This window comes from Rhinatrema bivittatum, chromosome 11 (genome assembly GCF_901001135.1).
Source record: "Rhinatrema bivittatum chromosome 11, aRhiBiv1.1, whole genome shotgun sequence".
Lineage (NCBI taxonomy): Eukaryota > Metazoa > Chordata > Amphibia > Gymnophiona > Rhinatrematidae > Rhinatrema > Rhinatrema bivittatum.
Window position 1 is genome coordinate 79,894,378 of NC_042625.1, and position 288,358 is coordinate 80,182,735.

General features: G+C 44.5%; 6 protein-coding genes and 1 long non-coding RNA gene across 21 annotated transcripts in view; 4 read left to right on the plus strand and 3 right to left on the minus strand.

Moving 5' to 3' along the window:
* Positions 1-4,828: 4,828 nt before the first annotated feature.
* RINL (Ras and Rab interactor like) lies at positions 4,829-35,927 on the plus strand. 2 transcript variants are annotated; one of them, XR_003851926.1, is made up of 13 exons: positions 4,829-5,256; positions 5,479-5,628; positions 10,545-10,813; positions 11,062-11,182; positions 12,634-12,706; positions 16,478-16,569; positions 21,955-22,347; positions 23,188-23,889; positions 29,243-29,557; positions 30,520-30,648; positions 31,245-31,408; positions 32,097-32,240; positions 32,631-32,755. XR_003851926.1 is itself a non-coding variant. In XM_029571193.1 (12 exons), the coding sequence occupies exons 2-12, from the start codon at positions 5,595-5,597 to the stop codon at positions 32,943-32,945; spliced, it is 2,607 nt and encodes an 868-aa protein (XP_029427053.1). In that variant the 5' UTR covers positions 4,834-5,256; positions 5,479-5,594; the 3' UTR covers positions 32,946-35,927. The 2 variants fall into 2 exon arrangements, 1 of the variants encoding a protein (XP_029427053.1); XM_029571193.1 differs by lacking the exon at positions 32,097-32,240 and having other exon boundaries at positions 4,834-5,256; positions 32,631-35,927.
* A 4,976-nt stretch (positions 35,928-40,903) lies between these two features.
* LOC115073131 (SPARC-related modular calcium-binding protein 1-like) lies at positions 40,904-96,011 on the plus strand. 9 transcript variants are annotated; one of them, XM_029571323.1, is made up of 13 exons: positions 40,904-41,156; positions 44,561-44,643; positions 81,151-81,337; positions 82,509-82,717; positions 84,685-84,784; positions 85,168-85,218; positions 86,014-86,082; positions 88,735-88,812; positions 89,002-89,194; positions 89,416-89,498; positions 89,597-89,696; positions 90,471-90,740; positions 95,204-96,011. In XM_029571323.1, the coding sequence occupies exons 1-12, from the start codon at positions 41,141-41,143 to the stop codon at positions 90,709-90,711; spliced, it is 1,410 nt and encodes a 469-aa protein (XP_029427183.1). In that variant the 5' UTR covers positions 40,904-41,140; the 3' UTR covers positions 90,712-90,740; positions 95,204-96,011. The 9 variants fall into 9 exon arrangements, with proteins under 9 accessions (XP_029427183.1, XP_029427187.1, XP_029427184.1 ...); XM_029571327.1 differs by having other exon boundaries at positions 40,905-41,156; positions 44,556-44,643; XM_029571319.1 differs by lacking the exon at positions 40,904-41,156 and adding an exon at positions 41,931-42,157 and having other exon boundaries at positions 44,556-44,643.
* On the minus strand, positions 94,313-126,637 carry LOC115073136. The gene is made up of 2 exons (XR_003851937.1): positions 126,531-126,637; positions 94,313-97,966 (listed from the first exon to the last, which is right to left on the minus strand). It is a non-coding gene; the product is annotated as an uncharacterized LOC115073136 (long non-coding RNA).
* ACTN4 (actinin alpha 4) lies at positions 125,942-212,237 on the plus strand. Of its 2 annotated transcripts, none has more exons than XM_029571336.1 (21): positions 125,942-126,192; positions 159,947-160,061; positions 162,070-162,189; positions 167,032-167,118; positions 167,314-167,401; positions 168,181-168,259; positions 168,562-168,643; positions 169,964-170,049; positions 176,585-176,677; positions 176,886-177,116; positions 177,573-177,720; positions 190,963-191,113; positions 194,423-194,531; positions 195,808-195,948; positions 196,440-196,622; positions 196,831-196,965; positions 197,630-197,809; positions 197,937-198,083; positions 198,618-198,698; positions 208,532-208,690; positions 209,776-212,237. In XM_029571336.1, exons 1-21 carry the CDS (start codon positions 126,055-126,057, stop codon positions 209,932-209,934), a joined length of 2,712 nt encoding a protein of 903 aa, XP_029427196.1. In that variant the 5' UTR covers positions 125,942-126,054; the 3' UTR covers positions 209,935-212,237. The 2 variants fall into 2 exon arrangements, with proteins under 2 accessions (XP_029427196.1, XP_029427195.1); XM_029571335.1 differs by lacking the exon at positions 169,964-170,049 and adding an exon at positions 169,136-169,221 and having other exon boundaries at positions 125,944-126,192.
* An 8,789-nt stretch (positions 212,238-221,026) lies between these two features.
* On the plus strand, positions 221,027-243,045 carry LOC115073134 (galectin-4-like). Its single transcript, XM_029571334.1, has 9 exons — positions 221,027-221,184; positions 232,202-232,290; positions 233,530-233,734; positions 235,625-235,768; positions 235,917-235,946; positions 237,978-238,007; positions 240,165-240,253; positions 240,657-240,822; positions 242,723-243,045. Exons 1-9 carry the CDS (start codon positions 221,140-221,142, stop codon positions 242,867-242,869), a joined length of 945 nt encoding a protein of 314 aa, XP_029427194.1. The 5' UTR covers positions 221,027-221,139; the 3' UTR covers positions 242,870-243,045.
* Positions 243,046-248,923: 5,878 nt separating this feature from the next.
* Positions 248,924-266,645, minus strand: LOC115073132 (galectin-4-like). Of its 2 annotated transcripts, XM_029571328.1 has the most exons (11): positions 266,490-266,645; positions 265,743-265,831; positions 260,032-260,236; positions 258,067-258,207; positions 255,901-255,936; positions 255,402-255,449; positions 254,095-254,136; positions 253,101-253,130; positions 252,562-252,650; positions 249,516-249,681; positions 248,924-249,325 (listed from the first exon to the last, which is right to left on the minus strand). In XM_029571328.1, the coding sequence occupies exons 1-11, from the start codon at positions 266,532-266,534 to the stop codon at positions 249,179-249,181; spliced, it is 1,038 nt and encodes a 345-aa protein (XP_029427188.1). In that variant the 5' UTR covers positions 266,535-266,645; the 3' UTR covers positions 248,924-249,178. The 2 variants fall into 2 exon arrangements, with proteins under 2 accessions (XP_029427188.1, XP_029427189.1); XM_029571329.1 differs by lacking the exon at positions 265,743-265,831 and having other exon boundaries at positions 249,179-249,325; positions 266,490-266,551.
* Positions 266,646-273,761: 7,116 nt separating this feature from the next.
* The window catches only part of ECH1 (enoyl-CoA hydratase 1), a 17,600-nt gene continuing 3,003 nt past the window's right edge, over positions 273,762-288,358 (minus strand). For 3 of the 4 annotated variants that reach the window (XM_029571331.1, XM_029571332.1, XM_029571330.1), the window contains 9 exons: positions 284,289-284,466; positions 280,461-280,549; positions 279,269-279,393; positions 278,794-278,842; positions 278,475-278,539; positions 277,794-277,864; positions 277,278-277,349; positions 276,370-276,520; positions 273,762-274,162 (listed from right to left, as the gene is read on the minus strand). In XM_029571331.1, coding sequence (XP_029427191.1) covers positions 274,058-274,162; positions 276,370-276,520; positions 277,278-277,349; positions 277,794-277,864; positions 278,475-278,539; positions 278,794-278,842; positions 279,269-279,393; positions 280,461-280,549; positions 284,289-284,466 — 905 coding nt within the window. In that variant the 3' untranslated portion in view covers positions 273,762-274,057. Of the gene's footprint in view, positions 274,163-276,369; positions 276,521-277,277; positions 277,350-277,793; positions 277,865-278,474; positions 278,540-278,793; positions 278,843-279,268; positions 279,394-280,460; positions 280,550-284,288; positions 284,486-288,358 lie in introns of all 4 variants that reach the window. The other variant, XM_029571333.1, reaches the window with a different exon arrangement.

The window sequence follows — 288,358 nt, forward strand, 5'->3', positions numbered from 1 at the left end:
AAGTCTGCAAAAGCCTGAGCGCCAGATTTTAAAAAAGAACGTGTGTTTTTTTAACCTGCGTGCGCATGTTATAAAACCCCGGTCAGTGCCAATTAGGGAGCGTACTGGGAGGGAACTTCCCTACCCCCAACCCTAACCTCCCTTCCCCTATCCCAGGCCGCCCCCATTTTTTTTTTAACTTACTTTTTTGCTCCTGCAAAGGAGCTGGAGCAAGTCGCGCACCCAGGCACAGCGCCTCTAGCCCCGCTGTTCCCCGGACCACCCTTCTGCCTAGGCCTGGCTCTTGTGCGTGTAACAGGGGTTACGCGCATGGCCGAGCCCCTTTTAAAATGCACGTGCAAGGCTCGGCCGCGCGCCTAACCCCTATGTTTTACGCGTGCGAGCCATTAAAAATCCGGCCATTATTGAACAAGTGATATTTTAGAGCTTTCTTAAATTCCTTGGGTTCACTTAGGATTCTCAATGTAAAGGGTATTGAATTCCAAAGGATGGGACCTGCGATAGAGAACGCCTGCTCGCGCGTTGGGACGAGCCTGGTTGTTCTTGGTGAGGGGATTTACAAGAGGAACTGGTTCTTCGAACTTGTCAGCTCCACGGGGCAGTAGGCACGATCGAATCGTCCAGACATTCCCAGTCCAATGACAAAAGCCTTGCAAAGAAAATCTCTGGGCCTTCCCAATGAAGGCGCCCTGCCTTTAACCCCTCCCCCAAGCTTCAGCGATAAAAATAAATTCCAAGGAAGGTAATGACTGATAATCTGAACCTGGGCGTGGGCACTGAGAACCCAGAAACCTGCTCGGGATCCTGAAATAGGTGGAGGTTTTGTTGCTAGATGACGTGGTGTTTTCAGAAGAAAGTTGAGAGAGAAAATGGCCTTCATTTGTGTTGGGTTAGTGTGATCAGTAAGAAATCTTTTCCTAGGGGCCTCGGTTCCTGGACCAATATCCAGGACCTTAAACCAAGAAAGCTGTACGTCACTTTGTGAAGGTTTCTTATTTGGAAAAGCAGTTTATAAAGTTGTAGACTATGGTTTTGAGTGTGTGTGTGTGTGTGTGTGGCAGATAGAGTTACAGAATCCAGTCCTGATCAGGAAAAGAGGTGTGACTGGCGCTTTATTTTAGCACTGAGCACCTAACTTAAGGTCCTAAGTCTAGGCAAATGAATTGCAGGCCTAATGATTGCTTCCAAGAAGACACGAGGGTAACCTGCACAGAGGGGATTACAGCCGTACACAGAAGGCATGGGGTAACCTGCACAGAGGCGATTACAGCCGTACACGGAAGGCGTGGGGTAACCTGCACAGAGGCGATTACAGCCGTACACACAAGGCGTGGGGTAACCTGCACAGAGGCGATTACAGCCATAAACACAAGGTAAAGGGGTAACCTGCACGGAGGCGATTACAGCCGTACACAGAAGGCATGGGGGTAACCTGCACGGAGGCGATTACAGCCGTACACGGAAGGCATGGGGTAACCTGCACATAGGCGATTACAGCCGTACACGGAAGGCATGGGGTAACCTGCACAGAGGCGATTACAGCCGTACACGGAAGGCGTGGGGTAACCTGCACAGGGGCGATTACAGCCGTACAGGGAAAGCGTGGGGTAACCTGCACAGAGGCGATTACAGCCGTACACGGAAGGCGTGGGGTAACCTGCACAGGGGCGATTACAGCCGTACAGGGAAGGCGTGGGGTAACCTGCACAGGGGCGATTACAGCCGTACACGGAAGGCGTGGGGTAACCTGCACAGGGGCGATTACAGCCGTACACGGAAGGCGTGGGGTAACCTGCACAGGGGCGATTACAGCCGTACACGGAAGGCGTGGGGGTAACCTGCACAGGGGCGATTACAGCCCTAAACACAAGGCAAAGGGGTAACCTGCACGGAGGCGTTTACAGCCATAAACACAAGGCAAAGGGGTAACCTGCACGGAGGCGTTTACAGCCATAAACACAAGGTAAAGGGGTAACCTGCACAGAGGCGAATACAGCCGTACACAGAAGGCATGGGGGTAACCTGCACAGAGGCGATTACAGCAAAGCCCATGGTGGAATACAGATTTTCACTAATACATTCATCTATGGAGCTTGAGAAGTGAGGTTTAATAATTTATGGATCATCATCACTACTTTGAATTTTATTCTCCACTCTACTGGCCTCCAGTGAAGATCTTTAAGCACTGGTGTTCTGTGATCATGTTTTCTCGTACCTGTAAGTATCCTTGCCACTGCATTTTGTACTATTTGTAGGGCTTTACATGTAGAAATGACGGTAGAAGAAGACCAAACGGCCCATCCAGTCTGCCCAGCAAGCTTCACACATTTTTTCTCATACTTATCTGTTTCTCTTAGCTCTTGGTTCTATTTCCCTTCCACCCCACCATTAATGTAGAGAGCAGTGATGGAGCTGCATCCAAGTGAAATATCAAGCTTGATTAGTTAGGGGTAGTAGGGGTAGTAACCGCCGCAATAAGCAAGCTAAACCCATGCTTATTTGTTTTACCCAGACTATGTTATTCATATTCAGCCCTTATTGGTTGTTTTTCTTCTTCCCTGCCTTTGAAGCAGAGAACTATGCTGGATATGCGTGAAGTATCAGTTTTTCTTCTCCCCTGCCGTTGAAGCAGAGAGCTATGCTGGATATGCGTGAAGTATCAGTTTTTCTTCTCCCCTGCCGTTGAAGCAGAGAGCTATGCTGGATATGCGTGAAGTATCAGTTTTTCTTCTCTCCTGCCGTTGAAGCAGAGAGCTATGCTGGATATGCGTGAAGTATCAGTTTTTCTTCTCCCCTGCCGTTGAAGCAGAGAGCTATGCTGGATATGCGTTGAAAGTGAAGTATCAGGCTTATTTGGTTTGGGGTAGTAACCGCCGTAACAAGCCAGCTACTCCCCGCTTTGTGAGTGCAAATCCTTTTTTCCACATTTCCTCTTGCCGTTGAAGCTTAGAGCGATGTTGTGGGAAAGCTGAGTAGTAGGGCAGTGCAGTAATCAATGCCTGTCAAAAATCGGTGCCTGAATCACTGAGTGAAATCCTTTATCTGGAAGTAAAGGCTTCAACCTTTGTGCAGGAAGTTGCAAAATTAGAAGGCAGGAGTGGGGTGCACTGGTAGTGCTACAAGGCAGGAGTGAGGTGCATGGGCAGAGCTGTGGGGAGGGGGAGGGTTCCAGTACTGGAATAGGAGGGGGCTCCAGTGCAGAGCTGCTGACCCACATTAATAAAGTACTGGTCAGACTGACTCAGTGCTCAGGGCTAGCAGTGGCATACAAAGGACCTGCGTTTCACTCCTGGCCAGACTGATAGGAGTACGCGAAGGCAGCATTTACAGTCCCTGCTGTATGGGAGTCTCAGTCATTGTGTAACTGCTGGACTGAGAACCCCAGAGGAAGCCCTGGTGCGTGGCCACCGGCCAAGGATTGTCACTGCAGATACTGTGCTGGGTGAGTTGGGAGGGGATAGCAATAGGGGGAATTCCCAGGTAGTTATCTCATGGCACTGTGTAACCCAATGGGACCAATTCTGTATAAACTGGAAGCTCAAAGAAGCAGCAGGATAGGGCTTAGTAAAAAAAAAAAAAAAAAAAAGGCATAGGATGCTGACATCTGCTCTTGTAAGAAGCATCCTTACCCCCAGCAAAATAAGGAAAATGAAAGTGAAAAAGCAGCATAAGACTCATCCAGTCTACCCAGTTTACTTCCTGGTACAGTGCCATAAGCTCCAGTTGATCTCCAGCTTACCCCTCACTTCTTCACACCTGAGGATCCTCTGTGTGAATCCCAGGCTCTCTTGAATTCTCTTACTGTTTCTGCCTCCACCATCTCTCCTGGCAGGCCGTTTCATGCATCCACCACCCGTTCCATGAAGACGCATTTTCTGAGTTTATTTCCAAGCCCGCTCCCTTTGGAGCCTCTTCATGCCGTAATACGGGTCGGCCACCAAGAGCCAGCTGCCAGCGTGCCCCCTCGCCCCCAATGAGAAGCAGCTGTGCTGTCCCATTCCTGAACCTGCTCCTTCTCAAATGCCAGCACAGAGAGCAATTCCAGAACTTCTGCTCCAGCTGTGCCAAGCCCATGCCACTGTGAGATTCGAATATCTCACCAGCAAGCCCTGAAACCTCCCTGCCTGTGGGCATTTAGGAGCCAACAACCTGCTGGCCCATTGGGCTTTGTTTGTGGCACACTTGGTAAGTTTGCTGGTCCCTTTCTACTGAAAAGGATTTGCCTCGGGCATTATTTTTACCTTTAAGCTATCATATCCCTCCTCTCTCCCGTTTCTTGTCTCTTCGAGGATATTTATAATTTAGGTCCTTGTGTCTCATCTTTTGGTACAGATCCTTCACCATTTTGGTAGACCTCCTCTGGACTGCCTCCACTCTGTTCTCCAACAAAATGTGCAGTGAGAGCTATTTAGCCAGTGAAATGGGCCAGGCATGGATTTGTCAATAGACACACTGTGCCTAGGACAACAAAAATCCAGGGGCAGCCGCCTTCTAGTTGTGCTGAATCTCACTCAGCAGAAAGTGGCCCTCTGCTTCCAGATCCAACCCCTCCCCTGCCAGGCAGCATGCAGGGAACAGGAGGAGAAGAGGTGAACCTGGAGCAGACAGAGCAAAGAAGAGCTACTCTGCTCCCTAATCCAGAGCCTCCCTCCTGTTATTCAGGGCTAGGAGAGGAGGGCATGAGCCTAGAGCAGACAGAGCAGGTTAGGAGGGACTGAGTGGGGGATCCCTAGAGGTTGGTGAGAGAAGATCAGCTGGGGGTGGGATATAGAGAGGGAATAGGGAGGGGGCAGTGTTTCTGTATGTGTGGGAGAGAAGGGATTGTGTGCATGCCAGACTTGGTGGGGAGGTTAGAGAGGGGAGGCAATAGGGAACAGGATCACAGCACGGTGGGGACATCTGCCTCCTGGGGGGCGGGTACTCTGAAAGTCTCATTTTTCTAAAGCGACATTTCTGCCTTTGGGGGCCACTCTGTTCCTGAGAGGGGGTTTGCCATTTTGCTCTCCTTGACTCTCTTCAAGCAACTGCAACTTTTGACCTGTTTTGTCTTGGGGTTTGAAGTCAGCTCAGAAGAAGCACACGGAAAGACAGCTCACCCTGTAACCTAACCACAGCTTCAGAGTGAAAAGCCACGGTTATTTCCAGTTTCAGCTTCACCTTCCTTCAAGCGCACCAGCACCAGCATCCTCTCATTTAAGAGCACAGCGTGCCTCAAACTCGCGGCTCTCAGGACACTGAGTAGCATCCCCAAATGAGGTAAGAAACTGAACGGCAATTATTTGTGCCATCACAGGTCCCTTTAATCAAGGTCCTGCTCTTCCTTATTGTGGTCAGAAGAGTTAGAATTACAGGGGAGGAAGGCTCAGCCTTGTGGGAGCTTTGCCGTGTGCATCTCCTGAGGAAGAAATGTCAGCCTTCATGCTCTGCATCCCTTCCCTTTTGCTTCAGTCTCTGAACCTGTGCCTTGCTTTCCCTAAGGGAGGTGATGGAGAGAGGCTCTCCCCAGGCATTCGGCTTTCCTTGGGGCGACACCTTCATGAATGGAGGGGTTTTACTGTGAATGATGCTGCACCCCCCAGGAGGAGAAGGCCCCGATGACTGCGAGGAGCGTTTGGCTGAAGCCAGGAGGTAATCCAAAGGCGCCGGTGACCAGGGAGCTGCTGCTCGCTGCAGAACCTTGGGAACTCAGTCGAGATCTAAGTTAGCAGGGCTGAGCTGGAGTGGCTTTTGATATTCTTTTCCTTTTCTGCTTCTCTGTTGTGCACCAAGCGAGCTAAAAAGCAGGAGAGAAGTAACTGTCCCCTCTTCCACCTCACCAAATAGAAGGGGCACGGTTTCCTCACCAAAAAATGGAGTGAGGAATATTTTAACTTTGCAAAAGGTGACACAAAAAGGTGGCTGAATTAACACAGGGAACGCCATCCCAGGGTGCTCACTCTTGTTGACAGCCGTGCAGTTTCTGTTTTATGGCTAGGCAGGCTAGATAGGCCGCATGGTCTTTTTTCTGTCGTCATGTTAGACCCACTGCATTCTTGCACTTCCAAAGTTGGGGGCTGGGGGGAGAGGGGAGTTTAAGTTTGCAGAGTGCATTTTCCTGTTTGGGAGCTAGGAAAGGGGGATCCTCTCTGCCGGTACCGAATCCATTTCATTCTTTTTATGATGTATAATTATGTCATAAAAGGTTCCGTAAAGAAAATCAATCAGCTGGTGCCCTGAAGAAATGACAAATATTTAGTAAAAAAAAATAAAAAATAAAAAATACGAACTGCAGGTCTGAAGTACTTCCAGGTATGACATGGGGAGGCTCCATGCGTCTTGTAATCTGAAAGTGCATGCACAGGTTTACTTTGGTGTACAACCAGCGCCATTGCATGGCATAGAAAGCCTCTGGGATGCCCTGCTCCCTGCAGAAGGAAGGGCATAAAGCTTGTGGTATCTGCTAGCTGGAACGAATCAAGTCCTGGAAGCCTTGCCCCCAGGCCTCCACGAGCTCGCATGTTTTAAAATGTGCCTGCCTTTGTGCATAAATCAGGGTTTTTATGCGTGCATGCTATATTTTTTTTCACACATACAAATATGCGCGCGTATGTTTATAAAACGGATACATGAAGCAGGGGCTTCCTTCACATTGGAAATCTCTGTGCTTGCACTTTCAGAACACCAACTATGTGGTATTTTATAAAAACTGCACAGCTCCTATCTCACACTTTCTAGAGCACTAGGATAAATCTCCACACACCCACGCTCTACCAAGCATGCAAATGGTTTTGAAAGTTATCCTCCTAGAGTCCACGTTTTTCAGGTACAACCCGGGCAATGCAGAGCACCACCACCACCACCAAATATACAGACTAAATCATACATTCCCCACAGTCGTCACAGATTAATAACATTTAGAACGTGAGCAATACCACAATCTCATGCATGTAAAATATTTATTTATTTATTTATTTATTTTTTGTTTTTTATATACCGATCTTCTTGCATTGGATACAAATCAAATCGGTTTACAGTGAAACAATTAAACTTGCCTGAGAGCATTACATAGAACAAAGAACATATAAAAAAACTTTAAGTAACATGGTATTGAAGTATACATCTTATACTAGATGCCTTGCAAAAAGCCATTAAAATTAAAAGTAAACAAGCAGTTGAATGCATCGAATGAATTTGGGCTAGGGTGCAGGGGGGAGGACGTTGGAGGGAGGACACGGGGATGGAGGATAAGAGAAACAGTGGATCCAGAATTGGTGGATTTAGGGGAGGGTTTAAGGGTGGATTGATAACATATAGAACCAGTCATAGTTGCCAAGGGAAGTAAGCAGTGAGCCATCAGGGAAACGCTAGGCTGAATAGCCATGTTTTCAGTTTTTTCTTGAAGGAATGATAAAAATAGACTATCCCTGCCGGCTGAGAAACGCTTTCAATGCTTCCGAATTCCTACACTGAAAAATGGGCATTTACAAAGCACACAGCGGACGTGCGCAGCGCTGTACCGAGACACAGCTTACAATCTGGTTAAGACAGACAGGATGCACAATGAAAAACAACTTGGAGTCTTTGAGTTAAGGCAGCAAACCCAAGACAGGCAAAATTAAACTGAAGGGGGGGGAGGGGGCAGCCTTTAAATGAGCAGCATCAGATAGGAAGCCGGGGTATGGAAATGTTTTACGGAGAACTCTGGTTATGGAAGTTGTTTTGGTTTGGTTTTTTTGCAAAATAATTTTTATTCTGTAGACACTTGCATATACGACAATAGCAAGCAATGCACCATTGAAAGAAAGAAATCTCGAACCACAATTTCATAGATATAGAGGCCTCGGTGTTAAAATACAGCCAACCTTGCCAAACATTTCCAAAGAAAACAACACAGAAGTAAAGTCCAGCCACAGCTTCTCTTTTTTTCAGTTTATCCCAAAGTCGGCGGATCACCATCCTTTCTGGTACATCTAACATCCACTCCTCCATCCATTCAAACTCAACCATCATGCATCATGCATCTCCAGCTGCACACATCAGTTACCATTCACAGGAGGAGCCTACTTGTACTTCTCACCACCACACTTACTACACACGGGGGATGGCGTCAATTTCACATGGTACCATTTGACATCATCCACATAAGAGTGCATAAGTATTTTATATCCCATCTCCCTCCGATCCCAATCCACAGTAGATTCATAAATATCGGTACAGCTTTTCTTAATATCACTCACTAAAATCACATTTTCGAATTCTTGGCTCCAGTAACAGAAGTTGTTTGCTAATCAGCCTTTTCTTGTAAAGTGTGTAGTAGACGTGGAATATCAGCCCTAGGCTCTGAGGCTATTGCAGGATGCTGGGTGAATCTTTGCGGTCAGCTATGGCTGTAAATCCGTTGCCAAGCAAGGTTAGCAAGCCTTGATGAAGGGAAGGTTTCCGAAGGAAGTCCCTGCTAGCGGTTTGTAAGGCTGGAAAGGCAGAATCGGAGGGCGATGGAATTACTCTGAGATTAAACAGACAAACCATCGCACCCAGAGAAAAATATCCACCAGGTGATTTCTACCTCCGCACTACACTGACACGGATAAAATGATGCTAAGATAAATCCTGTGCAGCTTTGGACATCTCTGTGTGGTGGAAGATAATAGTTATCTATACGAGCCTTACGTGGATACAGCTGTTAACACAGAGTTGAATGCATAACTATAAGCTTATGAAACTGGGTGCGTATGTCTACATGTGACTGAAGATATCATATATTTTGGTTTGTGGGAGAGAGGAGAGGATTGCCCTAAGCTATAACTACTGATACTTAGGACTGAAGGGTATATTGCTGCCTGACTATGGTCTTGTACCTAACCCTGCCTAAGTAGAGAAGCTTTGGAGTTTGTATTTTGTCTGGGAGACAGAGACAGGGCCTGAAGGGACCTCCTGCTGTTACGTGAAACAAGGACCCAGGATCTATTCACATTCCCCATCTCAGGTGAGAGCTCTGTAGCTCACTGCCATCCTCGAGGGCTTCTCCCTCCCGCTCAGCAGAATGACGACTTCTGTATTCTGCAATACTTGTCTTTGCCTTTGTGGCTACCTTAAACCCACACATTCAGCCACTGCATTAAACTTGAATGGGAGATTTGTCTAAACCGTTTTTCCCCCTCTTGAATATGTATTCCTGCGTATGAGGTTTGTGCAGTGCATTGCTCAGAAGAGTTAGTCAGACAGCAGAGAGGCTGCTTCAGGTTTCCTGTAACTAAAATGAGCAGCTTTTATCTCGTAGGCAGGTTGGAGGGAGAATCGGCCTCCTACACAAGGCCTGGGTACTGAAAGGCACAATAAGGTGCCGCCAGTCATCCGGCAGAAACCGTGTAATGTCACAATGCTAGAGAAACCCTGGGATCATGGCCCTGACAGAATAGCAAAGAATGAAGAAGTTGTGATCACCAGGGACATTCCCAATCCAATTGTGCTAGAAAACCAGACATAATAGGAGAAAACCTCTAGAATGACATTGATAGAAGTGTCAGTACCAAGCAACTATTCTGTGCCATTACTGGAGAGAGAGAGAGAGAGCATTTGTCAAGTTCCAAGAGGCAATCAGAGACCAGGAAAAGATGTGGCAGAAAGATACAGGAAATGTTCTTAGGTACCACTAGCCTGATTAAAACTAATTTCCAAGCAGACCTCAGAATGTTGCCTGTACATAGAACTCCTTACAGGCTCCAAAAGGAGGCTCTTTTTAGCACAAGAAAAGCACTGAAAAGTGAGGTTCTTTCTTGTCCACCCACAGAGATGCCAACCAGTACTGTCTACAGCAGCCGAGTCCTTGAAAGGTTCTACCATAATTTTTTTTAAATTTCATTTTTTGTTGACTGCATTCTGGAAAGAAACCACAAAAGACTTATCCCTTTGTGGCATGAATTTCCCTGGGGGGGAGGCCAGTCCTGCAGTACCAGAAGGGACCGACCTGGCTCATGAGGTCTGTGAGGGACAGTGGCAGCTCCCGATAAGACCGGCGTTTAGATGTGTGGCTCTGACTAGATCCTGTTCCGATTCTTAGTCACTTTATTTACTTATTTTTGTGTTTATTTATCCCATTATTTTAGCCCCTTGTCTAACAGCGGCTCCTAACTCCAGCTCCTCAGTTCCTTAGCTGTTAAGTCCATGGACCATGACGTCCTCCGCTTAGAATGGTGTCGCTAATGGAAGCGGAATATAAAAGTTATTGCATAAGTAATCCTTACAGTAAATAAACCCAGTGCCCTCTCTCCTCCCCCCGTCCACCTGGTTTGTAACGAGACGAGAAAGAAATCCTTCATGCTACCTCTCAGTGCTTTAGGAGAAAGAGCATGAGTTGCGTTATCAGTGCACGCTGCCATATCCCGAGCCTCCGAAAGCTTCTTCCACCTTTTCCTACGAATTCTTTCCTCTTCTTGCGGGCTCTCTGTGTCTCCACTCGTCTTCCGTTCTCTGACTTCTGGACCATTCAAGAGAAAGCATTGGTGAATGGAATTCTTCAGTTTGAGGTGTTTTTGGGGTTTTTTTATTTGTATTTTTCTCTGCAGCCCCTCTCAGCATGTCTCCGCATGGTGAACCTGAGAGCCAAGAGGAAGGGACTTCGCATCCGTCATCTTCTCATCTCAACTTCTTGAAGGATGGGGGCAGCAGGCGCCGAGATAAAGGAGCTGACGAAAGCCAAGAGGAAGGACTCGTTGACTCCCCTCCTGCCCGGCTAACCCTCCTGAACAGACTTCTTCTGACAAAGAGGCTCTGGCAACCTCCCAGCCTTAGCTGCGAAGAAGCCCGAGAGGTTTTGAGGCTGCAGCCTGCCGGGGTAAGCACACGCTGCTCAGGTTATGATGCGCGTAGGTACCACGGGATGACAGCCAAAGCATCTGCACCTCTCCTTTTCTCAGTAAAATAGGGGGGGAGGGGACTGTATTTGTGGGCCCTGGATTTATCCATCCATCTAGCTATAATGTATTTATCTGTCCATCCATATCTAGCTATAATGTTACTATATAATTTTGCTGCTTTAGTCTACTTTAATATATAAAACTGCTCATTTATTTTCAATTTCAGACTTTTTTGGTGAGGCGAAGCAAAGAGACTTCGGTGTGGTTGCTCTCCATGGCTCTGCACCCCCAAAATGTTGACAGTGCTGGCAGGATCCAGGATTTCCAGATCAAGGAAGAACAGTCAGGTACACATTCTTCTGCTGGCAATGGGGCACTTACTGCCCTATGTGCTCGTTTATATGTGCCACCCAGAATACGGCAGCAGGAGACTCCCTGGCCTAGGCCCTCTCACCCCTCCTGCAACCAAACCCGCACACAGCAGAGGCACTTCCGAGCCACAGCCATTGGAGGCACAGAAGCAGATGGTAATTCAGTGCCCAATGAGATTGGCATCAGTTTCTATCCTAAATGTCCTCACTATGCCTTTCACCTGCTCTGACTCAAACACAGCAGGTGCAGTGTGGATAAGCATAGCTGAGGAGCAGGTGTGGCTGGAACTGCTCAGAGATGAGACCCGGGTGGAGCCTTGGCTGAGGTCTGTGTGCTGGGAGACTGCTCTGCCCTTCTGGTTTCCAGAGCCAGGCCCAACCCCCTTGCCACACTGTTCAAACCCATTAATTCTACCTGGTCCCCAGGAATGCAGATGTTCTGGGAGCAAGAGACTCTCTCTTACAATTCCATTTAAATTGCAATCGGCAACATAATCATGTCAGATGTGCTTCCCGCCCCGCAATGCTTGTGTGAGCGGGTGAGTAAAATAATATTTGGGGAGGGGAGAATTTTCAAAGGGTTTATCTGACTACCTTCAGCAGCTAGCTAGTTAAATCTCTTTTTGAAAACTCTCTCTTTCCTGCCCAGCCAAGCGGCTGCATTTAGCCACCAAAATTGAAAAGGTGTAGCTCCGGGGGGGGGGGGGGGGGGGGGAGTTGATTTTCAGCCCCGACTAGCTCCAGCTACATTTAGAGGCTAACCCCAGCCACACAAGTAGACTGGCCTGATTCTAGCTGCTGAAGTTTTGACCGGCAAGTTTAGGAGAGTTTTCAGCTTCAAACTCTTGCAGCTAAAAATATTCCTAAGTTCGCCGGCTAAGTTGCAGCTGTCGATCTTAAGCGCTCCTTACCCTGCTGTCCCATACTTTGTGGTCCTCATCACTACAGCAATGATAACCCCGGGGAGCGTTCCTTCCTTGGAGGAGACAGCCGGTGAAAATGACTTCATAAGAGCATTCTGATTAGGCAGGCCCAGGCTATCGAGGGATAGCTGGAAACAGTGTCATTTCTGATGGACACGGGGCAGAAAGAGCAGAGGGAAATCTGAAAAGAATTTCAAAACCCAGGGCAGAGGGAAGCTGTGAGTCTGTGTGGTCACTAGGAGAGCATATCCACCGCTAGTATGAGTCACTAAGAGGTAAACCGAATCATGTCGCTTGCACGGCATTGACCAGTCATATCTGTCTTCAGAGCTGTCATCCTTCAAGGTCTGGCACTTTATTAAACATAATCCTACTTCTGAACTTTGTGTATGTCATTAAATGACAGGAAGCTGCCGTCATTTGCTCAAATGATAAAATCAAGTTCCCTTGTCCCTGGTGACAGCCTCCCTCACTATCTTTCCATGTTGTTCCCTCTCCTCACAGTTCTGTTTCTGGAGAATTCGTGCCTGGGCTTCCGAGATGTGTGTCATCTGATCGCTTTTTACGTCATCAGCAGGTACCTGAGAGATGCTGCCAGTTCTGCCCTCCTATCTGACCGGGCATGCCTGCCAAAGGACCTCCTGGCCTCTTTCTTATCTCTTGAACGGGTTGTTTTATGAGGCCTTATTGCCGGTTTGCTGTCTTGCGTTGAGTTTGCATCTTTCCCCTCCCCATGACATTTCAGTGATGGTTATATTATCCCCTAGGACTTTTCCATAATCTTTCTTTACCTGAAGGCCCAGTAGATGGGATTTCCTCTTGCAGCCTGCCCATAATTCCTCTGAACCTTTTTCTTCTTTTTATGACATGACAGATTATTGCCTTAAAATTTTAGACTGAAGAGTGATGAAGAGAGGTGAGAAGGCCAAAGGGTGAAAGAGGAGGAGGAGGAAAAAAAGAAAGAGGAGAGAGCAGGCAGGGAGCAGAGAGAGCGGAAGAAGAGAGAGTGCTACATAGCAGTCCTGCCTAAGGCCAACATCTGGTGGCCCTTCGGGGCTTCTCATGCACGTCCCACTCTGTTCCTTTCTCCCTTTACTAGCCTCACTGCTTTCATTCCACACATTATTGTTTTCGAATGCGCTGGTCAGAAGCAATAGATAAAATTACTTGCACACAATTCAAATAGTAAATACATAACGAAGGTGCCGAAGTACTAAAGCACGCTGATGTGTGTCAGATACCCGCATTATCTATTGCAAGCTGTTAACGCACCTAAACCAGCTTACATTGCTGTTAATGCAAAATAATCTGCTAATTTGAGGTAAAGTGATTCAAAGGCAGGAAAAGTCTAATCTAATCTCTCTAATTAGCCTAGAAAAAAAGTGCTCATGTTGAAACACACAAAATGTAACCCAGGCACATTAACATATTAACTCCTTGGGGAGGTGTAGTTAAATTTGTGCTTGGCCATTCGAATTTAACGCACAAATTTTCACATCTGCGGTGGCACATGGCTTATTTACATTTCATTAACATCAGCCACCTTGTTTTAAGTTTTTAGCTGGGTCCCAGAGGCAAAGAACAATGAAACAGTTTGCCCAAGGTCACGCAAAGGGTGGGATATTTCCCAAAATGGTCTTGCCATGAAGACCACGCCAAAGTTTGGTGACAAAGCTTGGGAATTGCTCTCTCTGGATACCTGATTAGAGCAAAGGGTTGAACTGGCTCAGGTTTAAAACTTGCAAGCAGTGGTTCCAGTCGTCAAGGCTTCCTGCCCGGGCATCTCTCCTAAAACAGCCGTAATTCAATCACTGTATTCACCCACCCCCAGCTTACAGCAGGGGCGTAGCTTTGTAAGAAAGATCAGAGAGCATTGGCTCCGCGGTTTAAAGATGACACTAGGAAATCGGTAGAGCCATTTTTAGGTAAAGTGGCGCATTACCCACAGACATGGCCCTGTAGAAAACCGCGTAACCAATAGGCGCATAAAATTACATGCGTATACTATTGTGTGCAGGTACTTTTATGCACATAAGGCCTGATTTTTAATCCCCTGCGTGCGGGGAAAACAGGGGTTATGCACATGGCCGGGCCTTGCGCATGCTGCGTGCATTTTAGAAGAGGCCTGGCCGCGCGGGTAACCCCTGTTACGAGCACAAAAGCCAGGCCTCTTCCAAGGGGTGGGGCGGGCCGGGACAGTGCCATTCATTGGTGTCCTGGACCCTCGCGTGCCGGCCGGCTGCTGGCGCACGCAGCTTACTTCAGGTTGGGCCCTGAAGTAAGTACTGGAAAAATAAAAAAGAATCAGTAGGTTTTAGGGGTCAGGGAGGAGAGTGGAAGGGAGGGGAGGGTAGGGGTAGGGAACTGGGGAAGGGCACGATGCATCGTCGTGCGAATTTGCAGAATTTTATAAAATCCGGCGCACACCTTACAAAATCTACCCGATAGGGCAGAACTGATCTGGGGTGGAGTCTGTCTGGGGTCGGGACTTGGGTGCATACTTTTTGATTGTAAAAGTATGAGCCTAAATTCTCTCTGCAGAACTACGCGCGTGCCAAATAGCAGGTGTAATTGTGCGCCCATGGTTCTGCTGGGATAATTTTCAAAGCAACGGTATGCGTGTACTTGAAATTTCGTGTAAACTCTGGATGAAAAGTAACTGCTGAAAATTATCCACATAAATATTAATAGGGAGGGGGGATTTGCAGGGGAAGGAGAGAGGATGGACAGATGGTGGTAGGGGAAAAACAAGCCCTCATTTCCAATAAGCTGACTTGGGGAGCAGAACTAAGACCATAAAAACAGTATCTCTGAGTGGAAGCTGTTAGAAAAATTGTCTGCTTCTTCTTCTTTGGGAAACAGTCATGCTGAATGCATTTCCCTTCGGCATATATTATAATGCATTCTTCCCTTTTTTGTAAATGAGTAATAACATTTGTATCTGTGTTTGCCGCCCTTGGGGTGAGGTAGGGTGGGGTAGTGATTTGAACAGTGAATAGGAATTTGCTTTCATTTGAAATGAAATGAAAAATATTAACATTTCCTGTATTGTTTCAATTTGTTTGCAAAAAAAAAAAAACAACCAAGCAAAATCTGTTCTTTTTTTGTTTCCAAAAGTGAGGTCCTGCTGTTACCACTTCCCTGGGCCTTCTATCCATAACCTTTCTACTCAGCGCTTCATTTCATTTTTCATTTTCATTTATTGAAATTTATTAATCGCTTAACACAAATAGGTTTAAGCAATTTACAAAAAATATAAATAACATAAAGATATACATATAAAGGACAATAAAACAAACAATACATATAAGCCACACATTTAAAAGAAAGTCAAACAAGGAAAGTCTTATCAAAGTATTAAGAGAAGGCTTGCTTCAGGAAAAAGCTTTTTAAAAGAAGTCTAAATTTCTTAAGGCAGTCTTCCAGCCGAAGCTCCAAAGGTAATGAGTTCCAAAAGATTGGTGCAGCAACTGAAAAGGCCTCAGTCACTCCTGCCTCGATGGTGCTCATCTCAGAATGGTGCCAACTGACCCAAAGCTGGCATCATTTTTAATGTTTTTCAAACAAGAAAATGGTGCCGACCTCAGGTCAGATGGTACCATTAAGAGAGAAGCATCAGCAGGGCAGGAGCAACTGGGGATCATGCCTGTCCAGATGGGGGGGGGGGGGGAGGGGGTGGAAGGGAAAAGGTCTGGGGATATTTGGTTTTCTTATTTTTTAAATTTCTTTTGTTTGTGGGGGGGGGGGTTCTTTTATTTCATTTTTAAATGGAACAAACAAAATGTAAAAAAAAAAAAAAATTACATCAGAAAACAAAATGAAATTAAAAAAAAAAAATCTTTGTGCACACCCCTACTGGTGAAGGATCAGAGAAGGGAAGGTGGTGTTAGAGTGTAGCTTATTTATTATTTAATATACCACTATTCTAGCGAAATCAAAGAGGTTTATGCATTCAATGACATAAATAATACAATATTAAAAATAATACAGAATCAATATAAAATCATACCAAGCAACAATAGGGGCAACCGCAACAAATAAATAATAAATAGTAACAACCAATGAAATGAATAGAGTTTAAAGGGGAAGGGAAGCTTGATGAGGGAGCAAGGCACAAGAGAGGAAGCCTGAGACAAGCTGCGGGGGGGGGGGGGAGGGGGGGGGGGATGGGCGGTTGTGTGGTTTGCAGCTGAGGGCAGTATTGTGGGGAGAGAGAAGTCATGCAGGAGGTGAGGAAAGGGACTGAAAAGGAGGGAGGCGTGTGAGTTATTCCCCTGCCCCTTTCCTGTGAAGTGAATCAGGAACTAGGGTTGAGACACAGTAACAAGTGAATGTTCTGCTTTTGCAGAGATGTCCTGCCCGCTCCTCTGCGCTTGCCGTCCGCTTTTCTGCAGGCCACCACCAGAGCTGAACTCCACGCCATCGCCAGGCTCGGAATAAGTGAGTTTCGTACCTTGCATTTCCCTACTTTAAACATGATTATTTTTTTTAATGATCTTGTCTGTAAGATTCTGAAAGGATAAGGGGAGATATTTATTCTTTTAACTGATGGGTGAAGCCTTCCTGATTCACAGGTTGCAAGTGCTTAGACCTTAGAGCAGGGCTTCTCAGCCTTTTGTATGTCAGGGACCAACTAGCCCACTGTCCTTAAAGTGCGTGGACCGGATGCAGTACTGAGAAGAGGAGGTCCCCCAGAAAAAAAGAACTAGATGGGGGGGGTGGGGAAGAATATACTCCATCCCCTTTTGCTCAAAGATCCAAGGCACGCGTCCATAAGTCCTTTCTTTCTCCCCGCTTCTCAACTCCCAGGGTTGCCAACTTTTCCAGACCAGGACCTGGCACTTTGAGGACTAGAAGGAGGGGAGAGACATCTGACCATCCCCTCATTTGCAAAAATGTGCCACTACTGCCCCTGAACCTGCCTTCTCTCTCTCTCTCTCTCGTCCCTCCTTTCCTTCTGTTCTAGCATCTCCAGGACAGTGGCAATGGACAATCTACCAATGGATTAACAGAGCCAACACAGCCTTCAATGACAAGTGATGCACTCATGAATCTATTTGAAACACCATTAAGAATGACAGAGCACAATCTGCATGGATGCATGCATTACATTAATTGTGTATGCACGTGTCTCATGGGTGCACTGCTTTTTTTCCAAATGTTACAAAAATATGAGTAGGGATAAGCATTCATTTCAGCCATTTCGGTGGTACATGCGTACCTCGCCGACTTTCTAGTACAGTAAAAAAAAACAAATAGAATGCATGTATCTGTTTTTTCATGTTTAGTAGAAAGTCAGCGAGTTACACATGTACTGTTGAAACGAATGCACATCCCTATATATGAGTGCATCAATCATCCTTCCCCTTCACTGATCTCTTCTTAAGGTGTACTCACAGCTGGCTGAGGGACCCAGACACAGCACAGCACACAGCCACTTTAATACAGCCTTTGGTTACAGGACTGTAGAGATTTAAAATTTGTGCTATCTTTAATTTGATGCTGAAAACAAAAACGAATCCTCTAAAAAAAATAAAAGTAATTACAATTACAAAATAGTAAACCTTCCATACCAAAACAGCACTAACTATCAGCACGCAAATAGTAGGGATGTGCATTCATTTTTTCTGTGTGGTGGGTACTCACGCACCTCGCCAACTTTCTAGTACACCCGAAAAAACAGATATTATCCGTGTATTTTTAATAATGAGTTATACACATCTGTTTTTTCGTATGTACTAGAAAGTCAGCAAGGTATATGCATACCCGCCAACACTGAAGAAAGAAATGCACATCCTTATCAAATAGTATCAACCCTACCTATGAAAAAGCAAACTGCAAATATTACACCAGGCCCTAAAACACCAGTATACTTCCTATTAGGAAAATAGTACAAGCCAAGCTGCTATAGATTCCTACACAGAAACCACATGCTAGCAAGTAATTCTCAACCCAGTACCTGAGACACACCTAGCCAGTCAGGATATCTACAATGAATATGCATGAGATAATTTTGCATACAATGGAGACGGTACATGCAAATCTCTCTCATGCATATTCATTATGAATATCCTGAAAACCTGACCCAGCTAGATGTGTCCCGAAGACTGGATTGAGAGCCCCTGTGCTAGCAGAATATCTCTTTTTGGTCCCACATGCAGAACACAGACAAACTCTCACCAAACATAGACTAAAGAGACAAAATATCAATACAGTAGAAAGATGCAAACAACTTGAAACTGCAATGAGCCAGACTTTGTATGCAGCTCAACAATGGAAAACCAGAAACATCATTCCACATAAAACATCAAACAATAAACTCAAGAAATATAAAACATCATAATAGCAAATCCATACTCGGAGAAAGAATAAATATTTCTAAATGACTGATGAAAAGATATCCAAAAACTGAAAACTCATAACATTCTTTAAAAATTTCCCAAACACCAACAAAATATTTAAAATAAATAATACCCAATAATGGGGAAAAAAAAGGATTAAAAAAATCCCCTGCTGTCCATATCTGGGAACTTCTGATTTCCAGGCACCCTGAGACTGACATGGATTAGTGTTTGTGGGGGATGGGGAGAGAGTGGAACCAAACTTTCCTAAGAACATAAGAAGATGCCATACTGGGTCAGACCAAGGGTCCATCAAGCCCAGCATCCTGTTTCCAATAGTGGCCATTTCAGGCTACAAGTACCTGGCAAGTACCCAAACATTAAAAGGATCCCAAGCTACTAATGCTGGTGACAAGCAGTGGCTGTTCCTTATTGATTAATAGCAGTTTATGGACTTCTCCTCCAGGAATTTATCCAAACTTTTGTTAAACCCAGCTACACTTACTGCCTTAACCACATCCTCTGGCAATGAATTCCAGAACTTAACTGTGCGCTGAGTGAAAAATAATTTCCTTTGATTTGTTTTAAATGTGTTACTTGTTAACTTAATGGACTGCCCCTAGTCCTTCTATTATCTGAAAGAGTAAATAATTCACATTTACCTGTTCAACTCCTTTCATGATTTTGTAAACCTCTATCATATCCCCCCTCAGCCGCCTCTTCTCCAAGCTGAACAGCCCTAACCTCTTGAGCCTTTCCTCATAGAGGAGCCGTTCCATCCCCTTTATCATTTTGGATGCTCTTTCTCTTTCTCACATACACACACTCTCCAACACACACGTGCTCTCTCTAGCCCATATATACTCTCAAATACACACACACACACACATGCTCCTTTACATTCTTTTTCACACACACATGCTCTCTCTTTTCCTGGAACATACAGGTAACAGCAGCCTTTTGCTTGGGCCCGTGCAGCATGTCTCTCACACACACATACACGCACATATGCTCTCTGTCGTACAAACACACATGCTCCTTCACATGATCTCTCTCTCCCTGGAACATACAGGCAAGAGCAGCTTCTTCCTTAGCCCGTGCAGCGTCTCTTTCACACACACACACATGCTCTCTGTCTCACATACACACACACCGTCGCACATGCTGTCTCATGCACACACTTACATATGCAGACATGCTGTCACATGTATGCACTCACACACACATACTGTCTCTCAAACACAGACACATGATCACACATCCTTTCTATCTCTGACACACACACACACACACACACACATATTATCTCTTTCTCACAAACACACACGCTCTCTGTCTGTCTCTTCCTAGAACATGCAGGGTGCAGGGTGCAGGGAGCTCCACGGCCCTGCTGAGGCAGCAGTCTCCTCCTTGTTTCGCATGGGCCCAGCCGACACAGCAGCCTCCTCCTTTCCCAGCGTAGGCCCAGTCGACACTGTTGCAGCTTCCTTTACCCAAGTGGGCCCTGCTGATACAGCTCAGCCAATGCTGCTGTAGATTGGACGGTGCAGTAAATCAGGGGCGTCCTTAGCACCGGCAGGAAGTGAGACTAAGACTCTCGGGGCACTGATGTTTGGACTTGGGGCATGGGCCCTGCGTGCCCAGTATAAAAAAAAAAGTATTTTAAAAAAGACCCACTCACACTCTCTCTCTTCTCCTTTCTCTGAATCAGTCAGCCAACAGTACTATCCTCAGAAAAGGAAAGAGAAAAGTGCCTCCATCTGCCTCCGAGCCAGACAGCAGGGCAGACCCTGCTTCACTCTCACACCTTCTTCTTTATTTGATTTATATTCTCCCTTTTAGTTACTTCAAAGTGGATTACATTCAGGTACTATAGGGATTTTTTTCTATGCCCAGAGGGCTCACAATCTAGGGGGGGGAGATTTATCGAGCTGTGCTAGGGCTATAACGAGCATCAAACAGCGTTTATCGCGCAATGTTTGGGACAGAAATCCCCCCCGCTGCTTTTCATGGCATTTGCAAGCATGAATTTTGCAAATCCACGCAAAGCGTCTTATGCATACTTAATCCTATGTAAATGCAAGCCGACTTAGAAATTTGTCAGCCACCTTATTTTAACCGCACCTTTTCCCCAAATGCTATTCTGCCGTGGGAACGCCGACATCCTTATGAGGGTCCCAGTGCTCCTGCGATAGAATTAAAGGGCCCCCCGGCCCAACCTGGCTCCCCTCCACAAGAACAGAATAAAATCACTGGGGGTCTTATTAGAGCACACTGCGCACCCCGGGGCTGCCATTCGAGGTGGCCCCACAAAAGTAATATAACAGATGAAGGGTGCTATGCAGCGACGACCCCCCCACCCCCAGCCAACCCCCTCCTTATGCACTCAACCTCCCCTAAACGAGTGATCCCCCTTTCCCATATATATAATAAGCCACTAGTGGTCCCCTCCCCAGCGCTTCGAAAATGACATTGGTGGGCTAGTGGCATTTTCCGAAATGGCATGGACCAGATGTTGTCCCTGTCACATGCAGTACACTGTACAGCAATAAAAAAAACCCCCAAAAAACCATTCAATTTTACTCTTTGGGGTGGGGGTAGACTTGGCAAAAGATTATGCAGAGAAGAGGATGCAGGACCTAAAAAAGTATGAGAAACGCTGCTGTAGAGAAATAGATGGGATGCCTGTCCCTCACAGAGAGTCATAAAGACCTGGAGGGATAGAGGTGACTCTCTGCCCTTCACAGAGAGGTCAGGAGCGGTGCAAAGGCATTAGGTGCCCTAGGCGACCCTTCAGCCTCGCACCCTCCTCATTACCCACCTGCCTACTGCGGACAGCTCTGGCACAGCATCTTCCCTTCTTTTTGCCCTGCTCAGCATCCATCACTCGCTTTCCCAAATACCGCATCTCCCTCCCTTTGCTCCCTGTCCACAATAGCCAGCATCCCTTCTCTCTGTCCATCGTCACTCCTCTCTTCTTTTCCCTCCCAGCATCCTCCTCTTTCTCTCCTTCACAGCAGCATCAGCCCACTCTCTTGGCCTCCCTTTTTTGCGGTACCCGACATCCTCTTTCCAGCACCTCTCTGACCAGAACCTATCTCCATCCCCATTCCCACCTGCCCAGCACACACACACTCTCTCGCTCTCCACTCACCCAACACCCTCTCCACAACTGTCCCACCCACCCAGCTTCTTCTCTGTCTCTGCCCAGCATCCATTACCTTGTGGTGCCATTCCTTAAAAGTGGGTAGCTGGCACCTGAGAGAGGTAGTTTGCTTCTGAAGGGATGGAGAAGGCTCCTTGTCCTTCATAGAGAGGTATCATGGTACTGGAGGGACAGAGATGACTTCATGTCCTGTCCTTTTGAGGTGATGGAGATGAAATCTACTGACAGAACATTTCCAGCCTTTTCATTCTGTTGGATTTGTGCGGTTCTCGTTCATTTACTTTTTGTTTCTTTTTTTTTTTGCGGATGCTATGACAGACTTTTGGACATCTCCTTTTAGTCCAATCTCAGAAGTCCCAGCTGGAGAAGAAATGAAGGGCGATACAAACTCTGCAGGGGTAACTGGGCAGCAGATATGTTCTATTCAGGTGACGTCTGCGAGTGGGGCACTGTGCCTGATAAACCCGCTGTTCCTGTATGAGCACGGCGACGGGTGGCTTACCAGAACTCCCTCGAGTCGAGCAGGCAGCCATGACAGAAGCAGAGCAACCTTTAGGCTGAAAATCAGGCCGAGCATTAAGAATGATGACATGCAGTGGGTGAGCAGCCAAACTGCTGTTGATTCAGAGACCTTGGATCGGGATAGGGTGCAAGCAGTGGAGTCCACCCAGCCTCCTGAGGAAGAGGAAGAGGAAGACAGTCCTTTTCAAGGTAATGTGGCCAGGAAAGGAGAATATTGGGGAGGAAGAGTACATTTTTGGGGAAATATGAGGACGTGAAGATAATGAACAATAATAATGGTCCTTTAAGTGGTAAAAATAGCATGAGGTACAGTATATTGGGTGCACAGTATATTGGGGTACAGTATATTGGGGTACAGTAGATTGGATACAGTATATTGGGTGCACAGTATATTGGGGGTACAGTATATTGGGTACAGTATATTGGGTGCACAGTAGATTGGGGTACAGTAGATTGGGTGCACAGTATATTGGGGTACAGTTTATTGGGTGCACAGTATATTGGGTGCAGTACATTGGGTGCAGTACATTGGGTGCACAGTATATTGGGGGTACAGTTTATTGGGTGCACAGTAGATTGGGTACAGTAGATTGGAGGTACAGTATATTGGGTACAGTAGATTAGGTACAGTATATTGGGGTACAGTATATTGGAGGTACAGTATATTGGGTGCACAGTATATTGGGTACAGTATATTGGGTGCACAGTATATTGGGGTACAGTAGATTGGGTACAGTACATTGGGGTGCAGTACATTGGGGGTACAGTATAATGGGGAACATGGTCCGTTCCTCATTCGAGAGATGGAATTAATTTGGCAGTGGTAGGGGAGGGAGGGTTTTGCACCTCCAGCTCTATAGGAAGGACACAAACTGAAGCGGGGAGCCCTGCCATTTCTCTCACAGCGATGGGTGCTTTTCAGCAGTCAGAGAAAGAGATTTCCTTCTCTCTGTCAATCCTTTAGGAAGTGACTGCAGAGAGAAAAATTCCAAGCTGATGCAAACATGAACTTCCATTTCTTCCTCTCAGGTGTCGGTGGAGACGAGAAACAGGATCTTCTGCCAGCCAGCACGAGACGGAAGCCCTTGCCACAGCACCCGGTGCAGAGCTTGGATGAAGAGATGGACCCAGAGCTGCTGGAGCACCCAGGTGTGATGCAAGAGCCCTTGAATGGCAAACAGCATCCCGAGCACGCCCAAGGAGACCGAAGGGAGCCTCAGTTCCCTCACAGAGTTTCATGGATTGAAGGGGACAACCTCATGACTTGTGTGCTGAAGAAATCCAGGTCTGAATCTTCTCTCAGCTCCTGTGACAGCTTCCTCCTGCCCCCTATCCCTGAGCTGGACTCCTTGTCTATCAGCAGCACGGAGGAAGAAGGAGACTCCCACACCCTCCTGCTGGTGCCACGGAAGAAGAGCCCATCGACCGTCCTGACAGACAAAGTGCGGCATCGCCTCTCCGCTGTGGGCAGCGCCTTCAGTGGCCTCATCTGTCTGAAGAAACGGGTGGGCAACAGGATCCAAGATATGTCCCAAGAATCGGCGTCCTATTTTGGAGGCCGCCTCAAACGTTTTGTTGGCCACATGCTCAAGGGCTCCAGCCGCCATTTGACCAGCACCGAGATGCTGCAGGAGGTACGGCAAATGATCGCCAACCTAAAGAGCTACTTGGCAGAGAGCTCCGAGCTGCATGCAATGGTGGAACATGCTGACCAAGAAGACTTCAATTTAGGTACAGTCACTCTAGAAACAAAATGTTTTTTTTTTAGTAAATATTTATGCTCTTGTGCAGTGCTTATGGAAGCTAATAACAGGGAGGATAATTATCAAAAGGCATTTCCATGGGCAAAACATTGCTTTATCTGTGGAAACGGCTTGTTATGAAATTGCCTGCCTAGACGTGGGTATGTCCTGAATGCGCAGAGGTTTACACAGGCTGAGAGGAGGCGTCCCTAGGTTGGGGTAGGAGAGGGGTTTGGATTTAATGTGAATAGCTTTGGATTTTCAAATGTATGCGCATACATTTCTGTGTACATTTTAGCAGATGTGGGATCATATTCAAAGCAAACAAACTGGCGTAATTTCGCTTTGAAAACTGGCGTATCATGGGCGTGTTTACCGACTTTCGAATGTGGACCATTACAAAATTACCCCCGAAATGCGCTGTGCAAGCTTCCCTCGTGCAACTCAGCCCGATAAGAAGAACATCCCATCCTGGGCCAGACCAAGAGTCCATGAAGCCCAGCATCCTGTCTCCAACAGTGGCCAATCCTCACCCTGTCCATCCCTTGCTATCTCATAGCTGAGAACCACAGCCCCACCCTGTTTCTGTTTTGTCTCTCCTTCTCCTCATATCCATGTCAGAAATCAGTGACAAGGATCGCAACAGATCCATACATGCAACTCCTCAGTGCACTTTCTTCTAACATTCAGTCAGGTTCGAATATCTTCTTAGCTATATTTAGGAGCTGCGGCTGGACCAGCCAGCTCCAGGGGCAACGCAAAAGGAAAAAAAGGGGTCAACTGGCCCGGTGGCTCGGCGGCAGCGATGTGGAAGGACCTGCGGTCTGCGGTAGGGGCAGTACTCACAGCCCCGGGAGGGGGGAATGTGTGTGTGTGTGGGGGGGGGAGGGGCTGCCCTAGCCATGGTGCAATCCCGACACCTGTTGGCCAGATTTAGGGTCCATGATTGTGGGATTCGAGAAGTCCTGGCTGAGGATGGGCGCCGCAGGGACTGGGTTAAAAGTGGAGATAAAGGTTTGCAAACGAAAAAGTATGAAAGGCCGAACCGTTCTACTGGACTAACTTGATGCATTTCTTGGCTGGCTTTCGAGAGCTAATACTGCTTTCCTCAGGACAGAATAGAAGCCTGGGCCGGGAGGGGGTATAAAACGTGGGCAGAAAAATCCCCGAGTATGTGGTGCCCGATGCCAGCCCTGGTTCTGAATAAGCTGGAAGCCCAAAGAAGCAAGAGGAAACTGCTGGATCTGAGAAAGAGAAAAGAAAAGAGGCTTATCTGAAGTGTTACAAGCATGAGCTCCAAAAAAGGCAAAGACAGAAGCAACCTCTAAATTTAGCAAGAGCTGCTAGCACTGGATCTGAATTTTGAAAGCCCTGCCTGGGCTGAAGACACAGCAAGACCAACCTCTCACGATCTGCAACATGAAATACAATTTTAAACAGTGAATTCTGGATTTTAAAAAAAAGGATCTCCGAGAATAGGTGTCACTTTTTTAGAAGAAGCGGAATTGGTTTTTTGAGGTTTCCTGCTGCTTGTCGAAGCTTCTGCTGGGTGAGGACAGGCTGTGATGTCACCTGCATTCAGTCAGGAAGCCATGAACTCTGTGGTCAGAGACTCCACTTTCTAGTTTGGACAAAGAAACGGTAAAAAGAAAGAAAAGAGAGAAAACTCTCAAAGGTGGAAAGTTTGTCGCATGTTGGCTGAGACCAGATTTTGACAAGGGGATGGACGAGACAGAACCTAACATGGTGGTGGTGGTTTCTAACCTGCCTAACGATCATCCAGGCCGATGCAATATCGGCGTGCGATAAACGGGTGCTCATGACTGAGCGCCCCGCTCTCTTAACGTGCGCCGATCCTCCTCTCCTGGGCGCCCGGTTTAATGTTTAAATGGGCTGCCGCAATAGGAAGGAAACGCTAGGGGAAATTTTGCCTCCCTAGTGCCTCCTCGGCATCGGATGCCCAGCAGAGGTGGCGGTCAAAGGGTTAGGGAAATGGACGCTCAATTTTACGAGCGTCCCTTTTCCTAACCTGACCGCAGGCACACTCTTTTTTTTTTTTTTGGTTCTCCTTTTTTTAGGTTCCTCCGACTTAATATCACCACGATATTTCATCAGAGGAGCTACCGAAAAGCAGGTTTTTCTGCTTTTCTGTAAACATTTGGGGCTCTTCAAGAATTAACTCCTGCTCCAGGGCAAGCATTAATTTTTGAGAGTAAAAATGTGCGTGTTGGCTGCGCATTTTTTGTTTTTGTTTTTTTGCATTGGGGGCTAATAGCTAATAGCCTCACTCTCATGGAATTTACACGTGATGAGCGTTATTAGCTATGCGCATTTTTGCATGCACTAATCCCCTTATTGCATGAGGCATTTTAGATGCGTGTCCAATCGCCTGTAAAGCTGTGCGCTCAGCGTGCATCGGCCTTAAGTCTAAACATGAGCCAAACCTCCGTGTACTGACCATTGAAATTTAAGATTATTGGGCCTCCTGTTTGATTGCTCTTCAAGTTAAAAAGTACCAGAGCCGGATGGACATCCTGTTTAAACATTGCTGCCTTACTCGGGTATCAGCGGTCAAGTTCATTAATGGTGCCCTGTGCATCCCATTGTAGAGGGAGATGTGGAAGCAGCTGCTCAAACCTCTTTCAAGGAAATGGAATTTTTTTTTTTTCCGAACCTTCCCGGAGTTCCCCCACCCCCGACATGCATACAATCCCAGCCTTGAGCGCCTTCCCTTGCTCCAGCACCGTTCTCCCCCTGAGGGGAATTTCCAAAGTGCTTGAGCAGCTACAAAGCGCTTTATCCGAGCGAGTCAGGCGGCTGAAAACTGCCCTCTCTTCAAAACGGCCAGAAGTCCAAAGCGTCGATCCAAAACACGCAGAGTCGAGGCGGCATTCCTGGGGAGGGGAGTTAGGCGGAGAGGAAGGTAAGGTGTGTAGTTGGCATTTTCAAACCTAGGTGCATTATTTTCAATGACAAAAAAAAAAAAGTACCCGCACCAAAAGGAGACGCAAATGTCTCTGGATCTGTTGCACTCGCTGCAGTTCTCAAAGCCAAAGTCTGCGCGATCTGTGGCGTTCAAGGTGCAAAGTCAGCGGGTGAGAAGGTTCCCATGGGCTAGGTCCCAGTGCAAGCAGTTTGAAAATGACCCCCCCCCCCACACACACACACACACACACACTCACACACTCACACTCACTCACACTCACACTCACACTCACACACACTCACACACACACTCTCACACACACACACACACACTCACACACACACACACACTCACACACACTTACTTAATGATCTTGTCTCAATTTAATTCCCAGCCTGGTCCCTTGGTTTTGTGGCTGAATTTCTACCTAGCGGTGCAATGTTTATATTTACGGGCTCTGGATATCGCCCGGGATGCTTTAAGGGAGTCATTTTCAAAGGAACTTCTGTGGTGTAAAGTGGTGCCTTATCCGCAGAAATGGGCCCTTTAGAAAGTGGCGAGACAGATACGTGCGTAAAATCACGCATGTACGCACTGGATGCGTGTACTTTTACAGGCAAAGAGGAGAGGCGTTCGGGGGGGGGGGGGTGAGGGGGTGGAGTCTGGGCGGGGTTGGGGCTTACGCGCATGCTTTTTATCATTTTAAGCAGTATGCGTGCAAATTCTCTCCGCAAAACGATGCCCACCCAACGGCGGCTGTAATCGCATGCGCGTAGTCTTGCAGGGATAATTATCAAAGCGGATTTATGCTTGTTAGCCCGCTCTGAAAATTGGTGTGACTTATCTGCATATTTGCCGGCTTAACTCATGCACAGCGTTACAAAATGACCCTTAGCTGTGTGCTCTGGGCTTGCCTTTAGCACTTCCAGGACATTTTTCCGTCCACCTCAATCTGAATTCTGGGGCCTGGAAGTAAGTTATGTGCACCCATAGGCAATGGTGAAGGGGGGATAGCGGTCCCGTCCCCCCCTCCCCTGTATGTCGGAGCACCCAACCACAACCAGCAGCAGCAGCAGCAAGAGAAAACGGGAAATTCGACGCAGGGCCTCCTGTAGCCCTCGTGCACTCGCCAGCCCTGTGGCGCCCCGCCACCCATGCCCGCAGGGGATTCCTGCTACCACGGGCACTTCTGCAGGAAGAAGGGGCCCCTGTGCTTGCAAGAGGCTCCGCACTGAATTTCCGGTTTTTGCTGCTGCAGCAGTAGCGATGCTGGTGCTCTGCTACCTATAAAAATTTATTTATTTATTTATTTATTTATTTATTTATTTATTTAAAGGCTTTTTCTATGCCGACATTGGTAAGGCACATCATGCCGGCTTACATTGAACTGAAAAAGTAAATACAAAGAACAAAAACCGAATCATGGTCATAGCAAAACAAAGAAAGGTATAACAAAAGGCGAAATAAATATAAAGGAGGCATTAGAAAACAGATATTCGAGCAAAAGGGCAGGGAAGAAAGGGAGAAGGGAACTTTATACAGTCAAAACGAAGTTATCTTAGCTAAGGATTCATGGGTCGGGGGAGTTCCAAACAAGATTCAGGGAAGGGGAAGGGAGCGTACCAAGGAATCAGGGGAAAGGAGGAGGTTGGGAGGCGCTAGAGGTGGAGGGTGCGGGGGCAGGCTGGCTAGGGAAGGTCAATAGCGAGGAATGTGGTGCTGGAGGCAGTTTCCTGCATTGCCTGTGCTTAAAGCTGGGCACAGAAACAGTGCTTCTGGCTGTAGTGGATGATATTAGGATGGAGGCCGATTTGAGGTAATAATGCATTGATTCAACTGGACTTGCACGCAGTGTTTGATATACTGAACATTGCTTCTTTGCATGCTCGGTTTGGGGGGTGGCGCGCTCATGGTTTGCATCCTTTTTAGAGGAAAGCGGGTTATATTTTTATGTGTGGCATTGTGCACTTTCTGGTATCTGCGCTCCTACATTGTTAGTGTGTTTTCATGACTATTCCATCCTGTGCTTGATTTCAAGTCCTGGAGGGTAGGTAATCGCTGCCTTCTAGCAGGGTGTGGCCTTTAGCCCTAATCACCATCCATTTGAAATTATGGGTGCATGTAGTTCCAGGTAGAAATGCAGATGCGTTTTCTCAAGGCTGACCATGCAAATCGCCAGTCTTCACACCGAAGACCTTTAAATATTGAGCCCAGTCAGGCCCAACCCAGGATTCTAAAGACATTAATAAACCAGCGTTCTTCAGAGAAGCTTTGGAAGTGATAAGAACTCTTCAGTGTAACCGCAGCTTTATAATTCACTGATCTCTAAATCTATATTCAGTACCATGCATAATGCAGGTTTCTCTCCTTTGATTAAAAAAAAGCACATCTGCCAATGTCTTGTCTCTTCCTGCAGATGCCACTATTGAGGATGCTTTGTACAAGTGCCTGTTGAAGCCCCTGAAGGAATGCATCTACTCCCACCTCCTTGACTTTCACAGCAAGGACGGGACCCTGAGGAAGCTCCGAGACAACCAGCACACCATGAAGGAGCAGAGCCTGGCAGAGCTGAAGGTGAGAGCAGGGGTGCCCGACACTGGGGGCATGGACAAGATCCAGCAGAATTTCGGCCTCATGCACGCAGCCTATTCCCCAAAGAAAAAGGTGATGCAGCTGCTGAAGGTCTGCAAGCTGATCTACGAAGCCATGAACCACACGGCAGGAAAAACAGGTAGGCAGGGGAGGAGCCATCATCGTTGTGTTTCTGTGCGGGCGCCCACCGTAGTTTAGCATATAACTTTACCTCTTTTTATTTATGTACATATGTTCAATATTTACTTCTCGCAAGTTTGGGTGGGGGTGGTGTTTATTATTGTTGGAACAGTACATTTTACTATGGCAGATATGTAGTGGAAGACATAATACTTACTTCCCTGGAAGGATGTCAGGATATAGGGTTGCCTCAAAACTGGGCAACCACCAGGCCCTTCCAGGCACATATGTGGCTTTAGACTTCCTGAATGGAAGCAGGACAAAGATATAAATCGTACAGAATGTGTTTTAGCCTGCATGTGGAACACAGCAGACTTTTGTCATGTGGGCTGGCACTCATGGACACCTTACTTATGATTTTTACCAGAGGTTCAAATAATATAGTAAACTCGTTATAAAAAAAAAAAAACCAGTCCATAAAAGTGATATTGCCTGTTGCATTGCTTTTCATCAATAGACAGTAGTCAACAAGATAGGAGGAGGTGTCTGGAAAAACAAAGGTAGCAATAGAGCAAGGACTCAAATTCCGGTTAATGTGCTGGGTTGAGCCTTTCTTTTAGTCAGTGCCCTTAATACCTAAATCTGGTCCCAGGGCAGTTGCTGTACAAAATGGGGCCAAGGGCAAGGGTTACCTAAGACATCCCATTTTCCCCTTTTTGACTTGCAAACTCAGACTGACTCAATAGAGCAGCGTGGCACCCCCCTCAGCTTGGCAGCTAGGGCATTCACCCTGCATGCCCATTTCCCGTGACAGCTCTGCCTGGTCCTACCTATAAGGCAGAATGCAAATTCCATATTCAAGAAGAGGCAAGAGAGAAATTTAGAAGAGTTTTGGGTAGCTTTCAGTGAAAACAGCAGAATGTGCCATGAGGAAGACCTTGAAGGGACCGTTTAATCAGGATAACTTGACTCTGTGCACAGAGATCTACGGCGCTGATGACTTTCTACCCGTACTGATCTACGTTCTGCTGGGCAGCGACATCACTTCTTTGCAGCTGGACGTGGAGTACATGATGGAGCTTCTGGACCCCACCCAGTTACAGGGAGAAGGTAAAACCGTGGACCGGCAGAGGGCCGGGAATGGCAGTAGCCACCTTCCCTAAACTAACTCATTAACAGTATCAGTCCCGCTCATCCCACATCACCCAGTGTGTCCAGAGGTTAGGTTTCTCTTGAGGCTGGAGTTCTACTCACCCCATTGTGCAATGTCCTTCATCCACCCTCCTGGCTTGACCAAGGCTGCAAGCCCAGTGAGTTCTTCCACCAAAGGTTCAGGATAGCCAACATAGCAGGCCACCCAATTCTAGAATATTTGTTTCTGCTTACACACATGCACTAGTCAGGTTTCTACCTTACCCTCCAACTGCTGACCCCATATTTCAAGGGGGGATGCGCAAACCAAGAATCTCAACCCCTGTCCTCCCATGATGACTGAGGCCATCGCTCATCCATGCTCCAAGTTGACTTTTCTCTGCTAGCAGCATCAAAGGTGACACAAAACAAGCTACAATTGCTCAGTGCCATAATAAAGGACATGAAACAGAGAAGAGACAGATGTTTAAACAGATACGAGATGTACATAGAGAGAGAAGCCAAAATGCATTAGTTCTTGACTTCCCCGGTCCATTCTTTTCTTGACTTTCTAGGTGGTTACTATCTCACTACATTTTTTGGAGCCCTTCATCACATCGCCAACGTCCAATCCACCCCGGTGACAGGACAGATGAGCAAGGAGGCTCAGAGGTCCATCCATCAGTGGCAGAGGAGGCGGACAATCCATCACAGTCATGGCCCCAGACGCAGCACACAGGTAGGACAAACTTCGCCTCTGGTGACCCTGAGATGCTGGGAACTTTGCCTCTGCCTCCATCTTTGCCTTAGCCCTGGTGCCGCCCAGCTCTCTTGCTGCTATGACAGAATTGCTCTCTCATTCTCCTGCTTCTCTTTACTGAGGGTGAAATCTCTTCACTGTCTCTGCTCTCATCCTATGAATTTCTCTTGTCTTGCATGCATAAATCAGAACGTGTGTGCGCTGTGCTTCTCCATGGACTGATTGTTGGAGAGGTTTGCATGTTTCAAGCATGTCCAGGGCTACGAATGGCAAGCCTGCCTAGGAGGGAGAGATTTTAGACAAGCTAGGCCCCAACCTCCAACTCCCTCCAGCTCTAAGTCCTCGATGGTTGATCAGGCCAGAAGGAAATGTCAGGATCCCGATAATTGTGAAAAGCAGAAGGCGGCAGTAGAAAGAAGGAGAATTCCAGTTGCCTTGGACTTTTCCTTAAGCACTGGAACTGGATCACCACCTTACTGAGATTGCTTGGCTGCCTCGCATGTAATGGGAATCACATTCAGGCTCCTGTTAAGAACGCAGGCACTGTAACACTTTAATATGCAGCTATTGCCAGAATTAGTTGATCGAATTGCAGTTGAAAAAAAAAAATGTTAATGCCTACAGTATAAAGCCAAGAGTATCCCTTATGAAGCTTGCTGTGTTTCAGAAGGGGGCTGGCAGAGGTCGGGTGCTGTAGCTCATCCATCCCGTGTGTCACCTGTCGGGACTGATAAATCAGAGGCAGGAAGGACCTCTGGTGGCTGCAGAGCTGCTTGCTCAGCCAGATTCATGCTGCTGGCTCAATCGTGAAGTACGCAGGTGCCACTCAGAGCATGAATCGGGTCTTTGCGTCTGTACTGAAGAGTAAATAAGAGCCACTTAGTGGGAGGGAGGAGGGGGCTCTGTGTGTGTGGAGCAGCCAGAATCGGAATAGCAAAGGAGACCGAGCAAATCTTTTGCTGAAAGCAAAGCTCCAAATGTTGTCTAACAGAAGTTTGATAAATGGGTGCAAGAGCTTGGAATAAAAATCCAAGCAGCAACCACCCGCCCCTCCCTGCCCCCGCCAAGCAGCAAGCTGACAAGTAAAAACTATCCAGTGTTTCACAGAGCGATTGCTACACGCGTGTGTGTATGAGAGAGGCCGAGAGGATACAGGATGGTCCTGGTTCTGATGCTCTCTCTCTCTCTCTCTCTCTCGCAGAATGTCCTCTTCGTTTCCTTTCAGGAGCCCTTTAACAATGAGAAGACCATCATCGTCCCTGCTGACACGACCACGGCCTCCGTCTGCGCCCTGTGCAGCCAGAAGTACCAGATCCAAGACTCGGAGGCCTATGGACTTTTCCTGGTCAGAAACAATGAACTGCAGCTGTTGGATGACAACAGCTGTCCCCAAAAAGTCAAAGTGGACTTTCTGAAGAGGGGAGAGGGCTCCCTGGCTTTCGTGTACAGACTGAAAGATGGCAAGCTCACGGGCAGGTCTGCCTCTCTATCAGACTTGGAAGGCACCCGTTTGTGAGAAAGGAGATCCGGGTGAGCAGGCTAAGTAGGCTCTTGACGAAGCGGCAACCCTTCCTGCTCCGTCACCTTAGGGACCGTCCTTCTGCGGCGTTGTTAGCATCCCCTCTTCCACCCACGGACAATGCAGAAAGAAAAGGTCAGCAAAAATAAGTTGTAGTTGGAACCGTCAGAAGTTGGTCGCAAAATATATAATGCTAGGGACCCAGAAAGGTCTCACCCTGCAATGCGTCTGCTGACATTTTATTTCTACTTAAGCCAAGTGACCTAAGAGGACCACCTTACCCCAATAATGAGAAGGGATCAGGAAAAGGTCTTTTGCACCCAGGACTTATTAAGGACACTTCAGGAATGAACTAACCAGGAAAGGCTTTCACTGGGCTTTAACTCCGTCATAACTTTGCAGAACTGATTTACGGTCTCACTGGTGTGTAAAAAAAAAAATCTTAATTTTTGTTTTCCTTTTATTAACTCATAGGTTCTAATAATGATGCCCCCCTCCCCGAAAGATGTACAGGCTTTAATATTAGATAAGTCAGCCCCCAGGCCAGGTACGCTGCCCCTTGAAAAATGCCTAAAAGTTTCAGGGAAAGATAATTTAATGTAAAAGTTACTCTCTCCCCCAGCAACTTTGTGTCCGGTAACCTGGCTTCCTCTTTAAAGTCACCTACACAGAAAAGATAATTCAACCCCTGGGCTAGTGTCCCATCACAGGACCCCAAGGGCCACACCTCAAGTTCAGGGCTTAAGCTCTTATTTTGCCTTTCCTTTGATAGTCCAAGATTCCCTGTCAGAGGGGGTGGGGGGAAAAGATTATTTATTTATTGTATTTATTTTAAAGATTCTTGTATACCGCTAAGGCAATGGAAGTAGGTCTAAGCAGTTTACAAAATGAACATACATAACAAAACAAAGAGCTACATGACAAAACTAAAACAACAATAAAATGGCCCTGAACTTTGTTCAAAAGATAATTCAGCATTTCAGTCCCTGGTAAGCAGCCGTAATAATCATGCTGGAAGCTTTTGATGGTTTCCAGCTTAACGTTTACTGATGAAAGGTGGAAATTTGATGACATTATTAAATTACAGCTTTTTGGCATTTTTTTACAGCTTCTGATCTTCTAATAAATCTGTGACTTTGAGCTTCCAATTTTATCTTGTTACTGAAATCCGTTAAGTTATCTCATTCCTGTTTCCTAATCCTTTCCAATTAATGGGGAGGTTGTGGAGTTTCCTCCCAGAATTTGGTGGACAGGATAATTGCCCCCAATTTAGATGTCCTATAATAAAGTCCCACCTCTCCTACCTTTAGTCCAGTTTGTTCAGCACAAAGTTTTGACTCCTTACTTCCCCGTTGGTACCTGGAGGGTATCTCCACACTCCTTTCTTCAACATCTTGATGATGTAGCTGGGGTTATTACAGATCTTCCAATTACACAACATCACAAACGAGGGAACCTACAAACTCATCACATATGTATTTTTTATTTTTAAAAAATGTATATGTTTTAATACACACAATTCAAAACATAAATGACATATATACTAACAATGCAGGTACAATATCCAAATATTTCTTTACGAGACATTTTGCAACACCCTGATACAAATCATCATCCATCCATCCTCAAATACATACCTAACAATTATATATACTCACACCACCCACACCCGGCGCAATTATAATAACAAGGGCCCCTTGTTTCATCCAACTCTGGGCTTCTTCAGGGAGAATGGTTGGTCAAATACCATTAATTCTGCAATTCATTAATATAAACAATTCCTCAAAATGATAGTCTCTAAAAGATTCCTAATTCAAGCACTACCCCATTCGGGCATAATATTACCAGTTCAACACGCCGTTCCTAATACAGTGCACCTGCCGTGCTACTCTGAATCAACACCCTCCAAGCCCGACATATCCACCATCCAACACCGCTAGCGTCAATGGCTGAAACAGACCTTCACCCCAGGAATAAGCCCCCATTCCTCCACCGGGTCTTCCAATAGTCCACTGGTTCTGTCTGGATGAGAGACACCGCTCCCTGTAGATGGAACACATTGTGGGCCCTAGATTACTCAGACATGCTGCAAATCTAAGGGGGCTAAAATAGAGAGAGGAAGGGTGGAGCAACGTCCTTCTGTAAACCACAAGGGCTCCAGAAAGGCAAAGGCACCCCTTCTATGTTTCTTTATCCAGGGGGGCCCAAGGGTCCTTCCCTGGGAAACAAAAGCAGGAGCCAGCATAAGGTCATTCTGCCCCCTACCAGAGATAACTAAAGAGTCCACACCCTAAAATGGTGGCACTGAAGACGCCATCATTTCAGTCTCCCACATTGGGTGAGCTAAAACCCACAATAATAGAACTAATTCTCCCTTTGACAATGGGACAATCCCTTTTGGTAGCAATCCACAGGGTTCCTTCTCCACGTGTAATTGTTAACACAACATAAATAGAAACCCAAATAAAACATGCTAAAATATTTATGAGGTCCATATTCAGCAACTTGTCCCAGATATTCAGCAGGATAACAATCCCGCTGAATATCCTCGCCTAAAGTTATCCCACACTTACAAAACCTAACTGGCTATTTCTGAATGTAATCGATTAGATTTTAAAATTAGCTGGCCTTGTGTGGCTGGATCGCTTGCCACTTAACCAGGTATCTTCAAAGATATCCGGCTAAATGGCACTGTTAACATTTTTAAAAAGTGCCATTTGGATCTGGAGTAAAACTGGGTTTTACCCGAGTAAGTGGGCTTTTGAAAATTGCTACAATATTTGCCATTGGAGTGTCCATAGGATTTACTCCCGTAAGTGAACTTTACTTTTGAAAATCGCTACGATAGTGTGTTACGTTTCTGCACATAACGCCTTTGAAAATTACCTCCTTAGCGAGCTATGACTGCAGTGATTACCATTCCATGTTTGAATTTTGTCTGGATTAAACTTTTGTCTGTCCTCCAGCTGCAAAAGGTTACCTGCATTTACTGTGCTGATGCTTTTACTTATTGTGTACGTATTTTTGTGAACCGCTGTGAATGCAGGATATTAGCAGGTTACACATTTTTTAAATTAAATGAAAATTGATGAAATCTGCAGTACAGGGCCCCCATCCCACCCCCTTCCCAGTTGTTTTTTCATTTCATCAGTAGCTCTCTCCTGCCCCCTTTCTCCTCCCCCCCCCCCCCACAACAGCTTCTGTAAACCCTGTCAGAGAGCAATACAAGAGACAAAGCGAATACGGGGAGAAGAAACAAAAAATTGAAAGGAGACCCTGGAAAAGGAGTTAGGAGAAGACCAACATGAGGAAAGGACCAATGTGATTAGAAAAATATAATGTCCAGGGAACAAAGGTAGAAAAAAAAAGCATTTTACTTCCAGTTTAGGGATTGGAATAACTCAGCTTTGGGAACGTGCACCTCCCGCAGAGGCTGGCTTCCTGAGGTTTCCATTTCAGATTTCTATTTTCAATTTGTGGTCACTTATTCTGTATTTAGTGAGGGTTTCTGTTTTGCATATGTCACCAAGGTGAGGGATTCTGCTAGCATGTAGGTTCTGGGTAGGAATCTGTAGTCCTCTGGCTTTTGCTATTTTTCCAGTATGAAGTGTAATACTTGCAGTGTTGCCTTTTTAGGGTTGTTGCTGTTTGAGTTCTGGTTGTTATGGTACTGCAGATTTGCTATATAGATTTTGAGTCTTTTTTTGTTGTTGGGTTTTCTTTTTTTCTTCACAAAGTGCCTGATAGTGGAAGGAGTGTATTGATAGAATTTACTCCATTTTTTTTTTGTATGGTAACCCAGACCACTTTTTGGGTGACTAATATGTCTTGCAACAGTCTAGTGCAGTTAGGGAAATAACTAGGGGAATACCCATTTATAGACAGCCCTCCCACTGGTGGAGCTGTAATGGATACCCTGGGTCCTGAGGTTTTATAGCAGAGCTCTGTAATAGGCTCTGGGGGCAGTCTACGTTGAAAGTGAGAGGTTGTAGTTTCGACCTAACCGGAGCCTCTGAGACCCCTGCAGGATAGGTCAAAGGGGCTCCACTGCTGTACTCTCCCCACGAGGTGCAGAGTGGCTGCCCTGGACCTAATTTGGGGATTTTGAAGGTTCATTTAGAGGAGCCCCGCTGAAGGCCTGGGCCTTTCCAAAGCCCAGGGAATGGGGAACCCTGAGCTGAAGACGCCCAGTGTTTAGGGAAAATCTGCCCAATAAAGATGGTGATCCATTGCAGTGGATTCCTGCAGTTATCTAAATTGGGGAAGATTTGGTTTCCAGCATCTGGGAGGAAGGGTTTTTCTGCCTCTCTTTCTGCCCATCAAGGGGACTGGCAAGAACTGCAGGCCACAAGGATCCCTACCACCAGGGATCTCACCAGAAGATTAATTTACCAATTGTGAGTAAAAGATCCACATTAAAGGGAAGACACCCATCTGGTGTTCACAAAGAGTCCTGAGGGACAGAGACATTAGCTCTGTGCCAAGATAGATTTTTGTGCCATCGGGAGGGGTTTCCCAACTGTTCAAGGGGTCCTGGCCCAGAGGGACCACTGCACAACCTAATCCAGAAGTGTGGATGGGGTCCTGGCCTGATGAAGACTAATGCACAGATAGAGGAGAGAAGGTCTGTAATTAAGAGAGAAACTGCAGAGACTACGGTGTGTGATTCACCATATTTAATTGTGTCATTCAACAAAACTGTATCAGTAAAGCATTATTTTTGGACACTGCCGACGTGGCCCGAGTGTAGTTTGTCTGGCTCATGACAGCCAGCGCAGAGCAGAATGAGGGAGCTCCAGCACGGCTCACCAGTCACCCCATACTGGGACCGGAGAGGACCTACACCTCAGGATGTCATCTACTTGGATTTCAGCAAAGCTTTTGACACTGTCCCGCACAGGAGACTGGTGAATAAAATGAGAAGCTTAGGAGTGAGTGCCGAGGTGGTGGCCTGGATTGCAAACTGGTTGACGGACAGAAGACAATGTGTGATGGTAAATGGAACTCTCTCTGAAGAGAGAGCGGTTTTAAGCGGTGTACCGCAGGGATCGGTGTTGGGACCGGTCCTTTTCAATATCTTTGTGAGCGACATTGCGGAAGGGATAGAAGGTAAGGTATGTCTTTTTGCGGATGACACTAAGATCTGCAACAGAGTGGACACGTCGGAAGGAGTGGAGAGAATGAGACGGGATTTAAGGAAGATGGAAGAGTGGTCGAAGACATGGCAGCTGACATTCAATGCCAAGAAGTGCAAAGTCATGCATATGGGGAGTGGAAATCTGAATGAACTGTATTCGATGGGGGGAGAAAGGCTGATGTGCACGGAGCAGGAGAGAGACCTTGGGGTGATGGTGTCTAATGATCTGAAGTCGGCGAAACAATGTGACAAGGCGATAGCTAAAGCCAGAAGAATGCTGGGCTGCATAGAGAGAGGAATATCTAGTAAGAAAAGGGAAGTGATTATCCCCTTGTACAGGTCCTTGGTGAGACCTCACCTGGAGTATTGTGTTCAGTTCTGGAGACCGTATCTCCGAAGAGACAGAGACAAGATGGAGGCGGTCCAGAGAAGGGTGACCAAAAAGGTGGAAGGTCTTCATCAAATGACTTATGAGGAGAGATTGAAGAATCTAAATATGTACACCCTGGAGGAAAGGAGGAGCAGAGGTGATATGATACAGACTTTCAGATACTTGAAAGGCTTTAATGATCCAATGACAACGACAAACCTTTTCCATGGGAAAAAAATCAGCAGAACCAGGGGTCACGATTTGAAGCTCCAGGGAGGAAGATTCAGAACCAATGTCAGGAAGTATTTCTTCACGGAGAGGGTGGTGGATGCCTGGAATGCCCTTCCGAAGGAAGTGGTGAAGACCAGAACTGTGAAGGACTTCAAAGGGGCGTGGGATAAACACTGTGGATCCATAAAATCAAGAGGGCCGTCAATAAAGAGTGGGTGGCTCACCAGAATGACGGCTACTGCCTGGAGATAATACCCTTATTCAATAAACATACACATGGTTACTGTGACTCCAACATCACTCTAAGCTACAACAGCAAGAGGAAATGTGGAAAAAAGGATTCGCACTCACAAAGTGGGGAGTAGCTGGCTTGTTACGGCGGTTACTACCCCAAACCAAATAAGCCTGATACTTCACTTTCAATACATATCCAGCATAGCTCTCTGCTTCAACGGCAGGGGAGAAGAAAAACTGATACTTCACGCATAGCTCTCTGCTTCAACGGCAGGGGAGAAGAAAAACTGATACTTCACGCATATCCAGCATAGCTCTCTGCTTCAACGGCAGGGGAGAAGAAAAAAGGATTCGCACTCACAAAGCGGGGAGTAGCTGGCTTGTTACGGCGGTTACTACCCCAAACCAAATAAGCCTGATACTTCACTTTCAATGCATATCCTGCTTCAACCGCAGGGGAGAAGAAAAACTAATACTTCACGCATATCCAGCATAGCTCTATACTTCAACGGCAGGGGAGAAGAAAAACTGATACTACACGCATATCCAGCATAGCTCCCTGCTTCAACGGCAGGGGAGAAGAAAAACAACCAATAAGGGCTGAATAACACAGTCTGGGTAAAACAAATAAACATGGGTGTAGCTTGCTTATTGCGGCGGTTACTACCCCTACTACCCCTAACTAATCAAGCTTGATATTTCACTTGGTTGCAGCTCCATCACTGCTCTCTACATTAATGGTGGGGGTGGAAGGGAAATAGAACCAAAGAGCTAAGAGAAACAGATAAGTATGAGAAAAAAATGTGAAGCTTGCTGGGCAGACTGGATGGGCCGTTTGGTCTTCTTCTGCCGTCATTTCTATAAGTAAAAGCTATCCAGGGTCCCTGCCCCCGGAGAACTTACAAATAACTTTATGTTCCCTTCCTTACTCGACTTGTACCTAAGGAGGGGTTATGGTGTGATGAGATGCAAGGAGAAACCTCCTAGTTCTACTCTGCACACACTGGAGTTGGGTGAAATGTATGATTACAGAATTTATACTGGGGTTCCGTCCCATTCTGTAAAGATCCTTAGACTTCACTGACGTTATCCAACCTTCCGGGGTGACTCTAACAGCTTAGGGGTGGTAAAAACCTCCATGTGTATCATGGGCAAGCTTGAGAGGGGAGAGAGTCGGGTAGGGATCATGCCAGGCAGGGGAGGGGAATGGAGGAGAGAGCCTTGAAGAAGCTATAGGCGATGGCACATGTGCAGAGTGTAATTCCCAATGGGAGGAGGGGGGGGGGTGTGTGCCAATTTCAGTTTTCGCACAGGGCACTGGTTAGCCAAGAGCCAGTCCTGTGTATCACCGCCTATGACGATTCCTTTAGGGACATTTTGTTTTCACTGATGAACTGAGCGCAGCTCCCAGAAGCCACTCAGGAAATGTATAAAGTTAGTCCAACAAAAAGTTCTCACTTTATTGTATTTTTTGGGGGAATTAACCTTCCCCCCCCCCCCCCCTGCATTTAACTGGAGTAAAAGGACAGCCATACTACTTTATCTAATTTCTGCTATGAAAACGGATTCTGAGGAGGGTTTAAGAAATTGCACATTTGTAAATTGTAAGTTAACTTTTTTTTTTTTTGGAGGGGTTAATACCAACATCTGCTTAAAAGCTCCATCGCCAATCTGAATGTGAAAAGTCCCATGTTTGGCTGTGTGTGACTAAAGGTGATTTTTTTTTTCCAAGCGCAGGGGGGAGAGTTCAGGGTAGGCTGAAAATCTCCGAGTCTGATGCGGGAAACTTTATGCTCCCTCGCACCACATTTTCCCCCTTTAGCCCTCCCGCCCCGGTTTACGGAGCAGGGTGGGCTCCATAGACGAAAGGGAAGAGCTGCCCTCGCAGTCGCCACCGCTGTCATCTCCCCCTCCCGCCCCTGCTTGGAGGGGGCGTGGTCACCCTGCAGCTGGGCGGGGGGGGGGGGAGTGGGCGTGTCTGCGTGCTGGCTGCTGTCCCACGTGGGCGCAGCAGCGGCTCCCGCGGGGCCCGGCCCGGGACCATCTGGCCAGGAGGAGGGCGCCTTTGCACCGGCTTTATAACCGGCGCCGCTGAGCAGCAGGACCCGCAGTGCGATAAACCCGCTTGCCGGCGTCTCCCTCAACTCAGCCGGTCATGACCTACTTACCTCTGGCCATTTGTCTGGCGATCCTCTCCCCTCCGGTGGCACCTGCTGTCCGATGGGACCGGGCTCCGGTAAGTAGTTTTTTTTTTTTGCCGAGTAGCAGCAAGAGGGCAGGGAGAGGTCAGATAACAGCTTCAAGATATCAGACGAATGCTGTTGGAGAGTCTTTTAATCTGTCTTGCTGCTCCCCTTTAAAAATGATAAATGTATGCGAGGACCGATGCCCACTGTAGGTCAAACCTTTGCTTGGGGGAGGCGGGGTACAAATATAATAGTACTCGTTATCTATTACTTCTAAAAAGAAGAATACGCCCTCCCCCCGAATGCTACAGCGATGCATTTAGTGCTTGTTTTGGATTTTAAAACGCGAGAGGCGCGCTGGGTGGGAGGAGCGCAATGAGCTGAGCGCCTGCGGTTTTCTGTAAGGGTGAGGATAGGGTGCGCGTGCAGTTTTTGGCGAGTGATGTAGCTACAGTCTGGAAGCTCTTTTTCTTCAGAAGCAAAAGCGTGGTTTCCCAGCAGAAACATTCCTGCACCCTGTGGAGCCACCTGCCTTAGGCTTGCTCAGGTGTGCTCGCAGGAGACACCTCTGCATGGCCCCTGAAGCTGCAAGGGGGGAGCAGTGCTGGGGGTGTCTTTGACAGCTGCTCAGAGGAAGCCGCCACTCTTGGGGGGGGGGGGGCTTGCAGTCTTTCGGGAATGCATGAGCCGCCTCTGAGAAATACGTGCTTCCGTTTTCTTAGCTTATACAACTTGCAGTTTAAATGCATGAGGCTGAATTAGCTCGTCTCTTTTTTTTTTTTTTTTCCATGTAGAAGCGTAAAGAAACTGCTGATTTGTAAGGTAACAGGTTAGACATTACAAAAAAAGATTTTTTCCAGCCTGCATTCCTGGTGAAAGTCTTTTACCCTGTTGCACACCGGAGTGCAGTACACTTCCCATTACTAAATGTTATTAAATCCACCCACATCAGAGATGGATAGGAGATGCTCATGGGCTCTTACCCCATAGCCTATGAGCTCCCCTCAGAAGGACCTGGAGTTTTTATCCTTACTACCCATGAAATTAAAAGGTAAGTAAGTTTGCTTTGTAAACGTTTTCTTTTACTTGGTGTGTGCCTAGCATTGTAAAATAATGCTATAGCTCATTTCAACACGACGCTGCAAGTACAGTTGTACTGGTTGAAATAAGGGTTATTTATCTGCTTAAGGTTCCTAAAACACTGCAAAACATCAATCTAGCTTCCCAAGCTCAGGAAAAAAAAAGTCCTTCCCAGTTTGGGCTGCTTCTGTCAGCTGTATTGTATTTTTAGAGGTGGTCTCATAAGCTTATATACAGTAACCTGGCTGAGAGATTTATTTGTTTATAATATTTAATCTTATACCAAAAATTTTCCCATCCTGAAAAAATGTCAGTTTTCTCCAGGGTCGGTATGGCAGCTGGGACTAAAAGATGTGCAGCTTTATACACACAGCCTCTTAAAAAAATAACACATAGGAAATTGACAAATACCATCCGTTTCCTCCAATAAACCCAAAGGCTAACAATTGCATAGCAGCAATTATGTGGCTCTGAATGTGTCCACAACAAGTGGATGAGAGGGGAATTTAAATAAATGTATTATATAAATACATTCTGATTTACAGAGGGTGTGATCATTTAAGAAGCACCTGGTGATGCTTTGTTAGCAGCAATCTCCCTAACTCTGTGTTTACTTTTCTCTGGATTCTGGTGTCAACAATGTCACAGAAGGCATGTTTTCTCTCACTCTCACTAAAGTTTCTTAAAGAAGATGCTGTTAGCTGTGACTAATACATCCAAAAGCTATTGCCCCCATGCTTAAGGAGTAAACATATAGACGGTGTTAGGCATTACTAGTCACTAGCCAACATCCATCCTGATTAAGGGAAACCGCTAACATTTGGATATGCTGGGAGGTTTCAGTCAGGCTCTTGCTTAATATGGTCCATAACTAAACAATGAAAATGTGTTGCGTAAAGTCAATTTGCTACATTTCTGATGACAAGCAAAGAGCAATAGCAAATGAAATGGAGGCGTAGCTTAATGGTTAGAGTAGCAGGTAGAGCGCCAGGCCAGGGTTCAAATCCCGCTGCTGCTCCCTGGGAGCTTGGGTAAGTCACTTCACCCTTCACTGCCTCGGGTACACACTTATCAGTTTTCAAGAGTTATGCACATATACTGTCTGGCCCATCCACCCAATTCAGTGTAAAATTTGCATGCATGCTAGTTTATAAACATCGAACGTGCGCATATTCTTGGTTTCACGCACATTTCCCTGCTCAAAAAAGAGGTGGCCTAAGGGCAGCGCTAAGAAGTGTGCGCATAAGTTGCCATTTTATAATGCAAATGTATTTGTGCAGTTTTACACCTGCTACATTAACTAGTGCAATAGACATGTGATCCATTGTCCGCTATCTTTGGGTGGGAGGTCTGGGAGGGGATCGGTTTGGTGGAGGTATCTGCAAATTGATTTCAAGTATGTGTGCATGTGTTTAAAATAAAATGTACCTGCCTCCTGTGTGTAAATCAGGGTTTTACGTGGACAAGTCCTTTTTTTTTTTCACACACATGTTTGTAAAATAGAGTACGCACTTCCAGTGCATTGCAAATATTTGCACATACTCAAACATGTGCAAATGGGGGGGACGGGGACAGAGAGATGAATATTTTATAATCTGCACAGATCATAAAATACTATAGTAGATCTTCACGTGCCCATGCACACGCACATTTGGGGTTGCGCACAGAGCTTTGATGGCTCGTTCTTCTTTTTTTTTTTTTTTTAGATTGTAAATCCTCTGGGGCAGAGAAATGAATTGTGGGTCACCTTGGATAGAGGGAGATTACATCCAAATGGAAAGTTATAGGAGGAGATTCTGAACCAAAAGGGATAGGTAAACCCAAGGATTTTTCGGCTGTAGAGCAGAGCTGCTTAACATTTTGCAAGGTCCAAAGAGTTTAATTATTTGGTGATCAACAAACTCCAGGGGAGTTCTCTCCCATTTGAATTTCAACAAAGAGTATTTCAGAAAAGAGTAAATGGTAGCTGTAGCCATGACTTTGATAAAACAGGGGGGGGGGGGGTTCAGTAAGGGTTCTAATGAAACCTTTTAAGGGACTAAATCCAGCTTTGGAGATGCTGCTGTCTTATGGTCGTTCCTGGAAGCTTGCATCATTTCTAAGCACCTTTCTCTGCCCCACCTGCCTCCATCAGGTGGACCGGGGAAACTATTCCACCGGGATTACAAGGCAGCAGAACGTCTTTTTTTTTTTTTTTTTTTGCAAAACGTGCAGGGATGATGATTTCATTAGCACCAGTCGCAGAACTTTACTCCAGCATAATTTCGTAAAAGGAAAATAAATCCCAAGTCCTAGCAGTTTATTCTTGCCAGTTTTCTGGACGTCCTCCTCGGGCCTGCCAAGCTAAGAAACTTTTTTTTTTTTTTAAGGAAAGCAGCTGCAGTGTTGCTCACGGGCATGTACCGGGTACACTCCCTGGCCATTCCTGAGACGGAGAAGCGGTTTCGGATTTTGAAGGTCTCCGTGTGCCAGCGTTACCTAAAGAAAATAAAAATCCTAAGTTAACACATTTTTATCATGTTTAACTGTGGCATCTCTGAAGTCGGCTAGTTCATGTTATAATTTAAGATTTGTTACGCAGTGTGTAACAGCCTGCATAATAAAGGAAATTCACATGCATCCCTTGGAAAGTTTAAAATATATTCCCGCACCCCCCGGAACGTTTTTTCCACTCATTACTGGTAAAGTTACGTGCGTGTGTCCTGCATGGGTGTAAGTTTACCCACACACTGGGTGGGCAATCTTCTAACGAGCCATTTCTGTGGGTAAAGAACTGCCTTACCCAGAGACATGCCTCTGAAAATTACTCTCCAAATCTTTTACCCTGATTGTAATTTGAAAAAAAAAAGGGATGAGCAAAGAGTGCTGAGGTTATACATGGAGAGTTCAACAGTACTTTTGTTTCAAGATGTAATGGTGCAGGCAGAAGGGACTTCTGTGTTCCCCGTATGTCCGCTTGCTAGCGAGGTCCTCTGACTCCGCAATCTCAAGGACAGATCGGCAAGTCTCTTGCAAGGGCTGGAGGTCGTTTTGTTGCTTTCGTGATTATCTGATGCCCCAGTATCCAAATTTAGATTTGATATAAACTGTTGCTGTGGCGTGATTCTCACCACTGCCTCTGCCCTACGTGCTGCTGTCATCTTTCTAGAGATATAAATATCAATATTAGTCAGACAATAAACCCAGCAGGAGTCTAGTGGAACATGATCGATAACAGTGCAATGTTAAAAATCAGGCACAGGGTCGCGTCTCCCGTCTTTCAAGTTCTTTCTCTTTTTTTTTTTTTTTTTTTTTTATAGTCTCCTGGGGGGGACGGGAACTGTGACCTTTGCAGCCCTACTCCAACAGGGGGAGGGCGAGTCTCTGCGCGCTTTCCTTAATAGGTTTTTCACTTTGGGTCCTCTACGTTAAGAGTTGGCAATGTCTGTTTCCCCCTGTTGGGTTAGGACTAGATTGGTAAAGAGACTCTTGGCCAGTAGGTTCATGTTTGGCTGCAACTGGGGGGGGGGGGGAGTGGAATGGGCGGGAAGATTAACAAACATCACGGAGGATGATGGGAGATGGAAGAACTGCGCTAGAAGCAGAACGAGATTTTCTGGTCGTGTTCTCTCGGAGGCTCTGTTGGCCCATTAGCTAATCTAGAGCGCATGATAGAAGAGAGGGCAGTCTGGCTGGACGTCATTTAAAAAAGAAAATGGGTCAGCCCAGACTGCCCCCTTCTTCTCTCCAGAGCAGAGGCAACTTTCTCGGACCACGGGGAAGGCGAGAGCCAGGGTTGGCACTGAGGGTGACACCTGCTGGCTGCATGCAAAGCTCTAGAAGGAGCCCCTGGTGCAAGGACCAGACTAGGAATGGTAGAAGAGAAGGGTCTGTTGAGATAAAATAGCGGGGAAAATGCCCAGGAAGTTACGCATGAAGGTCTTCCAGAATCCCGGAGTGAGCTGGGGAAAAAAAGGACATGGAGGAACGTAATTTGGCCAGAAAGAAATGATGGTTTAGAGCTGGAAAAGTAAGCAAAGCAAATAGCACAGAGAGGAGCGGCCTCTTCCTGTGAGACAGCAGCTGACCATGAAGGGTATGAAAGAGAGTGCAAAACAGCACCTGCCGGCTACAGAGAAATGGATGCATGGACAGTAGGTATGCATGGCGCCATTTTCCAGGACTTTAAAAACTAAAACTGGGGACATTTTGGATACCTTGGGTCAATGCACCCATGAGCCACCAGGAGGAATCGTGCTAAACAGCCTGTGAGAATACACCCCACCAGTCCAAAGGGACATGTGTTGGCATGACTGTCTTGTGTAGACGCATACAGTGTGGCATGGAATTAATCACAGACTGAGCACAAGCAGTCGTGGGTATAACACATACATTATATCAACCAGGGCTTAGAAAAGGCAGTAACAAAAGATCCATTTAACCCAAGACTTTGATGCTCAAGGAGCTTTTAGCCAGGTAAGGGATAAGAGGTGGGCATGAAACGAACACCCCTTCCCTCTCCCCCCTGCAGGTGAATTTATGGACTCTAAACTTTGGTGGCGGCAGCAGCCATCACAGCCATCTACCCGCACAGACAGGCCGATGCAATGTTTGTGCGTAGGAAGGCGGCCATTTTCTAACACACGCCCAGCTGCCTCTCCTGGGCGCGTGATGCAATATTTAGAGGAGGCGCTAGGGAAAATTGTGCATTCCTAGCGCTGCCTCTGCATCGAGCACACAGGAGAAGGTGGCTGTTGGTGTGGGCTGGGAAAACGGACACTTGATACGAGCATCTGTTTTCTTCCGCTACCAGCACAATATACACAGCCTGGGCCAGTTATCATTCACGTGTATATTGGGCGCCCAGAATTATTATTTTTTTCAAGATCTTTTTTTTTTTTTTACCTGAATCTGTTTTCTGTGGTTCCTCCTACTTAGTATCTTGACAATATTAATAGAAAGAATCACAGAAAACAGGATTTTTTTTGGTTTTATCAATGAGCTCTTGAGCACGACAGACTTTCATGGCAGTCCAGGCTGGCATAAAATTTGCTGCGTTGGCAGTGCGGGGAAACTTTTTTTTTTTTTTTTTGAATCATGGGTATTTGCTGATAGCCTCATCTACATGGAATTTACATGTGACGTGTGTATCGGCCTTAAAGTGAGGGGGGTGGGGAGAGGACATAGCGCAGTGCTCAGAGGAATTTCAAAGTGACATTTTGTGAGTGGTCAGCATGAATGGGACAGCTGTAACCTGAGCTGGCTGACCACTGTTGCTGTACCGAATGAGCATCCCTGACATCATCTCAAAGGCATTGTGTGTGTGGGGGGGGGGAACCCCCCCCCTTTTCACTCAATTTAATAAAGGAAGTAAAACAAAAGTCAAACTCTCGCCAAAGAGAAATTTCTTTGGTAAACCATAGTGCAGGTGGGACTGGAATCTGTCTTGGGTTTCTGGATTTGTAAACCAAGCTGCTACTTCATTAATCTGTGTGTTTTGGTTTTTTTTTTAATCAGTCATTTTTCAGGTCCCTCCATTAAAAGATAATAGTGATGAAATACCCCTACAATTTTTAGGCACAGATTGTCCCCTTTCTGCATCCATGCCCCTGATTTTAGTCTTACCTGCCAGTTTCGCTCCAGCAGCTGATACGGAGGAGTCATAAACCACATAGGTCAGATTGCTGTGCTCATAATGCCCCAGAATTAGGGGGTGACATCAGTTCTCTCTAGTCCTTCTGCCAGACACAGATCCTTAAAGCCTCACCCCGTGATGCAGGCGCTAACTTGGCATTTCATCCCCCGCCAACCATGCCAGTGATTGTGACTGCACTTGTCACCCTTACCCTCGCTGTTTGCACCAGGAGCTTCCAGAAGGCGCACAATGGTTACACTTCCATGTAATCCCAATCCTTGGGCTCAGATCTGAGAGTTTGCAGAGAACTGAGTAGGCTGTGCACTGAGCACAGGCTCTACAGAGACTTTTGACCATGCCTGGTTTTTGAACTTAAATCCTAGTGCATTGTGGTTCTTGTAGTCTTGCTCCAGGGCTGGCTTATGGGGGGGGGGGGGGTGTCAACCTGTGCAGCCACGCAGAGCGCCATGCTCAAGGGGGCACCACTGTCCCCCCCCTCCCTCCTCCCTCCCTGCGCCCTTTTTGTATGATGTCTGTAAGCAGGAGACAGGGATGCTGTGCACGAGAAAGGAAGCTTCTGTCTGTGGTGGTAGATGAAGAATCAGCCTGCAGGGAAGAGGGGGAGGCAAGAGAGATGGGGATGTTGCTGGGCAGGAGGAGGGAGAGAGAAGAGGATGCTGGGCACTGTGGGCAGGGCAGAGAGGGAGGGAAGCGTTGGGGGCGAGGAGAGAGGCCGGAGCCACTGCCGTTATGCTGTGCCAGAGATACCACCAAGTCTCAGACTTTGCCCGGAACCAGCCCTGTGCCCCTTCCATGAGGCTTCACAGAACCAGCAATAGCCTACGTTATCGGTTCAGCTCACGCGGCAGCTCTGTTTTTGCTCTCCCATCTTCACCTCTCTGTCAGGTTAAATATTTGTAATTACGTTTTTCTTTTGTAGTGACAGAATCAGTTGGGGTTTTGTCAACTACTAAACTTGCCTTGAAATGGACTTGACTAATCCTTTGCATCTTCCATCAGACACTTTACTGGCAGGTGGTTTGGTGGCTGTGGGCCACGGTGTACAAATCTATTCTCTTTTTCTCCCAAAGTTGAATTCCTGCCATGTAGTAGCAGTTACAAAAAAAAACCTCTGGTCTGGGCTTGCAACAGCCTTCATCTTCCACTCCAGCTGCAATGGGGGGGGGGAAGGGAAGCGAAAGATCCCTGGTCTGTGACCTTGAAGCAGGTCACCCTCCGCCTCAGCGCTGCTCACGCATCCCAAGGTGGGCTGGTCACTCTCTTCTCTCAGGCCTGCCGTTTAATTTACTTAAGAGCTGTGATACTGGAACTGCTAATTAAAAGGAATCAGAGCATGAAATAGAAGACGGGCTTTCCGATGAGAAGGCTGTTTGCTTGCATTTGGTTTTGTTAAAGCATTTTATTTCTGAAATTCTTTGGGGTGGGGGAAGGGGAATAGAGTTCAGAGGTGGCTGGTATCTATTGTAGTATTCTATATTAGGCGCTAATATTTTATGCTGTGGTTATTAGAAACATTAATGCTTTCATGTTAAATTTTTTTTTTTTATTGGATTTTGATATAAGATGCTTTGGGCATAATTTATATAAATGTGGATTATAAATTAAAAAAAAAAAAGTAGTGAAGTCAAAGAGTGAAAAGTCATGGCATCTATTTTTTTTTTTTTTTTAGACCACAATATAAAAACTGAATAATAAGAGGCACATGTGATCCCCGGTCGCTCGTGTCTCACTGGACCTGTTCTTCAAAATAGTGACGGGCAGCATTTCAGAAAAATTTGGCGTACCACACAATGGCGCTGTCCTCCCATATGAGCCAGCAGCCATTTTTTGCTGTATGGCAAAACATTTGAAATTAGTGCCAGCCTCACATCGGCTGGCACTATTTTTCAGAAGCTTTACCTCTGGGACAGGAGCGACTAGGAATGGCTTGTGCTGCGTGAAACATTATCAGATATTTTTGAAGCAGCACAAAACAGGGTTTTGTTTTGTTTTGTGTTTGGGTTTTTTTTTTAAATCCCTCACTACCTGCATAGTAAAACATGCCATACCAAAACAGCATTAAATCCCAGAGCTTGCACCGAAACAACCTTATCTGTGAAAAGGCAACACTGAAAATATTATACCAGGCCCTAAAATACTAATACACCTCCTACTGGGAAAATGGAACCAGCTGGACTGCTCCATATCCCTACACAAATTGCCTGTTAGCACAATTCCTCACCTTGCGACATGCAGAGCTCACATCCTCCTCAAATACAGAATAAGTGACTAGAAATTTAAAAATAGAAGTATGTAGACAAAAAAACGGAATTTGTATTTGCTCTGCTGTCCGTTCCGGTCTCAACGCCTTTCCCCCTCCCGTTCTCTGCAGACAGGAGGGGATGGGCTGGATTAGGGAGCTGATTGGCTGCTGTTTGCTCCTCCTCCTGGTTAAACCCCCCCCTTTCCCTTCTCTTTGCTCCAGGCTGACTCCTTCCTCTTCTGATCCTTTCAGGCTGGCAGAAGCACTTAGGCGAGCTAGGCTTGGGCCTAGGTGCCGACCATTAGGGGGCGAGAATGGCGGTGGCAAAGAGGAGTGGGGATTTCATCTCCACTCCTCTTTGCTCGCGAGAGATAGGAACTAGGGCTGCGACTGAGTGGGGGGGCAGAGGGTGCCTAATCCCCTTGCACCAGCCCTGCCTGGAAGCAGAGGGCCGTTCTCTGCTGCCTGAGATTATGGGCTCTGGCCAATAGTCATTAGGGCAGGGTGCTGTGTGCTCTTGCATTGGGTTCCCTGCTGTGCCTGGCACAGGACAGCTGCTCCTTTTTTGACCTGGCAGAACTGGTGTCGTCGCCTTACACATCTGCATGCTCTCCCTTGTCCTTCCCAAGATCGACCATTGATTTTTGCAGAATCAAAATTTTGGTGGAGGCCTGCACCTGTGCCATCTGTTCTTGGGGAGAGAAACAGATTTGTGGCCTAGGGATTCGGATATCCCCAGTCATTGCTTCACGGCTTTGCCAGTTGGTTCCAGATTCTCAAAACAGACTGATTCAGTCCCCTCTGCATGCATGGACGGGGCCGCCTTGTTTTTGTTTTTTTTTGTTAGGGAAATCGAGACTACAAGTCCCTGCATGCAGTGGGGTAAAATCAGGATCAATCTGTCCTGAAAATGTAAAGCCAGTGGGCAGCTGTTCCCAGAAGGGGACCTATATAACTTGTAATCCATGGTCATGGAGAGGCTTATGGATATTTCTGATTGCATCTCTGTATAGCAGAGTTTCTCAATCCAGTGCTTGGGGCACACCTAGCCAGTAAGGTTTTCAGGATACAATGTGCAAATCCATGTCGGGCATATGCACTGTGGATATCCTGAAAGCCTGACTGGTTAGATGTGCCCCCAGGACTGGCTTGAGAAGCACTACTGTATTGTATACATGAAATGTAATTAACCATGGAACTTTTGCTATCTGTTTGGGTTCATTGTGACGAAGGGTTCTGAGCACGGTAAGCTGGCAGATAAATGCGGGTGAAGAGAAACTTAACCGCATTATCATCTTCTCACTTGCCAAGAAAATTGCTAAATATTTTTTGCTCAGTGTTACTACTGTGGCACAAACAGAACTGGAGATCATGCAAAAAAAAGAACCCCAAAGCAGAGAGATTACGTCATGCAAAGAATTGAGCATTGACACCATAAACTGTATTTTGAAAGCCAGGCTCATCATCCTGTCACAAAATCAACAAGCCAAAAGAAGTCATGTGATACTTCGGGAATGTCAAACTGTAGGACCCACATGCTAGGGAGAAAAGCCCACACAGAGAGAGGATCAAAGATCCCTTGCTGGCAGCTGGCAAAAGTCTGGGGTGGAAAGAAAGCCACGTTCGTAGTCTGTTTAATTGTGAGTGCAGTCAAAGTTCGCTGTCGATACACAAGACCCTGGAAATAAACATTTTAGAAACAACACACAAAATCTGTGTTAATACGGGTGAGGGGAAAATAGAAGTCAGCTGAAGATTCCAAAATAAAAGGTCATGACAGCCGTTCGCAGCTAGCGCACGTTCTTTGGAGCCTCCAAAATGTATCCACGAAATCAGACTGGCCGTGCCCAATGAATGAGATGCAGTCTAACTGCTGCCTTCTGCTGGGGCTCTACAGCTTTCAGCGTCTGACCACAAGCTGGGGAGCCTAACGAAGCGAGTTTTACAGAGGGTCTCTCCTTCTCCTCTTGTGTTGCAGACAGGCTGCCTTTGGCCAGCCCAGTGCCAGCCATCACGTGGAGTTTGATGCCAAATGGAATTTTATGTCTGTGTAAAAAAACAAAAACAAACATGCAACATTCATTCCTGGTGGGCAGGCCAAGACAACACCTTACCGCGTAACCTATAGAGGGTTTGGGACGAATGCCAAGGAAACGCAGACACAGGAGGGTTTATGGCATTCGTGCAAACCTCCTGAAAGACCAACCTTGGAGCACTGCTGGTCTTTAGTCTTATCTATTTAAAAAAAAATAAAAATTAAAATGCTCCAGCTGAGGTTCCCTGACAGACAATAACGGAGATGTAGATTAAAGAAAACATCTCACCCCCCCCCCTCCTTCGGGAGTTGAAAATGAGTTGGTGGCAGAAATAGAAGCCCCAGGTTCAGGAGGTCTCTCCCCCCCCCCCCCCCCCCCCCCCCATTGCCTTGCTTGAGGAGCAGGGATGGCAGCAGGATGGACTCCTTGAAATATGTGAGAGGCATTTCCACTTCATGCAGCAGGGTCTGGATCTCTTCTGACTTCAGTTTCTCAGGTAGCACAAAATAAGAATGGTCACAATCTGTTTTGCCTTCCTAAAGTCTGAATAAGGCCTTGTGTCTTACCTGCAGGAAAGATGCATCAGTGTAACTTTGACACACAAGTCCCTGAATGAAAAACTACTGCAAGCTTTGTGTTATTACAAAGTACATACTGTCTAATGTAGGACAATTCCACTTGCAGAGGTGATTCTCAGGTTAGTCCTCCATTACCCCCAGCCGGATCTCAGAGCTAGCCTCCACTGTATGCAAATCGACCTCATGAATATTCATTGTAGAGATGAGATCCTGAAAACCCAGCTGGCTGGTGGGGTACCTGAGGATTGACTTGAGAAACGCTGACTTACGGGAACTGTGGGCTGAAAGTCACATTGAGTTCGGCTCAGGTGGTGAGAGAGAGGCTATCGGAGCGAGGATGAGGCTGGTTTCCAGCGGCTGCCCCTGTCTAGCTTGGCAGAAAGGCCCAGGCAGCCGGCACCCTTGTTAACTTCCAGAAGGCATTTCAGATCCAAGGCAAAGACATCCGGAACCTATCTTGGTCTTACCCCAAGAGAGCATAGTCTTGTTTTCCTAACAAAATCGTGAATTACATTTCCTTGCATGCAATGGAGGTTGAAATCCAGGATGGGTCCAGGTTGCCTGTTTTTTGTTTTTTTTTTATCGCGTTCCTTTAACCATGACACTGGCCCCAAAACGTATCCATACAGTGGGAATTGCCTGTATTCCTGACCTGGTGTGCCAGAGGTGACCTAATGTGTAAATGAAGTATTGAGAATGTAAAATTAATGCACGACTTGGTCTCTCTAGACTGCTGGCAGGTTTGCACGACCAGCCCCAATCAAAGCCGAAAGCGATTAAAACTCTGGTTGTAATCCAGAGGGGGCGATCCTTCAATAACCGGCGTTGTTGCAGGGGCGCACGCGCACTCCCTGTAGCTAATTTCAAAGGGGAAGCGGGTGGGTTACTGCTCATTGAAAATGTGCTTCCAGTTTCATGGCAGGCAGGGGTTGCGACCGAAAAGACGCACGGGGATTTGGAATTTGCATCCTGGCGTGGTACTCTTCTTCTTCTGCCTCCTCCAGGAAGTCCCCCCCCCCCCCCCCCCCCATGGCTAAATCCAACTCTGCAGCTAGGTTTTAGCCGCTGAGGGAAGGACGGGTCCGGTCCCAGAGACGTGGTTGGATGTCCCCTTCAGCGGGCTGAGCTGGGTCATCGTTTAAATTTATGACTCGCTCTTCCAGCAAAAAAGAGCCGAAAGCGGGCTGCAGCAAGTTTGGATCTACAAAGGCGCTTGCAAGCGTCCCTGATGAAGACCAGTAAGGCGCTGCATCGGGGTGAGAGCAAAGCAAGGCATGGTGGAGCGAAAGCTAAAAAGCTGTAGCAGAGCAACCTTTGGGAGGCAGGAGATTTTGTTGCAGCTTTCTGCCAGTTTTGCATCTGCTGCGCAAAAAAAAAACCAAAAACCTGCTCCAGATTGTTCCTGGAAACCATCACGTTTCTTTGAGAGAGGAAAACAGTGGCACAAAACTTTAGCATATAAAGCCCCTAATAGTCAAAGTATTGGGGGGGAGGGGCTCCCACATATTGAGGGATGATGGTTTGGGCATTAAATCTGAGATTATATATCCCCCCTGTGTATAATGGACATGCAGACTTCACGGAGGGCTTTCAAAGTCAATTTTCTATATAAACTGGCTTGGAAAATCCTTCCTTCTTTCATTGGCTGGGTACTCGCAGAATTGTGCACGCATGAAGTTACGCCTGCCCCAATATGAAAGTAGGCATTAAATGTTCTCTCTGTGCCCTCCAGGAGGCCTACTCCCAGTGCCTGTAAACCGGTTTACACATGTACTTGTACTCAAACTGGCCCAGAGCTGATTTTCACTTTGATTTTGAAAAACAAGCCCTTAATAACGGGGACACAGCTGGTCATCAAGGCTTCAGCCTTAGCTGCTGCACATTCATGCATCTTTCCTATATACTTTCATAATTCAATCATCTTTAAGACATTTTCCCAAGGCAACTCCTTAAGAAGCTGCCTCAGTGCTGTTCATCATTTCAGATCCAAGCACGAGGTCAGAAAAATGTGAGCTATGCTCTCCACTTTAGATATTATTTTTGAAAGATGATTGAATTATGAATGCATATGAAATGCAGAAGTTGTGGGAAAAGGTTTATTGTGAGTGGGGAGAAGCAAAGCATTTAGCGATTAAATCTATGGAGAAGTTGATCAATACAGAGACAAGCTGGGAGCCAGCATGGTCTCCCTGGTCCGGGACAGTGCTCAGTGTATCTACCCCACCAGGAGTTCAGATCACTCTCTCCTCTCAAGAAGTTCAGGCACCCATCTTGGAGCTCGCTCTCTCTCTCTCTTCCTGGACGGTTGGAAGCCACTGTGTTAAATTTTTTTTTCCAAACTCTTTTTGTCCCTTTTGGGGGGGGCGGGGAGCAAAAATGCTATATTTTTTTCTACAAATTTGCAAGTTCTGAGCTCTATTTCAGCATCTCAGTCGCATCCCTAAGACAACATCCAGAGTCCTGCAGGGGCATCCTTGCATGAACCTGAGTCAGTGTATAGACACATAAACAGAGAGGCGGACTGTATAGACACAAGAAGCTTGCAAGTGGTGTCCATCCGCTTATTGGGATAGTTATATTCCCTTTTGAATCATGAAATAAGCCTTCCCGAGACGGTGCCCTGTGGCAGCACTGTTTCACATGGTATATGAATATATTTATACAGTATCTTCTTTATTTATAGTTTGTGTTCACCAGGTGAGGTGAGAGCTAGAGATTGATGGCTCTCAACCCCTGCTAAAAGAGATCCCTCATAAGTCATGGCCGGCAGTCCCATAAACACCACCTCAATGTCTGCTCTCCCTACCAAAGGGTTGTGTTGTCTGCCTGGGTAGAAGGGGAAGGGGGAGCATACAAGGGAGCCTTGAGTTGCAGTAACTCATGGACTCTGAGAATCAGGGGGGCATTGCTAGGAGACAAATTAGCTGCCTGACAGTTGAGTGGCTTGTGTGTGTTGGCAGCTGTTTCCATTTTGGTGGGGAAGGGCGTGAGGCAGCAGGAGTCTCTCGAGGAGCAGCTGGCTAGAGAGCAGCAGAAAGGAGCCGAAACCCCCTTAGCTCTATGGACAGATGTGTACGTGCACGGATGGGTTTCGCAAGGGGAACCAGGAATTTTCTCTCGCGCATGATGCTGATGTAGGGTTTGGAATAGATTGGGAGGTGGTTGGGAATGTTTCTCAAAAGTAAATATAAACATTTTGACTGAATCCAAAGAAAATACGGGAGATGTCTGTTCCCTGGAGTGCTGCCACTTCAGCAGCATGAACTGTGGCCTTGGTGATACTTGGAGACTGTCCTGATGGTGTAATCTTTGGGATGGGGTGGGGAGAGACAGGCTGGTGACACGAGCAGTTTAAGCAAGCCAAGAATTTTATAAGGGAATGCTGATGCTCAAAATTCAAAGGGACTTATTGTCCAGCCAGGGGATAGAGCCAGCTTGGCTGGACAAGTAATTAGGACAGAAATGGAGAATATCATAATGCCTCTGCATAGATCTATGGTGTGAGCATGCCTTGAGTATTGTGTACAGTTCTGGTCATCACATCTTAAAAAAAACAAACCAAAAACAAAAAAACTGACATAGTGGAACTAGAAATGATGCAGAGAAGATGGAATGGCTTCCCTGTAAAGAGACACTACACGGGTTAGGGCTCTTCGGCTTGGAGAAGAGGTGGCTATGATAGGGCTTTATAAAATCACGAATAGCTTGGAACAGGTAACTAGGAGATGGTTATTTTTATCCTTTCAAATAGTACTAAGACTAGGAGGAGCATGCTATGAAACTTAACAGCAGATTTAAAACAAATTTGAGGAAGTATATTTCTTTGACTCTCAGCACAATCAAGCTGTGGAACTTTGTTGCCAGGTCAAGGCCTGTAGCAGAGCTGGATTTAAAAGGTATTTGGACAAGCTCCTGGAGGAAAAGTCCAGAAACCATTATTAGGCAGGCAGGCTTGGGGAAAGCCACTGCTTATCCCTGGGAGTGAGCAACAAGGAATGGATCTGCCGGGTACCTCCTAGTGACTTGGATTGACCACGGACAGACACGGGATGCTGGGCTTAGTGGACTCTTAGTCTGACCTGCCATGGCAGGTCAGACTATGTCCAAAACAAATTTGAAGCTAATTGGAGACTTGGGTGTTGGGGCTGAAGGCTTGACTTTGTGGTCTAATTCAGTTGTTACTGTATTTCATTACTGGTTGTTTTGATTGGAAGCAGGACAGTTCTCCGGGACAGTGCAGTCCCTCTTGGCAGTTCCTTCTCAAGGTCAGCCGTTTAAGCGAAACAAGAAATTGGGCTTTTTCAATAATGGGGCCCCACATTGTGGAACTCGTTGCCCGAAGCATTATGTTCTTTAGAAGATCTGGGAGTCTTTTGTAAACACTTAAAAGATTTTTCACTTTCAACAAGCTTTTGCTGGTATTAACTGTGTCTTAGGGTTTTTTTGGTTAAGTTTATAAATAGTTTTAACAATTGTTTTAATGTTCTTAAGTCTTGTTGTGAAATGTTTTATGCTTTCTACACCGTTTAGCTCAAAGTGGCCTGTTAGAGGCAGTAAACAAATGTCTTAAAATAAATAAATATAGAAGCATTTTAAGTAAATTGACTTTTAGGGGGCTCTCTGAGACCCTCTATTTGTGTTCCAGCAGCAATGACATCAGCCTGATCCTCTCCTGGGTGGGAAGCAGGGGTAAGCTGGTATCATTAGGTGCTCGGCGGCTGCTGGCACACACAAGGCTCTTCTGGCAACAGCCAAACAACCATTTTCGGAGCAAACTGGGAAAGAAGGTGCTTGGATCTAAAGCTTACTGTCCAGTTGCTGGACTAAACAATAAAATGACCTGCATGCCAACATGGAAGTTCCTCTTTTTTTAAAATTTAAAACAAAATGAATACTGAAATTAGAGGGGGAATATACCTAATTTATAATGCATGTGGCCTTAAGTTCTAAAGTAAGGAAGAAGAAAGCAGAAGCTAATGGAGGCTTGTAGGATGTGATGATGAACACGTTTTAAATCAGAATGGCAGTGCTAAGATCCCCCCACAAGGGAGGAGAGAGAGACTTAAATGTTCTGTCAATTATCTTTACCTCACTGCAGCCAAGATGGCTGAATCCATTTCTAATGTGATTGGGATTGCTTACTGGAAGGAAGCCCTATCCCTGCCCAACCTTTACATGAAGAAAGGGGGGCCCGGTGTCTGACACTAGGGCAGGGGTGGCCAACTGCAGACCTCAAGAGCCACAAACAGGCCAGGTTTTCAGGATATCCATGAGAGAAGATTTGTATGCAAATCTATCTCTTGCATATTCATTGTGAATATCCAGAAAATTGGGCCTGTTTGTGGCTCTCAAGGCCTGGACTTGGCCTGTGACAGGTTTTTTTTTTTTTTTCTCCCTTTTTTTTGGTTAGCTCCAAATTTAACTACATTTAGGGGTAGACTTTCAAAAAGCGCGAATTGGCCTACTTTTGCTTGCGCATCAGACTCAAGCAAAAGTACGCTGGATTTTAGTGGATACGTGCGGAGCCGCACGTATCCACTAAAATCCTGGATCGGCGCGCGCAAGGCTATCGATTTTGTATAGCCGGCGCGCGCCGAGCCGCGCTGCCTACCCCCGTTCCCTCCAAGGCCGCTCCGAAATCGGAGCGGCCTCGGAGGGAACTTTCTTTTGCCCTCCCCTCACCTTCCCCTACCTAACCCACCCGCCCGGCCCTGTCTAAAACCCCCCCTTACCTTTGGGGTAGATTTTAAAAAGCATTTACTCGAGCAAAACTGGTTTTTGCTCGAGTAAATACACTTTACTCAAGTAAGTGGGCTTTTCAAAATTGCTACAATATATGCCATTGAATTGTCCATAGGATTTACTCAAGTAAGTGCACTTTACTCGAGTAAATAGCTTTTGAAAATTGCTACGATAGTATGTCACATTTACATGCGTAACTCCTTTGAAAATGACCCCCTTTGTTGGGGGATTTACGCCTCCCGGAGGGAGATGTAAATCCCTGCGCGCTAGCGCGCCGGGACGCGATCTGGGGGCGGGTCCGGAGGGCACGGCCACGCCCCGAAAACGCCGCGCGGTTCGGGCCCGCCCCCTCCGAAAACCCCGGGACTTGCGCGAGTCCCGGGGCTCTGCGCGCGCCGGTAGGCCTATGTAAAATAGGCTTACCGGCGCGCAGGGCCCTGCTCGCCTAAATCCGCCCGGTTTTGGGCGGATTTAGGCGAGCAGGGCTCTGAAAATCCGCCCCTTAGTGAAAATTAGTAACAATAGCAGATGACAGACCAAAATGACCCATCCAGTCTCCTACCTAGCCAACATGGATGTGCATCTATTTTGGCAGTACCTGCATACCTCGCAGACTTAATAGTACATTAAAAAAGTATGCTATCCATTTTTACCCATCTAACAATGCACATCCCTGCCAGCCATAGCCTTCTTAAGTTGCTTGTCCACTTTACTAAAATCAATATTTTTTTTAATTCAGGACTTTAAGCTTTGTGAAGCTTCACCTCCATCTTGGTCATTTATATCCAATCACAGTGGCTGATCCCTGGTGCTCAGGTGGGCATCTACTCAGCCATTAGCGACTCTCTCCTTGTAAGTACCAAGTCCAATGGAGCTCATTCCCTCATAGGCTCCATGACCATTTGTATGAGGTGAGCACTTTGAAAGGTGTCCAAGATCTCGGAGTCTGCCGCTGGTATGCTCCATGCCACATCCAATAGGTTAAAATGTCCCACCCACAACACCGCCACCTTTTGTGTGTCTTCAACCACCTTTTATTTTTAACAAGTTCTTTTGCTGGAATGGGAGGTCTATAAACCACACCAGTTTAGTGTTGTAATCCTGCCTGTTATGCATCCTCCCAACCACCAGCAGTCCCCATGGAGCTGCTCTTATTCTTGCTCCGGTCACAGTCTCTATGATACCATGACTCTGCAGGCCTTAGGCTTAGCCTATTTAACTCTGCCTTTGGCTATGCTCTGCATCTTGTCATTGAGTCTCCCTAGCTCTTTACTTGGCCCTTCCACTCTTGTTTCACCTTGTCCTGTGGCCTTCTGCCTTACCCTTGCTCTATGGCCTTTCACGTCTTTTGCTAGTGCCCTGCCTGATGGCCATCTCAGGCATGCTTTCTAGCTTGTTGCCTTTGGGCTTTTGTGTTCTGTTTTGTCCTGGTCTGTCTGTCTGTTCCAGATTTACCTGCACCTGGTTCCAGACTCCAGTTCCACGCCTGCCTCTGATCCAGCCTTACCTTGTCTCAAGACCTTCACTGCCTGCACCTCTACTTCAGGCAGTAGGATTTAGACTGCAGCTATCGGAACCCAAGGCCCCCAACCTGCGGAGGAGGGGTCTGGAATAGGCTGAAGCTCCTCCAGCCCTGTCTGCGTCTGTCCTGAAATCCTGGCCTGCCTCTGTGGGGGTTCACCTGCCCTAGCCAAGCCCCCAGCCATACCATGTAGATGGAAGTGCCATCTCCCCTTGCCAAGATAACCCACAGTATCTTTTCCTTTCTCTAAATACCCTGTGCTGCTGTTGCTTTGATGATATTTTTTAAATAAAGAACTACTCCACCCCCCCTTCTCTGCCAACTTTTGTTTCCTAAATAGATGATAACCTGGTATGGCTACATCCCATTCATGTAACTCATTGATCATATCTCTGGGATAGCAATGCTATGTCTACCATTAGGACTTGAAGATCCAGAATCGTGTTGCATAGACTGTGCTCATGGATTTCCAGCTCTTTCCCCTCGGCTTACTTATGTGCGAACCTTTATGGAATGTGCTCTTTTTTTTTTTCTTCTGTCCTGTTGCTCCTGCTTAGACTAGCGAGTTCTTAACCCTCTAGCATTTCACCGTAGTCTCCCTTTATTGGGGGTGGTTCAAATCAATTGGGTTATGTCTGTCCTCCCCTGCTCTAGTCTATTGCAAGGCCTTTTCAATGTATGATCTGAACTTCTCTTGGGCTCATTTTTCCAGAGACAGTGCGGTGTAGCCCATCATTGCAGTGTAGTCTTTTTATTGTTCAATAGACAGCCCCAGCCCCCACTATATCTAAATCCTTCTTATTTACACCAGGTTTTAAGGCATGTCTTGAAGTCAGCTTCTACAAACTAGTTTCTCCTCTTCCTTACCATGAACAGGCAGTACCTCTGAAAAAGCTATGGGCCTTGTCAGCCGCCTGAAATGATGTCCTTAATTCTGAAATTCCCACCGTACTACACAGACTCCATTGCTAGCCAGGCCATCTGGCTACAAGTGGATAATAGCATCAGTTGTACAGTCTTTTTGTTTCTTCTCTGATAGCAGTAAGAATCTGGTTTGCATCTTTTCACTAGTTGAGGACCCTGGTAGGCACACCACATTTTTCTCTCTTCAAAAAGTGGTCACCAATTAATGCCTCTCACACCAGACCCACCCAGCAGAAGGAGTTTATGAAGCAAAGTACTGCAGTAGCAGAATAAGCAGTGGCTCAGGACTGGGGCCATTCTCTGTGCTGGAATTGTAGGATGTGCTCTGGGGCAGGATGGAGGTGCACTGGAAGAGCGTGGGACTGAGGGGAAACTAGTCACATCTTGTCACTCCATTTCCAAGCAGCAAAATTTAAATTAAAATAAAGGAGCCTGCAGGGGACAGGTAGGCCTGTAATGTGTCTGTTTGTTTTTTGTTTTGTTTTTTTAGCTGGTTAAGTATAAAGTTGTTAATCATACCAAAATAACTTTATATATAACTAGCAATTATTCCAAAGAATTTCCAGTTATGTATAAGAAACAAAAAGACTGTACAACTGATGCTATTATCCACTTGTAGCCAGATGGCCTGGCTAGCAATGGAGTCTGTGTAGTACGGTGGGAATTTCAGAATTCATTGCAAAAATCTTAGAGAAAGTAGTAAACTCCCAACTGATGGACTATCTCGAAGAAAATAACATCCTTCATTCCTCCCAATTTGGCTTCCGAAAAAACCTGAACACCGAAACCCTCTTACTTTCACTCACCGACTCACTCCTCACCGGCCTTGACCATGGACAAAACTACCTAATTGCCTTTCTCGATATATCTGCGGCTTTTGACACGATAAGCCACAACCTACTCATCTCCCGTCTTGCAGACATAGGTATCTCCAGCATAGCACTCCTCTGGTTCAAATCATACCTGACAAACAGACGTTTCTCTGTAAAAATCGGAAATCACGAATCCTCACACTTCACCCTCTCTCAAGGTGTCCCCCAAGGTTCCTCCCTCTCCTCTACCCTTTTCAACATCTACCTCCTTCCCCTCTGCCATCACCTCACTGAACTCTGCCTCAAATTTTACATCTACGCAGACGATGTTCAGATCATCATCCCTCTACGCGAATCTCTAGCTGCCACTATAAGCTATTGGGAGGACTGCCTCACATCCATCAACTCTCTCCTGACATCCCTGCAACTTGCCCTCAACTCGTCCAAAACTGAACTTATACTTATCCACAGCCATCAGACCCTCAAATCCATTCCCACAAATGACCCCATGGCCCTCTCCCTCACATCACAACCCGCAGTCAGGAACTTCGGTGTCCTAATTGACCCATTACTTAACCTAAAAAAGCACATTAGCTCAGTACTCAAAGGTGGCTTTTATAAGCTCAACATCATAAAAAAGCTCAAGCCGCTGCTCCATACGCATGACCTTGAAACTGTCATCCACGCCACTATGTCATCCAAGTTAGACTACTGTAACTCGCTGTACCTTGGTCTCCCCTACTCTACCATTAAACCCTTATAGATCCTTCAAAATGCCACTGCAAGGATAATCAGCAACGCTAAAAAAACAGACCATATAACCCCTATCCTAAAAGACCTGCATTGGCTTCCCATCACATCACGCATACTCTTCAAATCACTCACTATCATACATAAAGCTATATACAATGATAACTCCACTTGGCTCAGTGAACCCCTCCGTTTCACACAATCCGCCCGCCCCACCAGAACAAACCATAAATTTACCCTACAAGTCCCACCCATTAAAAGGGCCCGACTAACGTCAACCAGGGACTGCGCCCTATCAATTGCAGGCCCAACCCAATGGAATGCACTGCCCTCAAACCTCCGCCAGGAATCATGCCCAAATAAATTCCGTAAAATGCTAAAAACCTGGCTTTTCCACCAAGCCTTTCTGGATTAGCATTCTTCCCTCTCCCTGCCCCCCCCCCTTTAAATAATTGCCCCCCCCCTTCCCCCCTGTAAATAGCCACCTTTTTTATTCCTCCCCCACCCCATTCCGCAAAATGAAATACTTCTGATTTTTCCACTAAGACTTCCCCGGAATAGCAACCTTTCCTCTCCCTGCCCCATTTTTAAACAATTGCCCCTCCTCCTTCCCCCCCCCCCCCCGTAACTAGCCACCCAACTTACCTCCCCGCACCCTAGTTCCCTGTAAATAGCTCCTCTTACCCTGCCCCTATTTTTTAACTATTGCCTCGGGCTCCCCGTTAGAGCCCTCTCTACTCTTGTTTTTGCTGGTTATCCACCCCCACATCCCCGTTCTATGTATTTTCTACCTGCTGTTATAATGTAAACCGACATGATGTGTATTTTAATGTCGGTATAGAAAAAACTGTTAAATAAAAAATAAATAATTGGATAACTTTAATCAGGGATATTGACTGGGACGTTTATCCCACTGAATATAGAGGACAAGTTATCCAGCTAACCTTAGCCGGGTAATGTGTCCATTAAATGGCCTACTGAGTATTGGCCTTATTCTTTAAATATTGAGTTCATTAGAGCCTTAAGGTCCCTTTCAGATCTGAATAATGTCTCTGATGTGACAGCTGAAGAATGACCTCCTGTGATTTCAAGAGCTCATGCACAATACGTTTAGCTAATTTGCACACTGATTTAATAAGTTTTCAGAATCTGCCTAGAATCCTATGTTTGAAATGCAATTTTCAGTGTTGAGCTATTGTAACCCTGCTAGGGGCCTGAGTCCTGAATCTTTTAAGTACCTAACAAATGCCTCTGGTGTCCACCTATGCCTTACCTTGTGTCCCCCACCAAAAAAGAAATTTGTTCTGCTTATGCCACTGAAACTAGGATTGGTCTTCTGCTGCCTAAGTTCTGTCAGATTCCAGTTCTCACTCCTACTGCCACCTTCTACTCATAAAACAGCAGTAACCGTTGCAGCCCATGCCAACAAATTTTTAATTCATTCTGCATGTTGATATTAAAACTTCATCCAAAGTACTAGATGGGTATGGTTTAAGCTTTCTGAGGCATGAATTAATAGCAGAAAATTCATAGCACATCCATTACATTCTGTCTAGGATGGCCATCTCTCTGGCTTGATGGAAGGATTGCCATGTTGTAATGCCAGGAGCCTTAGTCACGTGGTCTTGAAGATGGTTGGGTCTCTAACATGCATATTATGACCTGGCATGTACAACTGTGGAATATTGCATGGTGTAGCACTGTGCCACAGATTTCTATTTATGCCACTGGCTGCAGCAACCTACTCAGATCTCCTATCTAGAGCTCACCGGCAAGTATTCAGTCCTGGGATCTCTAATCTTCCCCATCTCCCTCTCCATTCATCTCTTGTGGCAGCAGAGGAACCTCTTGAATGTCAGCCAACAGAATGTAATGTAGTACACTAATTTCTTACCATACAGGGCCTGTTAGATGGTATGTGAGGAGCTCACAGTGCGAGAGGCCGACCATGGGACCATTCCACAGCCGGCCTCACCTACTAGAACTCCCGCGGCAGGACGCCCTCATCCTCTCATGGGGCAGTGCCTCCCTAGGCATGGGCACGTGGCTTCCTGCTCTCCTTATCAGAGCTATGGCGGGAAAGGGGTTGTAGTGTCGGAAGATGACGTCATGGCCAGCAGGCCCTTTAAACCCAGCTGAGCCTGCAAGTTGGTGACTTCACAACAGTCTTCCTGTCTTGCTGCAGTGCTGGGTCATGTTTGCCTGCTTTGCCTTATTCCCACCTAGCCTGCCCACCCAATCTCATCCTCCCTGTCTTGCTCCATTCCTCATCTGCCTTTGCCTTGCTCTGTCCTTGCCTTATCTCTGCCCTGCCTTGCTGCAGACCTCTCCTACTCTCTCCTTCAGACTGATCTTTTGTGCTCTGACCACTGCCCTGGAACCTGATGCTCCTACCTGCCACCTGCCCTGATTTGGCCCTGTTTCTTGCAGATGTCTGTCTGGTATCCACGGGTCCCTTGCCTAAGACCTGCTGCCCTCTGAATCCAATGGCTGAACCTGCATGGAGGAGGTTGGTATAGGTGAAGCCCAGACCTGGTCCCAAAGAGTCTGCCTACTGATGGTGGAGGCCCAACTGTGTCACCAGTGGGGCAGCACCAATCTCGCCTCCATGCAAGAGCTCACACTCTGTGACATTCAGTGGGTATATTAGGTATGGGAAGCAGACTGGAACCCCAGAAATGGATCCCCAGATGCACAGCAAGGCGAAAACTGGCTGTCAGATATCCCCACCACCCTGCCAAGCATGGCCAGGTCTGGCTGAAATGCTATTACAGCATAGAACTGTTGCTCTTAGTTCAGAGCTTATTTTGCCTGAGCGAATGAATCAGGGCTCTCACTGCTTTCAGGTACATAGCTTGGCTTCAGCTCCTCCATAGCGGTTTAATACAATTTTCTACACTCCAGCCGTGCTGGCCAACAAAAATAAACTTTCTGAGCCAGCTGTGTAAGTCTCGAGAGTCATGAGACAGAGGTGGGCTGAGTGGCATAAACCAATACTTTATTCCCTAAAGGTGATGGATTAGAGACTTTCCAGGGAAAAGGAGAAGGAACAGACAAGAACGATGACCAGGATGCAGGTGCGAGCTGGGGATGCATTCAGGGTATTGAGATGCAAGAGGTCTGAAATCAGGCTACACAGATTGTCCTCCTCTGATTGGTTTTACCCTTTTATAAGAATTTTGTGGTGGAGGAGGGTGAAATCTCTAATGGAATCACTTCTGAAAGATATTTATACTGTTTTTCTTAGACTAAAATGTAAAGGTTTGATAGTATGACCTGGTGAAGGTGGTCCGTGATTTATAAAAACGAAGAGATGGAAAATATTAATAGCTCAGCTTCCTGAATACACAGAGACTCCCTTACAGCTGGTTTAATTCCAATAAAGCTGGCGGTACCTATTTTATTACCTACCCAGGAGCTTTTTTTTTTTTTTTTTTTTGCTTTCTTGTAGTTTTGGGTTCCCCTGGATGAATTGTGACCCTTTTTTGCTTTTCCAGTATCCTGTGCCTAACAATGTCAGGCAGCAGGGGCAGAGTCTAGGAAGCAGGGATGTGCAGAATTGTCCATCCACTGCCACACCAGGGCTGAGCAGCATCCAGTCTCCATGGGTACCAATCTGCTCAGGTTTTCAGGCTATCCCTAATGAATATGCATGAGATTTGCATACAAGTGAAGCAGAGTGGATGCAAATCTATCTCATGCATATTCATTGGGGATATCCTGAAAACTTGAGCAAATTGATGTCCATAGGGACTGGAGTTGATTTAACCCTGTGTCACTCTTCCAATTTCTAAAAGTCACAGTTTGCGGTGACCATGAGGTGACATCTGTTGCTATGTTAAAAGGCTTGTGATTTGATCTACATTCCATAAACAAGTGTACTACTTGACGCCACAAATCTCTAATCTAACGTGAAACTGTTATGGTGCTGCCCCTCTGGTCTGTTGGCCCTAGCCTGATTGAGGTGAACTGAATGGGCTTCGGGGCTATGCATCTGTCAGGTACGTCCGACCATGCAGGAGATGTGACCTACAGCAAGATTGCCTCTTCTCTTCCTACCCCCAAAAAATTAAATGCAGCAGTCGTCATGAAATCTTCGCTTTTGGACTGTGCTGGAAGTAGATCACCTGATGTGCCTGGAAGAAAACCAAAAGTAGTCAAAATAAGCTTATGGGAGCACAAATTTCAAAAGGCACCTCATGATCTTAGCAAGTGCACTCTCTGTTTTGAAAACTGATCTCAAAATGTTGGAGCATTTTTATTGTGGTCGAGCTTCAGCATTTTCAGTAAAATAATTGTGCAGCTCTGGGAGGTGCCCCACATTTCAAGCTATTTCCTGTTTGTGTTCCCCCGTCTCGCGCCTTGGTATGAGTGCTATTATAAATATAAATACAAACTACACACTCTAGATGAATGCAGGCCTTTATTACTGAAAGTTACTTTCATCGCTTGGGTGAGCTGGAGTCTTTCCCCGTGGTGCATTTTGCTGGATTCAGTAAGGGGTATAGAAAAGTGCAAATAAGTAGCGTCCTGAATAGGGAAAATGTATTTTTAAAAATGTCTCTTCTTTCTTTGTGTTTTATTCATTAAATCCTTAGGGGCCAATTTTAATTCCTACGCGCGCGGGGTACATTTGTGCCCGCTACCTGGCGTGCACAAATGTACACCCGATTTTATAACATGCGCGCTGCCGCACATGTTATAAAATCTGGGGTTGGCGTACGCAAGGGGGTGCACCTTGCACGCGCTGAGCCCAAGGGGAGCCCCGATGGCTTTCCCTGTTCCCTCAAAGGCCGCTCCAAAATCGGAGCGGCCTCGGAGGGAACTTTTTTTTTTTTTTTTTTATTCCCACCCCCCACCTTGTTCGATGGAGTTACGCCTGCCTCTCGCAGGTGTAACTTGCGTGCGCCAGCTGGCCAGGTCCCAACACAGGCTGCTGTGTCGGGGCACTCGGCCACGCCCCCGGACCGCCCATTTTAGCAAGCGCCAGGACCTACGCGTGACCCGGGGCTTGCATGCGCCGCCGAGCGTATGCAAAATAGGCTCGGCGCTTGCAGGGGCAGATTTCCTCAGGTTACGCGCGTAGCCTTTGAAAATCTGCCCCTTCTGTTTTTCTGACGACCAGTAGAGATGTGCAGACACTCAGATGTTTGGTTCATTTTTCATTTGGGGAGGAGGGGGTAGGTTTTGGGAAGGGTTTTTTTGTTTTGTTTTGATTTTTTTTTATTATTTAATATATGCTCAGTTTGGCTTCTTTCCAAACTGAAAGAAAACAAAACAAATCCAAAACAGAAAACCTGAACAAATTTAGGGGGGAAAAAACCCTCCTGCAGTCCTCAACCTCCCTCCTGTTCTGCCACAATTTAATTTGGATCCTGGGCCTTCTCAGGCCAAGCCGGAGCTTCCACCAAACCCCACCCCCACCAATGTAACCCAGCCCAGGCTCCTCTCATCCTCCTGTTCAAATTTGCCCCCCCCCTTCCTGGACCCTTCTCAAATCCCACTGGCTCCTAGCCTGAGTCCTGGACTTTAAAAATAACACTGTCCAGCTGGAGGATGGCACCAAAGTGATGTTACTTTGGTTCCTTCTTGGACATCAACAATTGATCGCCTAGCCTTCACTAACAACCTCTCCCACAACTGGGCAAACTTCACGATCCACTTGGCATCGAGAAACCATCTTAACTAGTCAGAGGTGAACAACCCATGTTTATCCCTAATGTAATTAGCTACGCGTTTACATGGATACCGTAGAAAACGTTTGTGCTATTCTATGTACAGGACTTCCCTTTCATAGCTTGGGCTTTGAGAAGGGAGCCTCTAACCCAGCATCTGAATGGTCTGAGACTCTCTCTCTATATACAATGAATATAAGTGAGCTAGATAAGATAGGTACATTGAAATGCTCAAAACTCTTCCATTAGATTGACATTCCAGGCTGATTTTCTGCAAGGTCACTGACCTAGAACCTTCTTGAACTGTAACACACGGCTTCCTTTCCCCCACTGCAGCTGGAGGATGAAGGACACTGGCCCCAAATCACCACTGGTCATCTTGCTCCATTATTCGAGAATCCCAGATGAGTTTCATAAAGGAATGCATAACCTTTTCACAAGGCATCTTCAGTGACCACTAGAGAACAAGTTTACACTTTTCATCCAGCTGGGTAGAAGGTGGAAAGTGGGGTTCGGGTAGGAAGAAAGGGAAGGGGTATTTACCTACTAAAGACTTTTTTTTAAATGATGTATAACGACCCCTACATGGGGCTATGTGGTTGAATAACAAGTTTAGTATGACCAAAAGGATAAAGATCTTGCTCTTCCTTTCTTTCTTTGACCAGCAATATCTACCTCCGTATAATTAGACAGGAGAGGTAGGGGAGTGTGAGGAATTCTGGGGTTGATGTGGGGGCTAGATCTTTCTTTTTAAAGGTACCAGCTAGGGTACTTAATGATCTCCTCCAAAACCCAAGCTGGTGTGAGACACAGACACAAAAATGTAAACACATCTGCAAAATCCGATAAATAAAACCAAGCTGCTTTTTCAGTCTGAAGCGTTATTCTAAGTGTGTTATGTTTTTTCACTTTAAATCCTGGCTCTGCAGTAATGGACTCTTTTGTCTCCCTCCTGGACTTCTGCTGCCCAGCCACTCTCTCCCACTTGGATGATTAATCCTTAGGAAAGAGACTGGGGTGCCAGCTAGCAGAGAGGTGACTTCTGGGGGGGGGGGCAGAGAGAAAGAGAGAAAATGTTGTTATTGCTGTGGGTTTGATTTATTTACTTGCTGTTTGACAAGCTGAAGTAGCTCTCGTGTCATTTTCGTGAGCTACCAGCTTGCACAGTCAGGGCGGCCTCCAGCAAGGCTGGCAGAGGGACAAAAAGCCAGTCAGCCCAGCACGCTACGTGCTCTCTCTTTCTCTGAAAGCTGCCTTTTCTTTACTCTGGGGGCCCCTTTTACATGCGCAAAGGGGGGGGCTGTGTCTGATTCTGCAAAACCTTCTTCACAGTCAAAAGCTTAAAAATAAAAAAATCCTTTTCATGAAGGAAAAAAATGCCTTCTGTTTATTGTCAGGCCGTTTTCAGGCTTCTCAATGCAGCTTTTGTTTTCATTTTTAAGCGTAAGTTAGAAATTGTGTTAAGGACAGCTCCAGAATTTTTTTTTTTAACTGCTATTAAAAAGGACTGGAAATAGATTGATGAAGGACATTTTTCCCATTCTATGCCTTAGGTCCATAATCCTAATGATCTCCATTTACTGGGCACATGTGAATAAACCTATCACTGGATGTAAAGACCTAAGATGTGTGAAATAAATACGGTATCTAGCAGATGCAAGCAAGAACTTCGGAAGATCTTGGAAGGGGGAGGAATCAATTTTAAAAGGGTTTAGTTGCCAAGCTTTAGGAGTTAGGAACCTAAATCTGCCCCTTTGCAAACTGACAAGGGTTCAACACCTAAATTTAGGCACCCAAAATGTGGGGATAAAGTTAGGACAAAGAAAACAATTTGTAGGCCACCTTTGGGGGTTTATCTAAACTTTGTAATTTTATTTATTTATTTAGCATTTTTTCTATACCGACATTCATGAATAGACACATCACATCAGTTTACATCGAACCATGATGTAATGATGACCGATTGATTATAAATAAGGTTACACTCTACGATGACACCTAGTATGAAGGTCATACACTAATTCCAGCATCTCCGATGGCTTTCATGATTTGCGAGGTGGTTATACTTTTTTGTGTATTTTATATGTAACATCTACATGTAATAACCCCGATTTTATACATGGAGGCAAGTAATTTATAAAGTATGCACATATAAGTGGTGACTCTTCAAAATAGTGCACATATGTGTGCGTTTTGCCGGGGTGCGCACATGGACACAACGATTTTTATAACGTGCGCATGTCATAAAATCTGCTACCCATGTGTATATGTGTGCATATACAGGCTCGAGTGTGTAAATGGGGGGATTTTCATAGATGCAGGCAACGATGCATTAGCCCTATTTCCCAGTTTCCCCAGTAAAAGAAAACATAAACCCCCTTTTACCCTACTAACCCCGACCCTTAAAACCCTGGTAATTACCATTTTCTTTTTTAATTTCTCTACTTACACTATTCGTGGATGTGCTATTTTATGAACACAAGAGTACATATATAACAAGTATAACATTCTGCACATACATTTTAACCAGCAGAAAAAAGGGGCGAGCTAAAAGTTCCAGGGCAGGATCAGATGTACGGATGATATTTTGTAAGAGATATACACATATGCATTACCAAACTTATTCCATACACTTGTACACCTGCTAATTGACTCAAAATAGTGAAATCGGACTTGTCTGTTCGCTGCAGTTTTTGGGTGGGAGGTCTGGGTGAACTGGCGATTCCAAGTACGTATGCAAGATTTTATAAAACTGTATGAGGTAGATTTTAAAAAAAAAAAGTGTTGCGTGCGGCAAAACTCAGGGGATATGTGACTCGAGTGCGTGTTCACGTCGCGCGGATTTTAAAAGGCTTGCAGCCACGCGCGTATCTCCCAGTTCGCGGATTAAAAAAAAGGTTTGCCGAAAGGGGTGGGGCAAGGGTGGGTTAGGACTGCACCATGCAGGCGGTTACGTGCATTAGTGCGTACCGGGATCCCACAACCACGTAACTTGCTTCTGCTATGGGCTGAGTGTAAGATACCATTTAACGTATGTGCCATTTTTCTGCTTAAAACTCCTTTGAAAATTTACTCAAATTTCAGGCTCCTAAATTTAGGTGAATTTTCAGCTAAAAATGTTGGTCCCTAAGTTAGGATAGAAATCTATCTAAAATTTAGGCCATTCAATTGACCCCCCTTTGCTGTGAAGAGTGATCTGCAGGAGGCCATAGACCTTCTCTACAGAGATGGGGATCCCATATCTGAACCGCTTCCTTTCCTCACAAGGACAGGCATGATCAAGATCTCTGAGGCCAGATAGGGGGAGACAATACAGCCCTCGTTCGTAGGCAGGAAAGCTGGGGCAGAGGAAGCTGCCCACAGAGGGAAAGATGCTGGTGGTCAGAAGTGAGGTCGTTTACGTGCCACTCTATGCCAGGCTCGGCTGCTTCCAGAAGCAGTGGTCAGAGCCATCACTAGGGTAACTTTCTTCTTTTCATCTGAAACTCCAAGATGGATCATGTGAAATTTGCACCTTTTTTATTCAAAGAGCTCTGGAAGGAAAGGGGGAAGGAGGGAGTGCGTGGAAGTCTCCAACCTTGCCACCATACTTTGGAACTTCTTTGTCTGAAACTGAGAAGCAACTCCAAAGGCCGCGTGGAATAGATTGCATTCCAGTTTTGTTGTCCTCCTAGTTTGCAGGAGGCTAGGCTTTGGTTTGGACTAGTGCAAGATCTCCCTATTGTAACTAACAGAAGATAGAGCTATGCGTGAAGTAGCTCAGATAGCCAGCAAGACATATTATATGCAATCTCCCAAGCTCATTCCCACAAAGGATGCTACAGAACTTGTGGCTTTCGGTGGTCTGCTCACCTGCAGCCAGGGTGTGGTAGATTTCATCCAGGAGACTTGACGAAACAGCACAAAGACATCGTATGGACTAGCATATAGGGCGACTTGCCCACAAGGGTATTCGAAGGAAACCAAGGGGCCTCCGCAGGTACAGGCAGAGCCCAAGGTGTGTTGCACAGCAGAAAAGAGAACCCTCCCTATTCTGGGAATGCACTTTTGCACAGGACTTGCTGAAGGCCATGGACATGCAATTCAGAGATTGCCTCCCAAGGAAAATGCATGATCCCGCCACTCGATACTCTACAGACTGTCCCCAAAGACACACATGTAAGGAATCATCAGATACTTGTAAGCTCCTCTGCTGCATGGAAGACAACCCCCTCTTCACCCAGGATCCACCTTGTGCTCCCGACAGAGGCAGTATTCAGCCAAATATGCCGTAAGCTTACAATTCTGTTCGGTTTTAATTTTGTGCACCTCAATAGATCAAGATTAAACAGTACAATTTTATACAGAGCTTGCTCTATGACTAGACGATCAATCTAAGGTGAAGAATGATGACTTCTATAATAAATCATTTAATCCTATGACAGCGCAAGCTACAGAGTAACCAGGTTAGTACAGGCAGGTTGCCAGTGGATGGATACTGTCTAGGTTAATATGTTACTGCATAAATCTGTACTAAATATTTTCTGTAACATGCCTCGCAATGAGAGAGTCAATTGATTTTTTTTTTTTCCTTAACTGCATTGTGTCCGATACTGTCATCCTGAAGGCTAAAAGATGCTTTAAAGTTTGTTCAACTATTTCATTATGTAAAAACATTTATTAACTAGACTGACGTGGGCACCACCACCTTCTGTATCTGGTATTCTGTCACCACAACACGTTTCTTATGCACAATTTAAACAAATAGGTTAACTCTGTTTTTACTTGTAGATAGAGGCCTCTTCTTCAATTTTAAATTTTATTAACAGGCAAAACAAAAATAGATTCTTACTGTGCATAAACAGGAGATAACAGCAACCAGCATAGTGTGGGCCACAGAAATAAAAACAGGTAAAATGGGGATAATTCTGCAGGACCAGCCAGATTAGCTGCTGAATCATATAGACTGACCCAAGCTAATTGAAAGCACAAGGTAAAAACTCCAAGGCTTCCCAATCCTTCAGAGGCAGCTGCACTAAATATAGCAGAAGATGTGAACATGCAGGTTGAGCAGCAGTTAGCAGTATAACAGAAAACAAGAATATGCAGAATAAATCATGAGCACAGCCTTAGGAATAAAAACAGGCTGCTGTGGAAGCAGGACACTATGAAAGCAAGACAACAGTGAATAAACAGAAACACTTGTGGAGACGAGACATCTGGGAATGAACAGGAGTACCTGCCGGGTACTTCCAAATAACTTGGATTGACTACTGCAGGCTGCTGGGCTCGATGGACTATCAGTCTGACCCAATGTGGCATTTGCTTTGTAAACTTCCAGTTATGAGTTATGTAATCTAGCCTTTTTCTTTGACTGTAATGTCTGATAAGGGGTTAACTATTTTATCAATAAAGTTTATTTTTAAATCTAAATATCTATGAAATAATACACCTCTAGCAGTGCTTTTTGCTTCCAGAAACTCTTCCGTTCTGCCCCCTCCCCCCTGATATCTGAGTATTGACAGTGTTTCCACAGACTTATTCATGAGCCTTCAGGCAAAGTCCTTCCTTTCTTTTTTGAATCCTGGGACATTGCTAACATATCATGTCTATCCCTTTTTGTTGGAGCCAAATTTGGGGCTCTGTATTGTTTGAGACTATCAAAGAAATGGCTCTCCAATGCTAAAGCGATTCTCCTGGGTCAGTTTATATAGGCCTGCTCTACTAATTTTCAGGGACTTTAATTCTATTACAATCAAAATGGTCTCTGGAGGTCAAGCCTGTTCTCTCTGCTCTACTTGACATCAACAGAAAATGTGTGGGTAACAACCTAGAAAAATACAAGTGCATTTAGGGGGTCAATTTTCAAAGCATTTAGGTGCCTAATGTTGAGTTAGGTTCCTAAATTGGTGTCCTCGAAAACTGACTAAGGCTGAGCACCTACATTTAAGAGCCAAAAAAGTGGACTGTTATAGGGGTGGTTTAGGGCAGAGGAAAAACATTAGCTGCTTAGCGTTGACTTTCTCCACTCTGCACCTAATTTAGGTGCCTATATCTCGGAAAATGAATTTCAAGTCTAAATTTTAGGCCCCTATGTTTGGCTAAAAATCTTTTAAAATGTAGGGACACAAAGGGGTTGAATTAATGGACGTTTGAAACTGGGTAACTGGCCGCGAGTCGGTTAACAGGTAAAATTCAGCTTCACAAAATGGATGAGCAGGATTGAGAGCAGTCGCTGAAAATGTTTCCTTTTATATAAAAAAATTATATCTAGTATCAGTTCCTGCATGTTAGTAAGATGCCTCCCGCCTGAATCATGACAACTTTATTCTTCTTTAACAAGTGCTTGTTGGGGTCTCTTCCAGCTCTGGATAATCTGAGAGTTGGAATGCAATCCTATGCTTTGGGGCCTGAATCCATGGTATTATTGCCTCACTAGGACGACAACAGGAATTACAGCTTGTATATTCTTTTTGTAGCAACACTCGGATGTGTTCCCTTCCATGTGTCTCCCCTGGGTTGACCGGAATGGAGGTTAGCTTGCACTGCGATGGTACAGAGGGCAGTTAGAAAAGTTCTGAAGGCTGTGCTTTAGAAAGTAAGACCAAAAAGATGTAGATAGGCTAGAGGTAATCCAGAGAGAGGCAAGCAAAATGGTGCAGAGTCTACACCAAAAACTATAAGGACCTAAATAGGTTTACTCGAGAGGAGGGAAATTTAAATATCTGAAAGGTATTAAAAATGCATTAGTAAACCTTTTTCAATGGAATATTATTGAAATAGGGGTTGTGATATGAAGCTCCAAAGGGGATAGCCTCAGGAAGAAAATAATTTTTCTGAGAAAGGGTGGCTGATGCCTGAAATGCCCTCTCGCAATGGCTGGAGCTTATAATGGTAATGGAATTAAAAATAAATAAATAAAAATAAACACAGAGGATACTTACATTCAAAATGTGAAGGGGTAGCAGAACCCTGAATTAGTGGTGCCAGAGGCCTTGAGGGTAGCCAGTTAGTAGCACCATTAGCCAAGGGGGGGGGGGGGGGGGAGGTAATTGTGATAACCTGCACAGGGCAGTGGCATGACTGTATTGAGATTCTGAGAAGGCATTGGACTGTCCAGCATGGAGTGGCAGTTCTGACGGCAGTGGTAATATTGCCTCCAGCTTTCAAGAACAAATAGAGGTAACGTGCCCGCAGAAAAGTTATGACCCTAACAGCGGTGGTATGGCTTCTAAGAAGGCTAAGGTAACCTGCATACAGAGCAGAGGAGGCCAGATGTTTTGGACAAAAGCCTTGCTGGTCTTGGTAGCTGTGTGCATTGTTTAGGAAGCTTGGTCCTAACACTGGGAAGGGGACCCACCTAGGTGTGGAGGAAGATAAGGCCGGACATGGTCCTACCTGCGGAGATGGTGGAGGCTTGCACTGTAACAGATTCCAGGCACGCTCGGCAGACATGGGAGGGCAGGGGCTAGAGGTCACGCATGGGTTTTGTTTGCTTACCAATAATGGACCAATATCAACTGGGAGACGGGGTCAGTTTTGGTCTTTTTTTTTTCTGCTGTCATTTAACATGTTTGCTGTGCTATTTGAAAGACCTTCATGAAAAGAAGAAATGAGACAACAAATCGACTTAGCACGAGGACACTACCATAATAGTCAGAAGGGAGAACATAGTCGGGCTCCCTTCCCGCCAGTAACAAGATGATGGGGCGCTGAGATGGCCAACCTGGGAGCTCAGGGCTTGGCTTCTCTCCTAAGCTGCTGTATACATTGAAAGCAGTGCATGAAGGATTGCCTTGAGTTTGTTTATTCTGTCCCTCCACCCACTTCATTTTCTTTACAGCTGCTAAGTGCTGGCTTGTGGCTTGATATACTGTTTGGAAAAATTCACACATCAACCAAATTAGGAATGAAGACTTAGTGCCTTGTAATTGGCCTCCATTTGCCGTATTTATTTACTGTGCAATTAGTTAAACCAACTCTTTTCACTGTTCTCTTTCAGCTGCCAAGTTACACAACATGAGGAGGGGGGGTGCCCCAAGGCAAGACGGGGGTAGAGGAGAATTTTGATGTTGCCTCTGGGAATTCAGCTTCATCTGACAGCAGCTGTAGCCAAAAACCACAAGGCCATGAGCCACCGTATTCCTGCTCCTTCAATAGTGCTCCTTTATCACCATGATAGTGTTTATGGTTTCACACACACGGCCCTTTCTTTAACGTCAGACACTATAGCTGTGGTTGGTCCAACTAGATGGGGCCTCCCTTCTACCACCTTCTTCCCAGCCTCTGTCAAAACTTCACTGTCTGAAAAGTAAACAGAACATTAATTTCGCTGCAGTATTTCCCTTAGCCTCTCTCAGCCAGTGCTTGCGGTGGATTGAAGATGGGGTCAGTGTCTTTTAATTTGATTCTGTATATGATCCTGAATGTTTTACGAGCCAAAAGGACTTGCCAGGATTCAGACCATTCGCCCCCAGGGTGCAAGACTGGTCCCAATGTTCTATTCCCAAAGGAAGCAGGGGACTCTTGCTTGGTTGGAGGGACCAAGTCAGCCAAACTGTCCCCTCGCCATTCCCTCCCTCTGCCTCCTGCCCTCCTCACGCTGGTCTCTCTCACTCACGCTCTCCCACCTAGGAACATAAGAACATGCCATACTGGGTCAGATCAAGGGTCCATCAAACCCAGCATCCTGTTTCCAACAGTGGCCAATCCAGGCCATAAGAACCTGGCAAGAACCCAAAAATTAAGTCTATTCCATGTTACCGTTGCTAGTAATAGCGGTGGTTATTATCTAAGTCAACCTAATTAACAGCAGGCAATGGACCTCCTCCAAGAACTCATCCAATCCCTCCCTAAACACAGCCACACCAACTGCACCAACCACATCCTCTGGCAACAAACTCCAGAGCCCAACTGTGCGTTGAGTGAAAAAGAACCCTCCCCGACTAGTCCCAAATGTGCCACATGCCAACCCCATGGAGTGCCCCCCAGTCTCTCCACCATCCGAAAGAGCAAAAAACCGATTCACATCTACCCGTTCTAGACCTCTCATGATTTGAAACACCTCCATCACATCCCCCCTCAGCTGTCTCCTCTCCAAGCTGAAAAGTCCCAACCTCTCCAGTCCCTCCGCACAGGGGAGCTGTTCCTTTCCCCCCACCATCCTGGTCGCCCCTCTCTGTACCCTCTCCATCGCAACTACATCTCTCTTGAGATGCGGCAACCAGAACTGCACACAGCACTCAAGGTGCGGTCCCACCATGGAGCAATACAGAGGCACCATGACATTTTCCGTTTTATTCACCATTCCCTTTCTAATAATTCCCAACATTCTGTTTGCTTTTTTGACTGCTGCAGCACACTGAATTGACAATTTCAATGTATTATCCACTATGACGCCTAGATCTTTCTTGGGTAGTAGCACCTAATATGGAACCTAACGTGTAATTATAGCATGGGTTATTTTTCCCTATATGCATCACCTTGCACTTGTCCACATTAAATTTCATCTGCCATTTGGATGCCCAATTTTCCAGCCTCACAAGGTCTTCTTGCAATTTATCACAATCTGCTTGTGATTTAACTACTCTGAACAATTTTGTATCATCTGCAAATTTGATTACCTCACTTGTATTTTTTTCCAGATCATTTATAAATATATTGAAAAGTAAGGGTCCCAATACAGATCCCTTTAGCGCTCCCCCTCACACATGCTGATCAGTGGCAGGAAGAAGAGAGCAAAGTAGCCTCAGGCCACGTCGTCCTCTGTTATCTAGCCAGACTGCTGCTTTGAACTGCAAGGCTATAACAATCCTGTGCAGTTCAAAGCAGCAGTTGGGCCCAGAGCTGCAGAGATGGAAGATGTGGCTGATGCAGTGCCACTAACCTTCTCCTCCTGCCACTGAATGCTGCTGCCTGCCTGCCCTGAAGCCAGATCTCCCATAGCGATTCTGTGGGAAACGCTAGATTTTGGTCAGACTATAGCCTCAGTGGCCCACCCCACTGCAACTCCTCTTCTTAAGGTAACAAAAAATGTTGGCAAAGTCCAATGTGTTTAAGCTATTAAATTAAAAAAAAAAATGGGGACACACGATGGCTTGCTAAAATTTATATATATTTGCATTTATAAATCAAAGCACTTACAAAATACTTTGTATAAAATTATGAATGGAAATAAGAGAAAATAACAAAGAAAGCAATATATAATCACCACATATATTGTTAACCAACCTGGAATAAGAAAAGGAGAAGTAAAGTAAATGAGCTTACAAAGTAACATTAAAAAAGAGACCATAACAATGAATTAGCTCCTGTCTAAACCATGTGCAAGCTTTACTGATCCACTAGTGGAGTCTGGGAAGATGTTAAAACTTTCCTTGCAGCAATAAAAGATCTGAGCTGCTCAGGAGAAAAGAAAATATATGGAGTAAACCAAGACCTTAGATTCATGACATATTGTGGGATCCTTTAACTCCTATTCAGTCCTGATAAAGTGTGACCTCAATATCCTGATTACAACAATTCTAACACCTCCAGTGACTAAACTTCTGCTAATTGTTTCTAATTTTATTATTTAATCATGGAGTCAATATTTAAAGAAGCATCAAATGGCTAACTTACCTTGCTAAAATCAGCTGGATGAGTTAGCCCAGATATTCAGCAGGATAAACGTCTCACTGAATATCCCTGAACAAAGATATGCAGGAAGGCCTACCTGGGGAACTTGCATCCTAACGGGCTAGATTTGAATATTGCTGGTTAGGTTGCAAAGTTGTCTGGGAACATGTTTCTGGATAGCTTTAACTTCACTGGCAATACTCGGGCGCTATGCTGGTAGCCTAAGCCTATGTGGTAAGTGTGGTCATCAGAGCAACGGGAGATACACAGCTTTTTTTTTTTTTAATTTGGCAGGGGTTGCAGGGATAGTGGTGGAAAACTTATTGGGCCTAAAGGCCCGCAACTTTATTTCTGTTTTTGGGAGGGCTCAGGTATCTTTGGAATGGGGGTAGGAGGTGTCAGGATTGGACCGCAAGGCTCTCATGCAAGCTTTTATTTATTTATTTTTTCTCTTAAACACTGCTTAGCCAGCAATATTCTTTGAAAATTGCCTGTTAAGTTAGTTGTGCAGGAACACATTTCCGGAAACGTTTAAATATCGGAGTTACCAAATTATTCAGCTATCTCAACTCCATTCCGGAATGCCCCCCAAATGCCTCTACATTTTAGCAGAAAATTATGGAGAAGAGCCCCAATATTCAAAAAGTCGGGATTTAGCCAGATAACCTATGAGTTACCCAGCCTTTAAATATTGGCCTTCATTTATATAATACTATAAGATGTATACAGCAAACATATTTAATAGAAGTCCCTGCTCTGTGGAGCTTACCATCTAGTCAAGACACACAGACAAAACAATTAAGAGGTTTTGGGTTACCTGAAAGTGGTTAAAGTCCAAAGACCATGAGCAGGAAGAAGAGATAATAGTGGAGAGGATGCACTGAAACGTAACTCACTTTGAGCTACCATGAAAAGGTGTGAGTTACATTATTTTAATTAAACTCCATTCAATGTAGGGATCAGTAGCCTGGACATTCCTAAGAGGGTTGGTGGGGACTGGTTGAAATTGAGGAGGGGATTGGTTAAGTGTAAGGGAAGTAAGATGAAGAGCAGTTGTGAAGCCAAAGCCACTGCCCGATTTATCTGTTCGCGCCCCAGCATCCATCCAGTTCAGGGGCAGGCAACTGGTTCTTGAATACCCCAAACGGGCCTGGTTTTCGGCATACCCACAATGAATATGCATGAGAGAAATTTTCATACAATGGAGGCAGTGCATACAAATCTATTTCATGCACATTGAGGATAACCTGAAAATCTTGCAGCACACACAGACCAGAGTTATCTACCCCTGCTCTGTATAGAAAAGCTTTTTCTTGCAGCTTCACAGTCCCATCTGAAAAAGAGACCTCTCTGGTCTCCTAAACTCATGCAATACAACATCCATTTTTGTTTGTCCATTTTCTTAAAAGATATCTTAACCTACTAAATAACAACAACGCCCATTTACAGATATGATTTTGGTCCAGACCTGATTTTCTGTGCTTAACAGGATGACATGGAATTGGTTGGCACTATTCCCCCAATTGCTAGCTTAAGCTTTTCCTCCTTACCCCAAAGTCACTGCCATTTGCACAGTATATAGTTTATTTATTTTATTTATTTATTTATTGTTTTTGTTATACCGAGTTTCATGATAGGCATCACATCAACCCGGTTTACAAATAACAAGGAGTGTAAAGCATAACGTAACGTAAAAAACAATATTTTCAATAAGAACCTTGAACTTTAAATACAGTGAATCAGAAAAAGGGAGAGGGAAAGTTACAAAAAACAAGGAAAATAAACTTGGGATGGAAGGGGAGAAATTGAACAGCACAATATTTACATTTGATAAACTATGCCCTTCATAGGCCCTTCATACATTTGATAAACTATGCCCTTCATAGACACCTTTGTGCAGCTGTAAGCTCCAATACCATCGGGCATGCACAGACACAGAAGGATATGTTGTAAATCACTTTGATCTGGTTTTGGAGTGGTGATATGTTGAGACAGACAGGTGCAGTCGCACCCCCATGTGTGTCTAGGGAGGATGTACAAATAGAGTTGTGCCCAGTGCTGGTCTTCATGGGCAACAACCAGGCTTGGTTTTCAGAATGTGAATTTTTCAGATAGGCTTGCATATACTTGGTCCAAGAAAAGGGTTCATTTTGCATATTTTGGTTATTCTGAAAACCCTCCAGGACCCCTGCTGTAATGCACTGTCACTCACAGTTGACATGCATATCATTCTGTGCCTATGGGGGAAACCCTAAATACATCAGACTGAGAGAATTAAGACGATATCCCAGAAATGCATGTACCAGTTAAATGAAGGCAATTATCATTTTCACTAAATGCTACAGAATTGTTTTGGAGTTTGTCAAACAGAACAAAAATAACAGGCTGGGCAACTGAGCCTCCTGACCCTGTCTGGAATAAGCATTGACTATTTCTGTCCTCTTGTTTTCAGTTTATAATCTCCGAGAGTGACCGGGGAGCCCTCTGCAACATGCAGTGCACTCGGGACCGCCACAAGCCTATCTGCGGATCAGATGGAAAACTCTACAAATCCCTCTGCGCCTTCCAGAGGGCCAAGTGCCAGAACCCCCTGCTGGAAGCCACACCACGCTCCCAGTGCAATAGTAAGAAAGCAAACAGTACGTTACCTTCATTGTCTCTCTCTGTAGGGAGGGGATTTGTGAAATCTGGGAGGGGTAAAAGCTGAAGATTAGTTAAGACGCCATTCATATTTATGTCCTAGATTAATAAAAACCCAGTCTACAGAGGAGAATTATTAACATTACACAGCTGTAGATTACAAGACCTAAAGCTTCTTATATTATGCGCTGTCACATGAAATGTGCCTTGCTCTCAGCACAGTCCTTGACAGAACCCCTTCCTGTGGCATGGCAGTCATTCTCTGTTGGGAGATGACTTTGCTGAACTCTGTGCGTGGATTAGGACCTGCCACTTTCCCGTGGAGACGTTTCCTGTGGGTTATGAAGTTTCTAGCTGGGAGAGGCCAAGGGGGGGAAAGTATGTTGGAGATGTATGGAATGTCCCTTCCAGCAGAGGTGGTGAAGGTAAAAAAACAGTAACAGAATTCAAGAAGGCCTGGGATAAGTGCAGAGGATCCTTAGAGATGGAGAAGTCAGGGAAACGCCAGAGATCAGCTGGGGTCTGTCATTATTCTGGGAACAAAACTGAGCAGACTGGATGAGGCTAATGGCCCATATCTGCCATCATGTTCTCTGTCATATTCTGTATTAAGTTCTAAGCCCTTGCTGGCTGCTGATTGGGATCACTTAGCTTTTGGCCGTCTGCAAAACCATAAAATACTCTGTGGTAATGCTTCAGTGAAACTATTAATGCTCTTCTGTCTCATAGCACTATAAAACATTACACCATCCATTAATATCCCTTTTGTAGCTTGTCTAAAATGTTTCCAGAGCAAATGGCTTTTAATTTAAACAATTTGTCTTTTTTTGCAGGTGAATCTTGCTACATTTCTGATGGTAGCCTTTCAGCCTAGCTACAGATTAGATTTGAGTGTGGGATTGAGGTGCCTGTCATGTGCCTCTGAGCACTGTAGTTTCATTGCATTTACTGCTAGCTCTTCTGTATCTCAGCACTGAGCTGCATCACAGTATTCACTAATAACTCTTCTGTTTTTGCTCAAAGTGATATAATCACTGGTGGACCCATTTTTGCCCCTTATATCTATGAAGTCAACTTTTTTTTTTTCTTCAGAAATATCCCAGGGCATAGTGTATAGGATCTTGCTAGATAAAAGAAGGTTCTACAATGACATCCTACTTTCTTCTCCAGTGAATGAAGAATCAAGAAGCCGTTTGACCAGAAATGAGAGCCCCCTGTGTGCCTTGTGTTCCCTCTTCTATAAATATGACCTTTTTGGCTTTCCAGATGCAAGTCTGACCAGATGCCAGGAGGACCGTGCAGCAGCACTTGCCCAAGCCCGAGGCCCGTCCCATTCAGTCTACGTCCCAGAATGTAAAGAGGACGGCTCCTTTCTACAGGTACTCAGAGGGACACAGGGGCTGACTTCTTGCTACATGTTTTTCTCATATTGTCAGCTTTATTTTCCAATTTCTAATGCATTTTACCAGCAAGATGGGAGCAGTCGTATTCCCTCAAAACAAATGGATCAGGAATGATCCATACTTATGCAGTGTTCACTGTGTAAGTATTCCTAACTAAACAACATTTCTTTGGAGGGATCTGTCCCCTTTATTTGACAAAACAATCCCAAAACTATATCTTCACTTTGCTTGCTTACTGCAATTTGTTTGTCAGTGGGTGATTAATATATCGCCCTCTTTTTTTCACAATCTCTTTATTTGGTTTTAGGCATTGACACCCAATAACATTAAGATTCTTATAACAAGTGTGAAAGTCATTATTTATCTTTTTTTTTTTTTTCCAAGTCAAATCCATGTGAAGAATAGGATAGATGGCCCCCTCGGTCTTACCAATATTACCAAACTACAGCCATGTATAATAGTGGTGTTCTTGCAAAAAAAAGGTTTCATTTTTATTTTTTTGTTTTGTTTTCTTTAATTTTGCTGTTTTAGCCCATGCTAAATCATTTTAGCATTCACTAAAAATGACTAAATGAAAGGAAGTTTCAGATTAGAAACGACACACAATGAAATCACCCATTTTCATTGTGTTTTGCTTGTCGTTCCAAAACCAATAGCACATACCTATAATATGGGTGGGTGCCAGCGGCTGCAGACAGGAAGCGGTGGCCAGAAACAGACTTTTTTTTTTAATAGAGTAGTGTGGTTGCCATGATAGTCCCACAAAGACATGGGACTAGCCTTCAAAGGCTGCTCTTCTCTCTTCATCAGGTTGGTGCAGAAGGAGCTCATGTTGCATTGACCTGATGAAGGCTACAGAGCTCTCCAATGCTAACCACAAATGTGTTAAGTTTGGTGCCAAGGGATCTTCTGCTGCTTGCCTATTGACCCTTTTTTTGTACAGAAATGGGCAAAAATGAAAAAAAAAGGGGGGGGCAGGGCCAAGCACACTGCATAATTATATTCAGTGGAGTTTATTAGTACTTTGCATATTAAATTCCAGTTAATGTAAGGGTTAGGTTTTAAACCCTGCAATAGCTTGCAGGCCAGGGTGATTTAAGAACATAAGAAAATGCCACACTGGGTCAGACCAAGGGTCCATCAAGCCCAGCATCCTGTTTCCAACAGTGGCCAATCCAGGCCATAAGAACCTGGCAAGTACCCAAAAACTAAGTCTATTCCATGTAACCATTGCTAATGGCAGTGGCTATTCTCTAAGTGAACTTAATAGCAGGTAATGGACTTCTCCTCCAAGAACTTATCCAATCCTTTTTTAAACACAGCTACACTAACTGCACTAACCACTGCACTAACCACATTCTCTGGCATTGAATGAAAACCCCTCCATGGAATTTCCCTTTGAAACTTTGGGGCCAGCTCGGGGATTTCAAAATGAAATCCTTGTGCGTTGTCTGCCATCTTCTCTCTTCCCCCAGCCCAGAGGGGGAGGAGACATTTTCAGCCCTGGGTAACTGTTTAATCACCCGGGTAAAATCGTTTGAAAACTGAACTCATAATTAAGAGGCTTGCCTGGCCTTCTTTCTTTCTATAAATCTCAGTGAAAACAGTTGTCTGCCTTTGATCCCCACACTCCCACTTTGCGAGTTCCCCCATGTTGAATCACTTGTTCTCCATCTGCGTTTTCTGCTATGGGGATCCCTGCGTCGAGGATCCTATTCCCAGCTCTCTGCTCCGTGACTCTGCACCCTCGGCTTTCTGCTATACTGTCACTAAACACCACCAGATCTAATAGTGCGGTTCCTGTTTTTCCAGGGGGTATAGTTCCTCCTCATTCTCTTTGGTGCCAGTATTTTATTGTGTTGTGACAACTCTTTGTTTTTTTTCTTTAAAAGGTATTAAAGCTGGTTGTATTTAGCTGCTTCTGTTTTCCTGCTGTATCACAGGTGCAGTGCCACAAGCAGACCGGCTATTGCTGGTGTGCCACCACAGAGGGCAAACCAGTCAGTGGCACCTCCGTCCTCAACCACACCCCTAACTGCACAGGTACCCCCCCAAGTTTCTCTTTCAGCCTCAGATACATTTTATGCTGTAACTGGTGACGTCTCCACCATCCCTAGCATGTTTTCCTTCCACATTACTAGCACAGCCTCCTACCCCCCCGTTACCGGTACAGAGAGTCGGACATCAGCAGGGCTCGTTTTAAAAGGAGCTCCCAGCTCTTCCATGCCACAAGTCCTCCCGCATTGCCCAAAGTATTACTAGGATTAGGGCATTCTGAGACTTGACGGAGAATGAAGGAGCTTAGAAAGGGAAAGAAGCAGCGAATACAAAACTTATAAATAATTGTGTCCTTTCCTCTCTCTCTCTTATCCTTTTCTTCCACTCTTCTGTCTCTTGTTCCGTCTCTCTCATTTTGTCTCATTCAGGCCCTTACCCTGCGAGACCTTTATGGCCAGACCTAAACTCATCGAGGAGAGGTAAGCTTCTCTAGCTCCAAGCTATGCCAGTAATGAGGGCAGTGACCCAATCAAGTGCCAACTGCACAGGTCACTAATTAGTCAAGTGTCTGGGTTCTGAGTCTACTAACCAGCTAAGCATGCGATTGGCACTTGCACAGGAGAGGAACCATTGGGAGGATTGGAGAGAGCTTCCCAGCAAAACCTACGATTCGGGTCCTCAGGACAGCCGATGTGCTAACTTCCACACACTTATCTATTTATTTATTGAAAAATATTTATATTCCACTTCTATCAATAGTATGTGCTAAGCAGATGAAAGAACATGATTATACGTTAGCAAAACAGTATAAAACAAAGGTACAAACTCTTTACTGCTGCCAGGCCCAGGGGAACTCTCTCTCTCCCCCGCCCCCCCCCAGTGCAACCACAGTCATTGGGCTAAGTCAGAACAGCTCAACACAACATCCTGACTCCAAATGCCCACTAGGAAACATCGACAAGGTGCCAGCTGCTCCTTTCTTTGGTCTGTGCGACGTTATGCTTTCAGTGAATTACTGCCTCGCTTTGTGCCAGGCCGTGGCGAATGCTGGTACCAAGAGCAAGCAGCCCCCTTTCTGTTCCTATTATTCATGGGAACTGACAGGCTGGTGTTTCCCTTGTGAGAATGGGGCTCTGAAGATGGTGCTAGAAGTGGAACCCTAGCCGGTGCATGACTTTTTTTGTTTTGTTTGTTTGACTGTCCCACGCCGTTGGAAGAGTAGATGGCATTAACCTCTGTAATAGCTGTGTTTGCCCTTTTTTCTTCCTTGCAAGCAGAAGAAGTGGTGAGACCTCAGCCAACCCGAGAGAGCCTTCCAGTCATTGCACAGCACAAGGAAGAAGGTAAATCTGGTTCTGCGCTCAGCCGTGGACCTCTCGAAACACCCAGCAACAGCCTGTAAGATTGATACACATACGATCCAAGCATAGGGCCGGAGACCTTTGGCTGTGGGAGGAGCTGGGGTGGATCACCTAACCCTATGTAAGGACCATTGCTAAAGCAGGTGGCTTACATCTACTGGAAAAGGAAGCAGTTCTGCCCAGCACTTTTTCTCAGTGACGGCCACACAACCAAAGACACATGAAAAGTAACTATTTATATTCGCAAAGAATTTGGGGAGAAATTCATTTATTTTTTGTCCTTTTGCATAAACTTTCACTATTGGGACTGATGTCAAATCTTTAGTACGAAAAGACAAAAAGTGGCATATTCTTTGAAACTGATGGTGAATTTTCTGTGAAATCAATGTGCTTCTATGTATGGAGATGCAAAACAGAAAATTATGGCAGTCCATATTGATAGATACCATGGGACTTGCCCGGTTAAGTCTGCAGCTGAATACGCCTGCCCAAATTTACTCTGCTTAACTTCAGGACTGTGCTTTACCTGACCAAATCTGCATCGTAAGTTTATCCAGATAGCGCTCAATATCGGTGCTGTCCAAATAACTTTGGACCATGCCCTCAGAATGTCCCCCCCGCCTTGCCTCTTTATCTGGTTAGGTTTTACCCAGGTAGAATATTATCCAGATGAAATCTTGCAGGTCAGTGGACGGAAAATTGAAATCTTGGTATCGCCGTCCTCATGAAGAACATAGAAGAAAAAGGTCTGCAGTTTTTTTGCGTTGTGTGCTTTGGGAAGCAGAGGAAACGTTTGTGCATTTCTTCATATAAGAATCTCTCACGGAGGACCTTAATCACGCTGGACTTTCCCCTCACCATACTTTAAAAAAAAAAAAAATCTGTATTGTTTTCCAAGGGTTGAGGTACATTCTTGGGTTTGATGTAATAAGACTTGAGTAAAACAGTGCACTTTTTTTTTTTTTTTCTGCACATGCTAAAAAGAATTAATTCCTGATCCAGGAATATGCTAATGTATTGAGTTAAATGCACATAGCCAAAAATGTGCATATAAAAAAAAAAAAAAAAAGAATAGCACCCACAAGTCATGTTTAATGTGCATGAACCTTGGTTTTGGAGCATAAAACTGAAGACATACTAAAGCATAAAGGTAAAAAAGTGCTTATTAGCACCAGTGTCACAGTTGTCTTCAAGGCTGCCACTTACAGTAATGTGACTCTCCACTGCGCAGCACTGGCTGTGCATACAACTATTGCTGTTGCCGCTTGCTTCTCTGGTTCATCTCGGTGCAGAAGAGTAGCTGGCAGCAGAACTGCATGACAACAGGGAAACGGAGAGATGGTTGGCACAAAACTGCAATAAATCTAGGGAAGCATGAGATGACCGCATTGTACAATTGTGACAACTGCACTACTGTAAGTGCTCTCCCCAAAGAGCTTATGTAACGACAATCAATAGCACATACAACAATTTTGCATCTATGATTCAGAAATCCTGAGGCAGAATCCCCTGGCTTAAGTGTCCAGAGGGTGTCTGGATTCGGATACCCCAATGCTTTGTCTGTTTGTTTTTTCAGGTTTGTAATTTAACTCCTGGTCAGAAGTAGAGTAAAGTTAATTCACATTTCTGGGGCTACTGATGCCAGCATTGTCCCAGACCAGGGGTTCCTATCCAGGACCACCACATCAGGAAGACACTGCTGCACAGCAAGTTAACTTTACTCTGCCTCTGACCAGGCATTAGGAAAGCTTGCATTCGGGCTTTAGGGATCTACATGGGAGCCTGCTAATGTGTGGGTACATTTTTGTGTACATAGTAAAGTAGTAAACATAACTATGCTTCCCTAACACACCTATTATATTGGGACCTTTGGGTGTTAGGCTCCTAAATAAGCCCTTTTGAAAATTTACCAGGCTGAGTTCCTAAATTTAGGTTTTTTTGTTTCCTGAGGCTCCTAAATATAGGAGCTTAGAAAGTGGATGGCTACAGGGATGGGGGGGGGGGGGGGGGGGGGGGGAAGGTGCTTAAGCACTGATTTTCAGCATTAGGAACTGAATCTAGGAAAACGAATAGCAGATGGAAATTCAGCTGAAACGAGGGGCCTAAATTTTGGCACTGCCTCTGATATCCTTAAGGAGTGAAGGACAATTGTCAGACTGTGCGTTAGGGGGGAGAGAGTCCGCAGATATTTTTTACCTGCAGATTTTTGCCCCGGTTTTCAAACAGGAAGTGGGCACATGCTTTTGCTCTGAAACTTGCCGTGGGTACAAAGTGCCCACAGATGTTTGCATCTGCGTCTTCTGCAGGTACTTTTTTGTTTTTTCATGGGAAAACAGCAAATGTAGATTTGAAAATGCAATCCACATGTGTGTGTTTTTTCCCTTCCCAACATAATCTCTGGGAATGCTTCTTCCTAATGTGGCTAAAAATCTGAACATTGTGGAACCCCAGGGGTACTGGTAGCTGATTTTACACACACAAAGTTATCTTCCCAGCAACACAATCGCACAAATGACTGGGAACCTTCCCAGTGATACTGACACTCAGACCTCTTCCTGTCTCTTGAAAATTCTGTGCATGGTTCTTTGTGGGTCCAGGGATTTTTTTTTTAATTATTATTTTATTGTGTTTCAGAAGGAACTTCTCTGCCAGTTCTTATACCAATTATCATCCCAGATGCTAAACCAAATCGCACAGTGAAACGGCCACAAGGTAAGCACCCAGCATAGGGGAGAAGGAAGAGGAGAGCACCCAGCTTATGGGAGAGGAGTGAGAACATCAGTTGCAGGGAAAGGTGGGGGGGGGGGGGGAGGGACAAGGACGAGAAACCCACCAGTACAAGACAAGGCGTATGCTGCGTAATCCTTGAGAGAGTCGTGCAAGTGGTATGTCCTTCTTCAGAATATCCCCCTTCATGTGAGCGTGAACGGAGAGATGCCGTGGATGAGGCCCGCCAGCACCAGCATGAGGGCGCCTTTATCCCCGAATGTGAGAGGGACGGGAGCTTCAGGTCCGTGCAATGCCATCAAGCTACCGGTTACTGCTGGTGCGTGCGCAAGGAGACAGGGAAACCAATCCCAGGAACGTCCTCCCGGTCAGTACCTCGCAGACACAAAACACACCGAAGTGGCATGCACAGAAAAAAAAAGACAGGCACGCCCACGAACAGGCCCTGTGCATTCGTAAGCACACTCAGTAAGGCACACGCCCACAGACATGGGCAACCCCAGAAGATACACCACAGACACACGGCATATGCACAGAGACGAAGCCAGAACGTTCATTAACGCAGGGCGTTCTCTATTTTCCATACAGAACCTTTCCTCCACACTGTGAATCTGACTCCACGGCAAAAAGCGCAGAAATGGTTTCTCTGTATCGTGAGCGGGTCCTTCCGGGTGAGCAGATGCACAAGGGGAAGAGAACAGCGCACTCGCCTCCTGCAGAGCCTACAGCGCACATCTGCCATGTTTGATGGGTCTTTTCTCTTACATAGGCTGTCCGGGGGCTAAGAAGACAGACTTTCTGTCCAGTGTGGTGAAAGCACTAGTTTCGGATATGATGCAGTCCAGGATGTTGCCCCTCAGTTACAGGAGGTGAGTGTGTCAGTATTATCCAGGGGGGGGGGGGGGGCAGCGGCAGGGAGCAGAGTTCCTATAAATATACTGTATAGGCAGAATTGCCACTGCACACTCTTTTAGTCAAAAACACATCTATCATTCACCATGCACGCCCATCTTCAACAATCTGACCTGCCACTGATTCTCCTTTCTTTGCCTCAGGCCTGTATTCAATAACCAATAATGAAGTCTCGAACTTCCTGTTAATCAGGAACTTCCTAAGACGAAAAAAAAGAACATTCAACCATTTTTCCTCCTAAAATATTCCCTCACTCACCGCACTTTCTTGGGAAGGAGAGTGCCCTCCCCTTGGCCTCATAAATCTCCTTTTTTTCCCCCAAGCTTTTACAGTCTAACACGTACGGTAAAATAAATCCAAATCTTTTCCTTGTTCTTTGGAAATGTGAGCTTGGGTCGTGCTTGTTCAGGAGCCACCTTGGGTCTGGGCTGGTTTTGTCATGGCGTACCTTGCATGGCCTAAGGAAAGCTTGGGTGCCGCCTGCCCTCGTTCGTAGAGCAAGAGAACCAACAAAACCCAAACGAGAAGGACCCCTAGCAGGCAGGGGCGTGCAGTGGGGTGGCCAAGGCTGAAGCAGTAGTTCAGCGCCCCTAAGGGACACCTGGTGGACTGACATAAGAGCCGTAGGAAGCTGCTTTGGAGCTGAGGGCCTGTCGGCCACCCTAAGATGAAAAACACAGAATGCCAAATGAAGTAGAGGTGCCAGTCCAATGTTTTCTCTCCTTTCAAAGACTACTTGATGAGAGTCCAGGACCCACACTGGAGGAGCGGGTGGTGCGTTGGCACTTTGTGCGCCTGGATAAAGATTTCAGCAGTACGCTCAATGAGTGGGAGATCCGGCCCTTCAAGGTTTACGTGAAGAAGAACACGCGGCCCAAGCGCTGTGTCCGGAAGTTCATGGAGTACTGCGACGTGACGAATGACAAACTCATCTCGCTGCACGAGCTGAAGGGGTGCTTGGGGCTCAGCTAACACGGCTCTGTAAGTCAGTACCTTTGCAGGTAAATGCATGTACAACCCCCCCCCCCCTCCCTCCCTCCCTTGTAGGCAGATGCATTCACAAAGGGGCCCCCATTTCTTTGCTTCTTTGAAATAAGTGCGCCCGCCCTCTTTCTTCTGCCTGGTTTCCTTCTGAATCTTCAGCAAGTTCCATATTTTGGGCGGGCTTGCTTGGTGCCCGACCCGCCTTTAGTGTCCAGCCCGGGGAAACTGTGTTCCTTCCAGGCTGTAGAACCTTTTTATTGTCTTAAGATGAAGTTTTGGAGACTACTTACTTGGATGTCATTTCCTCAGAGCTCCTCCACATCACTTTCAGATAATGCTTGTAGTATGGGCATGGGTTAATTTCATTTTGTTGGTGATCAAAGCCCCCCCCCCCCCCCCCCAATGATATCTTATCCCATCTGTGGTCAAAAAGCAGGAAAGGGCAATCCCCAATCACTCCTGCCCTGCTGGAGGCGTAATCCAAAAATAGCCTTGACTGACCATTGGCCAGAACCATTTTGGATTACGGCACCAGCAGGGCAGGAATGACTGAGGATCACTTCATCCCCCTTTTTGACTACAGATAGGGTAAGATACACAGGGAGGAGAGGAATGGGACACTTTTTTGTTAGTGTTGTGCCTAGTGCAGAGACGGCCTGTTTCGTAGGTAGACAACTGAAAGCTGCTAGTGAACAGATGCCTTGTATTACCCCGCAAGCAACACAGAAGGTTAAAGTCACAACAGAGACAGAACATAGAAAAACTGTAAAATATAACAATTAGCCAGAAGGTGGCATCAACCTGTAAGTGAACATTAGTAACCTTTTTTTTCTTTGTTCAGCATATGCACAACTTTCTATTGTAAAATGTCCTACAGTCTGTTAGAAAGCTCTGAAGGTAGCCTACTGCGAGCGTAGTCGTGCATGAAGCTGCGGCTGATCTCTCCTGGCTGACATGTATGCCTGCTTGCATATATTACTCCTTTTTGTTGTTTTGTTTGCAAGCCTGAAATAATCTGCCAATGCACACAGGATGGCTTGTATATCCTTTCTGTTCCTCTGTAAGGCTCAAATTGTGTTTATAAACATAGGGATCCATATGTAGCCATTATCCAGCTGAGCTGGTATTTCCAGCTAACTTTAGGGCAAGTCTTCAGTGTGACTAAGGTATCCGGCTAACCCAGCTCCTCCCAGTTAGGCCTCTGCTCCGCCTACCATGTAGCCAGATCAGTAGTTTATCTGGCTAAGTGGCAGAGGCTGCTGATCCCAAGCAGATATTCAGCCGCTGCCACTTCTCTGGATAAGTCAAAACGTATTCAGCTAAGCGGCATTGAATATGGACCTCGGGGCAGTAGCATTCAGTACCTATCACCCTGCCCCGTGTAGCTGCCTGTACTTCAGCTGGCTTCTCATTTCAGCCTGTGCTTAGAGAGTAGCCTTCAAATCCTGCCCTGAGATTTTCCCAGTTGTTACTTAAGTCACCACTGACCTTGATGCCTTCAGAGAGAGGGAAGGTGTTAGCTGCTGCCGTCACACAGAAACACTCCTTGTGCTTCAGCATCCTCAGGATGGCGCAGGCAGTCCTAAGACGATCAAAGCCATTGCAAACCATGCCTTCTGCACACAGTTCCTGAGCCCGCTGCACTCTGGAAACTCTCTGCCTCAGATATAGGGAAGCAATGGAGGTTTAGATACTCCGGAGCCCATGTTTCATATGTAGTAATAAAGACAACTGAAAGCTGCTAGTGAACAAGTGTCATGTGGTATTACCCAGCAAGTAACTTTTCCATAATTCATAAAAATGTATACTAGAATGGTTTATAGTTAAAACAAGACGACATTGAATGCTGTTATAATTCTGCTAAAATAAGAATAAAATAATGCAGAAAATATGAATTTGATGAACATTAAATAATAAAAGAAAATGGTACATAAAAGTGCTAAACTTAACACGGAATAATAGCAAATGCTCTAAAGCAAAATAATCGGAAACAGGCTAGGTAGGAAGCCAAACTATGATTTATAAAAACACAAAGTTAAAATAACAGAGACTGGATGTTGGGGAAAAAAGGTAAAATACAACAATCAGTCACAAGGTGGCAGTCTATAAATTGAATTTAACATAAAAGTGAATTCAATATGTGCAACACAGAAAAAGTAATGAAAAGTGATCAAGCTAAATTAACATCTGTATCATAACTTTTAAAACTAAATGGAAAATGAACAAAATGCTTAAAGAAAGCAATCTCTAGCTTATATTGGTCCACTGAAAGGTATTGCAGCCTGGGAAGACTCTGACATTTTTGTTAAACTCTGAATCTAAACAGAAACTATAGGAACAGACGGAAAACATTTAGGACATCCTAGTGGCCAGATTTAGGACCCATTATTTCAGGGTTTTGAAAGGAGGCTGGGTACATGTAGTCTGGCCAAGGACTGACACTGCAGTGACTGGACCACAATAACGTGAGAGAGGATATAAAATAAGGGGGAGAAAAAATCCCCAGTGTAGTCGCAAATGGAGGCTCACGGCACCAGCTCCCAGGCCTGGTTTGGGCTGAGCTGCAAACAGGAGGAAACTGCCAGCTCAAAAAAATACCCCCCACTCTATTTCACTATGGTTAAGAGCACGTAGAAACCAGGCACAAAGAAGCATCCTCGTGGAGAGCAAAAGCAGGCCTACGAGAGAGGTCTCGCGCAGCTGCATGGAGTGAGACTCCCATTTCTCAAAGCCAGGACGAGGAGTCCAGCTGCAGGAGCTCTTTCATGGTTTACCCGCCCATGCCCACGCATACGCCGTCTGCGGCCTTGGATGAAGCATCCACTAACCCCAAGGCATCACCGATGACTTGAATTCCGCTCTAAACACTCTGGCAGTCATAGGCATGCATGCCCGCACGCTTAGGGGATGGAAATCTAACGAGCAGGACCAAGTGATCCTGTTGGCTTGGAGTTAGCTGGAGTTACTCTCTGGGTGACACCGTTGCACTGACCCTTTCTGCTCTTTGGTTTTTAACATCTTCTCTTTGCATTGTCTCTTCTTCTCGGTCTCTCCTCTTGGGGTGCTGCACTCTTCTTCAGCTTTTTCTTCCTGTCGGTCTCTCCAGCATGGCCCACCAGGGGTCATTTTTCAAAATGGATTGGGGGGGGGGGGGGGGCCTGTCCTTGGGAGATGGACACCTATACTGGCGCCTTCAAAAACTGATTGGGAATGCAGGCCCCTAAGAAGTGGGGAAGGCCAGGGGGGCCATGGTCAAGTTGGAGGATGTAAGTTAGGAGCTTAAATTGAGGGGGGGGGGGGGGTTCCTAAAGTTAGGAGAATTTTCAGCCCAAAAGCCTAGCTGCCTAAGTTTGACTGAAATCTTTCCTAACTTTTGGCACCTGAGATGCCTTAGGCAGGCACTTGGTTTCTTTTGAATATCGGCCTCTGGTCTCAAGGTGAAAGTAAGTGACTCTGTTCTGCATTAGTCAACTCCATTGTGGAAGCTGAAACCTGCAAAACAAGCGAGGAAAGCCCAGTCCTGCCTCGGCTAACGCGCTGGGATCGCTCCAGTCTCCTCTTTGCCATCGGGGCTTGTTCTGTTCTGTGATTTTTCTCAGCTTCTTGACATTACCTGGGAACAGATCGGTTCCAGTTTTGCAGGGGTAATTTTCAAACCCTTCTTTTTGCGCCTGAAACCTAGTTTTATGCTCATAAATGACTTATTCTAAAACTGACCCAGACTCTGTGCACGTAAATTTTACAGATGTAACCCGGTTTCACACGCACTTTATTTGCACTGGGGAGGGGCAGAGGGGGCAGAGGGGAGATGGGACAGTTGTATGCATGGACATGTACCCACATTAAGTTATGCCCTCCAAAGAGGGTGAATGCATGTATGGACTCAGCCAATTTCTCAACTATTCTCAAAGCTAACTTACACAGCTTACGTTCACTCTGAAAATGTGCAGTGTACCTGCAGACTTAACCGTCCACCTCCATGATTGCAATATACTGAAGACAAGGAAGAAAACTGTTTGTGCTTATATACAAACAGGTGCGTTTTCAAAAGGAGTTACATGCATCAATGTAACTACTGTTTGTAGCAATTTTTGAAAGCCATTTCTGTGTCTAAAGTGCACTCACACATGTAAATCCTATGGACAATTCAACTATTGTAGCAATTTTCAAAAGCCCACTTACTTGAATAAGTGCATTTATTTGAGTAAAACCTAGTTTTGCATGTAAATGTTTTTAAAATTAGGCACAAAGTGTGGAAGCTTAGACTGGAATGTCGGTTTTGTTTTTTTAATTCCAATTTACAGGGGATTCTAGTGGGTGTGAATTGCATTGAATTACCAGGGAACCAAAATATAAAAGTTGAGTTAAACCATTATTGTTTCTTATGGAGAAAACAAATCCACTTGAGAAATTTGAATTGGAAAAAGAGCGAGATCTTTACATTTAGGCCGAAGTTTCACGCACTGTGCTCTGCTTGCAGGTATTCGGAGGTGTGCTGTGCATTCTCCCCTGCGGAAGGAGAGGTCCTGCTCCCGCTCGTGCATCCATGCTGCCTCACCCGCTGGGAAGAAGTCCTGCTCCAGCTCTTGTGTCCCTATTGTCTCACCTGGAGGGGGGGGGGGGGGGTTAAAAAGATCCTGCTGTAGTTCTTGCAACCTTGTTTGTTCATCCTTCTGCTCCTTCACCAGGTGGGGAGAGGTCCTCTTGTATACCTGCTTTCTCGCTTGGGGGTAGAAGGGAGAAGTCCTGATGAAGCTGATGCATCCCCACTCTTTCACTCCCCTCCCCCCTGCAAGAGAGAGAGAGAGAGAGAGAGATCCTGTTCTTGTATCCCTGCTCCCTCATTTTTTTGAGGGGGGATAGGAGAGGTCCTGCTCCAGCTCTTGCATCCCTGCTTCCTGGGGTATAGAAGGCAGAGGTTCTGCTGGGGTTGTTATCTCTGCTCCCTCACCCATAGGTAGGAGGGGAAGAGGTCCTGCTCCCTCACCCATGAGCATAGGGAGGGAGAGAGAGAGAGAGGTCCTGCATGACAAATCTTCCTTCTAATCCAGGGAGAAGTCCTGCTCCCACGTTTCCATTCCTGCTTTCTGAGCTGCGGGACAGGTCCTGCTCCATTGCTTCTTTCTCATCCCAAGAGTTATCTGCTCCAGTTTTTCCTTCCTTGCCTTTTGATTGCACTATGAACTGCAGAATGTGTCGTAACGATGTCGGGGGTTGATCAGGCCCTTGCAGTGCTAGACCTGTTGGTCCAGCACAGGCTACTGAGATAGTAAATGACTGTTAGCGATCACTGCAGCTCAGTCCTGAATTTCTTATCATGTAGATGACAAGACATAGGAGGAGTTGTTTTTCTCTATTTATACTGGTATATAGAGCTTTTTATATATATATATATATAAAAAAAAAAAATTCCCACAATATTTCTTTTCATTATAATGTATTCATAAAATATAACCTTTATTACTGATAAATTATGGAATTATAGCACTGTATATGTTTCCTTATAGAGGATGTCATAAAATACAAAGCAGTTTGCATGAATTTTGAATCCAGCATGCGTGTTGTGCTGGGTAGGACCAGATGCAGGCAAAAAAACAACAAAGGCCGCTGCCTACAGCGCCAAATATGCCGACCAAAGAGGAGCCTACCTCTGCCTGTTATAGGGCAATGTAGCGGCCCAGCTTGAAAGGGGCACAGCCATGGCCCTCTTCCTATGGGTGACAGAATCTCAAAACCAGCCCTTGTCTGGATGGTGAAGGAAGTGTGGGTCTGGTCTCTGCCTCCACCAATGCAGCAGAGATTTGAATGGATCCTGAATTTCTCCTGTCTCCAGTGAATTAGGTTGGGGTTGTTTTTTTTTAAGTGTTGGAATCAAAACTGTCCAAAAGACATCAGGACATACAAAGAACATGGGCGCGAAGAGAGGAGTGAGATGAGGGTGCATGCTTTCCCCACTGTAGAAATTCAGTTTGCAAACCGGATCAATCTCGGCCGCTTTGAAAGAATGTGAAGCAATGGCATAAAGCTGATGAGTAATCGATGTCTTAGCGATACAGAGCTATCTAGGAAAGACCTACTAGAGAGAAAAAAATGTAGCTTGTAGGGGCAACTTTCAAAGTCTGCATTTTGGGACAAATTGCATGGCTACTCTTTATTCACAAACTTTGCCCCAATTTTCAATGCAAAAGTACATGTGGTTGTTGGCTTTAAAACTTGTCATAGGTGTGACAGTAATTTACAATTATTAATCACTTTATCTTAATAGCCAGAGGTGGACCCTTGGGCCAAGGTGGGATTGACAGTACCCGCAGGGCAAGCCCTACGGGTCCCCACCGTCGGTAGGCGGAGCTGGCTGATTGACGGAGGGTGGCTGGAGCTTTGTCAATACCAGCCCTCGTTCCCCGCAGGTTGAGCCCTTGGGTACCGGGGCTGGCTGGTCTTAGGTGGGCCTCCGTCGGAGGTCTTCTCGGAAGCGATGAGCGAATCAGCCAGGGGCCAGCAGCGGTGACTGAGATCAGAGAACAAGTCCAGGCAAGGCTGAGTTCAGGAGAACCGGGCGCCAATGGGAACTTGGAGCAGACAGGGGGCACCAAAGTAAGAACAGGCCGGAGCCTGAAAGGCCAAGTCCAGAGTAGATTCAACAGAGCTGTGGTAGAACAGGCTAGGATCAGAGCAGGCGGCAGGCAAGGAGGAGTGGCGAATGGACACGGGTCAAAACCAGAGTCAAGCAGGAACGTAGTCCGACGAAGCAGGGGTCAAGCCAGGTATCAGTCAGTAGCATAGACAAACAGGGTAGACATGGAACTCAGGAGCAGGTACCAGGAGCAAGGCAGGGTCAGGAATCAGGAACACAGTCGAAGCAGGAACAAACCGGGAACCAAGAACATAGTGGAACGGAGGAACAGCAACTAAACACACGACAAGCGTGGAGACCTGTTGCCAAGGCAAGGAAGCACTGGCTGGGCCCGGCCTTATATACTGGGACCCAGTGACATCATCATCTGGGGCCGCGGGCTGGGAGCGCACGGGCGCACCTAGGAAGAGGCGTGGTGCGAGATGGTGGCGTCTCCCCGCGGAGCAGGAACATCCACGGAGGAGCTGGGAGCAACGGGAGCCGCCCAAGCATGGAGGCAGCTGCCCACAGCCGCAAGAGAGGTGGAACCAGGCGCTGGAGCAGGCAAACGGGGGTAAGTGGGCCCGACCATGGGCCTGCCACAGCCGGCACACGCAACAGCATCTAAACCTAAAAAAACAGAACATTTTAAAATGCATACTTTCCTTCCTCATCACAATTGTCCTCCCCCCCCCCCCCCCCCTCCCCAAACATCAATCAAATTTAATATATCCAGGGAACTAAATCTCAATCTCAACCAGCATGCCGCATCCACTCCCTAGCCCACCTAATGCAATCAGTCATCAAATCCCTGTCTCCAATAACCTTCCATTTACTCCTCTCCTGCTTTCACACATTTGCACCTATGTTTTTTTCTGGGGCTTCTTTTTTTCCTTGAAAATAATTTGCGTAGAGTTCAAAATGCAGTCTACATGAGTTATTTTCCCTCCCATGACCAAAATACACCCCAATAATTCCCCCATTTACTGCAGCTAAAAGTACAAAGTGTATATAATTTTATCCATGTTTGTGGTTGCAGTCAGCCACAGATTCACCCAACAGGGTTGATCCAGTCCTGCGTGTAGGGACTTGTAATCTTGCTCTTCTTAAGGATGGCAGAAGAGAAATCAGAACTAGAAGTCCCTGCCTGCAATAGAGTAAAACCAGACGTGGATCATCCCCTGTTAAGTGAATCTGAAGCCCAGCTGCCAACCCTAGCCACACTGCAGGAGGGGCAGTATTCAGACAGCTGCATTAGAGGGGTGAAGCCCTTTGGACGCATGTAAAAGGATCTCAAAGTTGCCCTCTATGTAGCCTGTAAAGTATGTGGAATGAGCTGGTACACCAAGAAGCTGCAAATTTATAATCCGCAAAAAGAATTCCAATGCTAAAGCAATGCTGGATGAAGGAAGGGAACTGGAATGAATCAAACACATATTTAAAGATTCATTTACACTTTACCACCAAACTGTGAATCTGGGAGTGCTAAACAGACATCCTAGTGAACTTAATTTTTATTTACCTTCCCCTGGTGGTTAAGGTATAAACTTGCCTCTTGATCATTTACTATTTCACTGGGAATCCCTACCATTGAAAACTTTTAAAAGAATTTTGCAGTTACAGGAAATCACTTCTGGGAACTGGTGGCTGAGGTCAGTATTAGATCTATGTCTACATAAGAGCATAAGATTTACCATACTGGGTCAGACCAAGGGTCCATCAAGCCCAGTATCCTGTGTCCAACAGTGGCCAACCAAGTTGCAAGTACCCAAACATTAAATGAATAGATTCCAAGCTACTAATCCTTATTGATTAATAGCAGTTTATGGACTTCTGCTCTAGATGCTTATCCAAACCTTTTTTAAACCCAGCTACACTAACAGCCGTAACCACATTCTCTGGCAATGAATACCAGAGCTTAATTGTGCATTGAGTGAAAAAGAATTTTCTCCAATTTGTTTTAAATGAGCTACTTGCTAACTTCATAGAGTGCCCCCTAGTCCTTGTATTATTCAAAAGAGTAAATAACCTATTCACATTTACCGTTCAAGTCCTTTCATGATTTTGTAGACCTCTATCATATCTCCCCTCAGCCATCTCTTCTCCAAGCTGAGCGGCCCTACCCTCTTTAGCCTTTTCTCATAGGGGAGTTGTTCCATCCTCTTTATCATTTTGGTTGCCCTTCTCTGTACTTTCGCAAATGCAACAATATCTTTTTTTGAGATGCGGCGACCAGAACTGCACATGGTATTCCAGGTGCAGTCTCACCATGGAGCGATACAGAGGCATTATGATGTCCACCATTTTATTCACTATTCCCTTCCTAATAATTCCGAACGTTCTGTTTGCTTTTTTGATTGCCACAACACACTGAGCTGACTATTTCAATGTATTATCCACTATGATCAGCTAGATCTCTTTCCTGGGTGGTAACTCCTATTGTGGAACCTAACATCGTGTAACCACAGCAAGGGTTATTTTTCCTTATATGCATCACCTTGCACTTGTCCACATTAAATTTGATCAGTCATTTGGATGCCCAATTTTCCAGCCTCACAAGGTCCTCCTGCAAATTCACAATCCACTTAAGATTTAACTACTCTGCATAATTTTGTGTCTTCTGCAAATTTAAGCACCTCATTCGTTGTGCCCCTTTCCAGATCATTTATAAATATATTAAAAAGCACTGGTATAGTACAGATCCCGAGGCAGTCTACTGTTACCTTTTTCTACTGTGAAAGACCATTTAATCCTACTGTTTCCTGTCTTTTAACCAGTTTGCAATTCACAAAAGGATATCTCCTCCTATCCCATCTTTTTAGTTTTCTTAGAAGCCTCTCATGAGGGACTTTGTTGAATGCCTTCTGAAAATCCAAATACACCAGATCTACCAGTTCACCTTTGTCCACATGTTTATTCACCCCTTCAAAAAAAGTAGGAGATTTGTGAGACAAGACTTCCCTTGGGCAAACCATCCATTAAACCATGTATATCTAAATGTTCTGTAATTTTATTCTTTATAACAGTTTCCACAATTTTTTGCGGCACCTAAGTGAGGTTCACCAGGCTATAGTTTCCTGGATCTCCCCTAGAGCCCTTTTTAAATATCAGGGTTACATTGGAGGGTGGCCAATCTTCAGCTACAATGGACGATTTTAAGATAGGTTATGAATTTTTACTAATAGGTCTGAAACTTCATTTGAGTTCTTTCAGATCCCTTGGGTATATACCATCTGGTCCAGGCAATTTACTACTCTTCAGTTCGTCAATCTGGCCTACTACATCTTCCAGGTTCACCATGATTTGGTTCAGTTCATCTGATTCATCACCCTTGAAAACCATCTCCAGAATGGATAACTCCTCAACATCATCTTCCATAAACACCAAAGGAAAGAATTTGTTCAGTCTTTTCACAATGGCTTTAACCCTTCGAACATCTAACAGTCCAACCGACTCCCTCGCAGACTTTCTACTTCAGATATATTTTTAAAAGTTTTTATTATGAGTTTTTGCCTCTATGACCAACCTTTTTTTCAAATTCTCTTACTCTGTCTTATCAGTGTCTTACACTTAATTTGCGAATGCTTATGCTTTATCCTATTTTCCTCTGATGGCTCCTTCTTCCAATTTTTGAATGAGGATCTTTTAGCTAAAATAGCCTCTTTCACCTCACTTTTTAAGTATGCCTGCAATCATTTGGCCTTCCTTCCACTTTTCTTAATGGGTGGAATACATCTGGACTGAACAATGTCCAGGAGTTGGGCCACTTTCAACAGAAAGGAGGCTGTGGAATGAGGGGTCATGGGATGAGGGTGAAAGCTGCTGAACTCGAGTTAATCTAAGGAAATATTTCTTTATAAAAAAGCTAGTGGAGAAAGAGTGTGTAGAGCAGGTGGCAGGGTAGAGAAAGTGAGAAATACTGAGTGGGTGTGGATGGAGAGGAAGGTGCTGAGCAGTTGACAGGGGGGAAGAGAGGGTGCTGCACAGACGAGGTTGGGGTGAAGAGAGAGGATGCTTTCACTGCAGAAAGAGGGCACACAGTTTGGAGTGATAGTATGCTAGGCATGGAGGGGAGAGAAGAAAATATAATGAGCAGAAGAAGAGAGAAGAAATCCTAGACAGAGAGAGAGGGAGGATACTGGGCATTATGGACAGGGAGCAAAGAGGTGGATGCTGTTCAGAGAGTGAAGGCAGAAATCAAAGGGAGTGCCTTGCCAGAGCCTTTGCCATCAAGGATGAGAGCACTGTGCTAGAGCTGCTACCTGTAGGGGGGCAGGGGGGGGGGTGCAAGAAGAGACACAAAAACCAAAGGTTCAACTAGGGTGCAAAATTCCCTAGTATCGGGCATGTCTGAGAAGATAGTCAAGTAGCTCCAGTGTGGATCAGCCCAGTGCTAAAAGTGTGGAGAAATATTTGCAGAATGCAGGAATCCAAAGCTACCACTAGAGGGAGATAAAAAGCAGTTGAGCCTTCAATTAGAAACCAAAAATTACAGGTCAGTTTAGCTTTGAGAATCATGTTTTAATTATATAATAATGACTGACAAGACAAGGCATTAAGAACAGAAAATGCCTGACTGAAGACAATTTATTACTATTAGAAACCTTTCTGAGGAGGTGGTCTTTTTTTAACATTAAAAATACTTTTTAAAAGTTTAAAAAACTTTTTTCTATTGATAAAACTGTTTCAGAGCAGTCAAGATGAGGGCCAGGGAAGCAGTCAGAATGCAGGATTCCCACACTTTTTTTTTCTTTTTAAGTCACTGCCATGAGCTTTCCTACAATATCAGCTTCCAAATTGTTAAGATTGATTCTCAATTAATCTTCAAATAAAACAATCATATCAATTTCTGACCTTTCTCCCTAAAACGGCTTTATAAACTGTGGTAAAATCATGGGTTAGTTCCTACGTTATTCACTACGTGACACTAATTGAGTCTGACTTTCAAACTGGGTGCAGAAGTGCAAATTCCATGGGCGCTTAACTTTTTACCTATGGACGTTGCACAAATTTTCAAAAATTGTCCTTAGGCAAATTTCACAGTAAAAGTGCATACATATATTTGCATCTGCTTTTTGGGTGTGTACTTTAGCTAGGTAAGGGGTCTATTTTAAGATCCGCACGCATCCATGTGCTTGCAGTTCCCGGCGTCTGCTCATGGACGTACTGATTTTATAATGTGTGCTGGCGTGCGCATGTTATAAAATCCGATGGTCGCTGGATTTTAAAATGTGTGTGGGCGGCCCGCGACTTGCGTAGGGAGGGAATTTTCAAATTACACATGGCAACGCGATCAGCCTTTTTTCCAGTTCCCTAACCCCCTACATAACCTTCCTCCCTTTTCCCTTCTCCACCCTGACCCCTAACCCCTACCTACCTACCCTCATTTTTTTTTTGTTCTGTAGCTTACCTGCTCTGATGAGCAGAAGTTATGTGCAGCGGCCTGCACTTACCGGGACAGCGTCTAATGCCTCCCCGGCCCGCCCCTTTAGAGAGGCCCAGCACTTCAGCGTGTAATGGGGGTTACGCACGTAGCCGGGTACTTCCAAAAATGTGCGCAAGGCCCGGCCATGTGCATAACCCCTGTTATTTATGCACGTGGCCTTTTTAAAAATCGGGCCGTAAGAGTATAAGTGCTCCGTTTTGAAAATCCAAAAACATGGGTGTACTTGCCAACTCCACTCCAACTTCGGCCTCTGGGAAAGCCTTTACATAGTGGGCATATAATTATGTGCATAATATTGCTCCATTTTTAATTTGATCCGCATCGAGGGTGGGCAACTTTTAAAGACTATTTCTGCTCCATGGAAATGGCTTTTGAAAACTTGAGTACCACAGTTTAGTGAATACTGTGGTGGGGTGGTTCCTGTGGACATTACCAGCCACAGGAATGTGTTCTGCTCCCTACCTTCCTCCTCATTAATGCTTAAAGCAGCATCGAGTCTCGAATTCCAGACTCTCTCGCCAAAAATGAAACATGCCCCATCCAAATCTGTCTCCTGAAAAACAACTCCCTGTGACTCCCTCCCACGCAACATGTGTCTATTGTTAAATCTTGCCCTCCTGGCTCATAATCCTGCCCAACCACACCCAATATGCAAAACATGACAATACCTTGGGCCCCTACCCCGTTACCAGCAGGAGTCCATGGGTCTGTTACAGGACAGTAATGGTCTCCTGTCACCAGAGAGGAGAGGTTTTTATATTTTACATTGGGGGGGGGGGGGGCGGGATTATGAGCTGGGGCACAATTTAACTGTGAAAGCATGGTGGTGGGGGGGTATATTGGAGAGAAGGGACCTGGAAGAGATGATCTTTTGAGAGGGGGACTTGGGCTAGGGTTTGAATTTAGAGCCTCCTGACCCTTTTAGCAGTAATGGGAGGGTGGGAGCATCAGCAGGGGTGTTAACTTTCTGATGCTTTCAGGGCTACTTACTTACAGATGTTGAGCCTCATTAAACCATTGGAATATTAATTAGCTGCTTTGTCTGTATTGGCATACAATGCAGCTCATTAATTTTTGGTATAAGTTGCACCTAATTTTTCCTACAAGACTGATAATGTGGATATGCACGTTACCAATATTGCATGACACTGAATTTTTAATACACACTGGGGTAGATTTTTAAAAAAAGCGCGTTCGCATACTTTTGTTGGCGCACCTTAATATAAGGTTTAGGGGTGACTGGCACGGAGTGGCAGCTCCTATCACTTTCTGATGTCATCACTATGTTAGCTGGAATGTTATTTTAAAATACCATCTTGGAAGCTCAGCCCAGAATTATTCCATGCATTAGAAAAGGTGGAAGGAATACTAATGTGAATCGTTTTTGAACGATTAAAATTATCGTCCAATAATTTTAAAATCGTTCTAAACCGTTAGAGTACACGATACAATACAAATGCCCACGATTTATCGTCAGGAGCATTTATATTGTATCGTTAAATAGGGCACGGGAATTATTTGGGGGAGGGTGGGAAAACCGGCACACCAACACAACCTCTAAACCCACCCCGACCTTTTAAAACAAATTCCTTACACTCCCCCACCCTCCCGAACCCCCCCAAAAATGTTAAATTACCTGGTGGTCCAGTGGGGGGGGTGTCCCCGGCGTGATCTCCCGCTCTCGGGCCATTGGCGCCATTTTAGCTACCACTGATAAAAAGGCGCCGATGGCTCGAAAAAAAACCCCACCCCGACCCTTTTCAAATTACCCCTTTGCTTCTCCCACCCTCCCGACCCCCCCCCAAAAACCTTTTAGATGTACCTGGTGGTCTAGCGGGGGGTCCAGGAGCCATCCCTTCAATCGTGCCGGTGCCGGTGCTGGAGGTTTCAAAATGGCGCCGATCGCCTTTGCCCTTACCTTGTCACAGGGAGCGACGGTCGCTCTCTGTGACAAGGTAAGGGCAAAGGCGATCGGCGCCATATTGGCAGTCTATCGCCTTTGCCCTTACCTTGTCACAGGGAGCGACTGTCTCTCCCTGTGACAAGGTAAGGGCAAAGGCGATCGGCGCCATTTTGAAACCTCCAGCACCGGCACCGGCACGATTGAAGGGATGGCTCCTGGACCCCCCGCTAGACCACCAGGTACATCTAAAAGGTTTTTTGGGGGGTCGGGAGGGTGGGAGAAGCAAAGGGGTAATTTGAAAAGGGTCGGGGTGGAGGGTTTTTTTCGGGCCATCGGCGCCTTTTTATCAGTGGTAGCCAAAATGGCGCCGATGGCCCGAGAGCGGGAGATCGCGCTGGGGACCCCCCCCCCCCCCCACTGAACCACCAGGTAATTTAACATTTTTTTTGGGGGGGGGGGTCGATGGAGTTTTGTTTATCTGCTCAGGCCTCACTAAAAATTTAACAATGTGAATTGGAATCGTTCCGATTCCAATTCACAATCTCTAACGATCCGATTTTTCCCTCCCACCATCCGAACCTGATCGTTAAGACGATCGGGCACACGATTCACATCTCTAATTACTTCCATGGTTAAAAGATGAGGTGAAAGAGGCTATAATAGCTAAAATAACATCTTTTAACAAATGGAAAAGGGATCCCAATGAAGAAAACAGGAAACAGCATAAGCACTGTCAAGTTAGATGCAAAGCATTAATAATGAAGACAAAGAGAGATTTTGAAAAGACACTTGCCATGGAGGTAAAAAGCCTGCACAGGAGTCAATTGGACTATTAGATAATGAAGGGGTAAAAGGGCACTTAGGGATAACAAAGCCATAGCAGAGAGAATAAATTAATTATTTGCTTCGGTATTCACTGAGGAAGATATGAGAGATACTCATGCCAGAAATGCTATTCAAAGGTGATGATTCAGAGGAAATAAAATCTCAGTGAACTTTGAAGATGTACCACAGCAACTTGACAACCTAAAGAGTAGCAATTCACCTGGACCAGATGGTATACAGTTTAGAGTGCTGAAAGAACTGACCAATGAAATTGTGGATCTGCTATTGGAAATGTATAAACTTATCAATGACTGTCTATGGGACCTGAAGACTAGAGCATTGCCAATGTAATGCCAATTTTTAAAAAGGGATCAAGGGGTGATCCAGGAAACTACAGACCATTGAGTCTGAAGTCTGTCCCAGGCACAATGGTAGAAACTTTCGTAAAGAACAAAATTGCTGAATATATAGATAGCATAGTTTTAAAGGGGCAAAGCCAACATGGAATTAGCCAAAGGAAGTCTTGCCTTACCACTCTGCTACATTTTTTTGAGAATGTAAATAAATGGGAAATAATGGTAAGTCAGTTGATCAGTGTATCTGGATTTCCAGAAAGCATCTGACAAAGTCCCTCATGAGAAATTTCTTAGGAAATTAAAATGTCATGGGATGGGGGCAGTGTCCTAGTGTAGACAGTGAACTGGTTAAAAGCTTGAAAACAGAGAGGAGGGCTAAATGGTAAATTTGTCCAATGGAGAAAGGTCAATAGTAGAGTTCTGCAGGGATCTGTTCTGGGCCCACTGCTTTTTAATATATTTATAAATGATCTGGAAATGATAATAAGTGAGGTGATCAAATTTGCCAATGACACAAAATTATTCAAAGTTGTTAAATCACATGAGAATTGTGAGAAATTGCAAGAGGACCTTGCAAAACTGGGAGACTGGGCATGAAAATGGCAAATTAAATTTAATGTAGACAAGTGCAAAGTGATGCACTTAGACAAAAGTAACCCAAATTATAGCTACAACATCCAAGGTTCCACATTAGAAGTCACCATTCAGAAAAAGGATCTAGACGTCATTGTTGAATCATTGACATCTTCTGCTCAGTGTACAACAGCAGCCAAGAAAGCAAATAGAATGCTAGGCATTATTAGAACAGAATGGGAGAATAAAATAGAATATTATTATGCCTCTGTATTGCTCCATAGTGTGACCTCATTTTGAATATTGGGTGCAGTTCTAGTCACCACATCTCAAAAAAGATATAGCAGAATTACAAAAGATACAGAGAACGGTGACCAAAATGATATAGGGGATGGAATTAATCCCCTGAGGAAAGTCTAAAGAGGTTAGGACTCTTCAGTTTGGAGAAGAGATAGCGGAGGGGAGATATGATAAGAGGTTCATAAAATAATGAGCGGAATGGAATGAGTAAATGTTAAATCAGTTTACTCTTTCAAAAAGTACAAAGATTAGGGGACACACAATGAAGTTACTAGGTAATACATTTTAAACTAATAAGAGAATTTTTTTTTTTACTCAGTCCATAATTAAGCTCTGGAATTCATTGCCAGAGGATGTGGTGAAAGCTGTTAGTGTGGATGTGTTTTAAAAACTGAATAAGTTCCTGAAGGAAAAGTTCATAAATCATTATTAAGGTGGTGTGCAGATATCCACTTCTTAGTCTTGGGATAAGCAACTTGTAATCTATCTTCTTGGGATCCTGCTAGGTACTTGTGACTTGGATTGCCCACTGTTGGAAACAGGATGCTGGGCTTGATGGACCTTGGTGTAACCCAGTATGGCAAATCTTATATTCTGCTTCAGGGTAAGATCCCCAATAATCCTGAAGCTTGGTGCTAATGTGGTGTGAGAACTGAAAATAATTGTATTTGCAAGTGGCCAGAAGTCCTGGGATGCTTGTAGTCTTGGGGACAATTGTGGATTTTATATCAACAGGAATTTTTGTTGTGACAAGCAGGGCAGTGAAGAGGTTCTGGGAATAAGTGAATTGTTTATCTGACCAGATGATTAAATATCTTTGACCATAAACCAAGAAACAGTTTCATGGCTACTCTAGCAGAGTGGCTAAAGGAACTGGAGAGAGGGCTAGAGAGCAAATGTGCTTACTGTAAACAGTGCCACTTGTATATGCAAATCTATCTCATGCATATTTATTGTAGATATCCTGAAAACCTGGCTTGTTTGAGGCTCTGGAGGACCAGGGTAGGCCACCCCTGCCATAGGCCTTTCATAAAATGAGTGATGAGTGGAGATCGGTTTGCTGTCCATTGAAGTATGAGAGGCAAATATGGCACTGAGGTGTATTCAAACAGACAAAATGGCAAAATCTTAACTTGATAGGTGGAGCAGGTACTGCACTGGATGCTGAAGTTTTCGGGAAAAAGGATTGAAACCATTCTTCTGGCACGATTCAGCGTATCTATTCCATTTGAAGGTGTAGCTTCTTCTAGTTGATTTTTTGGACAAGACTAATGGAGATCAGCCATTACTGAGCCTTCAACATTCAGGCTGTTAGGCTGGGGACCAAGAAGTTAGGATGATAGTATCCTGTGATCCTGAGTTAACAGAGCAGGATCTTCTCCCAGATGAATGGGAGGATTGCTGGAAGCTTTTGATTCTATTTCATGGATGTCTTGAGAAGGGAGAAATCTGGACTACAGTGGAAAGTGGCTGGGTTAGTTGATCTCATTGGGAACATAGACCCCATTGAAGGTGAGAATATGGAAAGAGGGAGGCCTTTTAAGAGAGGCAACAAAAGTTGGTATTTCCTTGCTCTTGATGTGCTTTTTATTGTAGTACTAAAAAGTGCTTTTGTGTGGGCTGCCGAGGCAGAGGCAACTCATTTAAAGAAATTCTCAAGAAAAAAGTCAGAGAGACAGAATACATGTCCATGCAAGTACTCGGCCAAAATGTGTAGCAATGGTGCAGATGCATCGCTACTGCAGAAGCATCAAGTGCACCAATGGTGTCAATGCATTGATGATGCAGAAGCACTGCATGAAGGGATGGTACCAATGCATTGATGATGAAGTATCAATGGTGCTGATGTATCGACTGTACCGTTGATGCCGATGCACCAATAACACAGAGTGCATCAATGGTGCCAATGCACTGATGCTGCAGAAACACCAGTGCTGTTGATGCATCAAGTGTACCCATGGTGCTCCTGCATCAATAATTCAAGATGCATCAAGTTTGTGCAGAGAGCCTGATCTTGTTAAGGGCATCAGATGCTCCTGTGCTGATGGCATTTTTTTGTGTGAATGGTGCCAAATGCTGTTTGTGTTCATGGTGCTTTCTGCATCAACGGCCCTTTCGGTATTGACAGTGCTTGATGCTCCTGCAGCGATGGCACTGTCTCTAGCATTGAATGCTCCTTCATTGCTTATGCTGCCTGTGCCAGATGCTCCTGTGGCAATGGTGGTGAGTAGTCTTACATTTGAAGGTGCCAGACAGTGATATTTCTTCTCTGCTGAACCTTGAGACGACAGTGGATCTAAAATCCAGTACTGCAGGGATGGGGAACCTTATGCAAGGAGCTCCTGCTCAATTCAGAAGGATGGAGGGGAGTGTCTGTTAGTCACAGATCCTAGACCTGTGGCAAAGAAACTTTTTTTTTTTTTGACAGCATTAAATATTATTGTAGATAGACTTCCTAGGCAGCGATACAAATGTGAAACAACCGAAGCCCTGTGCCCCATATACAACATAATTCTATAAGAGAGGGTACATGTCCCTACTACAGTGCAGAGAAAAAGACAGAAGTTCATGAGACTGTGCACTGCACACAGGAACTCTCTCACGTACTCAGAAGGTAAAAGCTCTATTGAGCTAAAGAGATGGGTCCATGCGGTGCTGTTGGATGATGTCATCCACTTGCCATGGCTAATTCACTCCTTATTGATGGAGAACAGAAAGACCAACCTTGGCGCAGAAGCTATTTTCAAATGGGGGTTCAATGGGGTTGGAACAACTGGGAACTGCTCATGCTCCATTTGGACTTTGGCGACCCCCATGAAAAGGGTAAGAAGTGTCCAGGAGCGATGGAGGGGGCAGAGTGGAAGGCGTGGGGTGTTTATTTTAATTTTGCCAGTACTGAGTTTTATTTCAGTGGGACGAGGGGAAAACTAGCTTCCCTAGTTTTTTGATGTTTGGGAATTTTTTCTGTTCTGTTTGTTTTGTTTATTTTCTTTCAAATAAACAAAACAAACAGACAAAATACCCCATTATAAAAAAAATAATCTTTTTTTTTTTTTAGTACACATACCTAATCGTATCTGTGTTAGGGTTACAAAAGGAGGCAGATGACTGAGTAAGGTAGTTTTGGGAGGAGGGTGAAGGCTATGGTTATGATGAGAGGTAAGGAGATGGCACAGGGTATAGGGTGGTGTTGAGGGGATCAGATTGTCTTCCGTCATGTTGGTGCTGCAATGGGAGGTGGAGGACTGCAGGAAACTGTTTTGGTATCTGTGTGACTGTTGAATGCAGACAACTCACAGGACTGGAATTTACAGCCCATTGTAAGGAAGAGGTTATTCAGGGGTGTAGCCAGCAAAATAAAATTGAATAAAAGGTACCGCCCTTCCCCACCTGCCTCTATATGCACATAAGCCCTTACTATACCGATACTGAGTAATTTAGTCAGCAGATTGCATGTGCATTGATCATCTACTTAGAAATCAAGGAGCAAGGGGGGTCTGCCAGAAGTTACGTTAATGACGTCTGAACCATTTTTACACAGGGTTTTGATACCTGTCAAGAGTTTCCTATCATGAGAAACAGAAATGCATGTAACAGTCCGTTTGTAACTCCAGGAAAAGAAGCTCGAGCAAGAGACATATTTCCTCTCATCTATTTTATCTAATGCTGCCTCTATACCTTGCCTTGCAGTAAAAATGTGTGTGTGTGTGTCCAACTGTACAGGACAGACATTGCCCCCACATCTTTATTATGCAGACAGGTAGGAGGTAGAGATCGGGTTTCTGAAAATGCTTCCCACGCCGTGCTATGCAGCAGTGCCATAGGGAATGTGCTACAACTGATGGCAGAAGTTCTTCTGAGCTGAGGAGGAGAAACTAGTCATTACACTAGGTGAGGCAAGAATAAACGCTCCATGCCCTGCAGGAATTATGCAATCCTTCTCTTTGTAATTAGAATGGGAGAGTCTGCTGTGCATTTCATAATCGCACCACAGTGTGCAGCGCAAGAGACAGCAGAATGCTACTCCTGAGAAGAGCAAGACCTCTCGGCCAGTGCGACCAAGACTAAAAACTATAGAACTTCACACTTCTATAATGGTACACGACATACTCAGCACTGTACCAACATCCAAAAAGACAGTCCCTGCTCAATAGAGCTTACAATCTTATATGAATATAGAAAGAAACAATTTAGAATGGCTCATGGGGTCTTGAGAACAAAGGTGTATCTCGTTTCCCTGTAGGGGAATCACCAACGGACTTGCCAACCTGTCTAAGCTGGGTAATAAGTGCTTGTATCAAGCCCAGCAGCCCTTCTGAACTGCAGATGGTCACCCAGCAAGGGTCTAACAGCATCTTTGCTGTGTCCCATTCCTTCTATTCAAATGAAAGATTCAGGGGGCAGCAAACAACATTCCAGGTGGAACGCTTTAAGGTGTAAAAAATGTTACTGCAAGATAAAGCCTGAACTTTTAGATGCATGGTATGGCCCCCCGAAGATAAGCTCTCACTGGGTGAGAACAAGAGAGACAGAGAGCAAGACACAGAGGTAAGCACAGGATTGTGAAAAGAGGGGGGAAGCAGGATGACCAGCCCAGGCCCCAAGTCATGGAGAGTCAGCATGTGAGTCTGTGAGCTTGCACACTTGAAAGGGAGGGGTGCTGCCAAAAGCAACCCTTGTCTGGGGCACTGCCTTGTCCTGTGATTGCTCTGAGGAAGGAGAGCCTATGAGAGTGAAAGAGAAGCAGGAGGAGGGATGATGGAACACACAAGGTGAGAAAGGCAGCAAGACAGAAAAAGAGGAAGCCTGCCTGAGAAAGAGAGGGTCAGGCTCGAGTGCATGAGAAAAGTGACATTTACAGATAGAATGAAAAAGGGAGACAGAAATAGAGGGCGAGAGAGTAAGACCAAGAGGAAGAGATAAAAGATAAAAACAAAGGAAGGGATAGAGAATAAAAAGGAGAGGAAGATCACCAAGAAAGAGTGGAAAACATTGTGGGATTAGGTTAGAAAGAAGAGTTAAAAGGTTAGAGCTTGAAGCTCCCTCTGACAAAAGCATGAAATTCTTCTTTCTTTTCCAAGTATTACAAAAGTGACAGGTGATCAGCCCCCATGCCTCTCTGCTGTGTCACAGTCTGAAAAGGCCACCGAGCCAGGGCAGCTGTAATTCCACTGCTTCAGCAAGCCCTCCTGGCCTCAAGGCCTCAGCTGAGCTAGGACTGACGGGAGGGCACAGGAGATTTGAAAGAGAAAAATTGCTGTTCCGTAATGCCCTAGTGTAGCCCTTTGTCCCTGGAGATCTACAGTGCATCATGGCTCCACGATGTAGCACTTTTGCAGTAGGTTAGGGGGACATCACAAGGCATCAGAAGGAGAGAGGGAGCAGCTGCATCATAGCTCTGCTGGTTTCCTGCCAGTTCCCAGATCTTTTCATTCCTGGATTCCTAAAGTGCTTTATTTGGACATATTTTGGAAGCCTCAATAAAATCTATGACCTCATTGGACCTATGTATAAAATTAACTTTTGTACATGTTTAAAAATATAACAAAAAAAATTATGATACTCCTGAAGGAATCGTTACCATCTGAGAAAAATTCCTGTTGTCAAAGTCTATTTATTTCTGAGGAAATCGGACTTTACTTTTTCCATATGGAAGCCATGCTTCCTCTAAATTCAGGAAGATGCTTCCCTCTTCCAGGATGTTGCAGAATGCAACACTCAACCCAAGGCTCAGCAGCTATTTGTAGTTTCTCAAGACTTTGTGTGGCCTTGACAACTCCACACAAAATGGTGTCGGTGGTTACATTTTCAGATGAAAACAAAACTGTGCCAGGGATCACAGCTGTCAAAGACTGAGAGAAAAAGCCTGCCCAAGGGCAAAGTCTGAGTAGCCGTACTGGTTCTGAAGAAAAAATTGAATCGTCATAGATTTGAAAAGCTCTTTTATTGCATCAAGCAGAGAAGATGTTGCAGTCCATGAGTTTCTAAGACCTTGTTTAGCTGGTCTGTGTGGTCGTCGAGTGCAACAGCTTTGCTGTAGGTGCAATTAAAAGTTTCACAACCTCAAGGCTAGCTTTAGGGTTGTGCAACTTTGTGCCCCCACTTCAAGGATGTGGGCAGTGATGGTTAGGAAGGGGCACTGCCTCCTGCAGTGCTCTGAGGACACGTCTCCTCTCTCTCTCCAGCCATACACAGCGCTGTGTGCCTGGTGAGTCAGGCTGTAACTTTGTAAACACGTGAGCCTGAAAGGGAAGGAGAGCACTGAAAGCAGTGACTGCCCTGCACATGCATCTCTTATTTGTACGCGGGTCCGGACTGGGTGCAAGGAAACTGATGCATGCATGCATGCAGTGTCAGTCTCATCCTTCCCAGGCTGGAGCATATAAACGGTTAAAGGCCTTGTCTGTGCTGCAGCTTTTAAAACCAGGAAGAAGCCAGAAAAGCACACACCAGTAAGGACAAGATGTACTCTAGGGGGTTTTCCTTTTTTGTGGCTATGGGAAAAAATACTTATGTGCAGCTGCTCTGGCCTAAAACTGTTCTAACCAATCTTGAGACCTACATGTGGGAAAGGGCTCAGGGGATGAAACAATGAAGATGTGAGCTCTTTTAGTAAAAAAGTGTGAGTTTATCTAATTGAACTAAACTGAACATGAAAAAGGTTCTTGGTATTGTTCTTTGCAGAGTAAACAGCCCTAGAGTGTGAATGGCCTAACACTTTGCTCAGTTAAAATCGAAAGCTGTAGGCTGGAAGGTATTCAAGTTATTTTCCATGACAGAAGATATATAAACTATCTCATAAAGGTGTAAGCACAAGGGCCAGCCTAGTACTTCTGTTTTTCAGGTCAAGGTAATCCAGTCCTCCTTTTACCTATTACCTGTGTGGATCTGTAGATAATTTTTTTTATTTTAATTTTTTTTAAAGGGGTAACAACACCACACAAACAGCAATGATTATTGCCAGTACAATATAATCAGCAAAGAAAAAAAAAACAGAGCTCAGATACATGAGAATGTACATCTCTCTCCAACAAGACACATGCAATACAAATATTCATGTACCCTTAGTATCCCAGTATTTCCTGAAACTGCCCCAGATCTTGAAATACATCATCACTCTATGTTTGAGTAAGTGAGTCAACTCCTCTATTAAAGCTATATCATATACGTGTTTGTATCACAGCTCCATGGTTGGAGTAGATTTCCATATGGTCACGATAACAAACGTGCCTGCATGGATCAAGTGATCAGCTAAGATTCTCTTGGATGTACCCAGGTGCCTTATTCTGAGCATCCAAGGAGAAACAGTTTCGGTGTAAGATCCACGTTCACTTCCACAATAGCAGAGATCTCCTACCAAACAGCCCTCCAAAAGACTATCATCTGTGAACACTCCCACATGTGCATGTAGGATCCCTTTGACCCACATTCCCGCCAGCAAAGGCTGGAAGACCCAGGGGAAAATTTAGCATAAAAAAACCAAGTACGATGCAAGAGCTTAATCAGCAATTCAGTTCTGCAACTACATATCAAGATTCTGTGAACCTTCCAAATGCCCTTCCAGACTTCCGTTCATAAGGTCACTGTAAAATAAACTTGGATAACATCCCATTTATATTCCAATTGCCTGGCAGGAAGCATGGGACATGCACAAATAGACACATTAAACTGGGCAAGATATTCATTTTCAACTCTCTCCTTCTTCCATCCCATGACAAAAAGTGATCCCACTCTGCTGGATTCTGCTGACTAATATAGATTGGAGAGCTCCCTGGGTATTCATATACCCAAGTAAGTAATATTTTCGGATGCCCTCTGAAACTGAGATAGATAACGTAGCACATTGTAAACAGTAGCCGCATCACTAGGGAACTCTTCAGACTTGTGAAAGTTAACCTTGTATCCCAATAATTTGCCATATTCTGATATTGTTCGTAGCATGCTAGGGCCCGAAACCCTATGGTTAGAATAATATCAGCGCATCGTCTGCAGAAAGAGAGATAAGATGATCCATCCCTTCCATCCAGAACCCTGTCATGGCAAGGGAAGTTCTGATATTCTGTGCAAAGGACCTCAATTGCCAGACTGAACTGCGAGGGCGTACTGCTGACAATCGAGAACAAATTGGATGTGCATCCATTAGTCAGTACCCTGGCCTGCAGGTGCACATAAAGTGCTTTGATCCATTTATTTATTTATTTAAAATCCTTTCTATACCGTCGTTTAGCGATGCACCATCACAACGGTTTACATATAGGCACATATATATTTAGTTTGGTTACAAAGGTATCTACAAAAGTGCCATTACAATGCCGGTACTTGCTTATATAAAATAAGGTATAGGATAGGTGGCATGGATCTAGTCCACGTATATGCTTAATAGGGTAATCATACAAGAGTTGTGCTTAAACTGGAGTTCTCTAACATAATTATTGAGTATAAAATGAAAAAATGTGGGACCACGCATCTAGGTAACCTTGTTCTGTGGTTTTTCATTCTTTGTTCTCATTGTGAAATGTTTTTCTGAATAGCCAGGTTTTTAAACTTTTTTTGAAGATTTTTGGATCACTCTGTAATCTTGTCTCTAGTGGCAATGTGTTCCATAATGTTGGACCAGCCAAAGATAGAGCTCTCTCTCTCTGACTTGTGTTAGTTTCACTGTCTTTACCGAGGGGATGATTAGTAGAGCTTTATTGGCTGATCTCAGGTTTCTTTGGGATACGTCTAAGTGTAGCGCTGTGTTTAACCAGTCTGCTTTATCTTCATTGATTAGTTTGTGGATTATGCAAACTGTTTTAAATTGCACTCTCTGCTCTATTGGTAACCAGTGTAGTTCGGCCAGTGTTTGAGTGATGTGATCTCTTTTGCTCTTGCCAGTGAGTAGTCTGGCGGCAGAGTTTTGTAGGACTTGTAGTGGTCTTATTGTTGAGTACGGTAATCCCAGAAATAGTGTGTTACAGTAGTCTGTACTTGTAAAGATAAGTGCTTGGAGGACTGTCCTGAAGTGTTTCTAGGTTAGTAGCGGTTTCAGCCTCCTGAGGACCTTCCATGCACGAAAAGATGCTGGAAGGCCAAATTTCCCTAACACTGAGAACAAAAAGGGCCACTGAGGCCTTCTCCTCATTCAACACTACCATCAGGCCAACTATTCCATCCCTCATGGCCTCAGACATATCAAATAATATCCGCATATTAGTGGTGGAGATCATCCCCTTTATGAAATCAGTCTGATCAGGCTTTATCAAGCACTCCATAACCTTTTCAAGTCTAACCTATAGTACTTTAGACAGGATCTTAATATCAGTATTATTATCAGAGCCCAAAAGTTATTTGTTTTATGTAAACCGATACGATGTGCGAACGGCTATCGGTATAGAAGAGACTTTAAATAAATAAATAAAATAAATAAATAAACAGTATTTAATAATAAAATCGGGATCTAGTCTGTCTTTGCCTTTTTGTGTATTAGAATAATGGTAGCATCTATCATTCTGCTATCAGTCTTGGGGAACTACTCTAAATGCTCAAAAATGCCTAGCATTGCGGCAGTCAATTCCTGGGAAAATCTTTTATAAAAGTCCAAGTGAAAGCTGTCTGGCCATCACCTTTAAAATCTCTGCAACTGTAATAGAGACAGTCAAATAAGCTACCTATCTTTCAGATAGCCCTGGAAAGTCCATTTTGCATAAATAAGTATTAATCTCCTTCAGGTTTCATTCATTTCTGCCTGACTATATGTAACTATCCCCTGCAAATTGCAAATGCCATGAATAAGCGTTTGAAGCAATCTCTTCCGAGGAATCCTCGCCAGCAAGGTCCCAGTGTTGTTACCATGTTCATACATTTTCTGGCAAATATATCGTAAAGAGCAATCAAGGCCGTATATCTGGAGCTTCTGAAGTTCCTCTTACACATCTGCAACATTTGTACACCTTGGGAGAGCAGCTAGCTTTGTACTTAGCCTCTAGCTGGCAAATATGCCTCTCTAGGGATTTTTCTCTTTTAAGCCTGTCTCGCTTCAGATGATTAGCAAAACTAATAATTCTACCTCTCAGGACTGCCTTAAGCATTTCCCACAGTAAAACAGGGTTTTCCTCTGCTCCTTAAACTCCTTGATAGCATTTAATATCATAATGCAAAAGTGATCCTTACTCGAGAGAAAAGCATTAAAAATCGCCAGTTCCTCTCCAAAAATTCACTTGCGACATACCCATTGGCAGCAAAACAGATGAATGTCAGAAATATGACAAGTTAAGTTATTCAGCTGTCCAACTAAGCCAACGAGTTCAGCAGCCCATAAAAAGAACTATGTATGGCTGTAGGTGTTGTGAGAAACATGTATAACCCCTACCCGTCGGATACCGTGAGCACCAAATAACTATCAACCCCAATCTGCCATCAGAAGCTTTAGGCCCAGCACAAGGTCCAGGAAGGTGTTCCAATTTCCTCCCATAAGGTATAGAAGGGATGAAAAAACCTCCAGAGCACCTATAGGTGTTCTATAATAAGCCTGTTGTCCCTTGCTGGGGCTAAGGATGTTAACTAAGGCAATCTGACTCCCGTAGAGCATTCTAATGCAACACACTGCCCCTTGGGGTCTACCAAACATCTGGTCACATCCAAGGGACAAGCCTTATGGACCAGGATCAGACCCATCTGTTCTTAGTATTAAATGAAGAGAAGAACACCTGCCCCACCCAATCATGCTTTAATTCAGTGTACGCCGCGTCTGTCAAATATGTTTCTTGTAGAAGGGTCACCATGGCCCCCTGAAACTTCAGGAAATTACAAATTCTTGACCTTTTGATAGGAGTGTAATACCTCCTACATTGAGAGAGATAATGTTAACCAGTGAGCAAGCCATTCTCACACAAGTGTGCTACAAGAACTCTAATTGCATAGGGCCACATCCCCCTGATTTTTATTATAAAAAAATCACCCCTGATCTATCCATTTCACAACAACCCCCCCCCCCATAACTTGACCCAATCAACAGCTTTAGTCTCCATAACATCTGCTGCTGTAGGACAGTAAGGGGTGCAATATTTCCTGAATTATCCCCTCAACACTAAAGTAGCAAAACATAACCCCTCTTCTCCCTGCCCTTTCTACAGTAAGCTTCTCAGAGCAAAGGAATCCCTGCAGCTCCAATGTCCTGTCACAACGCTCATACAAACAGCCCCAACCCTTCAGTCAGCCCTATCCCCAAGCCCTCAGAATCCCTCAACCTCCTCATACCCAACTGACTGAAACAAGTAGCCAAAGTCACAGTTCAGACAGTCTCCGGGGCACATTCTAGCAAGTGTCCAAGGTCTGACCTTCTCAGAGGATTTCCGTGAAGAGGCTGATGCACAGGTCCGGCCCACTCTGTTACAACCACTCAGGACATTTCAAGGACACATCTGTGTGCCATCATCTGTTTCATGCACAGCTTATGCCTTCCTGCCAGAACTGAAGATGCAGTCAGCACAAAGCATGAGGATATGGCTGCAGACCTCCCAAATTGCACAGTAGTTGTAAATTACTATGACTGTCATGGAAATACCATCAAAAAAATAAACAATATAGAAAACTCCCCCAACCCACCTGACCCCAACCACCCACATACCAGTTAAGAGAACCACCCCTATCAGAACCCCCCCCCCCACTCTCCAGAAAAATAAGAACCCTCAATTATTCCCCCTTCTTGCAAGCCAGTCACCATGTACACCATAGTAAACACGATAACAGATATAAAAAAAAAGAGGGTTGTTAGGTATCAGGTCTTACTACCTTCTGAAGATGCTGGACAAAGGTCAACTTTTTTCATACTGGCAAATACAGAAATGTTGAAATACTCTTTACAATTTTGACGATTGCAAAACTATATATTCAATATGATGACAATATGGAATTGCCTTTAAATTAACCGTAAGAACTATATTAGAATCCCAACATTCAAAAATACCTAATGTATCTCATAGACGACCTTCATAACGCCCTGCAGTATTTTGGGTAGTTTGGGTATCTCCAATACCCCGGGGACGTAATGATAATGCCCGTGGATGAAATAAATATGAAATAAAATCGAGAAACAATCCCTTGAAACCCGAAGTACGGGAACATAAAATCTGATATCAGAGATGTCCCTGAGGCAGCTGGGATGCGAAACTTGATCACGTTGGACCAAGCTCTGCTATCTTTTCAAGAGGAGTACTCGAACTCACACTGAATAGAGCTGAATTGAGCTCCGCCATTCAAAGGAAGTACCTAGAGTTGCGATATTGGTGAATGACAAACACTTTAAAATTAAAATGACTGTGCGATAATTGAGTTTTAATATAATTAAAAAAAAGAAAAAACATTTTTGAGTGTTGGACAGCACACGACCAATGATTAAAAATGGCCTTCTATCAGTTCAATAATGGAGCAGCAATACCCAAAATACTGCAGGGCGTTATGAAGGTCGTCTATGTGATACATTAGGTATTTTTGAATGTTGGGATTCTAATATAGTTCTTACAGTTAATTTAAAGGCAATTCCATATTGTCATCATATTGAATAAAATACAGAAATGTTGCCATTGTGTTGCACTAACAGCCAAGCAGAGTACAACAAAGCATATGGCATGCCAAGCTGCCGGAGCTCTCTTTTTACTTCAGTATAGCCCTGCAGTACACAGACATAGGAATGATGGTTGCAAGGGGTTTATTAGGAAATATAAACATAAATGGCTCCTGTCTTACAGCACTGCAGGTAATTGTTTCCAATGAGGAAAAGGCTTATATGTGGTCACAATATACAGTCCAGGTTTTTATACAATAGTTTCCATTCAATGATAATATGAGCACAGTTTGTAGACAAGACTTCTTATTTCACAGACAATACCATATTGCATATGTACACATTGCTTGGTAACTCACAGGTCTCCTCTGGGATCCCACACTTCTCTATTATCACCATGCCTTCTAAATGCTGGGAACACCTGTGAGATGTCCCAGCAGTCTTTCTGAGTTCTCTAAAGATCAATTTGGATCCTCAGGGGCAGGGCCATACCATAGGCTATCTTTATGCTGAGGGTGCATTTCCTATGTCCTTCTGTGGCTCAACACAATGCCCACCAGCCCCACACCAGGCAGACCCTTGTTCAAGACCAGGAAACGCATTATTTTTCCCTAACAAAATTCCCCCCCTAGTGGGGCCTCCTGGGACCCCAAAGCTTCAGTAGGATCTGATATCACACCACACTCAAAGCATCCTGCTACTCTAAGGGCCACAGCAAACCACCACTTTTATAGGCCCAGCACTCAGGATTTCCTGTGGAGCAGACTGATGACATCATCACTACTCTAATATAAAAGGAAGGGCAGTCCTCCAGGCAGGTGCCCGGCAACAGGTCTGAATCCATATTTTCCTGTGTGGCATGCTAGTCCTGATTCCAGATCCAATTGTGACCCAGCCTGGTTCCTGACTCTGCTTTTGTCTGCTGCCTGCTCTGACCCTTGCTTGTCTCCTACTTGCAAAAGAACTCCGCCTGCCTGACTTATCCGTCTCTCACGCCTGTCAGTCAGCCATCCCAGGGTACCCTCTCCCAAGCCTGTGACAATATTCATTGCTACTGTCCTGAAAACCAGATTGGTTGGGTGTGGCTCCAGGTCTGGATTGGGAAACAATACCCTGAAATGAAAAGCGAGATTACAAGCCCACAAAGGCCTGGGGATGAAACTAGGATTGTGTCCTGAAAATTTGGGATCAGTGAGCCCCGCTAGCCAGTTCTTTATTCCCCAGGCAGGTTGCGGATGATGCAGAGGCAGTGCTTACAGTCCCTGAGAGAGAAAGAAGCCCCAGTCATTGCTCAACGGCAGCTCCCAGCAGTCAGCTTTAGGAACCACAATGCCAGGGCTCCGAAGGAAGCCCTGGCATTGTGGCAGACAGCGGTCACTGAAGTGGCCAGGCCAAATAAATAGGGTGGGGGCTATAGAATAAAGGAAAAAAAAAAACAAACAAACCTTGTGTGGTCATGAGAGAAAAGCTCATGGTGCTACAGCTCATTGGAGGCTTATCTGGCTGAGCTGAAAGTCCAAAACACCAGAAAACTGCTGGGCCAAAAAGATGCAAGAATGATATATAATTTGTATCTGTTTTTGTCTTACCTCAAGTTAAGCACCATGAGAAGGCAAGTGATACACTGGAAACAATGAACAATCAACAGCTACATTTAGAGATAACAATTCTTCTCCCAGCTTTTGAATATGTGGCTAACGAAAAGGGACATTTGTGAGCTGACCAAGGTTTTTATTAAGTCTATTCTTGTCCTTAGAGGGCTTGGTGCCAGGCACTAGCCCATAGGCAGTCCAATTTTAACTTTGGAGTGGGCTATGGGCTAGTGCCTGACACCAAGTCTCTAAGGACAGCAAGAATAGCCTAAATAAAAACTTTAGTCATCCCACAAAGTTCCTGTTCTTTAACCACATATTACTGCCAGTAAAGGACTTAGTGCAACTCCCAGGCAATCTATTTAGAAATCATTCTGATTATCTTATTTTACATCTCACATGAAGGGACAAAGAGTCTTTCTGTGCAAACACATGGGCGTAGTATATGCAGGTGTCTACCTGTTATGGACAGATGTTTACATGTACATTGTTGTATATGAATGAAAGTGTGTATGCGTTTTGTTATTCTTACGTAGGTAGCAATGAGATTATGGTTTAAAAAATGTTCAACAATGATGCAAATTACTTAAAGACAGAAAAGATAAAGTGAGAGACACATCTGCACATCAAGCAAATAATCTATACAATTCATGTTTAATAAATAAAAGTTATGATGGTCTTTCAATGTTATCACATTTTGTGAAAGGTTTGGGTCACTAAAAGGTAATGTTAGGTGGTTTGTTTTTTTTAAAGATTGATTAATAAATAAAAGTGACATATATCGTAACCCAGGAAGCAATATGAATACAGAGGAGGATCTGCTTCTTTAGAAGTATTTATTTATTTAAAATTTTTGTAACTTGCTCTTAAAATCCACAGCTATCCAGATGAAATCAGCACAAAAGCCAGTTAACGTAGATCTATGACAGCAGATAAAGACTGCAATGTTCATTCTAGATAAAAGAACGCGTGGAGGACATACATTCACTGCTTATTAGTAACCGCTTGGATAACACCTGAGGAAGGAGGAAATATTCTGACTAGGTCCTCATGTGAAAAATGTGTTCCAGACAAGAATAATTGTATTATGTGTTCTGCTTGCTATTCAGCTGTTCAAATAGAGGGATGTATATGATGTTACACTTTTAGCATTGTCTGGGAGTTGTTTTCCAAGTTAGGAATTTACAGGGGTCTAGGAAGTAACAGAGTGGCTTACTCTGTTCTTCTCTCTATGGTTTGGCTGAATAAGGAGAGGAATGGTCAGCAGAAAAAGGGAAGTGATATTACCCCCCATATAAGTCCCTGGTGAGACCTTATTTGGAATACTGTGTACAATTCTGGAGATTGCACCTTTAAAAGATACAAACCGGTTGGAGTCAGTCCAGAAGAATGGCTACTAAAATAATCAGTGATTTTATTCTAAAGCATATGTGGCCAAATTTAAGGATCTAAACATGTATACCCTAGAGGAAAGGCAAGATGGGTAAATATGATAGAGGCAGTTAAATACCTCCAACGTTTCCATACACAGGAGATAGGCCTCTTTCAATGGAAAGGAGGCTCTAGAACATAGGGTCATGGGATGAGGGTTAAAGAGGGTAATCTTTGGAAATATTTCTTTACAGAGAGGGTGGTGGATGCATGGAACAGCCTTCCAGTGGAAGTGATGGAGACAAAAACAGTAGCTGAATTCAAGAAAGCATGGGATAATCACAGGGAATCTCAGAGGGAGTGATGGGAAGTGCAACGCCAAATTTATTGGGCGGATGGGCAGATTAGATAGGCCAGACAGTCTTCTTCTGCTGTCATGTTTCTATATTTCTACTAACTGTCCAGAAATGCAGCATTGGGGAGGGGAGAGGGGTTATATTTGCCTAATATGGGGCTAGCCCCTTTCTTGATGGAGACTGGATGGCTCAGAGGAAGGGTCATAGACTCTCATAGTCTTTTGCCTCTTGGCCACCAGTTCATATCACAGTGACCTGTGTGAAATGATCCAGTGGTCTCACTCCAGTTTCATGGGCTACAACTACAGCAATCACACCATGGATCCTGCTGTTCAGAATATTGTTACTCTTCTAGATAATTACTGGGGTTTTTTAAAGCATTTCAGAATAGGAAAGAATTTTAAGAAAAAATTTGACAGCTCTGGTGACAGGACACATTTTTGCATGGCGATAGTCTGAAAACAGTTTCCTAGAGAATCTCACAGACCCATGTAATAAGTTGTGCGCGGCTGTGTGCACATATTGTGTAGATGTGCATACAACTTTAGTCCCATCTTAACAAGTTTAGTGCACAAAAAATGTGTGCCCAGTGCACACAAATTAGCACTCCTCCATGCAAATCCCATGTTAATCAAGGCATTTGCTATTTCTCCCCAATGCAAAGAAATAAGTAGATCAGAGGTGAAGTAAACTTTCCGGGGCTAGTGTTAGCCTATGGGGCTGAACATGGATTTCGTGGTTCAGGGGGTTCTGCATTTATGCGCAGAAAGCACAATGTGTGCACAAAGCATGTTCTCTGCGCATCATACATGATTTATGCACTGTGGGTCTGAGGTGGAGTAATCCAGACTGAACCTGGATTTTGTGGGTGGGGTGGGGGGGGGGGGTCCTGTTCTCAGGATATTTGCACAGAGAACATGCTTTGGGCACAGACTGTGATTTTTGTGCATAAAGGGGTATATTTTATAAATTTACACAAGTGCGTACTTTTGTTCGCGCACCAGGCGCGAACAAAAGTACGCTGGATTTTATAAGATACGCGTGTAGCCACGCGTATCTTATAAAATCTGGGGTCGGCGCACGCAAGAGGGTGCACATTTGTGCAACTTGCGCGCGCCGAGCCCGGCGCGAGCTGCCTGTTCCCTCCAAGGCCGCTCCAAAATCGAGGGAGCACTCCAAAATGGAGCACTCCGAAATGGAGGGAGCACTGGATGGCCGGTGCCATCTTTAAAAATGGCGTGGGCCATCCAGTGCTCCTACCATGTGACAGGGGCCGGCCAATGGCACGGATACCCTGTCACATGGTAAGGGCAAAGGGCCATCAGCGCCATTTTGATTAGTGGCAGCCAACGGCCCGGGAGCAGGAGATCGCTCCAGGGACCCCCACTGGACCACCAGGTACCTGTAAAATGTTTTTGGGGGGGTCAGGAGGGTGGGGGAAGCAAAGGGATTAGTTTTAAAGGGTCGGGGTTTAGGGGTTAATTTCGTGTGCCGTTTTTCCTGCCCTCCCCCAAAACGATAAGAGAACCCCCATGATCAATATCGTGGGGTTTTCCTATCATTTCGGGGGAGCCCCCGATTTCTGACGATTTTGAAAATGTCGACGATATTTTCAATCGTCCAAAGCCCGATTCACATCCCTACTTTTAACTACTCTGAATAATTTTGTCATCTGCAAATATTATCACATCACTCATTGTACCCCTTTTTCCAGATCATTTATAAATATATTAAAAAGCACTTGTCTATGTTAAATTTTATCTGCCATTTGGATGCCCAGTTTCATAAGGTCCTCCTGCAGTTTCCCATAATCTCCTTGTGATTTAACAACTCTGAATAATGTTGTATTGTCTGTTCCCTTTTTCAGATAATTTATAAATATATTAAAAAGCACCAGTCCCAGTACAGATTTTTGGGGCACTCCACTATTTACCTTCCCCCATTGAGAAAACTGACCGTTTCTTGTCTTTTAATCAGTTCACAATCCACAATAGGATATTTCCTCCTTTCCCATGACATTTTCATTTTCTCAGGAGTCTCTCATGAGGAACTTTGTTAAATGGCTTCTGAAAATCTAAATACACTATATTTACCAGCTCAGCATTATCCACGTTTATTAACCTATTCAAAAAAATGTAGCAGATTGTTGAGGAAGGACTTCCTTTGGACAAATTCATGTTCTCTGTATCTCATAAAACCATGTCTATTTATAAGTTCTGTAATTTTGGTCTTTAGAATAGTTTCTATGATTTTTGCCAGCACTGACAGGCTCTCCAGACTATAATTTCCTGGTTCAACCTTGAAACCCTTTTTAAAGATTGGCATTACATTGGCCACCCTCCAGGTATTTAGACGATTTTAATAATAGGTCTGCAATTTCATTTTGTAGTTCTTTCTGGTCCAGGTGATTTGTTTCAGTTCCTCCAAATTGTCACTATTTAATATAGTAAGCAACACAGGTATCTTCCCCACCATCCTCCTCCATAAATACTAATTTAGTCTTTCTGCTATGGCCATATCTTCCCTAAGTAAATGACAAACTGTATTTTATGTACAGAAAACACGTGTTGGGTTTTTTTAAATGCACAGTGGGCATTTTCTTTACAAACATTTTTTGGGTTAGGAAACGTTTTTAAAATTCCCTTTGCATTAGATACCTGCACTGGGAGTTAAAAAAAAAAAGTGTTGTATGTGTGTTAAACTGTGACTGAATTTCAGCGCAGTTTTTAACACTTAGCTTATTACATGAAACTCTCTCTGCTCAGCTTATCTCTTTACTTGGCACAAATTTACAGATCCTGACCATTTTTTTTCTTGTCCTGCCAAACTAGCAATGCAACAGTAGGGCAGCCACGGGGCAAAACCGCACCCTGGGCAAAGGTTGCTTTTAGCACCCCTCTGGCTCTTCCCTTTTAGTCTTGTGTGCTGGCTAACTCAAAAGGGCATAGTGACGCTACTTTGCCTTGGCACCCAGGGTGACTGCCTTGCTTGCCCCCCCACCCCCCAATGAACAAGAGAGAATGCAGATAGTAACCACCACCCCCCGTTAGGGTTGCCACCTCAGTGGATAATGTTAGTAGTACAACTCCATGCATACAGTAGGGCAAAGCCAGGCCCGAGCAGCCCCAAGCGGTCGACCCAGGGCTGATATGGCAACTCTACCCTTCTTTAGTCACCCGGGGCTGTGAAACCGAGCCCTTGCTCTGTCCGACCCAGCTTCTCTTCCTGCCACAAACTAAGTCAATATGGTGGGTGGACCCGCTAAAAGAGGCAGGGCCGGAAGCTCATGAATAACGAACATCTCATCAGGTGGGGTGCCTAGCGAGCGCGCGCCTGGTGCCGCCCCGCCGCTGTTGGCCCTGGGAGACGGCGGCGCGCAGGCGCAGAGAGAGCGCGAGCCAGCCAGCGGACGCAGGGACGCCGGAGCCGAGGGGAGCGCGAGCCGCACCGCCATGGATTACCACGCAGCGAACCAGCCTTACCAGCCCGGGCCTACCAGCGACGGCCAGACCCTCTACATGGCGCAGGAAGACGACTGGGACCGGGACCTGCTGCTGGACCCGGCCTGGAGAAAGAAGCAGCAGAGGAAGGTACAGAGGAGGCTCGGGGCGGAGGCGGCGGGAAGCGGCTCCCGCTCGCTGTAAGCCGGGGCGGGAACAGAGCTCCCCTCACTTCCTCCTCCCCCTCTCCTCGCTTGACCCGACTCCCCGGTCTGTCTCTTCTCCGCTCTTCCTTCGTGTTCCGATCCCCGGGGTACCACGTTCTGTCGCCCTTCTTACTTCAGCCCCTGTGTATCTCCCCCCCCCCTTTTTTTTTTTTCCCTTCACGAGCTGCTTGCCTCTATTTCCGGGATGTCTTGTAGCCCATGGCTCTTCCTTCCTTTTGCCAGCCTCCCCTCCTCCCGCCAGAGGATCTTATTCCCGCTTACCTGGGTGTATATTACGTCCCAGTTTAGTTTGTCATGTTTTCCAGGGTGGATGGGACACAGCGCTCTGAGGAATTGCTCGGGAGGGGGAGATCTACCCCGGGACTCAAAGCTTGCGAATGAATAACTTAATTACTGTAGAGCAAAACAGGTCACAGCTAGGGAATACCTAACCTGTTCCCTCCCCATACTGCTCAGGATGTATTGGGGTATCGTCTCGGAGCTTCTTGTGATCTGGCCCAGCCGGGAACCAATTCACAGTTAGCTTATCTTACTTTGTTTCTGCATGTTTTCATCACAACTACATTTTGCTCAGGTTATTGGATGGAGGGAGGCAGTCGAGGATAACCGTGCTTGTAGTTCAGCTCCGCTGCCTAACAAAAACCTGTTAGCATTTGCCACTTCTTGAAGGAGAGTTTTGTTTATTTTTTTTATTGCCTAGTGGGTGGCAGAATAAAAGTGTCTGCTGTTATAGTTTAGATTGGTTAGATTATCTCCATTTGACAAGGGAGTTTATATTTAGGTTTCACTGAACTCGAAATGAGGTAATTCTCACCGTTTTACCCAGTGCAGGTCGTGCAGTGCTTTATATGTGTACAATAACTGACTTGCACAAGTTACTCAAGTTGATGTTCATGGAGTAAAGTGTTTCTGCTCTGTCTAAAATCCAGGCTGTGATCTTAGTCTGCTCTTTTCGGGGAGGAGGGGTGTTGAGGAAACAATCCTGGCATATGTCATTGAAACTGAACATAAGCAATAAGGATATGCTGTGTAAGTTTCTTGTGTCCCTAACTCTGGAAGGTTCCTTTGAACTGTGATGACTAAATTTCACATAATTGCAAAAAGATGATGTGCTTTAAAAGCATTTTTCACCATCAGTTTTGTGAAATCCCAGGGAACCTTCTCTCTATCTGCAAATAGAGAGCCCGATATAATTAGATGTAAGAAGCTTGTGTTGAACTCCTGATTTAGCTTCATAGAATAACACCTAGCTCCAGTCAGAGTTAATTTAGCTCCTAGTCAGAAGTAGTAAGAAGTTTCCAATGTTACGGAAACACGAATTAAAGGCACCTCTATGCCTTGGGGAATAGTAACAGCGAATCCCTTGATTAACATGGGATTTGCTTGGAGGAAAGCTAGTTTTTGTGCACATTGTTTCTCATGTTTGTGTGTGTGTATGTTTTGTATATTAAATTGTTAAATCTGGACTAAAACTGTGTGTAATGCTGAGCTCACTTACTTTTTCTGGTCCCAGCCTAATAAGAGGAGAGATTCCAGCTGAATAGCAAGTTAGGTAGTTTAAACCTGTGGCCCCTTCCACAGGAACCAATGAGATCTGTGGAAGCTTGCAAGTGATCTTTATAGGTTAATATGTCAATATTTTCCCTCTACCCAATTATCTTTTATTTCAGAATATTAAAATATTCTTGATAGTTGCCCAAACTTTTGATGTTAGAAAATGCATGGGATTTGCACAACAGTATTGTACAAACTAACTTCACAGGAAGGTCTGTTTTTGCATGAATTTTATTGGCCTGCTGATGCAATAGTCTTAGGAAAAAGATTTTTTTTTATTGAGAGAAATAAGCAGTTTAAAATCTTAAAAATCTATGTTGAAATGCAGCATTCATTATTGCAAGGATGGTATTGTACTCTACCCCATTACCCTCTGAAAAATAGGATTTTATAATATTTACTTTGTATTGTTACATTACAACACCAAAAGCCTTTCATAACTTTTTTATTTTTACAAATGGTTTTTGTATGTCTAGATCCTGGCTTGATGTGTGATCTCTCTACTTGGTTTGTTTTATTACTTGTACATGTGATCTTAAGTTAATGTATGAAACAAAGTACATGTTTTCCTGGTCAGCTGAATTGATCTGGGAGAGATGGTAGAGTAAGATCAGTTTTTTTTTTGTTTTTTTTGCGAAGGCTTTCAGTATGAGACAGTAAATATGCATGATGACATCTCCATTATAGCCAAATTAATTAGCATTACATAAAATCATTTTTTTTTAAATGGTGTAATTTATAGTTTGCGTAGTCTTGTTCTGTGGCCTCCCCCAACTCATGAGTCTAGGTGGCAGGCAGCCTTTAAATTGTCTTTTGCTAACGGACTTTTGCAACGACAGTTTATTAGACATGGACTGAGCACATTTTCTTCTTAAAAGAGCTTTGCAGTTACTTTTCTGGTGACATCTGAAGTCACTCTAAAGCTTTTTCTGCATAACCTGTGAATGCATTGTTCTGGTCCTATAAAATGTATTGCAACAAAAACATGTAAAGAGATTTCAGATACATTTGTAAATAGAAAACACAATCTGAAGAAATTGGCATATTCATAGTGTGTGGAGATGGATGCTGTATAGAGACTCATTCTCCCTTTAGGGTAAGACTGAATGTTTCCAGAACAGTTACAGCCATTCACTTAAGCAAACCACATTTCCACAGCTTGTCTGAGTATTTGAGACTTGGCAGCAAATCAGTGATCCTTCCTCTTCTCCATTCAGTTCCCCCTCCCTGTGAGCTGAGAAAAAGCTCTTCCCCTTGAAACCTTTGTCCTTGGAATGTAAGGCCCTGTCCACATTACAAAATAGCTTTCAAAACCCGTGCTGTCAGGGTGTGCCCTGAGTGTGTCAACACTTACTTTTTAACCCTTCTAATTAAAACAAAAAAAAAATTTTTTTCAACTAAACTTATTCCAAGACTACTCCCTAGGCCACTCTTGGAAAACTTTAAGATTGTATTATAAATCCAAACCAGTCTAAGCTCTTGTTAAATTAACTTCTGTAGAATGTTTAAAAGGTGATTAGGACATACAGTGAGAATAAAATCTGAATTTGCTGGGATTTATGGTTGTTTTATGATATAAATATGATTTCAAGCATGCATTTGCTTCTATGGGGTTAAAGTGGGTAGACTCGGACATATCAGAACTGGTAGATATGGTAGAGGCCAAATAGTAATGCTGGTCAAGACTTGGGATAAGTTCACAATCTTTAGCTGCAGTAAGGGGAAAGCTAGTTGGGGGGGGGGGGGGTGTCCTCTGCCATTGTAATAGAAATTGAAATGGGAAGACTGGACCTTACAGTCCCAATCTGCAATCCTGTTTTGTGCATTTTCATTCAGAGGGGATTCAGTTTTTATTGAGGTATGCTGCCAGATGTTTACAGTGCTGAATCTTTAAAATGTTTTGCCTTATTCAGTGGTTTAAGATGAAGACTAGTGTTTTGCAGTGTTTCTTGACGTGAAATACGTGTTTGATTTATTGCTGCTATTTAGCAACGTACATATTTATTCGTAAATCCTAATAGGAGTAGTCTGCATCAGAACTCTGTACAAGTACCATAATAAACATACAGAGATAGCAGAGCTGGAAGAAACATGGATGCCAGTAGAGCATCTCAGCTTTAGGGCCTAGTGGAAGAACTGCTGTAGTTGGGGGGGATCAAGGCTGAAAGGAAGCACTGCTGCAGGAGGAGGAAGGGGAAGGGCAAAAAGTTTTTAACAAACCAGGCTATAGAATTCTTTGCTTTGTCTGAAAATTTTCACTGTTGCCTATTTTTTCCCCCTTAAATTTACGTCCTTGAAGACAGTATGACAAGATTTTAAAATTTTGAACATTTAAGAAATGTATTTTCTTTTCAATTTTGAAAAATTAAACTTACAAATTTGGACAAAAACAAAGTTATGAATGAGACCAGAGAGGAGTAAGAACTGTGAAATAGATTAATTTGAATAGTATTTAGTACTATTACTTTGGATGTGATATGGTATCGACACAGAATCGTACCGTGACATGCAGCACTTCTAAGTTTGGCTTTAATTGGTACATTACAGAGATTGTACCGGCTTTAGTGTTTGGGGTTCTTAGGCTAATGGTAGTATAGGTGTATTGTTTGCAGCTAATCATAATGTGTGCATTTCTGCAGATGAGTGTTTGGTTTTGAAAGTATATGGTCCACGCTAAAACATTTTGGTATTAAGGAGCAGGTGAGTTCTTTATCCCTTTATAAATAGTATTTGTGCTGAATTCAGTACATTTAAGGCACTTATGTGATCACTAACATAGGGTATTGCATGGCCTTTGCATTGCAGAGCCATGTCTGCTTTATTTCCAGTATAGTGCCCTGTTAGTTTTCTGTCCATGCTCTTGCACCTTCTTTAAGCTTGTATTAAAAGAAGAAAACACCTGTATGATGTTAATGACTTTGAATTGCCTATATTGTATAGATTTAAATGATGGCCAGAGTAATAAAGATGTATGTAATTTGTGTATAAATGAGCCATTGAGTACATGAAGATGTTTTCTTTTTTGCTCAGTAGGTGTGGGTGTCTGTGTACAAGTCTAAATCTATCTGTGGTTTTTTGCTGGTATGCATCCAGTCTCTGGAGTTTCTATGTTGGAATCCCAGCTATGTGACTTCTTAATGGGGAAAAATCTGCCTGCCTCTTTTGCATGTTTCTGTAAAAAAGGAAGCATAATGCTGCCAGAAATGGATGTTGTTTTACCATAATGGCCCACTATTAAAATACAGTGCCTCAAATTTAAACTTTTCCCTTTTTAAGAGAATTTTTTTTTTTTTTTTACTGTCTATACTAACCCCCCCCCCCCCCTCCAACTTTTGCTGTACAGGTTTTGGTCTGTAGTGTTATCTTGATTCATGGAAGGGTTTCTGAACAGGTATAATGTATCAGTACTAACTATCTTCAGGGGTTTAAGGCTAACAATGTAGCACGTTTCAGTGGATTTTAACACCCCTATAGTCTTTATGCTGCCTCTTGCGATGGGGTAGTTACTGTATCTGTCCTTGAACTACAAAGGGATTATTTTTTAAGGTGGTAAGTTTCCACTTTTTATACAATTTTTACCTATACTGTAAGCTTCTTAGACTTTTTGTGTAAATAATTTTTTTTCTTGGTGTAGTATGTACCAAGAAACTCTTGTACTGCTCAGGCTCTGTCAAAAAGCTAATCATCTATTTGCATTTACGCTTGGATGTGGTTCAATACTGAGTGGTTTGAACCACTTAGTGCTTTATGCTGGTAATTGCATACAATTTTGTGCATATTTAGCTGACTTGTTGAGATGGTTTGGGCAATCTTAATGAATTTGCCTTTTCAGTATACTTTGTACTTGATGTACATCTGAATTTTTTTAGTTGTGAGGTAGTTCTGTCTTGGATTGAAACATGCTGATATTTGACTGTACAATTTAAAAACAGCCTATATCTTTTTATGGTGTATTAGTGATTATTTTGGAAACATGGGTGTAACAAAAGGGAACGCAGAGCATATAAAGAGTTGATGCACCATATTTGCCAACCTTCATATGGAAGATGGCACGTAATGTGTTTTAAGTATAAAGCTTAACCTTGTCCAGTTTGGTTGGATGTGGAGTCTGCTAGAATAAATTAAGAGAATTCAAAACTGGATTCACAATGCTTCTGCTAGTGAATGAGAGGTCATTAAAAGAGAGTCTGTACCTCGACCTTTGCACCCCAGGCTATGCACTGACCATTTTACTTGCTAATAATTTCACTTGGGTAAAGGAATGGATTACTGCTAAGTTATTCATTAATAAACATTCTGGTTGAATTCCAGTTGATTTGTATAGCATCCAGAATTGCAAAAATCTTTAGGTGGTGGTCTTCCTCCTGTTAAAAATTTAATATATAATAGGACTTTGCAAGGGTGGTGATGGTAATTAAGGCAGTTTTGATACCATTATCTCTCTTCAGATTTAAATGTCATAGTCCTTCATAGTTAAATTATTTCCCAAATATTCAGTTGCTTGACAATAGATTTTCCTGTGATTTGAGTCAGTTATCTACAGGGTTGGAAATATATTTAGGACACATGCAGTAGTCAGAATATTCTGGCAGCCAGGTGAGTGTGGTTCTTTTATTTTACTGGTTTACTATGCAGTGAGAGCATATATTCAATTTAAGGACTTGTTTATACTAACTAGGGCTGTGGAGCTTGGATTTTGGCTAAACCTCTTTCTAGCTGCTGCTAGGTAGCTGAGGCATTGTATTTTAGTGGCCCACAAGAAATTGTGGGTTCTTAAAGGAAGGCTACACGTAACAATGGCCCATTTCAGACAAGGGGTGGCTTTCAGCCACAGCTAAATTTGACCTCTGTAATGTACAGCATGATACAGGTCTTCATAGCAGCACTGCCTGCTTCCTAGAAACATGCATAAACTGAGCACACATTGTATCTAGCCTTAGCACAGCACTGTAAAGATAAGTGGATACAGTGTTTGAGGGCTGTTTCTTCAGTTCTTATTTGTATCAATCGTCAGAATAAATGCTTATGAAATGTAACAGTGTTCATCCATGTGCACTGTTCATTTTTCTGCTTGGGTGGACTTTGTAAGGCTTGACTTCTCTCATTTTGTTGTATTACCCTGTATAGTTCTAGGTTGAAGTCGTGTAGCAGTAAATCCTATGGAATGCTATAGTATATATATTGGCAAATTTATAGCTGCTTTTACCTTTATAATTTATACTGTTAACTATTAGAAAATTGACTCATCAATTATCACAAAAGCAATTGCTACAATTCACAGATTGATTCTAGTGCACCAAGTCTATAAATGGTTTGAGTCATGGCTAAGCCCTTGAAGGCAAAGCGCAAGGATCACTGATAAAATAATTTATCCTCATGTCCTTTGGATCTCTTAATTGAGGCATTGGTCTGTAGGTTTCCTTATGGATTTTAGCTTCAAAGCTGCAACAGTATGTAATTTTCTTTTCATTGATAGAAAAATTAGGCTCCCCTTTCTCATGCAGTGTTTTGTAGAAGGTATTTGAGTTCTAAAGTCTTTCTTTTTTTTTTTTTAAGTAAATACATTCCTGTCTAACTACTTCCACCATTATAAATCTTAAGAGTGCTTGCATTCATATCATTCATGCATGTAGTATATGAACATAGCAATGGGGTCTATCCACTATTCCCTCTGTCAGGCAAGATTTTGATTTTTATGTTTGACCCCCACTGATAGTTTATATTTGCTATATGTATGGAATACATGAGAAATGTTTAGCCAACCAGAGGATGTCTGGTAATTGATTGGGTGCATATCAGAATGTTTATACACACTGCTGTCCACTGGAGAATTTACATATATACAGACATGGGTTGGTGAGCTGCACATTAATGCACATGCACGCCATTTGCTAAGGAGTCTATCTATACATGCAGTGGACACAGAGGCTGTAAGCAGGTGGAGTCAGTAATAGGCTGCACAACTGGACAGAAACAGATATGTATAAGGGGAAAAATAGCAAGATTGCTCAGATCAGGTTGAAGTGGGGCTGAGGACAGATGAATGTGTTGGGTTCAGGCTGGGAGTGGGGTTTGGCCAATGTCTATGATGGAGACAGTGTGTTGGGGAGGGGGGTGGAGAGTGCTGGGATCAGGCTAGGGGGAGTCAGAGTGTTGGAGTGGGAGTGAATGGGGGCCTCTGGGGAATTTCACATGGTATCAGCAAGTAGTAGTATATACATGTGTACCTAGTAACTACAGAACTTTTAACTGTGACTTGGCCAAGAGATACTGCATGACAGTACATTAAGTAGAAATTTACCACATGATCTGCTTACCTTGTCTTTCTGCATACAGTTTTTGCTATTTTCAAGTGTTTGGTGAACAGCGTTGGCTGCAACTGATGAATTTAAATTAAAGCTGCTGAAGAAAGGGAGGGATTAGATACTGAAAGGGTTGTTGGTACTCAAGCCCAGCAGTGAGCAGCAATGAAAGCTGCTGAGCAGGTAAAAAACCACAAATTAAAAAAAAAAAAAAAACAACCCTCAACTTTCAGCTGCATTTAAAACTTTTATAAGGTGGTACTGTGTCAAGCCATTTTTCTGTGTAAGGACATGTTAGCAACAGAGGCTTCCTCTGAGTTTGTAAGACAGGTGGAACAGCTTTTCTCATTCTTGGAGTGGAATCCTCCTATTAATGACTGTCTTGATACTTTCAGTTGATACCTTCCCTTTTTGGAGTTAGTCCCATTTTCCATTAATGAATCAGTTGCATGAATGATCAGACAGATGTTAAAACTTAGTGAAAATGTTGGCAACAAGGCTGAAATTTGACTGTCCTATTTTGTGTGTTAAATAGCATATTTTAGAGGAACATATACTGAATTTCTCCTCAGAAATGCAAAACAAATACATGTATGTTTCAGAATTGTTTGGATGGCTTGACCTTTTGAGAGTTACTATTGAGGATTAAAAGAAAAGAGGTATTAAAAATTCACATTTTATGATCTGATGGCATAGATGAAAGATGTTTTGTGTGTAGGTTCTAAAAATGTAGGGTATAACACACGATTAAGAGGGGGTTCAGACAGTACAGTTTGTACTTATTCAAGCCTTGTGACTTATTAGCATCTTAAGCATCTTAAAGGCTTTTGTGCAGAGAGCCTTGGCACAGAGAGGTTTCTCATATTGGTTTAATATGCAGGTCCTTTTGCACTGTTGGTGTGGATCCGGTGCTGCTTAAGTCCATTTATAGGCTGAAATTCTATTTATAAGAATTTTTAGCTGTTTTGGGCATGCTCATTTTAAGTTATACCATAGTGCAGTTTTATTTGTGGAAACAGTGATGTAAATTCTGATATGCTTGGGCATATATAGATCTGGATTTCTTCAGAAACTGTCAAGTGTCTAAAGTTCTTCCTGTCTTTATAGCTGTGGTCTATGAATATTGTAAAGCATAAGACTAAACTCTCTTTCAGAAAGCAGCAGGATGTTGGTGGTATTAATCTTCCAGATCTTTGCTGGTAGCTTGGTAGAAATAGCTCATCTCCTCCTCCTACAGTGGTGTGCAATTATGTTTCAAATTAGATTTTTTTTTTTTTTAATATTTAAAACCATTTCTTTTCATGGATGATTTTTGCATTGTTTTTCAAGCACTCATCTTGACTGGTTTAGATGGAAGCATTGCCTAGTGGTTAGAACAGTGGGCTGTGAACCATGGTTCAAATCCTGCTGCTCCTTGTGACATTGGGCAAGTCACTTAACTCTCCAATGCCTCAAGTACAAGCTTAAATTGTGAGCCTACTGGGGACAGGGAAATACCTACAGTACCTGAAAATCTGCTTTGAAGTGCCTGGAAAGAAAAATATAAATAAAATGTTTAATCTTTGGCTCCCTGCATCTACATTAAAAGCTTTGCAAGTAGTTCAAAATGCAGCCTCTCAGATTTTGATGGCACTCCTCTGAAGGAACCCATTACACTGAGCTTGCCAGTAGCAGCATGGATAAAATTCCATGCTTTTTATCATTGATCCATAAAGTTTTGAGCAGTAGTTCTCCAGCTTGCCTGAACATGTGTTCAATCTGTATGAGCCCTCCACATCACTGTGGGATAAAATTCTAGATGTGCCCCCTTTCTGCAGATTGTTCATTTTAACAGTCTCGTAAAGGTTTTCAATGACTGACTGGTCCTGTGTAGTGGAATACCCTTCCTGAAGAAGTAATAGCATAGCAATCATTTAAAACTTTTAACAAGAAACTAGACATACTTGTACAAGTTTTTGGCCTATAAATGCAGTCCCTTGAAGTATAACTGGGTTATATTCCAATGTATGTTTGAACCTTATGAAAAATGGAGAAGCAAAGCTGATTTATTTTTTTTGTATTGTCAGTTTTATTATGGATATTTTATCTTAACTGCCTAGATGGGTTACATTTTTTTAATTTTAATCACTTATACTGTAAAAATAAACAAAATCAGTACATTTGCAATGTTTTTGTTAATTTATATAGAACACAGCAACAGAGAGTGACCATTTGGCCTATCCACATCTCCTGCTGAGCTTCATAGCTCCTCCTCTCCCTCAGATTCTCTGTAGTTGTCCCATATGCTATTGCACTCTGTGGTATGAACTGCTTTGGGCAGTCTTTCGTAAAGTGGTTGATAAACACTGAAGGAAGTAACTATCTGACTTGTGCATCTAATTGTTTGACAAGGATGCTTTGGTGTTGAATATAGGTGAATAGGTCCTGACATGATCTCATTTTTTTCCCCCCAAGTTTATGCTTTTTAAGGAACAAAGTTATTTTAACTTCATCTTTACTTGGTGGGTGGAATTAGTCCCTGTGAATACTTTGTATGACTATATTTGCTGCCTTCCAGTGTTTCCCAGCCTTTTCAAGCAGAGGGCACATCTACATTAACAATTTGTATGGCATGTTAGCCTCCACTGGGCAGGCAGTGTGGTCATGGAGAGGACTCGTATGGTCAGAAAAGCTGTGCAAGCACTGAAAGCTACACCACTTTCTCTTGCAAACCTTAAAACGAAGGGAGAGAGTGTGTGGAAATACCAACGAACTCCTCATGCAGGCAGCTAGCTTGGTTAGTTGGCTGCCGCACATAGCTTCCAGCACTCCTCCACTGCTGCTGATCCCCATACTCTGAGTCACATCCGGTGCTCAGTGCATGCTCTCCCTATTTCACTCATCCTGGAGATAAGGTAAAGGCTGGAATAACTCAAAGGAGGGAGTTCAGTAGTGGGAAGATAAAGTACTTTGTGCACTGTGTACCACACAAAGTGGCACCTGGCTATTCCTGCTTTACATGCTGCCCACTGATTACCACATTCCAGGGCTAATACTATAGGTAGGAAAGAAAAGGCATGCATGATTATACATGTTTGCAGAAAGGAGCTCCTACATGTTTTAAGCGTCAGCGCTGATGACTCTTGTTGCTGTGAGATGCAGAGGGCAGAGCCCAGGTGCTGGCTTAGATCTGAGCATCAGGTGGTAACTTTTCTGTGACGCACCTGACCAGGTCTGAAGGCACACCAGTGTGCCAAGATCCACTGGTTGGGGAAATGCTGCCATAGCCAGATTCTTTTCATCTGTTATAGGTACAACATTAGAAGGAAAAGTAAGGGTCTCTGTTCTCATATTTGTTCTAAAGCCCTTCAAAACTGATAAGTATTTTGGTGAACTTCAGCCTGTGATGCAAAAACTCGAATCTGTGGTAATGGAAGAAGCCTGTGAAATGCTGACTTTGATATTCCATATCAAGATAAAAGAAGTATATTGCTGTGCTTATACGTCTGCAAATTTATGTAAAATCTAAACATGTTTAAATGATTAGGTACCTACTCAAAATCAGTTTTGGAAAATTCTTTGTTTTTGGAAATACATCTGGTTGAGACTGCGGGTGGACATTTAAAGCAATTTTTTATTCTCATAACCAAGGAAAGCAATTTCTTTAAAGGATATGTTCAAATAATCCAGTATACACCTACATCTCCAGATGTTTCTAACACTTGTGCATGTTTAAGCTGTACTTCAGCTGATCCATCCTCCTCTTTACTGGTAAACACTGGACTATAGGACTTATCAGTTTGAAATTTCAATTTGGTATAAATGTGTGGCTGCCTACTTCATTTGGCCTGGCATTTTCTGGATCTGGGACCAGCTGTTGGCACACTTCTCACTTTGGAACTTATGCTAATTCAGGCATCTTCCTCTGTGCTGTGATGTCTGCTTTGTATTTGTTTGCTGCCGCAGATTCTCTGGTAGGCAAGGGTCATACACTGAGATTCTCTTCATTCTTTTGCCTTATTAGGCCTTTGATTTTTATGTTGTGGAGATTTTGAAGCTAGTTCTGCAGCTTGCAGAGGATAGGCAGTTGAGAATAGCCTGAAGATGCAAACTAGACCCAGGATTTACTTGCTGGTGCAGTGGATGAATATTGCTTTTCTGATGGTTTCACACGTCACCATATGATAAAGCACTTGTTTGTCTTTAAGACTGTTCCATATGTAAAATCCCCCCCCCCCCCCCCAAAAAAAAAAACTTGGTTAATTTATATGAATTTGGGAATGTGCACTCCAGCAGTAGTATATTCAAAGAAACTTGGGGTTGTGTAGACACCATTGTAGGACATTTGCTGTTGTCATAGAGACTGTCAAACAATAGATTTGTCAAAATAGTTCCCAATATTTCTCAATCAGTGCACAGAAGATGGCTACTGGCTACCAAAGTGCTGGTAGTTGAAAACAACATAGTGCATGTGTGTCTGTGAGCATAAAAATACTGCAGAACTACTCAAGACCACAGTGCTGGGTTGGACATAATGCATTGCAACATGAGAGTTTTTGGAATGGCTGCTGCTGTGTTCCAAGTCCTGGACCAGGTATTAGCGTGATGCTAGAGCAAGAATAGGTGCTCCCGGTTCCCACAGCAGCTTTCCTTTCCATTCTCCTGGACATTTCCTTTTGAAAGAGGTACCATGCACTGAAGGGAAGAGTAACAAGTGCAGGGAGTTGAGTGCATGTGCTCACTAAGTACTGGCTGATCATGCTTCATTATAACCCATTTTCAGCAGTGCTGCCAGGTCTCTCCTTCTGCCGTGCTGACTTGTGCAGTCCATGGGATCAAGCATTGAACAGTCATTTCCAGGAACCAAGCAGCCTGGTGCTGCCCTAGGTTTTGACCCAGGTGAGCAGGAAATACCTTTGCACCTAAGCTGAGGCAATTCTGAAGCTTTAGGGTGAAAAGGAGGTGGAGGAAGGGTGGCAGAAGTCCCAAGAGTTGGAGGGGTGTGGTTGGGGAGGTCCAGAGGAAGCATATGAGGAAAGGGAATGCCATTGGAAGAAGGGCCTTGAATTATTCCAACAGAACTGTTTTCCTGAGTCTGAGAAGAGTCTAGTCCTACCTCAATGTGACACTCTTTCCCAAACACAGCTTGGTTCATCTTTGCTTGATCATGCCAATCTAGCCATAAGTTTTGCAGGTATCCACTTGAAGCTTCATAAATCTGAAATATTTAAAATTATGCAAACATATTCCAGTTTATTTAAAACAAAAGGGTATGGTATGGATAAGTATCAACTGTTTTAATTCCAAATTAAAACAAAAAAGCTCAGGGCATGGTCAGATGCTTGGCAGCTATGCTGTGATACAGTAAGTGTAAAGACGTGCATTTTAGGGTGCAGAAATCAAAGGGAGCACTACACATTGGGGGTTGAGATACAGGATAGAGGCCTTTGATCGTTTGATTTAATTTAGTGAAATAAGAACATAAGAAATGCAATTCTGAATCAGGCTCCAGGGATTGAGCCCTGCATCTGGGCTCCGATAGTGGCCCGTCTGGGTCATAAGTACTTGGCAGATCTCAAAGTAAAATTTTCTTGTTGCTAATTCCCAGGGATAGCAATAGCTTTCTTGATTATAATGTTTCATGGACTTTTCTCCAGGAACTTGTGCAAACCTTTCATAAACCCATTATGCTAGTCACCTTGACCATGTCCTCTGGCAAGGTTCCCCAGCTTAATTGTGCAATGAGTGACACAGTATTTTGTATGGCTCATAGCAAATCTGATGTTAGTTTCATGAGTATCCCCTTGTTTATCCCTTCCATCCTGCTCATCTCTCTCTAATATAAGAATATTAGGAGCTCTAGATAATCATTTCAGCACAGTTGGGCTTCTGTGCGTTGGAACGCACATACGGATTGACACATAGTGTGGAAGAAAGGGCCCCTGCAGGAGAAACAAATACTGAGTGGAGGAGACCAGCATAGATGGCTAGACAGGAGGTACATGCAGGCTACTGTGGTTTCATGCACCCATAGGAGCTGATGGCTGGCAGGAGTAGGGGAGTAGCCTAGTAGTTAGCACTGGGCTCCGAATCAGGGTATCCGGGTTCAAATCTCATTGCTGCACCTTGTGACCTTGGGCACAATACTTCGCACTCCATTGAGGACAAGGACCTTCCTATAGGCACTTTGAAGTGCCTGAAAAAAGTGGAAAATTTCAATTAAAAAATGAAAATAGATGACAAGCAGGCAGAGAGAACCTCCAAACTCCTACCAGGGCTTTACAACATCTTCTGATTCAGTGACTGAATGGAGGTGGTGAGCAGCAGGCAGAGGAGTCTAAATTGAGCCCCAGGTAGCTGCTTCCATGGTCAGTCAGGAGGAGGAAGAAGGTAAAGGGGGTGGCAAAGACAAGTGCAGAGCCTGTGCTGGAGGGAGAAGGAAGAAAGGGTCAGGAAGTCTACAGAAGGATGAGAAAGTGGGGTATACAATGAGAAGCATCCATACTGTTGGACTCCCCCTTTACACCCCCCCCAACAAACATGCCTCTGTTCTCACCCAACACTATTTGCCCTTTTGAACACCCACTCACACCACTTGACACCATCCACTTGCCACAGAAACATATCCTGAGATTCCTGACCTTAAACCCCCACCCACACACAACCTCCCCATAGCCCTTCATACCACCAGAAAGCCACTTGCAATACTACCCTGCTGACACCACCGCTACCATACACCACCCACAACACAGTCTGTATCATCCCCCCCCCCCCCTGCAAACCTACTTTCCCTCTCTGGCAACTCAGCCCCTCATATCAGAAAAATATACCATCGCACACATCCCCATCCATAGTCATCGACACAATGCACCCTGCCCCTCCCCACTCACCCCTTCACACATTCCTGAAAATCCAGTTGCCACCTGCCCCCTCACAGCGCCATACCCAGTTACAATATTCTGCCCCTCCTCCATAGACCTACTTCCACAACCCTAGCAACTTAGCCCCCTCATACCACAAAAATATACTCTCATCCCAACCTACACCACATACAGTACTAGAAACCCTGTCATAACACTTGACCCCACCCCCCATTCATCACACCACATACTCAACCCCTCAGACCATTTATACCCCCACACCTCACACCTGCACGTTCCTGTAACCCATTTGCAGTGCTCTGCACCCCCTAGCTACTTACCCCCTCACAGCACCACACACAACCCTCACAGCCCTACTCACACGACTGCAAACTATTTAATGCTCTTCCCTTACATACTCACATTCTCCCACCGACGCCGCATCCTATCCACTAGAGATGTGAATCGGAACTGAAATCCGAACCGATTCTGGTTTCGATTCACATCTCTACTAGCCACACATGCACCCACGTCGCGCGCACAATCTGTCATAACATACTCCCTGCATACCTACTCCGCTGCACACCAACCCACTTGACCCTCGCATTACTGACACTACCACCCACACACCACACAACCCCCACCCCCAAATATATATACTTTCCACACAAACCCCATCCACAAATCCTCTCTGCCACACTTTCCCCTTTCGCAATCCCAAACCAAGGTGAGCATTGCAGTGCATCTGTGCATTCATACACACAGCAGTGCTCATTTGGAGCAGAGGGACAGGTCAACGCACTGAAGTTGATGCAGGAGACTTCAGGCAATGCAAGACCAAGGTTGGTGCATTCGGCACTGTAGTGACAACCCTATGCGAGCAGGGGGTAACGGTACAACCCAGCTTGCATGATTTTTGTTCTGATGAGCTAAACCACCCAGGAGTACTGGCAAGCTTTAGCTTTGGAGGTCTGTCTCCTAGAAAAACTGTTGGATTGTGGACTATGCAAAGTGCAACTTGGAACCCTCCCAGTCATTAGAATTCCTAGGCATGCTCTTTGCCACGAGGAAATGATGTGTCCGTACCACCAGATGGTCACCAAAATAATTGAGCAAATGAGGGTATTTCACACTCTGTGGTTATCCAAAGTATTGAATTATCTTCAGCTACTAGGGTTAATGACAGCTATGACAGATGTAGTCCTCTGGGCCAGGACACACATGCACGCATTGCAGCAGTAACTGCTAACCTACTGGTTGTTACCAGCCTTCCAGAATTTTGACCTGCATCTATGGATTTCTCAGACAGTGGAGAGGAACCTGGATGGACTGGTGGCTGTATCCCTGCAGTCTATTAAAGGGAGTAAACTTGGGTCATGCTAACCAGATGCTAGCATGGTCGGGTGGGGAGCATATTGCCAAGAGTTGTTCAGAAGCTCTATGGCCTTGGTGTTGAAGGCCATCAGGTTAGTGCTTCAGGCTTTCTTGCCAAGAATAGAGGGACAAGCAGTCTGTCCTCTCACAGTACCATGATTGTGGCATATGTGAACAAGCAGAGGAGAATGCACAGCACCAGGCTGGTGGAGGAAGCAAACTGAGCACTCGTTTGGGCAGAGAAGAACCTTTTCCCCAGTTTGCCTTCCTGCTAACTGAAAGCAGGCTTTCTCAGCAGGACAAACTGGACCCAGGAGAATGGGAGCTCAGCCAAGAGGCATTCTCAAGGATAGTGGAGTGTCCTGGACCCTGGTGGTGACCCAAGCCACGCCAAGGTAGACAAGTTCTTCACTCTGTGAAAAGAGCCAATATCCAGTGCTTAATCCAGCTGTGGCCCAAGGTCAGGCTTTTCTGTACGATAGACAAAAAGGATAATTCACCCCCTCAGAAGTGATATTGGTAACCCCAGATTGGCCAAGGAGTCTGTGGTATGCAGACCTAATAAGGCTCCTAATGGGAATCCCTCTGCAGTTCTCTGAGGTTGCTTTGGTAGGATCCAATACCAATGAAAAACCCTGCTCTGTTTTCTTAAGGCCTGGCCCTTGAAAGGCCATTGCTGCGAAGCAGAGGGTACTCCAAGGTGGTAGTGACAACCATGCTGAAGTCCTGTAACAACTCAATCTCGTTAGCCTACATTAGTCTGGAGGCTATTCAAAGCTTACTGCTAGGAGAATATTTTTCTGTAATTAACTTAAAATTGGCATACATCATGCAGTATTAATGTCCTTAAAAGTGATTAACTCTTTCAGGAAACCTGATAGATTCTTTGTGCTGTTTGGTGTCCCATAAAGGGGAGGAGTAGCCTCAAAGGCCACAGTAGATGGATCAAAGAAGCAATCTCATCAGCCTGCATACTGAATGGTAGACAAGCACCAATGACACTGTGTGCATTCTACGAGACCACAGGTATCATCCTGGGCAGAAGGCATTATCAGTCTCCCCAGGAGAAATCTGCAGGGCCACCACATGATCATCCTTGCACTCATTTTCTGAACACTAGGCTGGACGTGCAGGCAAGAGAAACTGCCTTTGGGGTTGAGATTCTTAAGGCAGCCCTGCCTTTCTCCCACCCAACCTAGGAGGTAGCTTTTGTATCTCCCAAGGGTAATGGACTGGCCTAGCAGGACTTTAGGAAGGAAAATTATTAGGGGGAAAAATACATTTCAATGTATTGTCCACAAGGATTCCAAGTTTCTTTCCTGAATGGTGACTTCTAATATGGAACTAAGCATTATGTACCTTTTTAGTCTTAATTTTAATATGAAAAAGTGCAAAGTGAGGCACATGGAGAATTAAAAAAAAAATCCCATCATCCTTTCAGACCTGTCAAGGTCTGAAAGGATGATGGGATTTTTTTTTTGTTTTTGTCTTTTTTTTGTCTTGATCATTCCTTTTTCCAGATCATTTATGAATATTAAACAGCACAGGTCCAGGTATGGATCCCTGTAGTACTCTACTAATGACCTTTCTCCATTTGGAAAACAAACCATTTAGTTTTACCCCCCGTTTCCAGCCTTTTAACCAGTTACCAATCCACAGTAGAACACTGCCTCCTATCCATGACTTTGTAACTTCCTGAGTAGTCTTAAGAACACAGAAGACTTTGTCTTCTGTGTTCTGAAAATCCAAACACTAGATCAACCAGCTCACCTTTATCTACTTGTCTATTTACTTCTTCAAAAAAATCTTGTTTGATAAAGCAAGACTTCCCTTTGTGAAAACCATATAGACTCTTCCATTAAGCCATGTCTGTCTGGCCAATGATTTTGTATTTAAGAATTGGTTCTACAGTTTTGCCTAGTGCTGGCTTTGGGATTACCAGCCTACAGTTAATCAGATCACCCTGGAGCCCTTTTTAAAAATTGGCATTAAGTTGCTGTCCCAAGCTGGAGGGTTACTAAGATGCACAGAACTAAATTACCAGTAGAAAAAAAGGTGACACTGCCTCTGTACAGGGAGTTAGTAAGACCTGATCTGGAATATTAGTTCCTGAAGGCTCTACCTCCAGCCTGATAAGACTGTAATTTTTCTGTTAGTGGGAAATATTGTTTCTAAGAGTATTAGACTGATCTTCATGCTTTTTGGATTTTTTTGCAAATGTTACAAGGTAACCCTAAAGTTTGCTCATATATAAATAAGCAATTTAATCTAAAGGCTTAGGAAAATAGTCCTTTATTCTCTATTCTGTATCTCCTCTGTTTTAAGTAAAGGACCACTAAAACCAGTGACATCCAGCATGGACCAAAATTAAGTTACTAAATGTTAAAGTACAGCTAATTCAGACTGATCAGGGTTTAGTCAACAGGAAGTTATGTGGCTGCTGTGTTAATGAATTTGGGGACACAGAAATAGAGGTCAACAAACAAGTTGTAGGTGATCACTTTTTACTGAACTAATGTGATACATTTTGTGACCAGCTTTCCAAAGGTCTGCTGCCACCTTCAGTGTATGCAAATTGAGCTCATGATGGCATAAAGCTCTCAAAAGTCAGTCACAAACATGACGTTAATGTATTAAAACATTAACCTGGGTCTGCCTGATGGCTGTCACTGCTACATACTGTCATGCAGGATGACCTGGGTTTGATTTGCCAGTTCAGCTCTCTTGCTTTCTGGCTGAGCTGGGATGCCACAATGGCAAGGTTTTTGTAGCCTGTGATAGTGACAGATTTAGGGTTCACAATTGTAGGATTCCTCCAGCCATTAATTGTTTCCTCTCAATTCACAGAGTCCAAACATAGAAATGATGGCAGAAAAGGACCAAATGGTCCATCCAGTCTGCCCAGCAAGCTTATAGGTAGCATCAGCTGTGCCAGGGGTGGCACTGGCATGCATATACCAGTCTCCCCTATAAAGGTATCGGGGGTTGGTATCTGCCTTGCAAGTTACCCCCCATATTTATTTTCCCAAACGATTAGTTAGGGCCCTTGCTGGTTTCTGAGTCCAATGCCTCTTTATCTCTTGCCGTTGAAGCAGAGAGCAATGTTAGTTACAACACAAGTATAAGGCTTATTGGTTAAGGGTAGTAAAAGCCACAAGAAGTTACCCCCATACTTATCTGTTTTTCCAGACCGTAAAATTAATGTCCTCGTTGGTTGCTGCATGAAATCAATTCTCCTTTTCCTCTTTTCCCCTGCCGTTTAAAGCAGAGAGAAATGAACTGTATCCAACAGTATGACAGCTTGATGGTTAAGGGTAGTAAAAAGCAAGTTACACCCATGCACTTTTTTTCCTCATCTCAATCCACTAGCCTTTAGGGATCCACAGTGCTTATCCCATGCCCCTTTGAAATCTTTCATTGTTTTGCCTTCATATCCTCCTCTGGCAGGACATTTCAGGCATCCACCACTTTCTCCATGAAGAAATATATTTCCTGATGTTGGTTCTGAGTTGTCATCCCTGGAGTTTCATGACGTGACCCCCTAGTTCTATTGATTTCTTTCCAACAGAAAAGGTTTGTCAAATGTGTATCATTAAAACCTTTCAGGTATCTGAAGGTCTGTATCATATCTCCCCTCCACCTCCTCTCCTCCAGGGTATACATATGTAGGTCTTTCAACCTCTCCTCATAAGTCTTTTGATGGAGACACCCCCACCCACACACACACCATTTTTGTCACCCTTCTCTGGACCACCTTTATCCTGTCTCTGTCCCTTTTGAAAGATTGTCTCCAGAACTGAACACAATACTCCAGGTAAGGCCTCACCAAGGACCTGTACAAGGGGATTATCTCCTCCTTTTTCCTGCTGGTTATTCTCCTCTCCTTGCACCCCAGCATTCTTCTGGTTTTAGCTAGCGCCTTGTCACATTGCTTTGCCATCTTTAGATTGCTAGACACTATCACCCCAAGGTCCCTCTCTTCCTCTGTGCACAACAGCCCTTCATCATCCCCCAAGACATACAGCTCTTTTGGCTTACTACACCCCAGATGCATGAAGCACTTCTTGGCATTGATTCCCAGCTGCCATATTTTCGACTATCATTCAAGCTTCCTTTAAATCAAGTCTCATTCTCTTTGCGCCTTCCAGCGTGTCCACTCTTTTGCAGATCTTAGTATCATCTGCAAAAAAACAAACTCTGCAATGTCGCTCACAAAGATATTGAACAGGACTGATCCCAACACCAATCCTTGCGGCACTCCACTTAACACCTTTCTTTAGAGTAGGTTCCATTTACCATCAGACGCTGTCTTCTATCCGTCAACCAGTTTGTAATCCACGCCACCACCTTGGCACTCACTCCCAAGCTTTTCATTTATTCTCAAACCTCCTATGTGGGACTCTATCAAAAGCTTTTCTTTAATCCAAGTATATCACATCGAGTGCTCTTACTCAATCTAATTCTTTAGTTACCCAATCAAAAAGGTCAATCGGACTTGTCTGACAGGACCTTTCCCTGGTGATTCCATGCTGCCTCGGGTCCAGCAATCCTCCTGACTGTAGATAGTTCACTAACATTTCCTTCAGCAGAGTCTCCATTAATTTTCCTACCACTGAGGTGGGGCTAACCGGCCTGTAGCTTCCAGCCTCCTCTCTGCTCCCACTTGGTAATTCGGGACCACCACCGTTCTCCAGTCACTCGGCACCTCTCCCGTTTCTAGGGATCTATTGAATAGGACACTCTGCGAACCTGCCAGCACATTTCTAAGCTCCCTTAGTATCCTGGGATGAACCTCATCAGGCCCTATGACTTTGTCCACTTTCAGTTTTCCTAGCTCTTCTCTTCTGAAAATGGAGATATGTTTACTCTACCCCCATCCACTGTCTTAATTAGCGACTGTCCTTCTCAAGGGTCATCTTTAGTGAACACCGAACTGAAGTATTTGTTTAATATTTCCACCATGTCTTTGTCTCTCTCCACACATTGATCCTCGTCACCTTTCAATTTCACTATACCACTTCGGACCTTTCTCCTTTCTTTGATATATCTGAAAAATGTTGTCACCTCGCTTTATCTCTCTGGCAATCCTTTCTTCTGCCTGACTTTTTGCTTTCTTGATTACTTCATCTCCCTCAGTTTCACCAGATATTCTTCCCTGTGTTCCTCATCTTGGGATTCTTTGAACGCGGTTCTTTTTGCTTTTGTGTCAGCCACCTCCTTTGAGAACCAGATTGGATCCCCCAGGTAGTTGTGAATAAAGGATCATGGCATGAGTCCAAACCCCAGGTCTGATTTGAGTTGGAAGCCCAAATTAAAGGACTGCGTCCACACATCCACCTTCCCCGGTAACCTACAACTTGTTTGACCTCTTCTCATTCTATGGGAGAATATTTAATATTTATTTGCTTGACTTGACCCATTGATAACTAACTATATTCAGATGACTTTTTTGTTTTGGTCAGATGTTCTTGTAAGAATTTCACTGTAGTTTTTGTGTCTTCAGAATGGTCTGTATGAAGGTTTGTAATATTTTTAGCTCGTATCATGAACTGTTGAAAGTATCTTCCTGTCATGAGAAAAGCAAGTTTGCTTTCTTTGTTTTTGATGGGACCTTGCTAAACAGCCTGATTATTTCAAGCTCCTAAGAATGCTTTCTGTTTGAAGAACTTGAACAGGAAGTCTGTTAAAGACAATGCTGTGAGCTTGCCAAAGTCCTTGGGGTGGGGAGAAGGAAGATTAACAGTGTATTAAATCATATTTCACATCGTACTCTGGTCACATTAATTCTTTGGTTTCGATAAGTTTTACACTTCTATTGGTATTTATCAACATTAAAAAAAAAAATGCAGTGACATATTTAGTCCAGAGAAATTTGAAGGAAATTAAAGAAGCAAAATGTTCCAGACACAGTCTGGGGTATGATCTCTCACACAACCTGATTTACCGTATTTTTCGCTCCATAAGACGCACTTCCCCCCCCCCCAAAAGTGGGGGGAAAATGTCTGTGCATATTACGGAGCGAATATTAAAAAAAAAAACCACAAAACCCCATCCCAACCCTTTAAAGTTAATTAACTACAACCCCCCCCCCCCAAAGACTTGCCAAAAGTCCTTGGTGGTCCAGTGGGGGTGCGGGAGTGATCTCCCACACTCGGGCCGTCGACTGCCAGTATTCAAAATGGCGCTGATAGCCTTTGCCCTTACTATGTCACAGGGGCTACCGGTGCCATTGGTCAGCCCCTGTCACATGGTAGGAGCAATGGTAAGACGCACAGACGCCCAGGAACAGAGCCGGTTTACCACACCATTATTTTTTTTTTTTTAATTTTCCTGCTCTGAATCCTAGGTGCGTCTTAAGGAGCGAAAAATACAGTAGTTGTGAGTAGCATTGTGAGTTTGTCTCCTCAGTAACTCCAGCTATGCTGTGTGAGGCCTCTATTGTATATCATTCCCACCATAAGATGCATTAAGAATTGGAACAGAAAACACATGGATGCAGCAGATCAGGTATTAGTTATTTTTATCCAGGGGGAAACAGAACTTCCCAAACTTTTATCCAGTGTGACCCTGTTTTAGCACTCAAATTCACATGGCCACAGAGGGCAACCGAAACAAATTAGCAGGGGCACAGCCCTCACAATCACATCCTTCACTCCAGACATCCCCCTGGTCAGGGAGAGCAGCAACATTTTCCTTTGGGCCCCAAACCAAAGATGGATGACTGGTGATAAGAGAGAGGGTAGGCTGACGAGGGCAATAGCTTCCTCTGTGCATAAAGAGAGAGGGGATCAGTGGTAGCCCCCCCCCCCCCCCCCAGCTCATGTACACTTAGCCCTCCCCTCTGCTCATGGCTGGTCCCAAGCCTGATGGTGGTTTGCAAGTGGCAATAGCAATACTGAAAGTCAACATGGGACCTGTGAGCTAGTACCAGCTCACAAGTGCTGCAGCAGCCCCCAATCCTTCCTCACGCAGAGCTTATGGCTCACAGGCCCCATGCTGACTTCCACTACTAATGCTGCTGCTACTGGAACCTGAAGAGTGCAGACAACTGAGGCACTTGTTTCTATAGCTAAAGATTTTGTGACCCCATTTGGGGACCCTACCCCCAGTTTGGGAAGCTCTGTATTAGATAATGTCAAGGATTTTTACTTTACTTTTCTGTATGGTCCATAACTTGAGTGTGAGCTAATGGGTTTAATGCTTCAGGAATAAAAAAAGAAAATTAAAGCATACACTTGTAAATGTTTTGGAGCATGTGGCCTCCTTCCTGACTAGCAGGGCTGCTGCTGGCTTTTGTGCTGCCTGTCTCTTCTCCCCCCCCCCCCCCCCCCCCCCCCCCCCCAATGTATTCATTCTCCTCCCTGGGCCCATCAAAAAAAAGCCCAGCTCCCTCCAGCAATCTTATTTTTAAAATCTGACACCCTCCCCCAAACGGAACCCATGGTTAAGGGAAGGGTTTTAGGTTTGCCCAGGGTACCTTACAGCCTTGACACACACCATCTACAGATGCACACAGAGTTCAATTATGCATTTATAATACATTCTGCATGAAAAAAAGTCTTCTGAGGCAAAAATCACAACATGTATAATATATTTATATGCACTGTTGTGATGTGTACCACAAAACACTGCAAAGACACTGGAACTACTATGAAATTAGACTTTTTGTAATGCATGCTGCATGTGGGCTAGGCCCTCAGAAAGCCATGAACAAACAGAATTACCATTACAATGCAGTAAACCTCCCATACCAAAACAACTCTAACTGCCAGAACTCTCAGTAACAGCCATATCTATGAAAAGGCAACCCTGCACATATTACACCAAGACCTATAACACCAATACACCTATTAGGCAAACAGAACAAATCAGACTGCTATAGATCCCTGCTTATAAATTATATGGCAGCAGAATACCTCACCTCAGTCACACATGGAGAATACAGACTTAAGAGACCAGAAAGTATAAATAGAAGCAGGCAGAGAAGAACTGAACTGGAACCCACAACAAGCCAGCCTCAGAGCAACAATGGAAAAACAAACATTAGCATTCTTTATAAAACATTAAATAATAAAATCAAGAAATCATCACATAATAGTAAAATCAGTCAAAAGAATACATATTTCAAACCAGTTAAATAGAATATCCAAAATTTCCCAAACACTAATACAATATTTCAGAACATCAGATGAATTTTAAAAAAATCCAATTAAAATGTTCTAATTTTTTCCAAAAAACAAAATTCAAAACAGCACAAACATAAGGACATAAGAAAATGCCATACTGGGTCAGACCAAGGGTCCATCAAGCCGAGCATCCTGTTTCCAACAGTGGCCAATCCAGGCCATAAGAACCTGGCAAGTACCCAAAAACCAAGTCTATTCCATGTAACCATTGCAAATGGCAGTGGCTATTCTCTAAGTGAACTTAATAGCAGGTAATGGACTTCTCCTCGAAATTACACCCAATAAGGATTAAAAAATCTGCTCTCCATACCTGGGATCTTTTGATTTCCAGTCACCCTGACATTGTCGTGCATTGGGGAGGTAGGGCCACACAAATTTTCTTTGCAAGCACACACATGTACACATTCATTCTTTCATACAATCCATCTCTCATATGCATGCCTAAGCTCTCAGACTCCCTCTTTCTCCCTCAGACTTCCTGTGTGCGTGCATGCCTGTGAGCATATGTGACACACATGCACACAGCCGCGCGCACGCACACACCCATCCATCCTCTTCTTCACTTCAGGCCATGGTGGGATTAGCTCCACCATGGCCCTGCAGGTTTGTCTTTCCTTTGGCCCTGCGGCCTTCTTGCGATTGGGGTGATGGTGGGGGGAGAAAGCTGTGAGTGCATGGATGCAGCTAACAGAAAAGGTGCAGGGGAGAGATGATACAGGCCTTCAGATATCTGAAAGGTTTCAGTGATGCACAATTGTCAAACCTTTTCCATTGGAAAGAAATCAATAGAACTAGGGGTCATGAAATGAAACTCCAGGGAGGACGATTCAGAACCAATGTCAGGAAATATTTCTTCAAGGAGAGGGTGGTGAATGCCCTTCCAGGAATTCAAAGGGGCATGGGATAATCACTTTGGATCCCTAAAGACTAGAGGTTGAAAATATAGAAAAGAGTGCATGGGGGTAACTGGGGGTATCTTAATGGTATGGCAGTTGCTACCCTTAAATAAGCCTTGATACTGTTAATGCAACTCATCATTGCTCTCTGCTTCGGCAGAGGGAAAAGGGAAATAGGATTCAGTCAGCAACCAGTGAGGGCCTTGACTTTTACAGTGTGGGGAACAAATAAACATGGGGATAATTTGCTGATGAATTGCTTACTACCTTTAATCACTAAGCCTAATACTATTGATGCCACTCCAACATTGCTCTTTGCTGCCGCAGCACCGGTTAAGGGAAATTGGATTCAAACAGCATCTGAGTGCCCTGATTTTTATGGTCTGGTAAACTGATAAGCACAGGGGGTAACCTGCACAGTGCAGCAGATGCTGGGCATACTTGGTGGATCATTTGGTCCTTTTATGCTGTCATTTCTATGTTACTGGTGATAAGCCTTCTTGAATTTTCAAACTGTGCTGCTTGACGTGCTTTGCTTATGGACTTGACCTGAGAAGCAGTCTTGTGCTTTTTCCTTTGTCTGCATATCAGTACCCCAGATCTGTAAAAGTCAGGGCCTATGTGGATTGTCGTCTGAATCCAACTCCTCTTCCACCCCCCACCACCATCAAAGAAGAGGGCAATGTTACAGTTGCGTCAGAAGCATCAAGGCTTATTGGTTAAGGATAGTAATCCCAGGCCTTCTAAGGGTAGTAACTGTCGCTTCATGCAGGTTACCTCCATGCTAATCTGTTCCCCAGACCATAAGTCTAGGCCCTTAGTGGTTTAATTTGAATCCAGCTCTCCTTTTCCCCCTGCTGTTGAAGCAGAGAGCAAGGTTGTACTTGCCTCAAAAACATCAAGGCTTATTGGTTGAGGTAGTAACGGCCGCACCAGCAAGTTACCCCCTGCACACTTATCTCCTTTCTGTTCTGTAGTCTCTAGGGATCCACAGTGTTTATCCCATGCCCTTTTGAATTCTTTGACTATTTTTGTTTTCTCCTCCTCCAGAGGAAGGGCATTCCAGGTATCCACCACCCTCTTTGTGAAAAAATATATCCTGACAGTATATTTCCTGGAGTTTGAAGTTCATGCATCATTAATACCTTTCAAGTATCTGAAGGTCTGTATCATATCTCCCCTGCACCTTCTAAGTTCCAGGGTGTACATATTCAGATTCTTCAGCCTCTTTGTTTTCATAAGTCGTCTGATACTGACACCACACCATTTTGGTTGCCCTTCTCTGTACTGCCTCCATCCTGTCTGTTCTTTATGAGAGATTACTGTGGTAAACAGCTGGTGCTTCTAAAATCCCACCAAACAGTCAAAGCTTGGAATGAAGGAATTTTTGCATCTGGCCTGACATTCCAGTTAAGCAGATTAGTTTGGCACACCACTTTGCTGTTGCCTTTCCTTTATACTGTTTGAAGCACATGTTTTGGATGTGCTGTGGGGCATGTTTTATCTCCTCAGACTACCACTGCTGCCTGTGTCTGGTGTTAGAGTAGTTTGAATTGTAATACATCCTCACCCTCTTGTAATGTCACTGCTGGTTTTCTGTGTGGGAGCAAAAGTTCATTTCATTTGATTTTTTTTTTCCCTTCATCTAAAAGTCTCAAGTTAAGAAGCAGCGCTTGATGCAGTTTTTTGGAAGAATGTTATCCTGCTTATTGTTGATCTGGTAGAATAAGACATTAGCTTATGTTTTGAGGAGGTTTTACACCCTGCAGCACAAATTGCTAACAGTCAAGGCCTTAGTCTTCAGTCTACCTGTGGCTTTTACCCTTTTTCCTGCAAAACCACTCATTACCCGAGCATCTGCAGGTGAATGACTTGTGCGACAATCCCCTGGTGGAGCCTGTATCAGGAAGGGCTCAGATAGCATCTGTGATATAGCAGCACTGTATGGTTAAGTAGATTGGCGAAGGTATGTTTTGAGACAGTTACATCAAATCTTGCTGAGGTTGCTATTGACTGAAACTCCCTATTAAATAAAAGTTATTTGGCTTATGTGACACATCAGTTGGCAGCAAGTGGCATCTTCTTTTAGTGGTTTATCTCTGCCAGTACATTTTATACTAGTTCATGTCTAACTGTATTTAAGCTTGTATACATTGCACCAGTTTAGAATGTATGTAAATGTGAAAATTAGTAATAATGTTGAGTACTTGCATGCTCAGTGTAGGAGTGGCTAGGGAAGGGAGAATAGCAAGCCCAGTAATTACTAATGGCTGATAGTCCTTGTGCATGTGGACATTAACATTATGTAATTTAATAGTGAAAATGAATTGAGCAAAAAAAAGGTAGCCTAAGTGAGTGGAGTGTCTCTTCATCTGCATACCCAAAGTAGGAAAAATGTTTAGCTGGGAATGCAGTATGCAAACCTTTTCATATGCTGGAATCTAGTATGTCTAGTTTTCATCCTGTCTTTCGGAATTGTCTTTACTTTATCTTATTTTTACTACTGACATCTGTTTACATATTTTTATCCCCAGAATAGCTTTCTTGTCCACTTCTCAAGGAAAATGGACTTTATCTCAGCTTTGCTGTGCTGTGTAGGAGTCATCTCTAAGAACTCAAATAGAAACCTTTTGCCACCTCTTTCACTACATGCTCTTATTAATCCTGTTACTTCCCCTGCAGTAATGAGATGTCCTTATTCTGGTATGGTAGCTTGTCCTTTTAGTCTTTTTACCCATATAAGGCAATCTTGTAGTACTTGCTAGCATGTTGGGGGCAGGTAGTGTGGCCTGATCTGCAGGGCCAGGATTCCATTGCTTTTGTTAAATCATGGTTGTCATGTGACTGAACTCTGGGAACTGTTTCAACATGTTCAAAGTTCAGGTTTGTGATTTTTGTCGTCAGCCCTGCCTTTAGGCACTGTAGACATTAATATGGTGTCTAGTGACCATAGACACAGCCTTATGGACACACTATTTAGAACATGTCTGTAAAGTGTTTAACGATCTCACTTTGAAGGGCACTAGAAAATATTCTGTACAGGGTCAGTCCTGAGGTTAGCAGCTTTAGCACATATTGCAGTCCACTGCACCTTGCCACTGCTGCCTGATTAAACGCCTTTTGTAGATGAACCCAGCTGCGTTTATTCTTGCAAGTTTCTGGAAAGCAGAAGACTTTTTTTTTTTTTTTTTAATGTTGCTAATGTAGCCAGCTGTATAAACCATTAAGAGCCCCAGAAAAATTCTGGATTGTACTGCAGCTGCTTTCAAAGGGCCCTGCTCAGACTCCTAATGCTACTGCTTGCAGAGGGCCAAGCTCTTCTGTTAGCTACCATCTGTAAACACTTCTGGCATGTAAATGTTCAAGTGCTGAGCTGAAAAGCAGTCCTTTTTATAGAGCCTTAATATACACTCATCTTCATTTTTTTAACCATACCCAAATTGCATGGAGTTTGACATATTTTTGTAGTTATCTTACCTGTTTTAATGGATAGATTGGTGCCATAGAAACAAGTATTCCCTCACACAATGAACCACATTGTTGAAGTAAAATCCTCTTCTCTTCTGCTCCCCAGCTCTGCTTGTGCCCCTTTTTCCTTCCCTTCTGTTTGTAATAAATGAGTTAACTGTCATCTTAAGATTATGCATAAAGTAGTAAATAATATGCTTATTGTGATGTACCGTTTACAGATGCTGCAACATTTATGCAGTGAAATTGTAAACTTCTAATGTAGTAAAATTAAAAGTTCAGCTGAATGAATTTTAACAGGTTTTCTTCCACCACCTCTAAGTTGGTTTTAAAAACAGTTTTGGCTATAGAGGGGTTATCTAATTTAAAGTTTGAAAACTTATTTTGTAGGCCTTCTTTGGGGGTAAATGTCTAATTGAAAACTTGTCATTGCCACATTCCTTGGTGCTGAGTTCACAGAAACTTGCGCTGATTGGTCCAGAGTGTGCTGGGTGAATAGTAGTATTTGTTCATTCATTTTGCTTCCTAGCCATGCAAGTGTGTGACGCACAAAGATGGGCTTTGTGATCCTGGTCCCTCCCAAGCAATGGTGGGGCGGTTCATTCTTTCATCACTGGGTGAATGAGAGTAGAGGCAGTGTGTGCAACTTGACTGTATGTAGATAAAAGCAGGGCTGAAGTATGACGTGTTGGCATGGGTTGAACGGTGGACTTTTTGTTTGTATTTAAGTCTCTTGTCTTATGAAATAAAAAGCAGCTTCTTGTGACTCTGTGGAATCACTTTTTATTGAATTGGTGTACTGAATTAAAGGTTTACTGAATTTAAAGCTGACCAATCTCAAGAAAACATGGATTCAAGATTGTTACTGGATCAGTTAGCAGGACTATTTGTTGAGTATATCACTTAAAACTTTTTGAGCCCTGAGCAGAAGTCCTTAACAGATTTAAAGCATAAGATTTAACTGACTACATGAAAACTATGTCTGTCACCTCTATAACCATTCAGTGGCAAAAATCTTCTGTACAGATGGCCTTGGTTATGAAGTGATAGTAATTCAAAGAGAAATTGTTTAGAAAAGTCAATGATTGTCAACTTAACAGGCCGATTCAGTGAGCGCTCACTCTCTCGACACGTGCCCAGGCACCTCTCCTGGGTACACGATTCTTTATTTAAATTATGACCCGAGCTAATAAGGAGGTGCTAGGGATACTAGCGCCTCCTTATTAGTGGAAGTGGCAGCTGTCAGTGGGTCTGACAACTGAAGGTTAATTTTACCAGCGTCTGTTGTTGAATCCGCTGACAGCCAAGGGTTTGGAAAATGGACATCAGCAAAATTGAGTGTCTGTTTTCCAACCTGCAGGCAGATTTAAAAAAAAAAAAAAAAGTTTTCTTTTAAATATTTGGGGCCTCAGATTTAATATCGCTATGATATTAAGTCAGAGGGTATACAGAAAAGCAGTTTTTTCTGCTTTTCTGTATACTTGCCCGGTGCTGTCTGAAATTAACGCCTGCAGGCATTAATTTCTGAGAGTAAAATGTGTGGCTTGGCCGCACATTTTACTTTCTGTATTTTGGGTGACTAATAGGCTCATCAACATGTATTTGCTTGTGATGAGCGCTGTTAGTTTTTTTGTTGTTTTTTTTTGGGGGGGGGGGGGGGGGTTGGCCGTGTGTTTTCCACATGCTATTACCCCTTACAGTATAAGGAGTAATGCGTCAAAAATGCGGCCTGTTTGCTCCCAGTCTTTCAATTGGGGAGTGAGGGTGTGGCCATGGCTTTAACAAGTAGATCCTCAGTATATTTACTTTTGTAAACTAGTTTCCACATCAGTAAGTGAGAATGTAACAGTGGAAACTACAAAGCTACCTTGTGCTAATAGTTAAATGTACCACATGCACTCTTATCCATGTGTTTGCAGCTGACTTTAAGAATAACATTGCTTCTTTGAGTTGCAGGAGACCTAGTTCCTCCTGTGGATTAGAGTACCGGGCTGTGGGGTGTGGTTATTTGCATGTTAATATGTAGCTGAAACAGAGGAATTTCAAAGAATGCAAAAATGTTCCTTGTGTATGATTTCTGTAAGGTCATACAACAGGTGTAGCACTTCTGTGGACTTTCCTACATGTTGCTTGTTCTCAAAGGGGTCTATTTTAAAACCTGTTTCTCGACATGCACGTTATAAAATACAATATCCATGTCCCCAAATTCGCACTTGCATGCGCAACGGGGTTGGTGGGGGGGGGGGGGGGGCTGGCTGATTTTGTAAACCAACGCACAATGATGCGGGTAGGCCTTTCCCAGTTCTCTCCCGGTCTGCTCCAATTAAGGAGTGAACTGGGATGGAACTTCCCTATACTCCTACCTTATCTTCCTACCTTTTCCTCTTTCCTCCCTAACCCCTACCTACTTACCCTATTTTATTTTATTTTTTTTTTTGTTTTCTTACTTATCTGCTCCTTTGGCTGCCAGCGCGTGCTTCCCCAGGACAGGGCCTAATGGCTGCTGGCCAGGCACTTCTGCGCATACCGGGAACTCTCCGGATTTGGCCCGGAGATTCCGGAATTCTAAAAATTACCGGGTGTCCGGGCCAATACCGGAAATCTCCGGGTGCTGCAGTAAAATCAACCTGCTTGGACCTGGAAAGAAGAAAGGAACTTCATTGGTCTTCCACAGCTAAAAAAGGAGGAACTCGACAGTGATTTCTACCATCTCCGGACCTTCTTAACTCTTAACTTCACTTCCTCGTGACACCACCTGCTCCTGCACAGCCTGTTTCCTGTATCCAGCCACTTGCCCACCCCATCCTGTTTGCCAAATTGCAATTGACATTGTGATTTCCTGTCCGTGCATCAAACGAGGAGTAAGAAACAGGCAGCGACCACTTCCGCAGCACAGGAGGAGAAGGAAGAGGCTGTTGCTGCTCCAGGAGCCCAAGTTAGTCTGCTGTTGCTAGTGTGTTTTGAAAGGGGGGGGAGAGAATGAATGAGCATGTCTGTGAGAGTGAGTGAGTGTGTAGTTGTGTAGGAAGAAGAGAACTGAGTGTAGGAGAGCTGAGTGCAAGTGAGCATGAGTGTGTAAGTGAGTGGGCATGTGCATATGGAAGAGGGAGAGATGTGAGTGTGTGTGTGTTGGTGGGAGAATGACAGAAGTAAAGGTGTAAATGGATATGAGAGAATGAGCAGTGAAAGTAAGTGAGAACATGTAAGAGTGTTTGAGAGCAAATTTGTGAGCATCCGGTCCCACTGTGCAGTTTCCACAAGAGCTTCAAATGTCTGCCAAATCTAACAAAAAGTAATTAAAATAAAAGAAATATACATACCTAATTTACATACAGAAAAAAATAGTTTTTGTTTATGTTATAAACCATTAAGGTGGACTTGGGGAAACTCACTTCTTATCCCTGGGATAAGCAGCATGGGATCTATTTACCTTTTGGATCCTACCAGGTACTTGTGACCTGGATTGGCCACTGTTGGAAACAGGATACTGGGCTTGATGGACCATTTTGGTCTGACCCAATATGGTAATTCTTGTTATGGTGGAGGTTTTTTGGCAGGGGGGGGTTGTTTGAGGAACTCTTTTTTTTTTTTACGATAGAGGGAAAGACCATTGGCAGCAAAAAAAAATATATATATTGGGAACCCCTGTGTTAAGGCAAATCTTACCACCCAAGCTATTCTGCGTATACTGGGCTTATGCTGCAAGTTCCTGAGCCCTCGTCCCTCAGTGTTTGGCTTGAAATATTCTAGGTTGTAAATAGATTGCTTATGGGGAGCTATTGCAGCTGGAAACTGCTTTTTTTTTTTTTGTGCCAGAAATCAAACTTCTTCAGGAGAGAGCCCTATAAGATTGATAAAATAGTATAGGTTACAGTTTTACATGCTGCATGATTTAGAGCAGGGGGTGGGCAAACTGCAGCCTGCAGGCAGAACCAGCCCACCTACCTTGAATGTCATTTTTATTTGTCGCCTCTGCCCGTCCTTTAGTAGCCTGCCCAGTGTCAGCGATGGCCTAACATTGCACACATTTGCAGGTCTTTGATTACGTTGAGCAGGCTGCTGGTGGGTATTGGTGGTTTTTTGGTAATGACTTTGGCTGTAGATGCAAATTGGAGGAAGGAGCTCCTGGCCTGTCCTGTGGTGTTTTGGCCTTTGACAGCTAAAATTGTATTTCCTGTAGATTTTTCTTCAAGCACAGAACAAGTGTCCTTTAGAAGTGAATCACACAGTCTTTCTTGCAAGTTTCCTCCATGAAGTATCTGTATCCTTGCTGCTCACCATCCAGTCTTAAATATTTTCTCTCATGCTGTCTTTGTGTTCAGTCTGGTAAGAAGTTAAGCTGTTGGACTATCAGCAGAAATAATCTGTACCTTGGTGTATTCTTGCAACTATTGGTGCTGCTTTCATCCTTAGTCTGTGCTTCTAGGGTATCTTTGCTGTTTTTCAGGGGAAGGTTCACAGTATAAATGAGACAGTAATGTGGTCCCAGTTAAATTTGCCCATCCTTAATTTTAAAGAATATTGCTGAGTATGGATTAGCTCTTTCTGTAAGTATTGTTTTGGTGTTCTCTTGTGGGGAAAGAGTATGTGGACTGCACAGCACCACCATGCACAGGGGCGGATTGGCCTATCGGGGGATCGGGCATCCTCCGGTGGGCCGGTCACTCCAGTCACGTGGTCTGTCGTGCGCGGCCGTGACGGAGCTGCGCTCGGCAGACCACGTGATGCGTCCTAGACCAGCCTGGGTGGCGAATCCCTGGGCCCGGTCTTCATCAGGAATCCGCTGCTGACCATGTATTGGAGCATTCATTAGAAAACGTACCTTCAGTTTCATGAGACTCATTTCTCTGATATGAGCATCCATATCCTCAGTCACCTTGCAAAAAATGTTTGTTCAGCAGCAGTACTTTGGCAGTTTGGTTTTATTGTATTGTTTAACCCAGTTTGCAACAAGTAAAAATGAAAATTATAGATTTAGTGAAATAGCTCTCTGGTTAAGATAGTTTGAACTCGTGTACTGCAATAACATACACGTACTCTGCTTTTCTTGTCTTTCAGACCTTTACGGCTTGGTGTAATTCCCACCTACGGAAAGCTGGTACACAGATTGAGAACATAGATGAAGATTTCAGAGACGGATTGAAACTCATGTTGCTGCTGGAAGTTATATCAGGTAAAGAATTTATTTGGTGAAAAATCATTAAATGACAAATCGTAGATATACATAAAAGCCAGTTTGTGGATACAGTAGACTGTACTTTAGCAAATTGCCAAATAAGAGCAGCAGTAAATGAAAACTAACCTAGAATCTGGCAATCATTAGGGATGTGCATTCTTTATACTTTATAGTACATGGGTAGAAAAGGATAGTATTTGTGTTTATGTGCATACTATCTGTTTTTTCCCGTGTACGTGTTTGCAAAGTACACGGGTACCCTTAAAACAGATGTAATGAGTGCACATCCCTAGTAGAAAAGTGATAGGTTACTGATTTTGTTCTCCACTCTACCAGCTACTTAAACTGAGTGATGTAATTTGTAGAATAATGCTGATCAGAGGACTTTTATAATGGCAAGACAGCTGTGCGGTGATCATATGATAGAAAATGTATCTGGGTGCTTGATATTAACCTTGGCAGCTTAACTCTCTTGGTACCTTTTAATGTCCTCCTGGAGGTTACTCTGGGATGTTCCCTTAGTGTGAGGAGGTTCATTCTGATGTTAGCGTATGACCATGCGTTGAGAAGCTTACTCCATTAGCAAATCATGGAGTCAGAATAAACTTGTGCCTAGTCGTGTGTAGTTGCCTTTTCCTCTTAATGTGTTTATTTCTACATGTTTATGAAATAAGAGGCACCTTTGTCGCACACTTCATTTTAAAAAATTTCTATTAAATCATCTTCCTGTAATTTATATTCTATCTGTATTTATATCTTTATAATTTAAAACAAATCAAATTGCATTAGAGGATTCCCAATACTCTTTTTTTTCTTTTTTAATTGCAACTCAATTATCTAGCAATATATTTTTGGTACCACTGATTTTGAAGGGGGGGATTTTGTTTTCTGAATTTTAGAGGACTTATTGTCTAACTGGACTATGTATTAGATTCAGGTGGGTTGTAGATTAGCTTGACTTGGAAGGTTTTTGCTGGTTAAATGGGTGTTGTTTTTTTTGTTAGCAGCAGTTGATGTTGGCATGTCGTCCTTCATTTCCTAAGATGGTGTGGAACATGAGACATGCTGACACTACACAAAGTGGCCACTCCCAACCAGGTTCGGCTCTAGGGCATAAGGCACCCTGAGTGAAAAATCATATCGCACTCATTCTCCCCCCCCCCCCTCTCTCTCTTTCCCAGCACACTCTCCCATCCCTACAGGCATATTTCTCTGTCCTCGCACATACAGGTTGGGTGAGGAGCAGCAACAGATTTTGCAGGGCCCTCTCCAGTGCCCCTCCTCCCCAGCATTGGCAGTGACAGCTTAACAGGCTTCCTCGGGCAGTGCGGCAGCTTCTTTTTCTTAAGTCTGCTATTCCTGCCTGCTTGGGCCCACCCTCCCCGCCCCTCGCTTGCAGCCTCTTGGCTACTACTGCTGCCTGGTTTCCAGTCATTTCTCAAAACCACTATGCTTCCTGGGGCTGCCAAGAAGTGGCTTACTTTGAGTTTCACTGCCTTTGCCTTTAAAGAGTCACATAAGCCACCAGTGATTCCAGTGCTACTGTCCTGGGAACCCATGTGCCTTTAAGGGGGCAGCACACTGTGCCCCCTTAAAGGAATGCCAGGGGCGATGCCAGATTCCAGCTGGCATCGCCCCTGCCCTGCCCAGTGAGGGATGCAGGCAGCATCCAGAGTGCCCGCCAATCACATGGCACCCCAGGTGACTGTTCGCTCATACTACCCAAAGGTCAGTACTGCTCCCGACTACAGCAGGAAACCCTTTCAAAATTTGATACAAGCTAGTCTTTTTTTTTTTTCCATTTTCCATTATACTAGTAGGGCAGTTTAGTATCAGAGACAACATTTCAAGGCTGGGTCATTGTAGTACAATTAGGATTTAAATTTTGTCCATGAACACATTAAAATGCTATATGTACTGTGAAATTTGGGAGTGCTTCCTATTTATAAGATCTTGCACCGTCATACCCTTTTTGATGCCTTGTCTTTTTTTTACTTTCTTTCAGGAGAGCGGTTGCCTAAGCCAGAGCGAGGCAAAATGAGAGTTCATAAAATTAACAATGTAAACAAAGCACTGGATTTCATTGCCAGTAAAGGAGTAAAATTGGTCTCTATAGGTGCTGAAGGTGAGCCAGCATTGTCACAGTTCACCTATAGAACATAAAGCATGTAGTCAGAAGTCAGAGATGTTGAAGTTAAAAAAAAAAAAAAAAACATCTAGAATGTAAAATTGCCCACTCGGGAAAGGTTTTATTCTTGCTGAGGGGCCAAAATGCGTGCATGGGATAAATGAAGAGACTTGGGGACCGATGCAGAAAAAAAATGCACTGAAAGTGGGCGCTGAGTGCTCAGCGCCCGCTTTCCTAACACGCCCCCCAGGCACCTCTCCTGAGGGCGCCATGCAATATTTAACATTAGGGCTAGTGCTGTTAAGGAGGCGCTAGGGTTGATTGTGTGCTCTGGAGAAGTCCGCCGTCCGCCGGTTAAGAAAATGGATGTGGAATTTATCCGCATCCGTTTTCTTAATCTGCTCACAGCCATGGGTTTGGAAAATGGATGCTGGTTAACTGAGCGTCTGTTTCCCGAACGTGACCGCTGGCACTCAATTTTTTAAAAAATCTTTTGTTCCTCCAACTTAATATTGCTATGCTATTAAGTCGGAGGAACAATATTAAGTCGGAGGACAAAAAAAGCAGTATTTTCTGTACAACGTTTTGGGACACTCAGAAGTTAATGCCTTTCTGGGCAGACATCAATTTCTGAGCGCAAAAATGTGCATATTGGATGCACTTTTTTTTTTTTTTCATTTGGGGTGACTAATAGCCTCATCACTATGCATTTGCATGTGATGAGCTTATTAGTTTTGCGGTGCGTTGGAAGCACGTTGTGGAGGTGCTAATCCCGTTTTAGCATAAAGGGCTGTGGACATGCATTGTATTGCATCAGCCCCTTGGTTACTCTGAATAAGTGTTATGTAACCCTTGCCTTCATAAATAAAATGTAAAGATAGAGATAGTATAGATTTCTTATCTATATGAAATCATAAACTTGAAAATTAACAATTTAAACTCGTGATAAAGATAAATCACTATAAGTCAAGGGAAAAACTCGTGTTTGCTGGCATCTCTGCTTCCTACAGGGTGCTTCCCTCATTTATGCTAATATAAATACATTGGATTTCTCTATCACTTCCTGTTTTTGAATTCCATAAGACTCAATGTGCCTTTGATCTCTTATTAAACAAAGACCACAAAACATATTTATGAACTTAACTGGGTTAGGTAGAGCTTGCTGCACCAATTTGATACATATAGAGGGTGTAGAAAGGATTTTGACAAGTGTGAATTTTAGTTATTCGTCAGACTTTTGCGCTGATCTGAGTGGTGCTGGGTTGTGAGCTTTAACTAGTTTCATTCTGTGAATTTATGTAAAAAACAGCTATTTAACTTGTTCAGCCTTAATTTAATAACCTTATAAGAATGAGTAATTTTTATTTCAGAGCATATACAATTTGCTACTTTTGTACCACAAAGAACTGTGGTCACAGCAGTATGTAAGGTTAATATAATGGAAGTGGCTTCATCGCACATTAGCAATTGAAGTGTATATAAGATGTTTGAAAGAAATTTAAGAAAAGAGGTATATGAAGGCTTCTGCAAGTTGCAGTAACGTAAAATAAAGAGATTTATTGTTCAAGCATAACTGTGACAGACTTTGATAACCATTTTTATTAGTTGTGAGGTCTGAAGGACGCTTGGCATGGCTGGCCTTTTCTAGTTTCTAATAGTTTTCAGGGATTAGAAACTTCAGTCCTCAAGTGCAGCAAGCCAGTCAAATTTTCTGGATATCCACAATGATTATGCATGCCCTGGAAATTTGGTATGGATAGATTACTAAAACACAGTAGTCTTGAAAGCTAAAAATGTAAAATAGTCTCCTACAATGTTTAAGAGAAGCTGCTTTTAAAGCATCCTATTCCATACTGAAGAAAGGAACGTATGCATAAAATAAACTTCTCTCTAGTACAAATAGTTCTGTCAGATTGTGCAAACTTCCAGCATCCTCCTCCAGTATGTACTGATAGTATGAACGTTTTTTTTATTAGCAGATTCTAGTTCGGGATGTATACTTGAAAAGCCTGTTGATCATATGGTTGTATCCAACCTTGCTAGAGAGCAGATTATGTACATGTGATCAACAGGCTTTTCAAGTCAATGTCCAAAACTAGAATCTGTTGCTAAAATTTTCATATAATTTTTTTTAAACAAGCAAAAAAAGTTCTGTCTACATACATTTCCATTAATTATATAGTCCACTATTGTGGGTAAAACATTTTTCCTCTGCATCATTTCAAGATTGGTATTTTTTTTTTTTTTTAAATCTCTGCCAAGCTGACATGTTGGCAACAAAGTCTTTATGCTTAAGTGATAGCTTGTTAGATTAGACAATTCGATTTTCTCCCCTTATAGTTGTTCCTCTGGGCTGACTCCAAGTGCTCTTATCACAGCTGCAGAATGCTGAGAAGCCGTACCAAAAATAGGAAAACTTGGAGAGAGACTGACACCTTCACAAATGTATTTCTGCTTGTTTGAAAAATGTCTAAAACCCTGCCAAGCGTTTCGCTACAATATTATGAATGATGCTTCTACTAATTTAGCTCTTTTGAAGCATAAGTTTTTGTTTTAAAAGAAGTTTATACTTGAATCTGGAGTCCCCTCTTTTTTTGGCAGAGCTCACATCATAGAAACTGTAGTTTCATATAAAAGACAGCATTCCTCTTATAGAACATAATCCACGTACCTTACATATCCAACATATTCACAAACCACAAGACCACTGTGCAGAAAATTGAGTGTTTCTTTTATACAACAGTGCTATCGAGCTTTTGTTTTCTGTGGCAATCTCAAGCTAGTGTGTGAAAGAAAATTAAAATGGAAGCATCAATGTTAAATGTACTGTTTACACAGAGCGCTCATTAGAGCCTGATTAAGAGATTATTAAAAGGTTGTTCTACAATTAAGTTCTGAAAGTCAGGTGACCTTGAGAGTGTAGGCTATATTTATAAGCCCACCATAATACTGATCCTTGTTGATTGCATCAAATGCAACAGTTCATACAAAGTGCTTGTAAAATAGCAGGTCCCAGACAATAGATACACCTCACCCATGTGACCTTGGCCGTGTGTATGATTTGCTGCCTTTTTCAAGGGCTTGGTTGACATTCCTTTTGCCAAGAGCTAATAAGATGGCTGGCGCTTGTGGCCACTATCTGTTTTTATAAAATCTGTTGTAAGTTTCACCTAAGCAGAGTCCCATTTCTGAGATTACTTGATGCCAAACCGGTTTTTTGTGTTGGTCTTGCCTTCAAGGGATGGGCTTCAGCAAGAGTTGCTGCTTAGCAGAGGCACTGGTCTTGCTTGAAAAGCTGGTTTCATGTTCTCTCAGCACACAGTCTAAAAGTTTTAAATCCTGTGTTGTGCAGTTTTGTGTTGCTGAAAAAATTTCAGATGTTTCAGAATTATTTGGGACACTTAAGTTTGCCCTAAGAAATGCACTAAACCAGTTGCAGAATGCTCTTAAACGTTTATATTTTGTAGTACTTAAGACTGGGATATGAGCATGTGTGCTTGGTGAAATTTGCTGAATTATAGTTGTTCCATCTCCGGGTCCCCCTTGGTGCCTTTCTGTAGCGTCCCCCTGGGGGGATGATCAGATGGAGTTTTCCCATGGGACCCTTCTCCTCCAGAGGAGCGAAGGAAGTCTCCGCACTGCTTCCATTGTATGCGGTTCTATGTCATGCATATTCATTGTGGATATCCTGAAAAAAAACTTGGCCTGTTTATGGCACTCGAAAACTGGAGTTCACCATCACTGGTCTATACCCATATGCTTTTAGAATGAAAACCACTGATCATTTAAATGGCCACCCCCTGAATCAACTCCAACCAGTTTATATCCTTTTGAAGATGCAGTATTCTAAATGTCTCACCAGGGATTTGTACAGGGGCAATACTCCCTCTTTTTTGCTAACTACTCCTCACCTTATGCACCCAAGCATCTTTCTGGCTTTTGCCATCATTTTAGCCACCTGTTTGTCCATCTTTAAGATAATCGGATACAATCACACCCAGATCCTCTTGCTCTTGTTTCATGCTTGGAAGAATTTCATCCCTGATATTCTACCTCCTGTGAATTATTGTAGCCTAAACACAATCTCTGCATTTTTTAGCAATTAAATCTTAGCTGCAATATCCTAAACCATTCCTCTAGCTTTGCTAGATCCCTTCAGGTTTTCCACATCTCCCTTTTGAAGATTTTAGTATTGTTAACAAAAAGACAAATCTTTCCTGATGATCCTTCTGCATTGTCGTTCACAAAAAGGTTGAAAACCTGTCCAAGGACCAATCCCTGCAGAACACCACTAGTAAAGCTCCTATCTTCAGAGTGAACTCAATTTATTACTACCCTTTTTGTTGCCTTCCACTCAATTTCTAATTCTGTCACTTTAGTACCTATACGAAAGGCACTTTGTTGCCTACACAGAACCATGTCAAAAGCCTTACTAAAATCAAAGTACACTATATTTAGTCCTCTCTGATCCAGCACACTGATTACCCAATCAAAGAAATCTACCTCTAGTAAAACCAGGCTGCCTCAAATCTTGTAACTCATTGGATTCCAGCAACTGCACTATCCTCTGTTTTAGCAGGGATTCCATTAATTGGCTCATCAGAGGTCAGACTGGCTGGCCTATAGTTCCCATCAAAGACTGTATTCATCTTGTTTAATCAGTAAAGAACATTGTGGGTATTCATGTGCTTTGAGTAGCTTTAGTGATATTCTTATAGAAGTATCAGTCTGTTAATACTTATAGAGGATGTACTTTAAAAAGGACTGAACTTAGATAAGATGTTAGGGGTCCAAATTATGTGCTGTGTAATGTGACCATTATTTCTTGCTGCCTTTCAGAGATTGTGGATGGTAATGCAAAGATGACATTGGGGATGATTTGGACTATCATCTTGAGATTTGCTATCCAGGACATATCTGTTGAAGGTAACAGATTTGTCACTTGTTTTTACTTCCTGTCCCTTTCTCTTCCCATGCTCCCGCTTTATATTCTTCACTTTCTGTTTTACAATGGCATTATGAACAGGTAGTTCTACTTGAAGACCCTAAAGGGTTGTGAGATGCATGTGATGGTCAGTGTCTAATGCCTTGTTATCAAAACAACTCTCTTCTCCCCTAAAGAAACTTCAGCCAAAGAAGGTTTGCTGCTTTGGTGCCAGAGGAAAACTGCCCCATATAAGAATGTCAATGTGCAGAACTTCCACATCAGGTAAGAAATGCTGAACATGAATTTCTCCAAAGAGAGCAGATAAAAAATTTATATTAAAGATTTCAACCCCCCACCCCTCTAATTCTTGTGGTGTTGGAGCTCTGACAATGTAATATTTTTGATCCTTGCTATGTAATTGATTTAGGATTATATCCACTTCTAAGAGAAAAATGCTTGATACCTCAATTCTGAATCCTACAGAGGAAACTGAGTACTTGTAATCTGGTTACTTATTACCAGAGGGCATAAAGCTTTATTTTTACAGTTCAGTTTCCATTTTTTTGGTCTCCTCCTATTGACCTTAGTAAGTTTCCTGTTATCGGCACGGGGCTAAAGAGGCATCTCTGAAGTGCGCTTTGTGCCGTGGTCAGCCATCTTCCCTCTGTTCCTATACCTGAGCAGGCCACTTCTGACAACTGTAGCCTGAGCCACTGGGCCAATCTCACTCTTCCTTTTTTAATGGCAAAACAAAACCATGTGATTACTTTCCCTGCATGAAGTCTCAGTTCAGATGACAGTTACTTCTCTGCTCCTTCCTGTACTTCCTCAATCCTTGTTTAATAAGAGCATTTTGTACTCTGTGCCCTTGTCTTCAGATCATGTAATACTAATACGTTTAATGCATTTTGGGCCTTCTGCCTCTGAATGGGCATGTTTGTCTCCTTTAACTTGTGTTGGTGGCATATAATACTGAATAATTTAAAGAATTTGGTAATAAAAGACCACCATGTATCCCGGTTTTCAAGTTTTTTTTTTTCTCCCCCCTTCCCCTGCTATAGTTGGAAGGATGGTCTAGCTTTCAACGCCTTGATCCACAGGCACAGACCAGAACTCATTGAATATGACAAGCTTAGAAAGGTAATTGCTCAGAATGCTTAGTTACCTGGTTATGTTGCTCAGCTTCCAAGAGTTAAATGTCTGTCACTTCTCCAGAATCATTTAGTCACCAACTATTAGATCAAAACAAATTGGAGTGAGAGTTCCTGCTTGTTAAATTATTTCTAGTGTCTTTTCAGCATATGTTGCTAGTAAGATGCTTATGAAACACTGCCATTTTTCTAAATGCATACCAGTCAGGTAAAATCATTAAGGAAGAGTATCTGTTCTAGGCTTGGGACATTTTGCAGTGTGTCTTATTTCTTCTTTGGCTTGATTTATAGGACGACCCCATCACTAATTTGAACAATGCTTTTGAAGTGGCTGAGAAGTACCTTGACATTCCCAAGATGCTGGATGCTGAAGGTAACCTGCAAAGTCTTTGGCTGCTGTCTTGCTGACTCCTATAGAGAGGAGTGCTGGTAACATACCCACCATAGGATGGTGTAGAAGTCTACTATAGAGCAGGAAGTGAAAGAAGACAACTGGAATTATATTTTCCTTATGATGGAGCCCTGGGTATGTTCATGAGCAATGACTTAAAACTGAAAGAATCTGTCCTGCTGGTCTCTGATAGGGAATTGTCTAACTTTTTAAATTCTTAATATTCAGGCACAACTTCTTATTTATTGCAATGTACATTTAAGTCCCTTCAATCTTAGCATCTAAAGCTTCACCATCAGCGAGGTTCTGATGCTCTAGTGTCTTGCTGTTTTTGTTTTTGATCTGATACCTAATGCACAGGGCACACAGTGGGCAGGCTCAACAACTTGAGAGGGTGCTGACATGAAAAGTTGGAGTTCCACTCTCAACTTTTCTTGCTGTTCTTACGGGTTTAACCTTCTTGTTCAATTTCAGACATTGTCAACACAGCTCGTCCTGATGAGAAGGCCATTATGACCTATGTCTCTTCTTTCTACCATGCCTTTTCTGGAGCACAAAAGGTACCAGAGACAGCTGTGCACATCTCCATGTAACTCCACGCACTGCACCACTCCAAGCTTACCTTTTTTTCCTTGCAGATGGCAGTGGGTCTGGCTGAACCTCAGTTTGTACAGACATGCTTATATGGTGCACACTTGCTCAGAGTTAAATGAGGCAATCAAAATAATCACCTATCTTAGATTTAGAGTACAGCTCAAATCAGTGAGGACTTAACCATATGTTCCTATAAGCCATGTTCACCAATAGGTTGTAAAAGGTTTTAGCCATGTAGCAAAATGGGTAACTAGCACTACTGTACTCAAGATCACAGAGTTTTAAAGACTGCATGAGTCATACTTCTAATGATTTTAAAACCATAAGATTTCTATATTGAGTAGGAGTGGAATTGTCCCTTACTCCAGACAATTCTGATCTGAAATTTGTAGCTTTTTCTATTGACTAAATCATTATGGCTGGTGATCAAGTGAAGATGTAAGTGGTGGCATCACTAGAGGTGTTTATGCTGGGAGATGCCTTTTTGAATAAGGACATGGAGGGAGAGCTCACCATGAGAGACCACATTTAATCAGATAGCATTAGACTGAGCAGAGCATTTGCCTAGTAAGCAAGTTTCAGATACAGACTGAGGTTTGGCTTCTGAGGTCTCCTGTTCTGCATGGCAGTGGAATTCCAGGTTTCTGTGCAGGGGCTGGGATCTGCTCTTCTCACTCTCTCTCTCTCTCCTCCCTTCTGTCTGCACAGATATTGTAGGCACACTAAGGCCTGATGAGAAAGCCATCATGACCTACGTTTCCTGCTTCTACCATGCTTTCTCGGGTGCTCAAAAGGTGAGCCGCTGGTGGGTGCAATCTTTCTGCTACACGCTGCTTGCTGCTTAAACTGTTTACCATTTCTGCCACTTTGTTACTGGTATTGCGATTACCACCACTTCTACAGTGTTACTAGACCTCTTTGCAGTGCAGTATTCACCTGTTTTACCTTAAGTTTTGGTTGCATTACAACTAATATGAGAACAGAAATCCAAGGAGGCAACTGAACCATAGGGGATTGATTATACACCCACAAATTGGCTTTTCATCAAGGAAGCCAGCACTTGTGCATATACCCATCTTATTTTTGATTTCTCCTCCCCTGTCTTCATTTCCTGGGCAAGGCAGCTGTCTAGAACTTAAACATCACCAAATGAGACGGCAGCAAGAATGAAAAAAGTCTATTTTATACCCATACTTGCCCCATTTCTCCCTGCATGCTTGCATGTGTAAGTTGGTCAGCTGGAATTGACTGAACATAGGGATAAATTGCCCCAGGAAATTTGCTAATGTATTTAGTGTTGAACACGTAGGATGGGAGGGTTTATTGGTAAGATTGCACACATTTGCTTTTCTAAATGTGCAATCAAGAACTGCCAGACAAAGGGAGGTTTAAGTTATGGGCTGTCTGAGATCCCAAACCGTGGCAGCTTAATCTTACTGCACGTATAAAATAAGATACAATTTTGTACTTTCTGTATATAGCTACATATTAGCTTTTTTATTCCATTTGATATTCTGCACAAGGCAGATTATATTTTAACATCTTTTTTCCTGTATAACTTTGTATATATGACTTATAGTCTACACATTCCAAGTGATCATTACAGTTCATTCATAAGTAAAAATAGGATCAAGACAAAAATCATAAAAACACAAAGTAATTTGTAATATTCCATCTGTATAAATCATAACAGATTACAATAAAACATTCATACACACTAAACTACCCATGACACACACAAACATAAAAAGTTGCTCAATCAGTGTTCTGCCAGCTCAAAATAAAATTATCAGAACCCTGTGCAACATTATCTCCAAATACCATCAAATAAAAATTTAAATTTTCCTAGAAAAGTTAGTATGAGAAAGCAGAGACAGCTGCTTAGGTATCATATTCTAGAATTCAGGGCCAGCTACTGAATAAGCACAGTAGTGAGATCTGACTAGATGTATAGTTCTACATGATGGAACCTCAAACAATTTTTATCTGCAGGATAAAAAAAATGGCTTCAGTCCAAGGGGCGGCATCATTATTTATAATCAATTTATGTATAAGCATTGCCACCTTGTATTCTATATGCCATTCGGCTGGTGGCCAATGAAGAGCTCTCAATACCAGCATAATATGTTGGTATCAACTAGTGTTGGTAAGCAGCCTGGCTGCTGAATTTTGTAATGTTTGAAGCCAAGTAAGAGTTACAGTATCTACAGTAAACAATAAGAGTCTATAGAACTGACCGAAAATCATCAAAATGAAGCAAGGACCTAAGCCTTCGCAGCATACATATCTAAAGGAGGATTTGATAATGGGCCCCATATGAGACAATAGACAAGACCTCTGCCTTGCCCTATCCTGCCCAATTACTATTAAGTCGTGATTGTGTTTCTGAGCCCCTAACAGTATACATGGCTGGAAGCCCAACAGATATACCTATTGTAGGGCCGACCCAAGGCTGAGTGCTGTTGTGCAGAGAATCTGAATATAGAATACCTTCCCCAACTTCCAAGAAACACATTTGGGGCTGGTTGAGCCTTCGTGGTACATGCAGGCCCTGGGACAAAGGGCAGTCAATTGCCATGACACTGGTGGTCCCTGCTTGGCAGTCTGGTGAGGGCAGGATTAGGAGGAAGTCTGAGGTCCATGGAGGGTAAGCCTACTGGAGGAATAGTGTAGTCTAAATGGGCATTTATATTCTGTCTTTATCCAGGCCATCTGGTTCAAGGTGGTTTACAGACATCGCAAATACAATAAAATATTTATAGTCATTCAAATACAGCAAGAAACATTACAGCATAAATCTAAAATGTCGCTTCCTTCCAGTCATAAAAAATGTGGTCTCATAGCCCATTAACAGCCCCAGCGAGGACCAATGACCCATATTATTCTTTGCAGTTGACAGACTGCTAAGGGTTTAAAAATAAATTAAAAAGGTGAAGGGTAAAATAAAAATTGCATAAACTAATTCAGTAACAAAACATAGCTGTTTTAAGGATGCAAGCTGGCATCAATCCAGGTATAACCATTGTGAGAAACTCAAATGTCAATCATATTTTTTTTTAATTCCAGCATGATTAGGAAGCAGAGGGAAGCTTAAATGCTCTTTCTATTCCTCTGGCCTTCATGCATGGCTCAAGTTAAAAACAGATGACAACTAGAATAACATCCAATACTTAACTAATGAAAAAATCTTCCCAGTCCTTCATATCTGGGAATCTTATTTCCATTCACTTGAGGTTATCATGGATTAATGTGTGCTAGTCAAGATGGAAACCTGCATGTCTTCCTCTCATAGGCTTTCATAAAACCCCAGTGAACTGGAAATTCTTTGACAAGCAGGCATGAATTAGTTACGTATGAGTAACAGAAGTAAATGGCACCAACAAGGACCCACCTCTCAGAGCTCAGTGTAGTCTTTACGGAGCACAAGCTCTTCAATTGTTCTTCATTCGAGCTACTGCATGGATATATCGCAGTCTTTATACTGCCTCGTTGCTTTTGTTTTCTTGCTGTTGCCTCAGCTTCAGTTAACTTTTTTTTTTTTTTTTTAAGATGAGTATGGAGAAGGCCAAGAAGCCCATACTCGGCAACTTCAAGGCTTGTATCTGTGGGGCCCCGGATGTCCATTATGGATATGCATGCAGTCTCACTGTCTGACCCCAAACAATGACTTCTCCAACTGCTACAGCTGTGGTTGGATGTCCCCTAGGGTGCTGGAGGCCCTAAAGAGAGTCCCAGAGCTTGGTGCAGGGCTGGACAGTAGAGCTGCTTCTCGTCTAGGGGCAGGGTGTATTCAGGGTCTTGAGTCTGGGAGTCAAAATAGGAAGAACCCTCTCAGTCTTGCATACATGGGAAGGCTTCCCCTCACTGTGGTGCCAGTTATGGGATCCACCTGAGGTCAGGTGTTGGGTGATCTAGAAGCCTGTGGTGTTGGATGACATGAAGGACCCCTGTGGGCCATCCCTCTCTGCCAGCTCTTATTGGCTACATCTTTGTGGGCCTCCACGGAGGTAATCTTTGGTGCAGGTTACTTCATTCTTTTATGGCATGGAAGATTCTCATGGTGAGGAGTCATTTGTTTTACCTGGATATGGGGCTAATTAGGGTGCTGCCTATGTCTTCAGCAAGGAGTGTGTATTCTTAAGGTAGTCATCCTGCTTGGTGCAGTATGCCAAGGCACCATCACCATGCACCTGCATTTATAGGCACTTCAGCCATTGAGATATAGGGAGAGGAGAGATTATATGGGATTTCCTTCAGGTTCCCTACCTGATGTCTCTGCATACTTATACAAAAGGATCTCTTACTCTTAAATTCTTGGATAAACTGGCAAAGATGGTGTCGGGAAAGAACCCGAGAACAAATGCTTTTTTGGGCTGCTTCAGTTTCTTCAACCTCTAGGAAATTCTGCAGCTTTCCTAGTTCATGAGTTTCTGCAGGACCTTTAGATAAGGATGTTACGGGCACAAATATGCCTGCCAGTGGCTTGGAAGTTGGATTTAAAATACAGGGACAACTTCCCTAGGTTTTTGGCTCATTCAGTTTCCTCTTCACTCTGTAGTGATGGAGTCCGTGTTGAAATGTGCTGTGTGCACTTGTGATCGCCCAAAACATACCTTCTGGGATGGACCCAAAGGTATTGGACATGTTTGGGGGGAGGGAAAAGGTGGTTTTCCAGGGGTCTATGCTTGAGTGCCTAGATTGCAGCTTGCAAGCTCTACATAGTTCAGTATGTACACAAATGTGTAAAAAAATGACAGCCTCTGACTGACAGACCCTAGAGCAGGTGGGCTTTGCTAAGCAGTGGAAAAATAAGCACCTAATTTGTTCTGCTTACAAAGCTGTGATCATGACTTTAGCCACTTCTTTAGAAACTTGATGGCTTGCTTGACTTAGGAACAAGTGACATCCAGTGCCATGCATGATTGTCTTGAGGATGTTCTTTGCACATGGAACAACTTATTTGGTGATAAACTTCAAAAGTAGCATTGACTGCTAGAAGGATTGTTCTTTAATCGCCTTCAGCAGGGGACAAACCAGCTCCCGCCTGATGCCAGCGTTTTCTTTGCAAGCATCCATTCTTACAAAGATGCCCCTTCTGCTCAAGCTATTCCTGCTTTTCAGCAGCTGCCTGCCCATGGTCAACAAAGGGAAAGGTTTAGCAGCAGAACTGGCCGAAGCCTGGAACCAGCTTTTGATTTTGAGACCCAGCTCCCCACTTCCTCCACAGATGATTTGTTAGTTGCTGTGGAAAGCTGGTGATTTCTTTTTGGATGACAACAGAAAGGTGAAAGTCCTTCTCCATGCTTCTGACATGTTCATGCTAGATTGGAGTGTTGGTCTACTCTGTAAATCTCACCAATTCCTATCGTTACCAGGACCACCCAAAAGGTCCTTCGGATCAAGGTGAGGATAATCCTCAATGTATCAGCCTGGCCACAATGTTTGGCATTCATATCTTGTCTGTCAGTTCAGCCTCTGGTTTTGTTGGCTTTAGCTTTAACATAAGAGGAGGGTAACTCTGCCATCTGAACCTGCCAGCACTGGCTCTGTGTGGATGTAGAATGTGCAGTAGCCTCCTTGCTCGCTCTCAAAGAGGTGGAAGATATAACTTCCAGTAGGAAATCTTCAACCAGAATATCCTACCTCTTTAAATAGAGGTTTTCAAGTTGGTGTAGGGTTGGCCAGCTGGACCTCTTAATTAGCTGAAAAGACTTTCTTCAGTATCCCTTCCTCTCATCAGGCCTTGGCATCTCTTTAGCCAAAGTTTCTCAAGGCCATTATGGCGTGTGGCCAGCAGATGGGAGGGACTCATCTTCACTCCTTGGTATCAAGATGAATGAAAGGACTGGCATTCCAAGCTTTTGCTTAGTAAACCTCCAATGCCTTGGTGCCTCAGTGTAGTCCTAGCTGAACTAATGAAATCTTTCAAACCTCTTGAGTCGGTGGACAAGAAATTTCTCACCTGGAAAGCATTTCTCATGGCCATAACTTCAGCACGAAGGGTAAGTAAACTATAGACTCTGGTTTCATATTCCCCTTACCTGCAACTTTTTCACTATAGGGTGGTTCTACAAACTAATCCCAGGTTCTTTAAGAAAGAACCATCTGTTTTTTTTCACATTAACCAAGCCATTGTGCTAGCTACATGCTTCCAGATTTTATTTAAAAATGTATATCCCACGCCATATACAACTCTGGGCAAGTAACAATGCATACATACTCAGTAGGTAAAACAAATTAAAATAAGTTCACGTGCACAAAAGAACAAGCTCTTTACTCCTTGGACTGTAAGAGTTGTGTCTTATAATTTAAGAATCAATCTTAGTCAAGCTTCTTAGCTGTTTGGGTCCGTTTGAGCTTAATAGATAGAGAATGGCAGCTGCCAAATACTCTGTCCAGTTGGTTAGCAGATTACATAGAGCACTGTTGTGCACTGGCTGACACAGATTAGACCATCAAAGCTTACAAAGTGAGAGCCATGGTGACTTCAGTGGCTCATCTTGGGGCTGCTGGAAACATTTGCAAAGCTGCTATTTGGTCATGTATTCACACTTTAGTATCCTACTGCTGTCTGGGCAGCATGTCCTGCATGAAAGTAACTTTGGACAAGCCGTTCTGCTTACCCTGTTCTCCTAATAATCCACTCTCCACTTGATGGAGCTGGGTTGTCTTAAGTGCTTCAGTGGTGCAGCTGTCAGCTTGGGACCCTTCATGCATAATAGCTAATTCATGTATGCTTGTCAACAGAAAATACAACTTTGCTTACCTTTTTGAACAGGGTTCTCTGTAGATAGGATGAATTAGCCATACTTAATACCCATATACCTCCCTAGAGAGTTGACCATCTCAAAGCTCTGGGAGGTTCCATGAGGCAGTATGCATGGGGAGCACTGCACATGCTCAGTAAAGCTGATACTAAGCTATGAGAACTGGATCCATGTTGATGCTGCCAGATGTCACTGGTATACAATGGCTAATTCATCCTGCTGTCTATAGAGAATTTGCATTTTTTGACATACATAATGGGATAAACACATCTTATGTCATCCTCCTTTGAAGTAGGAACTGTACTGCTGAGAAATTACACCGCAGGGGTTAACCTTCTAGTATAGGCATGTAAGGTGTTAATTGTAAGTGCACACTAAATGTGTTAACACCTACTTTGTATATCAGATACTGTGGTACATGCTACCTATTGCTGTACAGTGCCTTGTTAACATGAACTGATGAAAGGGAAAGGTCATGTCTTTGAGATTTCTCTCTTTGGACTGTCATACTTTTTCTGGATTTCACTGTCAAGGAGTCTTAATAGTTCTGCTATTTTTTTAGGCTGAAACAGCAGCAAACAGGATTTGCAAAGTGTTGGCTGTGAACCAAGAGAATGAGCATTTGATGGAAGATTATGAGAAGCTGGCTAGTGATGTAAGTGCCAGGTTTGTTCCACAGAAATTTGGGAAAATGGGTTTGTGTAGATATGTTGGAACAGTGTATAAAGATGAAAGGCCAGTCAGTGCTTTGAAAGAATATTGCTGAGGTGTGGGTTTGTTTGGGTTTTTTTTTTTTTTTTTTTTTGAGGATTGAATGTGCTCTAGACATTCAAGTTATAAGTAGGATCTCCTCTTTTTTGCAGTTGTTGGAATGGATCCGTCGTACCATTCCCTGGCTGGAGAATCGTGTCCCAGAGAAGACCATGCAAGAAATGCAGCAAAAATTGGAGGATTTCCGGGATTACCGCCGTGTTCATAAACCACCCAAAGTTCAAGAAAAGTGCCAGCTGGAGATCAACTTTAACACCTTGCAAACCAAACTGCGGCTCAGCAATAGGCCTGCCTTTATGCCCTCTGAGGGCAAGATGATTTCGGTAGGTACTCATGTTGCACATAGCTATATTGAGGAAGGCAGGAATAATCTCTAGAACATAGAGTAACTATTGCTGCATGAAATGGAGAGTTGGCCTGCAGTCCTTGGTTCCCCATAGAGATGTAATGCCTGGAAATCTATAACTGTTTCTCAAGCACTTAGCAAGACAGGAAGAGAATTCTTGGTTTCCCTATGAGTAGTCATTTTAAGGAGGATTAGGATAGCTAATATAGGGTGTATCAAGCACACCAGAGGACTGTGGGTGTATTTAAAAGAAAAAAACCCCAAAGATGCCAAGATACATTTTCTATGGTAAGTGCACAAGGTGTAAGCAGGAGTTTACTTTCTCTGCATATACTTTTTACAAGTGCAGTAACTGGCCCTGTTGTGTGTATAAAATATCTAGGGGAGAGGGGTAGAGTGGGCTTAAATTTATAGATATAAATGTTTTTGTCAGGATATTAATGGTGAATGGCAACACCTGGAGCAGGCTGAGAAAGGCTGTGAAGAGTGGATGCTGAATGAGATCCGGAGGCTTGAGAGACTTTATCATTTGGCAGGAAAGTTTTCTCAGAAAGCTGCTATCCATGAGTCTTGGTCTGATGGTAAGTGTCAGTTCACATTGTCTTTCTGGCTGGCAGATCAGAGAACTTTTGGTTAGCGGTGTGTGGGTTTTTTTTTTTTGTTTTGATTTTTTTTTTTTTTTTTTTTTTTTTTAAGAACTCAATTTTCTGGGGCTCCTTTTGTGGGGCTGGGGAGATGGGGGAGAGGTTCTGCAGTGCCTCTGTAGGATGAGAAAATGTTTTCACTTAACACACAGTTAAGCTCTGGAATTCCAATGCCAGAGGATGTGGTTAAGGCAGTTAGTGAATCTGGGTTTAAAAAAGGTTTGGATAAGTTCCTGGAGGAGCAGTCCATAGACTTAGTTATGTTGACTTGGGGACTAGCCACTGCTTATTACCAGCATCAGTAGCATGGGATCTATTTTAATGTTTGGGTACTTGCCAGGTACTTGTAAACTGGATTGATCACTGTTAGAAACAGGATTCTGGGCTTGATGGGCCCTCAGCCTGATCCAGTAAGGCAATGTCTTACGTTCCTATAATGTGGATATTGTCCATGTCGAGAAGTATCTTAGGACTACGTGACCTGAGTGTGTTTACTGTTCAGTTCCCTTAAACCAGATGGTGGAACGTGACTGCCAGCTCGATATGCCTTCCAATATGGCAGCTGCATTTTATTCCACAGAAAATACTGTAATCCCCTCTGCTGAACAGAAAAAATTCTGTTCATAGCTCCAACTGTGAGAGCAATTTGTTTCTTCCATCATGGCAAAGACTGCTTGCTTTATTTTATTATTATTTTTTTTTACTTAACTCTTTTCTTGAAGTTGGTGCTTGTGATGAAGAAATCAATGGCTTGTCTTTTCATGTCTGTACAGAGTACATGTGTAGCATCTAACAGTGAGCAGTTCTGAAATTGGTTTGAATAAAATCTTGGTAATGTCTTGATATAGGTCTGTTGTCTTACAAGCTTCTAAGATTCGCAAGCTTGTTCTTCCTCCTTCCCCTCTCCCCAGTTACAGTTAGATATTTTGAGTCTGGTCTCAGCTGGTAGGGGTAATAGAACAATCAGGTGCCTTGCTGTTCTTACCTGAGATCAGTCCCAGACCCCTGGGTTTCACCACCTTGCCAGCAGATGGAGACAGAAGAAAATCTGTTTCAGCCAGGCAGCTGCTCTGGTTAACAAACTGATCTGCAGATGTTTGACCAAGTCTCAGCTAGGGGCCCTCCCAATCAAAGGCAAGTCTTCAGAGGATTTAGTGTAGCTGGTGAAGCATCTGGAAGAGTCCAAGGGACATATTGCCAGAAAATAAGCCAAAGGGAGGAAAGAGACCCATTGGCATGTTAGAGATATCCACAGAACAGAGGAACTTTGGCAGTTCAGAGGCAAAGCTTGGGCAGGATCCAGTTGTTTCGAGGTGAACGAAAGCCATCCCGAGATACCCCCTGGTCAAGAAACCAGGGAAGCTAAATCTTCACAATGAAACAAGGCCGATCCTCTTCCCCTCTGTCAGGGGGGAAGTTGGCCCACTCTTACAAGGTGCGGACCAGTGGGTCTCGGGAGTGATACACATTAGAATTTACGTGCCCAGGGTTGGAAACCTTCGTAGTCTCCCCTTGCGCTCCTCAGGTCAAAACAGGTAGCAGTTTGACAGAATGGACCACTTGCAATAGCTAAGAGTGTTGGTGCCAGTTCCCCAAGAAGAATGGGGAAAAGATTGGTTAGTATTCCATTTATTTCATGGTCCTGAAAAAGGAAGGGACATTTAGACCGAATTTGGATTTAAAGGTGGTCCATGCAGCCCTTAAGGTTTCATATGGGGATGCTGCATGGGGTCATGACGGCAGTTCACAAGGGAAAGATCCTGACGTAACTAGTCCTCTGAGGTATACCTACATATCCCAGTCAGGCAGAAGCACCAGAAGTTCTGCAGCTTATGATTCTGGGAGACCATTTTCACTTTTGTGCCCTTCCTTTTGTTGACAGTGCCATGTACGTTCAGTAAAGTGGTGGTAGTAGTAGCCTTTCAGAAGGAAGGAGTGCTAGTACATCCATATCTGGACAAGTGGCTCATTTGAGCAAAGATGATAGACCTTTGTCAACCGGCGATACAGCAGGTCCTAGAGAGGTGGTTGCCTCTAGGCTGGTTATGAACCTAGCAAAGAGCCATCTAATGCCATCCCAATCCTTGGAATATTTAGGGACTCGATTCAACATCTGGATTGGCAAGGTGTTTCTCACAGGAGGGATAGGATGGTGAAGCTGCAGAGTCAGATGCCCAGAGTTTGGGATTATTTGCAGGTCCGGGAGTCTATGGCATCAATGCTAGATCTAGTTTCCTGGGAATTTGTGCATATGCAGTGCCTTCAAAGAGCACTCCCCTTCCATTGGTTCCTGTTGTCAGAGGAACTACAAATTACTCTTCCTTTCAGGGAGGGGCTTGGTGAGGTCAATCTGGAACGGGGGATGAAGTTGGAAATCCCAGATTGGGTGATAGGGACTGTCGACTCCACCCTCTCTGAATGGGGAGCGGTGTGTCAGGGCCAGACTGCATAGGGTCATTGGTGACAGGAGTGAGGCATTGTGGACTATTACTAGGTTCAAATTTTAAAAACCTATCTGTTCTCTTCTGCCTTTGGTCCTAACTAGCCACTTAATTCTTACTTACGTAATCACAGGCATGTCTAGGCTTAATTAGTATTTTCACTTCTGGGGGTTGGTTTTTTTTATTTTGTCATAAGCTTTGTATTAGTTTTATCTTGTAAGTGATCTTTTTTTATATGTATGTATCTTTCTGAAACAGTTTTGACCAACCCCAGTTGTAAAAGCGATTATATAAACAATTTTAAATAATAAAACAGAAATGAGTGGTGCGCTTAGCCTTGTTTTCCTTTCTGCCACAGTTACAAGATCAGGCAGTGTGAGTTCTATTGAACATTGCAGTGACGATGGCTTATATCAACTGACAGGGAGAGACCAAAAGTCAGATGGTTAGTCAAGAGGCTCGGTTGTTGGCTCACTGGCCAGAGCAGTTCTGGCAGCATCTCACATAGCCGGGTTGGACATTGTGCAGGCAGATTTTCTCATCAGGCAAGTTGAACCCTGGAAAATGGGAGCTGTCAGGTGGGGAACACTTAGGGACAAAATGCTAAGGTGGCGCGCTTTTATAATCGCATGCGAGAACTTGGAGCAAAAGAATCGACGCTCTGGTGCTACTGTGGCCACCGGGGATTCTTCAAGTCTTTCTTTCCCTCATGGCTGCTGCTGGACAGGGTGCTGTGATGCATGGAGGCACCTGGGCAAAGTGATTCTTGTGGCTTCGGCATGGCCAAGTCTGCCGTGGTTCATAGACCTAGTGAACTTGGCAGTGGGTGGTCTGATAAGGCTTGTCACCTTCCAGGATGGTTGCCACAGTCCCATATTTGTGGAGCAGGTGGATTGCTTCTGTCTCGCAGCTTCGTTTTTGAGAGGAAACACTTGAGATAGAAGGGGTACTCTGAAGATGTCTTTGCTACCTTACTGCAGGCTGGACGGCCGTCCACATCCTTGGCTATGTTAGTATGGAGGATGTTTGAGGCTTAGTGTGTTGAACAGGATGTGCAGCCTGATCAGCCTTCAATTTCCCATATCTTGACCCTTACAAAAAGGTCTAGTGAGGGGTCTAGCCTATAATTTCCTTAGAGTACAGGTGGCATTTTAGACTGACTTTGGAGTAAGGTGCAGGAGTATCCCTGGCCTCACATCTGGCTGTGATTCATTTTCTTCAATGTGGATTCATAATTTGGTGATGAGGGTGATGTGTGAGGCTCCATTCTAGTCGTTGCAGATGATGACTCTAAAGGATTTAACCCAGAAGAATTTCAAAGCTTCAGGTGTCTTCCAGAGAGCCCTTTCTTCCATTTTTCAGAGAATGGGATTTCCTTGCAAACGGTGCCCTCATTTCTGCCAAAGATGGTTTCGGTCTTTCATCTTCGTCAAAGTGGAACTGCCCGCCTTTGTGAATTTAGATTTCTGTGCTGCACAGGAAGGAACTTTGTGTGATGGATATGTGTCAAAGTTGTTAAGGTATCTCTAGGTGACTAATAGTTTCCGGAGACTGAATCCTATTTTTGTGTTTTGAAATTGGCCAAGAAAAGGGTGCGAGATGGCTGAAGAATGCGATTAGTTCAGCATATATTTGTAAAGGCCGTCTGGTGTTGGAGGGTCTAAGGGCTCACTCGACTTGGGCACAGGGAACCTGGTTTCTTGACAATAAATGTCGGGTGGCAATTTGGAAGTCATTGCATGCTTTCTCCAGACATTACTGGTTGGATGTCCGGGATCTGGACTCAGAGGGGTTTGAAAAAAGTGTATTATGGGCAGGGCTATCACTTTCCTGCTCAGTATAAGGGAGCTTGGGTAATTCCCAGGAGTCTGGACTGCTCTGTGATATTGAACAGGAAAGGAAATTTGTTTCTTGTTAATTTTTGTTCTTGGAATACCACAGATCAGTCCAGAACCCTGCCTATTCAGTAAAGCCCGCTTGTCATGGCAGTTTGGTTACATGATCTTCTGCTTGATGTTGTTGGAATGGGTTTTCCATAGACTCCACCTCCCTTCTGCTCGTTGAGGGTCTTAGTTATTGTTAGTTATTCTCATCTTGGCTTGGGTACAGATCATACTGAGGGACTGCAGGTGGCACTCTAGGTTAAGTAGTGTCTCCATCTGCTGGCAGGAAGGCAAAACCCAGGAGTCTGGACTGATCTGTGGTATTCCAGAAACAAAAATTAGCAGGGTTGTACCAATTTTCCTTTAATAGTCTCCCAACCCCCATTGCAAAAGTAAATCCAAGAGAAATAAGCATGAGATTGGAACATTGCTGTGGTGTGGATACATCTCTCTGGGTGCAGCCTTCACACCCACACTCTCCTTCCCCAGTCTAGCTGCCAAGAATGGAAGTGAAGCCTGCAAAGTGGAAGTTGTGGTCAGGGGGTTTCACAAAGTTGGCAAGTATTACTTCTGTAAGTGTTTGCTGATGCATAACACTTCTGCACATTCCTCTCCATTGTAAGAATTGTGTATGCCATGATGCTCCCATTTTTGCTACTCTACAAGAAAATTTGCAAAAAAATAGAAACATAGGTAGAGCGAAACATAGCTTGGTGCCAAGGTACCCACGGAGGTCAAAGGAGCCTTAGAAACGAAACAGGCTCTTAACTGACCATGGAACAGAAAATAGCATATTTTGAAGGAAATGATGGCAATTGCTTATTTTCCCCTGTCTTATCCCTGAGATTACTCCACTTATTTATTCTGCTGTGGTCGTTTTTTAAAACTTTTTTTTTTTTTATAACTATTATGAGCCCAGCTGTGCTCTGTCCAGTCAGTCTGTCGACACTGCAGCCCATTCGGCTTGTTGCTTGGAGGTGGACAGGGATGCAGTAGATTAGAACAGCAACAATAGTGACAGATAAATCGACAAACTTTCAAAAACTGATATCCAAAACAGAAGGACCAGGTGGCTAAGGACGAACTAAAGCCCAGCATGAAGCCTCTTTAAAGTAGATCTCTGCCTTTCTCCAGAATCTTTCTAGACACTTGAGCCCCTTTGCACACCTTTTACATTTCAAGTGTGAAAATGCTAAAAATTAATTAGCCCACTGAGTTCTTCCCTAGAAAGAAACATATATCGTTTGTCATCATGTGTGGGAGAAGACCAGGAGAGCCAATATTCTGCTGTAACAGTGCTTTTCACTATTAAACACAAGCTTTAGCTTCATCTCAAATTTTCATAGTTGTAAAAAGACCACTATAGATCCATTGAGTTTAATTGCCCTAACAGCTCTCTCCCAAAATAGAAATTAATGGTAGATGAAGCGTCGTTTTTAACTGCAGTAATGGAGACTGGACTTGGTCACCACCTTTTTATGCTCATTTTCCCATCAAGGATTTTCCATTTTTATCCCATACATTATTGAATTTCAGCGCCATTCTTGCTTTTACCTCCGTTGTGAAATTACTCCATGCATTCACTCTGTGATGAAAAATTGCCTGGTATTGGTCCTGAGTCATTCCTCTCTAATCTTACATCATGACCCCTTGTTCTCGAAATATTCCTTTACAGAATGATTGAATTTTGTGCATTGTTTGTACCCTTTAGATATTAGGGAGCAGTTTCTAAACTCATTGATTTTGAGGGGAAAAGTCTGAGCACCTTTACCCCATGGACTCTGCATCAGTTTGCGTCGAGGAGGGGGGAAGAGTCCTCAGGCTGAAGTCTGCTGTACTCACCTCCTGCATATGCTTGGTTGTTGCTGCCTCTGATGTGGCCCTTGACTTGTTCGCCTCAGTAACAGAAGAGACTCTAACCAAAACTCTGGGCAGCCTATGGCTTGCTTTCTGTTCTCTTGCCCATCTAATCTAGTAAAGCAAGCAAGTGGGGACACTCTTGGATTGGATTATTAATATTGTAAATGCAGCAGTCTTTGAAGGGATGATACCCTCAGTGCTAAAAAGCTGAAAATACACCCACTAAGACCCCTCTAGACCTGGATAAACTGGAAAGCTACTGTCCAGTATAAACCATTCCGTTTCTGGAGAAAGTCATAGAACAAGCAGGCTGTGCTAGACAACTGGCTAGATCCATGTCAGGAGTCAGATCAGAATAGGATACAGAAACCATCCTAGTCATCTTTTTGGATGAACTCCATAGAAATAGAGAGAGAGACCTGGCCTCTCTTGTGGCATTTTTTAAACTTCTCAGCAACTTTCAACAATTTTTTTTTCTCTTGCACTTAAGATGCTGGAATGAGTACTAACCTGGTTCTGACAGGCTATAATCTGTACAAATTTTTTTAGGCTCTTCATCTGCATCCCACATTCAAGTCTATCTGGTGGGGTGGGCCCTCAGGCCTCTTCTCTTCCTGTGCTTTCAACACTTCCCCTTCATCCAGTTGGACCAGTCCAGATGAATGGTTATGCACCCCAACCAGGATATGGAGTCAGGCCAATGGGCTGAGGCCGTGCTTGTACGCATCCGTGCTGACCTCAGCCTGCCAGTATTCTGTCTCCAGCAGATGCTATAAGTGTGCATCTTGTGCTGTGGACTTAGGCCTGGTATGCTGAATTAGGACTCTTACTGGGGCAGCTCCTGAGATGAAAGCAGTTCTCCCTCTCTGAGCAGTGCCAGAAAATAGTTCCAAGTTATTAGAAACTGTTCCTGAGCTGGTTGTGTTGGGACCGTGTGGGAGGGAAAAGGGGCTGGGGTCTTTCTCTGAGCCGAAGGGCAAGTGCTAGGAGGGGGAGGGGGGGATCCGCTGTAGCTTCCTGTTCAGCAGTGGCTTTTAAAAATATTGCTGCTTCTATTATGGATACTCCCTGTATAACCTGGGAGTCTTTAGATGTTTCCAGCAGACTTTCTCTGTGGCACAGCATTCAGTCCCTTTATTTGCTTCGGATTTTCTAACCCTTTCCGGAGCAGGAGCTTAAAGCAAAAAGCAGCCCACAGATGAGGAAGACTGATTTGGATGAGGAAAAATTCTCTGAATTGAAGGATTTCCTAGAACAATATTGAACTCCAGTCCTAGAGTGCCATAAACAGGCTAGGTTTTCAGGATATCCACAATGAATATGCATGAGAAGGATTTGCATGCACTGCCTCCATTGTGAATATCCTGAAAACCTGGCCTGTTTGTGACACGTGGGAACTGGAGTTCGCCATCACTGCCCTAGGAAGTTTTAGGAAAATACCAGATGCTGCCGAAGGGGAGGATAGCACTGCCATGGTCCATCTTTTTCATGGATAGGAAGTTAGTATCTTTGCGCAGTCCTTAAATACACTGAATATAGCAGAGAAGAGAGTGGGAGCCTCCCAGTTCATCAAAGGATCCTATTATGGTCAGTATTAGGAAAACTTCCAGATCTTTTCCTTTACATCTGGCTGTGAAAGATCTTATTGATTTGGAGTGAATTTCTCCCCAAGATCTTTGCCATTGGACAACTCCAGTAATGTCAATTTTTCCCCAGGTAATTTTTTTCTGTACTTTTTTTTTTTTTTTTAAGAACACTTTTTTGAAGGAGTTAATAAACATGTGGATAAAGGTGAACCGGTAGATGTAGTGTACTTGGATTTTCAGAAGGCGTTTGACAAAGTTCCTCATGAGAGGCTTCTAGGAAAAGTAAAAAGTCATGGGATAGGTGGCGATGTCTTTTCGTGGATTGCAAACTGGCTAAAAGACAGGAAACAGAGAGAGTAGGATTAAATGGACAATTTTCTCAGTGGAAGGGAGTGGGCAGTGGAGTGCCTCGGGGATCTGTATTGGGACCCTTACTTTTCAATATATTTATAAATGATCTGGAAAGAAATACGATGAGTAAGATAATCAAATTTGCAGATGATACAAAATTGTTCAGAGTAGTTAAATCACAAGCAGATTGTGATAAATTGCAGGAAGACCTTGTGAGACTGGAAAATTGGGCATCAAAATGGCAGATGAAATTTAATGTGGATAAGTGCAAGGTGAAGCTTATAGGTAAAAATAACCCATGCTATAGTTACACAATATTAGGTTCCATATTAGGTGCTACAACCCAAGAAAGAGATCTAGGCGTCATAGTGGATAACACATTGAAATCGTCGGTTCAGTGTGCTGCGGCAGTCAAAAAAGCAAACAGAATGTTGGGAATTATTAGGGAATGGTGAATAAAACAGAAAATGTCATAATGCCTCTGTATCGCTCCATGGTGAGACCACACCTTGGATACTGTGTACAATTCTGGTCACCGCATCTCAAAAAAGATATAATTACGATGGAGAAGGTACAGAGAAGGGCTACCAAAATAAGGGGAATGGAACAGCTCCCCTATGAGGAAAGACTAAAGAGGTTAGGACTTTTCAGCTTGGAGAAGAGATGGCTGAGGGGGGATATGATAGAGGTGTTTAAAATCATGAGAGGTCTAGAATGGGTAGATGTGAATTGGTTATTTACACTTTCGGATAATAGACTAGAGGCACTCCATGAAGTTAGCATATAGCACATTTAAAACTAATCGGAGAAAGTTCTTTTTTACTCAACGCACAATTAAACTCTGGAATTTGTTGCCAGAGGATGTGGTTAGTGCAGTTAGTATAGCTGTGTTTAAAAAAGGATTGGATAAGTTCTTGGAGGAGAAGTTCATTACCTGCTATTAAGTTGATTTAGAAAATAGCCACTGCTATTACTAGCAACAGTAACATGGAATAGACTTAGTTTTTGGGTACTTGCCAGGTTCTTATGGCCTGGATTGGCCACTGTTGGAAACAGGATGCTGGGCTTGATAGACCCTTGGTCTGACTCAGTATGGCATGTTCTTATCTTTTTTTTTCTTTCCCTTTTAAAGACTGCATTTAGCCTTGTGGAGTCAGTTTGCCATGGCAGACTCCATATTAGGATTTAAAAAATGTCAATAGGGTGCAAAGATATCCATTAGGCATTCCACTTGTCATAGATGCTTGGACTCCAGATTTTGCAAGGATGTCTCTTAGAGCAAGGTGGTATAGAGCATTCAGAATGGAGGCATTGAAATCGCCCATCTTGACTTTGACCCACATGGAACAGAAAGAAGGTAGGAAGCCCCTTTCCAAAAAGAACAAAAGCCTCTCCACCTGGAGAGAGTGTGCCAGAAAAGGCAGGTTCTTTGCAAAGGCATAAATTAGACCTGGTATTACTGCATTTGTCTGTGCAGGGTTATTCTTTCTCTAACAAGGAGCATAATAGCTACAAAAGAGGGGCACCAATAAAGAAGTTCATGAATTTGCTTCAAGCTATCCTCCCCTTAGTAGATGCAAAGTACTAGTTATGCAGTCTAGACCTGGAAGATGCTTGTATGTATATCGCTCTTCATCCTCTCCACAGAATATTTCTACAGAATCCATTACCAGCACTGTGTACTTGGTGTTTGACCTCTCTGCAGCACCTCTTATCATAAAATGTCTAGCAGTGGTAGCAACTCATCTCAGAAAACGATGGATCTTCATTATTCCGTTCTTAGATGATTGGCTAATAGAATTCATCCCTGGAGGAAACCCCAGTGTCTATGCAGAAAGTGATAAATATCCTACAATCTTTGTGGCTTATCATAAAAGTTTCAAAAATCAAATCTAACCCTGATATCTGTCCACTTCATTGGGGCCTTGATAGGTACGAAGTAAGAAAAGCTGCCTTAACCCCTTCAAAGGACATACGCAATAGTGCACTTGGTGAATGTGCTCATCAGCAGAAACAATTGTCAGCATGGTGACAGAGCCATGTCACTTAAGTTCCACTTCTTCCAATGCATCCTAATCAAGGGGTACTCAGATTCCAGTGGGAACAGATTATGGAACCTCTGTCACATCTTGTTTCCGTTACAAATGGATGAGCAAGACTCTGCATTGGACAAATCGCATCAACGTTTCACATCTTCCATTACAGCCATCACAATACCACGTAATCCTGATAATGGATGCCTCAAACAGGATGAGGAATGCACATGTGCTCAGCTTTCAGGCTCAAGGGGCTTAGAGGTTGTATTAGATAAAGCTCTCAAATTGATGGCAGTATACAAGGCTCCAAGAGCCATGCACAAGTCAAATGTCTGGGTCGGTGGGGGATGGAAGGCGTGAGGAGGGACCTTAGTTCAGACAAGCCACTTACCTACCAGGAATTCACAAGATCACTGTGAAGTCTGTTGAATCATGGAACCATTCACGTGGTCGCCAGATCAAATGATAGTGAAACCAATAGGGGATCCCAGAGAGATCTTTGCAGCAAACATCAAACTACAAAGATTCTGCTCCAGGATACTAAACACCTTTAGACTAGACATGTAAGTCTACCCTCTAATTTCAAATACAGGGTGAATTGGGATATAGCCTGTATCATTCTTGTAGCTCCACCATGGATGTGTCAAGTGTAATATCCCAGTCTCTGCCATCTTTCCATTCAACCATCAGTCCTGCTTTATTGAACTCCTACTCTAATAACTCAGAATATGGGGGGGGGGGGGGAATTAAATGCTGCACTCAACATCCCTTCTCTTGCATTAATAGCATGGATGTGATGTGCTTCCTTCCAGCTATCCAGAGAAATGGAGGACATCTTTATTGGCTCCAGGAAGCAATCAACTAATAGGACATATGGATTCAAGTGAAAGATTTTCCATATGATGTATCTAGAGCAATAGTAACTGCTTCATGTGCAATTGGTTTGCTTCAGTATTTCTCATCTGTTGCTGTTGGATCCAGGTACATCTTCAGTAAAGGTGCACCTGAGCATAATATCAGCACATTCACAATTAGGTCGATCAAGATCATAACCATTAGTGTGTAGCTTCATGAAAGGCTTGTGTGAATACAAGACCCAACTAAAGCACCTCTAGGCCCCAGGACCTAAATGTATTCCTAATGCTGCTTATGAAGCCACCTTATGAGCCCCTGGCACCAGCAGAGCTTAAATATCATGGAAAGTTTCTAGGCTTTCAAAATAAGTGAACTTCAAGCACTAATCACCAATTCTTTGTATATGCATTTCTTCCATGACAGGGCAGTTTCTTGGGCTTATCTGATGCTTCTTCCAAGGGTTGTCTGTTTTCCACTTAAATCAAGCAAGCTTTCTTCACAAGATGTCATGCTGACGAGAACAGGCCCTGCATTCACTAAATTGCAAAAGAGCACCCTCCTACTTGAAAAGGACTCTTCCCTCGTTGTCAGGTTACTCAGTTTTTTTCAACTCTAATAGAATAGGCATTGTGGAAGCCAAAAGAACCCTATCCAGTTGGCTGGCAAATCGTATATCTTACTTAATCTCATCTGATACAGCAAAAGCTCCAAGTAAGAGCTATGGCAGCGTTTGGTCCCAATTGGAGAATACATGTAAGGCTGCAGTATAGTCTTCCACATCTTAGTACTGCGTATAGCAGGGTAGGCAACTCTGGTTCTTGAGGTGCCACAAGTCGGGTTTTCGGAATATCCACAATGAATATATATGAGATGTTTTTGCATGTGTTGAATACAAATGAATCTCTTGAATATTTAGTGGGTATCCTGGAAACCCACTGAATGTCCCTAGAGATCAGCATGCAGTACTTGGACTAGAGTTGCCACCCTGGGCCTAGAGAACATATTTAAGAGTTGGAATCATTGGTCATGAAGTTTTGAAAAATCTTTTCAGTTAAGAGTAAACGCCTCTATCTTCTGGTTGCTCAGCAGATTATAAATTTCCAGGCAACCCTCAGCTTGAGACTCCCCACTAGTATGACTGATTGATTTTTGCTTGTCTAAACAGAAAGTTGCTTACCTCTAATGGGTTTTCTGTAGACAGCAGGATAAATCTCACACATACTCTCCCACCTTCTTAAGAAGTTGACACTTAAACTGTTAAAGACTGAGGAACTCTGAAGTAGCAGGTGCACAGTAACACCTACACATGCTCTGAGAGCTGGTCTGTTTGTACTATCAGATGCCCCCCACTAGTGTCTGATTTTTATTCTGTTGTCTAAAAGGAACTCCTGTTACAGGTAAGCCACTTGCTTTATCCACATCAAGTTTACAGGTAACCTGGAAAAAACATTAAGCCATATTAGTTCTTGGTAATTACCCTCCCCTTTTGTAATGACTGTAGTATACTAGCTTAATGCAATATAGCTGCAAATCCAGGAAGCTTTCTGTTCTTATTTATTTAAAATCTTTTAATATACCGATACTCAAGATATCTTATCGTACCGGTTTACAGTAAACAAGGGGTAACCAGCAATATAAGAGAAAGTTACATAGAACAGGGTGATGAATTCAGGACAACTAAGAGAGGTAGAATTAGCTTAACATAGCGCTACTATAGAGTAAATAACAATCAACGTATAATAGTGACTAGGCGAAGGACCTAGTGGGTACTCAAACAGTACTTCAAGGGGTTGCGACATTTGTACAGGGCGGAGAAAGAACGGAGAAGGTGTTGAGACTAGGAGGAGGGGGTCAAGAAGGACGTGGCAGGGAAAAGACCGAAAGGAGGGGGAATAGAGGGCTGAGAAGTTAGTGGAGAGGCTTGTAAAATTACAGGTTAGGAGCAGGAGAGCAGTCGGTTATGAGTCATTAATGGAACAGTGTAGTTCTTGAAGATCTGCCTCCTTTGCTCCATATTTGAAGACACGTCTCTATGCCTTCTGGTGAGCTGTCCTTGCACAAACATTAGTGTACTTCTAGGGCTGCTGTGGTGTCGTCCTGCTAGGTGGTGTCAGATTGATTTGATTCTCTAGGCCTATTCTTTTCAGTGCTCTGTCTTCATTCACAGGCAAAGAAGCTCTGCTGAAACAGAAGGATTATGAAACTGCAACATTGTCTGATATCAAAGCGCTGATAAGGAAACACGAGGCTTTCGAAAGTGACCTGGCTGCACACCAAGACCGTGTGGAGCAAATAGCTGCCATCGCACAGGAACTAAAGTACAGTAGACTTTTTTTTTCTTTTTTTGCTTCTCTCCCTTGGCTATTAGGGGTTCATAGTGTGCAGTATTATCCAGGATAATATATCCTGAGCAGAACGGGCACATTTACACGCAATAGTATGGAGCAATAAGGCAGTGTGTGGAGAGAGGGAGGAAGCAACACAAACCTCTTAGTGTTGGGTTCCTTTCCTTCTTGCCTCTACCGCCAACCATACAATACATGAATTGTTCTTTTGAACATGAAACCAAAGTTGCTGTAAGATTCCAAGGAGCTGTTGCTTCTCTTTCCAGTCAGATAAACCCATGGTGGTATGGGATCTGTGAAAAGGGCTCTTATAAGACTACAAATGGGAATATACAGCATCACTTCACTGAGAAACATCAGCTGCATTAGCATCTGCTCTGTGCAGTAACGGGACAGTATGTCCACCAGGGTATGTCCGGAAGTAAAAGGACACTTTGCTTGGCAAAGAATTTATTGTAACAGTAAATGATGGCAGGAAAAGATCAAAATGGACTATCTAATCTGCCCACCGCATTTGGGGTTTTTTTTTTTGGGGGGTTTTTTTTAAGGTAGCACCTGACGCTCCATGCAGGTTACCCTAAAGTAGAAATGTAAACTTTAGATGCAACAGAGGTTATCTCATTTCTTCATTTCTATTCTCTAGCCAATAGGGATCCCCTGCGTTTTTGTCCTATGCCCCTTTGAATTCCATTACTTTTGTCTTCACCTCTTCTGAGAGAGCATTCCATGAATAAATATTTCCTGACATTGTTCGAGTCTTCCCTTGCAGTTTCATATCATGACCTCTAGTTCCATAGCTTTCTTTCCATCAGAAAAGATTTGATTTTTGTGCATTATTAACTCATTTCAGGTATTTGAAAGTCTTCCCTGTCTCCTTTTCTCCAGGGTATACTTATTAGGTCATTCAGTCTCATCTCATATGGTTTTCCCCAACCATTTTGGTCGTCTTCCCAACATCCTTCTGATCTTGGCCACCTTTTCTTATTGCTTTGCTGCTTTCAGATTGTCAGCATTATCACTCCACGTTTATCTCATGGTCCTTTCACATCTGTTCTCCCTTCCCCCACATCACATACAATTTCTTTGGATTGCTATACCCCCAAAAGCATGATTCTGCACTTTATGGCATTAAATCCCAGCTGACAAATGTTTGATCACTGCTCAAACTTTTCTAGGTCACTTTTTATTCTCTCTACTCCTTCAGGTTTGTTCACTTTGTTGCAGAACTTGGTGTCATCCACAAAGACAAAATGTAATCCCTCCAATATCACTCACAAAAATATTGAACAGAACTGGTGTCGGATCCAATCCTTGAGGAATTGCACTTACCACTCTTGAGTGTCTATTTACGACTATTCACTGACATCTGTCAGCCAGTTTACCACCTTGAGACCCACTCCCAGGCTTCTCTTTTTATTCTTGATTCTCCTTTGCAGGACTATATAAGAAGCCTTGCTGAAATTCAAGTAAATCACATTGAGTGTTCTTACTTGATCCAGTTCTCTAGTTGCCCAATCGCACACATTAGATTCGCCTGGTAAAACCATATCTCGGATCCTATAACACATTGAATTGTAGATATTTCATTATCTCATCTTTTAGCAGTCTCTCTCCATTAATTTTCTTACCACCAAAGTAAGGTTAACTGGTCTGTAGTTTCCACACTCCACCCACTTCTACTTTTGTGAAGTGGGATCACAACTGCCCTTCAATTCTGTGGCACAACTCCAGTCTCCAAGGATCTATTGAACAGGTCCTTCAGCAGACCCACCAGCATTTCTTGCAGCTCCCTTAGTATCCTGGAATGCATCTCATCTGGCCCCATGGCCTTTTCCACTTTTCAGTTTTGCTAGTTCTACCCAACACTCTCCCCTATAAATAGAGATGTATCTTCTTCACACTCTTCTATACTTTCGCCAACCAGCAATAGTCATCCTCTGTCTTCCTTAGTGAAAATAGTGTTTAATATTTTTGCTATCTTTCCTCTTTCTCCACATTTCTTGATTGCCACCTCTGGCCTTCCTCGCTTCTCTGATTATATCTTGAAAATGCTTTACCTCCTTGGAAATCTTTTCTTCCACTCCAGCTTTCACTGTCCAGATTCTTTTCTTAGTTTTTCAGGTTCACAAAATATTTTCTGTGGTCCTCTGAGTTTCTTTTTACTTTTTTTGAATGTTGATCTTTTGCCTTTTTCTTAGCCACCTCCTTGGAGAACCATATTTTGTGATGTTTGTTTGTTTTTTGGGGGGTTTTTTTACATAAATTTGTTGCCTTTGTCAGATAAATCCTTGTTTGCAGAGGCATTTAAGTTTTCGCCAATGAAGTGTGAGACTGTTTCTATACTGATAGCAAACATTTGCAACTTTCTTTTTTCAATTTGACTTCATTCCTCCCTCAGAATTGTATGTACAAGGTAAATACATACTATGGGCAATAGTATGTATACATAGGGCATGAACAAAATGCAAATTAATACCCTGCTAAGAGTATCTACTTTAGGGATAAAACTGGATAGTCTTTATCAGGCCAAATATCTGTGGTGATACAGGACATGTTTTGAAGCCCGTAGAAAAAATTAGCAACTTGGGCCCAAGAAATGTAACTACTATCATGTATAATTCTAAAGATCAAGTAAGATTATTGTGAGGGGGCCACCTGACTGTAGTCTTCAACATCTTCAGGTTCTGTGGAACACTGCAGCCATGTTATTGATAGGTAAACCCCAGAGAGACCATATTACCCCAGCATTGCGTGAATTGCATTGACTTCTGTCATCGGTAGAATCAAGTTTAATGTTAAGACGGTGGATCATCTCAGGTGATATCAGCTAGTTAGGGGTACTGAGATCTTTGCAGCAAAGGCTTCTTATGACTCTGTCCCTGCAAATAGCAAGATAAAAGCCGTACACCATGTACAGGTTAATCCCCCTGTGTTTCAGAAATATGGAATTTGGTATCATAAGACCTTTTGAGAAGGGGTAATTGACATTTTGGGGGGGGGGGGGGTAACTGAAGGCTTGACTCTTTAAGCCAACATTTACTTAATACCATTGAATCAGGGGCTTTGTCATTTGGGTGGAATGAATATAAATTGATCAGAATTTTATTTTTAGGGATGGTGATTGTCAAGCAGCTTGGGGAGGCTATGGAATGTCAATTGTGGTTTTTAGCTGGATTGATGCAGATTTAGATTAACTCTGTTTTTATGAATGTGATTTTGTTCTCCACTTTTAAGGTCTGAAATAATGGACATGTTTCTCTCGTTCCCTTTTTTCTCTTATAGTGAGCTGGATTATTATGACTCCCCCAGTGTCAATGCCCGTTGTCAGAAGATCTGTGATCAATGGGATGTTCTGGGTTCATTAACTCACACTAGGAGAGAAGCCCTGGAGGTGAGAACTGGAGCTGCGAGACCTCACATGGGCAAAGTTTGTCATGCCTCCCGGGCAGGGCTAGTCCTAATTCCTTGTACCCACCACAAACTGTGGTCTCTCTTCACCCATTGTTTCCGTCTCCATTGCAGAACCATGCCTGGTGGTTTGACTAATAGGACTAAATGGTCCGTTTTTTTCCAGTGGTGAGAGGCGAATAGTAGTGTCCAAGGAATTTGCACTGGGACTGATGCTGTTTTAATATTTTCATACATGATCTGGAAAAGGAAGCTGAGTGAGGTGATCAGTTGCAGATGACACACTTATTTAACGTTGTTAAAACACAAGCAGATTGTGAATTGTAGGGGGATCCTGCAAGACTGGGAGACTGGGCATCTAAACAGCAGTAGAAATGTAATGTGGAGAGGTGCAAAGGGATGCACATAGGATATTTTTTCCCTCTAACTATAGGTATGAAATGCTGGGTTTCATTTTAGGAGTTAACCACTCAAAAAGATCCTGACGTTCTTGTGGAAAGCACATTCGAAATCATAAGCTCAGTATGTGTCAGCAGCTGGAAAAGCAAATGGAATGCTAGGAATAATTTGAAAGAATAATACAAAGTAGAATCTCTCTCAATCCATAGTGTAACACCTTCATTATTGTGTATAGTTTTGGTCACATCTCAAAGAGATAGCAGTATTATAAAAAGTGCAGAGGCGTATAAAAATGATAGAATGGAACAGCTTCTTTACAAGGAAGGGCTTAGCAGGTTAGAGCTTTTCAGCTTGGAGAAAACGACAGGGGAATTGATAGAGGTTTATAAAATCATGAAGGTTGTAGAACAAGTTAGAATAAGTGTTTCTTATCAGACTTTACTAGCACTAAAGGACATTTTCCATGAAATTAATAAGCAAGCTTAAATCATATTTAAAGTTTTTTAAATCGTTACGCTACAGAATTTACCAGAGAATGTGGTCAAGGTTAGTAGTGTAGCTGAATTTAAAAAAGAGAAAGATGGACACATTTCTAGAAGACTGGTCCATAAGCAATTATCAGCAGTGTATGCTTCTCGGCGTGAGCAATAAGAATAGGCTTCCTATTGATCTGATGGATTCTTCCAGGTGAGCCAGACTAGCTACTGTCAGCATAGCATTTCTTATGTTATGGTAGAGGGACATCCTTAGGTCTGCCTCAGCATGACACTTCTTGTGTTATGGTGACCAGGGACATTTTTAGCTGCTCAGGAGACTGATAGTGTGCAGTTATTAAATGACTTGTATTTACATCCTCACAGCAAACTGAGAAACAGCTGGAGACAATTGACCAACTTTACTTGGAGTATGCCAAGCGAGCAGCACCTTTCAACAACTGGATGGAAGGGGCCATGGAGGACCTGCAGGACATGTTCATTGTGCACACCATTGAGGAGATTGAGGTAGGAGGACTTGTCGGGCTTGAGAAACCAGGCTGAGTAGGTGAGGACCCAGCATAAGATGGGTGAGATGGGATTAGTCATTGGCACAACTCACACCAGGGTGATGGGCAAGTAGGTATTGGTACAGGATTATGGAAACATTGCATGCTTCTAGCAAAGTGTGGCACATAGTCAAATAAGCATGTCTTCTACAGAAAGGGTTCATTCGCTGCTCTACACTAATACTGTCAAATGGCAGAGCTTTTCCATACTGCTGAACATCAGTATGCTGCTTGATTTTTCTTTTTCTTAGCTGTTGTGCTTGTATATTAAAATCAAGAAAGGAACAGTTGTATCGTAACCATAAGACACAGGCTGTAGAAAGATTTCTACTTTGTTCTGTGTTCTCACTTATTACTGTGCAGCATTGAATTGGCTAACAAAGCTAACAGTACCCATAACTATGATTGCTGATGTAAATAGACAATCTGATAGGTCTCTTTATTTTCCAGGGCCTGATGGCAGCACATGAACAGTTCAAATTCACACTGCCAGATGCTAACAAGGAACGGGAAGCCATCCTGGGCATTCAGAATGAGGCTCAGAAAATTGCAGACTATAACCACATCAAACTGGCAGTGGGCAACCCCTACACCTCAGTAACTCCCCAGATTATCAACTCCAAATGGGAGAAGGTAGGTGGATGGTGATAGAGGAGGAAGTAACCCTCTGAAGCAAACTCCTTGCTATCCAGAGAGCTTTAACTTTCTGGGTGTTGGCCCCAGATAAGCAGGGAGGGGGAGAGCTTCCCTCATGCAGTAAGGGGGGATACATACAGCTGCTCCCATTTATTTTCTTATCTCTGCAGAGATCATTGACTTGCTGCTTGGTTTTTTTGTGTAGGTTCAGCAGCTGGTACCAAAAAGGGACAATGCATTGAAGGGCGAACAAAACAAGCAGCAGTCCAATGAACGTCTTCGTCTGCAGTTTGCAAACCAGGCCAATATCGTAGCACCATGGATACATACCAAAATGGAGGTAAGACCTTCTCACTGCCACGTGGCAGTCATTTTTATTTTTCAGTGACTCAAGATGAAAGGTAAAAACTGGTCCTGTGATCCACAAAGTGATCTGGGTTTGGGTTATTTGGGGGGCTTTGCAGAGGCAGCGTTCTAGGGTTCAGGAAGACGGCAGCAGCTTCAATGGCAGCTCCTGCCAGCCAGTGAGGAGAAATAGCCCTTCCAGCCTTTGGGCAGTGTTAGATCCCTGTGCCACCAGGGCATGGGGAGAAAAATTTGGGGAAACCTACCAATTATGAAAAAAATGGTGAGGGTATTTGAATTGATAAGATGGAAGCCTTCTTAAATACATGCACATTACCCCACCATATGATAGGTACAGTAGGAGCAGCTGCTGTGCAATTCCTATTCTCATTACCAGTGCTGGTTCTATATGCCGGTAGTTTTAAATGTACATGCAAAGTGCCATCTAGTGGATGACAGCAGCATTGCTTTTGCAATTTGAAAATTTTAAATACCTTGATTTTTTGCTACTGTTCCCTGCACAGATAGTCATGCTCTACTATTTTGGTGCTGGTGTTTTTGCCATACAGGGTATTGGTTGTATTGCTGAATGTTGTGCATGTGTGTGCAAGAGCATTACTTTTTTGTAAAGATACCACTGCTGCTCTCTTATGCTGCAGGAGATTGGCCGCATTGCAATTGAAATGAATGGGACACTTGAAGATCAGTTGAACCATCTAAAGCAGTATGAGAAAAGCATCATCAATTACAAACCCAACATTGACAAACTAGAGCAAGAGCACCAGCTCATTCAGGAGGCCCTGATCTTTGACAACAGACACACAAATTACACCATGGAGGTGAGGAACAGTGAAGCAAAGTACACACTCCTTGTGCATGGGTGGATTGAGCATCGTAAGGATTTGCAACACATCTATTGCTGAATTATAATCTGCTTTGCCTTATACCTTTTTTTTGTGATTTTAGCATATTCGTGTGGGCTGGGAGCATCTCCTTACGACCACTGCTAGAACTATCAATGAGATAGACAACCAGATTCTCACCCGAGATGCCAAGGGCATCAGCCAAGAGCAGATGCATGAGTTCAGAGCCTCCTTCAATCACTTCGATAAGGTAATGGACAAAAGTACAGATGTTTGCTATCACCTGCAAAACTTACAGCTTTTGCAGGTGTGGGGGAAGGCAGTCAGAGGGCAGTGAGGATGGTGCAGCCAGAAGGTGAATAAAGGAAGCGTTGTCAGGTTACCAGGTAGCACAGAGGTACATGTAGAAATATGGTTGAAGGTAGTACACTTTTTTTTTTCCTGAAGCATATACTGTCTTGATTAGTGGAAAGTCTCTGGTGGAAATGGTAGTGACAAAATTCATAACAGTCTGGGATAAGTACAGAAGAATCCTAATGGCAAAGAAGTGAAGGTAAAGCCAGAGATCAGCTGGGGCTTGTGGCATTGGAACAGACTTAGAAGGGCCTTGCAGTTCTTAGCTGCCATCCTATTGTAATAGATCAGATATCTGGCATCTGTACAAGATGAAAATAGAGAGCCTGGTTTTATCTTCTCGTCCCCTTTTTGTATAATGCAGTCTCCAATGGTTTTCCTTCTCTTATTCCCTTTTCCATTTACATATGTGCCCCCACCACCTCTACAGGACCACACTGGGGCCTTGGGACCAGAGGAGTTTAAAGCCTGCCTTATCAGTCTGGGATATGATGTGGAGAACGACAGACAGGTACACAATCTTACTGTGGAATATGAACTTGTTACATCATTTCCTGCTCAAACATTCTTTCATTTAACTTTATTTTTTTTAATACTTTTCCTGTTGGAAAAGTATTAAAAAAGTATAAAAAAAAGTATTGCTTCTTTCAATTTATTATTTTTACTCTGTTTTTTTTTGTAGCTCACAATTTGTCTTAAAATGTTTCCTTTATACCAGTCTGGGATTTTTTATTTTCATCATCCTTGTTTTATTTCTCTCTCTCTTCTGATCATACCATTTGCTGCTTCCGCTTCTCCCCTTGGTTGGTCTTTTTATTTCCTTGGAGTAGATGCAAATGTGAATCCGTGACACCAATGACTTCCATGCTGGTATGTCTTCAGGATACTGCTTGGTGTGCTTCCTACTGACTTCTGCCTGGTCTCATTCACAGATCTCTGGTGGAAAATGGAGGGAAATTGAGCACTGTGGTCCTTACACTTGTGGATTTTCTTAGATAATTAAACAGTAAAATGCCACCTCAGTCATGTTCCCTAAATGTGGAGTTTGTCCCCAAAGTCTCATTGCTGTAAAATCTTAGTGAAACTGTGTTCTAAATATCATGTGCTGACCTTGCCTGTGCTTTTATAGATTGCCATTTACCCTTTCAGGTACTAAAACAAGAGGACATTCCATGAAATTAACAACCAGCAGATTCAAAACAAATCATAGTACTTTTTCACTCTGTGCACTCTATCAAGCTGTGAAATCTGTTGCCAGAGGACATGATCAAGGCAACTAGCTTAACAGGGTTTAAATGACTTGGACAAGGTCCTAGAAGAAAACTCTTACAGTGGAGTAGTGGATTGGTTAGAGCAGTGGGCTATCAACCAGAGTCCAGGGTTCAAATCCCGCTGCTGCTCTTTGTGACCCTAGGCAAGTCGCTTTAATCTCCATTGCCTTAGGTACAAACTAGATTATAAACCCTTTTGGGATAGGGAAATACCTACAGTACCTGAACGTAATCCACTTTGAAGCACTGAAAAGCAGAATATAAATAAAAAAAATTAAATTAAAAACAAAATTATAGCACATTAGCAGACAGGTAGACTGAAGAAAGCTACTACTATTCTCAGAGGGCAAGTGGGATGGAAGCCCTCTCACATGGGTGACGACATCAGATGGAGCCTGGCACGGAACTTTGATCTCAAAGATTCTAGAACTTTGAAATGTGCCCTACTGAGCATGTGCAGATGTAGTCATCACCCTGCGCCCCCCTTCGCAGAAACGTGTGGTCGCTGGAGCCATGGTCTGGTATTTCAGCTTTGCGCTCTCCTCAGTTTTTGTAAGTGATTTTTTTTTTTTTCCTAGAGCTGCAGCTGTTTTCTTTCCTTTACCTTATCTCAGCAGCGGTCATCTGACCATTTTTGCTGGGGCCCCTTCGTTGATTACTGTGGTGGCCTTCCCCCAGTGGCAGATTGGTCACTTCTGAACCTCTGTGATCAGTTGATTGTGTCTCAACTGGAGAGTTGACAGGTTTTTCGGGATTGGGAGGCCCCGATTTCTTTGTTTTTCCTGCCCCTTCGAGAAGGGGGGGATTCGACTGGGTTCCCCTTTGGATGCCTGGTTGTCCCTCATTCCTGAACATACTCAGATCAGTCCAGAAAAGTGGGTTGTGTATTCCTACCAGCAGATGGAGTCCGAGAGCAAAAACTTTGGGCACTGCTATATATATAATATAAAAGTGCACCACCTGCAGTCCCTCAGTATTTCTCTGACCCCAGCAGTTGGTAGTTGTGCACCCTGCAGTCATAGTTCTAGTTTAGGGAGATAGGAATTTCTTTTTTTGCTGTTTTTCCTTTCTTCGGCTGCTTCCTGAGGTGGTTTAAGCACCTTTGTGGGCCATCCCTCATCGGAAGCCGGGCGTCCCGGGGGGGGTTGGTTACCCCTGACTTGGTCTTGCCCGCTCTGGTTTTGGTGGTTAGGCCAGGGGCTCCTGGCTATCCGCCTCTGAAGCTGCTCCCTCGACTCCAGGCTTGTGAGCTTAAAGTTTCTTAGTTAAAAAAAAAAATAAATTAATAAATAGTACAGAGCACTCTTGGCTTGCACGGCGTCTGGCCTCCTGCAGCGGGGGGGGGGTGTTGGAGGTCTCTCTTCCCATTTATTTCCTCCACTCCTGGGGCGCTGGCTGGTGAGGGGGGGAGTGTTGATTCGCAGCAGTCACGATCCTTTTACTCCCGTCGCAGGCAGTGCCATTTTTGGCCTGCCGGTGAGAGTTTCCCGCCCCACTGAGGCGTGCGCTTTACTCAGGGCTGGCCTGCCTTCTGTCTCAGAAAGTAAACTTCGGGCCTGCTGCCCACAATTTTCCTAGCGCCGCTGACTACCTCTGTGTTTTTTCGCCGCATGGCAGCGCGATCTTTGAATGGTGCCCCAGACCAAGTCGGCGCCCTGCCATGCCTGTGGGGCGCGTGTTCAGCCGCGGGATGAGGATTCTCTCTGCCCTGACTTTTCCTCGGGCCGGGAGGGCTCGTCAGGAATCACTTCCCCTCCCATGGGGGAGGGGTATGAGGCACGGGCCGATTCGTGGGGAGGGGGATGCCCCCATGGGGGAGGATCCTGCATTGGGGATGGATTATGGGGAACCAGATGCCTTTCCTGGGGCAGCAGAGGAGCCGGTAGATTTTTCTCCTCAGTTTATTCTGCTCATGCACCAAGCCTTCCTGGCTAGGAGGCAGGCGGTGCACAAGGGACCTGGACGGCCGCTGGATCTGTCGGAGCTGCCTCCTAAACTGGGAAAGTCGGTGGAGGCCCAGCAGCCTTGCGTACAACAGCCTCTTCCTGTGGGGAGCTCTCCCAGGGGACCTCAGGGGCTGAACCCGATCTCGGGACCAGTGCTGGGACCTGCACCGGCTCCTGATACTGATCCGGATGGGGATCCAGACACAAACCCGGACTTGGGTGATATCCCACACGATGATCCAGATGGGGACGATCCTCTACTCACAGAGGGTGACGACCCCAGTGTGGTTCGTCTGTTCAAGCACGACGAACTACGGGCTTAAAGTTTCTAAGGAGGAATCGGATAATGAAGGGGAAAATCCGGTGCTCAATGGTATTCGGGGACTGACTACTTCCTTTCCTTTGCCCAAAAAGGTACGCAAGTTGGTAACTCGCGAGTGGGTCGCCCCAGATGCAGGGCTCAAGGTTGGCAGGGCTAGGGCCAAGCTTTACCCTCTATCGTCAGATGTTGTGGATCTCCTCAAGATTCCGAAGGTGGATGCAGCAGTTTCAGCGGTTATAAAAACCACCATTCCAGTGACTGGGGCCGCTGCCCTAAAGGACATGCAGGACCGCAAACTGGAGATCCAGTTGAAGCGGGTATTTGAGATGGCCGCTCTGGGTCTGAGTGGCAGTCTGCGCCAACCTTATGCAAAGAGCTTGCCTTTGCTGGGTACAGGAGGCAGCAACTGGCTCTGGAGCCGCTGGTGGTGGTCCATTGCAGTCTGCTCACTTGGAAGCAGGCATTGCATATGTGACGGACACACTCTATGATCTGGTGCGCATGTAGCATGGTGTCCGTGGTGTCTGCGTGTAGACTCCTTTGGTTGCGGAACTGGGCGGCGGATTTGTCCTCGAAATCCCGACTCTGTAATCTCCCCTTTAAGGGCAAGCTCCTATTTGGGGAAGAACTCTACCAGTTGGTTAAACTACTTGGGGAGTCCAAGGGCAATCATCTGCCAGAGGATAGGCGATCCTCAAAGAAGGTGTTTTCTCCTCAGCCCAGTTATCGGGACATGCGCCGTTTTCGGACTGGCAGATATTCTTCTTCTTCTGGATCTAAGCAGACTCCGGGACGCCAGCAGTCCTTTCGCAGGGGTCATTGCCCCGGATGAGACATGGGATCTCTCGGGTCCGGGGGAGGCAAACCCTCCCAATGAAGCCACGAGCACCCATTCCGTCGTCGAAGCTGTCGGAGGCAGATTATCCACGGAACGGATTTTACACGGAATGGGAAAGGATCACCTCTGAGCTAGGTTTTGGAAGTGATCAGAGACGGCTATGCCTTGGAATTTTCACATCCAGTTCCAGAAGCCTTTGTGAAATCTTGCGTGTCCTCCCGCTGCAAGCGCAAAGCGGTTCAAGACACTTTGCACCGCCTTCTCGAGCTGCAAGCCTTTGTCCCAGTTCCGGAGTCCGAGCAGGGTCGGGGCAGGTACTCGGTGTACTTTGTGGTTCCCAAGAAAGAGGGCACCTTTCGTCCGATCCTCGACCTACAGAAGGTGAATCGGAGTCTCCAGGTCCCGCGGTTTCGAATGGAAACCCTGCAGACGGTTATGGCAGCTGTTTGAAAAGGGGAGTTCCTAGCGTCACTGGACCTCAGGAAGCGTATCTTCACATTCCAATCCGCTGGAACCATCAGCGCTACCTGCTCTTCAAAGTGTTGAGTCAACATTTCCAGTTTTGCGTGCTTCCCTTCGGGCTCGCTACAGCGCCTCGTACATTTACCAAAGTAATGGTCATGGTGGCTGCCTTCCTCCGCCGGGAGGGCATTCTAGTCCACCAGTACCTGGACTACTGGCTAATCCAGGCAAAGTCTCGGGAAGACTGTGAGAGGTCTGTCTCCAGAGTGCAGATCTTGTTGCAGTCACTCGGCTGGATAATAAATGTACAAAAGTCACTTGGAGCCTACCCAACGACTGGTGTATTTGGGAGCGCTGTTCGATACCTTTCAGGGCAAGGTGCTTCTGGCGGCAGACAGAGTGACGAGGTTGCAGGGCCAGATCTGCAACTTACTGCACAGGGAGAACCCCACAGTGTGGCATCATTTACAAGTCCTGGGATCGATGGCCTCCACCTTGGATTTAGTCCTGTGGGCGTTTGCTCACTTATGACCATTGCAGCAAGCTCTGTTGTCACGGTGGAGTCCAGTGTTTGAGCAATTCCACTTGCCCATGCCGTTGCATCCAGACTCAGTCTTTCATGGTGGCTGTCTCTCGACAATCTGGGTCGGGGAGTGGATCTGGACCCTCCAAATTGGGTAGTAGTTTCCACCGACGCCAGTCTCTCCAGTTGGGGGAGCGGTCTGTACAGGCAGAGCCACACAGGGACTTTGGTTACCGGAAGGGTCCTGGTCCATCAATCGGCTCGAGACGAGGGCAGTTCGTCTGGCCCTCCAGGCAGTCCTACCCTTCCTCGAACACAGGATGGGTGCGGGTGTTCTCAGACAATGCGACTACTGTGGCTTACATCAACTGTCAAGGGGGAACCAGAAGTCCCGCAGTGGCGCTAGAAGCGCGCCTTTTGTTCGCCTGGGCAGAGCATCATCTCCAAGGGATTGCGGCTTCACATGTCGCCGGAGTGGAGAATGTTTAAGCGGACTTTCTCAGCAAGCAACTACTCGACCCCGAGGAGTGGGAGCTGTCGGCCGAAGCCTGGAATCTCATTTGCGCCAGGTGGGGCGTCCCGCAGTTGGATCTGATGGCAACGTAGGCGAACACGAAGACGAAACGCTTCTTCAGTCGGCGCCGGGACCAGGGATCAGTTGGCCTCGATGCGCTGGTGTGTCCGAGGTCCACAGGAATTCTTCTGTACGCCTTCCCTCCCTGGCTCCTCATCAGTCGCCTTCTTCGTCGAATTGAGCTCCATCCCGGCAGGGTGGTGCTGGTGGCTCTGGAGTGGCCATGTCGCCCGTGGTTCGCAGATCTGGTTCGCATGGCTCTGGAAGGGCCTCTGCATCTCACTCACATTCTGCGGCTGCTGTGTCAAGGGCCCATATTCGGATCTGGAGGATCGCTTCTCTCTCACGGCCTGGCTTTTGAGAGGAGACGTTTACGTTTAAAGGGATATTCAGAGCAAGTCATTTTTACCTTGCTTCAGGCGCGACGTCAGTCTATGTCCATGGCGTATGTTCGGGTTTGGAAGCTTTTTGACTCTTGGTGTGTTCAGCGCTCCTACGATCTGTTGGCTGTCGATGTTCCCGTGGTGTTGGACTTCTTACAGCAAGGACTGGCTAAGGAGTTAGCCTTCAATTCCCTACGTGTACAGGTAGCGGCCTTGGGGGATCTGCGAGGCAAGTTTCATGGTTCTTCGCTGGTGGTTCACCCGGATATTGCTCGGTTCCTCAAAGGGGTCAAGCATTTGCGTCCTCCAGTGCACTCGGTGTGTCCGAATTGGAATTTAAATTTGGTGGTACTTGTGCTTTGTGGAGCACCTTTTGAACCTCTTCGTCGAGCTTCCATTAAGGATCTGACCTTAAAGACCGTTTTCTTGGTCGCCATTTGTTCGGCGCACCGTATTTCGGAATTACAAGCATTATCGTGTCGCGAACCTTTTTTTCAGGTTTATGATGATCGGGTATCATTGCGCACGGTGCCGTCCTTCGTCCCCAAGGTGGATTCCTCCTTTCATGTTAATCAGACTGTGGAGCTTCCTGGGTTCCCGCAGTGGGCCCGGGAGTCAGCTACTGAAAGGGATCTTCACCTCTTGGATGTTCGCCGCATTTTATTACGCTATCTGGAGGTTTCCAATGACTTCCGTCGTTTGGATCATCTCTTCATTCTGTTTGGTGAACCAAAGAGAGGAGACAAGGCTTTGAAAGCGACCATTTCTCGATGGATTAAAGAAGCTATCTGTTCATCCTATATCGCCTGGGGGCGGCAGGTGCTGGTTGGACTTCGTGCTCATTCCACCAGGGCACAGTCTACCTCCTGGGCAGAATGTTAGTTGCTGTCGCTCCAGGAGACTTGCAGAGCGGCAGTGTGGTCTTCTCTTCACACTTTCACTAAGCATTATCGCTTGGATGTTCATGCTCCTGAGCATTCATCCTTTGAGAGTGTTCTGCGTGCGGATCTTTCGGCTTCCCGCCCAGTGTAGGGTGGCTTGGGTACATCCCACTTTTCTGGACTGATATGGGTATGTTCAGGAAATGAAAATTGGTTCTTACCTGCTAATTTTCGTTCCTGTAATACCACAGATCAGTCCAGAGGCCCACCCCTTACGTCAGAATCCAAAAGACTGCTGTTGCTAAGTTTCCTATTTTGTTCAGAAGCTCCGTTTTGCAGACATGTTTGAAGGAGCAGTTTCATGGGTGTTTACGATTTCTTGTTTTTGGGGGCAAATTGGTTGGGTTTCAACCCCCTTTTTTTGCCTATTCGTTTCTAGTGTGTGCTTGGGTACAGGCCAATACTGAAAGGACTTTTGTATATATAGCACTTTTGTATATATAGCAGTGCCCAAAGTTTTTGCTCTCTGACTCCTTCTGCTGGTAGGGATACACAACCCACTTTTCTGGACTGATCTGTGGTATTACAGGAATGAAAATTAGCAGGTAAAAACCAATTTTCATTTCTCCATTTCCCGGAGAAGGTACCTCACGGCTTCTGACTTGACAGTCGCGCTCGGTTCCTCGTGGGTTCAGAGAGCCAGTCGAGCGGAAGAGCTCTGCTTAAGTCGTCCTAAGGCACAGCAGGTCTATTTCGCGAGGGAGCCTTTCCAGAGTAGGTCCTCTGTGAAGATTAAGGGTTTCTCCTGTCCGGGAGTCAGCTTTGATACCCGCTGAGTTCAGTGGGCGCCTTTTGGTAAGGACCACTATTGCCAGTCATTCTCGGCTGCGGGACCCTACCTCAGTGAGGAGGGTTTTAATCCATTTAATCAAGGAGTATGCCTTTCAACCTATCACTAAATCCATGGCTGAGGGAGTTGGGGGGGTGAGGGATCCCGCAACAGAAGTGCTGTTCTTGGTTGCAGTGGTTTGCAAGCTATACTTCCCCCATTTTAGGGATAACCTTGTCTGTGGACAGGGGAGTCCTGGTTCATGCAACAATTGTTCCATTTACTGGACTGTGTGCTTCCTTGGGGGAACTATATGCTATCATGGCTGAGGTATTAATACCTAAGCCAGGTTCAGGGCATTCTGTTCCGAGATTGCCCTTGCCCTGCCCTGGTATCTTTTAGAGTTTCCAGGCCTGTGAAGAAATCCTGTTTGACAGGGGTTTGCACTTGCAGCACCCTGGCTTCCTGTCTCTTAGTGGAGTTTCTGGATTTCTTCCTTGTAGAATTCGCTCTCAGCTTCAGCTGTTCCAAGCAGGCTGAGGGCTCTGTCTTGGAGGACAACTCCCTACTGGAATCGGCCTTGAGTTATTCGCTTGAGGTTTTTATACAGCCTAACGACTTGTGCTTACCCTGGCAGTCCAGTGATCTGCCTCCTTGTGTCAGGGGGAGGGGGGAAAAGCTAAGGCATTTGTGGTATATCTTAGTGAACACCTGCAGGGATACACCACTTTTTCCCTTTAGTTTTGCCAAGCTCTGGCCAATACGCCTTTAGTTTTTCTCACTTCACTAGGTTACCCAAAGGGTCTTCCTGCTCACCTAAACTATCCTGTAGACAGGATGGATAGCCCTGCCCCTGTCAGGGTGCAGAGTGGGTGAGCTTCAGGCCTAATGTATCTCCCTGCTCAGCGGTTTGGGCTAGTGATCCCATTCAAGGATTTCCTTTCATCCCCTGAAACTCTTAATTCTGTCCTGCTGGTCAGCTATGTCTGGTGCTTTGGTACATAGGGTCTGTCACAGACCCTGCCATTATTGCTGATTTATTATTCCAAGCATTGCTTTGGTATTCTGCCTATTAGCCAAACATGAGCACGTTTCTGCAGAGACGGTCTTTCGGATGTCAGTGGACTGCAGTTTTTCTGGGGCACTCTTGGGCCTCAGTTGGTTTTTCAGTTGTCTTGGATCACCGAAGGAAACTGCGGTCCTCATGAAACCCACTAGCATTGTCTGGGAGTTGGTTTCTCCCATATATTAGCTATATTACAGACTGAGAGATTCTGCCTGGAAGGCAGGGTGATGACTACCGTTGCACATGCTCAGTAGGGCATGTTGAAAGTTCTAGATTCTTTGAGATCAAAGTTCTGTGCTGGGCTCTATCAAATATCACCCGTGTATGAGGACTAACATCCTGCTGTCCTCGGAGAACACCTGTTACAGGTAAGCAACTCTACTAGGAAAGTAGTGAGTAACAAGAATTAGATCTGCTTTATGGGATCTGCCAGGTACTTGTGGCCTGGATTGGCCACTGTCAAACAGGACGCAGGGCTAGATGGACCTTGCTGTGATCCAGCATGGCAATTACGTTACAATGTCATATTGGGTAGAGAGATGTGTAAGTAGTCCTCACTTGTAATATGCTGGGTAGAATTGCATGGGATTTGAGCCACTCAACCATTTGGATGTAGCTGCATCTGGCTATCAGGTACTGCACTTTTGAGATGCAAGTCCCTGCATTATTTCTTGGCTAATCAAACAACTTATTTGTGTGTGTGTGTGAACATTTATTCATTAATATGTAAAATTTTATTGGTGTTGAAGTATGTGCATGATCGGGTGTGGGGGAAGGGATAATCGTAGTTTTACTGTTCTGACTTAGTCAGAAGACCACCTAGCATGCAGTTGCTGATTCCCACAGGCTCTCTGACCTTAGTTCTGGCAGTGTGTGGAAACATTGCAGAGACTAGCTTGGGACTATGCAATTGTGTTGTTGAGCAATTGACATTGGTTGAGCACTTCCCAGCAGCACAGTAAAGGATCTGCATTAAGTTACTGATAAGCAAAGTTCTTGGGGGAAGGGCATTTGATTTCTGCCATTTAAATTGAAAGGTAAAGATTTTCATCGGCATTTGTGGGTCATGTTTTTACTCGCTATGCTGCATAATTGGGAACTGGAGGTGGAGAGGGTAAATGTACAGGGAAGTTTGATACTATCATTTCCTGGTCTCTTACCCTGTGGGCAAGCAACTTTTCCAAGACTATAGAAGTGCAGTAGCCCTGCTCTGGGAGCTGGCTAACATTGAATGTCTCCTTCATGGCAGGGTGATGCAGAATTCCATCGGATTATGGGCATTGTGGACCCCAACAACACAGGAATTGTAACCTTCCAGGCCTTCATCGACTTCATGTCACGGGAGACGACAGACACAGACACTGCTGACCAAGTCATTTCTTCCTTCAAAGTTCTTGCTGGAGACAAGGTGAGAGCAAATGCCACACACTTAGAAGTTCTGCAGAGGGCTGGTGAAAGGTCAGGCTAGTTGGCTCCATGTAGGAGTGATGAAGAGCCATATCAACGTTTATAAATTCCCTGTGCACACCCGTACGCTTCATTAGGGTTAGGGGAGTTTGTTCAGTATTCGTATGATTCTCTGGCCAAAGTATAAACTGATACAGAGCCATGTAAAGAGCTTGGAACAGCTTTTCTCTTCAGTTGGGCAGTGCTTCACTCCCGGTAAATTTGAGCCATACGTTTCCCAAACTCCTGCATTGGGAACTCTGTTGCCCAAGACTTGAGACCAGTGCCGGAGTTTAGGCAGCTGCACGTGCTGAATAGAAGATCAGAGCTGTTCTGGGAACTTGCTGTGACGGCCTGCAAGATAAGAGGCAGGGAGGGGCGCTCAACTCAAGCCAGCTGAAGGTGGGAGGTGACCTAAGGTGAGAGATGCTTGGTGGACAGGGTGGGAGAAATTGGGGAGAGAAAGGAATAGGGTTGCAAACTGATTCCAGATTCACTCAGCAGGGTTGATCTAGTCCAGATTTATCCCATTGCATGCAAGGACTTGTAGTTCTGATTTCCCTATTGTAGTCGGCTTTTCTGATGGAATGCAATAGAACTACAAATCCCTGCATGCACTGGAGTAGATCAACCCTGTTGAGTCAATCTGAAGCCAGGTGACAACCCTAGAAGGAAATAGCTAGCTGTAAAGAATCTGTGACGGACCTTAGAACGGGGACCCAGTGTTGAAGAATGACACCTCCCCTCTTTCCCATGCTGTTCAGTTTTTAGGGAAGAGGGAACTCCTGCTGGCTGCTAAATTTGTGGGATTTTTTTTGGGCTGGATTGTAGATCCAAGGAAAACTTTCTCAAGAGCTGTTCTAAGAAATGCATGTATATTTTAAGGACTGTTGCAGCGCATTTTGTGAATGTTGAAATAGAAGTCATGGATGCGCTGCAGTGTCTGTCCTCAGTAGGTTACAGGTGCCCTTCTGTGTACAATGTGATTGTGACCCTTTGCTCACCGCTGATAAACGCACCAATTCTATTTCTGTCTTCTGTCCTCAGAATTACATCACAGCAGCTGAGCTGCGCCGAGAGTTGCCCCCAGACCAAGCTGAATATTGCATTGCGCGCATGGCACCATACCAGGGTCCTGATGCTGTGCCGGGTGCCCTGGACTACATGTCCTTTTCCACAGCACTGTATGGCGAGAGCGACCTGTGAAAGCACCACAGACACCTGACCTTCAGTTACTCAGAAGTTTAAAGAAAAAAAAAAATCCTTCTGTATATTTATGCAGAGCTCCTCTATCCACCAAATAAAAGAAACGGACGTCCTAATGTGTGCTTGGGAATATGTGGTGCATGTCCCAGCTCTTGCTGTGTCACTGCATGGGCTGCACCGTGGAAATGTATAAAAGGGAATGAAAAGAGAAAAACAAAAACCCTAGACTGCTGATCCCCACTCGTGATGGAGGAGCCCTGAGGCACTCAGCTCACTCATACCTGAGAGCAGTATAGGGGAACCACTTTTTTTTTTCTTTAAATCTGAAAATGATTGGTGCTATGCACGCTGGAGAAGGGATTACTTGATTGGATTGGGGGGGGGGGAGTGGGAGGGGCTTGCTTTCCCCTGGGATCTCATTGGCTTCACTGGAGTGTTTGCATGGGAAATGAGCGCTGAGTGCCTTGGACCTAGTCACGTGGTCAGCATTCGGGCTTTAAATGGCTGAGTGAATCTCAGCTCTTTGCAGACTGAATCTTGGCTGGAAAGTATCTATGCAATGGGGCTTTCATTTTTACTGTGCAGAATGAGTAGTCTCTGTTCCTCTTCTTCCTACAGCAATGATCTAGGGTGGGGGAGGAGAGAAGGTGGAAGAGGTGTCTATAGGTCCTTTTTGATATTTTAGTCTAGCCTGTTTTGTTTTTTTTTTGTTTTTTTTTATGGGCCCTTCTTCCGTTGCCTTTTTTATTTTTCTGGGTTGAAGAACCGTAGCAAACTAAAGTTCAAATCCTGGCATCGGACTTTTTGGAAAGGGATGTGTTTAAAATGTTTGCCTTGATTATAGACCCAGGTGCATTTTCACCGCAACCTCTCCTGCCCTGAATTTTGGCAGTCATGTGTCTCTTTGGGTATGAAGCCATCTTTATTAACCCTTCCTCTCCCACCCTGCAGAGAAATGGAAGACTGCATTACCTGTGGCGTAGGGCACCCCTGACTTTCGCCAGCAGTGAACAGATGTGACTTTTCAGCTTCCTCTCTTAATGAACTGGAGATGAATTTTAGAACTCAATAGTAAATGAGCAATAAGTGGGGTAAAATGAAATGGCTGCTCATCAGTAATGCGGTTAATCCTGCTTGCATTGTACATACAGTTAAGAGTTTGATTTTGGTTGCCCTCTAGAAAGGTTTGCTTTTTTTCCCCCCTAGAGGGCAACTGTAAATATCAAGGGAAACATTTTGAAGCATTTTTATAACTTCTCCACCGTAAAGTAAAAATCGTGTATAAGGAAAGGAAATGCTCTCCCCCACACTAATCACCAGTATAGCCCATCAGGATTCAAACCAGAAAGTACAGAAGCTTTCCTAACCTGTTATCTCCTGCCTCAGGGAATGGGGTGGAGAGGGTTGGGTGTATTCATCTTGAGGTCTCCTGTGCTGCTGAGACAGAGCTCTGGCTCCTTTGCCTTCAGGTGCCGTTTCTCTTCTGAAATGCGGGGGGGGGGGTGGGGGAACATGGGGCTTAGGTGTCATTGTAGTCTCTTGCTACAGGCTTCTCGGGGGAAGCAAGGAGGCTATGTGCACCTGTTTGCAGGTAAAAAGAAGGCCTGGTTGTGACTCTCCTACCCTGAGGGGAGTGGGAGGACACTTCCTGTTCTCCTTGGGGATAGGTTGATACAAAACAGCAGCTGAGTGACAAACTGCAGAGCAGAAAGCCTTGATTGAGCTGTGTATGAGTAGAGGTCCTGTTACCTAAGCTGAAGGCTACCCCTAGGCTGCAGCCTGATCTTCCAGCACCTCCCATAAGGCTTCATCCTTATGGCAAATCTGCTTATTTTCTTGGAACAGGTTTTTCTGAGGACCAAAAAAAAAAAATCTTTAAGAGGCTTATTTACTTAACTTAGGGATTTATTATATAAATATATATTCATCTAGCAAACCTATATTTTCAGTTTTTCTTGACTTGTAATTAAAATATTGCTGATTATTGTAACAAGAGAAACTGTACCAACATTCCAAGCCTTGGCATATTTTTTGTTCTTGTATTTTTTTTTTTCTGGAGAAGTGTAGTCTCACAAAAGCATTTTATTGATTGTGAATTGAGGGCATAAACCAGAGGGTGGGCATGGGGAGGAAGGACCACTGCCTTTCCAGGTGGGGATCCTACTTGCTCAGATTCTAAAGACTTGCCTCTTCTGACAGCATAATAAAATGTGGAATATTTTTAAGAATTGTTTATTTAATTCTCTGCTGCAAACAATAACTTGGTGGTTTATTAATTTCTCAATAAAATATCTGCTTTTCTAGCCAGTCCAAATATTTTGAGAAACCTGCTGCTGTTGGTGGTTGTATTTTGACACTGCCCTTCAGTACCTCTAGGTTTTCCTGCAGACTGAAGCAGGGCCTCCCTTAAGCCTTTTAGGTCCAGTTCCTGACTGACCAAGGATGTGACTTTTTTTTTTTTTTATGAACTAGGCAGTATATCCAGAGGCCACCCCCCACCCACGACTTATACGTCTTGATGAGGACTAGCTAAATTTACCCGAGTTCCCAACTCCTTCATTCACAAATAGGTTAAAGCTGACTCCAGAAGCCTAAAAACTTTAAGGTTCTTTTAAAAGCTGCTGTGCCGAAGGCACTTGTCACACTAGGATTTCCCTATTTTTGAAAGGTATTATCGTTATTTTCCAGCTTGCCCATAAGCACAATATTACCCTTAACCAGTGACTCGCATGAAGCTTTTGAGGAAGAGTTTTTTTGTCCACACCATCTCTTACTACCCCTTTTGCAGCTGGTGCCATATTCTTCAAATTGGTCTTCTGCATCATGGAGTTCAATCTTGGCAATTAGAAGGTCCTATAATATAGAAAAAGCTTTTAGTGCCATATGATAACTCCCAAGCTTGCAATTCAGAAACTTTTTTTTTCCCTTCCAGCATCAAAATCCTCCTGCTGGGCTTAGAAGCTTAAAATAAAATTCTCCAGCAGTTGTGCTACCTTTTCCTTCCAATGCTGCAAGGTGCTGACAGAGACCTCCCAGAAGGATAGATTCCTACCAGCAATCAATAAACTTGGGCTTAAAATGCTGAGCCTAGCCTAGCTGATTATATCTGATCTTAAAAGTGGCCAAACTGCTGCATAAAGCATTGGCAAAAATCAGAAAGATGCTTGGCTGCAAGGTGACAGGAATAAGTAGAAAAAAGGTGACATTGGCCCTATATGTGTCTCTGAGACCTCATTTGGTATATTGTGTACAATTCTGGAGATTGCACCTCCAAAAGAGGATATAAAGTGTTTGGGGTCAGTGGTTTTCAGTCTAAAGCACATGGGGACGGAGACTCCATGTGCTTTAGACTTGCAGCATTGGAAGGGAAAGGTAGCACAACTGCTGGAGAATTGTATTTTAAGCTTCTAAGCCCAGCAGGAGGATTTTGATGCTGGAAGGAAAAAAAAAGTTTCTGAATTGCAAGCTTGGGAGTTATCATATGCCACTGAAAGCTTTTTCTATATTATAGGCCCTTCTAATTGCCAAGATTGAACTCCATGATGCAGAAGACCAATTTGAAGAATATGGCGCAGAGCTTCCCAAACCTTCAGCCTTGTGTTTTGGGAGGCTTAGAAGACCAACTGCTTCATGCATGTGGAAGAAAGTTCTTTCTCCAACAATTTCATATTTAATAATTGTGTGCCATCCTGCTCTTATCCATTCCTGCTTTTGCTCATCCCCTTAATTCCTTTATCGTTTTTATGCCTGGTGTTTTCTCAAAACATGCCAATAGGTGTTCCGTTCCTTAAACAGCCTGCCATGACATAACCAGACCTGCCAGTTGTTGCCCTGGTTCTCCCCTTCCCTTTCCTAAAGGACTGGCAAAGCTCTCGGCAGCAGTTCAGAGCAGGACCTAGTTAAGCAATACAAGTGTGATAGGAACTGGACACCCCTCTAATGAAGATAGTGAGTCAGGCAATGGCTGGGCTTAGTGCTTTATATAGAAACTAATAAAACAAACATTTGGGGAGCCTCTCTAAACTACAGTGACAGTAAGTTTGACATTGCCCAGTGCTAAACAGCAATTATAGAAGGTTGAAAGTACCAGTTCCCATACAGATTCCTAGGGCACTGCATTATTTACCATCCTCCATGGAGAGAACAGACAAGTTAGTCTTACTCTATTTCCTGTCTCTTAACCAGTTCAGTCCACAGCAGTGGTGTAGCTACAAGTGGACCATTGCCCATGAACTTAAAGCTCAAGTTCGTGCAATTGGGTCTGCCTGACAGCAGAAAAGACCACCTCAGGGGCAACCAAAGAAGGAGCGGGCAAAGGCAGACCCTATCCTCCGGTGGCTGAAGGAAGGGGCTGGCGGAACGTGAACTTAGACAATCCTGTGTGTGAGTGAGTGATGGCTTTGCAGACAGCATATTAGCCTGGTGGTGTTTGGTTTTGAAATTCACATCAGTTGTGAAGCAGGAAACCCAAACAAAAGTGGAAAAGATTAATATTTTAATGTATTAAAAGAAGAGCTTGTATGTGTTGGGGGGAGGGGCTGCACCTGACAGGGCTTTTTGCAGACAGCACAATGCACCTCCTATTCAGTGTGCCCCCTGGTGGCCACAGACAGACGATTGTGACCAACACAAGCCTTTTATATGATAAGGAACGCACTGTGTTTGTGTAGTTAGTGTTAGGACACTTCTGGTTGTGCTACATGAAGAGTTTAAGGTATCTTTTTCAAAAAGTAAAAATCTTTTTTCTAATTTTATAACTTGCTTTGCTCTTATTTGAAGTATGTATTTAAATTTCTTATTGTAAACTATCAACATCAATAAGAAAAGTAACAAGTATAAATAAAACAGTAATCCAATTTAATATAACCTTGTTGAAACAAAAACACAAGGCCAATTTCAACTGATGGAAATTCAATTTCTCACTTATAAACCATATTTTCCATGTTCAGTGTAGTAAACACAACAACCATTAGGCTACAGTACAAAAGTAGTTAGATGGGAGCAGATCATTCATTAAAAGGTGCTAAAAGAGCCAAGTCTCCACAAAGCATCTGAAAGTACAGTACTCCTTTGTACTTTTATGGGAAGGGTGAACCACAAACATGGAATTGCCCCATCACTCTCCTCCCAGAGAGGGATGGCACACAAAAATTATTCCCTGGCTGATCTTAAGTTCTAGTGGGAACATAAAAAGCCAGACAGTCTCTCGAGTATATTGAGTCAACATCAAAGGTTTAAAAGCTAAAGAGAGAAGCTGAAATTGGGGCCGATATATAGCATGCTAACATTAGTGCAGGCATTTACTCCTGTTTCAGTGCTCATTTTTTCTGTAGTAAGTATTTAACAGGGGCTTTAAAAAAAAAAAAAAAAAAGTTAACCAGCAGTAAAAACTAGCGTGGGTGCATGCAAATCCCATGTAAAAGGAGACATGACCTGTTCCCTAATTATGCAGGGAGATGCATTAAAGGGCAGACAGTTTAAAGCACATTTTCTTAATGCTGAAATCTTAACTCCTGGGTCAGAGGAGGAGTAGAACTTAACTCACATTTCTGGTGACCATAATTAGACTATTTTTGTGCCCAGTGTGGTAGTGTCTAGCTGCTTTTACCAGACTGGACACAGCAATAGAATAACTTTGGCCACCAGAAATATGAGTTTACTCCACCTCGGACCCAGGAGTTTAATTTCCAGTGTAAGCTCTCAGGGTGGGCACCTACAGCTGAATTGGCAACATAGGCACATGCCTTGGGTGCCAAATTCTGAAGATGCCCAAAAACTGGTATTCCAAACATTTTCCAGGGAGAGAAGGAGAGAGTCCTTTCTCCTAAGCCCTCTGCCTATGGGCGCAATCGTTTTAAAGGTGGCACTGTGCAACCTGACTGTGGCGTACTGTTTTTTAACTGTAGATTCCCATTCCAGGGAGTTTACACTTGATTCAGCTACCAGTAAGTGCTCACTCCAGAGAGCAAATTGCATCCAAGGAAAGCTGTCTGGGGAGGGCACCTAGAGCTGAACAGGACAGCAAAGTCAGATACACAACGCCAAAGTGCACACTGTTTCAGCTGAAAGTGTCTGCCCTGGAGAGCTTATGCTTTGACATTTCTTGCCATGCCTTGCATGTGAGATTGCTACTGTGCGTCCCTACTCATGGGAACATTTTCTTATTCAAAGCCATTTTTACAATCAATGGTGTGCCCTTTGCTTGTTCTCCACAGTTCTGCCTATTGGAGGTATGGGACAAATGGTGTATACTTAAATGTAAAGCTTTTGTTACTCAATGTTTGCATGCATCTTGCTTTGACTTGCATATTATTGGAAGACCTGTTCACAGATTATTGGCACAATGTGCTGAGTGAAATTACATTGGAACAAATAATATTTGTTATTTATTTTATTTATGTACCGACATTTGATCTCAAACCGGCTTACATTCAGGTACTGTAGGTATTTTTCTATCCCCAGAGGGCTTACAATCTAAGTTTGTACCTGAGGCAATGGAGGGTAAAGTAACTTGCCCAAGGTCACAAGGAGCAACAGCAGGACTCAAACCCTGGTCTCCTGGTTCATAGTCCACTGCTCTAACCACTAGGCTATTCCTCCTCCCCTCACTGCCTCACAGTGAGGCAGTAAAAACTGCTTTTCTGTGCACCCTCTGACTTAATATCATGGTGATATAAAGTCAGAGGCCCCAAAAGTAAAAAAAATATTAAAAATTAAAAAAAAATAAAATTAAAAATCGGCCTGGCTGTCAGCAGGCTCGAGAACAGATGCTGGTAAAATTGAGCGTCGGCTGTCAAACCCACTGACAGCCGCCGCTCCTGTCAAAAAGGAGGCACTAGGGCTGCACTAGTGTCCCTAGCGCCTCTTTTTACCGCAGGCCCTCATTTGCAAGCGGGCAGATACTAAATCACGCGCACAGGAGAATGGCCTTTGCGCACGTCGGAAGAGCAGGCGCTCGCCGGCTCTCCCACACTTTTTTCTGTATCTGCCCGATAGCGGGGAAGCAATCGGTGCATGTACCAGAGTTGCTAAACTCAATCTATCAAAAGATGAGCTCAATTTACATGTTCACTTTTGCTGCAAACAGACTCAAAAAGTGATGCAATCTGATCTTTCAGTCTCAAAACATGCTTAAAAATAAAAACCTCCCACACTGCATATTTAGGTCTCTAATAGGAGGGTAACTATTCCATCCAAATATGCATTCTTTTAAATTCACTAACCGACCTACCTTAAAAACGTTTGGGGGGGGAATGGGAGTTTGTAGTAAGCAACAACTTCCTGTAATGCCCACGTCTCCATTGGTTTTAAATGCTTGGATAAAAGAACCTGGTTTTTGTTGTTGTTTTTACTTATTTTGACTTATTATTGTGCTTCATCCACAGAGCTCTAAATGAGGAGCAACACTGTAATTTGTTGCTTTACTGAGCCCTAGTTCATGAGTAGATAAAGCTGTCCTTCTGCACAGATGTGACACTTCATCAAACAATTTAATAATCCTCTGTGGCTTCGTATAAATATTACAGTGGGGAGAGAATGGAAGCTGGGCCTACCCCACACGTAAGGCCTCAAGGTTCTGGAAAAGAGCCTTATAAAGCATTACACTTTCCACTAGGAGTGTGGTGGCGGAAGACAAAAAACAACCTTTTGTATCATGTCCTTTATGTTTTGGTTTGATGACTTGTCATGTTTCATTTTAGCATGTTATATTTGTGTGACACAGGTTCTTTGACACATGTACTTTGTGTTCTGTGAATAGTGTGGGGTTTGTTTGTTTTTTTAGATTTCCTTTGTTTCAAACACTGAATGAGAACATAAATATTGAAGTTTTTATGGTTTTAAAATGAGAGCACATCCCTGCTTTCCACTCTCTAAAAATGAGAGGCACCTAGCAGTAGAACCATCCATGCCCATGTCTTTAACAAAATATTGTGGTGCTGTAAACCGTGTCAAAAGTGAAGACAGACATGGGAAACAGTTTAACTATTTCCATGAATCTTGTCAAAGCTGTTTCTGTATTTAACCATGTCTAAACCCTGATTGGGTATGGCACTAGCCAAGTGAGCCTCTCTACTAAAGAGGTGACCTGCCAAGCTTCCTCACTTTCAATAATCTTAGTGAAAAATGGAGAGCAGTGTAGTCATTTTCAAAGTTCTTATGCTCTTGGATATCTTTTTTAAATTGAGGATTAATTATAACTCCTTTTAACAGTCCTGCCATGATCCTTTCGAAGGTAGTATTAGACTTAAGATCCAATCTAACAAATCCCTTCTCCTTAAATGTATTTGATTCTTTTTTATACCGACATTCATGACAGGTCCTATCACATCGGTTTACATCGAGCATTAGAAGATAAGAAAATTACATTTAACAGGGAGTAATAACTTGGCTGGAGACATGGGAGAGAACCCTGGTGAGAGCAGCCTGGAGCTGAACCACCTTGCACGGGGAGGTGCCAAGTAACTGTACCAGGGTAAAAAGAGAGCGAATTAAACCAGAACAACTTCTATCTAATGTTACTCATGCTATGGTATCAAGGGGTGAGGGAGAAGGGACGCTGGGAGGGAAGGAGTAACCACAAGGGTAACATAGGCGCAGTTGAGTCAGTGAAAACCTACAGTTTTTTAAGGAAACGCTTGTTTAAATGACTCAGCGAGGAGCAATATGGATCTAGCAGGCATGGTTTTGATATCATCTCTTTGAGCAGCCTTTGAAAAATCTCGTAGTTAATCTGCATAAAGGAATTTAATAACCCACTATTTTTTTTTTTTTTGCAGAAAATTTAAAAAAAAAAAAAAAGGTTCTTTACAAAATGTTGGTAGTTACAGTTCCCCCCTCCTCTCTCCCTTGTTCAGGGCTGGGGGCCAGTTCTAGAGTTGTTAAGCAACAATGGGATGATATAAACCTCCCCTGCACCAGCTGGAAACCAGAAACTCTATTATGTGGCAGGGCCAAAGGTCTTTTAAGCAGTAAGAGATAAAAAGCCACAAGCCCATCCTAGATTTACTCATCTCTTCTCTCTTCATAATTATAAAACATAAAACAAATCCCTTTCTTGCTCTTTTTGAATTATGTTTATTAGTGAAGGTGCTGAAGAAAAAATGTGCCCATAGATTACCTGTATCTGTAAGAACAGAGACAATAATAGAAGAATGTTTAAGGCTTTGCAAGCTGTACTTCCATGTGAAGACGGACGAACGCACGCCTGCCCGTAGTGACATCACGTACGCGTGTTCATGTGCTTTTGCTGGCTTGAGCGCCTGTCAATTTGGGTGCTCAAGCCCGCGAAGCATATGAACGTACGCCGTGACGTCATGCGCTTCGCTGGCTAGAGCATTATGTCGTGCATGATGTCACTGCGTACATCACGCATGCCCATTCATGTGCTTTCGCTGGCTTCAGCGCCCGTGCACTACGGGTGTGCGTTCGTCCGTCTTCGCCGGCGGGGGCCGCTGGAAGCCGCTTTCGCCGCTGGCTGCCCCCGGGAGGCAGGGGAGCCATGGCACCTCCGGAGGAGGGCAGAGAGGGCTGAAAGAAAGAAAAAGTAAGTTAACTTTGGTTACACTTATTCACAATACTTCACATGTCGAGTCGTTTCGGGAGGAGGGGTTTTTAGGTTTTCTTTTGGTTAAAGTTGGGATCCACTTCCTGATACCTGTCATTTCAAATATCATTTGAAATGACAGGTACCAGCGCACCCAGGCTACTCTATAGGCGTTGTGTAAAGCGCCTATACAGTAAAATGGATTGCGCTTCAGGGACGCGCGTTGGACGCGACTTGCATTTGCAAGCAATTTAAATAGAGTATCGAGCGGTATGGGATCCGAACTGTGCGTGCGGCAAACGAGGGTGCGCCCGGAACTGCCGCACTCTTTCTAACGCGTCCTTACTGTATCGGCCTGTATGGAAGGAGAAGGAAAAGCAAAGGGTCCTATGCGAGAGAGATTCTAATGTCTGGCAGGCATCCAGCTGAAGGGGAGCTCATGCACCTAGGCTCTTGAAAAGTTTGGGTGGATGAGAAGGTAATTTTTTTTTTTTGTTTACCACAACGATTTGCAAGTAAAGAAAAGTTAAACAGAAGCAGAGAGCTTCGAGTGAGTTGCTATGGGGTATAGAAGGCTTTTCGGGTTTCCAGCTCTGTCCCTGGGTACCTATTGCTGGTGTAGCTGCAGGGCGGGAGGGAGTTTTAATAAATAACTTCCCCCCCCCCCCCTTTCAGTGCCTGACAGCTTCAGCTGCCTGGATCCTGGAGGGTGCAGATTCCAAAAGAGCGAGCATGTGCAGGCCTGTAAGAGCAGGCGAAGGAGGAAGGCTGGAGAGGTGAGGCTGGGCCATAAAGCATGCGGGGGGGGGGGGGGGGGGCTGGCTGCCCCCTGCTCCCTGCCTAGCCAGCCCCCCCCCCCCCCCCCCCCCCGCATGCCAGCCATGCCCTTGTCAGGGAGAGGGGACCTCGGCTTTGGAGCAGGGGTGCCCAAGCCTGCTCTATTAGCCCTCAGGCTAGTTGGCTTTGGGGGATTTCCACAATGAACGTGCATTGCATACAATGGAAAGCCACCGCGACTGTGACTCAGTTGCACTGTCCGTATTCCTCCTCAGAGACTAAAATCTGCGTTTTGAATATTTTGCACATGATTGAGGTTCTTTCTAGGAACTCCTGCTCTCGTTTTTTTTTTTCAGTCTCTTTCCAGTTCCCCTCCTTAATTTCTTGCAAATCTTGCTCCCTGCTTGTCTGTGTTTTGGCTTTTAGGGAACAGTCCCCCACCCCTGTACCACCTTCAGTCCCTGCACGCAAGGCGTTTAGCACGTGCGTCTGGATTTTTATTTTTTATTTTTGGTTAAATCACTTCTTCGTCTCACTTTTCCAGATGTTTTGGATCTGCCTCCGCTTCATAATTCCGAACTGCTCGGCCGTTTTTTGTTTTCCCATTTCCGAGCTGCCTGCCCTAACCCTGCCGTCGGGAAGCTTTTGCCCTGTGCTTACAAGCGCCACCGGTTTTCAAGGTGGGCAAAGCGCAGGGAAGCCTCGGAAGCCCGGTGCAGGGGCCGCCAGCAGTGCCTGAAGGCTGTGAAGTTACAGGCTGGGGCAGGGTGAACGCACGCCCCACCTCCCCGCGATATAAGGAGGACCCTGCCCTCCCAGACAGCCCGTCTGTCGCAAGAGCTCCTGGCAGAAGCAAGAAGCGCCCGCACTGAGCAAGGACAAGGATGGCCTTCGTTCCGGCTCCAGGATATGACCCTGCCTATGACCCCGTGAGTAGTGGACACTGGACAGGCTACCTTGGGACCACTTCGTCTAACCTCCAGCCTTCTCTCTCTCTCTCTCGTTCCTCCTGTCTCTGGATATCTCTCTTTTTTTTTCTGTCCCCCCTCCCCTCCCTTTACTATTAAGGGGGGGGGGGGGGTCATTATAAGGTCCCCGCTCTGGAATGACTGAATCTCCCAGGTTCAAGCCCTTAGTGTCGCCGGACAGATGCAGACTGTAAAGGCAGCTGAGGAGTATGGGTGTGGTGACAATGTGTGGAGCCTGCCTGAGGGAGCAATGAAGAGGAGCAAGTCTAACTCGGATGCAGCTAAGAGAAGAATGGACTGGGGGCAGGATGGAGCCGGGATCAGGAAATGCATCTCCCCATGAACAAAACCAGTATCATCTTCCCAGGGGCGTTCGTGAAAGCAGAGGGCGGCAGGGCATTATCTGGTAAAACCTGCAAGGAGAAACACATTCCCGCTTCCCGTCCCTTCCAGGGAAAAGTCTGAAAGGACAGGAATGTGAATATAACATTCCCCAGGTCCTGCTGGCATTTCCGTAAAGAGATGTTTTCTAATCAAAGTGCACCAAACCTTGCAAGATCAAGATTCAGGTCGCAGAGACTTGGGTAGATAGCCCTCTTCCCATTACCCAGGATTAGTCAATTATAATATTTTTCCAATGACTCAGACAGAAGCAAAAAAAAAAAAAAAAATGGTGGAATTTAAAGTGATATTTTGTGCATAGATACAAAAAGTATTTCCTTCTGATCCTCTGCTTTTCCTTAAGCCTCTGCTTCTCTCCAGCATTTGGTTGGCCTTTCTTTTCTTGTTCAAATGTTTTGTTTTGTTTTTTTTGTTTGAAGTATGCGTCCTAATATTTAGCATGTGGTGTTCGGCTGTATCTCGCCATGGCTTTATACAGTGAACAAAGTAGCTAATCTCACACAGACACTTTTCGGTGCTCAGGAACACCAATCCTTGCTGTTCTTATCATTCTCCCTCATCCCCCCCAAAAAAAAACAACCCAAACCCACAGCATAAGTGTGTAAGAACGTAAGTCCATTGCACAACTAGCAATATCCCCAACTGGTACGAGTTTCAAGAACTCATTATCTGTATCAAAGAGATGGAGGGACTTGGATAAAGCAGTGCAGTTGCCATATTAGCTGGAGGATCTGAATGCAAGATGGTGCCTTACCGTGGGATCTGTAAACTTCTTATGTGGGAATCTCATGCAGGTTGAGTGGATTTATAGTTGTGCAAAGGGTTATACTTTATTTGGATTTAATTCACGCCTTTTCATTGGTAGCTCGAGGCGAGCCACGTTCAGATAGAGTGGGAATTCGCCTGTCCCAGAGGGCTCGCCCTATCTGAGGCCAGCTTGCCCGGCGGTATTTTCTGCAGGTTCGAGGCCTGTGTTTATGTGAAAGTCCTGCTACAGAGGAGCACCAAGCTCATTAGCATCCGCAGAAAACTTTCACAAGAAAAATATCGCGTGTTGCCACGGCCTGGAACTTTGTGTGTTCCCGGCCAAGGCGATGCAAGAAGCTGGTCCAGGATCCCCCGGGGCTGCCGCCGCGCTTCTGTTCTGTGACTTCCAACAGGATTGGCCAGTGCGGATTGCAAATGCCACTCATGATCACGTCAACAGAACAGATGATACAGAGAAGTAAAAAAAAAATAAAAAAAACTTAGCTAACATGTACCAAAATCCAAAAAGTTTACAGACTTAAAATATATAAAATTTAGCCACGTGCTTGTTTAAAAGAACAGCCTTTTAACTGTTTCCTGAAATCCAGGTAATCAACCTCTCTCTTCAGCATGTATAAGAGAAAAGGCTTCAGCCTGCGCCATTAAAGGGGCCTCTCAGCCCATCTGAAGCCCTCTCCCCCTTTCCTCCTACATGCAAGGCGCAGCTCTTCTGGGCTGGCACCATAATGATTGCACTTCTTTGAGGTGCAGTTATCTTTTTTTTTTTTTTATGCAAATGAGCCTGAGAAGCCTTTCCCTCCGTTCCCGTTTTACAAAATCACATGTCAAGTTGCTGACAGTGCTTGGAAGCTTTCTACTGAAAACCCCTCTTTGTCTTGCAATTTATTTATTTTTTTTCCCATAAAACGGGACTTCATGCGACCAATGGAGCAAAACGCCGTCTTCTGCGAGACGCCCCCTTTTGTGAAAAATGAAAAACCTTATATCCGTCTCTGCCCTTGCGAGGGAATGGAGGGGGGGAAGGGACTCGCCTCAGGTGGCAAAGAGCGGCAGTGGGATTTGAACCCTGAGCTGCCCTGGCTCTCGGCCTGCTGCTGCCGCCACAGACTAGGCCGCTCCTTCACACGGAATTGCTGTGCAGTGGACCGAGGAGAGATTTCAGAGAATGATAAAAGGGCCTTGACCACCAGCTGTCCGTGTAAGACTGGCTGTGTACACGCCCCCGATGCTGTTTATTTTGCTCAGTTTTAACATCTGATATAAAAGATAAAGGGTCTTCATCAGAAGGCACTCCTTCCCCTCCCCCACACTCACTCTTTGGAAAACAAATCTTTACGGAGTATGGCCTAAAAGAGAGGGTTTTCTGAATGCTGCCCTGGTGTCAGGATTATATGGTGTGTGTGTCTTTTCCTGGCCGGGCTCTGCGGTGTTTTTGCCTTGCGTGCTTGCTATGATCCCTTCTCCCTGCGTGCTAGCACATGCTCGGTTAGACAAGGCTCGTCTTTTCTGTCCACAAGCGACTCAAATGCAGTCGAGAAACTTAGAAATAAGGAAAAAAAAATATGCAGCTTGCCCGGTTCAGCTTGCTCACAGCTAAATTGGGGACACTCATAAAGATCCCTTCCTAGGTCAGCAATGCTGACCTTTCTTAAGACGCTCTGTCATCATGGGCCACTAAAAACTGCATTCAGTGGTGGAAGCTGCCCTGTCTTCTTTTGCTCAAACCCCAGGCAGTGGGTGTGGAAAGTGGATTTCTCATCTGACTCATCTTATTTCAGGCACTTTTACAGACTGAAAAACTACAGGGGAAGGGAGATTAGTTCACGTCTAGCAGTCCTTCTCTCCCATAACAGGCAGGGCACTTGAGACCTTTTCTCCATGCCGCATGAGTGGCTCCCTGCTCTCCTCACCCCCTGCCTCTCCAGGTGACCAGGACTCCTCTGACTTTCTTAGTAAAGCTCTACCCAGAGAGAACAACATTTTCCCGGGCCATTCCCAGTGAAATTCCTAGATTTGTTCTAGTCTTCGGAGCAGGAATTTTATGCTGAGGTGGTAATGGGGAAATGGGGGTTAAGTGCTCAGCATTCCCTGCTATAGCACTCGTGCACCGATGGACCTAGAAACAATTTTTCCAATTTAACCCCATCAGAATCAGTTTTAGAGAATGACATGAGTTAGAGTCTTTGCTGCGTGAGAATTTCCTGCAATAATCTTTGGTGAAAAGTAGTTCAGGAAGATTATGTCGGGCAGGGCCGGTGCAAGAGCATTTGGCGCCCTAGGCAAACTTTCAATCATGCACTCCCTCCCCCCAACGTACCTCTAGCACAGCGCTCCCTCCTATCGGCGCAGCGGCTCCAGCATAGTGCTCCCTTCTTTGACAGCATTGGCTCTGGCACAGCACCTCTCTAGGCATCATGTTGGCAGGATTTTGCTGCCCACAAACCTTTGGTGCTCTAGGCAGTCACCTAGTTTGCAGTAATGGAAGCACTGGCCCTGACCTCAGGCAGAAATCTCTCTTTTTAAAAATGCGATGCTTTGGGGCCGGCTTGCTGCTAATGCTATGCACTATTGGGCGGGATCATGGTTTAATTTCGGAGTCAGGTCCTCCACGCTCCAAACTGACCAAGGTTAGGGATGCTGCGGAAGTGGTGCTCACAGTCTCCCCGAGTGGGGGGTGGGTGGGAGAGAGGAGCACGGTCATCGCACAATAGTGACAGGCAGTTGCCAGATTTAGGACCCCTCCCTCCACCTCTCCGGCTGAGGATTGTCACTGGAATGACCGGACTGTAACAAGTTGGGAAAAATTCCTGGGTATTTGCTAATAAAGGCTCCTGCTGCCAGATTCCAGTCCTGGTTCCAACTTGAACTGGAAGTACACAACGGAATTACTGGGTCAAAAAAATATAGTTTCCCTTTCTAGGATGCATTTCCTCTTCTAGGAATTGCCAGGGCTGGTGCAAGGGTATTAGGTACTCTAGGCAAACCTTACAGCCTTATGCGTCCCCACCCTCACCCTCTTCCTCATGGCTGCCTCCACATACTACTGAAAATTATGTTTATTATAGATTTTATGTGAAAAATGACATTCAAAGTTCAGTCTTATTAGGTAATTATATCACTTACAACATGTGCTGGGTATGAGCTTGATCTTCAGAAAGCCATGAGTAAACTGAATTGCAATTACAACATAGTAAACCTCCCATACAAAAGCAGCACTAACTGTCAGCCTCAAACTGTAAAAACCTTGCCCAGGAAAATGCACTCCAAATGTAACACCAGGCCCTAAAACACCTCCTATTAGGAGCACAGAACAAACCAGACTGCTATTAATCCCTACTTGTTAGCAGAAAACCTCACTTCGGTCACACGTATAGAACACAGACAGACCCTTACCAAATATAGAATAAGGTGGAAAAGGGTAAACAGTGGAGTGCCTCAGGGATCTGTACTTGGACTGGTGCTTTTCAATATATATATAAATGATCTGGAAAGGAATACGACGAGTGAGGTTATCAAATTCGTGGATGATACAAAATTATTCAGAGTAGTTAAATCACAAGCAGACTGTGATACATTACAGGAGGACCTTGCAAGACTTGAAGACTGGGCATCCAAATGGCAGATGAAATTTAATGTGGACAAGTGCAAGGTGTTGCATATAGGGAAAAATAACCCTTGCTGTAGTTACACGATGTTAGGTTTCATATTAGGAGCTACCACCCAGGAAAAAGATCTAGGCATCATAGTGGATAATACTTTAAAATCGTTGGCTCAGTGTGCTGCAGCAGTCAAAAAAGCAAATAGAATGTTAGGAATTATTAGGAAGGGAATGGTTAATAGAACGGAAAATGTCATAATGCCTCTGTATCGCTCCATGGTGAGACCGCACCTTGAATACTGTGTACAATTCTGGTCGCCGCATCTCAAAAAAGATATAATTGCGATGGAGAAGGTACAAAGAAGGGCTACCAAAATGATAAGGGGAATGGAACAGCTCCCCTATGAGGAAAGACTAAAGAGGTTAGGACTTTTCAGCTTGGAGAAGAGATGGCTGAGGGGGGATATGATAGAGGTGTTTAAAATCATGAGAGGTCTAGAACGGGTAGATGTGAATCGGTTATTTACTCTTTCGGATAATAGACTTTCGGATAATAGACTCCATGAAGTTAGCATATGGCACATTTAAAACTAATCGGAGAAAGTTCTTTTTTACTCAACGCACAATTAAACTCTGGAATTTGTTGCCAGAGGATGTGGTTAGTGCAGTTACTATAGCTGTGTTTAAAAAAGGATTGGATAAGTTCTTGGAGGAGAAGTCCATTACCTGCTATTAATTAAGTTGACTTAGATAATAACCACTGCTATTACTAGCAACAGTAACATGGAATAGACTTAATTTTTGGGTACTTGCCAGGTTCTTATGGCCTGGATTGGCCACTGTTGGAAACAGGATGCTGGGCTTGATGGACCCTTGGTCTGACCCAGTATGGCATGTTCTTATGTTCCTCAGCTGGCATAATTCAATTTCAAGCTGTTACAGATCAACTAGCCCCATTGAAACTTTACACTTGTGAAGGCATAACAAGAGTCAGATGGTACGCACAATCTCTCATAATTCAAAAACAAATCCTTTGAAGAGAAGATTCAAAATGGAGGCGAAACCCAACTTCTCCCAATCAAAAAATCTACCGCAATCATCTTGACCACTATAGAACTTCCACCAATTTAGCTAAACCCCCCCTACTTTTCAAACCACATTAAAGATGCTATGCAAAGCCCTTCAGAGCTCTTTCATATTTGTGCATACTTTAATTAACTCCCCCTCTCACAATACTACTCCATAATTCACAGATTCTTCCTCTAAGTCATGTGAAATTTTCGCCTTATTCCTCTCAGACAAGATTGCTAACATCTGTTTTACATTTCCAACATATACACCACCATCAAACAGCAACATAATCATCCGCTGGTCTGAGTTTGAACCAGTTCCCAAAATCCTTGCACAACTACTCTGCTAAAGATCTCCAGACAAATAATTCTGGATCGTATAACAAAAATTGTTAACCTTTTCTTTTCTTCTGACTACATTCCCCCATGCCTCAAAAAAGCGACTGTCCGTCCTTTACCCCAGCACAATGTTTCTGACTTCAATGATCTAGCTAATGTTTTTCCTATTTCTTCTCTCCCTTTTCTTGATAAACACTCAGTTATTGATCAATATCAATTTGGCTTTTGCCGCTATCATAACACAGAAACATTACTCCTGTCCAGTACTGATACTATTCTAAGAGGATTTGACACAGGTATATGTTACATGCTAATTCTTCTAAATGTCAGTTCAACTTTTGACACCATAAATCGTAGCATACTCTTAACTTGCCTATCAGATGCCGGTATATCCAGCCTGGTGTTTTCCTGGTTCTCCTCCTACCTTTCCGACAGATGTCAACAAGTCTGAATAGCCTCCTTATGGAACTGGTGTTCCATAAGGTTTTTCTCTCTCTCTCTGCTGCATTCTTTAACATCTATTCAGCTCCCGTCTTCTCTCAACTCTGGGCCTCACATACAAAATCGATGCTGACGACATACAGTCCTTTTTCCTTCTAAAAGCTTCATGGACCATCACTATCAATTATGCAACACTTTTTTTCAAGCATCAAAAACTGGTTCTCTCACAGCCAGTTAGCAGAAGAAAACAAAAGTCCCCACTCTTGGTCGCTGCATTAAATATTAAATATACCAGATTCCTTTTCCTACAATAACCAAGCACTCCACATATTGAAGAAACTACCTAATTTAGGTGTTATAATTGATCCATCACTGTCCAGGAAACCACACATTTCACTCATTAAACAAACTTCATTTATGAAGTTAAAAATGTTACAACTCTGTTAGACTTCTGCTAGTGGGTTGGCAATCTGTAGCAAATCGGCTACTGGATACTCCTGTAAGGGGAGGAGTTAGCAATCTGTTGTAGGATATGCTATGCGGATGGGAGGAGCTAGCAGATGAGAATAGCAGTCTGATAGAATCCCCTCCCCAAGGGGAGGTGTAGCAATCTGTAGTGAACTGCCTCCTATGGGTCTGTTAAGGAATGGCAATATGTTATGATGTAGACTGCAGAGTTGGCAATCTGTACCAGCGAAGTACTGGAGATGGTGCTCAGCTGGACAGAAAGTAAATAGGTGAATCCTTGGGCCGATGGCAGATGACAGCGCCCCAGGAGGGAGTCCCGAGAGGGACCACCGGCTAGGCTGGAGTATGGAGACAGACACAGATAGTTCTTTTATTAGACAGGTTAGTAGAACCACCAGAGGTGGCAGTAGTGAGCTGGTATGCCCAGCAGGGCTGAAGTCCCTCAGGTACTGGAACTGCGATTCCAAGGTTGCTGAGCTGCAAAGAGGCTGTAGATAGTGAATAGACAGGGTATGCAGTTATACATAGCCAGTTCTAGATGATAACTCACATAAGGTCTTGAGATAGCTCAGTAGCTGGAAAGGGTTAGGCCCTCGAGGAGCGAGTACCTGGTTCCAGGGACAGCGGTGGTAACTCACAATAATCTGTATCTGGAATAGCTTCTTGTCAATAGAGAATCTTCAGAGTGTTCAGGAACATAGGCCCTCGAGGAGCGAGTACCGGTTCCTAGCTGCAGTCTGAAATAGAGAAAGAGAATGAGGCCCCCGAGGAGCAGGTACCTCTGGTAAGTCCGGGGAGGCAGAGTAGCTTGGATGAATTCTTCTCCTCGTCCGAGTTCGAATCGAAGTCCTTGCTAACTCGATCTGTTAGCAAAAGTAAAGACCTTTTATGTTGGAAGTGGATGACGTCAATACAGGGGGACGCCCCTGAGGTTCGCGTCCTTGCTGGTACATATTTCGGAGCGCGCACCCTATGTCATCAGGAACATGGCGGATCCACAGTGTCGAGCCGGCCCGGGGATGCCGGGGAGAAGCGGCATGGAGACTTTGCGGCAGCAAGCCGTCCATCAAGTACGGAGGGAGTCGCCCCACAGGTAGAGAGGGTGGAGCGAGGGCGAAAAGTGGGCACGAACACAACAGACTCTTTAAACCATTTCTAAACCAGACTGATTTCAGAACTGTTCTTCAATTATTAATTTTTTCCCTCCATAGATTATTGTGATTCGCTTTTCATTGGTCTGCACAAAAAACTCTCCTTGCCCTTCAAATCACCCAAAACACAGAAGTATGCTTATTAAGTGGCTCCAATATCCAGGATCATATCACATCAGTCCTTTTTTGTTTTTTTGCTTTACTGGCTTCCAGTGCATTGGCGAATTCAATATAAACTAGCCTCTGTTATCCACAACCTAATGTTCAACATTACCTCCCCTTGGACAAAAGCCACTTTCAAGTTGTACACTCCTAGTTAAACCCTACGTTCTTCAAACCAACAGCTACTTGAAATTCCCTCCCCTCGTTTTTCTCGCCTTGACTCCACCAGAGAATGGGCCTTCTTTTTTGTGGCCCAAACCTGTGGAACTCCTTACCTATCCAACTTCATAACACCAGTGACCCAAAGGAATTCTGTAAAGCCTTAAAAACCTTCTTCTTGAACTAAAACTTTAAAGATCTATTAATAGCTGATCCAATCAGCTAATTAACAAACATACTTCTTTCCAAGTTGGCTCTTTAACTCTCCGAACAAGCTCTGTCCAGACAACCTTGTATGTTTTGTTTGTCCTTGAATTTCTGTGAATGTTTTTATTAACTGCTCTGAACTTTGGAGGGTGCAGGATCCAAGAAATGTTAAATAAATAAATAAATAAGTGCAAAACCTAAACTGGGAACTGCAACAAGCCAAACTCTGTAATCAGTACAACAATGAAAAAAACAGAAACATCACAATTCCTCATTAAACATCAAACAATAAAATCAAGAGATATAGAACTTCAATCACAATAGTAAAACCATGCTGATAAAAAAAAAATAAATATTTCAAAACAGCTGAAGAATAGAACATCCAATTATTAAAACTCATAAAAATTTAAAAAAAAGTCTCCATACACAATAGAATATTTCAAAATAGCAGACATTTATTTATTTAAATATTTTTATATTCCCCCTCCTCCATACAATGTTCAGAGGGGATTAAAAAAGACATTAAGAAAACCGAATTAAGTAAAACAATAAAATTACATAGATATAAAGTATAATACAGAATATAATTGGTTGAAACATATGAAACATACATACATTTAAAAAACTATATTATACAAATATGTTTTCAACTGCTTGTGATCAGCTTTAGTATCAGCCTCACCCCTCAACTGTTCGGGCAACCTATTCCAGAGTGTTGGCCCAATGTAGGAAAAAGCCCTTCCCTGAGTGACTTTTAACCTATATTGTGCACTAGAGGAACACTAAGCATGTTTGTAGCACTAGGCCAAGGCAAACGGGTTGAAAAGTAATGTCTCCATTTAGTTTTTAAATAGCATACATTGTCGTCATACAATAACATGTATCATAAGCAAAAGTTTGAACTGAACTCTATAGTGCAAGGGTAACCCATTCAGTATGGGAGAATTTTATTAAATGGGGCAGCTGTATTTTCTATCAATTGCAAAGCATGTGCAACATTTCTAAGCTGACCTATCAAAAGACTGTTACAATAATCTGTCTGCCCAAAAATTAGGGATTGTACATGGAAAAGTAGCCTGCCTGCGTGACACTGGTATTGGAGGTGGGCTACTTTTCCATGGGCCACCCTGTATAACACCCAATAATTAAAACTAATTAATAAGAATTTTAATAATCCCCGTCCTCCATATATGACTGGATATATGACAGGGTGACTGGAACCTTTGATTCCAGTCACCCTGAGAATGTCATGGATTAGAGGGGAATTGTGGTGGTAGTGAGGGACAACGCACAAAAACCTTTTCCTTTCTTTATCATATACAGACACTTTCTAACACACGTGTTAATTCTTTTACACATACGCTCACTCAAATGCACTCACACACTCACATATATGCTTTCTCTCTCTCTCACACACACTCATATATATGCTTTCTCTCACATACACACACTCACATATATGCTTTCTCTCACACACATACTCACATATATGCTCTCTCTCTCACACACATACATACTCACATATATGCTCTCTCTCTCTCACACACACACACACACACTCACATATATGCTTTCTCTCTCACACACACACACACTCATATATATGCTTTCTCTCACATACACACACTCACATATATGCTTTCTCTCACACACATACTCACATATATGCTCTCTCTCTCACTCACATACATACTCACATATATGCTCTCTCTCTCTCACACACACACACACACACACACATATATATGCTTTCTCTCACACACACACACACATATATGCTTTCTCTCACACACATACTCACATATATGCTCTCTCTCTCTCACACACACACACATTCACATATATGCTCTCTCACACACACACACACACTCACATATATGCTTTCTCTCTCTCTCACACACATACTGTTTCACTCCCCACACAGGCTTGTTCAGTGACACTGGGCCTCTCTTCTTCCTTCACTAGCAGCCCTGATAGGGCCTCTCCTCTTCCCTGCCTTTCCCATACCCCTCCAAGTTTGCCTAATGGAAGCACCAACCCTGAAAATTGCATAATCTAAAGCCCCACACCATACCCATGCCACCTGAAGATTTTAGGTTTCAATGAACACTCATTATACAAATAGCACTAGAGGTGGTGAAAGGAGAGAGGATAATGGGGAGTGTGGAAAAATCTGTGCTGTGAGCCCACTGTCTGTCTGTTTGTCTTTCCAGCCTGTTCCTTACATCACTGCGATACCCGGGGGTCTTCGTCCAGGGATGTTGTTCTACATTCGAGGTACCCTTGCAAAAGGTTATACAAGGTAATGCAAACAAATTCACCTATGCATGTAAAGAATTTTCCTAGCAATGTTGACGCTTTCTCTTCTCTAGCCAGGGGAATCGCTTTATCCCTGAAAGAAAAAAAAAGTAATCACTTAGTAAAAGTGATATATAGACCTCTCCAAAACAAAGGGAAGTTTTATCCGCCACCTGAAATAATGACTGGGCAAGATTTGCAAGTGCTGTGAAATTCTGCTAAAACCAATCTTTACAGCAAACAAATGCAGACTCCTAGCTTGCTATAAAATGGGGCTACTATATAATGTAGACTTATGTATTCTGATCAAGTGCCCTGGCAAAGATCAGTACAAGGATTAGTAGAGAGCAAAATTGAAACAGGAATACTTGGGGGCTAAAGCATTCTTGGGACATACCCAGAGCACAGTGCTAAGGGCAGATGGAAGAAATGGTGGTCATGGTGGGGTGGAGGGTGGGCCTGAGTGTTTGCTGAAAAGGGCTGGCTGTAAGAAGGTGCAACTGAGCCAGGCCCCTGGTTGGTTGCACCAGGTGTTAAGATAGCGTGGGTCGGCGGCAGGAGGATGGAGCTGGATCAGTGCGCAGGCCCCTCTACCTCTTGCCCCCACCAGCTCTCCTCTCAAAGCACGAGGTTTGCTGAAGGGGGGCCATACGTGGATCCGGCTGCTAGGAAAGCGCGATGTCGGCAGGTTGTCGGTGTGAGCCGGGAGCCTACGAGAAGACCTGCATCATTGCCCCACCGGGCCCCCATGCCCAGAATTTTAGAGAGCCAAAAAGGGGAATATGAATTTGAATTTATTAAAATATATATTCTGCACGTATCACAAAAAGCCATTTCAAGGCGGTGACATAAAAACATTTCTACAAAGCAAATTAAAAGACAAGTCAACTTGTATAGAATAGTGGTAGAACCACCTCAAGCTTCCAAGGTCAACCAGCATGAAATTTCAGCAAAGCACAGATGTTTTCTTAAACAAGAAAGCCAGGCAATGCCGGAGGGAAATATATACTTTGTTATAATGAGTTCCTATACAATTCCGGCAGCACTCTGAGCCCTGACGATACGGTTGGGCTTTTTCTAGTGGGTTTCCATTGTGCAATTGTTGCTTTTCTTTTTTTTAATGCCGTTTAATGTGCTCCTGAGAGCGGCTCCTTTTCCTTCTGGTCCCTGCGCCCCTGCCTGCTAAACAAGTCCCTAGACGGCGCTTGAATGTGCAGCGGCTCCTTCCTTTCCCAATCCGCAGGTTTCGCGTGGACTATGCCACCGGGCAGTACGAAGGATCAGACATCGCGCTTCACTTTAACCCTCGCTTTGATGGGCGGGACCGGGTCATCTTCAACACCTTCCAGAACGGGGCATGGGGCGAAGAGGAGAAAAAGAAGGACACGCCCTTCAGCAGCAGCAGGCCCTTCGAGCTGGTTGTTCAGATCACCCAGGCCAATTATCAGGTAACCCCCCGGGGGGTTTTCCAGCCCCTCACACGCTACAGCGAAGGATCTGGGTGGGGAGTCGCGCAAATTGCCCCCAACCCCACTCCAGCTTATAATTGATGTCACTCTTTCTCACACATCAACCAAATGGAGTCTGAGAGATTGTTATTATAGCAATGAGGAGGTGGGGGGCGGGCGGGGGAGGGCAAGAGTGGAGAAAGAAGGGGGCTGAGGGGAATAAGACAGGGCAGGGGGCAAGAGCAAAGGGGTGGAAATAGGGGCTGGATGGAGGGGGGGGGAGGGAAGTGAGCTGGGAGCAGGGGGGGCACGGAGAAAGAAGGGACAGGGAAGGATTAAAGAGGACGTGGCTGAGGAAAAAGAAGAAACCCGACCCCACTACAAGACAATCGATGAGGACTGGACCGTGCGGCCATGACATCAAACGGGCGTTCGTTTGGGGCTACCCAAGCCTTTATCCTGATTTTTTTTTTTTTTTGTGGGTGGTCAGGCAGGGGTGGGGGCAAGAGGGAGAGAGAGCAAGATGAGTGGGAAGGGGAGGGGAACTAAGCGGGAAGAGTTGTGGGCAAGGGGAGAGAACAAACTGAGCATGCGGAGGTTGGGACAGAAGGAGAGAAGAGACTGACGGGAGAAGAGCAGATGGGCTGAAATGGAGAAACCTGGGAGCAGAGGAAAAGTCTTCTCCTTTCTCTCTCCTACCAATAGCCCCTTCCTCCTGCTCCCAAGCTTCACCTCTCCCCATCCTCCGCCCTTCACCCTCATCCCCACCCCCTATTGCTCTGGCTCCTTGCTCTGACCTCTCCTTTCAGGCCCTCATTCTCTCCCCCATCCTTGCTCTCTTCTGCTGCCCCAGCTCCCTGTTTTCCCCTGCCCATTCCCTTCCCCTCTCTCCAGCCTCCCTCCATCCCTCCTCTGCCTCCCTCACACTGCTTCACTCCCCTCTGAACTCCTTATTCACCCTGATTTCCCCCATCCCTAACTGATTCAGTCCCTCCCTCCCCCCAGGAACCCCTCACCCACGCTGCTTTACTCTTCCCCTCCCCATCCCACCAGCCCCTCACCCTGGTTTCTCCCTCCTCCAATCCCTGATCAGTTCACTCCCTTCACTATTTATTTATTTATTTATTTAAGAAATTCATACCCACGCAATCCAAAGATAAAGCATTTGTAAATTACATATAAAACAATTTCACAAAACATACAAATAACCACTGCATCAGTGAGGGAAGAAAAGGATGACAGCCTTACAGCATCCCATGCACCACCTCCTCCCCTGCCAGACTCCAGCATCATGCGCTGAACCTTTGCCCCGCTGCCACCGGGGGTCTTCTTCTGGGACAGGCGGGCACACACGAGGGGAGGGGGAGGGGGAGAGGGGGATGCACCTGTCTGCTGCCGGCAGTGGTTCTGCTCCGAGAGGTTCCCCGGTCTCCATGAGTGAGGCAGAGTTTTGTGGCAGTGGAATCGCAAAAACCCCGATTATGGGAGGGGGAGGGGGGAGGATTGTTGCTTATCGGCTCTCCCCATTCCTAGCGCTGTATTGCTGAGGAAGGAAAACCTCTCAAAAGAGAACAAGGGGTTTCATGCGGAGTTATTTTTGTTTCTGTTACAGCATTTGCTCAAATGACAAACAAAACAACATGTTGCTGTTGTTGTTGTTTGTGTTTTGGGTGGGGAAACACAATATAAAACAAGAAATAGCATTATTTCCCTGTCATTCTAAAGCGGCAACCCAGCTCTAGAAAGAGCACACAAGACGCCTCTCTTCCACTGCAGCTCTACTCCCCTCTTCATCTGGGTCTCTATTCAGCTCCCTCCTGCCCGTCTGGGGAGAGGATGGGAGTCCTTGCTAACTGCTCCACCACCTTTGCCCTTTTGTTTCTTTTCTAGATTACTGTGGACGGCAAACCCTACCATGAGTATAGTCATCATATCCCCATGGACCGCGTCACTTGGCTTAATGTGAAAGGAGACATCGTCTTGCAGGCTGCCAGCATCATTGGTTGTGGAGTGGGATCTGCTGGCAGTAAAGGGGTAATTTATAACAAGCCGTCAAGTATCAACAGCAGGAACTGCGTCCAATAACGCATTTGATGCGACATCGCTTGTAGCAGACACATTAGGCTTCATCTCTTCTTTTGCTCATCGTGACACAAACTATGTGTGTTGTTGTCATTTTCAGGGTGCAGTGGGCATCCCAGGAGGACTCCCCGTAAGTATCAAAGAAGAGAAGAAATGGGATATGCAGAGAAAAAATAAGAAAGCTAGATAGAGCAGGAGAGAAATGGAAAGGGAAAAAACAGATTGAAGACCAAGAAGAGAAGGAAGGACAAAATGGGCAGAGGAAAGATAAAGAGGGGAGAATGTTGATCTGCTTGGCAGGGTAGTTGGCCAGGAGAGTGGTTATTTGCATGTGGCTAGCGGGATAGTTGGTTGCTCTTTCCATATTAGTCTTTCATTGGCTGCTTGGCTGTATGATGCTTGCATGGCTCCCTTATTGATGGTTTCCATTGGTTCATCAGATGCTTGGTTGGCCAACTAACTGCTTAAAAACAGAGACGCATAGATGACAGATAAAGACTATTCAGTCTGTGCCTGGTTTCCCTTGTGGTTGCAATATTGCAGATCTTACGTGATCTCCAGGTTGACAGTTGCATCCTTGCAACCGCTTATCCCATGTCATCTTGAATTCTGTCTCCTCTACCATCTCCGCAGGGAGACTGTTCAATGTATCAACCATTCTTTCTGTAATGAAATATTTCCTTATTATTCCTCTTGTTCCAGAGCTTCCTTTCCACTGAAAAATGTTTGCTTGATTGGTCATTTTGGTCAGTCAATTAGTGGGTTGCCTGGTTGGTTGGTTGGTTAGCTGCTTATTTAGACAGTTGGCTAGTTATTCAACTGCTCACTAGATATTTAGACAAGATATAGCAGAATTAGAAAAATTACAGAGAGGGGCGACCAAAATGATAAAAGGGATGGAATGATCCCTCTATGAGGAAAGGCTAAAGAGGTTAGGGCTTTTCAGCTTGAAGAAGAGATGAATGAGGGGAGATATAATAGAGATTTATAAAATGAGTGGATTGGAATGGGTAAATGCAAATCGGTTGTTTACTCTTTCAAAAAGTACAAAGATTAGGAGACATGCAATGAAGTTACTAGGTAATATATTTAAACAAATAGAAGAAAATATTTTTTTACTCGATACATAATTAAATTCTGGAATTTGTTGCTGGAGGATGTGGTAAAAGCTGTTAATGTAGCTGGGTTTAAAAAAGGTTTGGACAAGTTCCCGGAGGAAATGTCCATAAACCATTATTGAGGTGGACTTGGGGAAATCCACTGCTTATCCCTGGGATAAGCAGCATGAAATCTCACTACCTTTTGGGATCCTGCCAGGTACTTGTGATCTGGATTGGCCACTTTTGGGGAAACAGGATATCTGATGTATATTCCGCCTTTTGGCACTTGAAAGCGGATTACATTCACATACTATAGGTACTTGGTTGGCTGTATTTTAATTGGATGACTAGTTTGACTTGCTGGCTGGTTACTTAGTCATTAAGGGCCGGATTTTAAAAGGGTGACGCGCATAAGTTATGCGCATAACCCTTAAAGAAACCCCCTTCGTGCGCGCAAGCCCCAGGACGTGCGTAAGTCCCGGGGTTTCGCAAAGGGGGCGTGTTGGGGGCGTGTCAGGCGGGCGGCGTGAATTTTGGGGCATTCCGGGGGGCATGTCGGGGGCGTGGCGCCAGCCCGAGGGTGTGGTCGAGGCCTCCGGACCAGCCCCCAGGTCGGGTGATGGTGCGGCAGCAGCCCGCTGGCAGGCGTAACTTTCACAACAAAGGTAGGGGAAAGGTGTAGATAGGGCCGGGGGGTGGGTTAGGTAGGGGAAGGTGCGGCGGGGGTGGAAGCAAAGTTCCCTCCGAGGCCGCTCCAATTTCGGAGTGGCCTCTGAGGGAACGGGCAGTGCGCGCAGGGCTCGGTGCGCGCAAGTTGCACAAATGTGCACCCCCTTGTGCGCGCCGACCCCGGATTTTATAAGATACGGCTACGCGCGTATCTTATAAAATCTGTCGTACTTTTGTTCGCGCCTGGTGCGCGAATAAAAATACGCACGCGCGTAGATTTATAAAATCTACCCCTTAGCTATTTGGTTGCTTAACTATAATGGTGTATTTGTTTCATCTTTTGAAATAACTGCTGTGTTGTGTTTTCTTTTGTTTTTTATCTCATCTGGCAGCCAATGGTTGGGCCAGTTTGCAACAGGCCGGTAAGTTCATATTGTAAATCAGAGAATTGTGTGTGTTTGAACCTCAGTAGAAACTCCTGTCTCTGATTTTCTCTAACTCTTTTCTAGACATACAGTAACATAGTAATGATGGCAGAAAAGGACCAAATGGTCCATCCAGTCTGCTCAGTAAGCCTCTTATGGTAGTATCTGCCGCTCTGTGCAGGTTATCCCCATGTTTCTCTCTTACTGGTTGATGAACGTTCTTGAAGATTCAGACAGTGCTGCTTGACCTGCTTTGCCTATGGACTTGGCCATAGAAGCCGTCCTGTGCTTTTTCCCTTATGTCTGCGTATCAGTACCCCAAACCTTAGAAGTCAGGGCCCTCTTGGTTGTCATCTGAATCCAATTCTTCTCCTCTCCCCACTTTCAAAACGGATAGCGATGAAGTTGCATTAAAGGCATCAAGGCTTATAATCCCCATGCCTTTCATTAAGGATAGCAACTGCTGCTCCACGCAGGTTACCTGCATGCTTATCCGTTCTCCAGCCAGTAAAACTCAGGACCCTTGTTGGTTGTTGTCTGAATCCAATTCTCCTTTTCCCCCTTCCACTGACATTGTGTAACTGAGCAAGTTTGCACACACCTTTGCTTTTGGTCTCTTTGGGGCAATTTAAAATATCCCTCATACTATATATGTAGAGAATGCACTCTTTTGTAACGCACTTTCTTTGTAGTTAAGGTTCTATTGGACAATTAACTAGACGTAAAGCACATATTTGGATGCCAAGCAGAGGCAGAATAGCACTGGTACCTTTTGAGAATTCCATCTGCTCATGCTGTGGTTTTTTTTTAATCCCCGGACCTATATGTGCCTTGGACTCTCCTTTATTTAATAAGGCTAAAAGTGTACACACTATCGCATCTTACACGTGCTTTTAGCTGGATGAGCAAGGCAATATTCAGTCAGGCCAACTTACCTGGAGTAAAGGACTTTGAAAACTGAATTCATTTGTAGCCTGCCTTTCTACATAATGCTCCAGGCATCTTACAGCATTATTTGTATGCCAGCAGGATAAGGGTTCACGATGAAAGTGGGCACCTGAGGCAATGAGAGAGAAAGTGGTTTGCCCAAGGTTGCAGGAGAGGCAGTGAGGGATTTGAACCCTGGTTCTCAGCTCATTGCTCTAACCAGTAGGCCACGCCTTGTCCTCCCCATCCAGTTGTGCATTCTGGGATGAATACAACTTTATGTGCGTGTACAGTAACTTACTCAGGCAGCCCAGCTAGGCTCGCCTTTTAAATCTTAACTTGGAACCCATAAGCAGTGAGATACTGGGGTAGATTTTAAAAGGGAGCGTGCGGGCGTACATGTGTGCGCACTTCCCGGCGCACACACATGTATGCCCGATTTTATAACATGTGTGCGCAGGCACATGCATGTTATAAAATCTGGGGTCGGCGCACGCAAGGGGGTGAAATCGGAGTGGCCTTGGAGGGAACTTCCCTTCCCCTGCCCTTTCCTCCCTACCTTTGATTTCTTTTTTTTTTTTTGTTTCTAAATTTACTTCTGCCCTGGGGCTGAAGTAAGTTGCGTGCGCCGGCCAACTGCCGGCGCGCGATCCCAAGCACAGCGGGGAAATGGCTTTACGCGCGTCACCGGGCCTTTTGAAAATAGGCCCGGCGCGCGTAACCTTTTGAAAATCCGGCCCACTGTGTGCAAATACTGAATAATGAGCGGGAATCCGTACTCCTGCAGAACTGCTGAGGCACGGGCCTGTGAAGACAGCCAGGTGTTCTGTAGCAAAGAGAGATGCCCAGTAGCACTAGCAACAGTGAAAGATTCCTGTAACGATGCCACCTCCCTTAGAGCAGAGAGCATCTTTATTGCTCATATCAATTCACCTCGGGGCCCCTCCAGTATATTCTGATCTTTCTCTATTTCTTTGTTTCATCTATTAAGTTTTTTTTGGGGGGGCCTCTGGAGGGGCTTCTTGACATACTTGAAACATAAAATTTTCTAAGTTGTTAACTTTTTCTTTATACTACTGTCTGTAGATTACCTACTCCAAGGATGCTGGGTTTGTCTCCTGGGTAGTGTTCAAAGTGTTGTGGTTGGGTGGGCAGACTTTGCTTTACAAATGAGGCTAGGAGCACACCGTGGACCAGAGCACTGAATGTATATTTGTTATCTTGTAGGCTATTCCATTTACTGCTAATATTCCAGGTGGGATGATTCCCAAGCGGACCCTTGTTGTCGCAGGACATATCTCTTCAGGTGCTAAAAGGTACACACCAAGCTGTCACAGTCAAAGCCCCCTGTCCCCTCCATTTCATGTTCCTAACAAAAGGGGTTTATTGCGCATTGCAAAATATTAGGCTCCTTCCCAGCCTCAGGAACAAATTAAATCCATCTCAGGGTCTCGGGCACCTTGCAGATTTCAGGGATTGATATTTCGTCTCAGGGACTCGGACATCTCCTTATCCTCAGGGATTAATAATCCATCTCTGGGTTTCAGGTAGTTTGTAAGGGCGGTGCTTGCTTCACACGTCCTCATAATGGGCTGCAAGGGCCACGTCTGCATTCACAGCTCGAGCTAGAATCTGAAGTGACCCTCTGATGAGGCAGCCCATGAGCAGCCGATCGGTCAGTGGCTGGAGGTTAATGTGGGTTCCCGCTCTCCTTCACAGCTTTATCATCAACTTAAAGAAGTACTCCTCCAATGACATTCCTCTGCACATTAATTCTCGCATGATCAAGAACGTCCTGATCAGGAACACCTTTCTGAATGGCGTGTGGGGAGAGGAAGAAAAAGACATACAGAATAACCCCTTACAAAAGGGACAGTTCTTTGATGTAAGTATCGGGGTTTTTTTTTTGCATTAACATTTACAGATCCCTCTGACTGCCCTAGCAGAGAAAATACCAATGCATAAAAAAGATGCCCACCTCCTAGGATGATGAGCAGATGGGTCACAGGATGGGTTTGGCGCAGTCATGTGATCCATCTGTAGGAATCCATTGAGTGGTTCGTTGTCAGAGAACTATAATTACAGGTGAGCAATTATTATGCTTTCTCAATGCATTCACGCGGTCGAGTCGCGCAGTTCCAGCTTGTGCTGATTGGGCACATACAATGGATCGCTTGATCCAGTCCGTGAGTCGAGTTTTTTGTTTAATGTCCCAATCCCTATGCTTCCATCTTCTTTCCGCTGCCTCTTCTGCTTATAGCTTTCTCTTTTTCTCATTCTCTTTTTTTTTTTTTTTTTTTTTTAAATATTAGTTGGTTGTGATAACCTCTTTTTATTTATTGGTCTGTAAATTTGAGAGCACACGGGTCCCTCACTTCAGATGCAACTGTGGGGCAGCAAGAAGGAAGCTTTGATGAGGGGGCAGGAGCTGCCACGTTAGCAGAAGTCACAGAGTGTCCAGAGGAGATTGAATGAGCATCAGCTGAAACCATTAGCAGAAGCCATGGAAGATGTTAATTGCCGTGAATAGGATGCCGAGGTCACATCTCATCAGAACTCAGAACGGAGTCACACTTCTAATCTCTAGATTCATTCCTTTTTTTTTTTTTTTTTTAAAGTAGCAGATAAATATTTTTCATTTACCATATTTTCCTTTCCTGCATTTTTTTTTTTTTTTTATAGTTTTTCCTTTAATGACTAACACAGATGAAACAAGAGACTGAGTGTCTAAAGAGGAAGAGAACAAGCGAAGAGCTGCTGTGGCAGAAAAGCAGATGTTTAGTCCGTGTGCAGGAAAGCGAAATAGATTCATCTCTTTATATAACAGAGCACTGAATCAAGAGATTGGCTTCAGGACGCATTGTGAGAGGCCTCAACATGCCGGTTGAGCTGTTTACTTTAACACTCAGTTCACAAGAATTTCACCATCTCCGGCCCCTGCGCTTCTGGTGACTCTCTCCAATTTATGCTTAACCAGTCTCCCGCTCAATAGCTTCTGATGCCCTCTATCATGGCTATTCTCACCCCACAGCATCCTTCAGATAGGAAACCTTCCTTCTTGCAGCCTTAGAAACAAAGAAATAACGGCAGAAAAGGACCAAATGACCCACCCAGTCTGCCCAGCAAGCTTATGCCAGTATCTGCCACGCTGTGCTGGTTACCCCCATGTTTTATCAATTTCCCAGACTGTAAAAGGCGGGGCTCTCATTGGTTTCCACTGCCATTGAAGCAGAGAGCAATGCTGGAGTTGCATCAATAGTATCAAGGCTTATTGGTTAAGGGTAGTAAGGGCCGCACCAGCAAGTTACCCCCATGCACCCTTCTCTTCATTTCCTTCCTCGAGCCTTTAGGGATCCACAGTGTTTATCCCATGCCCCTTTGAATTCCTTCACTGTTTTTGTCTTCACCACCTCCTCCGGAAGGGCATTCCAGACCCTGCAGTCACATTTGTACTAGAAGGGACCTGCGTGGACTCGTAAGTTGTTGGGTTTTATTTTTGTTTTTTTTTTTTTTTATGTTCTACGAAATCTTCTTTCGTGGGTCCCTTTTAAAAGATATTGTGACCTACAAAGATTCCAGATTTCTCCAGGACAAATAGGGCTACTAGAACCAGGCTCTCACCCTTTTACCTTTCTCTCCTTCTGTTGAACTCTCATGCATTTTTGCTCCTTTCACATTCCATTGTGCTGCATTTCTCTGTCCCTTTTTCTCGCGCCTGCCCGCATTCACGCGGTCCTCTCTTGTTTACTCATGCTACACTCATCCACTTTCTTCTTTCTCCCCAGCTCTCAATACGCAGTGGAGATCAGAACTTTAAAGTGTATGTAAATGGACATTGTCTGTTCCGCTTTGATAATCGCATCAAGAATGTGCAAGAGATTGATACTGTTGAGATACAAGGAGATGCCGAACTTGCCTACGTGTTTTTCTAAGTTCTCTTCTCTTCTTCTCCATCTTTTGCCATCTCCTCTACCCTCATCCTTATTTCTCCCTGTTCCACAACAATGCTCCTCCCTCTTCTCGCTCCTATTGAAAACTTTTTAAAAATCTTGTGCAAGACTTCAAGTTACATGAAAAGATGTTCAATAAATTTATATGAAAAACAGAGCGACGCCGATATCATTGTAGTTTCTTTTGTAAAGAGAAGTTGGTGCATCCTTAAAATACATAAAGGCACTCTACATCCCTCCCACAAACTCCTGGCTCCACCTCCCTGACGGCAGGAAGGTCCTGGAAAAACCCAGTTTTCGCCCAAGCTCGGGAAGTGTGAATGCATACGATCCTGAGGTGGTAGCTGTTGTCAATAGGGTCAGTGCACTTACCTTTTCACCTCTGGAAACTGAAGTTCAAACCTGGTGTAGGAGGCAGAATGAGTTTTAACATTCTCCATGACCTACTGCCTTCTAGAGACATTTGAGAACATCACAAAAGTACCTAGGAAAGATATCGTCCCCACCCAGTCCTTGATCCACGGTGCTTTCATGTCTGCTTATGGTAGATTATGTAATGGAACAGAGAAAAGATTGATGTTTGGATGGTGTGAATGGACAGAAAAAAAAAAAAGCCTGGGATAAGCACAGAAGAGATGATGTGAAGATAGAGCCAGAGGTTAGGTGCACTACTGCAGCAGGAAGGGAAATGAACAAACTGGGCCTTATGTCCTCTGTCATAGAAACATAGAAATGACGGCAGAAAAGAACCAAATGATCCACCCACTCTGCCCAACAAGCTTATGCCAGTATCTGCTGCCCTGTGCAGGTTACCCCCGTGCTTATCAGTTTACCAGGCCATAAAAGTCAGGGCCCTCGGATGCTGTTTGAATCCAATTTCTCTTAACCGTTGCCATGAAAGAGAGAGCAATGATGGAGCTGCATCAAAAGTATCAGGCTTAATGATCAAGGGGAGTAAAAGCTGCATCAGCAAGTTACCCCCATGTTTATTTGTCTGCTGGCCTATTATTCTATGAGTTAAAAAGAAACAGGCAGGAACAGAGACAGGGAGAAATTATAAAAGAAAGATAGAAGTGTACTATGAGGCTGGGGGCCACTGGAGCTAAAGATCCTGCCTTCAGGAACGGATGAGTGAATGGTTGAAACCAGGAGATTAGGGGAGGGCCATGCAACAGAGACTTACTATAGTTAAGACATAAAGCAATAACAGTATTGAATGAGGACGTCCCCTCTGTCCTCCTGGGGATATAAGGCCCCTGCCCTCCCAGACAGGCTGGCTGTTCCAGTAGCTCCTTTCCTCGGTGTAGAAGAAAGGATCGACACGGCTGAGCAAGAGCAGCATTTGCACCGGGACATCGCCTATGACCCAGTGCGTAGTCTTTCTGGCAACGTTGTTGGATTGGACCTTTTTCATATTTTTTTTTACACTCGTTGTCCTTGTATTTATCCAATCTATTTTTTCCTTTGGGTGACGGGTATTATAAGGAGAAGTAACAACAGCAGAAGCAAGGCGAATAAGGGTGGCCTCCTTGTTCAGCGTTGGGTGTGGTTCCTTTGTCTCAGCTGGCTACAGTCCATGGCTTTTCTTTGCCAGAAACTGCAAATGCTAATATCTTGGACTTGGGGGGAGGCTAATGACAGACACCGTGGGCCAGCTTTACCAGCACACTATGCACGGAGGACGCGCCTTCTGGACCAGGAAACCTCTCCTTTTTTTTATAGTGCTACTGGATGTACGCAGCACTGCAGGATCAGGATAAATACTCGGGTATGAGAAGTTCCCAAGAGCTTACACTCTCAAGAGGCAGATTTTAAAAGCCCAGCGCACGCAGCAACCGCTGAAGCATCAGGCTTGCACACGCCGAACAAATTTTAAAAGCTGCCCAGATACGCACACACATCTCACTCGAGTTCAAAAAGGGGCATGGGCTGGGCGGGGCATAAGCATTTTGGGGTGTGGCCAAGATGTGCGCATAAATACTTGTGTGCTCTGGTCCTCTGCCTCGTAATTTTACTTCAGCTATGGAGGAGGTGTAACCATATAAAAAAAAAAAAAAAGCCATTTTGGAGGGGTTTGAAGGGTCTGGGGTAAGTGAGAGGAGTGCAAGCTACTAAAGCAGGAGGGGTTTGGAGGACTTAGCTCAACCCTGGGTGAATTGGTGGGTGAGCTGGTGAACCCGGTCAGAGCACGGACGCTTGCTGGTTTTAAAATACCCCGACTTACAAGGCAGAAACCTGATTTAGGCACCTGGGCACACACATGCGCACAGCCAGTCTATTTTATAACGTGCACAAGTTATACAACGGCCGCGTGTCTGGGCACGCATTGGCATTAACGCACGCCAAACTGTGCCCGCACACCGGTTTAAAAGTTGCCATCTAAGTGGGTACCCAAGGCAATGGGAGAGAAAGTGACTTGCCCGAGGTCACAAAGGATTGTTGGTGGGAGAGGTGGGATTTGAGCCCTGGACTGCCCTGGTTCTCAGCCACTGCTCCCCCTCTAGCTATTCCCTGTAAAGAGCACCCCCTAGTTACTGTCCAGCCCAGGAAACCTGCAGCAAAGTCCAGTCTTGTTGAGGTCCAGGGCTTTAACATCAGGTTTTCATTGTTTCTCACTTTCGGGCACTTTTTTCCTACATCATCTTGGGCAGTAGAATTTCAGCATGGAGACGTGCGGCAGGCAGCAGCCACCTCCGGTCTCAGGGGGGGGCTGATGTTTCGTCAGTGAGGGGAAGGAATAACGTTCTTCTCACAAGGCAAGCAGGGAATGGTCATGTTACCCTGTCTAGGTGGAATCAGTGCATTTTGTATTTAATATTGCCAGCTTATCTTGTGTCGATGCTAAGCAGCTTTTGCTGTTGTACTCACACACTTTACAGGCCATATTCGGCATGAACAGAATAGGGCCAGGTGTTCACCTGGCCAAATTACACAATGCATTTTCAGAAGAAGTTTAAAAAAAAAAAAGTTTTTGTTCTTTTAGAAAAGTGTGCACATGGAGCAGCCTGGTGGTAGCGTTGTGCACTGCTGGGCAGAGGGACCTTCATTAAAGGGAGGAGGAGCAGCCTAGTGGTTAGAGCACTGGACTAGGAACCAGGAGACCAGGGTTTGAGTCCTGCTGTCGCTCCTTGTGACCTTGGGCAAGTCACTTTACCCTCCATTGCCTCAGGTACAAAAACTTAGATTGTAAGCCCTCTGGGGATAGAGAAATACCTACAGTACCTGAATGTAAACCGATGTGATATCTCAATTGAGATCAAATGTCAGTATATAAAAATAAATAAATAGATCGCAGGCTCAGGCCGGGGCTGGAGATGCTGTGGAGGCAGAGTTCCTAGCGAGGGAGTCATAGACATTGCACAATGGTGGAACCTGGTGCCCCGAGTGCAGGGTTCCCAGAAGAAGCTTTGGTGCATGGCCCCTGGCCCAGGATCAGCACTGCAATGACTGGGCTAGGTGAGCTCGCAGGGGCTGGGAAATCCCCAGCCAGATGTGAATAAAGCCTTATGGGGTCCGATTACAGTCTTGATTCCAACTGAGCTAGAAACCCAAAAGGAGCAGGGAGAAAGCTGCCAGCTCACTAAAGAAAGAAAGAAGTGTATAAACCCCCCCCCACAGCAGCACAAAACTCTCCCTTATGAGAATGCAACCATTTATAGAAATGGTGTGATGCTGTGCAAGCTATGGCTGCTGAGTTAGTCCCTATGGATACCTTGAAATAAGTCAATCATTGTAGGCCAGGGCTTCTCAAACTTGTGTGGGTAGCCCCACAACTAGTTGGAGTTTCAGGATACCATGAGATAAATTTGCATATACTGGATCTGCTATACATGCAAATTTCTCATGCATATTCACTGCCGATAGCATAAAACACCAACTAACTGTTGGGTCCCTAGGACAGGTTTGGGAAGCCCCGGATTAACGTTGTAGATTTGCACTGACCTGATAAAGGGAGCAGACTTCTCAAAATGGACTAAACAAATACAATGAAATGTAGCAGCACTTACAGTTTATTTGTTGACCTTTGCATGTCTACACATCAGCGAAATCAGGGAATCCTCTGACAGTCACTGCACAAAGGGGGTTGGATTAGCACACATAGCAAGGGCTGCAGCCCTGACGATTGATGCTAGTGCTTAACCAGTTTCACATTTGCTCTAATTCGACCCCATTTCTTTTGTGTCACCTTCTGTTTGATACATGTGCACATATTTGTTCTCTGAAAGTCGCAGAAACTCTGATAGCACTGGAAAAAAAAAAAGGTCTGCTGCGGATTTATCCTTCCCCTAACGACAACCAACACTCCCTTCTGCGTGTCTCAGCGCCCTCCCAAGCCTTGCAAACTTTTGGATTTCATGCCAGGGCGTTTCCCCTCTGAGGAAGTGAGGCACATGCCTCAAGCCAGGGCTGTGGCGGCCGTGGGTTCTTTTTTTTCTTTTTCATTCAGTCATTCATTTCAGTTGTTTTTTTTACAGAAAATGAGACAGGCCTGAGGAATGCAGGGGGATTACTCATCTCCTGTGCACTGCTAATCCTCTCCAGAAAAGGCGGGGGAGAGATTGTGCAAAGAATGCAGTTTGGTGGAGCTCTTCCATTCTAGGCAAAACTTTAGATTGTGGCAGTAAGGATCATTTTGTGACGTCAAATGCCTTTTGTGGAAAGGGCCACCTTCCTCTCTCTCCCCTGCCTGCTGACCGCACCCCAGTCACCTGACTCTGGCAGAGCAATGAAGCAGATATAGAACGGGGTCACAGCCTTTGTTCAGGGAACGTTACGAGTACGAGCTGGGCCTAGGCCCGCCTACTGAACTGCCACCTCCCACAGCACTTCCTCTTCTCTCATGCCCGTTGGTAGGAGGGGGGGCAGTGCTTCTCACCTGCGTCTGCTTCCGCTTCCTCCTCTGCTAGCTTCAATGTGAAGTCTGAATGCACAGGGTGGGGAATTCGTTCTGTTTGCTAGTTTTAATATTGTAAGTAGAACTGGACAGACATTCAAAGAAAGTGCCAGAGTGCAAAGCAAACAAACAAAGAAAAAAAACCCCAAAACATTAAAATTAAACTCACATGGTCATGGCGTAGCGAATGGTGAATGCAAAGCACGAAGTTGCCTCCTTTAGGCTGCGGTGATTGATATTACTGCACGGAGCTTTACTTTTGGGACTGTTAAGACTTGTGAAAATTCTTTCTCTGGCTAAAGTTTTTTTGCTGTGGCAAAAGTCATCAGAATTATTGCAAGGGTGGCAGATAAAGACCTTAGGCCCATCCAGTCTGCCTGATTCCTCCAGACAAACTGTATACCATACCATACCTGGTCAGTGGCCTCACTCTCTCTTCCTGACTAGTTTTCAGTTTATGAGAAGATTTAAAGATTTTTTAATTTATTTATATTCCGCTTTTCGCACTTTTTTCAGCACTTCAAAGTGGATTACATTCAGGTACTGTAGGTATTTCCCTATCCCCAGAGGGCTTACAATCTAAGTTTGTACCTGAGGCAATGGAGGATAACGTAACTTGCCCAAGGTCACAAGGAGCGACAGTGGGACTGTGAAATTAGCCTTCATGCGTGAATAGCAGTGAAAAAGGGAGATCTCAAACCCCATTAGCCCTCGGCCCTATCGAGATGATGCACGTCATGCACTGACAGTAAAAAGATACAAGGAAACAGACACCCAGTGACTCTGGTCTGCAAATTACCCACAATGCTCTGCCAACCTGTCCATAAAGTTGAGGAAAACTTAATTATACATTTAAAAAATTTACAAACTCTGCAAATATAATTTCACAAATGGGGAAAACTATTTGTTGAATTGGTAACTTTCTAAGAGAGGCACTTAAGTATTAACTAGCTCGTTCCAACGGGCATTAGATATGTGCTAGTGATATATATTGATCTAATGGTGTGGTACTGATCAAAGTGCAATTACATTTCTGATGAAATTCTAAAGTAGTTTCCATCAAGGACAGCTGTACAGGGAAAGCATGAAGTTATAAGCACCATGCTCATCTTGATTAATCAATCAAGACTAGAAAGCCTTCCTTAACAGTATTTATTTATTTATTTTTAAGAACTGCCTAAGATTGCAGTAGGTAGTTCAGAGAGACACAGTTTAGAGTGCATGGTACAAGATTCTGGAGCAAAGTCATGAAGAACCAAAAGACTGAAGGAGGTATCCTATTACAGAAGATCAACAACTGTGCTAAAAGAAATAGAAACTAGGACTTTTTTTTTTTCATACAGAGCTGGTGGTGGAAGAGGGAAAGGGGGAATAGCACCTGGGATGACCGGTAGGACTTATAACTGAACGTACGAAAGGACAACATTCCCGTCCACCTCGATGGCATCTATTTGCTGGAAATTCCGGAAGCGATGCTCATAGTTAAAGAGATGCTGTCCATTCATGAACACCTTGAAGCGATAATTACCACAGCGCACGGACAACTGGGGAGAGAGGTTAGGCGGTACCAATTAATACCGGCAAAGGTCGGAAAGAACGGAAAACAGAAAGAAGCCCACAGAAGAGAGGGAAAGGCAGGAAGACATACACAGTGAGTGATGAGACCAAAGATGAATGAAAGATGTTAGCATGAATTCTTGTTTGTTTTTTCTACAATTTAAGAGAGCTTCTTACATCAAAGTACTCGCCAGGCCTAAAGGGATTGTTAGGCAAGTCTCTCTCCTCTGGGCCCCATGCTCCATTCAGGAAGCTGTTCCTCACGACGACACACTCGGTCATCCGAGGGTTAATGTGCAGAGCAACATCCCCGGAGTAGCTCACCTTAAAATTTACATGGAACCTGCAAAAAGATAGAAATAATCATCTTAGAAAATATCACAGGAAGGGGGAAAAAACTAAGAACAGCAAAATAGCTGCAAGGCGTGGGGATTAGTGCCGTTACCATTGTCCAAACTTTTCCAGCAAAGATTGTTTTCTAGCGTGTAGCCAGAAGGACTCAGGACCAATGGGTTTATGCCCCCCTGCCAGCAAATGGAGATGGAGTCAGATTTCAAAGATGATGTCACCCTACATACAAAGCTGCAGTGACCTCAGCCCTTCAGTATTTCTCCATCTCCAGCAGATGGTGGATGTACCTCTTCCTATGGGGATTGCTTTACTTTTTGGAAGGAGAAATTCTACAATTAAATTGGAGAAAAAATTGAGCCCCACTCTCCTGCAGTGATACCTAAAGGTCCCTCCCCGAGTTGAGAATTCCTGAGGTGATTTCCAAGATCCATCAGAGGTGTGCCTTGGTCCGGTAGCCTGTTCCCGGTATGGACTTTGCTGCTTAAGCAACTGAAAGGGATCGGGTGCAGTAAGCCGAGCACAGCGGTGACGGCCAAAGCCCTCTCACCCCGCAGCCGGAGACCGTCTCTATTCTCAGCCAGTAAGCGCTGAGCCCAGGTTGTTAAAAAAAAAAAAAAAAGAAGAAGAATATTCACCTCCCGATTCAGAGACGTTTGGAGGGGTTTTTGATAAAGAGTAGGCATGAACAAGCTACCAGGGCACAACAATAAGCAGTCTGTAAGGTCACTGCTTCTGCATCAAAGGCTTGTTTAAGCGAACAACTATCCCAATTAAAGGATTCGCATGATAGACGGAAGGAGGCCATCCTTAGAGACAGCACAGACCAGCGCATCCACATTAGGGAAATGCAAATACCCGAGCTTCTAACGCTTGCCCCTTTAAAACTTGCTTCTGCGCATTCCATTCCAGGCCAATTAACTCCTGGATGGCTTCCAATACTGGAAAGTAGAAAGAGTTTTCTACTTTCCAGTAGGGAAATCTACTTTCCATAGGAAAATCAGAATGGGGTTCTTCTTTGGTTCCATCACAGAGTCCGCCCCAGGAACTCCCAGCTTCTTCAGCGTCTGAAAAACCAGGGCTGGCAATTCGTCTCTATGGAAAAACTGTAACATGGTCTGATGTGGTTCTAAGCCAGGGGGAATTTCCCCATCTTCCAAGGAATCCTTATCCTCCTCTTCGTCCATGCCATGCGGGTCCCTGCCAAGCATATCCTTGGTGAGGCAAGGCATGCCTCAAGGTCTGCTGATAGGATTGGGAGAGGGAGGGCTTACTGGCTGAGGTTCAGTCCGGACAGGGTCAAGAGAGGCAGCAGACTGCGCCTGTACAAAAGGCCTGAAGGCCCTGGAAAAATTCCACCCAAAAGAAGGCAGCTGGGCCCATGCCTAGCCCAGAAGGTACTGTGGTAGGTGCTGCTGAATTTCCCTCTCCTATGGAGAACTCAGTCACGGGGGTTACTCAGATTTGGCTGTAGCTAACCCATCCTTTGAATGGGAGGAGCCGGGCTTAGCAAAGTCTGGGAAGGCCAACTCTCCCTGGGCTTCCTCACATTGCTGACATACGTTGGAATCCAGGTCAGACTGTGAAGGCTTAATGTGACAAGCAGCGCAGAGAGAAAGGTGCTTATGTTTCTTGGTTGCCGGAGCCATTGGCGGCAGTAATTGTGTGTTAGGTCGGCTCCTGCTTAAAATTTTATGCACCGATTTCAGGCGCCTAGGTGGGACGCGGCGAGGCACATGCACAGCCCGTGCACCCAGCTTTAGCTGTATTCAGTGCTTAGTAGGTTGTGCACATATGTACATGCGATATTATGGAGGGCAATATGGCACGCACAAAGATGCGTGCAAGATAGCGCTGCTGCGGACTACCACACACTATGCCAACCAAGCCTAAAATGAGGCCTAGCCCACCGGGAGGGCTGCTCAACCCACTCGGAAGCCCACTTCCCCTTACCCCAACAGGATCGGGAATGACGTCAGTACGGCACGCCGAGCAAAGAGACCAGAGTAAGTCTTACCGAAACCCCTCCGTCTTTGAATCAGGAGGAAATACTCTTCTTTTTTTTTTCTTTTTTACTTACCTGGGCTCAGCGCTTACCGGCTGAGTACAGAGATGGTCTCCGGCTGTGGGAGGGGAGGGGGGAGGGCTTTGGCCGTCACCGCCCTGCTCGGCTTCCTGCACCCACTGCCTTTCAGCTGCTTCAGCAGCAAAGTCCATGCCAGGAACTGGCTACGGGACCAAGGCACACCTCCGAGGGATCTTGGAAATCACCTCAGGAATTCTCAACTGGGGGAGGAACCTTTAGGTATCACCGCAGGAGAGCGGGGCTCAATCTTTTCCCCAATTTAAAAATATAATTTCTTCTCCTCCAAAAGGTACAGCGATCCCCATAGGGAAAGAATGTTCGCATCTGCTGGAGACGGAGAAATACTGAAGGGCTGAGGTCACTGCAGGAGTGTATGTAGGGTGATGTCAGCTTTGAAACCTGACTCCGTCTCCATCTGCTGGCAGGGGAGCATAAACCCATTGGGTCCTGAGTCCATTTGGCTACAACGCTAGGAAATCGGGGATTCTGCACATAGAGATCACTCCCCTGGCCCAAAGTTAAAATGTGAGCTCAGCCTTTGTAAAGGGATGCTCGCACGTTTTAAAGTCGGCACGCCTTGTAGACTCCAGCTTCATAAACTTCTTAGCAAGCTCAACCTTTTTCGTAGTCAGCTGAAAAGCAGCGGCTCACGATTAATACTTATTCCCATAGTATCATTTCTTTGCTGCAAACCACTTTGGCTCAAGCTGTGGAAAAAGTGGGAGAGAAGTGCGGAGCAGCCGCCACAGTAACCCAAGCCAGACCGTGGTTGCGACGTGGCGTGTGTACCTGTTGGCGCCCTGAGGAATAAATCCCCGAATGATGACAGTCCGCTTTGGGCTCATCCCGCCAGAAACGTTGCCGTAGTAGGGAACAGGCTGAAAGTCAGAGAATGAGAGAGGTTTAAAGGTGCTCGTCCCATGTCCGATGAAACGCTGGGGCGCAAAGGAAATTAAGGGTTCTGCTCTCTCCGGCGACTCTAGAAAAAGTCTACCTTTCCGCCTCCCGCTGCGCACAGCACTCTCCACTGTTCCCCCCATGGGGGAAATAGCATGGATGATTTGAAAACGGGAAAACTAGGAAGGTGCTGGTTTAGGATGCTTTACAAGCGTTGAGATAATAAACGATCCACTGCTGGGGAGTGCTGACAAGGGACATGTGAGCTGTTGCTACAGGCTTGTCAATACACAAAAGGATGGCATGTCGGGGTGGGATTAACCTGTACCAAGCTGTTTCCCCCTCCCCCCTCTACCGGTGGGGCAGGCCTTGTTGTACCAGTTCTGCCCCCTAACACAAACTTCAGGTTTGTGAACGGGATATGAACTCACCGGATTATAGTAAGTTGGCTCAGTCATCATCTGTGTGTGAAGACAAAAACTATCATTAGTTGACCTGTCCCTGTGAGGAGAAAGAGGGCTGTGATCCTGGGGTTCCTCCCCCAGCCTCGGTTCAAATCCTGCTGCCACTCCCCATCACCCTCCATTTGCCTCAGCTACAAACTTAGATCGTAAACCCTTTGGGGACATGGAAACACCTACACTACTTGAATGTAACTCAAGTCACTAACGAAAAGGCGTGAGCTATGGCTACATAAATAAATAAACAAATATTTACTTCCCTTTCCATAGACATTCATAATTTGTTTGATTTGCTCAGTTCCAATAGGCCAGCTTCAGATGCAATGAGACTCTTAATTCATTCTGGAGATACAATGCGTGAACCCTGCACACCATTACCCTCCAATCTCCTGGGCAGCTGTGTTTCTCTTCTTCCAAGTGCCCTCCACCCTCCAATGCATCCTTATCCCCCCCCCCCCCCCCCCAGTTGTGCATTCTATAGGGCAGCAGCAGATTCCCGATGAAGACCGGCCCAGGGATTCGCCGCCCAGGAGATACCACATGGTCTGCCGAGCACGGCTCTGTCACGGCCACGCTCGGCAGACCACGTGACTGGCGTGACCGGCCCACCGGGGGATGCCCGATCCTCCGATAGGCCAATTCGCCTCTGCTACAGGGCGACCATGCAGCTAGCAATCAAACAGGCCAGGCTGAGCCCCTCTTGGTCTTGTTCGGTTGCATGCAGGGGGCTGTGATTCCGGCTTTTCTCAGAACTACATCTCCATGCATGCATTGAGGGAAAAACCACAAGGCGGGATGAGCCTGTACCTTGTGACTGGGAGCCGTGCAGGCTCGCTGTTCTCCCACCACCTAGCCAAGCGCCTGCTGGCATAGGATGCGCTTACAATGCTGTCTCTTGCAGCAGCATACACTCATATAAGCACAGAAAAATCGGCTCTTCCCCTCCCACCCACCCAATACGTACAGGGAGGTTTCCAGATGGGTAGTTGGGAAGCGGCATCACACCCTAGAAAAACAGACACAGAATTATGAGCCCAATTCTCAAAGCAATTTACCAGGACAAACTAATTTATCTTTAACTGGCCCTCTTGTGCGTATTCTTTTCCCCGGGTGACAGAGGCATTCCCAGGTTATATTTAAGTTGGGGGGAGGTAGTAAAGTAATACATGTAGCACCCATTTCCCCATAGCAGGCAGCTTTTGTGTGAGTATTTTAGGCTAGTTCGTGTTTAAAGAGAAACCATCCGGGCTCTCTCTCTCTGAAAATGAGAGGCCACCCAGCACTCCTGGCCTGTGTATTGTGATGCTGGACAGCCTGTTGAAATTTGTCCCTAAAAATGTCCAAGAGACATTGTGTTGGGGACCTCAGGCAATGGAATTATTGTGTGGGGCAAGTGGGGGATGAACTGAACCTGTTCCCCCTTCCCCAGGCACCAGTATCCTGACCTGGCATTGAGCGCAGAAGAATGATTTGTCCTGCTGCCTAAGATGCAAGGCTTATGTGCTCCAGCCCCCAGAGAACACGGACTTCAAAAGACAGGGGAGCCACAAAACCGTCTCGGTGTGTTTTGTGCAGAATCCTCTCAACGTGCAGATGCAACAGCCGTGCAAGGCCACAGGGGTGCAGGGCTCTAGCAGCTGCACTGGTGCTGCAGAAGAAACTCGAGTCTGCGGAGGCTGCGAGACATTTCGGTGGGATCAACACACCAACGAAGGCTCAGACCACCCGGGTCCCTTATTCAGATGCGACTGTAGGGGCTGCAAGAAGGAAGCTTTTATATCCTGAGAATGTTGTGTCCAGTACAGATAGGAACCCTATAGCCTTCCATGTACCCTCTTCTTAATGAGCACCCATCCCCCCCCTAATCCTTTCCTTCTAAGTGCTATTCACTCCTCAACCCTAACCCCTCCCCAGCTGCGTCTTCCCTGGGATGACCAGGCAAAAGGGACAGGATGAGCAGGTCCTGGATTGTTCCCCAAACTTGACTTTCTCTCTCTAAACCCAGGAACTGACTCAGCCTGTCCCTTGTGACTAGGAGCTGTGTGGTCACGCTGGTCTCTCACCATCTAGCTGGGTGTGGGGATGGCACAGGATGCTTTTAAAACTCCGTCTATTGTAACACCAGACATTGAAATTATTTTATTATTTATTTAAAAGTTTTTAATATACTGCGAATTGGGCCGGGACCTGACAGTGGAGGCGGTTTACAATACAATTAATGTAGGGGGGGGAAAAAAAAAGCTCCTTTCTTTCCTCCCCCACAGTACTTACAGGGGGATTTCCAGATGGGTAGTTGGGATTGGGAACTGGCATCATACCCTGGAAAGACACACACAGAGAATGAAATGTAGAAGTCACAGCGCTGAGCCCAACTGAAAGTGCAGAGGTTCCCAAACCCTCTCCCAGAGAACAGAGAAGCTGGGACACAAACATTTAAATAGCTGGCCGGTTTCGATAAAAGTACCAGAAGAGGGCTTTTTCCATAGTACTGAAAGCTCAAGGTCAAGGTGGGAGAGTTATGACATGAACCTGGATGGCAGAAAGTGGAAAAGGAATGTGAAAAAAACCAAAACAAAACCCCAAAACAGTTTTTCAGGGACAGTGGTGGACACCTGGACATCGAGTGGAGGTTTTAGGGAGCAAAAGCAGTGGCAGAATTCAAGCAAGCATGGCAGAGGCACAAGGCAGAGGATGGGGGAAGACCATGGTACAAATACACAGATTGGGTGGGCCGAATGCACAATGAAAGAACTCTTATTGAGCTACTTACAGGCATGCCTGGGTATGAAGGCGTTGGCACCATACCCTGAGAAAAGCAAAAAAGTATTACATTAATCCTGCACATCCTTAAAACATGAAAAGGAAACAAAGTGCTCAGACAGCATCTGCAGGATGTCAGCTTGCAGCCGTTTATTGGTGATGCTTGTGATAAGCCCCGATTGTATGGCGTGATACAGATAATCTGCTTTAACTAGCCAGCCAGCGATAAGGATCATCTGTAGAGATTGCACCCATGCAGCGCAGTGAGGAGCTGTAACATGCCATTGATAAGCTAAGCTTTCTCACATCCCCTGGTGTCCTCGACATACGGTGCCCCATAACACACACAAGCGGGATCTAGCTAATTAGAAAGAAACCCCCGCCTTACATGAGAAGACACGCGCGCCAGACCTGGAAATGTGAACCAGCAATGCCCCTTACTCCTGGTCACCACACAGGATCCAGCCTAGGATTACATCTAATGATATTGAATGGGATATTGATTAACTCAGGTAATAAGTGAATCATAATGGTACAAATTCAGAAGTACTTTGCCGGACAGTTCAGACGTTATATTTGGCACATATCCAGTAGGGATGTGCATTTGTTTCCTCTGAATCGGCAGTCCGTGTGTAACTCGCTCACTTTATAGGAGAGTATGCGTGTATTTTTAATAATGAGATATACTCTCCATTTTCCCGCGTGTCCTATAAAATCGGCGAGGTACACATGTACCACCAATTCGGAGGAAATGAATGCACATCCCTAATATCCATCTAAATTCTAGCTGGATTACATTTCTATCTGACTAAAATTTGGCCAGATAAGTTAGGGGCATTCTGAGGGTGTGACTGGGAGGAGCTGAGTTACCTGGCTAAGTTACCTAGCTATCTCGGATATTCAGTTAGCTGCATAATTTAGCTGGCCAACGAGCTGCCCTAAAGTTAGCCAGTGCGGCTGCACTGTTAAATAGCCGGATAGGTTTATCTGGTTAACTTTGCTATCCAGACTGTGTCCGAGTATGAACCTCAATGGTCCCTTGGGCCTGGAGCACAGAAACCTTAGCTGTCCTGACTCACCTCCAGTTAGTTATTTTAAGAAACCATAAATATTCTCATCTTTAGAAGAGAATCGGGGGTGGCACGCATTTCCAGTCCACTTTGTGCTCTCCCGTCTGGTGACATTATGTTCTGTTTAATGATTCTGAAAGTTCCTCTTCCTTATCCATTATCACTTCCCATTTTGATGGAACTACGTAAGTCAGGCACTGTTTGTCATCAGAAACTCCTTCCCTATTCATACAGTGTGTTCCAGAAATGCAAAAATGTGTGAATACAACATTAACAGCTAAAGAAAGATGTAACAGGAGGGCTTATATCACTGGAGGGTAATGACAAAAATACTTTATGTCCCCAAAATTAAAGGGTTTTGGTCAAAATGAAAGGAGACTCTAGAAGAAGCCTAAATGCCTACTGTTCATCTATCAAGAAGTTTCTTTTTTTTTTCTCTCCCTAAGGAATGAATACCAACAAAACTAAAAACCTAACACTAAACCCAGACTAAAGGTTTTGCACCTCCACCATCTGCTGGAGACAGAGAAAAAAATGTAATACTGACAGACTCTAGGTGGCACCTCAGGGGTATAGGACGGAGTCCGTTAAACTTCTCTGTCTCCATCTGCTGGAGGGGAGGCAAAACCCAGGAGTCTGGACTGATCCGGGTACGTACAGGGAATGTGGTCTTTTTCTGCCATCATTTATTCTGTTAGTTACTGCGTATTACCTCAATCCTGATCTGCAGCCCCCCCCCCCCCCCTCCCAGCTATTCCACTACTGAGACCCCTCCCCCTCTCCACACACTCACAGCCAATGCACCTCACCTTGTCCTGCTATTCCAGTACGAGGAACCTCACGCACAATTCTGCCAACACATCAATACTCTGAACCACAGTTACACTCCCCCCCCCCCCCCACCCCGTGCTATTCCAGTACTGAGACCCCCTCCCATCCACAGCACTGTCAATACACCTCAATCCTGACCTATTCCAGCATGGAGCCCTACACATTACCCTGCCAAGGCACCGCTCACTCCTATCTGATCGGCGCACATAGACCAGGAACTGCAAGAAGCGCTTTGCAGAACTCCTGAGATGGAGGGAAAGGGTCAAGTGACTTACCCCTCCCATGCCACCTTGGAATCCGCCGCCAATGATGTTAACAGACTGAATGGTGACCTCTCCATCCACATGCAGACTCTCCACTCGCTCCAAGGGGATGCGATGGCTGAACTCGTAGAAAGGAGCCCCGTTCACATTCACCTGGGAGGGGAAAGGAAACGTCTTCTAATCAGACAGACTCGGGCAGGCCCTCTTGGTTCCAAAGAAATGAAAGGCTAGGAAGACACTGGGGTGCGAATGTGTTTTAGCAGAGCTATGGAACCTTCGTTTCTCGCTCCATTCCTTGCCATCGTCCAGAACAAACAGAGATGCAATGCAACCTTAATGAATGCATTGTCTTCTTTCCTTTCACAGCATATAACGCTTTCAATAATATACTGGCAGCGGCCTGCATTGTCAAAATATCAGATTAGGGTCAATGGTCAAGACAATCACATAAATAAATAAATAAAAACAGCTGATTTTATCTTAATAAAAAAAAAACCCCACAAACTCAGCTAATCCTAGCAGATAAGGCCAAAGTAGACTAACACCACAAAAGACTGAAGACCCAAGTCTTCACCATTTTTCTACATGGTCTTCACATTGAGGCACACAAAAAAAACCCCAATTTGCATTCTAAAAGACTTAAGGGCCGATGCAATAAGACGCGTGTTTGAGAAGGGCGCTCGAATTGAGCGCCTGCTTTCCTAATGCGCACGCAGCCACATCCCCTGGGCGCCCGATACAGTATTTAAATGAGGGGCTGTGTAAAAAGAAGGACGCGCTGGGGAGAATTGTGCATCCCTAGCACTCAGATGCACCGGGCACACAATATGAGCGCCTGCTTATCCCGCTTCTTCTGGACGATTTTGCTGAGGCTGCTGAAGACGCCTAGAGCTAAGTGCCCCTTGCTCTGTGTGTCTAAGTTGTGCATCCAGAGTTTTTGTTTATTGCTTTTTTTAAATCAAGCCAGTATACATTTATTTTTCAACCCTGCAAGCAGTAAATTTGTGTCACAAAGATTCGGGGTAGGAGGAACCAGAGAGGACTATTTTTTAAATTTCTCCCGAGCCCCTGACTCAAGGATTGACTTTACGCCATCTTGGAGCTGGAGTTAAATTTGCTATGTTAAAAAGTGTGTGTTGGGCACACTTCAGGGGGTAATAGCTAATAGCCTCATCTACATGGAATTTACACGTGAAGAGTGCTATCGCCTATGCATTTGTCTGGGACACGTTTTGGACGCGCTAATCTCCTCATTGCATTGGGTGCCGGTCTAGCCCGTAAACCTGTGCGCTAGGCTGCTGGGTGTACTTTATTGCATTGGCCCATCAGCATCCGTGGAACAAGAACATTTCCAGGGCTCTAAGCAAAGCTTTTGGAGACGTTTGCCTTCCACACACGCCCCAGCGTGGAATGTGTAAGAACTGGAGTTGAGGGCACCTCTGAGGTTTCAGGAGGAGAGGAAAAGTCTTCCCTTCCCGGGTCCTCTTCCCCTTCTATCCCCTCCTGCCTGTGCCGCATCCCCCCTTCCCCAGTCTCTTCCTCCCACCCAGTCCTTATCTAGCCTTCCCCTCACCTGCCTAGTCTCAGACCACACAAAGGGAACCTGAAACAGAGCTGCTGACCAGGGTCAGGACCCTGGGACATTCAGCGGTGGTGGACAGCGCATGAACCTGTGCAGGGGAGGCAAGCTACAGCCGGGCCCGTGAGCATGCACGAGCATACAGGCCCCGTGCTGGCTCGCTCTTTCTTTCCCTTACCGCTGCTGCTGAAAGATGTCTGCGTGGTGCTGACCCTGATCAGCAGCTCCTAAGCGGAAAGATCACCAGGTCCCCCCCTGCACCGCAGGAGCTGCTTGGGTTGAATTTACGCCCGAGCCGGGGTCCGAGCCCAGGGTCCCGCCTCATTATCAGCACACAGCCCTTTGCCACTGGGCCAACCAACCAAACTGTCTCTCCTCACCCTGCCCCCTGCCTTTACCTGATAGAAGTTACTATTAATGAGGAAGACGAGTTCAAAATGCTCTCCTTTCTGAAAAGGCATATCTTTCTTCTGTTCTTCTGAGCACCAGGAGCCCCCTTCAAAACTGTTGAACACCACCTTGTCACGTCCATCGAAACGAGGGTTAAAATGGAATGCGATGTCAGCTCCATCGTACTGTCCACAAGCAAAATTCACGTGAAATCTGCAAAAAAAAAAAAAATAAAATAAAGAGGAAAGATGGAGACATGGGTGGGCACATTTACCAGGAGGCTGTGCTCTGGCTCATCACAGTAACCTTTCCCCAATAAGCGGTCAAGCCGACAGCACACGGGACCTGCTGCCTTCCATCTATTTGTAATGCATTCTAGGACGCGCAGCCCGGTGACTACATTTGCAGAATCGGGACCAGAAATGCCAGAAGGCTTCGAGATGGAAAATTTAAAGTGAAAGGCAACACCAAGCAGCAGAGCAAGCAGAAAGCCAGGGGCCTCCTGGTGAGTGCAATCGGCTGAGAACCAGGGAAACGACTTCCCTCACTGCCACTGCTTGTGACTTTGAGCAATTCACCTTATTTCACGTTGCCTGCCTTGGGTTCCCATTCAGAATGTAAGCTCTTTGGGGAAGGAACTTGCTCTGCCTGAATTCTAATAAAGTTGTTAGGCTGCCTTGAGCAACACTAAGAAAGATGAATTTAAAAATATTATTATACCCCGGAATCCAGTGATAGTAATGGCAAAATACATGAGACACTGGTTTTAAAAAGATGGTGGGACCTACTTTTCAGTTTCAAAATAAATCAGAGGGTTTATTTAAAATAATAAATGCATTTTTGTTGGTCAAAAAGTGAATCCTACGAAACTGGTTAGTGGATAAACCTCCTTCCTTTACTGATTAGTACAATTGCATGGTGGATGCCATCAACATTGGAATACCATACCACTTTCCTTAGAACGTCGAAAGACTATGCTACTTTCTGGCAAATTTGGAGGACCTGAAGAACCTTCTAAATAGGAACCATCTTTCCAATACAGTAGGAACAATGTTGCCCAAGAGTATTTTCTTTTTCAACATTGAGGTAAATTGGGTCTTACCTGCTAATTTTCGTTCCTGGAATACCACAGATCAGGTCCAGAGAAATGAGAGAAGTGGGTTTTGCATCCCTACTAGCAGGCGGGGCAGAGAATGAAAACTTCTCAGGCACTGCTACTTAACTGACAGTGCCACCTGCAGTCCCTCAGTATTGACCTGTACCCAAGCCAAGATGTCTACACCCCCAAACCCAAATGATTTCCATCTGGGGTGAGCAGAGAATCAGAGTTGGAGCCCCCCACAAACCTGGAACCCCAACAAGGGCAATGAAAACTTCCAACCCTACCTGTTTAACATATATTCAGTCTTTGCAAATACAGCATTATCAGCATCCAGTAGCGGGGAAGGTCTTTCAAAAATCAAAAGGGATGAGCCTCTGGACTGATCTGTGGTATTTCAGGAATGAAAATTAGCAGGTAAGAACTAATTTTTCCTTTCCTGTTCATATCCCAGATCAGTCCAGACAAATGAGATGTACCCAAGCCCCCCTACACTGGGCAGGAATCTGAAAGACCTGCTTGTAACACACTTTCTCCCAACGTCTCTTCTTCTGATGCCAGAACATCCAGGCGGTAACATTTGTTAAAAGTGTGCAGGGAAGACCATGAAACCGCCTGACAAATCTCCTGTGGAGATACCAGCTTACAATCCGCCCAGGACGCTGCCTGCGTCCTAATAGAATGTGCCTTCAAGCCCTCTGGAACAGATCGACCCTTACAGAGACAGGCCGAAAAAAACTGCTTCCTTCAACCATCTCGCAATCGCGCTCTTAGAAGCTTTACATCGTTTCTTTGCTCCACTGAACAAAACAAAAAGATGATCCGACCTCAGAAAATCATTGGTGACCTTAAGATGTTGCAACAGAGTCTGACAAACATCCAATAAGAGAAGCTCCTTCATACGCACTGATACCCTGTTGTCCAAAATCCGTAGGAAAGGATCTCTGCATGATAAGGCCTGAGCTCCGAAATCTGCCTAGCCGAACAAATCACAAGAAGGAGAGATCCTTTAAAGCCGCCCCTCTACTTTACCTGAGGGATGGCCCACGAAGGAACCTAACCTAACACATCAAAGAGCTCCCACAAAATCTGTCGTGCTCTCTCTTCTCCTTCATTTATTTTATTTTACTTTCTAAACTCCAGATTGCAGGTTTCCACCTCTACCATCTGCTGGAGACAGAGAAATATTGAAGAACTGCAGGTAGCACTCTCGGTTAAGTAGCTTGAAAAGTTTTTATTCTCTGCCTCCATCTGCCGGTAGGGATGCAAAACCCACTTGTCTGGCCTGATCTGGGGGTATGAACAGGAACTGTGTGTATGTGTGTGCCTGTTCTCAGGCCTGATGGTTACTTCAGGCTATACCTACTGTTAAAAGAGGGGCTTCCCCTCTATCTAATTACAGAATGAATACCAGCTTCAGACGGTAATAAAGAAAGAGGTTTATTAATACAGATAAGTAAGTAGAGGAAGGCGGAGAATTCATCTAGGAGCAGAAAAATACAGAGAAAAAATAGTACAAACAAAGGTGTACAAAGTCTGTTTAAAATCTGCTCAGAGTTCTTAACGTGTGCATCAGCTTATAAAGGGTCTGGGGTCTGCTATTATCAGTCATCTGCATAATCCACACCCATTACCTTTAATAACCAATCAATATATGTTTTAACATGTGTACAGCAGTTTGCTCTTACTATAGGCCACATTGGAACATTCTCCAAGTAATGTCGGATAGGATAGCTTTGCCAGTCTGCTCTCAGGTTTGTAGTTTAGGTTTTCTCTGGGACTCATCTTTCTCCTTTTCTTGAACAACTAGGGTTTGCTTTTTTGATCCAGGCATTTGCGTTCCTCACTTTTGATTACTGGAATTCTTTGTTAAAAGAGTTACCAGAAAGAATCTAGTAAGATGTTTACAATTGAATCAAAATATGGTGGCATAGTTTTTGAGAAGGGTCAGCTGTGGGGGAGAGGATATCACTTGTTTTCTGTACTCTGCACTGGTTGTTGATTGAGGCTCAGCTGAAATCTAAAGTTCTGGTGATAGCGTTTAACGTAGTACATGGCCTGCCTCCTGCCTATATATTAGCTCTCAGCTGATTCCGTGTAAGCCAGTTCATTCTTTCAGCTCCTCAAATGATAGATTATTAGTTATACCCCTATTATGTGAGATAAGTTTAACATGTACTAATCAGAGAGCCTTTTTTCTTTAAAGCATATTTTGCGCCATTCATTTTACTTCTGATTTTCCAGTATTTAGAAGGCAGGTGAAGTCCTAGTTATTGCACCAGGCTTGTATATTATTCTACTCTAAGGGTAGAATTTCTATTTCTGCAATCATTTTATGAGATAGGCCCTAGGCTGTTATTAATGAAATCTTTTTTAAAAGAAGGTTAAAAAGGGGGAAAAAAAGGAAATTTTTCCTCATTATGTGTTGAATTTATTTTACTTTATACATTAGTCATGTTTTAATTTTATTAAATAGTGTTAAGTGTGTGGTATTTTGTATGTAATTGTGTTATGTGCTGCATTGTACCTTTTATGTTATTTTTGTACACTGCTTAGGGCATTTTAGACAGAAAATTTATAAATCAAACTGGATTAGATGATACTTACCAAAGAAGATTTTAGGTAAGAAGTGGGAGGGATTTTACAAATATGTTGCTCTAATATTTTGTCACAAAGCATATCTAGCATTACAATCCTACCCAGTCCTGGAGAGCCCTAACAGAAGAAAAAGAGACACAGTGCCTGTGCAAGGTGTTGCATATAGGGAAAAATAACCCTTGCTGTAGTTACACGATGTTAGGTTCCATATTAGGAGCTACCACCCAGGAAAAAGATCTAGGCATCATAGTGGATAATACTTTAAAATTGTCGGCTCGGTGTGCTGCAGCAGTCAAAAGAGCAAATAGAATGTTAGGAATTATTAGGAAGGGAATGGTTAATAGAACAGAAAATGTCATAATGCCTCTGTATCGCTCCATGGTGAGACCGCACCTTGAATACTGTGTTCAATTCTGGTTGCTGCATCTCAAAAAAAGATATAATTGCGATGGAGAAGGTACAGAGAAGGGCAACCAAAATGATAAAGGGGATGGAACAGCTCCCCTATGAGGAAAGGCTGAAGAGGTTAGGGCTGTTCAGCTTGGAGAAGAGACGGCTGAGGGGGGATATGATAGAGGTCTTTAAGATCATGAGAGGTCTTGAACGAGTAGATGTGACTCGGTTATTTACACTTTCGAATAATAGAAGGACTAGGGGGCATTCCATGAAGTTAGCAAGTAGCACATTTAAGACTAATCAGAGAAAATTCTTTTTCACTCAACGCACAATAAAACTCTGGAATTTGTTGCCAGAGGATGTGGTTAGTGCAGTTAGTGTAGCTGGGTTCAAAAAATGTTTGGATAAGTTCTTGGAGAAGAAGTCCATTCATGGCTATTAATCAAGTTTACTTAGGGAATAGCCACTGCTATTAATTGCATCAGTAGCATGGGTTCTTCTTAGTGTTTGGGTAATTGCCAGGTTCTTGTGGCCTGATTTTGGCCTCTGTTGGAAACAGGATGCTGGGCTTGATGGACCCTTGGTCTGACCCAGCATGGCAATTTCTTATGTTCTTATGATGGTGACAAAGGAGGAGACCTAAAAAACTGCCGCGGTGTCTTTAGTTGCTGTACTGAGCCTGGAGACAGGAATTTAGAAAGAAGGGTGTATAGTTGCTATGGAGAGATGACCATTTCCTTTTGGTATGAAACATTCACTGTGCTAGACGAAACTGTAAATGGTTACAAAACATCTAGGAGAAAACAGCCTCAGGCCGAGGTGGAAGGTCGGGTGGAGGAGGGCTGTTCTTGCATAGAAAAACTGCATCAAGTTGAAAATGTTCTCGGGGCTGACATGACCCACTATGCAAACTGTGTATTTGCATGGGGCAGCAACTCTGGGGGGGGGGCAGATAGCAGCACACAGCCAAGCCAAAAGGGCTTTATCCTGCCACACCCACTGTAGCTCCTCCGATCGCCGAGGCCACTGCTGCTGCTGCCTTAGAATGTGCTGGCCTTCTGCTGCTTTCCTATTATCACCTCGCAGGCTCCCTAATACTTCTACTGCGCTTCCATTTTTTGGCTGGACTACGTGGAGGCTGTGTGCTTCTGTCTGAATCTTCTGTTCTAGAGTTCCTGGCATTTTGGAAGGGGAGCCCTCCCACCTCCCTGTGGTTGTGGGCACACGGGGGCAGGCACCACGAAGTCATGCACACTGGGTTTGCACAGCAGGAGCAGTGAGAGAGATGTGGCTATCTGCGCTCCTGCTCCTATTTTTGCCCCACTTTGTGCAGGGCACTGAGAGTGCACGAGCCCCTGCTGCCAGATATCTACACTGAATGGTTGGCTGGAGCTGCTTCTCTTTCTATGTGGCCCGAGCCTGGGAAGTGTACAGTGACACTTCCCCAGTCTGTACATCACCCTTTCTGCTTTCACAGGTGGGAAGGACATGGTTTCTGAAATATATTTATATTATGTGTGTGTGTAGGAGGGGCATGAAGGGGGAAGCACAGTGAACATTTGCACCAGGCAGTAAAACAAGTAGCATCAGCCCTGAACATCCTACAGAATCGTAAGTTGTTCTTACCTCTTCATATGTTTTGGAACAGTGCCCTGAATATACACAGACATCCCAGGCCGCAGCCCGCCATAGATTGGGTTACTGAAAGGGATGGGCTGAAAGTGAGAGAGCGAGAGTGTTAGGGGCAGATGTACAAATGGCTTTTTCCTATCTTGTGTCTGTGGGAAGAATGCTTTGCACATCTGGTTGTAATGTGAGAACATATACCCCATGCATCCAGCCTTTGTGTGGGTCTTAAAGTGCTGTACTTGGAAAAGCACACACGGATTCCATTTGTAAGGCAGTATACATCTCACATTTCTATTATTATACACTCGCACAATCAAAACTTCTCATATTTCTAAGACTCTACAATGTTACAAAACTGTCCCTGCTCCTTTCCTCCCTCTACCCCATGCACTGAGGTTGTGCCAAAGAATCTGCATCTTGCTCTTCTCTATCGGCCAACTTCTTCACCCTTTGCTTTCCATGACTTCCGAAAACTATTCAAAGGATTTAATTATTTACATTTGTAAGAAGCAAATTTAATAAATGCACAATATCTCAATCTGCAACTACTACATTTGCTGGTTTGTTTTTTTTTTTTTTTAATGTAAGCTATATCATGGATCACCCCCAAAATCAATTCTTGGAGAAGACCTCAGCATTAGAAAACCCAGAAGATTGACAATGGGTTCCCCCCCCCTGCCACTGGCCTGATCAAGCTGGGAGTTGAATTCGTTCATAAGCAGCCCCTGGGCAGTTCATACTCACTGGATTATAGACAGGCTGGTATCCCGGTGCTGGAACATAGGTCATGCTTGATCAGTGGTAAGGCAGCAAGGGAAAAGCCTGCTGAGGAGTGCAGGCTCCTTATATCTGCTTCTTATCTTGCCACCCAGCTGACCTCTCACCCTCTTCACCCGATCCCTGAAAATCTCCTGCCTTACTTTCAAATCTCCACCCTTCCTTTAGAATTTCATTTTAGGAGATGCTTTTGAAAGGTTCATTATTTGGAGAGGGCTAAGGGGTGTACAAATGTATCCCCCCCCCCACCTGGGAAAACTTACTGGTTAACCCCATTCTATAAACTAAAACCACATCCTAATCAGACCCTTCCACCCCTACCGCTTTTCTTCTGGCTTAAGATAAACTCTGGGGGATGCTGCATCCCCTTAAAAGTCCAAATCCCATTGAAAGAAATGCCACCCACTTGAGACTGCAGTCGAGTGGGATGCAGGAGAAAACAGCAACATAAGTGTTTTTCTGTGTTCAGGATTGCATATAAAAAACTTTAATTTGCAATCGAGTTAAGATGCAGCAAATGGCTTCTGGCTTTAGCTTCTTCTGCCTTCCCTACTGTGTTATGGAGTGCACCTTTTGATGCAATAAGCACAAATAAATACATTTAAGAACTTAGCAGAAAAGAGGGGAGCTGAGGCTACAGGTTTCTTGTTTTATTTGTTTGTTGAGTTTTATATACTGTCATTCGGTGAAGCCATCATAATGGTTTACAAGATTTAAACTGTAATTCTCTTTAACAATTGTGAAAAATAGGTATATGTATAACAGGATGGATATTAAACAGAGGTTAAACACTTTTCTGGTCCAGGAAAGAGTCATTTTGAGAGAGGAGGGGTTGGTGCTGGATGGAAACAATTTCTTTTGTGGATTTGGTTGAAAGTTCGATTGGGTGTTAGGATGATCAGAAGTATGAATGTCAATGTAGACTGCGAAACAGCCATGTTTTTAGGGTTTCTAGAGGACATTTAATGAGGGGCGTGCAAGTCACCCTTCTCTGAAGCCTCCTGAATCCCCCTCACCCTGGAAAAAAGTGTGCAAAATGCTGGGGTTTTTTTTCTTTCAGGCACGTTATTTGTATGTTGGGAAAGCTGCTGTTTGCCCAGAAGGGAGAGGTGCTAGGGCTCCACGGAGTGGAAAGGTCCAAGGTACAAGGCGCCAGCTCTGCAAATAAATCTTATCTCAGGCTTTTGTCATTCAGCACGCTAGCGTGGGCGCGGTCCATGGAATCCCTCAGCCAAGACATCTTTCAGTTAAGGGCCAGCTTTATGTTTGGGGGTGAAAAAAAAAGGGGGTAAAAAGCTGGCAAGGAGGTTTGCTTGCATGGTTTTGAAAGCGTACATGGTCTGTTCAAGGCGTTATAAATTTATAATTTACTTTAATTTAAAAAAGGGAAAAAAAATTCCCAAGGCAAAAGTAATGCAACAGAAAGGTGGATCTTTCAAGCAAGTCTTAAGTTTATCATTTTCGGGCAAAAGTCCCATAACATTTTTCCCTCATAAGGTTTGGCTTATGCAATTTTTTTTTTCAGTGGATTGTTTTGCCTCCCTTCCTGATGCTGCAGGAAATGGAGTCGCTGGGCAGAAGATGTGCCATGAGTGCCCATGGAAACTTTTTGGGCAAGGGATGGGAGAGGCAGAACAATGGGAAAAAAAAAAAAAAAAGTCAGCACCAAGACAAAAACAGAGAAATAGTTACAGACACAGTTAAAGGGCAATATCCAAGCCACCTACATTGTTGCAAGGCCCATAGGCACTTTTTAGCCAGTCTTTGCATCAACTTTCAAAGGAAAAGCAGGTGAGGAGTTTCCCTTTGAAAATTGCCAAGGACACTTGTGCCTGCTTTGTGCGCAGGTAGAAGTTTGCTGGGAAAGCAGCCACACAGATATGAAAATACGACGTGACCTCATATTTTACTTCCCCCGCCCTAAGTATGCACCCCCCGGGTATGCCTCCTTTCAAAATGGCGACAAGCATAGGCATATTTCCACCAGCACTGTGGACGGCTATTTTCAGACAGTTGATTTATGCCAGTAAACACTTTTTACTCACAGAGCTCACTTTGAAAATTACCCCCCACCCCATCATTAAAATCTAGTGGCAGGGATTTTCCTAGCTGAACAAATGGCCACCAGAAAATAGACCTTAAGAGTCAAATCTTTAAGCGTCGCTCTCCGAGAGATTCAAAAGGTGCCTCACACAAACCTCTAGAGAACGAGATTAAGATTCCAAGATGGACAAACTCTCCCCACCAGCAGGTGCAAATTCTTAGCCCCCCCCCCCGCAGAAATCAGCCAGAGAATACATTCTTGAGCCTCCTGAGCCACTGCCTGACTCTTGGTTCCTCTCTGCCGATTGATGTAGGCCACCGTTATCACGTTGTCTGATAGTCAAAGATTGGTCGGTGAAGGGTTCTAATGGCAGAAAGGCCAGTAATGCTAAACACACTGTCCTGGTCTCTAACCGACTGATAAAATAGAAAGCCTCCATTGCGGACCAACAGCCTTGTATGGACTGTTGCTGACACACCATCCCCCAACCAGATAGACTGGCAATCCAGGATCTCCAACTTGACACTCCGAGTGAGACTGGGACTTGGAAGCCACCATGACAAGACTGTCCCTGCCAACACCCTCGAGTGGCAAACGAAGGTGAAACTCCTCTGAGAGTGGGTTCCAATGAGACAAAAGAGCTCTCTGCAAAGGCCTCATATGAGCGAATGCCCACGGCACCAATTCCAGGGTTGAAGCCATCAAACCCAGAACCTGCAAATAATCCCAGACTCTGGGCATCGACAACCCCAACAACCTACTAACTTGGCCCTGAAGCTTCAGAACCCACTCCTCCGTGAAAAACACCTTGCCCCCAGATACTCCAGGGTCTGCGAGGGAACCAAGTGACTCGAGAGTGTGCATCACTTTCTCAACCAACTGACAATAAAGGTCCTCAGACTTTGCCCTTATAAGCCAGTCCTCTAGTTAGGGATGCACCAGAACTTCCTGGTGCAACGCCGCTGCTATCACCACCATCACTGTGGCTAACCCAAAGGGAAGAGCCTGAAACTGAAAATGCTGTCCAAGAACCATGAATTGCAGAAAGCTCTGATGATCTGGGCGAATGGATATGTGCAGATACGCCTCTGTCAAGTCCAAAGAAGCCAGGAACGTGCTCTTGCAGACTGCCCCCATCACCGACCTCAGGGATTCCATCCGGAAATGCGGCACTTTGGGCACCATATTTACATTTCTTAAATCTAGGATTGGACGAAAAGTCCCTTCCTTCTTTGCAAAGATGAAGTAAATGAAATACTGCTCCTAGCTTCCACAACCGGTCCATTGTCTCCCGAACAGCCAGTTGCTTATCTATGGGACTGTAAGGGGAAACCAGAAACAAATCCTGGATGGGTCAAGCAAATTCTAATGCGTAGCTGTCTCTTACTGAGGACCCACTGATCCTTGGTAATTTTGGCCACTCCCCATAAAACCACACTAAGAGACCTCCTACAACAGGAACGATGGCATTGACCAGCCTCACCTCATTGCAAAAAGACTTAGTTCCAACTGCGCTACCACGTGAGGTGTCCCAGAATGGTCAACGGCCTCCCCGAAAGAACTGACCCCAAGACTGGCCACAGCTCAAATTGCCTCTGTGGACCCGCTGCTCCTTTTGCCAAGCAAGACCTTCTAGTATTCTGAAAGAGAGTCTGAAAAAATCTCTTGCCCTTAGGCTTATCTTCAGGCAATTTGTGAACCTTAATTTTGCCCAAATTCTTCATCAATTCCTCCAGGTCCTCTCCAAACAAGACCCTTGAAAGGCAGAGACCCCAACTGAGGCTTGGATGACACATCTGCCAACCAATTACGCAACCATAATAACCTTCTGGCTGACACGGCTGATACCATAACCTTAAAGGAGGTCCTCACCAGAGCATCAGTCTCTTAAGCCACAGCTGCCTCTAAACGCTCAGCCTTAAATGCTTCCTCTCCAAGCTTTGCCTTTGCATCCTGAAGATGCTGCATCCAACAGAGACATGCTCTCTGCATAAAACTGGAACAAATGGCAGCACAAAATCTCAAATCAGACACCTCAAAAGTTCTCTTGAGCTGCACCTCCAGCTTCTAATCCTGAACATCCTTCAATGCCATGGACTTTGCAATTGGAATGGTTGTTTTCTTGGTAATAGCTGAAACCACTGCATCAACCTTAGGGAGGGAAAGCAGGTCCAATGTCTGCTCCAGCAAAGGGAAATGTTTCGCCATAGCCCTCCTTACCCGTAAACCAGCTTCAGGAGTCCCCCACTCCCGATCCACCAGCTTATTCACATTGATAAAGAAAGGCCTTCACTGGGCCCCGCAGCCCATCCAGGACCGGATCAGCTCCTTCCAGATCAGAGTCTTCCTGCGGGACCTTGACCTTGAGCTCCTCTAGAACCTGATGAATCAACGGCCCAAGCTCCTCCTTATGAAACAGCCGACCCATCTTATGGTCATCTCCCTCAGAAACCAGGATCTCCTCCGGATCATCCCTTGGATCCACACCAACTGCATCCGTTTCCACCGACAGGTCGTGCGCTGGGGGCGCTCCAAGTGTCCTTGGAGTCATCCAAACTATCAGCCGGGACCCTCAGAGACAGAACTGGATCCAACAAACGCTGGACCACTGCAGGCCACTTCCTTTGTGACTGTCCACATTTGGAACCCAAATCCAAACCCTCGGAAATCTGGGCCCGGGTCCCCAGACTAGAAGCTGCCACCTCCTGAGCCAAATAGGTCTCATGTGAGGGACAACACAAAATCCAAAGAAAACGATCTTGAGGCGCCAGCCATGGGCTGAGAAGGACCAGGAATAGACAAAAGAGGATTACCATCTTGCTCTGCACCCTCCTGCTCCTCTCCAGAGCCTGAACAGGCTGGGGGAAGCCTCAGAGGGAAATCCCCCTCCCCCTCCAGCGGCGTGGCCTGAGCCGCGTGAGCCCTCAAAATGACTATTGTTCCCGTATAGAGGGGAAACAGGTCCTCCAGCCGGCACGAATTCTGCGGCGCTGGAGGAACAGAAACGGGCGACAGCCTCCTCCTTTTCGCAGAACCCAGAGAATCCGACGGCCCCTGCCCCTCACTGCCGGTGGAATAAGCAGCGCATAACCCAACGTGGTTAAGTCGTGATTGCACAGAGCTGCACGTGTGGCAAACTGAGCTGTGTACCTTCTCTGATTGACAGCGGGAAGCTTACCTTGTCCTGGTCTCCTAACTGCAGGTTTTGCACCATCCACCATCTGCTGGAGACCGAGAAATACTGAGAAACTGCAAGTGGCACCGGGGATTATGAAGCAGTGTCAGTGAAACACTCTCTGTCTCTATCTGCCAGCAGGGCTGCAAAACCCAGGAGTCTGGACTGATCCAGGTACGTACAGGGAACACGAGATTTAGGACAAATAGGAACAAGACAAAACCAGAAAATCATGTGCTGCAAATCAGAATCATGGCTGTGATTGTAATGAAAGTCCATCATTCTAACCCATGACGGCACTGCCCAGTTAGCCTAGGCACCCCCACTCTCAGCAAGGATGCAACAGCAGCCCAAGGTCCTATCTCACTGGTGAAGTCATGCCAGCACCAGGTGCCAATTCTCAGCAGACCAGGATTCCCCCCTCAGCAGCACCAAGTCAGCCTCTCTTATCTGTTTAAGGCTGGAGCTTCCATCTTTATGAATGGTGTTATTAGCCGGAGCCTGATTTACCAAGCTTATTTCCCACCGACAGAGAATGGGAGAAGAATCTAAGCAAATCAGGCCTCATGTGCACAGTCCTTCTATATATTAGATCCTTTCCTCAAAGGAATGCAGCGTCTTGGGAGTTTAATTCTCGTGGCTGGCTATGTGCATAATAGATCTGTTGTATTTGAACATGGGAGTTTTGGTTGGACTGGAGACTAAAGGAGGCGGGGTGGGATGGGATGGAATGGGGAGCGTTCTGTTTACTCTGACCAAAGTAGTGCAGGAAACGCCTCAATTTCATTTATCTTGTGATAACAGCCCAAATGCGCGTACATGGTAAAGACAAAAAGTAATTCTAGAACACATGCGTTTTTCATGGCAGTTCAGGGAGAACATCACTTGTCAGTTTACCAAGGAGGCCCACGGCTGAAGCCAAATTCAGCAGGCACCTGGCAAGAGGCCCGCCCTCACCTGAAGCAAGGTCTGTGTGTCTGTGAGGACTCTCTTGCTCGTCTTCGATCCCTTCCTCTTTAAATCAGAATGTTATTTGCTTAGCTGCTTTTATGAGACTCAACTTGGTAACAGATTGCTGCCATAATTCGCTCAGGGGAAAAAATAAATGCTCTCAGGAGCGACCTACTGCCCACACCTTGGAAACACATGCTAGGAGGCGCGTGAAGAAATGGGTGAGGTTCTTACAACCAATGTTCATGCGTGTGTACGGCCGCGCAATGTGCTTCCAGTAGCTACACCTTGCTGTGCAGGACCTGGCCAGAGGGGCATGGAGATCCTGTCCCGCAGCAGCCAGCCACTGTCTTGTCTGTGAGCAACTTCAAAATGCACGTGCAAAACAAAGGAAGTGCTGGCCCAGGTTTGATGTTGATGTTGCTTGCAGTGTTGGCACAGAAGAAAGGGTTACTGCAGGACCGGCTTTCTGTACTCAGCCGCTGAAGAGTGGATTCCTGGGAAACTGGGGGACACAAGAGACAGGCTGGAGAACATGCTGGAAAGGGAGAGGGCAATTAGTGGTGGGGGAGGGGGGGGATGGGTGGAGATGATGCTAGGGGAGAGATGAAGAAAAGGGGCGTGGCTGTAGCAGATGCTGGAGAACAGAGAAATAATTAAGGCTTGGTAGAAGCAAAGTGTTAAGAATGGGAAATGAGGCATGGGAGGCAGACAGAGGAAGGAGAAGAGTAGGATAGGGAAAAAGGAAGCAGGTGACAAATGAAAGATGTGAATAAAGTGAGGGAGGAGTGAGAAGAGGAGAGAAGGAAGGTAAGAAAAAGATGGAACTCGGGACCTAGGTGGTGGCACTACAGTAGAAATAGCTCAGCAGTAAAGGGAAGGATGTTTCAAACAGCACAAGACGGGGGTAGACTTTTCCCCTCCCATCCTCCTGCTCACGTGCAAAAGTTATATGCACAACAGCAGTGCACGCTCTCACAAGCCTCAGAACAAATGCGAGGGAAGACTGCAGACACCCACCTCCTGTTCTTCTCCCACAAATGGTGATGCCCCCAAAATACACTGACAATTTTTATATTCTAGTATATCAAAGGGCTTTTATTGAGCAGTCACAAATCAGGTTAGGAAAATAACAGATCACTTGTGAAGCGGTCGAGGATAAGGCAATCCAGGACAGGTATTACATCTTAACCTCTTCTAATGCTTTAAAAAAAATTAAATCGCCAGACCTGCATCATTGGCTGCGACCCTTCCACCACTGGCCCTGAACTTCTTGGGTGGCTGGAGTCGAGGATAAAAGTGACATTAAACCGCTAAATGGAAGACAGTATCGTTTCTAGGCCAAAAGCTTCTGTGCCTGGGGGGCTAGAGCTTGGAATACTGCACGTCCTTGGTGCTCTTTTTCTCCATCGCTGCCTGTGCGGATTTTAAGATGTCTTCTGTCTGCAGCATGCTCATGTTCCAGGTCGCCTGGAGGGAGCACATCCATTATACAGTCATCATCATATCCTGAATATTAAAACAATCTTAGCCCTGCACACAGATATTTCCTCTCCCCTTCCAGATAGTATATAAATACCAGCCCTTCCCCGGGTACAGTACAGATATAGTAAGATAAGACATCCCTCTTAGTTATAAGAAAGAGCCTCAGTGCTGCAGAATACGGAGCTGTATTCTGTATCTGTGCAGGCTACAAGGAGCTAGGAGATTTCAGGAAGGTGTTTAGGGAGTAGGGACAAGGTCTCTACCATTTCACCCATTTTGCCTTTTCCACGGTTAAAGTTTGTGGTTGCCAAGGCTGGCAGACCAGGCCACAGCAGGAGTAACCTCCATGCTGATGACAGCTTTATGATAGCTGGCATAGGAAACAAGGCAGCTTTTTTTGCTTTTTCAAACTTTACACAGCATTGTACTGAGGAGGGAGGGGGGTCTGGATTTGAAATCAGCAGCTTTTCAACTGCACGCAGGAAGAGCAGCTGGGAGAATGGACGTTTAGCTGCGCTGCTCATGCAATTATCTGCAAACATGTTCTTTAATCTTCTACGAGCTGCTCTCGTTTACACTCTTATGTTTATTGATTTTTATCTTTTTATTGTACATCATCTTGGTTCCTCAGAATAGAAAATACAATTAATCAAATAAACTAAATTAAGTCAAATTGTCAGCATACTGCACCGTTCACTATATTGCCATTTCCTTTAAACTGGGAATCCGATATACCAGCACCTTGAGCAAAAACCCAAGGGTAGGGGGTGCTCATAGTTGTAATAGTCCTGTACTGCAAATCTCATGAACTTCTTAACTGAGATGTTAATTAACACTACAGCTTGTAGTTCAGTTTTTCTAATACCAATTGCAATAATTAAGTTTTGAGCACTTCACCTCGTTTTTTTTCATCCCAAATTCTAATTCTGAGTGTGCATTTTATTCAGTACAGTCACTAGATTGGGGTAAACTAGATTGTAGTTGTCAAGTTACTCCACTTAAGAAGACACTTTAAAGCCGGTTCCATGGATAAATATTTATTTGCATTTATAACCTGTTTTTTACTTCTGTAAACTGGCCAGTGGGTAATTACCCACTCGTTAAACGCTATTTTAAGTGGTTAACATAGGCAAGCCTGTTTACACAGTGCTAACACACGTAACCTAGTTTGTAATAATTTTGGTGATATTCAAAATTACCCAGAAACTTTAGACCTCCTATTGAGTGTGCTTAAAAGCATGGGTGTTATCAAACAATGCACATACTCTGCTGCACTGAGGGTGGGCAGTTTTTGGAGGCCTGATATACTTGGGCAAAACTCTTTTTACCAGCTTTGAAAATTGCCCTATAAAAAGGATTGACTCAATCAGTTTTCTGTCTTTGTTTCAGAAACGTCAGTTTTCAGCAGGACTTACATGCACAAGCCTGGCACTGAATATTCTCAGATAACGGTAAGCGTGTAGCTTTATCCATGTCTAGGCAGGACGGTTATTTGGCCCCCACCTTACTTGTGCACGTAACTTCAGCCGGAGAGCACTTAATGTGCGCACTCGCTGGCCAAAGTTTAGCCCCACACCTGAAACATCTCCACTGATGCCTCTTTGTGTAGACAAAATTTATACAGTTGGCAGGGGTGAGGGGGGCGGTGCTAAAATTACAAAACCTGGCTTTTGTGTGCATAACACGAAAAACAAAGAGTGCACAAATGCTTTGACTATAAACCAAATATCATTAGCTTCTGGAGTTAACCTGTGATAATTGCCTAAACTCAATGTGATTCACTCCTCTTGCAGTGTCATATAAATAAAAGGCCGAGACCCTGATTTACACCTCTGATATTACAGCAGAGGGGTCCTGTGGGGTCCTGTGGGGAAACTGGGAGGAACCAGTAAAGTTTCCCGTTTAGATCCAGGATCAGCTGGGGATGTCAAGTGCATCTTGACCCCTGGTTGTGCCTGTCAAACAGGATCCCAATTTATAAAAGCAAAAGTAAAAAGACAATGCAAACCTATCTGAGGACAAACTGGCTGGTGGAAAAGTTTCCAGGAACAATGCCACCATTGAGAGCAGTCACAGCTGGGTGAACTCAAGCACAATGGGATAGGTTTCCTGTCCCAGGTCAATGAGTTAGAGCGGAATGCAAGACTCAAAATCAACTTTCTGGTTTTCTCCAAAAGGATTCAACTACCCACCATGTATCTTAGACCTTCTTGCACAGAGTGATCTCGGGAATACACCAAGTTTATTTTTGTCCCCTGAACAGCCACCGGGCTCTTGCCAGCAATTTCAGATGCCAATTCCATGGCACCCTGAAGCATGGACTCCTTATCTGGAAACACACGACTGAGCAAGAATGAAAGAACAGATCAAATTATATGCAAGGGATAAACACATGCCAAAGCCAGGCCCCTGAAAATCAAAGACACAGACATACAAAGAGAGGAGAGAAAGACGGGGGCGAAAGAGACAAAAGACAGATAGGTAGAGCGAGAAGGGGAGAGGGGAAGACAGGTGAAGATGGGGAGAAAGACATACAAATACACAAAACCTCACAATATTTCTGCTCTGATGGCAGATCAATGAATAATTTTACATTGAACAATATACAAAATTCACATTTCTGACTTACATTTAATAAAGAAAAACAAAGAAAAGAATATTTCAGGGATTTCACCATTTGACAAGATGAAAAGTTACAAACAGCAATGTGACCGCTGAAGGTACTGAATATACCTGGACCCTAAGCTTGTACTGAATATACCTGGACCCTAAGCTTGTATGAAAACATTCTTCAGCTCAGAATAAGTGCACAATTTTTTAACAGACTTTTGAAATATAAAATTTTTTAACGGGTTCCCACACATGCAAGCACAGGTACAGTGCACATATATATATATTGCCAGCCATATACAACTATAACCTCAAGCACATAAACATGCTCAACCATAGCCACAAGAGTGCATACATAGTCATATACACAGGGACATGCAGAAACACATATCCAAGTGTGAGACACATGAATATTTACAGGTACACTCTATGCCATGTATTCTGGCCTCCAACGTACATGCACTGGAATACTGTAAATACTCTTCCATACCTAACAAGGCCACAGCTTCTAGCTTCATCAGACATCATTTTCCTGGAGGTGAAAGCCAGCTCATTCACTAAACTGAAGGGGATAAGTCGGAACAAAGACACATATTAGAATCTCAACTGCGCCATGACTAGGACAACCCAAGCCATTCACAGACCCACATCATCACTTGAATAGCACCCCCCACCAGACTGTTCTCCAATATCACCTGTGCCAACCCTCTTCTGGTCATTTGCAGTACTAGAAATATCACCTACACAACCACCCCACTTCTCCTTCTCTCTCTTTCAAGCCATTCACAGCCACACCCCAATACCATTTATACCAAACGCACAAAAATATGCAGAATAAAAAAGTAACCACCATTGAGCACATTATCTCAACACAACCACTATTATGCACATCTTATGGAAAGGCCTGCCTTGGAAAAAAGTTACACTATCCCTCCAGAGCTCCCCAGTCATGCCAGCAAGGAGAGAGCAGCATTTGAAACAATACCAAATGTACAAATTACGGTACCTTTGGCTTCCGATGATTCTGGGTAAGCGCTGAAGAGTGCCAACATCAGCTGCCAGTCCAATATCAACCTCCTGAGGGAATTAAAGAAAAATAATGGAAAACACATCTCCAGAGACATAAGAACATAAGATATGCCATACTGGGTCAGACCAAGGGTCCATCATGCCCATGATCCTGCTTCCAACAGTGGCCAATCCTAAACATTAGATAAATCACAAGCTACTTATTGCAGTTTATGGATTTTTCCTCTAGGAACTTATCCAAACTTTTTTTAAACCCAATTACACTAACTGCTGTAACCACATCCTCTGGTAATGAATTCCAGAGCTTAACTATGCGCAGAGTGAAAAATAAATTTTCTTCAGTTTGTTTTAAAATGAGCTACTTGCTAACTTCATGGAGTGCCCCCTGGTCCAGGGACAACGGTCAAGTGGGACAGATGAAAAGAGCTCAGGAGAAGGTAGTTTAAGGGGATCAGGTGCAGGGGATTTTGTGGGAGGGTGGGAGTTGAACAGTGGGGAACAATTTTTCACCAGCAGAAGGATGTGAAAGGCTTAAATTAGTGCTGATGAATGAGAACGTATATCTTTTAAGTGCGAGCGTGAGGAGGAGACAAAGCTGGTGCATTTGCTAGTCAGCGTGCAAGCGAATGCGGGCGAATGTGTCTGCCTGCGACTGTACCTTCACTTGGAACCAGGCATCCTGGGTGCAGTAGCGGATGTCGCAAGCAGAGATCATATCCACCCCTGGAATATAACAGAACTTTTAACCGCATCATGACACATCTTCAGCACTGCTCACTGTGTGCGCTGCCAGGTCTCTCCTTCTGCTTGGCATGCGCCGCCTATGCCAAAGGACAGTGCTGTGGAAAATCGAGTAAACTTACAAGACGCTGCTCTGCTAGCTACCGAGGACAAGGATATTTAGCTGTGTGCTGGGCAGTTCACCTACATCCTCCCTGCTCCCTCCCATGTAATGACTGCTTCAAGTCTCCTCTCACCTGCTCCGATGCAGGCCCCATGGACAGCAGCAATGACCGGCTTGGAGCACTGCGAGAAAACCCATCACAAAATAAAGTTAGAGATGATTAAAACAAGTTTAAAAAAAAAAAAGGAAATGGTCAACTAACTCCCCCCACACACATTTTCTCAAAGGCGGTGAAATTACATGCTTTTTCTTTTTTTTTTTTTTTAAATAGCAGGAGATTTAAACTTCTCTCTTTGGTCCTGGTCATTACATCATCATGTCCTTAATGGGGGTCAGATGGCAGGGTATTAAGGGCCCCCCCCCTCCATATTGTACAGGCTCTCAGACAAAAGGCCATCTTCAACTCATGGCGCAAACCCTGCACAGTGAAGTAAATCTAACATTTTGGTGAATTTGCACACACGCTCTCATCTCGTCAGGATGGGGAAGGACTTGACCACGAATGGACCTTTATATGGAATGCGATGATGGTTACGCAGGCACCTCACCTTCTCAATCACTGTGAAGGTTTCTTGGTACTCGGTAATTTTTTTGCGCAAATTCCAGGCCTTCCTGGCTACATCATCTCCTTCAGCCTGTAGCACATCACCGGCCATGTCCATCAGATCAATCCCTGTCAGGAGAATTCACACATCTGTACTGTGCTCAAAACTCTGACAACAGGTACCGCTCTACACCTTAGGACAAGACCTCCCAATCCTGACCTGGGGCATCCCCACCGCCAGTCGGGTTTTCAGGATACCTGCAACAAATAGGCAAGAGATACATATGCAAATTCATCTCATGCATATGCATGGTGGATATCCTGAACATCCGACTAGCTGTGTGGTCTCAAGGGCAGGTCTGAGAAGCCCTGGAGTGGCAGCCGACCGAGGGTGCGGGGCCCTAGAGGCTACATCTGGATTATCATACAATAGACAGAAAAAGCAACAGTACAAGGGCATTTCACATGTCACAAAGGAAAGGGTGCGTTTATTAATCATGTCCTAAAGAGCAAAGTGTATCCACGCCTAGGGAGTAACAGGAAATTCACAATGTGAAGGACAGGTCTGAAGAATATGTAGTATAACAAATGAGAGAGAAGCAAAAAAAGGGATAAATGAAGCCCTGGCATCTGCAGAGGAGGTAGCCCCAATCGAGATGCATCAGGTTATACTGTTAAGCATAAACTGACCATTTTGCATATTTTTTAGAAAAAAAAATGTTTGCTTTTTGCTTCTGTGGATTTTTCTTTTTGGTCAACCATGAAGTTGAAGCCTTGAAATGCCAACAGGAGCGCATTTCCACCCCTGAGGCCAAAGCAGGAGTTGAAATAATGGCTGTTGTCGGCTGGCCCTTTTTTGCTTTCATATTTAGTAATGGTTTTAAAAGATATGGTCTTGAGATTTTTTTGACTGGACTTTAATAAAAAGACATAGTGGGGTAGATGTTAAAAAAAAAAAAAAGAAGCCAGCACTGCTTCGGCATGCTGTAGCTGGTACTCGTATGATCCCCTTTTTAATACAAAGTTTATTTTGTTTATATCCTTTGAAACTGCAATTTTATACAGTTTTTGGTTTCCACTTTTCATGAACAGATAACGTTTATAGTTATACCACCTCCACCACCACCACCACCAACGTCCAAATGGGAGAAAACTCCCAATGGAATTGCTGTCTAGAGTCCTTTGTTTCTTTTTACCTGCTGTAAAGACTCTGCCAGCTCCAGACACCACCACGACATTGCACTCAGAGTCCTCTGCAATCTTATTAAAACACTCCACCATCTCCCTGGGGAAGACAAAAGAAGAAAGAGAGGCCGTTGATCCAGGACAGGAGCACAGCAGCTGGAGGAAAGCCCTGACTCAAGGGGACGGTGCGCGGTCTCCACATCCTGGCCATTTGCCTGTCATCGGCAAGGCACAAGTGACCTGCAGTTTAGTGGAATAAAGTGTCCTGGCCAACTAAATCTCTGTAAAATCTCCCCAGAAACAGGGTCACATTCCATCTCACCCGTGCAGAGCAAGGCAGAGACTATGTGCCCTCTCCAAGGGATTCTGGATTGGGGTCCATAGCCCGAATTTTTCTATGGGAGGGCCATTTTGTCTTTAGGTCACAGGCGAGCATTGGATTCCTGCAGATTATTAGGAGCAATGCATGAGCTTACTCTGCTGCTGCAGTGCCCCCCTCTTCTGGTTATTTCTAGCACTGCATCCAGCAATGCCTGGGATCCCCAAAAGCCGAGTCTGCCCCTTCACCTGGACCCTTTGAGCAGAGCACAGGCTCTCACACCACTACTGGGGCTTCACTGAACAGACTTCCTTTGCTTACTTCTTCTCATCTCCATCCAGTCATTTCTTTTCGCCGTTTGATACAGAGGACAGTGCAAAAGCACCTTCTGGGTTAATTGAAGCTACACAGGATTTCTGTTGCCAGCTAATCCCAGAAGTCTACAGACCTCCACATACTGTGCAGTCATTTGAAAAGGACAGGGAAGCAAGAACACAATGTGTTGCTTTGTTTTCTGTTGTTTCCGATTTGAAATGTCAGAAAAAAAACCCTCCAAAGACCTTTTTTTTTTTTCATTTTTAAAGTGTGCTAAAATGATTTAGCATGTTCTAAAACAAACAAAATAAAGAGAGAAAACAATTCCAAAACAAATGAAATACAAAGAAACAAAAACAATTTTTCCTGCCCACCCCTAACAGTGATATCTGTGGTGTCAATCTAGCGCTGGTCCCATTTTCGCTTTCCTGGCGGGAGACAAATTTGATAGGGCTCCTTTCCGGGGGCAGACCGAAGGCGGTAGGTGATTACCATACAGCCCATCTCCCAGACCAGCACGGTTCCCTGGGGCCCTAATGTCTAAACTTATGGACTTTTCCAGGCTGGAGTGTGTACTTCGGTGCAAAAATAAATAAATATGCACAGCCAGGAAGAGAAGTGGGTCAGGAGGGTTATGACAGAAATCTTCAGATATCTCCAAATGTAGAAAGGCGGCAGTTTTGGGATGAAAAAACAAACCACAATGTGGGATCATGATGTGAAGTTGGAGTAATACATGGAACTATTGCTTCACAAAGGTATGGGACAGCCTTCCAATGAAGGCCATAGGAGGAAAAATGGTACAGAATTCAAGAAAGCAATGGGCAAGCAGATCCTTAGCAGTGGGGAAGGGAAGTTAAGATTTCGGACTTTCTGGCACTTAAATTGTAATCCCCCCCCCTCAATATTAGTTCTCTACTAGTACCCTCCCCTGTTAGTTCACCCTATTACCCTTTCCATTAAAGCATCTCCATTAACTCATTTTTGTTCTGTACTTATTTCCATTATGCAGTTCCGGTTAATTTATGAATTTTATTATACAGTTCCTGTTAATTTATGAATGTCTTAGTGTAAAGCCTGTTGCTTTTTGTTAGTTCTCTCACGTGTTTCTTGTAAAGCCCGTTGCTGCATTATGTTCTATTGTAAACTGAGGTGATGTTCCAAACGTGCCTCGGTATATAAAAACTCTTAAATAAATAAATAAAGCCACAGATCTCTCTAGGCAGCCACTGGGCTAAAGAAGAGCCACTGTCTTATTTCCATAGGATAGGTGGGGCTGAAGGAGGGTTTGCTGCGAAGTGCCGCTCTTTCCCAGGCAGCCCAGGGGGCTGAAATGTTGCTGTGGGAGAATGGCGCTTCTAAACGCTGCTTCCTGCTACTAGGCCTTCTCTCTCCTGTGCCGTACACTGTATGAACCAGGTGGTCAGGCTGAGGCAGGAAGGAAGCACCAGGGCCTGCAGGTGGTGGCATAAGTAAAACTGTATTTGTCACGGGGAGGTGGAGGGGGGGAATCGGGCCATTTCACTTTTCACACCTAGAACTTGCCCTGCAGGAAGCAGGGAAAATGGGCGGACTGGCTGACAATGCTTTAAACTTCTATAGGCCATTGAAACGGTGCTTCAGTACCGTAATGGAAATTCTCACAGTCGTATTGGGTCCTGGAGACAAGCAGGGTCTTTATACGCTGACGTACCTTTTACTGGATGTCGCAGCACAAACGTTTTTGAATCCTCAGAAGTAAAGGTGGTCTCGATACCTCGTGTACTACAACATCCTTTGCAAAGACTGCAAATATGTTCCATTAACATGTAAAATGTATTTGGGTTTGTTTCAGATACAAGAGTACCAATTCATTAAATTATTTTTTATTCAGGTTCTACTGAAAACACCCCAAAAAATGGATGGTTTTATATTACAAAGGGAACAAATATTTATTGTATAAAATTAGAAAACTACATCACAAATATAAAATTTTAAATGATCACTTTTGAGACCGGAAGAAGGCTTTGGGGTGGGGAGGTGTCCCCCTAATAACCTGTGTGCTGTGTCTTATCCACACCAAATGTTTAGGAAATATCAGAGGGACCACGGAGACTGAGTCGGCACTAGTTGTTTGGACCTTGGCCTTCTCCATCACAACCTTATTTTATTCATGCTAATTGTAAAAAGTCAATTTCCTGAAACCTCTAATGTCCCTCTGCTGGGTGTCTTGACTGGATCGCAAGTTCCACAGTGAAGGGACTGCCTCTTATGTATGGCATGACTAGGAGTGCTATAGAAATCACCCAGCGGTTAGCTTAACCGCCTGCAGAAGTCACGCCTTCTCCTCTTCACCATCAGCAGGGGAATGTAGCCAAGCCATCCTGCCACCTATGCTAAACAGCTTGCCACCTCCCCCCTAGGCCAGAATCCTAACACTGCTCCGAGCCGGTCAACCTTGCCACCTCTAACCTGGGAGCTGGGGGTACGGGCTCTACTCTTGCAGGTAGATGGGCATACTGGCTTCCAGACCTAAACCAATACCTGGGTAATATTCCTAATGTTTTTTTTTCATGATTAACAGGAGTGGCCAAGTAGTCAGGGGAGTGGGCCAAGAACCAGGGAAAGCAGGGATCAAATCCCACTTCCCCCACTGCCGCTCCTTGTGACCTTGGACGAATCATTTTATCTCCTGTTGCCTCAGGTACATACTCAGACTGTAAACTCTATGGAGCAGGGACTTACTGTACTGGAATTCTTATACTTCTGTAAACCACTTGCAGCATCATTTGGAAAGGTGGACTTAAAAATCCAAATTCATTTTTTATTACATTCTATTCTTGAACCTGGGAACACAGACCCAAGTATTAAACGTGAAACAAATCATCAGACCCAAACTTTTGGATTTGCGTATAAAATTCCTGATTCATATACAATTTGCAGTTTCTCCCATTGCTACAAGCAATGGGAGAAAGGGTTAAGTATACTACAGGAACAGTAGAAAAGTAAAAATGTTACTTTGGACAAAAATATTTTATATTATACTTTGTTGCCTAATATCTGAAATAGGCCGCTTTCAGTAAATGTATTTGAAAGGCCACTAGAACGGTCTCACCTACAAATTCTCTGTTGACTTTCAGTTCAACACAGCCACATGGCTTTATTCAAACTTATATAAGGGAAAGGAAAATGGGGACAGTTGGACCAGGACCTGTCTTCCCATTACCTCCAGAATGCTTTATTCATGGCGTTCATTTTCTCTGGCCGGTTCAACTCCACGTGCAGCATTTTGTCAGCTGTTTGGGACACCTTCAGTGTGCTGTAGCTGTATGAGGACTCTGCATTCTCGGGATGGGATGCCATTGTGCGGAACTGAAGACAAAGCAGGCTGGGGATGCTTCGATCTGCATTGGAACATAGATCCTTTGCTAATTATTGGACAGCTTTCTAGGTAAATCAAAAGCCTGTGCAATATTTCCAAACTTCACTTTGAGTGGATACAGGCACATGAAACAGAATTATTAATCGGTGAGAGATTTTCACTGCCTCCAGATCAGTTTGGGGTCTTGATGAGCAGTGAAGAGCATGGGCTATGCTTGGTCCAGTACTACTCACTCTTACACTGTAACCTGGTAAATAGTGCAGAAAAAGACCATCTGGCTCATCCAATCTGCCCAGGACACATCCCAGGTGTCAGCCAGAGCGTGCCCAACTGCAAGATTTCTCTTTACCCAGGAGTTATTAGCTCCCTGCAGCACCCAGTTTTCCCACACTTATTTGCAAGGCTCTGTAATAACTTAATCTGAGGCTTCCTGCTTACAGCACAGATCTCATTAATCCAACCGGCATTTCAAAAGTGTGCGTTGTTCCTATTGGATTCAGTTATGCCATGCCGGTGGGAAGAAAATATGGAAGACATGGGTTGGTGGAGGGATTTGTAAATGTAAAATGGAATCTGTCGATGTTACAAAAGTAAAAAGTCCATTTTGAAGAAATGTAAGAAAAGCAGAAAATGTTATTTGACTATTTACCACTGAGGCCATTAGATAACGTTTTGAATCTTATCTACCATCTAGTCCAGTCTGATGGATGGGAGGGGATTATTTTAGTTTCATGCTTTATTTCTGAGGTAAGTATCTGCTGTATTTACAGACCTTCCTTTTCATATTTTATTTTAATTTTCCCCAGAAATGTATCAGTGTTTATTACAAGAACAAAAATAGGAGAAATCAGTGGGAAAAAATAATGCCATTTTTCTGGGTAAATGTAATTTTTGTTCTCGTTATAATAAATAATGACAAATTCCTGGGAAAAATAAAATTAAAAAAGGGAGGCAAAGATTCCTAACCATATTATAAACTCTTTAGTAAGGATTCTTGGGTTGTAGCACCTAATATAGAACCCAACATTGTGTAACTATAGCATGGGTTATTTTTCCCTATATGCATCACCTTGCACTTATCCACATTAAATTTCATCTGCCATTTGGATGCCCAATTTTCCAGTCTCACAAGGTCTTCCTGCAATTTATCACAATCTGCTTGTGATTTAATTACTCTGAACAATTTTGTGTCATCTGCAAATTTGATTACCTCACTCATCTTATTTCTTTCCAGATCATTTATAAATATATTGAAAAGTAACGGTCCCAATACAGATCCCTGAGGCACTCCACTGTCCTCTCCCTTCCACTGAGAAAATTGTCCATTTAATCCTACTCTCTGTTTCCTGTCTTTTTAGCCAGTTTGCAATCCATGAAAGGACATCACCACCTATCCCATGACTTTTTACTTTTCCTAGAAGCCTCTCATGAGGAACTTTGTCAAACGCCTTCTGAAAATCCAAGTATACTATATCTACCAGTTCACCTTTATCCACATGTTTATTAACCCCTTTGTGCACCCCTACTCTGTTTCCTGTCTTTTAGCCAGTTTGCAATCCATGAAAGGACATCACCACCTATCCCATGACTTTTTACTTTTCCTAGAAGCCTCTCATGAGGAACTTTGTCAAACGCCTTCTGAAAATCCAAGTATACTATATCTACCAGTTCACCTTTATCCACATGTTTATTAACCCCTTTGTGCACCCCTACTCTGTTTCCTGTCTTTTAGCCAGTTTGCAATCCATGAAAGGACATCACCACCTATCCCATGACTTTTTACTTTTCCTAGAAGCCTCTCATGAGGAACTTTGTCAAATGCCTTCTGAAAATCCAAGTACACTACATCTACCAGTTCACCTTTATCCACGTGTTTATTAACTCCTTCAAAAAAGTGAAGCAGATTTGTGAGGCAAGACTTGCCCTGGGTAAAGCCATGCTGACTTTGTTCCATTAAACCATGTCTTTCTATATGCTCTGTGATTTTGATGTTTAAAACACTTTCCACTATTTTTCCTGGCACTGAAGTCAGGCTAACCGGTCTGTAGTTTCCCGGATCGCCCCTGGAGCCCTTTTTAAATATTGGGGTTACATTTGCTATGCTCCAGTCTTCAGTTACAATGGATGATTTTAATGATAAGTTACAAATTTTTACTAATAGGTCTGAAATTTCATTTTTTAGTTCCTTCAGAACTCTGGGGTGTATACCATCCGGTCCGGGTGATTTACTACTCTTCAGTTTATCAATCAGGCCTACCACATCTTCTAGGTTCACCGTGATTTGATTCAGTCCATCTGAATCATTACCCATGAAAACCTTCTCCATTACGGGTACCTCCCCAACATCCTCTTCAGTAAACACAGAAGCAAAGAAATCATTTAATCTTTCCGCGATGGCCTTATCTTCTCTAAGTGCCCCTTTAACCCCTCGATCATCTAATGGTCCAACTGACTCCCTCACAGGCTTTTTGCTTCGGATATATTTAAAAAAGTTTTTACTGTGAGTTTTTGCCTCTACAGCCAACTTCTTTTCAAATTCTCTCTTAGCCTGTCTTATCAATGTTTTACATTTAACTTGCCAATGTTTATGCATTATCCTATTTTCTTCTGTTGGATCCTTCTTCCAATTTTTGAATGAAGATCTTTTGGCTAAAATAGCTTCTTTCACCTCCCCTTTTAACCATGCCGGTAATCGTTTTGCCTTCTTTCCACCTTTCTTAATGTGTGGAATACATCTGGACTGTGCTTCTAGAATGGTATTTTTTAACAATGACCACGCCTCATGGACATTTTTTACTTTTGTAGCTGCTCCTTTCAGTTTTTTTCTAACAATTTTTCTCATTTTATCAAAGTTTCCCTTTTGAAAGTTTAGCACGAGAGCTGTGGATTTTGCACACTGCTCCTCTTCCAGTCATTAAATCAAATTTGATCATATTATGATCACTATTGCCAAGCGGCCCCACCACCGTTACCTCTCTCACCAAGTCCTGTGCTCCACTGAGAATTAGATCTAAAATTGCTCCCTCTCTCGTCGGTTCCTGAAGCAATTGCTCCATAAAGCTATCATTTATTCCATCCAGGAACGTTATCTCTCTAGCGTGACCCGATGATACATTTACCAAGTCAATATTGGGGTAATTGAAGCCTCCCATTATTACTGCACTACCAATTTGGTAGCTTCCCTAATTTTTCTTAGCATTTCACTGTCCGTCTCACCATCTTGACCAGGTGGACGGTAGTATACCCCTATCACTATAGTCTTCCCTGACACACAAGGGATTTCTACCCATAAAGATTCAATTTTGTATTTAGTCTCATGCAGGATGTTTATCCTGTTGGACTCTATGCCATCCCGGACATAAAGCGCCACACCTCCTCCCGGGTGCTCATCTCTGTCATTGCAATATAATTTGTACCCCGGTATAGCACTGTCCCATTGGTTATCCTCTTTCCACCATGTCTCTGAGATGCCAATTAAGTCTATGTCATCATTCACTGCTATACATTCTAATTCTCCCATCTTACTTCTTAGACTTCTGGCATTAGCATACAAACATTTAAAGTTTGTTTTTTGTTTGTATTTTCATTCTGCTTTTTAATTGATAGGGATAAGTTTGAATTTTTTAGCTCAGGTGAGTTTTTAATTACAAGCACTTGGACTGCTTTTCTAATTATTGGAACCTCACTGTCGGGATGCCCCAATTCTAATGCATCATTAGTATCCTTTAAAGATACCTCTCTCCAAACCATGCGCTGCTGAGCGACTGTCGGCTTTCCCCTTTGTTCTAGTTTAAAAGCTGCTCTCTCTCCTTTTTACAAGTTAGCGCCAGCAGTCTGGTTCCACCCTGGTTAAGGTGGAGCCCATCCCTTCGGAAGAGACTCCCCCCTTCCTCAAAAGGTTCCCCAGTTCCTAA

Coding starts and splice junctions, on each gene's coding strand:
- LOC115073131 (XM_029571319.1), top strand. CDS start 42,072: ATGCTCATGGGCTCTTACCCCATAGCCTATGAGCTCCCCTCAGAAGGA. Junction 82,718..84,684: donor AGGACGGCTCCTTTCTACAG/GTACTCAGAGGG, acceptor GCTGTATCACAG/GTGCAGTGCCACAAGCAGAC. Junction 88,813..89,001: donor CACAGTGAAACGGCCACAAG/GTAAGCACCCAG, acceptor GTCCTTCTTCAG/AATATCCCCCTTCATGTGAG.
- LOC115073134 (XM_029571334.1), top strand. CDS start 221,140: ATGGCCTTCGTTCCGGCTCCAGGATATGACCCTGCCTATGACCCC. Junction 221,185..232,201: donor ATGACCCTGCCTATGACCCC/GTGAGTAGTGGA, acceptor TTGTCTTTCCAG/CCTGTTCCTTACATCACTGC. Junction 235,947..237,977: donor GCATCCCAGGAGGACTCCCC/GTAAGTATCAAA, acceptor CTCATCTGGCAG/CCAATGGTTGGGCCAGTTTG.
- ACTN4 (XM_029571336.1), top strand. CDS start 126,055: ATGGATTACCACGCAGCGAACCAGCCTTACCAGCCCGGGCCTACCAGC. Junction 176,678..176,885: donor ATGAGAAGCTGGCTAGTGAT/GTAAGTGCCAGG, acceptor TCTTTTTTGCAG/TTGTTGGAATGGATCCGTCG. Junction 196,623..196,830: donor TCAACTCCAAATGGGAGAAG/GTAGGTGGATGG, acceptor TTTTTTGTGTAG/GTTCAGCAGCTGGTACCAAA.
- RINL (XM_029571193.1), top strand. CDS start 5,595: ATGACTGCGAGGAGCGTTTGGCTGAAGCCAGGAG. Junction 10,814..11,061: donor TGAGGCTGCAGCCTGCCGGG/GTAAGCACACGC, acceptor TTTCAATTTCAG/ACTTTTTTGGTGAGGCGAAG. Junction 11,183..12,633: donor GATCAAGGAAGAACAGTCAG/GTACACATTCTT, acceptor CTCTCCTCACAG/TTCTGTTTCTGGAGAATTCG.
- LOC115073132 (XM_029571328.1), bottom strand. CDS start 266,534: ATGACCTATGTTCCAGCACCGGGATACCAGCCTGTCTATAATCCA. Junction 258,208..260,031: donor TTAATAGTAACTTCTATCAG/GTAAAGGCAGGG, acceptor TTCCCCTCCCAG/GTGAATGTGAACGGGGCTCC. Junction 255,937..258,066: donor TCCAAGGTGGCATGGGAGGG/GTAAGTCACTTG, acceptor TGCTTTTCTCAG/GGTATGGTGCCAACGCCTTC.